The 249959-nt window shown below is 32.0% G+C and overlaps 6 protein-coding genes, 2 long non-coding RNA genes and 1 other non-coding gene across 11 annotated transcripts; 2 read left to right on the top strand and 7 right to left on the bottom strand.

The window, feature by feature from the left end:
- Nucleotides 1-15718: 15718 nt before the first annotated feature.
- On the bottom strand, nt 15719-16627 carry LOC149482689 (uncharacterized). Its single transcript, XR_016316622.1, has 3 exons — nt 16081-16627; nt 15892-15953; nt 15719-15817 (listed from the first exon to the last, which is right to left on the bottom strand). It is a non-coding gene; the product is annotated as an uncharacterized LOC149482689 (long non-coding RNA).
- A 14267-nt stretch (nt 16628-30894) lies between these two features.
- Nucleotides 30895-130042, top strand: LOC149482688 (uncharacterized). Of its 2 annotated transcripts, none has more exons than XM_089703280.1 (10): nt 30895-31078; nt 44529-44608; nt 89966-90049; nt 124033-124197; nt 124538-124918; nt 125262-125519; nt 126159-126351; nt 126971-127268; nt 127775-127924; nt 129285-130042. In XM_089703280.1, the coding sequence occupies exons 2-10, from the start codon at nt 44587-44589 to the stop codon at nt 129420-129422; spliced, it is 1689 nt and encodes a 562-aa protein (XP_089559406.1). In that variant the 5' UTR covers nt 30895-31078; nt 44529-44586; the 3' UTR covers nt 129423-130042. The 2 variants fall into 2 exon arrangements, with proteins under 2 accessions (XP_089559406.1, XP_089559405.1); XM_089703279.1 differs by having other exon boundaries at nt 30896-31078; nt 89966-90064.
- A 2542-nt stretch (nt 130043-132584) lies between these two features.
- LOC149482687 (uncharacterized) lies at nt 132585-133801 on the bottom strand. The gene is made up of 2 exons (XM_089703488.1): nt 133693-133801; nt 132585-133588 (listed from the first exon to the last, which is right to left on the bottom strand). Exon 2 carries the CDS (start codon nt 133414-133416, stop codon nt 132682-132684), a length of 735 nt encoding a protein of 244 aa, XP_089559614.1. The 5' UTR covers nt 133417-133588; nt 133693-133801; the 3' UTR covers nt 132585-132681.
- Nucleotides 133802-144341: 10540 nt separating this feature from the next.
- On the bottom strand, nt 144342-147616 carry LOC149482686 (uncharacterized). The gene is made up of 2 exons (XM_089703475.1): nt 147482-147616; nt 144342-145384 (listed from the first exon to the last, which is right to left on the bottom strand). Exon 2 carries the CDS (start codon nt 145358-145360, stop codon nt 144455-144457), a length of 906 nt encoding a protein of 301 aa, XP_089559601.1. The 5' UTR covers nt 145361-145384; nt 147482-147616; the 3' UTR covers nt 144342-144454.
- Nucleotides 147617-151981: 4365 nt separating this feature from the next.
- TRNAV-AAC (transfer RNA valine (anticodon AAC)) lies at nt 151982-152054 on the bottom strand. Its single transcript has one exon. It is a non-coding gene; the product is annotated as a tRNA-Val (tRNA).
- Nucleotides 152055-169757: 17703 nt separating this feature from the next.
- On the bottom strand, nt 169758-179797 carry LOC149482684 (uncharacterized). Its single transcript, XM_089703311.1, has 6 exons — nt 179610-179797; nt 176594-176751; nt 172310-172444; nt 171528-171735; nt 170955-171099; nt 169758-170555 (listed from the first exon to the last, which is right to left on the bottom strand). Exons 1-6 carry the CDS (start codon nt 179695-179697, stop codon nt 170393-170395), a joined length of 897 nt encoding a protein of 298 aa, XP_089559437.1. The 5' UTR covers nt 179698-179797; the 3' UTR covers nt 169758-170392.
- Nucleotides 169758-224029, bottom strand: LOC149482681 (uncharacterized). 2 transcript variants are annotated; one of them, XR_016316585.1, is made up of 7 exons: nt 223847-224029; nt 220300-220457; nt 219050-219184; nt 218440-218647; nt 217803-217947; nt 216804-217378; nt 169758-169949 (listed from the first exon to the last, which is right to left on the bottom strand). XR_016316585.1 is itself a non-coding variant. In XM_089703310.1 (6 exons), the coding sequence occupies exons 1-6, from the start codon at nt 223932-223934 to the stop codon at nt 217216-217218; spliced, it is 897 nt and encodes a 298-aa protein (XP_089559436.1). In that variant the 5' UTR covers nt 223935-224029; the 3' UTR covers nt 216789-217215. The 2 variants fall into 2 exon arrangements, 1 of the variants encoding a protein (XP_089559436.1); XM_089703310.1 differs by lacking the exon at nt 169758-169949 and having other exon boundaries at nt 216789-217378.
- Nucleotides 188020-211407, bottom strand: LOC149482682 (uncharacterized). The gene is made up of 6 exons (XM_089703312.1): nt 211243-211407; nt 196658-196815; nt 193876-194010; nt 193307-193514; nt 192679-192823; nt 188020-188476 (listed from the first exon to the last, which is right to left on the bottom strand). Exons 1-6 carry the CDS (start codon nt 211328-211330, stop codon nt 188314-188316), a joined length of 897 nt encoding a protein of 298 aa, XP_089559438.1. The 5' UTR covers nt 211331-211407; the 3' UTR covers nt 188020-188313.
- LOC149482683 (uncharacterized) lies at nt 207166-209306 on the top strand. Its single transcript, XR_016316621.1, has 2 exons — nt 207166-208403; nt 208781-209306. It is a non-coding gene; the product is annotated as an uncharacterized LOC149482683 (long non-coding RNA).
- Nucleotides 224030-249959: the final 25930 nt, after the last annotated feature.

Below are 249959 nucleotides of genomic sequence, written 5' to 3'. Positions count from 1 at the left end.
CATAATATATTAAATTAATTACCCGCTTATAGCCCGCGGGGATTTATAAGTAAACCTAAAAATATACCCAGAGGTTTCTCAGTATAATTGGATAGTAAAATATTAAACAACAATAACGAGAATACGGAGCAACAGAGTTCTGAATACTTTATTAGCTCGCGCCTGCTGCAAAATACACGGCAAAGAGTTACTTACACAATAAGTAATTTATTCCAACAGGCGCTGCTTATTAAGCAATTATATTTTATGGACCCCTGTTAATTGCGAAAATCGTTCCTTTCTCTCCTTTTTATGAATAAACAGAGTAAATAAATTTCTATATGTAAAAAGTCTATAATCAAGATTTCTAGTCAATGTCATTTCAAGTCAATTGGTACAAAATAACATTAATTTTCTTTAAAATATTATTATACATACATATATATCGTTACTGACGGTCCACCCCGGCTTCACCCGTGGTACATGTTTACGTTTTTTCTCCATAAGAACCATTCTCGTCTTTTAAAGAATATTCTAAAAAAATAATTATCGAAATCGGGATAATAAGGGAAATAGGGATTTTTTTATATATCTATACCTACCTAGAGATAAATACCTATCTGAAATAGTAAATATGTACATATTTACATTTCTTTGATAAGTATTCAGAGTGCACGTTTTCCAATTTGGTGAGTAGCTTTTACTACCATTCGTTTTTATTTTAACCTGGATTAAAGTCTGCCTCAAGTCGTCTTCTTAGAAATGTGAGGGTCTGAAAAGAGTTCAACTCTTTCAACTGATATATATTTCTTGTGGGATAATCCCTAAGTATTTCGTAGAATGAAACCTATTTTTATCTAAGACGTGAATAAAAATGTGCAACGAATAAAATAAGAAAGGAAAAAATACCTTCCTTCTTACTTTATAAGTAGGTACTTCTTACGCCAAATATCATTTTCATCCTTTATTGTCAATCACAAAGGCAAAAAATTGATGAATCGATAACCCATCTGAAATCTTTTATTAATTAAAATAAACTTTTTGGTGCATTCATCATAAAATTATCACTTTCTATCCATTCGTATTGTATTAGAAGTTGCCAAAAAATTGTAATGATAAAGCACTTTCTCTGTTTTATTAACAATTGTTAGGCAGACAATGCACTAGCGGTAAATATTTCATTCATCGATTGAAATAAAATCAATACTGAAATGAAAGTTTTTTTTTTACCCGACTGCCAAAGAAGGAGGGTAATGTTTTTCGAGTGTATGTAAGTATGTATGTATGTCTTTTCCTTTGTGACCACCTGTAGCCTAAACGGCTTGATGGATTTTGATGTATGAGGTATCGTTAGATTTGTCTTGATTACGGGAGTGTCATAGGATACATTTTATCCTAAAAGTCCCACGGGATAAAGACATAATAATATTTTTTCTAAATTTCCCTTTAAAAAAATATGTATGCGGTATCATTAGATTCATTTCAATCACTCTTTTTTTAGTGTGCAGTCGGGTATTTTGTTTTTTTAATAATTTACTTGTATCCACACAGTATTTTATTTTCTAAACAATTTGATAAAAGCTTTATTGGTTGCAGAATTTGGGTTTAGATGTGTGTGTGTGAAAGATATTTAAATTTTATTTATTTTCTTTAAATAACTTTACTATAGCCAGTAAATTAATTATAATTTTAGTTCTTTATTATATTAGATAAATATAAATATTATGTAGAATATATTAAAACAATTGAACTACCCGTGACCTACGTCCTACATACATTAGTTTAAATGGAATCTGCTTTATCAAATAAAAATGTTATAAGTAGCCATCGTTTCCTAGTGAATTAATATACCAAGATAAGCATTATGAACATGAATCGTATACAAAAGCCCTTAAAAGATACACAAAAGTTTTTCAATGCATTCTCTTGTTTTGTTTCAAATGCCTCGGCGTTTTGCATAAAAGTGGGTTTTGAAGCCATTCTTATTGTTGGTCAATAGTTAGATTAGTTATGACTAGATAGAAATCACGATGTTTTTTCAGAAAGTCGAAGTAGTATACTTTTTGCTATTTAGCAAAATGGAAGATGATTGTTTGAATTAACAACAGAAAGTATTTATATATTAATTGGTTTTGAAGGTCGATCTATCGATACTTATTATAATTATGGTTACAAGTAAAGAAGTTACAAGTCAAGGGATACAATTATTTCAGTCTACTTATAGGTATGTAGATATATTATGACTTCTACCGCGGTTTTCATAGTCTAATAAAATTATTGATAAGAAAAAAAAAATTGAAAAATTGTTCTCTAGGGCTGATATTGTAATGTGTGGTAATGTCGTGTTGACTTTTTGAATTGCGAATCAACTAAAATCAAAAGCTGTACATACGTAGATACTCTAAATTCCAAAATGATATCCTTTCAGAGCTAAAGCAATTCAAGATCTACGAATATAATATTACATCATACATATTATAAAGGCAGCTATGCTTTATAACTAAATGTTGAGGTATTAGAGGAACGCCGAGCGCCAGCCTGAATTCCCACGTCGGGCGAACACGATTATCATAAATTTACACAAAATTATCCATTTAACTTTATAGCGATCAGGTATGTAGTGGTGTTGGCATATTAACATAATCATAACTATCGACATTAATTAAGCGAGGTTTCAGGGATTTAATATATTATGTACGTTTATTGATAGACGCAGAACCATTGTTAAGCCGTCGTAGAATGACTGAAACTTCTCTCTTAGTCCAGTCAAATTAGTCCTTAAAATAGAGGTAAGGTTACAATAATTCCCATAGAGCTAAAAATTGGTATGAATGTTCAGAATACCATTATAAATGAATTGTGAAAAGTCCCCATCAATCCCCCTTGTGCAAAAAATTTTATCGATGGTGAAAGTTTGCAAAAATAGGTTTTTCGCGTTTTTCAGCTAAACGGTGAGTTTTACAGCAAAAATAGTTCAGACATAAATTGTAGATCATCCGATTCTCTACAAAAAATGTATCTACACTTTTTTTCATAAGTATTGCCATTTCCGTGATATAGCGGTTGAAAGAATTGAAAAAAATATTTTATTCGTAATATGCACGTTAATGTACTTTTATATACATTTTTGAACCGTTATATGAGTAAATACATGAGTCCCTATGTCTTATACATACAAATTATAAAATTCTTAGAATATAAATGAACGTCAAAAACTCCTCCCCTATTTTCATTTAGTCGCATGGCCTTGAATAACATCTGTCTTCCATTCAATTGTCAGCGTGGCGATGCTCGTATACCTGCTCCGTTTCGAAGGTCTCATACTTAACAAAATACTGTTAGTCGTAAGCATTCCTTCGTAGTGACAACTCGTGGCTATCGCTTATATTTTGTAACAAAGTTTGTGCATTTTACTGTTTTAAAAAAAAATGTCGCAACTCTGCTTTATTTGTAGTAAACTTTTGACTGAAAGTGGAGTTGTTACTGTTGATCGCGGTATGAAAGCATTAATTGATGCAAGTATGGAAAGAGGTGATGAGTTTTCGGAGTACCTGAAAGACCAGACATCTGTAAAAATTCATGTGCAGTGTCGAAAAAATTATACTCGAAAAAGTAGCATTGATGCCGTGAAAAGACGGCGCCAAGAAGAAGAAGCTGGTTCATCAAAAATAAGTCCTCCTCGTACTAGAGCACGAGTAAGTGAAACTACATTTTGCTTCAACCAGTGTTGTTTATTTTGCGGCAATGAATTAAATGAAGAGTTGACAATCATCGCTATTTTCAATATACTTAAATATTTCTCTCATCGCAATATTTGTAGCTTCATCTTTAGGACGATGAGAGCTCTTTCATCTTTATGCGATGAGAGAAATATTTAAGTATATTGAAAATAGCGATGATTGTCAACTCTTCATTTAATTCATTGCCGCAAAATAAACAACACTGGTTGAAGCAAAATGTAGTTTCACTTACTCGTGCTCTAGTACGAGGAGGACTTATTTTTGATGAACCAGCTTCTTCTTCTTGGCGCCGTCTTTTCACGGCATCAATGCTACTTTTTCGAGTATAATTTTTTCGACACTGCACATGAATTTTTACAGATGTCTGGTCTTTCAGGTACTCCGAAAACTCATCACCTCTTTCAATACTTGCATCAATTAATGCTTTCATACCGCGATCAACAGTAACAACTCCACTTTCAGTCAAAGGTTGACTACAAATAAAGCAGAGTTGCGACATTTTTGTTTAAAAACAGTAAAATGCACAAACTTTGTTACAAAATATAAGCGATAGCCACGAGTTGTCACTACGAAGGAATGCTTACGACTAACAGTATTTTGTTAAGTATGAGACCTTCGAAACGGAGCAGGTATACGAGCATCGCCACGCTGACAATTGAATGGAAGACAGATGTTATTCAAGGCCATGCGACTAAATGAAAATAGGGGAGGAGTTTTTGACGTTCATTTATGTTCTAAGAATTTTATAATTTGTATGTATAAGACATAGGGACTCATGTATTTACTCATATAACGGTTCAAAAATGTATATAAAAGTACATTAACGTGCATATTACGAATAAAATATTTTTTTCAATTCTTTCAACCGCTATATCACGGAAATGGCAATACTTATGAAAAAAAGTGTAGATACATTTTTTGTAGAGAATCGGATGATCTACAATTTATGTCTGAACTATTTTTGCTGTAAAACTCACCGTTTAGCTGAAAAACGCGAAAAACCTATTTTTGCAAACTTTCACCATCGATAAAATTTTTTGCACAAGGGGGATTGATGGGGACTTTTCACAATTCATTTATAATGGTATTCTGAACATTCATACCAATTTTTAGCTCTATGGGAATTATTGTAACCTTCAAAGTCTTATTTGACTGGACTATCTGTAGATTCAACGGTTTTATGATGTGTAGTATTGCTGACAGCCTCCAATCTGTTAACAATATGATTGAACCATAGCAGGAAATATAATAAGAAAGAATAAAGGTTTTTTTCCAGCCTATATTTGCTATACTCTTCATAAGTATGACTGATATTTTTAGGATAGTTAAAGAAGGTATTGTGAAATGCTTATTTTGAGAGATTTCACATTGCATACAGTTCTAACTGTATTTGTAATTTATGAAGATGTGCTCTCACAGGAACTACAGATATTACTTCCCTCCAGGAATTATTATATGGGGCATAATAGAATACGATATGAGAAGCTACTACGTGATCAGTTTTCTAAGAGCAATATTGGAGTAAAGTCGGTTCTTAAAATTTAAAGTACTGTACTAACGTATTCAGTTAATTCCAAATTTATTTGAAGTCTTGAAAACCTGCTAAACAACGTTATTTGTTAGTTTTTGTATTGCTTAATTAAATAATTCAATGAATTCATGTGATCTTACCGTTTTGATAAGAAAAATCGATGCTCTTTCTCGTATTCTTATCTGTTCTTATACTCGTGGGAGAGTGTTTTATATGACGAGGAAATTAGCTGTAAGGATATGTTAATCTTTTATGCGATACATTAATTTAAAATGTTTAATGCTAGACTTCTTAAAGGTTAGATTTCCTAAGAGACCAGTAATGAAAGCTTGCGACGGCGCCTTCTGAAGTAATGAGATTTGCATATTAAAGTTATAAAAGTGAATAAATTTTTTGAAATATTTCACTATGGATTATGCAATGTAGTTAAGCGTTGAATCGTAACGGCTTACGAGGTACGTTTTATATTTGCGTGTTTTAAATTTCTTTTAATAACTAGGAATATAGTAGAATGCTGTGAACATAAAAACTGGGTGGCTTTAATGTACCAACATTTAAAATATTCATAATATTATACAATGTAAGCGATCATATATTTTTGCTCAAGGAATACAAAAAGTTGCTCTAAAAAACACTTACCTTGTGTGTCCAAAAATTTTCTGCCTTTGTCGAATTTTGTGTCTGTGTTTGGTATTACTTTCATTAGGTAGTTACTTTTAAGGAAATTTACCAGAATGTAGTATGTTTCACAAAATTTCCCACCATATTATCTTATAAATAGCTCACACCTTCATCAATAATAAAGCCCTTGTAACCTTTCACTTTCCTCAGAGAATTAATCATCTTACTATGACTTTCATTGCTATCTTAAAAGTTAAAATAAAGAGTAAAGCTATGACTTTGACCTAAAAAATGATTTACAGGTAGTGCAGTCATAAATAATATTAGAATAGAGTTTTTCTTAAGATTACGGATTAAAATACTTACGTAATAAAGGCAATTTTAATGTTTGTTCGATTCTTCACTATATTTTGTTGAATGTTATAATACTTCGAAACTCGCAAGTACCTACCTAGACTGGGGTAGAAGCCTTTAAAAATAATGAAAAGATAAAAAAAATCGCAGTCGGATGAAACCCATTAGAAAAGGAGGGGAATATGATAAAAATGTAAGGAAAAATAAATTACGGTCAATCCGAGTTCGGGAAGCGGGAGGGGGGAGCTTTTAAGAGAAAAAAATGGTTTCTCTCGATTTCCGACAAAACTACAAGTCCTATAGAAAAAAGTTCAATGGCAAAGTTGTAGGTAATTAAAAGTTCTACAACTTTTGTATTCACAATTTTTTCACATAACCTCAAAATTTAGGTGCAAAATTCAAAAAACCAAGTTTTTGGTCTTTTATTTTTATCTACTTCAAAATTTATTTTTTTTCTACGAAATTTGGTTCAAACTTACTTTATTATGTCCCAAATACACTGTAATTTATTTGATTGAAAATATTTATTTTTCCGCCTTATTTTGAATTAATACCAAAAAAACAACCTAATTTTCAATCGAAAAGTCACCCGTCAAAATATCAGCTTTTTTCAAAAACTTGGGGTGCCTTTTAATCATTGAAATCTCTACTTTCATATGGTGTAAAAAAAATAAACACCACCATAGTAAATGTTCTCAGGAAATGCATACAAACAGTGTGATAATGAGCTTTTACTAAATCAGGCACACTTCTTGAACTCTATATCTTCTCTTGTATCGGCTTTTCGGTAATATTTCAAAAGAAAAATAATTATCTGTTCTAAGTTTAATATTTTACAGCATATTCAAAAGCAAAATGATGTCGATAAAAACATTTCAGGTATTTCGAGAAGTGTGTCAGATTTAGTAAAAGCTAATTTTCACACTGTTTGTATGCATTTCCTGAGAATATTTACTATGGTGGTGTTTATTTTTTTTACACCATATGAAAGTAGAGATTTCAATGAATATAAGACACCCCAAGTTTTTGAAAAAAGCTGATATTTTGACGGGTGACTTTTCGATTGAAAATTAGGTTGTTTTATTGGTATTAATTCAAAATAAGACGAAAAAATAAATATTTTCAATCAAATAAATTACAGTGTATTTGGGACATAATAAAGTAAGTTTCCACCAAATTTCGTAGAAAAAAAATAAATTTTGAAGTAGATAAAAATAAAAGACCAAAAACTTGGTTTTTTGAATTTTTCACCTAAATTTTGAGGTTATGTGAAAAAATTGTGAATACAAAAGTTGTAGAACTTTTAATTACCTACAACTTTGCCATTGAACTTTTTTCTATAGGACTTGTAGTTTTGTCGGAAATCGAGAGAAACCATTTTTTTCTCTTAAAAGCTCCCCCCTCCCGCTTCCCGAACTCGGATTGACCGTAATTTATTTTTCCTTACATTTTTATCATATTCCCCTCCTTTTCTAATGGGTTTCATCCGACTGCGATTTTTTTTTGTTTCAAAAATTATCTACTCTAGTCTAACCCATAAAACTGTAGTTTTAATTGGTTTGCTAATACCAGAGATTGGTTTAATTATCGTCATAAACTACTGCCTAAGTATTAAGTATGAAATTTTAGTTCATTAGTAATTAAATAATTTCCATCACATCTAAGTGCTCGGTTGTGACGTTTATGACCATTTAACCGTTTAAAATCCGCCATTAAATGCCAGAAGCAAACCTCAATTTTGCTGAGATTAAATTTACTATTCAAGTTTAATAGACTCTTCAAGTAGATTTGTGTGCGAAATATAGGTTAATATGCCATATAAGTGAACATTGTATATACTATAAATTACACGTTTAATTGTTCATGATTTTCAATCAATTAGTAGGTAGTAAATGACTACTGTATTTTAGTACAACAGTTAGAATTAGTTAATTTTATGACTGAAGTTAGTAATCAAAATTAAACGTGAACATTTAATGATGGAAATATGTACATAATAGTCATTTATGTAATTGTAATTTGTCCAACGGTATGTGTGTACTGTTGGTATTTTTTTTTTAATCGCATTTCTTCATAAGGTTCAAGTCATCTACATTCTTACTTTTAGAAAAATGATTCTCATTATTATTTACAAGTGAATGCTCGTATTTTCCGAATGTGTTTATAAATCTGGATTCAGCCAGCTGACAGAATAAAGCATGTAATCAAGGTAGTAGCAGTTCGCTCCAAGGCACAGGTTACAATTACTGGTGATTTATGAAACAGCCAGTCAATTGAACTAAATTGTTGAGTGGCCATCTTCCGTGAAACAAGTTACATCTGGAAATAAAGTAGCTGTGCTGTGCAAAAATGTTGAAGATATACGAGCTTTAGACGCGCTTTTGTTTTTCAATTTGACCTCCATTAGATGGTATGAGAAATATTTTAATTGAAGTATAGTGTTTATAGTAATGGTGTGGAACAGGACTTGGAAGCGATCGGTGTAAAGAATTGGAGATCCCAAGCAAGGGATCGCGGGGTCTGGATGAAAGTACTGGACCAGGCCAAGGCCCACTCGCGGCTGTAGAGCCTCAGATAGGATAGGATAGTTTATAGTAGTACCTATAGCATATTATTATCAGTGGTTTATAGTAAATTATGTTACCTGCATTCTATATAAATAAGCCCAGAAACTAAGCTCGCTATGACATAGTAAAAAAAATATTCAAATAATATTTTTCAGATTTAAGTCGATAGATTAGTAAACAGTATAATAAATAAATTTAAATGAATAAATTGCTTCAATCAATTCCATAGATTTTTGAATTCGACGACATGTCGGTTCTTTACGATGTAAAAGAATATTGCTTATAAAAACAAAATCAACACGATGATTAAATTCATCTGTTTAGATATGAAATTATCACCTAACTTGATTTTGATTTAGCAAAGTTAGAGAATAGGCTTTATGAAGGTGCCTCAAGTTTTAATGATCTAAGGCCTCAAGCGTAATGTTAACAGAGATATCAAACTTAATTTGTGATGTAATTTATACTTGATGTTTATTCTGTCTATGAATTATTTATTATTGATACTGTGATATTATTTTCGGGTAAAGACAAATAAGTATGAATAACATTAAAATATCTATAAGTAAATGAAATAAAGGGTATTCGAAAAATGTACAAGTTACATCTATACAACAAGTGCAATTCTTTGAATGTAGATTAATATATATTAATCTACATTCAAAGAATTGCACTAAAGCGTATTATTTCAAAACAATGTAGGTAGCTAGTTTAGTTTATATTAATCAAGATTATCCATAAGAACCTTATAAATAAATATATCTTAAAAAAAAACAATTCAATTACTTACACTAACCTTTTAATCGATTTCATAACTTATCAGATGTCAATTTTTATCATTATTCTCCAAAATACACGTCCATCACAGCGATAACAACAAACGAGGTACCAAAATGAGTAAATCACTTTCACCGCATCACGGTAAATAAATATGTTTTGTGTGTTTGTTAGAAAGCGTTAGATTAAGAGTGTTGCTAATTAGTGAAGGCGCGTGAACATGCGCCCGTTGCCATGGCGACCGTGCTGTTAAAAGCCTATGTAATTAATTATTATAGGCTCTATATTCATTACAATTGACTTATTATTGTATTAAGAATATTAAACAGTGGAGAGCAAAGCAATGAATTACAATAATGTGTAGGGTGGTGTTGAATACTTGTAAGAAATTATTCTTTCCATGTTACATAGTAATTAGCTAGAAAATAATGATTTAAATATTATAGAGCTGAAGAGTATGTTTGTTTAGTTGAACGCGATAATCTAAACATTTACTTGCTGGTTGTAATTTAAAATTATTTTACCATCGACTTATAATGCAATACGTTGCAGAAATATTCCATTTTAGAGCAAACGGAGATGAGTGGGTCACTCGTCAGCTTACTCTTGTAGGATAAATACTGAAAAAATATAGGAATACTTACTCGAAAAGACCTTTACGAGTACAAATAAAACATACAAAAATCATTAAAATCTATCCAGTAACGATTGTATATATATGTCACGGCTAAAGGTAGGTGAGAACATAAACTTAAGATTAGCCGGCTAAACTTAGGTTTATTTTCGACGAGGTGTTAATGTTAGTTTGTTCTATCTTTAGCCGGCTAAACTTAAGTGTAACCGCAGGCCCGTGGCTAAAAATGTCGGGGTGGGTAGATTTGGTTAGCGCCGGGCCGGTGGAGGGCTTGAGGGGCCCGCACAGTGCCAGAAAACACTCGCCCTGTTCCTTACATGTATTATAGTAACCAAATCTACCCACCCCGACTCAGGGCAGAAAGCTGGTGGCTAGGTTAGGTTAGGTTAGAACTCTTAAGACCCGCACGAGCCGAGCGAGCGCAGCGAGCGTGCTGCGGCAGCAGCCGGCGAAGTGCCAGAAAACACTCGCCCTGTTCCTTACATGTATTATAGTAACCAAATCTACCCACCCCGACATTTTTAGCCACGGGCCTGCGGTTACACTTAAGTTTAGCCGGCTAAAGATAGAACAAACTAACATTAACACCTCGTCGAAAATAAACCTAAGTTTAGCCGGCTAATCTTAAGTTTATGTTCTCACCTACCTTTAGCCGTAACATATACATATCTAATATTATGTTAACAGTCATATTGGGTTATACATACTTAATTTCCAAGCGGAATTCTTAAGCAAAAAACAATTAGGTACACGTTTTAAAAAAATAATTCAATTGTAACAGTAAAAGGGTGCTTTTAAGTTTAAAAGGAAATCCGTGTTAAACAACTCCATGAAAATAACTTTTTCAAACAGAAAATAAAGTATGTATTTTATGTTAAAAGTTTTATATTGAATCCCGATGCGTGTGAAATATTTATTATATTTATTTTTAAATTATTTCATTAAGATTAACACTGTTCAGCATGTTATTAAGTCTTAAGATGGAAGTTGATGGAATCATCAAAACTGCAAAACTAAAATATACAAAAAGAACATTTCATTTGTATTTGTATTTGTCTTCTCTTCTTTGTTCATGATTTTCATGATACGTATTTCGAGTTCAACTAAATTATTTCAAAAGAATAATTTTCAAGGAAAAATCTTAGTTTTACTATCTAATTTAAATCCAAGCACATTTTCTACATATTGGATTTCCTAAGCGACACTTAACAATTTTGAACTGACGCCAAGTTAATTTTGACCACATTTTCCCGGGAATATTGTTTAAGAGCTTATTATCATAGTAAGCTGCAAACGCTTGCTTCGTAATTTGTAGAGCTAATAATTAATTTAAATATTAAATTTTATTATTCGACAAGAATACGACATATTATAAAGTTTTAAGATTTTAGTTTAAATATGTCATCGTAAATAAGTAACAATACAACATAAAGTGGGTATATTAAGTATCTATGCGATACACAAAGTTGACCTAAAATATCTAATTGATTTTACTGTAAAGCCTATTATAAAATATGTTTTAACGTGTGGAATAATTAATAAAAAAAAACCAGAGATTATAAAATTAAAAACAACGAAGTCGGTGCCGTAAAGAAAAGTTAGATAATTTTAACATTCATAAATTTCATATAGCATACCTTCGGGATGTAATAAAAAAGGATTTTTATTATACTTCACGTAATGTTCATATTTTCAGCATTTCATCCATTTAAAGAGGCTTTCAAAGAGAGACCCTCATTGTAATTTAAGCATACTCGACCCTAATGATGTAAAATTTTCTTTCAATATACAGGGTGTCCCGCTATTGGTATACTAAGCGCGAAGAAACTTGTAGTTTTGCATACACTGATCACGTAAAAAATACATAAACAACAAAATTACGTTAAATTTTTTTTGATAATTTTTTTCTGAAAGTCCATGTTTTCTTCTCTAGCTTCGCGCAGCCGTCATATACCGCTTCTCTAATGTGAGCATTTTGTCTATGTAAACATAATCTTAAACGATAGCTCACGTGCTAGTGGCAAAAATGGGCGGGTTGCTTGTTATGGGTGTACACATAGAGTTTTAAGAATTCATCTATTTGAAAAAAAAATGCGTCTGGATTTTTTAAAGTATTTTTTACGTACTCAGCGTATGCAAAACTATAACCTCCTTTGAGCTTAGTATACCAACAGTGGGACACCCTGTATATAAAAAAGAAAAATACTATAAGGGCTGGAGTACATAAAATGTTTATTTAGATAGTCTCTTCAGTCACGTTTCCAGATTTTACAATAAATTAAAACATTTTCTTTTCCGATGGTAAGAGGTGTTGACCTATTTATAATGAGTGCGATTTGATATACAAATTATATAGGTAGATACTAATGTATAATATCTTTATGTTTGTGATTTATGTTTTAAACTGAAACGTTAAATTTAAGTTTTCTTAGGTGGAAGGAGTCAGTGGAATAAAGAAATTTGTATACTTACTATGATAATGTAATTCGGAGGTCAACATTGATCTTGATCGCTTGTTCAAAAGGTTCGAAAATCGGATGGTCTAATTATTACAAAAATATGCACATAATAATTAACAGAAGCCGCTCTAAGTTCATATCGCTCGCAAACGTATCAAATAACATCCATATATCATACAGATATTTGAAATCAAAATAATTATGATAATTCGTTTGCATAACGTCCGAGAATTAAAAATAGCCACAGGCTATTCGAAAAGCGCGAAAGAGAGGAACAATAAACTTATAAAAATTAACTAAAAAAGCCACTTTCACATTTAAGAAACGAAGAAAGCGTGCCCCCAAATTAACAATCTGTAACAAACGAACAGACAGATTTATAGAAGCTATAAAATAATATGGTTTTAAGAGAATTGAAACATTTCATATCTGCATACAAAATCTCTTTAACGTGCTAAAACCGTCTATCTGATTACTTTATCTTTGTTATGAGTTATGTGTTATTATGTTGGTGTATTTCAATTTAAGAGCCGTTTAGTGCTGTATAATAAATATTTAGAATGCAATAAAATATTGAACCGTACGTAAACTTATAATTCTACAGTTTTTGTCGTAATTCATAACAGGAAAGGAAAAAAATAAAAGAAAGTTATATGTTTTAATTTACAATTTTGCACTTAACTATTTCAACACCTTTGGTATTGTTATCTCACGTTAATAAGATGCTTTCATCGTCTAGTGGTTATCTAACGGTAAGCGTTGCAGTTACTCTTAGGTTTCATACCTCCAATGTCTAGAGACAAAATTGTGTGTCAATAAGAAAAATAAATACTATGAAATTTATGATTTCACAATACAGTTTTGTTTCACATATACGTGTACTAAAGGCATGTGAATCCTGTTTTTTTTACCTGAATTTGACTTTCCATTCTATTGCCATTCTTGAAAAGCGGGAAGTTCTATGTCCTCTTGTGTCGAAACATTTCATTAGTTATTTTTACGGACAAGTAAGCAGTTAGACTGCTGTAGCCAACATTGAAGTTTTTTTATTGTTATCATCCAAGCCTTTTCAATTATAACGACAGACAGACGACAGTTCATATTCTCTCTTCCCGTATAGGTATTCTACTTCCTACGTTAAGTCGCACAACTGTAATGGGTATAATGTAACAATTTAACACAATTATCTCGCCCATGTGTACGATCCGTGGTCGGAATCGCATGAGGAAAAGTTTCAAAGGCTAGACTTTTTACTTATTACTTATATTACCTTCGTGAAAGGCAATTATCGTAATTATAATGTCACTTTCTAAGGCAACTCGAATGAAACTCGTGGTAAGTGACATATGGCATCTTTTGCAACTTTATGTGTAGAGAATGTTAATACAACTAGTTTTTTATTTAATTAGTATTGAAACCAATGTGAAATTCTTGAATTATTATGCACATTAACGTATCTTGAGACTTGACTTTTGTTAAGACGATACACAAAAAAAAATCCACTGCTTGGCGGGCGGAGTCTAATAGCTCGCTATCGCGAACGCGGGTGTGCGCGAAGTCATTCTTGCAAACTCGCCGCGCTGCCGCTGGCCGACTCGGGACAAACATGTATGGAGTCGTCATACAGTTATAATATTGTCATACATTTATTTAATTGTTGATTTATTGGTTTTATTTTCTTGCTTATAAACAAATAATCTTCTTTTTAACAACTACTTAGACATTATTAATAATTATTATCATTTCGTAATGTTTACTTTATTACAAAACTAGCTTTCCGCCTGCGGCTTCGCCCGCGTTTTCAAAAAAAAACCCGCATAGTTCCCGTTCCCGTGGGATTTCCGGGATAAAACCTAGCCTATGTCACTCAGAAATGATGTAGCTTTCCAACAGTGAAAGAATTTTTCAAATCTGCCAAGTAGTTTCGGAGCCTATTCAATTCATACAAACAAACAAACAAACAAAAAATCAAACCTTTCCTCTTTATAATATTTGTATAGATGTATAGATAATACAGGTTATAAATAATCTTTAAAATAACAAAAAATATTGTTACTCTGAAAAAATGAAATGGTACTCAATAACGCGGACTACTGAATTGATTTAGATAGAATTTGATGCTGACGTAGATATTACATCATGCCCAGAAATGAAAGGTACTATTTCTGAAAGAAGTTATAAACCCTAATTCTTCTCAGTCAAAGTCAAGAGTGGAAGATATCACTAATACAGTAAAACTGATGCGAAACTTTGGATGTTAATTTATATATTTTTTTGTTAGTTGTTACTTAATCACGTCAAGACTACATTACCAATTTTGATAAAATATAGCTAATTGCCTGGATTTACACATAGGATACTTTTTATCCGAACTGAACACTTCTGTGAGAAAAAACAGGATTCACGATATAACCTAATTCCACGCGGGCAAAGCCGCGGTCGGAATGATATTTTTTTAAATAAAAAAATTGTTTTAAAAAAACACAAAATATATTGACGCATGTATTTATTTTTTGCACTCTATTATAATTGTAATTATTCATTACAAATAATCAAAATAAAATAGCCAGAACAAAGTTAGGCCCTGGTAGGGTAGGTAGGCAGGTACAGCAATGTGAGACGAACACTGGCTTATTTATACCAATAATAATGTATTATAAACATTAAATTAAGTTTACAACAAAAATACATAATATTAGCTAATGTGAAAACGAATCAACCAATCATCCCACAACAATGAAATGTGCACACAAATATTCATCCAAATCGGTTCATGTGATTAGGAGGAGTGACTGCAGCGCCATCTTCCGGGCCCAATTGTGTTTCCAGATCACCCAGGAACTCAATTTAATATACTTACACAAAATTTTTCGAAATGAAAACTCACATTACTATGTAAATATTAATATAAACCTGTTTTAGTACTAAGCAATTTCCCGCACAGGTGTAGTAAGTATAAATGAAATAAATATCAACATCAAATTATTTATACAACATACTTATCTACCACCTACTAAGAAATGTAATTCTTGAAATTTTTTCGTATTTTTTTAAAAATAATACTACTCCAATGAGCTCCTGTTCCATATTACGGCCACCATACTTCCACTAAGTTCACCATGATTTTTTATTTCTTTGCACTTTGTTGCTTTTTGCTAAAAATGGAATCATGCGATAAAACCAGTAGAGCGTTGATAACATACATTTTTGACTGAATAAAGGTACTTACGAAGGAGTGGGTTCACATTGTGAACAATCAGTGGGTTTATTTTCCTTCTGGATTCCGGATTTCTGAAAAGATTATCTATGCTATAAATGAAAAAAATCTTACACATTCGTTATGTACTTAAAACAGGGGTACATATCAAACATCGTCTATAATACAATTATCATCAAATTTAAAATAAAACCAACTTACTTCATTAATTTGTTCCAATTGTAAGCATTCTTTTTCCTCCAACCTTTATGTTTCTTCTTCTTATTTTCTTTATTGTCCCCATTTGTTTCATTTTGTCTTATTGTGTTGTCACCCTTTTTTACGATGGCGCGAGCGACACAAGTTCCCCGTGTGACGGCCGTAGCGGGAATGACTCGTGCAGCGATCGGGGTAGGAAGGTACAGGGCGGCTCTCGCTATATTGGCTGGTCGCGCGCTAATTTCAAGTATTTCTTGTTTATTTCAAAACCATCGCATATTTCAAAATTCTAAAACGGTAGACGTATAGGTTGTATATTTTATAGTTAATATCCAAAAAGTCGTAACTTTACGTTTGTTATTTTGAAGATGCCAGAGATTAAAAAAAAATAACAATGAGAACTTTGTATTTTTTTTCTATCGAGAAAATATCATGGAATCATGTTTCTAAAACGGTAGACGTATTGTGTTACTATTGAACTTTCTTGTCAAGAATTTTCATCACGACAACTTTAATAATATAAAAATTACGAAGGTTTAAAAAGGGTCGTAAATGTTAGAAAAATTAATTCATCACCTTAATAGACTGTCTTTATTCGTTAAAATTTATGGTAATTGGATGTTAGTTTGTTTTTATGTGTGGATGTTATTTAATAGAAGTTGTATACGTAGTATATTATTATTAGTCTGTGCCAATATATATAATAAAATTGATTTTTGATGCAGGTCCGTTACTTCGACATACGTAGGTACCTTATTATTAATTAAAACTTTAGATGACCTTAATTTACTATAGAAACGAGTATCATTATGTGATAGAAGGTATATTATTTGAGTAAAAATGTTAAAATAAAATTTCATAGGCTCTTACAAATTCATTTTAGGTATATGAAAAGAAATTACGCTTTCTGTTTATAGCTTTTGTAATAATACATATTATTATGACAAATACCACGGAAATACGACACAACTAATTGAAATATTATACACATAAGGTGTAATACAGAATTAATTCTAATCGCATTCTGCGAAAGGCTTTGAGGTGCCGGTGCAGATGTGAAGTTATTAAATAAATCTCGATGCTATCTCGTGCACTAACAAGCAGGAAAGAATCTCGATAGTGGTCTCGATTAAGAGCAATTAAAGCGAAGGCATCGCTTCGGTGCGCTTTGTACCACGTGACAGGCGCACTCCAAAACGCATCGCGTGACTTTCCACGATTTACTTGTGGTTCTCGATTTTAGTGTAACGTGTTTCGAGATTTTTAAGTATGGGTGTGTGTGGTGTAGTTTATTGCATGTATTAATAAATCTACGGATGCAGTTTTACGAAATTGATTTATTCCTTTTCAATTGTATGATAACAGTTATTTTGTAGGTATTTAAAAAAAAAATATTTATGTATAACACATGAATGAAATATGTATATGTAAAAAAATTTAGGTATAATACGTTATTGTGTGTATCATGCTTCTCATTAGATAATATCTGTCTAATGTTAAAAATATTGATCGCTTTCTTTTTAAAACATGGTTTAAAGTTTGCAACATAACGCTCATACTCAAGATAGTAGATGATGAAATATGCGTATTCATTATTCATAAAGCGTGCTCATCAAACTTCTAAACGAAGATGTGGGGAAATTCTTGAACGAGAAACTTGAGAGCTTCAATAGTTTAAAGAAAGTAATATGCGGTACCTACTTCAAACTTTGTTTTGTGAAGACACATGCGAAAGTTTTATATAAATTATGTTAATTATTCATTTTCATCCTAAATAGCATCTATCTGCATTAGTTTAAGCTCTAATCAACCACTTATAAAATTTAATTTTTTTTATGATATCCAATATTTTTCATAGATTTATTTTTAATTAAATAGGTATCATATCTGTGAGATATTTAAAATCTATGAATAACTTATACTTTTACAGCTTAGAAATAGGTACAGCAATAAACGCTTTGATTATTGAATTCAATTGATAACAGTCTTAAAAACCACAATGTTAAAATGCACAGATTCACGCATTCAAAACAATACTCAAATCACTGAAATCAGAATACATAACGAACATAAATTGTAAGAAGTAAAGCCATTACATTCGAGTTTATCTTCGAGAATGTGTAGTAGGGGCCGATGTTATCATACAGATAACGAATACCGCGCACTTGTTACAAAGATAGCGCGGCTAATGCTCAGTGTTTCTATTTAGCAATTATTTGCCAGCTCATGAATATATACGAATGAACTTTCGTAGATTACGAGAATTAGCTTTACATCGACCTGTCTGTAATTTGCTACTGCACTTAATCGTTATAATGTTGATGACAGCGAGCAATGTAGGTAAAGAGATTGTTAATGTTTTTTTTTCAAAAGAATTTATGCTTTTAAATGTGGGATACGGTACTATTTAGGCTAGCTTACACAAGGGAAAAAACCCCTATAGAACATAGGCGTGTAATAGTAACATGCAAATACTACTGTGATTCGTGTTATGAGTGGAAGAGCCGGAGTACTGTGTCCTTTCCATTTGTATCTATTATAATTTCCATATTATTAAAATTTAAGAAAAGTAATCAATAATTAATTTTAGTTATCTAGAAAGAAATGAAGAAAAAAAAGCTTTATTGCCAACAAAAACTTAGACTACCTTAACTTATCTAAGGAAATGCTTTGAAAATAATCCTGAGTTAGAAAAAGTAATAGATAATATCCTGGCGCGTCTGAAAAAATGTTAAGCATAATAATCTTAATGCAATAAATTGTATTTTAATTCATTTAATAATAAGTTTATTGAACGTTACTAAAATATACTTTCATCTAGTTAGTTCACATTAATTAGAGTGCCTGATAATAACTTATAGTCACTCCTTCGAGGGCCATTTACTTTATGGTAGATACAATTTTTATATACAGACGCGAATTCTCAGTCTATCCTTGTCGTGACAACAATTTCTAAATCGCAATTCTATTGTACATTTTATTTTACTCAAAAGCAGGGTACTAGTGAAAATCATTGAATAAATAATAAAGAGCCAAGCGTTGATAATTGATTTACCAAATAAATAACTTTCATTAAATTTGCATTTTTACACATTCGATGTTGGATAATAATATATTGCTTTTTGTGATTGGCGAAATGAACCTGTACCCATTTAAATATTAAGGTAAGGTAATTAATTAAAAATGAAGTAAATTAAACTTACAGAACACTGGTTCAAGCGCGATGGTAGAGCCGGAGTCCAGCAATAAAACTCCGTCTTGCAGGACACAATATAATGATAATTTTTTTTATAAAAAGATCAAGAAGAAAATTGATCAGTGAGACTTAGGCAAGTATATCGTAAGCACCATGAAGTATGGTGCTTAACGATATACCTCACAAAGGGATATCAAACTTCACTGAATTATAAAAAATGCGTTTCTAATGTAGTCTCTATTAGTTCATTGAAATGTTACATTTTTTAGGCCTAACCTCGCATTTTTTAGAGGACGCAATTTTGTTTTTTTGATATGTAGGGGGGGTCAGTGTGAAGCTAAAACCAAGTTTGTGGGGTCGCCACCCTTGTCCCACGGCCGCCATCTTGAAAATAGCGGTTGGAATGGTTTTTACGATATATCTCTTAAACTATTTAGTTGATAAAAAAAATATCGTTCACATTATTTGTTGCAAATTAAATTCTCTACAACTTTGGTCCAGTAACTTTTTGTCGTAGAACTATAAATAAAAAAGTTATAAGCGAAAATGTTCAGAAATTAGAGATGTTTATATTTTTCAATAAAACTTTTTTTTATAATTTTACGAAGAAATGATATTAGGCCATTTTTGTAGATTGTTTTTCGAGGAACAACTTTTATATACAACATTTTTTCATTACGTCAATAGCTAAGGTTTTACAGCGCTCACAAGTGAGTACTATTTTTCGGTAGTAACTATACATAATTTATTGGCTATTGGCTCTTTTCCCAGACTCCACAACAATGGAAGCACACTGCAGAACATTTCAGCCCTGCTTTTTGACGTAAAAAAAACGCGCTTCCAGACTCTATCTCCTGGGTGGTGGGGAAAAGATTCAATAATTAATTATTAATAATATTGCAGAATTAATTATTAAAAATATTATAATAACAAAAAAAAAACAATTACTGATGACAAATTATTATTTACACACATAATACAAGTATACTGTATAGATCAGAGTACTGAAAATTAGTACTCACTTCGGAGCGCTGTAAAACCTTAGCTATTTACTTAATGACAAAATGTTGTACTTATATAAAAGTTGTTCCTCGAAAAACAATCTACAAAAATGGTCTGATATCATTTCTTCGTAAAATTATAAAAAAAAGTTTTATTGAAAAATATAAATCTCTAATTTCTGAACATTTTCACTTATAACTTTTTTATTTATAGTTCTACGACAAAAAGTTACTGAACCAAAGTTGTAGAGAATTTAATTTGCAACAAATAATGTGAACGATATTTTTTAATCAAATAAATAGTTTAAGAGATATATCGTAAAAACCATTCCAACCGCTATTTTCAAGATGGCGGCCGTGGGACAAGGGTGGCGACCCCACAAACTTGGTGATAGCTTCATACTAACCCCCCCTACACATCAAAAAAATAAAATTGCGTCCTCTAAAGAATGCAACCCCAAATGTAACTTTTCAATGGAGTATATCTAGTTCATACTCACGAACAAAATTAAACATAGAACAATACATAATTCCATATTCAAATTTAGCAAGAGAAACAATTAAATAAAGAAACAAACAACAAAAGCAACAGAGAATCGTGGTTAGTTATTTATTATCTTCACTACGTTTTGCGAAATTGTTTTATCATTTTGAATACTAAAATGAATTTTATTTCTAGCAACATTCATATGTAAATCCTAGAAAAAACAAAAAGGAACCCAGGGACCTAAATGTTTTCTGAATAACTGCGTTCAGAGATAGCATGAATAACATTATTTCGTTTTAATCCCATTCTGCTCTGAGTTCGTTATAATAACTTACAAACAACAATTTTGAATATTTTTGGGATGTTATTTTAATATCTAACTATTCATAACGTTATTCAAATATAAACATTAGTAATAGTTAACCAGAGATAATGTTTGATGATATTAGGCTATACGTAAGTACTTATATACCTATATTATGTATAAAATTATTAAAACTAAATTGTGTTAAATAATAATGCTACATGGATTTTAATGATTCAATGTAGTATATACAAACATGGATGATGATATAAATAATTGAATTAATAACAAATCTATAATCTTGTGTCATAGTTCTTGAACTTTTTCCGAAATTCCACTTACTTCTATAAATTCTTTTTCGTAAACTATGTAAACTACTTTTTATACACGTGTGATTTTTTTCACTCTATGTAAGTTAATTAGAATTATAACCAAATAAATTATTAGGACCACTTTCATGATCATAAATTGTGGATGCTCAAGGAAAATCCCTATTTAATGGTACGTTGCCTTTGAGCTCGTGTTCTAAGAAAAATTCCAGATATTTCCTGATTCCTGATTCATAAGCTCGTTACCACCCCTCCGTATAAATAACGTATCAATTGCAATTATTTGTGTCGGGATTCCATTCCACTTATAAGATTAGTTTAAAATATTTTCAATTATAAACATAGATATATATATATATATATATATATATATATATTATATATATATACAGGAATTACTCGACCGATTCCAAAAATTCTTTCGCCGTTACATATGATCCGAAGTGACCGTGTAAAACCGGGTCGGACACAATAACAAAATTTAAATACATCGTTAAAATAGGCGTTTATGAGAATAGTAGAAAGATAGCAAACTTAGGTAGTTCTACCTTTTACTAATCCTCCATTTAATGTAACCTAACTAATGTACAAGCCAAATCTTAAGCCATGCTCTACTATAATAATTAATCGTACAACTAGTGACACGAGCCTAATCTGAACAACCGTAACGATTAGACGTTGCTACTGTTAAAATAATTTATATCGGTACCTACAATCTACATTATATAATTGTTAAGTTAACTCATACACCAATATTTCAGAGAATGGATATATGAGGAGTAAAAAGATTAAAAATATCAAATCCGGTTTTATTATTACATGACAATTGTCAACTTGTATTCCGGCATTGTCTATTCAGTGCCATCAAAAATCTTGTAAATTTTATTCTTCTATCTTTAATCCCATGCTAATCGATTTTGATATTTAACTAAATAAACATACACCAGTAAACCTAATCAGTTGTCTCATAGAACACATCTCCATTGAAGTCCAAAGTACGTAAATTAGCAACTGAATGATACATGTTTAAAAAATGTAGACATGCGTGGTCTGGCACGCGGGGAGCTGTTCGTAATTAAACCGCAACATAATTGGGTCAGGCATCCTGCGTCACATTATACTAGGAATGGCGACAGGAGCGGAGTCGAGGCTTTTACTTCAACCGTTCTTTAAGTTTAATAAAATGTGTGCGTGTACTAGTGTACACACGTAAGAAGTGAAACTTCTTTATTTTTCAAAAAATAATTTACTATACATGCAACTTTACAGAAATACGTCGAATCACGCGTGGTAGGGATAAGAAAAAGATGGCGCGTAACGGAAAAATGTCACGCGTATCGAAAAAAATGTTACACTTAATTTTTTTCCAACCCCGATGAAGAAGTTTCACTTCAATAAATAATTAGCTAGTTAATATAAAATAATGATAATGGGAGAAATGAGTGAGGGTGAGTATCGGAGGTTTTTATGTACATAAGAAAAATGTTTGTCAGGCAACATTCGTCTCCCCATAGAACGATAAGTATGGCTGTATTTCGGCTGAGTAAAAGGACGTGTGTTCATTTCAGAAACCAATATCAATACTACTTGTTTTTAAATTTTATTATGATGAGTTTGCAATAGTTATAACGTAAATAATACTAATACCACAGATAATGTAATACATACTATACTCTAATACGCAACTAATACGTTACTGTAGTGTAATTACAGCGCGCAGATAATCTTGATCTGTCACGACATGTCACAGGATCATTAAATATTTCTCACACACAACTACCTATAAACTTTGTTATTGTAAGGTAATAAATTGAGAAAACGAATAAAACCTCATAAGTATAAGAACAACCATTTGAAATAGAGCAAGACTTTTTGCTAACGGAGTAATTAACTATTATGTGATGAACATAGATGTTTGCTCTGTGTCTGGGTGTTAATTATCTATATGTCGTGGCCATATCGTAGATTTGCTCATTTCATGATATGATCGATCATTTCACGAAATGGTCGCATTTCATGAAATGGCCAACATAGTTTGATCAGATCGTTAAATCGTCAACGTTTCACGATTTGGCCATCCACATTTAGCCAGATCGTATAAAATATAAAGAGTCCATAAAATATTAAAAATAATCAGAATATTCTAAAAACTTGTTTAATGTCATTTAAGTTAGTGCCGCGGCAGCGGCCGGCGAATGCTAGAAAGCGAATCGTTTTTGCAATAAAAAACAGTTAGGTTAGGTTAGGTTAGACTTTGATGAACAACGCACGAGCCGAGCGAGCAAAGCGAGCGTGCCGCGGCAGCGGCCGGCGAGTGCCAGAAGCGGATCGCTTTTTAAAAAACAAACAATTATAATACTATAGTCGGATATATAAATATATATCCTAAAAGAAAAATGCGTCTTAAATTATTTTATTTAAGACGCATTTTTTCTTCAATACATATAAGATATCCACATTTTCCATAGTACTCGAACCGTCGTAAATTCTTTGTTATGACTTTCTTCATATTGTTATTAAACTAATTATGAAGTTTTTAACTGCGAATAATTAAATTTTCGCCAGCGGCCGCCATCTTATCACATAAACACAGAGCTTGCAGCGCCTCTACCAATGATTAATGTAACTATTTTACGATATGATCAAATAATTTTGATCATTTCATGAAAAAACCGCGCGTTTAGTTGGCCATATCGTGAAACGATTTCTTATCATTGATCTGCTCAAGCCACATCATGATGTGGCCAAACTAAATTGGCCATTTCACGAAATGCGGCCATTTCGTGAAATGGCCAATCATCAGTGGCGTGCATTCCATAAAGACATAAAGACACTGCCTACCCTACCATTTACCAAACTCTGATCAATATTTAATATGCATAAATGAAATTCACAGCGTCATTAAATTTTATTAATTGCGCAACGTAGTTATGAAATAAAAATATATTTCAAATATATTTTAGATCCATCTATCGGTATTTTGGTAGCATTATTATCTAATTTCTATAACACCGGCTCGGCTCAAGTCACTATTCATGCGCTGCACTAGCGCCGCCACAGGACCCAGTACGTCACGGGACGGCAAAGACACAAACTATCCGTGTCTAAGTTTATATATGTGTGCTCTGCGTGTCTACGCATATTTTATATGTGTGCGTGCCTATAAACACGGCACACTGATGTAATAAAACCACGCACACAAACACACAAGGTAGGCAGTGTCTTTTTACGAAGATATACGAATTTGGTACGAACCGAATTCGGAACTACATCGAAAGTCGAAACTGAAGTTGAATATGCGACCAATTTAAGAAGTGTGATAATGTATACAATTTTGTAGCGGTAAAGACCATCTGCAAATAGTATCATTATTCGTTTGTTTTGTTTTGGAAATAACAAACGTTTACTTTGAGGTTAAATTTGTTTTTTGAGAAAATTAATAATGTTTACTACGACAATTTGCAAGTGAAGTGTTTTGAGAGTAACTAAATAGATTATGTATATCATCAGTGTATTTTGTAAGATAATAAGGCATACCTAATTTAACGAAAAATTCTTATTTTTGTTTTATGAATAAACTTTTATCAAACAGAGAGTGATAGGAAAAAGGCCGATCTATAAATGGATCTATACCGGAATTTGTAATACACAAAGGTAAAGTTAATCATTAATTACATAATATAGAATACTAGTTAGGAATTAGGATATCATACCTACTTTGACAATTATTTTATAGATAATAATGATTCCATTATTTTGCGGAAATACTATGTATCTCCAATCAAATATCAGTACTGCAATATGAAATAATTTGGAAAATCCAAAAGTGCACGCCTCATAATTTTTTTTTAATAAATATTTATTAATTATTATTTTTGTTTATTTAATAACAATTAAACCACATCGAATCAGACCCTGAAAAATGAAAGGGTTCTATTCCTGAGCATACTCAAGCGTAAGAGAAAAAAAAGACTCGATTAGTAAAGTATTTCGGTCGCTATCGTGTTAACAAGAAAAAGGATCCGCACATACAGACACACGGACGTCCAAGACAGAACTTTTTTAAACTGTTTTTTAACTAGTTTAAATAACAAAAATGACATCAAAAATATCATGAACGTTAAAAATAGTGTTTTTTCTTAATAATATGTGTGTGTATGTATTATCTTACAAGTGCAATGTATGATACATAAAGACATTTTAAGTTTGAAAAATCAGATGTTTTGCGCGAAGTGACAGTAGGTAGTACCCACCTCAACGCTTCGCTTATGAGGCGTGCAATATTAGTTTTTATGACTTAATATCATTACAATATTTCTGCCTACCCTGTCCAAAAACTCTGTGCACGCCCCTGCCAATCATATCATGAAATGATCAAATTTACGATATGGCCACGACATATATAAGTATTTATTTAAAATTATATATGTATGTTTATCAGCCATCTGGTTTCCATAACACAAGCGAAAGCTTAGTATGGGATCAGATCGTGCCGTGTGTGAAAATTGTCCCGAAATATTTATTTATTTATTATGTATATTGCTTTTTATTTGTATCTTCATTATATGTACCTTGGGTACTTTTATTTTTTTTACTTTCCTTTTATATTCTTCTCTGTTAGTTTCAGAAATATGTGATAATGGCTTCGGCTCGTGGCATCATGAGCTCACCTTCCTATAAAAACATAGACCGTGCTAATACACATGTTTTTTTTGTGTCAATTTCATCCAGTCGTTTTTCAAATAATATGTAGTAAGAGTCCATCTATTCTGAAAAAAAAGAATCATAAAAATTACGTGTATGCGTATAAATAAACATTTTCTCTACATTTATTCACTCATTCATTACCACTCTTATTTGTTTTAAAGATTTTTATAGTTATGAACTCTATGTTCATGCAATATAATTCCAATACGAATATATTTCCAATAGTTTTATTTCGCCGTTAGTGAAACAGAAAAATAAAAACGATTTTATTAGTGGGATTTTATTGTGCTATTTTATCGGCACTTGCTTTTATTGTCCACGTAAAATGTTTACGATTAATGTGTCCATACATTAAACTCGTGTAAAGATTATTTTTTGGTCGAAAAGTTTTTTATTATTATTTAGACCTATTATTCGACCAAGCCAACTAGACGCTCGGGTGGAATGCGGCCTCCCCGCCCGCTTACCGCCTCAGGTACCGCGTTCGCCTTAGTACAGTTCGCAGCATCGACGCATCTACGTTTCGCATCGCTAGTTATTTCTGTACTTTTTATTGTTAAATCGTTAAATCTTGTTGTTGACTGTTAAGTTTTTTGTTGTTATTTGTTTAAGTTTTTACCCTTTCCTTTCATTCATAGACAGCCCTCGAAATGGGGAAAAATAAGACTATTCATAGCGGAGAGCGAACAGTGATATTATTAATATATTTTTTTTTGCTATCTGTACCCGAGGCATGGACGGGTGACGTCACAGTTGAAAAGGGTCTAGTTGGCTTGGTCACGTAGTACCTTTGAGAAGCTTATTAATAATTGATAGATTAAAAGTATTCGTTAGACAAGTTAGAATTTAGATTTAGTTTTAATTCGTCGCATCGTTGAAACAAAGCTAGGTAGGTAATTAATTGCCGTCTAGAAAGCTGTCCGCGCTCTAGTTATTTTTAATTAATAGTTATATCAAGGAAAATACAAATGGGAAAGATGGCGCCTACGCCCTATGTACCATGAGATAATTAACAATGCAATTGGACCGCTTATATGGAGAAATGATAATTAAAATAAATCCGTATCTGTAGAATTCGCTTCTTCGCAATATATGTTCATAGCAAATACAATTTTCATATTAATTAAATTTTGAGGTTAATACATGGCAAATGAAAAGAAGATGATAAATACGGATAAAGACATTGCAATTTGTTTTACAAACAATTTTAAACACAATCTTCTAATTCCGTTGACTGCAGAAAAAGTTTTTGTCTATTAACAGCTAATCCACGCCCCGCCACGTCTATTCCGCAAAGGCTTTTTTTTTAATATTTTATGTTTCTCAACTACTAGTTCTAGCGTGAACAGCAGCAGCAGCAGTCTTTCTCAATATCAGTATTCCTGAAACAATAAAACTGTTCAGTTATTATGAAACCAATAAATTCCTCACCTTTATAATATGTAATCGTATAGTTAAAGTTGGCACAAAAAGATAAACACCGATAGACTTATCTATCGTGTACACTGGTGACTGGACAGTAACCCAACCTGCATGTCCCGAAATTCGGTGCAAACATAGTGGTTTCCACTCGTTTGTCCCCCGACTTTGTTTACAACGTTACATGTGTCTATGTTACCTACGTTTACTAGTTTTAGGGTTCTACAAATAACACAGATTTTATTAACTATATTCTTTGTATTCTATATGCTTGAGTTTGTCTTTTTGGTTAAGAATATCATAATAGATCTAATTTTATTTATTTGTGCGTCTGATAACATTGTTTTATACAAGTGTATCTTTATTGCTGGTTGGCGACGGTTGAAGTAGCCTCTGCCGTTCACAACTTGCCGATCATCTGTTAGAACTCTAAGATTCTGCTATTTTATGACACACCAAGATCTAACGCGTAAATAAGTACACGCACTCGATTAATTACTTGTGAGTTACTGCAACTTTGTTATCGGTAATTAACTAGTTCGTGAGACGCGTCAAGTGGTCTTATAAAAACCTTTTCCACAGAGACGCCATAAAAGGGAATAGTGAAAATATTACCCGGAGATAAACTTAGCAGATTTACGAGCATCTTAGAAACGCTAACCAATTAGCTTTTTATATATTGATTGTAATAAAAACGTAAATTGGGATGGTTGTCGCACCGAAGCGTTATGTTATGTGTATTGCATGTTTTAATTATTTTTCTGATGAAGTAATTATGATTTATTTAACGGAGCAAATATGATAGGAAAACTATCCTTTGCACCCATTCAGTTTGAGTTGAGTTAGAACTATAGAATTTTCACTTTATGGTTGTTTTAAAAATCACATTTTTTCTGAACTAAACTACACAAGTCAAAGTACAGAAATCATCATGACTTATCATTATTACCAATTCGAATAAGTACCTCCTAATTATTACTACTACATAGTTAGTAATTAACATCTTCGATTCGACCTCCGATTACGGTTCGGTGTAATAGCCGGTAAGTTTGAAGAAGACATTCATTAATCTTGCGATCCCAGATACACCAACTAATCATTTTTATCACTTTCACTAAAACGCATGTGACTTATGTCTACGAAAGTGATTTTGAAATGTTAATTGCCGAACTTTATTTTTTTATAACTTGATTGACGTCTAGTTACGAAATACAAGCTTATGGTAACTTTCAAAACTTGTAATAGTACCATAAATATATTAATTGTAATGTATACTTTCCTTGAGGTCAATAACTCGTGCACTTTATATCTTACTTTTCTAATTCTAGTTGAATGCGTCAATCAAATGCCTTTCAGCATTTTACCTAAAGCAAAATCACAAAATGGGAAAGTTGTATGACGTAATAAAAAATTGTAAGTATGTAATTCTTTTTAGGACCCGTATAAGACGCAGCTCCCAAAAAGATGACTCTTATTTGTTGCTATTATAATTTATTATTTTTTATCAATCTTGATATTTCGTGTCTGTTTTCATCGGTATATGAGCTAAGAAATTCACAAATTTTTGGGTTTTGTTTTTGATATTATTAAAAAAATCCTGTATATATGTAAGTAGGTAATTACGTATCTCATGGCGGGATTTACATTATTTCTTGTTTAACATTGTACTAATCATAACAGATTTGAATTCATTCACGTCGTTAGTATATTGAGCAATAAGATCCTGTTTGAAAATTTACTTTCCTACAAAATTTTTCGATTTATATGAAACCTACGAACTGCATCTAGAAAATATATCAAGCGACTAAAAATAAAGATTTTCGCGGAGTTTTTCATGTGTACGCTAAACAAAAGCTGGCTGCAATTCATTTTCAGCCCAACATGGAAACGAAAATAAAATGAGGACTGAATAAAATTTTATTTTATGCGTGGCTCCAGTGTTTAGATAAAACCTTCTTTATATATTGTTGTTTTATTTGAACAAAGGGATAGTTGGATAGGGGACGTAATGAGTCCAGTGGAGCTCGCTTTGAAAATTATGTGGTTTTAAATTGTTGTTGTTTACGCGACTGTGTTTCCAATTATTATTTGCTTGATACAATAGTTATCACAAATAACAATAGAAGCTTGGGTTGTACAATATATGCCTAAGTGGTGAACTATAAAAATGTACTGTATAAGATATAAGAGTAGTCTGGTAGGTAGTATTGCGTAGGTACCTAATACCTATACAATTTTGAATATATTTTCTTCAACAACAAAAATTATTATAGGTACACAATTTTGTAATATGTAGTTCAGTTTTTTAAGGTTTTTTTATAAATGGGGCAAAAGGTCGATGGTTGGAAACTGTTGTGAAATGAATATTTATCTTAAAATCTTAAAGCACTCTAGGAATCTTCCATCATGTGTCGTGAGCTGGCACTAATTACCGAGTCTGGGATTCACGCTACAAGGATATTATTTTATAATTATAAAGTAGGCCAAGTATGTAAAGAACCATGTTATTTGTGTCTTATTTCCGTAGTATGTATCTTCTTAGTTATCATTGGGTACATTGTCAACTGTACAATTATAAAATGTAGACTTTCTTATAGTCGATAGAATTTTGTTTTTTTTAATACAGTGTGGATTTGCAAAGTACCTATTTGTGGGATAAAAATAATAAATCTTATTATGATTACATTATCAAAATAATAAAAACTTTACAGTATGTATTTATTATAATATTAGGTAGTTACCTAGGTATATTTAATTTTAAATTTTTCATAAAGGTACTCTCTTCATATTCCTCATAGGTACCTATTTACAGATCTATGCATAAAATTAAAAATGTTTAAGACTTAAAATGATAACTGGGAACTATAAATATTTTTGGAAATATCTACAAGTCAGTTTTTTGGAAATAAAGAGGTTAATGATCACGTCGTACTTTTGTAATATGATATTTTAATTTTTAATAATTTATAAAACCTAACAATATTAAATCTGTGGTTAATATTAACCACTACTAGGTAGGAAGGTAATTAGGTAAGTAATCATTGATTTGTATGATACCGCAATCAAGTTGGAAATATTGAAATCTATAATTATTAATAGCATTGCAGTTCTTAATCCGGTAATATAAATCCATCGTCCAAGTCCGAAGCAGTGTAATACGCTTTTTCCATTTAATACGACAAGTAGTATGCGCATAATATTATGTGCATAATATTGCATGGACACGACCACTTTCAAAGGACTAATGCATCGCCTATTGCGCAAGCCGCGCCGCGGCCGCAGGGAAAGCCTCCGCAAAAAAGTAATCCATAATTTCCAAACCGCATTTCAAAGGGAGTCCATCTCTATTACATCCGCGGAATTGCAATAAGTTTGCTATTTTGTCGAGTATCCCAATACATTTCACCGTGTTCGAATCAGTTGCGCCCGCGCATCAGTTCCGTTCGCACGTGTTATTCGCGCGCCATCTGTCCACTCGCGAAGTGCGTTCGAAATACACCTGTGATAGTGATATGGTTCTGTGTGCCAATCGGATTCCTTCTTAGTGCTATTGAAAAAGTAAGTCTGTGACCTGCTTCATATTCGAGACGCAAACGCGTCCACAAATTACGAAATTATCACCGATAAGTGTAAATAGTGTTGTGTTAGGTTAGTTACTAGGTTAACGATCCGACCGGCATGTAAAAAGTCTGTATCGATAACATAACACGCGAATCACAAACCCAATTCCGAAAGAGTGGATGGCTAATTAATGATATATGCGTTTATTACGTGCACGTATTTAAATTATTTAGAAATCTCAGTCGTCACATGAATGATAAAGTGCACGAAATCGACGGAGCGGCGCGCTCAGATGCTGCGATCTGTTTAGTGTGTAATAACTTCGTAACATTGCAATAAACTAAATGAAATATGACTCATAACTTAAACTGTGTTTAAATTCCGATTTTCAGTCGAGTTTCATTTATCATAATGTTTAGAATCGCTCTCACAATTAAAAACTAAATCGATTCGCGTAGACATGCAAAAACGGCGGCGAGTGATAGTATAACAAATCGTTTAAAATAAAAGACATCAATGTCATTACGATAGAAACGATCGAGAGCAACACGAATGCAGAATAATAGAACACAAGTAATATTCACGATATCTTTATACGACTATATTAGATACTGTGTTCATGCAAAATGCAACGAATCTCAGCCATAGCGGAGATTGGCTGCGTGTGCGCGCGTAGGGTTACTGGCATTTAGAATATCAGCTGATTTATGAGCCGCGAAATTGTAGTTTTTACTTTTTAATTGGAGACGTGTGAATCGGTAGTGAATGCATAACTTTGTTTTTAAAATATGTGCTGTTAATGATTTGAATAGAAGAAGAAAGCGGAAAATTAAATTTAAATAAAAATAATGAAAGGCTTGAAGGATTAAATTAATAGGTACCTACCTTAAATATTATGTAAGAGAAATAGCTAGTTTCGAGATGATTTCAACGATTTAATCTAATTAATGAATATTTATTTGTTTAACATAACTTTTGTAAAATAATAACTGCAATACTTTTTTATATCAAATAATATTTCATAAATTATAGTAAGCATCTATTTAATCAACAATCATTGACCAACATTTATAAAGCAACCTACCATAACAGTACAAGAGCAAAAAATTAACAAGCAATACAAAATAGCTATAAAAGTATTTGAACAAAAAACGGCGATAAAATCCAATTATGATACATTGGTAACCCTATCCGAGTATGTTAGTGGCGCGCATGCGTAGTGAGAGTTAGAATATGTAGCAACGACCTGGAACGCATCGGCGCGAATTAGCGCCCGTAAAGAAATTAATATTTTAATAAGTACTCGCGTGCAGGTGAGAGCAAAAGGTTTTCCTTGTAGAAATCACAGTTTTATTGCGGTGCTTTTTAATCTCGTGCTTTTGACGCAATTTTATGGCTACGGTATATATTTATCGGAACAAATGAATTTTTATCGTTATTACATCGATATGACTTCAGATTTCGCATGTGTGATATGATGTAATTGGAGTTTATGGATGGTGGAAGAGATATTCATCCGTTTTATTCTTAATAACAATAAATAACATGTAGTTGTTGCATTCAATGGGAATTTTACACTTATAGGTACTTTAGAATGTAAACATTTTCATATGATAATACTTACCGATGTTGTTTATAATTACATATTTACTATCGATACCTTATAATTCTTGAGCGCAGCACTAGAGGATTAACCCGTGAAGAAATTAATATAATATTTGAATATTATTTTCACACATAACACATGTTTAAATCTAGTTACAAAACATTACAACTACAGTCGCATAATAAAATTTAAAAATATACTATACCATAATCATCGACATTTTACTAAGCACATCACTACACCTATAAAGATATGTAATTCCAATCACAGGCTCGAAGTTAACGATGTATGGAGAACACAAATGATATAAATTCAAGTTTAACCACAAGTCGGACTTGTCATCGATCCAATACTACAGTTTAATTGATGACTGGATGGTAATGCGCTGGTAATAGGACCTGTAATCTGTGCCAGGGGGCTCAATTTTGTCTCTGCCTTGAATCTAGATGTTTCCCAGTCAATAATATATTCATGAATGCTTTTATGTTTGCATATTAATAAACTAGATATTCAATTATTCATGCATATTTTAAGAAACATGTACAAAAGTTGCCTCAAAGTAATAACTAATAATTAAAATAGGTACGATTGAATAATATCGATAATAATAATTAGAAATATTTAGGAAACACACTATTATCGTAGATGTTAAGTTTAAACTACCTACGACTCGAATTAATTATTAGTCAAAATTATTGCAAAAATCATCCATTCCAATTATTATAAGTAATTAACAAAAACATCTTCTATTTTACTAATAAAACTCACCTGACAATGTTAAAACACCCACGTTGAATATAAAGTCGAGCAATAAACAAATTGCTTTGCCTACATCGTAGCGTTGACATCTTAATTGCATTTGCTTTTACCAACTGCAGAATGTAGGTAATTGATATGTAATCACCACTTTCATGACAACAAAATGATGAAAATAGACCATCGTATCCCTTACTATAATTATTAAATATAATAACATTAGATTATTAACTAATTTTACACTTATTTACAACTGTTTTTTTTTATAATAACACAGGCCAAAAACAATCACGCTCATTGCGTCTGCCCGCCATAATTTGAGTAAAGAATTCACGCACAGATAATTAATAATATTGCCATCCTCAAATTGTACTAATTAGATGCAGATAATAAATATTGCTAGGTATTTTTTTCCTGATTTTATCGTTATAACCTTAGGTTATAACAAATTAAATTTGCACCCGCAAAAAAGTTATAATTCTTTTAAAATAATTTTGAAGTTTTAAGTATTGTGAATGTGGCGCCCAGATTTTATTTATTACCCTTACAAATTAGAAGTTAACTAATATTAATTGTTTGGTGAAAATAAAAACACATGTTTCACATTAAAATCTCATTCCATATCTAAATATTAATAAAATACTATTAAACACTTGACCGTAATTTGAAGCTTACTTCATTGAGAAGGTACCTAGCTTTTTCCGCCTATTTTTCCCTCTCTTTCCGTTGTATATATGCTATCTCTCTCGCACACCTCTCCACCAGGTGGCGGGGCGCACGATAATGTCGGGCGCTGGATGTTTTTCATTGGCGTCTAGCTTCCGCCGCGAGAAGGTTGTCTACAAGACTACAACCTTGGTGCTATTAAGTATTAAGTATTGCTTAAAGCAAGTGCTAAAAGTGTTAAAAAGTGTATCCCGTCGGATCGGTACAGTGAGTTATTTTTACATCTATTCTAATAATATTTTACTTAAAAATGAGTAAAAATCTTTAAAGTCAACGGTATAATCGTTGGACTTTATTTAAAATGCTGAGGTTTTTAATGAATCCTTCAGCAATAGTTTATTTTTCAATATGCTTAAATACTTAATAGCATGATTAAAGATATTTAAAATTAACGATACAACCGTTACATTTTACTTGAAATAGTAACTTTTCTTTTGAAATATTTCATTATGCAATATGTACTAATTAATATTTGAATTTTTAATACTGTGAGTAAAGTTATTTTAACGGTGTTACCGTTCGGCTTTACTCGAATCGTTAATATTACTTTTGTGATTATTTGATATTACTAGATATATCAAATACCCTCTCTTGTATATAGATATTTTTAATATTTTATTTCATTTTTAATAATGTGTTTTTATTACAAGGGTACAAGTGAATTTTTCGTGGAAAAATTACAATTAATACTTAGTATGGATATGAGCCAACTCAAAGCTTTACAGGCATACAATCCATTGCTACGACTTTATTACATTGTCGTTATCGCTAGGAACGGTTCGGAATTCCTATCATAGTTTATTACTAAAAATTATCGAACGAGATGAGTCAGCTCCAAGAAGTCACGACATGTCAGAACATGTTGTGATTTTATTTTATAAATCGTACGGGAGTTACCGCTCAACTGAATAATGATGGAATTCGCTCATGTATAGTAGATACGAACCATGAATGTTCCACACATTCAAAACTATCCGTAGTCTATACGTGTCCTTTTATGAGTATTATTCTGATCCGTTTTTATGTGAAAATAGACATATTACACACGGCTAATTTGATTGAAAATTACGTTTCCTATGTTCAAATGATGCAACTTTTTTGTTAAAACGAGTAAGTACCAAAATTTTACAATTAAATTCTTTGGTTTACTGAACTTGTGCTGAAAGGGTTATCGTATAATAATTATCGAGATATCTTAATATAAATTAGATTTAGATACACTTATTTCAAAGGATTTACAATTCACTTCTAACGTTTTAGAATAATATTATAAACTTGTACACCTTGACAAAAAGTAAAAAATTGCGGGTGAGTGGAGATTATTTTGTGCAATTAAATATAACGTCCTACGACGGTATGGTTGCGTTCGTAAGGAATGTTAACGGATATAAAGCAACTAAATGTTACATCGATTGCATGAACAAAAATAAATATGAATCGAAGTTCATTTTAAAATTTAGTGAATTGATTTGAATTATGAATTTATTAAATGTCGCTAACATTGGAAAATAAGTTAAAGGACCTTGTTAATTGCTATATTATTTAAATGATTATTTACTGCTATTTTTATATTAGCACTAAGGTGTATTCTTGTTCGAAGCAGAATACATAAATGTGGCCACTACTCCTCGCAGGGGTTAGCCAGGTCAAATTCACCCTCGCAGGGTGTCTCTTAAGCATTTTTTGGCAGGCCCTACTTATTTCTAGTTACAAACATCCCTCGCGCAGCTGTCGCTCGCAGGGAAATGGTGCAAATATATATCGGCCCTCGCGGGGCTTTGATTACAATCGTCCCTCACGGAAAAGATGGTGCGAATATATATCAGCCCTCGCGGGGCTTTGATTACAACCGTCCCTCATGGAGAAATGGTGCAAATATATATCAGCCCTCGCGGGGCTTTGATTACAACAGTACCTCACGGAGACATGGTGCAAATATATATCAGCCTTCGCGGGGCTTTGATAACAACCGTCCCCACGGGGAAATGGTGCAAATATATATCAGCCCTCGCGGGGCTTTAATGGCGATTGGTGCAAATATACAAAGGATTGATCATTAAAATGATCATAGATATTTGTTTTTGTCAACGAGGACCCACGAAAGAAGTTTTGGATATGACCGTATCGGATCTTCACTCTTCTAAGGTAGGTAGAAAAAGGTTTTGAAATCTACTTCACAGTGGGCAGTATAGTAAATGACCTAATAAATACAATAAAGGTTAGATACGTCAAATAATGGGCGCATGAAATTGATACTTCGTATCCTAAAAGTTTACGCTTCAGGAATCAGGAAACCACCATTGGTTTACCAATTATGGAAATTGGAATTGAACAAATTGTATTTACCAATGCAAAGCCTAATCACAACAAAGGAAGGCGAGTCGGATCAAATTTCATCTCGCAGATGATTTGTGGCGGTGGTTTCGAGGATTGTCACCAAGCCTTGTGTCAACGGTATGTTTGGTATCGTAATTAAATGGCACTAGCCGACCAATTTACATATACAAACATCGGAAGAGATTTTTTAATCGCAAAGCGATTGAATGTAACAAATGACGATTGATTACGTATAGTTGACCTCTCATAGGCCTATTTTAGTTGCCCGGTCTTGTAGGCAATTTATTTGACTCGTTTTTCAACCCATTTGACCTCATTATTGCACCCATGAGATTTTTCTTCGGGGCTCAAACAATAAATCGCTGAGGGATTAGGATAATCGTTTGTTAGACAAGTTTTTTGTCATCCCACCAGGATTATTATATTGTATAATAAAGTTATATACAACTATTAACGTAAAACGTTTAAGTACTCAACGAATGCTGAGAATACTGACTGTTGAGTTACATAGGATAGAGGATAAATAACGGAAAGTCAATCTTTCCAAACAAAAGCCTCTTATTATTAGATATTACTTGGAACCCCTACCCTTAACGAGAAAGCTCTGCCAAATGACTTCTCATTTCTTTGCTTTGGGGGGGGGGGGGGGGGGCAATAAATGAAATGTACAGGCTATACGGCTTTTAAAATATAAGTCTGGTAAGCGAACTAAACTTTGCTGGTTTAGTTCTTGCTATATCGCTATCCGTGCCTGCTTCTCGTGTTTACGGGTGAATTAAGTTTATCAATAGTCATAAATGCAATGCTATTCAGAGGATATACTGCATTTAAAACATGACAAAGTATGGTAAGCGAACTAAACTTTGCTAGTTTAGTTCTTGCTATATCGCTGTCCGTGGCTGCCTCGCGTGTTTACGGATGAATAAAGTAATGTCCTGTCTTCGCATCCACAGCTAACTGTCCTATACTGTCATAATCTTAACACAGATTCATTCGACATAGCTCCCCACGAGCTCAGTTCTTCATTTTTGCACTCGCACAACTGTGGACAACACAAGAGCAATGCCTCCATTGGTAGCAGTTACAATCAAGGGATAACTAACCTTAGGCTAGCCATATTACGGATGTTGGAACAACCGACTATATTCAGGGCAATTTTCTTTGTTCAGTGTAACGTTTAGACTGTCGTAGCATTCCTACGGAACAAAGATGGGATCAGATCTGCATCCTTAATGCAGTTAATCGAAAGGAGATACTTTCAGACGACGATAGTATTCAAAACCCACCATATTCCTTAACATAATATTGCATAGTTAAGCTTATAATCTCTCTTGCCATTATCCTGCAGCAGAATTCCTTGGCGATAATTTATCCTCGTTAGAACGAGCGAGGGTTGTTACGATAATATGAGAAATCCTAGTCAGTTAGAGACCTGAACGACGCGATAGAGTACCGCTATTTCAGTAGTAGTAACACCTAGAAGGGTGAAGGTATTCTGGAAAGCGGAACTGAAGGCCCGGTCAGCAGCATCAGCCACCTAATAGACAGTGTTCAGTGCTGCACCACTATAATCTGCAAAATGACTCTGACGGTATGAAAATGTGGAGTACATTTTCAAAATATCAAATGATATAGTTGGAATAAAAATCCTATTTGCCTCCGTCTATCCAAAAGACATACGGAGTAGCTAGTAGTAGTTGGTTGAATTAGAATAAAGTAACTATAGTTAAAATCCTTTGTTACTGACTGGATAAATTTGGCTCTTTTCCTATCTGACGTTCATATAGCTGTTGACTGCCTAGTGTTGTGCACAAACACTATTATTATAAACTAGCGGTCCGCCCCGGCTTCGCTCGTGGTACTTACGTTTTCTCTACATAAAAACCATCCTCGTACTTCAAGGAATATAATAAAAAAGAATTATCGAAATCGGTTCAGCCGTTCTCGAGTTATGCGCTTACCAACACATTTTGCGATTCATTTTTATATATAAGAAGATAAGTCACGTTATGTAGTCCCGAGGCTTTCGGTATATAAGTTCTTATGTAAATCATAATTATATCTTAAAACCGAATTGATTAAAAGTAACGTACTTGGCTGTAGTAATTGCAGTTTTGGGACACAGATAAGCTCCTTATCATTTTAGTCTCTTAAGAGTTAAGTTCAGTATATTTGTTTCCAGTACAGAGTTTATGACCTATCAGTTTTAAATAAATAATTCATGCATTGTACTGAAAGTACTAGCCATGTTTAGATTATGATTGGTGGCGTTGGCTCTAAACATTAATAGATACCGCACGGTTTGGTTGGATGTTAAAAATCTGTATTATAATTAAAACCGTTTACCTGTTTTGATATTTTATTGCCTTATTCAAGGGGTGACCTTTTAAATTAATAATAATTAATATTTCTGACCCCAAAAGTAAGGACCAAGTTCTCTTCTTGTCCGCTTGTAGCAGGTTGGGTTAAAACTGTGTGAGTTGAGACAGGTGGTAATTCTATGTAAAGATGATTCAATTGTGCTTCTACAGAGTTCTAATTGAATAAATAAAGGTTTGAGTTTGAGGTATTTTTGCCTCGTCGGGATCAGCTGTTGCTTCATTTTGTAAGTAACATCTAAATGCGTAATTGAAAGTCGTTACTGGCGCTTTCGCAGATTTACGCTAAAGATAGTGAAAATTGTAGTAACTTTAACTTTTCAAGCCCAAAAGGTTAACTAAGGTACGCTTGAACCAATCTCATAAGTTCTAATACTTTTAATCATTATGATTAACTTTTTGGTTCTTATTTGATTAACTTTTCATCTGGGATTGTTAATATATTATATAATATAAAAATTTGTGTGATTTATTGGTAGGTATACTATCTGCACACCTTACTCTTTCAAATAAAGAAATAAGTAATTACTTATGTATTCAAATTCACATTGGCGTCCATATATTGTACACCAGGTGGGTAACAAACAGGTCTCAATGAAGTAAGCTTCAAATTACGGTCAAGTGTTTAATAGCTGTGTTTTACCTGAAAATAAAACACATATTAAATACTTACCTATATTTGAAGCTTACACTTAACGTCCACCTGTTGTGGATTTCGACTCAATGAAAAACATCCAGCGCCCGACATTATCGTGCGCCCCGCCACCTGGTGGAGAGGTGTGCGAGAGAGATAGCATATATACAACGGAAAGAGAGGGAAAAATAGGCGGAAAAAGCTAGGTACCTTCTCAATGAAGTAAGCTTCAAATATAGGTAAGTATTTAATATGTGTTTTATTTTCAGGTAAAACACAGCTAATAACATACTTCTAATTAAACAAGATTATCTTACAGGCATAAAGAGATTGTCGTATTAGACGTTAATCTTACCACTTGATTTATTATTAATGAAACGAAACTACAGGTCTTACGAAATATGTGATGGGAGAAAGGAAAAAGCGTAAATTATCTCTGAATAATAAATGTCACGTCACAATTATCCAACTTTCACCTCTTAGTGTAACGTCTATTGATATTTAATGTTCTGATAAGGGGAATCAAGCACGGCACCAAATTTAGGTATCCCTTATCGAAGATGTGACGTTGAGAAATGGGAGGGCGCAAACATATTGTGGAATCGATCGACATACTTTTTATTACGAAGACAGATGTTTTGGTTATTTTAATGGTAATACTCAATCATTCTTATAAACCTATTATTGTTGCTTATGATGAATTGAAAAATATTTTAATGAAAATGTTTTGTAATCTGTGAAATAGACCAAGTAAAAAAAAAAAAACTGTCAGAATGATTAAAATTTGGCGCCACTTTTTTTGTTTCTCTGTACTATTTGTTGAAATAAGCTTATATTATTTTCAGTTTAGCGAGTTGTACGATTTCTCAGTACAACAATTAGCGTATAATTTAATAAATTACCTTCATGTCGATAAGGGAATGGAATGAAGATGGCCTATACTTGGAAAATGGTCTTTTTCAATTTAATTTAATTATCACAATGTGATAAATTAAATAAAAGTATTTTGTCGCTGCTTCGTGAGAAAACTCCATAGATTTTGCATAAGCTGTATATAGATGTGGGTAAGTAAAACATTGATTTACAAATTACATCAAGTAGGTATTAATAAAAATCATTCAAACTACATATTTATATATAAGTAGATAGATTCCATACATAGTGTTCATGTGAATACTTAAGATTTAACATCAAAACAAAATATGTGCGGGTAGTCTCACTCAACAATTTTTGATCCACCCTCAAAAGATATAATTTTTAGTCTTTCTGTGATAGTATAATGGTTGTATAGTACGGTGGATAAAATAATAAAATGGGAAAATCTTGTTTTAAATCCGTTAATTAAATTATAAATAAACCTGCTACCTATATTGCTATTCTAACACAGTGTTTTTAATGTTATTATGTGAAATAGTACCTTAAGTGTACACTGTACGTACCTACTGATAACAGGTATGTGTATCAGTGTATCATATCATATGTAACCTTGTAAAAATATTTACATCTACTTACTAAAACAGTTACCTTTAATTAATCAATTGATAAGAGTTACCTATATATAATGGACATTGACAATTGTAACTTGATCATACAATTGGAAAACTTCGCAATTTGTCTTGAACATCTGAATGATGTCGAAACTAAATGTTCTAGAAATTTCTACAGTTGCAATATGAGTATTGGAACACGTCGAAGGGCTCGTGTATTGTATGAAAGCACAATTACCCACCAAGAGATTACAATTACTCGGCCCAGTGCGCTCTCGCTAGTCGCTAGATTAAGTTAAAGATAGCTGCTAGACAGAATACCAGGTTGTTTAGCACTCCTACCGTAATTATATCGGCTATATGCTGCGTGGTTAATTACATTCGAATCATTTTTAATTGTTTGTTGATTTGTGTCATTATTTTCTCTTGGTTGTGTCTTTAACTCGAAGAAAACAATGTTTAATTTCGATTAAACTTATACCTATGAAAATCTCTTGTTAAAGTAAAAATTTAAATCGCAATAACGTAATAAAATATACTTAAATTACCATTTTATGAAAAATAAATATAGGGTCATGAACCTTAACATTTTATTCCTTAAATAAATGTACGTTATTTTATAACTGTGTATCGGAATAATTTGTACACGGTATATGGATATGTTTAATTTAAATTGTTAATTCTATTATAACAGCAAAAATAGCAAGTGTTAATAGTACAATAATACCGCTTTTCTAAGACGTAAAAAATTGATTTGCATATTCGCCTTTACTGGAATCATGGTCCGTTTTAGGCAGAAGACAAAAGGCGAAAACTGTGATGTCAGAGGCCAAAGACCCCAGTAATTAAAGAGCAATTACAATGGAACAGAACTCCCGCGCTCTGACAAGATCCAGTTATAATATTTTGTCAAAATCACACGCGTCGCTGCCGTTAACTCGGTACTACAAGCTGTATTGCCTTTTGTTTCTAAAAGTGAACGCTTGTAATTGCCTTGTAAATTATTTGTGACTTCGCAGAATGGAAGTTTGAATGCACATTTGCGTATTTTTACACATAATGATTTCTTATTGTTTGTAAATTTTGTTAGTGTGTAGATTCTGCAGATTGTGTGATTTTATAGTGTCATCTTTTACTTTATGAATTTAATAAATTTTTATATTTATACCTTTGGCTACTTCGTTTAAACAAAGGGCTTCATAAATATTATTGTATATATTAGACAATTCAATTTACTAGACTCAATGGATGATAAAGTTTCATAGAAACCAAGTAGCAGTAGGACCACCCTGTTATTTTTAACGTCAATTAATTTTAATATACCTTATCCCTCGACTTTCCTATCTATAACAATATCATAACGAAATTGATTGATAACGATTGCCCTCACAGAATACGATCTAGCGTTTGTTCCTATTCATTATTCAGTAGATTTTCCTTCATGAATATGTAGATGCCATGCAAAACATGTCTACTGCGACACGCCATGGATCACTTTTAGAGGAGGATGTTTATGTTTTTATTAAATGCACTCATACGAGCAATTTCTTATGTGTTTATTATGTTTCAGAAGTAGGTATCTATGTATTAAAGATTGTTATGAATGCGTTCTCAATGGAAATGCTAAATCTATACTTATTATAGAAAAGATCAACAAAATAATTTATATAATGTAGAATGTAGATAGGCTTCCATATAATATTATTTTGTAGAAAATTACTTGCAAAGTGACAAAATGTGTACCTACTATTTTTGAGTCGTTCTTTCATCAAGCGATTTTAAATGCGACAGACAAAAATAGGCATTAATTTCATTCATAAAAAATATGTACGTATAAGTGTTTAAAAGTATTGAAACTTGAATTTATATGCACTAGTTATTGAAGGAATATTTGCGTCTAAAGTCTATTGTCTTAACGTTATTGTAGTTTTTTCTATTCTTTCTATACCTAAAGCATATTTCTCTTTCATTTCGAAGAGGTAGTACATATTTTTAATTTCAATCTAGGTTTTAGTTTCTTTGGATTTGTATTATAATATCAACTAGTTGATCCTTACGTGTTTTCATAAGTCATGTCCGCTTGTGTACCTACAAATAATTAAGTTAAGTGCACGGACTCTAAAATATTAACTTTAATCTTAATACATATTTAAAATCTCGTGTCACAATGTTTGTCCTCAATGGACTCCTAAGCCACTTAACCGATTATAATAAAATTCGCACACCATGTGCAGTTCGATCCAACTTGAGAGATAGGATAGTTTAAACATGTAGGTACCACGGGCGAAGCCGGGGCGGACCGCTATTATATTCCAATATGTTTTAGGGATAAGGGAAACCTTTTTGTAATAACCAGGGTCACTGGCCATTCAACCTGATCCAAGTTTAATTACAATGATAAGGTATTTTCTTTGTGAAACTTTTTAATTTTCATCTTTAACATATCTTTAACTATATAATTATTATCTTAATTTTAAATACTGTATATTCATATCTACAATGAAAAAAAAATAACAGTAATAAAATACTCGTTCCAAAACATCGAATTATTATTCATATAGCGTCAAAGTAAATAGCTTAAATATATTCAACACAAAATTATTTTAATAAGGTCAGGAAGCTGTTTCCGAAGTCTGATATAAATAATTAATTGCGAAACCAAATTATTAAACTTTGCACATGAGTAAGCTGTATCGACGGAGTTATAGCAATATTAGTTTTGAGATACCTACTAATCTATTTCAGTTAACTTTAAATTGAATTATTTCAAATTGGGTAACAGTTTAAAGTTTTTTTTGGGGAAACGGGAATTTTTTTCCCTTTATCTTACTAATAGAGATGAAATTGCGTTTGAGATGACGGCATGAAAAAATAAATAAACAACAGCTCATTAGACTAAATACTCAGGATCAAAGTACATTACAAATTACTTACTTGCAATTTTCTGTTATGATTGATATTTAAGAGGGGTTAGGCGGTCAGCGAAAATTCAGCTATTCGCGCCTGAGATGAGGGGTGAGGGGACCCGCGTTTAGTACCTATGGAATCAACGTGCTCGAAACTAAAAATCGTAAGCGCCATTCACATTTTTATCAAAAAGTGAATGAAAATATGTAGTATTTTCTAAATCTAAAACAGTCACGAAATCGAGAAGGTACCTATGTATTTGTGATTTAATACGAATTATTATCGTAAAATACGGTTGTAATGAACATTTATATGATATTTTAGAGGTAACAGGATTTTTTTTATCCAATCGTGTTTTGGAAACAGTCATCCCATCACACATACGTTCTGTAATACATATTAGAAATTTCAGTGCGAAGAAACTTCAATATTTTCAATTATAGCTCATAGATAACAGTCCATTTTGCCGTTTTCAAGGGCCCTTAAGGTATTGTCCATTGTATGATATAACATGGATATAATTATGCGTGATTACGGACGAGAGAATTGTAATAAATTCTTTCTATATAAAAATGTTCTATACTATAATTGCTTAATTAGTATTATTGACTTGCAGGGAGTGTGCTGGCATCCTCAAAGTGCGGTAATGCGCCGCGCGCGCTCTCACGCGACATATGCATGCCGCCCGCGCACCCGGTAAGTAAAATATAATTAAAATAATAAATATAGTTATTAATTATCTTAAAATTAGTCTCTAGTTTAAGGAGTCGTTTACATACAAACATACAGATGAAGCTTTAATTCGAATTCAAATAGATATGAAATCGTGAAAAAGTTTCAAAAATGTTTGTTGTCGATTGTGTGAAATTCGATAGTTTCAAAGAAAAAATAATCCAATTTGTTTTTATATACTGAAATACTGAATTACTGTATTGATATTGCGATTACTACTTATATAAAAGACGTCATGTACTCACATCATGTATAGCAAAGATATGAAAGAATAAATTAAGAAGAAAAGTTGGAAAGCCTTGCTGGAATATGAATGCAGTTCATAATGCAACCACTTTACGCCTACCTGAAAATTCCTAGTTTAAGATAAAAGCATACCAAATAATTCGTAAAAGCATTCCACAGTCCGCCAAATGCATCTCTGCATATTTCATGAGTGCAAAATGACTCGCAGCTGAAAAGGATCGTTCAATGTTTTGTGGAAAAAAAAAACTTTATGTTGTAAAAAAATGTAGGTTTTAAAACTACATATTAACCTATACATATCTAAGAAACCTTTGTCATATATAATTAACAACTATGATATTAAATTTCATTATGAGTATTATTATTAAGTTACTTCAGCCGGGGCAATAAAAGGAAAAAGTCATGTTTCTTTTAGATGTGACTGATTGATATTGATGTCCAATGAAAGTTCCTAATTTTTCGAATTGCTGAGGAAATATAACGATGAAACTACATTTCTCTTTAACAGAAGAATTATTTGAAGTTAAATATAGAGACTAAAGTATATTCTTTTATTCACAATAATGGACAATCTGTCTTCCAAGTCCTCAAACAAGTTTTAACTGCCATAATTGAGATACGCGGTTACAGTTCTCAAGTCAGTTATGAAGCTTTGAATGTTTTAAAACTTTTGTGAAATCCTAATTATTTCCATTCTAGTTAAATTGTAGCTGAGAAAAGTTTAAATGGACTGGCATTTGATTTCAGTTTTTATTTTAAAAGATTTTGAAATCTAAACTAAGAAAGGAGCATAAAAACTTACAAGATAATTATTATAACACCTTATTAGTTATTTCATATTTGTTTATAGGTAGGATATAATGCAGCTTCAAGACTGAATAGTGAATGCCCATACTTATATTTTGAGAAGTTCAGTAATTAATTTTCTCTTCTCTAAAATGCACACATGTTCGGCATTGAAAAAAATACAAACAAACCTCATTAATAACAAACCTAGTTAGCCATACAAATCTCATATATCTTCACGAGTAATGAAAAAAATAATCAGCATGCATTCACGCTTTTTACTTGCATACTTCCAAAAGTCTTTCAGGTTTTGTTTCACGAGTCATTAAGTACAAACTTTTGCAATCGCGCTTGTGGGTCAGACAGAGTTATAAACATTTGCTTTTTAGTACCGTTTTTATATTAATTTCGGTGAAAGTGATCGTCGTTTTATGTTTGTTTTTGATTGAAAATGGCCACAGAATATGTTATGCAAAATTCAAAGCCCCTTTGATGTCAACGGGTTTGAAAGCTTTTTTGCTGAAATAAAAAAAGTGGGAATGTGTATAAACCGCAGTTTTATGAAAGAAATTTCGGGATTTCTGTGACATGATATCGTGCTTATTCAGAAAATGTTCGAGCATAATAGATCAAAGAATATCGGATGAAATAAAATATGAAGTATCGCAATTTCGCGATTGCTTTGGGTAAAATATCGTATCAATATTCAGAGGCAATCGCAAAAAGAAGAATTATATTATAAAGGATAATACATTTGTTGTGTACAAGTTTGGGAAAATGTATAATACCTAAACAGCAATGTTTTGTAGGTTGTTTTCAGTTCTGTAAATTCTATATTGCAGGTGATTTGCGATTTAAAATTTTATATTCTTGGGCTAGGCTATATTTACCTTTTCATATAAAATGTAAATATTGATAATGAAGTAGATAATATAAAAAGCAAGTGGAACAGGAAGTCGGCAGTTTAGTTGAATAGTAAAGTACCAAACCAAACCAAAATAGAAAATGTTTTAATCCTCCCCATATTACTGTTATATTATCTGTTTAGAAAATCAAAGTAAGAGTATACTGTAGTGTGAATAAACCCTTATTGTGAAACTATCTCTCCATAGTTGGAAAGCGGTGGAATCTCGTTATACACCTCATATAACCTGAAAGAGAGGCCACTAGTATTTTTTATCATTTTCTATGATACACTTCGCTTAACTGTAAGAGCTCATTGAAAGTCGTGTTTGTAAAAAGTTTAAATGCATTTTTAAGGTTTCATTGCAAGTAGTAAATATCAAGTAAGTGCGGTAAGATACATATTTAAGTGGACAAAGTTAAAATTACGAGATTCTAAGTTGCGATCACATAGCAATATAAAGAGAAAAGTATTTTATAGACCAGGCAAATTATACTTAATTATCTAAAGCAATTAAGAAATCACGTACAAATTTCAATTTAATTTATATGCAAAAATTAATCCCCACACAATGACGACGGCAAAAGTATTCCGAAGATTTTAACCAGCTTAAGCTTCAATGGAAATTTATTTTAAATTGTTGGCTCCCAGTTTCAAAGTCTTCCACATATTATTAGCAAGGTTATTAAGCATTTGCGAAATTGTTGAAATCTTTAGCATAATTAACCTTAAATATTACTCGTATATAAAGAAACCTGAGTAAACAAATATTAATATTTCCCACATGAATTTTGCGTAACAACGTTTTCATTTCAGTTTGAATTGTTAGCAGTTTATGAATGTCTAGTCAATGTGAATAGACTCTAAAAAGGAAATCGTTACGTATATTAAGATGCAAGTTTTTGTTTGATTTTGCTTTATGTGTGAAAGTTGGATGACCATAACAATTTTTATGATATTCATCTCCGGCTTATAAAATATTTAATTCACTTTCTTCCTGTCATAAAATTATTTGAAAGTATAACTATTTACTATTTACCACTGATTTATGGCACTACCAAACATCTAAAAGTAGCAACTTCAAAAGCTATTAGAAAACACTCTGAAAGATCAATTCTTTCAGTTTCAGAAGTAAAAGCAATTAAGGGCGTCTGTTTCTGTCAGAATAAGGATAAGCCTCACTGATATCATTAGATATCGACATGTTTAAATGTATAACGTCTTTATAGCGATGGCGTAATTCCAGACACACTGGTCGAGAGAAAATCCCGTTTCACGCCATTTATTCCGTGACGGGTCATTGGGCTCTTTCGATCCGATGTCAATATATGTTTGCTGTTTCTATTCGAACGAAATTGCGAATTACGCTTATCATTGAAAACAATGCGCCCATAGGGTTTGGAATGTGCTTCATCCAATATGTCGTTTGTTTTTTGGAGTGGTTTGGTTTTACATTTGATTTAACGATATGTGAGCTCAAAATGTGTCTTGTTTACGTATGATTGAAATCGATAGTTAAATTACAAAGCCTTCTTTACATACAACCAATTTTTTTTGTCATTTAATTATTGGTCTGAGTTTGGAACTGTAATTTTTGTACTGAGTTAATGAAAATATTTATGTAATGTAGACATATCGTGAGCTCAATTCAAATGCTTTGCGATGAGCATTATAATTATAATAGCGTCGTTAACACCTTCTCTATGCTTCGATATCTATCGAGACTGGTTCGATCTACCATTTATAAGTTTCCACACATCCTTTGCAAAAGAATTTCATACTATTATGAACCTTTTCTTCTTAATATACGAAACAAATTCCCGTGTATATTTTTGCATAGTTAAATGTTATAATGATCCACATCGAAATGTTCCAAGCTACGCATTAAGTTCTAAGATATCGTTTATAAGAAATTGTAATGAATTGTAGATCAGTTCATAGATAAGGTGTTCTATTAAAAGAAATAATGATTTCTGAGAAGCATTGGGATGAATATTAAATCAGATAAGATTCAAGCCGGATACTTTGTTTAATAATAAATCTGTAAATTCTAACACGATTTCGCTCGCTTCATACAAGCTTTTTAACTTTATCCGATTTGCATTGCATTAAAAATAATATCATACAAAAAATATATTTAAGAAAAACTCTCTTTCTCATTTTACGTTCAAAAACTAATTAATTATTAACGTTACATCTGTGTAAATTATTTTTTGGGTAGATACTATCCCTAGTTATAATTAAGTCTGTTACGTAGCATTTTATTCCAATTGAATGAATCAAAGCATTTCAGTTGTGAAGAATCGGCCTAAGGCTGTTTTCGCTTCATTAAATTCAAATCACCAATTTTAACGCTATGCTTCTCTCATAAATAGCATATTTATTAAAGAATGGAAAATACTTAACGACTTCTAAGAAAATTCCTTTTTCAGCTTCGAATTTTTTGCTAAAGCTTATTTCTGTTGTTTAGAAAAACCACGCTATAATTGTAAATACGAGAGTGCATGATAAGGCTAGATCGTGTTTATTACAAAATATACATAGGAGTAAAAGTGAGCTGCGAATTAAACATTTTATTCATATAAAATAAGTTAAATAAAACAACTCTATCAGCAACAAATCAACAGAGGAAAATGAAATTTAACATTAGATACATTGTCCGCTCATTGCCTTGCAGATCATCAATGTCCTAATCGAACAAAAAATATCATTATTCTGCAGAGAAATCTTGTAGAAATCTGCATGAAGTCGGTGTCGTTTCTTATTTATTCATCTGTTCAATTTGATCAGGTGATCGTAATTACTGGAACTAACTGCCAATACGGATTTCGTCTAGATTTAATCATAGTAAAATAGATTAACGAGTTATGCTTTTCTCATCGGATCTTACATCAGGTATTCTTTTTGTTTAATTTTTTTAGCATATTCATGCACTTTCCTTTTTAATGCTCAAGAACAGACAAATATTGATCAAGCAAAATACGTGTCATTGAATATCTTCTCACTCTCAACGTGCTCTCAACTTTATAGCTTTTTATATTCGTTTGTAAATATCCTATAGCTCTCGAACTTCTACATTTACATCGAATCGAACATTTATCATTGATAAAAACAACACCTTAAAATAATTTCTAAAGAGGTCCAGGAGTAGGTTACCAAATAGTAATTAACGTACGTTCTTATTAATTATTCTATCAACATAATATTATATAACCCCAAAATCAATAGGCACGAGTTTTAATATTTATAAATATAAAGCTCTTAATAATCAGATCACGTCGATACTTCCTAAAACTATCACGTACGAACTGTTTCATTGAATTAATTGCCTCATTGCTAATTCGTGAACTATACTCTTATATAAATCGGATTATATTGCCAAAGGCACTTTTCCAAAAAATACTTTCACCCTCCGTGATTTTGAGTCAAGTTTTGTAAAATTAAAATTGTTTGGTGGTCGCAATTCGAGCTTTTCATTCTAAGGACTTTACACGTAGCGATGAAACATACATTTTCTATCCCTGCATTGTAATATTGAAAAAAAATGGTATTCATATCATAGCGATATATGGAAAGAATACTTATGAGAAGACGATTATCTCCTTGCTATTATTACATTTATTCATGAACAAAAATTGAAATCTTCGCATCGATCAATGTGAAGCTGATATTAATTACAACCGTGCACTCAATAAATAATTAATCATCGATAGGATCGCAATCATCCACAAAATAACGATCGAACTAATCTGGAACACAAAAACCAAATTTTAATTTAACTGTACTCTGTGACGTCACAAATCAATCGCTCCCTAATATCTATTGGCCCAGTAATCTTCACCCAAGCCGGTCATTATCATTTTCTTTAACCAACAAAACACTCGGACTTTCTACAGTACTTATCTTATTGGACGTGCTGTATTTGTTTTTGTCATCTGTTTATACAAGTTTTAAGGTCGTTTTCACTTTCGTTGGTACAGTCGCGCAGAGAAGCCATTTGTATTCCAATCGCGTATCGTATCGGCGCGTCATGATTACGTGTCTTTAATGTTATGCCCGTGTTAATTATGTAATTTGACAGTGGAACGTTTATGTTACTTCGTGTTAAGGTTATACTAAATAATGCTGCGTGCTTTTAATAGTTCATGCGATTATATAGCGTGCTAAATTGTTTTTGCCTTTCATTTAAGAAGTGGAGATTTGCTATGAAATTAATACGAATGTTGCGTTGAGTTTACGAAAATCCAATACATTTTATTTATTGTAAAGGTATTTTGTAAAAAGAGAAGGAATAACTGGAATATTGTGTCATGAAAATTGAATGACTCACATAGAAGTATTCCTTACAACAAACATTATCTTAGCTGTTATTAATAAAATCGTTCCTTTCCATTTTTTAAGAAAGAACAAAAGAATGCATAAATGATAAAACATTTCGACACGATTGTACCAACTGTATCTGGGAAAACAGGACAGAAGTGCTCGCATATAATTTTTTAATATTTGATTTGTCCTAATACGACGGCTTTAAATGGCTTTCAGAGTTAAGCGGCTTACGTTTTATATTAAAATAATAATAACATTTGATTGAAAGACAGAGATAAGAACGTAATATAAACAGGTGCTTTTTGTTATACAGGCTGGCCCGTTTATAGTGGTCCAAAAATTTTTTTCAGCTTGAGAGCATCATGAGTAATCATTTAAAACAAACTTTAGTTAAGCGAAAACTTATGGTTTAGAAATTATGATTTTTTTTATAAATAATCCGGAGTTTCAATATTTTTGTCACAAAACCACTCTGTTATAAAAACTACTGGACCGAATTGAATGAAATTTCGTATAGCCTATACCAAATTTCATTCAATTCGGTCCAGTAGTTTTCATAACAAAAATATTTTGTGACAAAAATATTGAAACTCCGGATTATTTATAAAAAAAATCATAATTTCTAAACCATAAGTTTTCGCTTAACTAAAGTTTGTTTTAAATGATTACTCATGATGCTCTCAAGCTGAAAAAAATTTTTGGACCACTATAAACGGGCACCCTGTATTTTTTATCAGTTGAAGCGACATTTTTCCTGAAAATAATGAGAGTTGCTGTGACAACTTTTGATTTTGTTTAAATTTAAGCTGTTATTTAAAATCTCTTAGTTATAAGTGAAAAATTTGTAGGTAAAATTATTTTTATTATTTTGTCATATTCACATGGTAGTAATTATAGTAGAAACATATTAAAAATTATTACATAACTTCGAATAAATTCAATTAAAATACAATTATGTGATACTTTGTTGACAGAACCTATTTACCGAGCCTGACTAGGGAATGGTAAAATTTTACGAGTGATAAAATCGAATGGGATTTAGCCCTTCTGTCTTGTAATGGTGTTAATTTTAATCTATAATACTCTGAAGTAGGCACATAGGTATATGTAATAAGTTAAAGCATCTTGAATCTTAATGTAAACAATTTTCATCATAATAAAACAACTTATGTTATATGATAATAATTAGTTTTATGATATGTAGTTATAACCTAACTACAAAAATTATTAAAAAATATAATATTTTTTGTATTTATTATTCTACAAACGCATTAATAAGTCCATCGTGATTGCATTTAATCCTGAATCGGAACAAAGGCCATATTGTAGCATACCAAATGTCTATTTCTTTTAATAGTTCAATGTTATCGATATATCATTCCTGGTACATTGTGAGAAGATATTTATCACTGTGAGAATGGATTGATATTATTTTTTAATGTACATTTCATTAGTTTATTAGAAAAACCTAAACAAACAAGCAAAAACCATTATTATTTGCTGTTTTTCATTAAGGTATTATTATAGAAATATTTAATCTTTACAGATTATTTACATACACTAATTTCGATTATCCGTTTCGTCTTGACTATATTGGACATGAAATCATTTTTCTAATATGTAAGATTTGCTGAAGATAACCACAATGTGCAAACCGTACATATCTATAAATACAATTATTAAACTTGAAATAAACTAAAACAATGATTCTTGTATCGATTGATAAACTATAATTCCACTACCATAGTTAATCCCAGATGACAGGGGACTCCACTACGTACCATAAATAATAAATAATATAGAGGACATGTTAATCAGTGCTTAGGTCTCATTACGTATGCAACACGTATACACGACAGGTGTATTCGGAGCATCCCGGGGATCCAGGATTTATTTGGTACACATGACTTGCTTGTATTAATTACTGCTACCCGGTTTACCTGCGTGAAACGAAATTAATAAGTAGTCTAGTATAGCCTACTAATTATTTACAAACCAAAAATTAAACCATAAAATTGCTCCGCTGCGACGTGAAAGACACACTTTCGTGTCTGTAATATTAGTAAGGATCTTTCAGGTAATCGTAAGCGTTGGTAATTTAATATTACCTGGCATTTGGATTTTTTTCATTGTTTGTAAAAATGATTTCACGGCTCAATTTTATAAATTTGTATGAATTTTTATACGTAAATTAAACACTCAACTGAACTCGTGTCACACTTTCACGTGAAGTGCAAAAGTTATTTACTTTTTCAATCGACATGTTTATATTTATTGTTTCATTTTTGTCGTGTGACCCTCCCTTAGATATGTAGTCGTGTTTTTTTTTGCAAGAACATTTTGTTTACTATGCGTATTTGTATTTCATACGTAGTTCAAATATATACCTATTACATTGGGGCAGCAAAGAATTTGCAATCTATTTTTTGTGAGCACGTAAAGGAAAACAAACAGTCCAGCTACCATGTCCAATAAACCATGGCAATTAAAAGCTATAGAACCATTTGGAGATTGGATGACTTCTACATAAACGCAGAATATAAAGATATAACGGTATTTATTTTGTTTGGGACAGTCATTTATCAGTATTTGCAAGATAAAAATAAAAGGAAAGTAATTTATTTAAAAGTTTTATACGTAGTTTATGGTGTAAAATCCGATACCTAATAATTAAAATAAGGTTTGTTTTACCCCTTGGTGAAAAAATTACTGCTATTTAACCCTTTCTGACAATTTTTTTTATACTTTATCAAAATTTATACAGAATTTGAAAACGTGGTCCTTAATATAGGTTGTCTATCCTGTGGAAAAGTTACGATATCTGTTTTATCAGTAAAGTACTATGACAAATGATCATATAGGGTGTATTACGTAAGAAAGGATACATGTCGAACAAATGGAAGGGAGAAGATTACGAAAATCTGACTAATGCTCATTACAAAACTCGCTGCATTGGTGGAATTTCTGCAGTGATTCAGTGTTCTGCTGTGTTTTCTATTCAAAAGTTGCAAAAAGGTATTTTTTTTATATTTTTCTAATGTTTGTATTGGTTTACTAATACTTATTGAGTTAGTTCCGCGACCTATGTTATATTGGTCATTTTTAAATCAAAATATTATGCTTCATACACGAACACGGGCTTTTTTATTTTTATGTGCGAAAAAATACATATATATATCGATTATCGAGGTAAGAGTATGGTTTATTATTGGAATCGGAAGATTGTGTTATTTAGTCTCAAAGACTGAATTATTCAAGTTCTATGTAAGAGTGCCTAATTAACTTGATCTTACGTTTAATATTTCAGATGTGTTTATTTAAATCTTCATTAATTACTGTAGAAATAATATACGTTATAAAATTTATAGGAGTATAATTGAATGTTTCAATGAGGCCTAATTAACCAATTAATAATTGCCGTAGGACTTACATTCCTTGTTATGGCTGAACTGTAATTATTTTAATTACATTACGCTATATAATTACTCCTATATACATGTCTATTCTATATAAGTTTAATTTTAAGGAATGCCAATACAATATGAAACTAACGATATGAAAAATAACGAAGTGATAATACTTTTTTTTCTAAATATAACGCTTGTTGTAAATATTTCTCTAAACATAAACAGTGAAACATTAACATATAAATCTGTATTTAAGGATAATAATTGTGAATTAAAATCTCGAACATTAAAGAAAAATATTTTATTTTATTTCATTTCATCATCTAAGGCATCTAATAGTTAATCAACATGATGGTTCTGAGTTTTTTAAAGAGAAGCTTTGTAAAATCATATCAATATCGTAACGTACCAAATGTTTATTCTAATACCATTAGTAGTACGTATTATAAAACAAACAAAATATATGGCCTATAACAGCATTAGTTAGTGGTCCGGGAGCCAGCAGCAGATTTTATGACCAAGTTCCTCTCAAGCGGTAATTAGTAAAATGCATCAAAGTATAGTATTATGAAGCCTCGTGAACGTCAGCTGGAGCTCGGTTGGGGGGAAGAGCGGTTGTAGCCTCCCGTATCAGCTGACGGTTTTTCCACCAAGATACAGCCAGCTGACATATATATTTATCCACAGTTACATATAAGCTATCATCAGGTAAATTTTTGTTTGAGAGGAAATAACGGAAAATAAATTTTTCTTTAAATTTAACTTTCATGTTCGAGACACCAGCTGACGTATAATACACCATGTTGTAACCAGCTGACTATTTTTTTTCGTTGAGATATTGGGTTAGCTACAATTTGACAAATTTTTAGCTGAGAGGAAATGAATGAATGAATGTATTTTTTTTCATATGTGCGTGGGAGGCTACAACCGCTCACCCCCCCAACCGAGCGCCAGCTGACGTTCACGAGGCTTTATAATACTATACTCTCATGCGTCTGATGAATTATCTCTTGAGAGGAAATAGTAAACCAAATTTGCACCTGGCTCCCTAACCATAGATATAATTCAGCTTTCTACAAGTGAAAGAAATTTCAATAACGCTTAAGTATTAAGTAGCTTTTTTACGTTTATTACCAAATTACCTAAAAAACGTTACTTTCCATATTAATATTTATGTAAACTAGAATAATGAACTTATTTTTTACCTTTTAAGCATTTGATCCGATTTTTTGTCAAGGAACATACATCCGACAATCGGAATCGAATTATCCAAAGCGAGTCATAAAAAATCACTCAAAGAGAAGTTTTTTCCCATAAGAATAAGATGTTACGTCGATAAGGAAAATGATTAGATTTTTGCCTTTTCTAACTCTTATTCCGTGTTATATCTATAGACGTCATATTCATAAAGCTATGGTTTGTTGTTTTTGCGTTACTGTAGAATTTTCATTTCTACGGTTTAGCACTGGTCCAAATACTGCAGCAAAGTAAGCAATGAATTATACTTTAAAACTTATTAATATTTATAATTTCTGAATGAATTAGAGCGATGGCTATACCATGGAGAAGACATAGACTTAGACAAGGCCTCCTTTCCATAATAATTTGAAAAATAAATTGTGCTAATGTGTGTTTAAAGTTTTAAACCCTTCTGTGTGTGTGTGTGGGTGTTAGTTTATACAATTATCCATTAATCTACTTGCGACTTCAAAAAATCTATATTACAAAAAATATTTGTAAGTTAGCTGAACGCTGTTTGCGAAACAAAGAAATAAACACAAGGAATTACGTTCCCATTTCCCAAGTACGATTTTAATATTCAAAAGCTTGAACGCTGACATCGGTTAATGCGTAACAAATTGATATAATTTACAGAATATTACGTTGGGCAAACTTATGAATAAGTTAAACGGTATTTGCTCGATTCATAATTAATTCACGATCCTTTAGCTGCTCAAGTTTGTGGCTTTCCAAGCATCGTACTGTGATTAAATATGTCTTGTATGAATCATTGTGGGTCCTTTGATGAATCACTAAACGCATTTGGAAGTTCGAATTCTTGGTAACGTTTTGGTTCCCGTTTGCTAATTTACTCTGTCAATCAAATTCATATCGTATTATTTATTTGTTTTTATCGTTACATCCTTTTGTGGCATACGGATATTTGTATGCTTTTTTATGAAATTGGTTTAATATCAACCAGAGAATTAGTTGAATCACGCCGTGTTTTGTAGAACCTGTAACCTGAATATCATGTGGTTGTTCGTAGATGCTATAAGGCGGACCCTCTCTGTATTTGATAAATTCCGATCTTTCATCAATTTTATTAGCAGTATGTAATACAATTAATATCAGTAAAATCATAACTAAAATGATATTCAGAGTTCCGTAATACGACAGTTTATTGATTAAAAACAAACCAATCTTCCCTCTTTCTGTAATGTAAATAACTCGAATATTTGAAGATAATTCGAAATGCCAATATTTAAATTTTCCAATATTAATGGAAATATTGTTATTGTTGACATTCCCAATTTTCCATTCGCTCTGATTTCAAAGGGAAAATATTGAATATCTCTGGTATCCGGGACGTTATGCAAATAAAGATGTTCTGAATGAAATAATGAGGTTATTTGCATAAAAATTCACGAATTATGCATAATAGCAATTATCCTCGCTAGACGCAATCACGTGGGTTCGGTTTAGCGTCAATTATGCATTGCTCATTAGGAATTTTACACAGAAATGGTATTGTGACACGCTGATTTAATTCTTTTGTTAGCAAAATACAGACATTATAATTGATTTCAATTATTTTGATGTGGACACACATACCTATAAAGCACGAGAGGCAGGTTTAAAGTTTTTTAATCAGAACTAAAAGTCGCTATGTCAAGAATTTTGTGATTTTTTATATTATTGTTGCATATAACGCCATTTATTTATGTTAGGAACATAAAACACACGTACTTTTAATAGATAGGTAGTTAAAAAGATTTTGGTTTAATCTACACAATTTTCTGCTTTTTTATCCTTGCACATACAAACGATTAGGCTGGTACAGGGATGAGGGCTGTAGTGATTTCATTAAGCCAACATATAAGCGATCGTTGACATTGAAAATATACTTAAAGCTTAACTAAGAAGCTCTAACGTATACGTTAATTTATGGAGCAATTTCTTGCGATTACCGGCATTTGGACCGAATCGTGCTCCGTTGATCCTCCACTGAGATATTTCTTTAACCTTTCACGATAAATATTCGTGCGTGTTAACTATAATGGATGTGTTAAATTACCCCCTGATGAAATGATGTGTTCCCCCCTGTGGTTCAGATGGGCTCCTGTATCCGCAGACTTTTATGTGACTATTTCTTTTGGACATTTCTTTGCGGCTAGTTTGACGATTGTTCGATTGTGAATACCATGCTTATTATTATAAAATGTATGTATTGACTTTGCTGAATTAATTTTTTCAGCAACATCATGGGAATATATTTTATTCTTTTCATAGAACTTCATTGTATAGTTTTAGATTTTAAAATTAAAGAAGTCAATTTACTAGCACCACTTTTATTAAAATTTTAAATTTCATAGATTTTGTAATTTAACTGAATTAAAAACATGATTGAAAGTACAGCTAGTTAATCATAGGAATACTCGAACTCAAAGAAATGTTTTAATTATGTAATTGTTACATATCTAGTTTTAAGTTATCCAACAAACAATCAAATGTTTCCCCTTTATGATATTAGTGTAGATTTGATCACGTAGGTTTACTAGGTTAGGTTAATCAGGGTTTAATAATATTATGTATGAGTACGACCCGTTCTGATTATATAACCTTAATCTCTTTACAATGGAATTGTATTTAAATGTAAGTTACTGTTATAATAAGGTAACAATACGTAACGAGAAACGATAAGGAACTCTTATAATAAACTATAGCTGTGCCGCACAGTTTTACCCGCACTGCTCTGCTTCTGTTGGTCTTGGCGCGATAATATATAGCCTATAAGCCTTCCTCGATAAATAGGCTAACACCGAAATAATTTTTCAAATCGGACCAGTTGTTTCCGAGATTAGCGCGTTCAAACAAACAAACTCGTCAGCTTTATAATATTAGAAGATAGATTTAGTAAGTTCTTATCGTAATTACATCATGTTCACAAAGTGTATTGTAATGCGATAATTCTAACAAGATTCGTTATTGTGTTTTGGTTGTAGTATTAATATTACACCTACAGAAAATCTGGCAGTAATAAATTATGAGTCGGCTAATTTCGAAGCTTTTTTGCGACACCCATAAGATATTGGTTAGTTCACGCTGGAAATAGTTGATGAAGTGGTTCTATTTAACTAAAAATTATGTCATACATTAATTGTTTAAGGGCCGATTTTTCAATCGCGAGATAAACAGTCTAATAACTACCCCTCGAATAGATTTATTCAATTATTTATCTAACTCATTACGGCTCGCCTATTTTTCAATCGTGATTTATTTGATGAATAACTATCTGACCAAATATTTCCATATTGGCAGCACTGCTCTCGGAGTGGCGAAACAAACATATTAAATTAGTCAGGTTAGAGCGGGATAGAGTCAAATCTTGCAATTTGTCAACAACCGTCATTATGACTCACGTCAGGAGTGCACTTGTCTTCTATGATTGTTGATTGTTGTTTTGATTCGAGTAAAGAGTTTGGTTAAATTTGTGTTTCAATTTATATATTTTACGATGGAAACGACATACTTAAAGGCAGCGTTCGGCAAATTTTCAATGGCATGGTCATCAGTAGGTACTATCAAAAACATCAATTTCAATATGATTTTAATTGATAATAATTATATAGAAAGAGGTTTAATTGTTAATAATTCTACGCTCTATGTTATGACATACGAAAATATCTCAAATTTGACGCGTCAGTTGTCAACTCAAACGCCTAACCGTCGAATAGCGCGCTATCTGGCCGTTGGAGCGGCAAATAGATTTATTCCTCAAATAACGTAGTTATTCGATAGATAAGTCCTATTCGTCTATTGAAAAATTGAATATTTTGTTAACTGAAGAATAAAGTCTATCTAGCTGTTTATCTGGGCATTGAAAAATCGGCCCTTATAAAAATAATTGATAAATGTATTAGACCGGGAGATACTGACACAAAATTTCGAGTCATTTGTAACAGGATGGCGGTTCTACAGGGTTCTTAGTACGCAATGACAAAAAGAAAAATGATGGTGTGAACGCTGGTACCGGCGGCTTAGTCGCGTGGGCGTTAGTCGAACTCATCGGAAAATAGCGAAAGTCAAACGATTTGTAACAGTATGGCACTTATTTTTCCTGTAAGTTTGAGGATCAACGAATATAAATACAAAATTTCAAAGATCTAGGTGTTGGAAATCTTCACTTATATAAATTAATAATAAATTTATTTTTCAAGTATGACAGCACTTTTTCCCCCTACTAGAAGTATGGCAAATATATTAATGGTCACATTTTATCAAATACTCTCCAAAAAGCCAAATGCAATACTGGTACAAAAAGATAGGCGAAATAAAAAAATTTGGCAGATTTTCGGCGGTATGGCGACCATTTGGAATCGTCCGAAAAGTATGGCATGGCGATTTTCGTAAATGGCTGCACGACGATGGTTACCTGTGCAAAAGTTAGCTTGGTACAAATGGTTGAATAATTGTTTTTTTTAAATCAACACATTCGCGTCGGTATGGCGGGCTGTAAGTCATACCGGAAAAGTATGGCATGACACTACCGCCTACTTCTTTTTTATGGGCTATCGGTAAATTCTAAAATTTTTGTGTTACAAATCGTTTGACTTTCGCTATTTTTCCGACGAGTTCGACTAACGCCCACGCGACTAACCCACCGGTACCAGCGTTCACACCATCATTTTTCTTTTTGTCATTGCGTACTAAGACCCCTGTAGAACCGCCATCCTGTTACAAATGACTCGAAATTTTGTGTCAGTATCTCCCGGTCTATATAAAAATGTACATCTATACAGATCTGATAAACTGTTACGTGAAAGAGCAACATCTCATCCATCATTATTACATTACAAACTATCACGATTTTACATAGTGTTAGTTTTTTGTATAAATAATACAAAAATTATAACAATAAAATTGATAACAAGCCCTCATTTACACTGAGGGGATATAGCGGGGATTCCCAGGATCTCCCTAGAGGGAAGCATCAGTAAAGCTCAAAGATAATTTGCATTGAAAAGCGCCTCGCTTTTTTTCGCTATTTGTATGGGTTTTTACACAATCACAAATGAATAAAGATTAGTAAATGTCTACGTGTTTATTATTCTAGTAGTGTTTTTTATATCTGTTCTTTGGTTTTAATTTTCCTATTCAATCAAATTTCAGGGTGAATTTGATAAATACATCATCTGTTCAGGAAAGGACTCGGCTCTGTTAATAAAAAAAAACATTTATTTAATTTCCATTTTGTCTCAGAAGGCAGAAAATGATTCAATAAATAATAAAAGCATTGCAGAAAAAGCATAAGACGTACTATTCAAATAAATCGTCATTTTGTAAATAGACAACAATGAAAACGCAAAATAGAGTGCGCTTTTTACCAGACTAGGTAGCACATTAAAAGCAGATCACAATAAAGTACATCAGTTTCACATAATGGAGACATTTAAGAGTGATCTATTATGGCGGTATCAGATCAAAATATGCTAAGTAAAATAAATGGTTGGATCTTATCAAGTGTTGGTCTATGAAAATTGTGATTTATATATTTGGTGCCAATGGCAAAATGCATCAGGTATGATTGTTGTGTACTTTCTAAAATGTTTTAGTTGTACATTTTTATAGATATGATTTTTAATATATTGGACGGAAACAAAGATTTTATGCAGGTAATGAAATATAATAATATCACTCCGCTTGCATCTTTGTATTGATTACTTGTTCATAAAAATAAAGAAAAAGTTTGAGATGTAATGTATACGTATACCTATATTGAAACTCTAAAAATATAACAGCATAATTTTGAGTTTGTGTTCCGTGAATGTTCATTTCGCTATTGTAAAATATCCGATACTGCAGGTCATATAAAAGCTATAAACGTGTACAAATTGAAATAGCAAAGCTGAAATGCTACAAAATGTAGCTGCATTTGTCATTTCGAATTCCCGTATTTCATCGCTTCTATTTGCAGGTGCAGAAACTGAATTAAATCCGCTAGGTTTACTCAGAGACGCTCTGAAGTACCCTCGTATCTAGAGCTCTAATTTTATCTAAAGTTTATGCTTTTATGCTAGAATACCATTAATGAATACCGCTTTAAACGTGTTATCGGGCTTAACGATTGAGAGCATTAGAGTTAATGTTTATTAATCAACTTGAATATTAATCGCTTACTTTGCCTTTTTTAATGTGTTTTAAGGCTGTCTCAAATTGGTACCAATGGTATACAGCTAAAATTGAAAGGCAGGTTTTACATTGAAAATAATATATTATATCGCATAGTGCACACATAAAACAGCATTATATTTACTTTAACGGTAATTTCATAAATTTTGCAAAACTAGATGATATCAATTTATTTGTGCAACACAGAACTTAGTTTCTCTCCTGTTATGTTGAACGACGATACGCTTTAAGTCATAATTTGTAGCTTTTTATTTCCAACAGACATTCCTCATAACTTTAAATGTATTAAAATACCTACAGAGTAGCTTTTATTATTTATGTTAAAACTTTTTATGATATTCTTAAGCGGCACATTGTGGGATTACTTTGTACATTAGGCAATAGCTTCAAAAACCCTTGTGCTTTGGTTAATATGTTATTACATGTTTACATTTCAAAAATGCAACCGTTTTTTTCAGAATTTTGTTTGTAATTAATGACGAATTTTACGAATAAATATAAATAAAATTATACGAAGCTATTTCATATCCTTGAAATTTATTTGATTTATAAATATTGCAAGGATACCGGGAAAAGCTTTTCAGAAAGTATGGCACCTAAACAATTCTAGTGGACCACATTTATCACGGACGTTGTATTTCAGTTTTATTTACGGACGCGTATGTTTTATCAATAAGGAAATATCCTCTTGGAGTAGCCGTCGTCCCACTATCTATGACGTCATATATTTCCGTCGAACCTTCGAGAAGGCAGTGATTATATATTTATTGGCTAACCGAGGAGGGTGCTATAACTTCCGTGTTGAACCTTAAATCTTATATTTCTTTGTATGGAGAGCTGGCCAAGGTGCGATATCTTGGTTAAATATTGGTTGAAAATTCAAGTATTGAATAGTCACAATTTATTTATTGCGGCGAGCAATATGAATTTCTTAATAATAAAAATATTTATGACCTATCAAAATTGATATATTTTCTTTAAATTATTTAAAACGATTGTACTACAGACATTGCGAAAATGTTATCTACATTTTAGTCCATTGTAATGTTACATTTTTTTGGCCTAACCTTGCGTTTTTTAGAGGACGCAATATTATTTTTTTGATGTGTAGGGGGGGTCAGTGTGCAGCTAAAAGCAAGTTTGTGGGGTCGCCACCCTTGTCCCACGGCCACCATCTTGAAAATAGCGGTTGAAATGGTTTTTAAGATATATCTCTTAAACTATTTATCTGATAAAAAAAATTGTTAACATTATTCGTTGCAAATTAAATTCTCTACAACTTTGGTTCAGCAACTTTTTATCGTAGAACTACAAATAAAAAAGTTATAAGCGAAAATATTCAGAAATTAGAGATGTTTATATTTTTCAATAAAACATTTTTTTTATCATTTTACGAAGAAATGATATCAGACCATTTTTGTAGATTGTTTTTCGAGAAACAACTTTTACCTGCAACATTTTTTCATAACGTCAATAACTAAGGTTTTACAGCGCTCTGAAGTGAGTACTATTTTTCAGTACTCTTACCCCTACTCATCAAAAAAATTAAATTGCGTCCTCTAAAAACGCAACCCCAAATGTAACTTTTCAATGGACTATTTAGATATTTAATTCCTACGTTTATATTGTTTTATAAGTATTCCTTTAAACGAAATATTCTTTTTATATACATGATTTTGGATAAAATAGCATAACCAATTTGCTGAATTACGTATTTTCAGTAAAAGTCTAATTAATTAACAGCTAATGTTACGCTTTTACCAATCTGAAATCTAATCAGATTTCAGATTAATTTCAGAACCAACCGCTCCTAATTTCCATATCTAACATCGCTTTTACATCAAGATCTTCAGATTCCCTTTCATTTAAAATTTCATTATTATATTTGGCACACCCCAAGCAGTAATATGTAAACAATCACCGTCAAGAGCATGTTCATTCGATGAGACAGGATCGATTCGCTCATTTATCTCAAAAGAAAACCCGTCACGGTATTCAGTTTGATCTCCATTAATATTGTTTTCGGACTATTTTCATCTTACTTTTTCTTGATGTTCTCAAGTGATTTGTTTGGTGAAAGTAATCACGTCACGATATTTATCTAATCTGGGTTCCCGCGCTTTTTTATTAACGCTAATATTTTCGCGTTTAGTTTTACGTTGCTTTGTAATGATAATTAAATTTAGATGTATAAGGTGATGGCGATATTTTAAGTGCTTCTGTGAACTGTCAAGCTTAAAACTTCTAACAATTTTCCTGTAATTTTAGTTATATTTGTAATACGATATCGATTTCCACGGGCTTCATAAGTGATTCTGAGAAATTTCTTTCCTGATATTACTTTCCTTTTAACGAGAACTTCTAAAATTTAAGAAATAAAGATTATTTACAAAGTTATTTATGAAAGGCTTATAATTTATTGATACCTTCTAGCAAGACACACGAGAGAATCCGCAGAGATTACAAGCAATTGTTGAACTTGACAGTTGAAAGGTGCTTTTGAAAGAAACCGTTTAATGAATAAATATACGTATTAGCTTGAGTTCAAAAATATAATCGGAGATTTTCGCTGCAACTCGAAAAACATAACATAAGCTTTTTACGAATATGAAGCTTCACATGTCTATGAATTTTTGCATTTGACAGAATCCCTCTACGGTTACTGAAATATTTTCGTGGAATTCAACGTTAAAATTGTTAAAATGAACCGTCAAACTCAGCTTCAGTATATCCACGAGTAACTCTAATATGTTGCGTGTACAATAATGGCGAAGCGAAGCGAGTGTTTTTTATTTATTATGTTATCAATTTTTATTACCTTTATCAGTATTCTTTGTGCGAGATGCGTAAATTGAAAAATATGCTAAGCAAGGATAAGTGCAACGTAATTTATAGCCGAATAAAAATAATGGGATGCTTGTAAAGATAAAAGTTTGCGTTTTGATGTCTTTTGATCGAAATCTGAGATAAAAGACAAGACGCTTAAAAAGGAAAATTATTAGCGTCTGTCTAACGCTCGCAATTGTGTAGTTAAAATTAGTATTCTTATCTCATTCATCAAGTAACTTTTGTGTAAGTTTTCAATAGGAACTTTGGCACAAATTAAATTAATTGATATATTGTCAAAGTTTGTTCTTAGAGATAAAATTAATTCAATTTAATTGCTTGATTTAGGTAGATAGAAGAGGACAGATTGTCTTAAAATATCATAGTCGTCGAACACACTTATTTGATTTCATGCGCGGTTAGTATTTTGAAATTTTTATAATAGTTATATTTTTATATTTTTCTAGTACATTAACTTAATTAAACGTCACAGATTATATGTATGGACGTAAAATACTTACATCTATTTTTATATGTATGTACCTTAGTGTTAACTATAAGTCTTACCTATACTTGCCAAATACATATATTTATATTATCATAGTTATACAAAGGACATTGCCAGTGTTCGGACCAAGTGCTGCCCAGGAATGAATGTAATTGCAAAGGGATCCTAGCATTAATATACATAAAGAAAAAATATTAAAAAAAAAATCCCCCCCTGGAAAACATATAAAAAAATCACGAATGTGTACCATATGTCGATGGCCCGTGGAGGTGGTAAACGGCAGATTGAAACGGGATTTCAAGTTATTTCGCCAGGAATACTGCAACATATCCTTGCCTCACTTTTTTTCCGATCTTAAAATCGCCGCTGAGCTCACTAATGCATTTCATGTGGATTTATTAGATAATCCTCATTGCCGTGATTTCATCAATATAGTTAGAGAGGGGATGGACTCTAATAATGATTTGGCTGATTACGTCGATTCCAAAAGGCTAAACCGAAACAGAGTCGCTTTTGATAACTTTAATGTTGTTCAGAACAATGTATTTCCAGTTCTCACCGCTGAGGAATTGACTTTATTCGCAGTTGGTACATACCAAATAAAACTCGCTCCGAGTTACTATAGCGAGCATATACGAAATGTAGAAACATTTGTTATCCAACAATATAACGGAGATTTAAGCGATCTATCAACATTTAATATGCCGTCTGAAAATGTCCACATCTTCAGATTTAACTTAAGAAGTAGGCATACATCGTCTAAAGTCTACCATTCCTATATATTAGTCGATTCCAGCAATACCGGACTGGCAGCCATAAGGAACTATTGTTGCACATGTTTTACGGGTCGGAGGACTATCGGCTGTTGTGCGCACACCATGTGCTTAGTATGGTTTTAGGGTGAGCTAGGCACCAGGACGTGATAAGGTGCCCTGCTTTATTCTTAGATAGAATTATTATCGATGACGACGACGATGATGATTAGTATAATTATTGTATTCTGTACAAATATGCAGTATTTTATATTTTGTATCGTATTCTGTACCTGTTACACATAAAAAATGTGTATTTATTACATGTTTTTCTTAAAATCATTTTTTTTTTAAATAAATAATTCAAAACAAAACATTTTTTTTCTCTTGACTCCTGGGATAGATTTTGATGCGCTTTGGTTTACATGTTAGTATTGGCCTGAGGAACAAAATGTACCATGTCTTCATTCTGGGCAGCACTTGGTCCACCTCCCATACAAAAACTGTCAATGTCCTTTCTAATATTCCAGACTCCATAGAAACTTAGGAAACCCTCGTGTTTAATCGTGTTAAGATGGGACTTCAAAGACCCAGACCATGTTAAGGGTCGTGCCGAACTTTCATACATTATCACATCATAGGTATAGGGGAGATATCATTGTACAATCTATTTTCAACTTTAAGTTTATGTGAGAAAGTTCATTTTGTCGTACGTATATTAAGATCATTCTGTGTCAAAGTGAGGTACAGCCGAGATAAAACTTAAAATGTTAGCGTTGATAGCTCCCAATTTTCGCATAAAAATGTAAATGACGACTCCAGAATACATTCCTACATCACTTTATTGGTCTTTTCATTCATTAGTATAAAAATAAATCAATTTTCGTTTATTAGTAACAAAGTCAAAATATAATATAACCCCGTAACATTATTCAAAGCTCATCATTGTCGTGTCGATGAAAATTATTTCAAAAACAATTTCTAAGGAAAATCTTCAAAATAGTCACAAATGAATGCGGCTTTTTGCCAATTATTTCATTTTATGTTAAAAGATGGCTGATAAATCCATTTAGACTCTAATTAGTGAAAATGTTTAGCAAGCGATGAAAGAATTTGTTGAAAAAGGCGATTCTATCTGATAAGAAACACGGAACGTTGGGATATTAAAATGTATATGATACAAAGTTTTAGATATTGTCTTCATTAAGGTAATGAGTAGCTTCATATTATCTATACAAATCTTAATAAATATAATAAAAATCTAAATTTCATGCTGTTTGACTCACACTAAACGCTTTTATACTGTAAAGAATCCTTCTAACAGTAAATTTGTTAGTTTTAACCATCTAAAAGTTGAAATAAAATTGTATTATGTATCCAAAAAGTCTATAAGCCTTTGGCAGCCGGTATAACGCGATTTTATTTGGCTCCACTGAACAGTGAACATACTTTAAAAACTACGTTTATAGATTCGCTTTGAACGGAATCCGATTTATAGAAGTCAAAGCGTAATCCGAAAATTGAATTTCAAAGGCGATATTAACCTATCGGAATTTCCGCTATTCCGTATTCCTGGTAAGCTTTGCTATGAATTCGCCTTAAAACCACGTTCTTATGATTTGAACGATTTCATATACCTTTAGTTGGAGTTTAAAGTTATAATTCCGATAGGATTTGTGTAGTAAGTAATGTAAGTGTAATGTTTAAAGCTTTCTGTTTGACGCTCCTCTAGTGTTTACTTTACATAGATTAGTAGGCGATATCCATAAAAAATTTTCATTCCACATACAATCTTCTCACAATTCTGCTTTAAAGAGTCGTTTATGTTTCAACAAAGATATTCTATCCCCATGACAAATTTTATAAAATCAGTGTAGGTTTTTAGCCGTGAAAGCTTAGGTAATAGACGGATGAACTTTCACATCTTTCAAACCAAGTGGTTTAATTAGATAATTATTACATGCATTTAGAGACATCAACATGACCACACGGTGCTGTCTACATTTTTCTTTTATTCATTAATTCTTAAGCTAAGACGAGCAGTGGTATTGTATGGGCTTGTAAATTGAATTACTGTGTGAAGATTATATAAATAAACACAAATATTATTGGTAGTTGAAATTTGTAAAGAGCTGACATATTCGGAACAGCATGTTACAGCTATTCAACTAAATAAGCTTTTGTTTCGGGTGACGTAGAACCTTTTGTAAATTTATGCATAAAGATTATTGTAAAAAAAATATATTTAAGTATTATATTTAACACCAGTTTCATATAAGTTTTGAATAAATACAAATTCAATGTAAAGGTTCTAGACAGTCACGATTATGTTATCTATATACACACAAAACCGCGCCATGACAGTTTTATATTTAAGTATTTCAAAAGCCCAATTAAAAAAAATAGGAGTGCCAACGTTCTAAACATAAGTTTAGACATTCAAGGATGCGAAAGTCCATATCAATATTAATTATACATGTGAAAAAATATCGCTTTCTTTTACAACATCCGATGTGTTAATCATTAATTGTAGCTATTTCAATTGTCCGAAGGCTATAGTGAAAGTGATACTTTGGTGTCTATTGAATTTGACAAGTAATATATCTGATTAGAGCCAAAGCGTGTCTTGTCACAATATTAAAGAATAGAAAGGATGTTATAATATCGAAGAGAAATTGAAGACGCCTTTATTCGATATACAATATGATTGTCAATATCACATTTATGATACAACAGATATTAGAATAAAGATCGAGTTCTGATAGCTAGAGATTTATTGATAAGTTTATAGAATTGGTAGCACATTTGTTGTACACGATTTACTGATTTCCTGATAAAGTCATTTTTGTTATTTATTATTTTACTTCTATATTCAGAGGTGTGAATAAAATTGTTTTATTGATTGATTGTCTTGCCTTTTACACAAGCAATGGATACGACACATAGCACATGTATTATAATTCTATCTTGAATTCTATATTTAATTTTAAATCTAAGACTTCTATTTGAAACGAATAACGTTAATTTCTTTTTTTCATACAAATCATGTTATACAACGTATCGTGGGATAAATTTCTTTTAAAACTGAATCTGATTGGTACGCTGTATTCAAAGGTCGTAAAAACATGAACACCGCTTGAATTAATAGCTTTCTGATAAACAAGTGAGGTGCAAATTCACTCGCTTTTGGAAACTCGTTTTTGGCAACCCTGTCTGTTGCAAAAATATTGTAAAACCTACATAAAATACCTCGGCACTATCCTGAAATATAGTTTGAGTCCTTTTGGCTTTTGCTAACGTTACTCATTGTAATTGGTCCAAGTATAAAATTTATATTGAGTCGAAAGTTTCCTATTTGAGACTGTTTGTATAACGTAGGTATAAACCACTCAAAAAATAGGAAGTCGTAACTTAGATACTGCTGAAGATCTATGTTTTTTAGTCCTTTAAATCCATATAAAATCAATTTATAAAAGTTGGAACTAATATAATCAATATTTAACTTAATTACTTACCACGCAGCCAAAGCTTTGCATTCGCATTAACAATAATTAAGCCCGTTGATTATTATGAGCAGTTCCGATATTTAATTAACGGGTTTTAATATAAATTTCGTATAAAATACATACGTGCGTTTTGCGAACGAAATTATTTTGGTTACAGGTGAAAGTTAGTAATCATAAGATATGCATTATATTCGTGGTAAAATTTAATTTTACGGCAGAGTTTAATTTACACTCTTTGTATTAAATATAAAATTCTGCGAAGCGATAAAGATTTTTAAACCATCGGTCCATAAAAATTAGGTCAGACCACACGGGCATTAAATCCTGCCTTCGATAAAACAGTTATGCAAATTATCGATATATTGTCAAAGCTAATTTGCATTATAAATGAGCTTCATTTGAATATTAAAATTAAGTTAAACTAGTGTTTATTATATCTATCTCAGTTCTTATTGAAGTCACTATTTGTATAAAACGGTTATATTTAAAACAGAATAGTTTCATGAAGACCATTTTTATTAAAGTATTAGTCCATTAATTTCCTTCACAGACTAATAATAATATACTACGTATACAAATTTCCTCGAATGTCACACATAATATGGTGTGTGTGAAAAGGTAATTAACTACTTATAATAAGTCTTTATTTAATAATAAACAAATTAATTTGGTAGACTGGGAAAATTGTTGCCACTTATATCAAAACTTGACTATTCATATGAGTCTAAAATATGATGAGCGGAATTTATTCGGAAGTTTGATAATCAAACACAATGGAAACTCAAACTAAACTAACTTCTATTATTATTCAGCTATGAAACAATTTGATTCATCATTTTAAACAACAAAATATTACCAAATTGTACCAATGAGGAGCCGTTAAAAACTTTTGCAGTTTTCGTTTTCAAACCAGATTAAAGTTTATACAATATTGTTTTAACACTAACAAATACAATATTTGTAGCAAGCTTTAGATAATGTATCGTAATACAATACTAGGGGTGCATTTACAATATCTCCATTGAAATGTAATGCTTCATCAGGGCTTCATCTACATTCTACACTAATATTTTAATGCTGAAGAGTTTGTTTGTTTGTTTGAACGCGCTTATCTCAGGAACTACTGGTTCGATTTGAAAAATTCTTTCGGTGTTAGATAGCCCTTTTATCGAGGAAGGCTATAGGCTATATCATCACGCTTAGACCAACAGGATCGTAGCAATGCGGGTGAAACCGCGGAGCACAGCTAGTATATTAATAACATTACGTTACGTATTCACCCATACCGTCGAATGATTGATACGAATATAAATTCAGTCCATTTTACAATAAATCAAATTTCCGACTACGAGTTTATGATCGAAATACGGAGTAATATGAATGATATCATAAAATATCGCACTGTATTTGTGGAAGAGAATTGAATGCAGTTAATTTCCATATAGAGTGAATTCCCGAAATAGTGCTTTCATTAGCTCTGTGCAGACTTAATAAGATTTAGAGCAATTGGTATATTCATTTATAATTGTGTAATTTATACGTATTCACTGTAAGACCATTGGAATCTACATTTATATTATGTACATTAAACTCAAACTCAAACTCAAACATTCATTTATTCAATTAGACTTCTTCCAGAAGCACTTTTGAATCGTCATTACATTCTTTAAATTTACCACCGATTTGGAAAGCAGTATCTATGGAGAAGAACCGGCAAGAAACTCCATAGTTGCTCTTTTAAAGTCATGTCCATATACAATATAATTTTACATTACATGTTACTTACATCTAACTACATAATATTATATATTATCATAATATGCCAAAGAACTGTCCTGTTATTCTTACGCGACAACCCTCCATGGATTTTCATCTTCCATATATTCCTTAATGCTGTAGTAGGCTCTCTGAACTAATACATTTTTTAAATAAGTTTTAAATTTAACACTACTAAACTCTTTAATACTATGAGGAATTCTATTGTAAAAACGTATACCTTGGCCCATAAATGAATTTTTAACTTTAGTTAACCTATAAAATGGCATTTCAATTTTATTTCTATTCCTTGTGCCATAACAGTGTCTATCTCCTACTTTTGTGTGTAAGTCCGCGTTTTTGTGTACATGTAAAACATTATTAAATATATACTGTGATGGTACAGTGAGGATACCAATATTCTTAAAGAGATCTCTTAGTGAGTCCCGAGCACGTAAATTATATATAGAGCGTATGGCTCTTTTCTGTAATATAAATATAGTTTCTATATCTGCAGCCCTGCCCCATAGTAGAATTATAAATACGAATTTCTGTAAAGTGGTGTTTTATAATCCTGAATAGTTGACTATCTGAAGCAAAGCTCTGTATGCGAATGTGTATTTATATTTAACAAATTAAAAATTCTTATAGGATAATATTCTGTGATAATATTCAATATGTTTGCTGCCAAATGATCAAAATTAAGTCCCATTGTACATTTAAATATTTGTTATATTAAGTGTGCATCTCATATGAAGCCATACAGAGTAGAGTGTCTAATTATGAAAGAATTATGATATATTTTGTCGTCAAATGTAAAAGCAGCGCAGATGATGCTATTATACCAAAACGACGGGTAATTATGCCGACTTAACCCACGCACTCTCTTTATGGCAGGCTTTTAACGTCATTTGCCTGTACACATTTAATATCGCCTTGATGGAGAACACTGAACTTATAAATTAAATAAATAATAATTGTGTAGTTCAATTTGGATGTATTATTTTTTATTTAAAAAATGGTTCAATAATATGACCTCTAGACTCTAGTACCTAAGAATTTTAATGTTATTAAATACTTTTGAATACGATAAAATCTCTCTCATCTTAAATACTGTGATAATCCTATAAAGAGGAAAAAACCGACAATTTTTTTCGCAAGTTGTAAAACTGAAATCAGTTTAAAAATTCCTCTTCAGATATCGTAGTGAATATTTAATTTCCATAGAATTAAAGTGATAAATTGATTTGTGTACATTCTCTCAAGGTAAAATATTTTATTGGAATGCTTATTGCTTAAGGATTTATTTCAGAAATCTCAACATTTTTACACAAGAAAAGCGCCAAGCAATGGACTTATTATGGCTGTCTCGTAGAAAATCGACGTTAAGTAGCGAAGCTCAGCACTTTAAACTAATTATCTAAGTGTTTCAGGCGAAAACCTCCAGATCCATTTATTTTCACGCTTTCAGGCTTTTAGTTTATTAGATAAAAATCTTTTATACGTTTATCATTTTTTAGAGCAATCGCTGACAACTTTTAAAACAACAGTTAATTTTTAAAATCGAATTGCTTTATAAGTTTATAGATTTTTCGTTACCAATGACGTATTTTTTTTGCGACTAATTTGATGAAAATAATGCACGTATAATATGCTATCATATGGATATGTATATAATAAGTATGTGCGTTCTAATATGCCTTTTGTAGATACTTAGTTTAAAATAGGTATATAAGAATTAAGAATGATTAATGATTGAATTTAATTTTTTGTAGATTTATGCCTTGCTATTAGAATACCTTTAACTTTTTTTTACATATCCAATGTAATAAGTATTGATTTCCGTCTTATTTATCACAATCCACTTTGTTAAGTTCTACAAATTATTATCCTTATTTATATAATATATAAAACTCAAAGGTGACTGATATAGTGATCTATCAACGCACAGCCCAAACCACTGGACGTATCGGGCTGAAATTTGACATGCAGGTAGATGTTAGGACATAGGCATCCGCTAAGAAAGGATTTCCCGAAATTCTTGCGGGAACGGGGAAAAACGGGGATGCACGTACAAAGTCGTGGGCGGAAGCTAGTCAAGGATATAATTACATCTAATATCTATCTCTACCTCATAATTTTTATCTTCACACCAAAAGTTTCACCATAACTCAAGCTATCTAACCGGTTTATGCAGATTTACCCTTAACTCAGTGACTTTGTAAACAATGGCGAATTCTTCAGATATTCACCCAGTAACGTTGTTATTTTAGTAATTTAACAGTTACAAAATGAAGGGAAATTGACCTAAAACAACGGACTATAGTTTGATAAATCACATAGGAATAGTTGCAAAAATTGTAACATAATATTTATGTTATGGTTTTTTATGAGTGCCTTTTTAAATGAAACACAATGTTGATTAAATACTTTGTTTAACGTCAAATAAAACTATGAATCCACAGCTTTATGTCATAATTAATATAAACATTTATCTTTATTACAATTTGATCTACCTTTTTAAATAAAATGTTAGGTACTTAAAGTTTAAAGAAATGTTTACGGATTTGTAAAATGTAATACGTTTTAAATGTAAACCAGTAATTCGGAAATAATTAGTCGAGACAACTTTCTATATCAGCCGATGATAATATAATTGAGTCAGTAATACTAGTCTTGCGAAACTTGTAATAAAATCGACACTTTATTGCTTAATCGGGGAAATTATATACTTTCTCTTTGTTACAATATTTCTGAAAATTGTATCTGTTAATAAATTACGAAATATTTCGCAATTTAAGCAGCAAGCAGCTAAATCCTTCTTACCAGATTAAAAAACTAATCTTAAATTTAATAAATGAATGCATGTTTTATAAAGGAGAGTGGATCCTTCTCTATTATTCTAGAATATTGTATTCATTCATGCCGGTATAATATCAATTATTTTGTTAGCATAAAACGATCTGGGGCCGTATTAATGACCTCTTATTTCCAGACACTTTACGCTGTGAATTGAACTCACTGGCAAATTCATATTATGATTGAAATAACCATGGCTGATTGTTGTGATCATAATATTAATTTGCCAGTCAGTTCAATTCACGGCGTAATCTGTCTGGAAATAAAACGTTGTAATACAGCACCTGTGTTGATAATAGAGATCATATTGATTCGATTAATAACTACGAGTGTATAAGGAATTGGGAACTGTGAAACTTACCTGTTTGTCTCATTTGCCCTAAAACAATTACTACTAAATATTATGATTGTCTTTGTGATCATGTTTACAGTCGGTATTAAATTATGAATACAACAAATAAATAAAGATGATCACGAATTAGTTTACCCAAGAAAGTTAATAGAAAATAGAACGGTCTCCAAATAAGTTAATTTCACTTTCTACTGATAAAAATCTTTTAGAAACTTCGCTTTGTTTCCGCGGCAAAGTCTTGATACCGAAAACGTAATCAGCGTATAATTGTATACAACAAAATGGCGTTTAAAAGCTAAATAACAGCTTTAATTGCTTGCATACTATGAATTATCTGTCTTCCCACGGTTCAATTGCTTTTTGTATTTATGAAAATATGTACATAATACATAGCTACTTTTGTTAACAAAAGTGCTGATATATCATGTCCAGAAATTAAATTTAATAAGCGTACGGATTCATTTAATTATGTATTAATAAATATTGTATCTAAATAAACCAATTGACGATAGGTTACCTAACGTGTTCATAAGAGCCGTTATTTCTTTTATATGAAACTAGCTTCCGCCCACGACTTTGTACGTGCATCCCCGTTTTTCCCCGTTCCCGCAAGAATTTCGGGAAATCCTTTCTTAGCGGATGCCTATGTCCTAACATCTACCTGCATGCCAATTGATAAGATTTCTATTAATCGTATAATATACGTGAAAATATCTGTACGATCGTGTGATGTGAAAAAATGTTATCGTGGATATGAAATGATTACGTGGATGTATTACAAGCTTATTACGCGCTAAACGTATGTTTTCGCATCTAGATATAAAATTACTGGAAGGAACTAATATTTGGACCTAAAATATGAATAACAAAATATATTTTAACTTTTCTTTCAAATAAGTATATGAAATCGATGCATATAAACAAAAAAGAAAATAAGTATGACACAATAATTAAAACTTTATAAATAACTATTGTTCAATGAAAAATCAATCGACAGATTAGATTTATTTTCTGTATGTTAAGGTTTAGTTGAGGTCTTAACATCTCAGAATTAAATGGCTTGAGGAACTAAATTACTCTTCAGTAATTAAATGTTATAGGGCTCTTTTATGGGCTAGATCAAAGGAACGCTCAGGAATGTTTTGTTCTTATCTTTGGATAAACTAGTTATAATTTGAATGTTGTAACTGATGGAATGGTGGTATAAAATTTTAATTTAATTGAACTGCACATAATCTACATCATCATCAATGAAAATATTATGACGAAAGCGGCATGTCCAAGAAAGAACCTTTTTGACTTCATGTTATAGCTTCCAACCCGTTCTTTAGCTGTATTATGTATGATTTAATGTGTAATGTTTAATTAAATCTTTAATCGTTATGGTTTCTATAAAATAGGTGTTTTCTTGCAGTGGGAACAAATATGGACAGATTATGACGAATTGCATATTAATATTTAGCGGTACAGCTCCATCCAGTCCGATTTATGATCTAAGTTTTATATCGCCATGTAATATGGTCCACCGTTTATCTAAATATGGCAACTAGTAGCGCACGTATGAATTTAATCTTTGAAATACGGTCTAATAGTGAGAAATGGTTGGATTCATAAAAAATAATACCGGGTGCAACATTTTCTATTACGGAAACCGTTATCTTTGATGTGATTTTATTACTTTTATGTTCGTACATTTTTTTTCATTGAATTAAATATTATATACTGAAATAGTACACGGGTTATATTATGTTAATGGAGAAATGCCTTAAGTAATGCAGTCAAATTAATTTTTTAACGATTGGTATTGCATTTAAAAATGTAATATTTTATACTCAAGTATCGCTCCTAATGAGGCAGTACATTATCCGACTGGCTTGCTTTATATCGATAAGGTAAAAGGTTACATTGATTACCCTTAGCTAAAGTGTTAGCCGCAGTTATTCATATTTACGAAAAGTGGGCTTTAATTTAATCATGTCAATTTCAATATTAGTGTTTGTATGGTGTTTGTGGTATATAAAATTATTATCATATCGAAAATTTCTAAATTTTTTATTATTATGAATATATGCGTTATTGTTATGTCAATACAAACCCTAATTAGTAACGTTATTAAAATATATTAACCGCGTTTTATAGGTGTACCTACCTAAATTACGAAAACATCATGAAATTCGATCTCCCGCTTCCCCGCGAGTTAATGACACTTCTTAGTTCAATAACACTATGATTATGTGAGAATAAAACTCATTTTCACTTAAAACCCGTTCATTACCGAAGATATTTAAATTAGATTTCAATCACTTTCCAGTTCGGTTCAAGTTTCCTCTTAAATGGTTCTAGTTTTTCATAGTGTAACTTTTAATTGCTTTAACAGTCCTAGAACGGGTTCAGTCAGATTAACTTTCTTTAGCTGGCTATGTATAGATACTGTTCTTTTATGGTCTGTGGGAATTTTATTGACGTTCGCAAAGATTTATTCTGTGGCCGTGTCAATAAACTCTCGCGTGTCATTTGTCAATACAGATAATCAATAATTATGAACGTGAATGTCATTACTTGCACGGGATTCCAGTGAACAATTAAAAGTAAGGAGATAAATACGAATCAATCGGTTAAATCAATTAGAATGAGATAATTAATAATTAAGAACTTATTTCACTAATCAGCTTAAATATAAATCAGACGGGGAGAAAATATTAAAATAGTCCAATAATATAGGCTTATAAATGTATAGTCATATTAATGGTCTATTTAAACCTACCCTTCCTATGACATTATCTATAAACCTTGACCGATTGGGTCAGTATATAAAAAGCTATAAAAATATCACAAAGCTGTTTTATCGGAAATGCTTTCGGGTCAACGCGCTTCGCTTGCAGTTGACGTGATGACGGGTAAAAAGAACAACAAAGTTATAATTTCATAGACTATGAAGTTGAGTACTAGAGTTGAAGGATATATATTTTTTTAAATGTATTTATTATATATGTTGTGTTATTTGTATTTATAAACATTTTGTTTTACGAGTAACTTATCCTATTCAAGGGTCCTTAGGTATAACAATTGTCCAGCTGGCTTAACACATTTGATTTTAAGTGTGAGATCAAGTTACTTTGGTAATCGGTAATACTAATTAACGGAACCATAAGTAAGAAAAGAAAATAAATAACTTCACCATAAATTATATTATGTCGTTGACAAGAAAGAAACTAACGTGCTGGCCACGGACAATTCGCTATAGCGAAAATTCGCGCGGCGCGACTGGCGGCGCGTCTTGCGAATGAATCAAATGTATGGAAATGTACTGGGCATGCCACGCGCAGCGGCGACCAGCGAGACGACCGGCGAATTTCCCCGAGCGAATCGCGCGGCACGACTAGCGATCGAAACAAATGTATGAGTTATTACGGCGCAGGCCACGGAGTCGAGCGGCAGACGCGGCGACTACTCCCGGAGCGAACTTAATTTAAAATAGTTTGTTTTTTTTTCGCGAAAATGGAGACGGAAGCTTTTATTGTAGAAATTCTAGCTAGACCAGCTATTTGGAAGTCTAGCCACCCGCAACATAATTTTTCATCATGCCTATATTTTTCATATTTTTGGTGGAATTCTCCGTCTGTAACACGATTTCTATTTAATTCGTGTACTCCACTATATCTTCCAAACATTAAATCTTGAGCAAAAAAGCTGCTACTCTCCAAACAACGTCGAGCTAACTTTGATAAAGCTATCTCGTCTCCTCGTCTACACTGGTCGCGGCGGCGAACGCAACTGCCCGTGGCATGCTTACCGCGCCGCGCGACTTGCCGCGCCGCCCGTCGCGCCGTCGGTCGCGCCGCCGGTGTCCGTGGCCAGCCCGAAAAGGTAGCACAAGAAGATTTTTAAAGATTTTTATTTCTAATGCTAGTCCTGAAGATTGAAGATTGTAATAATTGTTCGCTGCTTTATCGATGGACAAAGGCTATTAAATAACAATGAAAATCTCGACAATGTAGGCTTACCATTTTCCTCAAGTCCTTCCTTTTATACTTGAAATAGGGTTTGCTCGATTTTTGTATTATCCAACATCGTGATCGCGGTGACACACAAACAAACACATTTGTCAACACACGGGGAAAGCGGACCCCATTGATGCGGCGACGTCAATCATCTGACGAGAAAGCGGTTCAAATTTACGCGTCAAAATATTGTCGAAATGTTTACTTTGTGACCAATTTTTGGTGGAGATGTCAAAACTGAAGTTTACACACGTCGCGGAAAGGACGAATTTATTTTGTCGATCGACTTTCAATATCGAATTTACAAATTCAAATTTACGCGTCAAAATATTTACCAAATGTTTACTTTGTGTCCAGTTTTTGGTGAAGATGTAAACACTGAAGTTGTTTACACACGTCGCCGAAAGGACAAATTCATTTCGTTGATCGACTTTCAATATCGAATTTACAAATTCAAATGTCGAACGGACGAACTTCTGGCTGATTGGCCGTTTAATAAATGATGCGGTAAAATTTTTAATCAGTATAATATGTAGTAGTACGATAATTGAATAATTAGTTACAGAATGTAAGGGAATCGATTTTCTGTTTTGGAAAATTAAGTTCATGGTGAATCTGTATCCTGTATGTATCGTGCGATGAAAATAAAAATATTAGACGGATACGTTAACCGATAATCCAATTGGCAATTTGGTGGTTAGGAAACTGTGTAAAGGATTTTAAACAGCATTATTATAGTAAGTATTTATAATTGTTTAAGTTACATTTTATTTAAATTGAATCTCATCCCAAAAAAATGTGAAAGCTCTAAAGTACTTTAATTTAAATCCAATAATGAGAGAGAGTATATCTATAAAATATAAATCACACAAACCAACTTTAACTCATTTCAAAGTAATGATTTAATTAATTTAATTGGTTAATTAACAATATGAACGTTTTTTTTCTTATTTATTTATTTAATTATTTATTGCACACACAAAAGAAATAGAGACACATAAAGTACAGCTAATAGGAAATAATGTGTACAAACGGTGGCCGTATCGCTAGGTAGCGATCTCTTCCAGGCCACCGTATGTAATAAGTAAGTGTAATATGTAAGTTTTCTTTTGAAAATAAATTGACAAAATAAAATGAGGGTGCGAAACTGGTTTTTATAAAATGGATATCAATAAAGTTTTATTTTAACAAATCATTTGTGATAAATTATATATAAAGATAAACATTATGTGTATATAAATCTTTATATCCTACTTATGTTTAGTTTGTAGATTATTATTTAAATAATATGAATTAATAGTCTAAATTGATGAAGACATTATACATTTTTTAATACAAAGGAGCATATTATATAGCAACCAGTTGCTATATAATATGTGTTATCTGCATTCCTTAAAAATGTTTTTGGAAGTCATTTAATGAATAAAAACAATCTATGCTAATATTATGCAAATATAAGTCTAGATTTATAAACTTTTAAGAATTTCAATATTAAATTCTTTTAAAATGAGGACAAATACGATTTTTGAATCGTATACCAGTTAAAGCAACCGTAGTTAAAGTATCAGTGTGTATCAGTTAAACATGAAAAAAATCGCATTTTAAATCGATTAAAAGTTCATTGAAATCAAACACTAGAATAGAATAATCAATATAACAATTTTGAGAAAAATTATGCTATTTTAATACAGTTGAGTTAACAAGTAGATTGTATATTGAATTGTGATCGGTAGTTTTTCTGAGAAATGCATACAGTAGGTACTTATACTGAAACTAGCGGTCCGCCCCGGCTTCGCCCGTGGTACATATGAAAAATAGATGTTGGCCGATTCTCAGACTTACCCGATATGCACAGAAAATTTCATGAGAATCGGTCCACCCGTTTCAGAGGAGTATGCAGACTAACATTGTAACACGAGAATTTTATGTATCTATACCTATGGAATGAAATAGTATTAAATACTACGAACCTTGTACCTTATTTGAAGTCAGTATATAAAGTAAAAACACGTGTACAATGTCATAAATAAACTTGCTACACTTTCATATTAGCAATAGTTATATCTTAAAACGTTTGGTAATTCAGGCTATAAAAGCGAAAGCGGTGGAGCGCTATATTTTATTGGGTTGTAACATTTAATGCCGACTTTGTATCTAAGTGGATTATACGTAATAGAGTTGTTGGTTCTATCGGTGCGGTGACCCTATTAGCAGGGGCGTGCACAGAGTTTTTGGACAGGGTAGGCAGAAATATTGTAATGATATTAAGTCATAAAAACTAATATTGCACGCCTCATAAGCGAAGCGTTGAGGTGGGTACTACCTACTGTCACTTCGCGCAAAACATCTGATTTTTCAAACTTAAAATGTCTTTATGTATCATACATTGCACTTGTAAGATAATACATACACACACATATTATTAAGAAAAAACACTATTTTTAACGTTCATGATATTTTTGATGTCATTTTTGTTATTTAAACTAGTTAAAAAACAGTTTAAAAAAGTTCTGTCTTGGACGTCCGTGTGTCTGTATGTGCGGATCCTTTTTCTTGTTAACACGATAGCGACCGAAATACTTTACTAATCGAGTCTTTTTTTTCTCTTACGCTTGAGTATGCTCAGGAATAGAACCCTTTCATTTTTCAGGGTCTGATTCGATGTGGTTTAATTGTTATTAAATAAACAAAAATAATAATTAATAAATATTTATTAAAAAAAAATTATGAGGCGTGCACTTTTGGATTTTCCAAATTATTTCATATTGCAGTACTGATATTTGATTGGAGATACATAGTATTTCCGCAAAATAATGGAATCATTATTATCTATAAAATAATTGTCAAAGTAGGTATGATATCCTAATTCCTAACTAGTATTCTATATTATGTAATTAATGATTAACTTTACCTTTGTGTATTACAAATTCCGGTATAGATCCATTTATAGATCGGCCTTTTTCCTATCACTCTCTGTTTGATAAAAGTTTATTCATAAAACAAAAATAAGAATTTTTCGTTAAATTAGGTATGCCTTATTATCTTACAAAATACACTGATGATATACATAATCTATTTAGTTACTCTCAAAACACTTCACTTGCAAATTGTCGTAGTAAACATTATTAATTTTCTCAAAAAACAAATTTAACCTCAAAGTAAACGTTTGTTATTTCCAAAACAAAACAAACGAATAATGATACTATTTGCAGATGGTCTTTACCGCTACAAAATTGTATACATTATCACACTTCTTAAATTGGTCGCATATTCAACTTCAGTTTCGACTTTCGATGTAGTTCCGAATTCGGTTCGTACCAAATTCGTATATCTTCGTAAAAAGACACTGCCTACCTTGTGTGTTTGTGTGCGTGGTTTTATTACATCAGTGTGCCGTGTTTATAGGCACGCACACATATAAAATATGCGTAGACACGCAGAGCACACATATATAAACTTAGACACGGATAGTTTGTGTCTTTGCCGTCCCGTGACGTACTGGGTCCTGTGGCGGCGCTAGTGCAGCGCATGAATAGTGACTTGAGCCGAGCCGGTGTTATAGAAATTAGATAATAATGCTACCAAAATACCGATAGATGGATCTAAAATATATTTGAAATATATTTTTATTTCATAACTACGTTGCGCAATTAATAAAATTTAATGACGCTGTGAATTTCATTTATGCATATTAAATATTGATCAGAGTTTGGTAAATGGTAGGGTAGGCAGTGTCTTTATGTCTTTATGGAATGCACGCCACTGCCTATTAGCACCTGCAAATGGATTGGGCTTTTAAAGCTGGTGTGAGGATTCATTTATTTATAAAAGAACTAGCGGTCCGCCCCGGCTTCGCCCGTGGTACATATGAAAAATAGATGCTGGCCGATTCTCAGACTTACCCGATATGCACAGAAAATTTCATGAGAATCGGTCCACCCGTTTCGGAGGAGTATGCAGACTAACATTGTGACACGAGAATTTTATATATAAGAATATCATTTTTTTGATATTACAGTTGATAATAAAATGACATTTTTAGCTACAATTACAATATGGAAACAAAGTTTATTCCTCTATCTCTTTCATGATCTCTAGATTTCCCTGCCACCTTTGCTTGACGAAACAGTATTCAAAAATAGGAGGTACCTTGAAGACTATTATAAAGACGAAAAAAGAGAAGGTTTTTGTTGGAGTTTGAAAGTACAAAGTATGTATCGTAACGACCATTTTTATTTCAGTAAAATAATACCTTTACCCTCAAACTTATTCTTCTACGAACTTTGAAAGCTCTTAAGCTTAGAAGTTCTTACTGAAATGTCCTTTTGTTTTAAAATAAAGTGCTGCTGTATTTCCTTTGATAATCGCCATAGTGAGTAGTGACACCATTTTTCACAATTTCTTAGTTTTAAGTTCGACGCATGTTGTATTAAAGTTTTCAAGCTTTTATATTTTATAGCTCACAAATAAAACTTTATATAGGAAATAACAAAAAGCTACCTACAATGTAGTGGAAAATAATAAAATAGAAGCGGTTAAGTATAGCATTTATTTTAAAGGTAATTACAGATTATTACGTTACATATTTCATTTAGAAACAGTTAGACAATCTTATAAATTAAATATGGTAAAACAACATGAACTTAAACACAACGAGGCAAAAAATCTCTGTCTCAAAAACGTTAGATACCGTAACAGATCTTTTTATTCATAATAGTAGCAATTCGCTACCGTTTTGTTTTAATGGCCCTATCAGAGGTTGCTATGAAATAAGCGTAATAATCATTAGCTTCACAGAATAACGGTGTTTTAATTAATGCGAGATTATACCGATGAAAGCAAAAACGTGTTGACACCAATAACACAATAGAGCCATTTTTATGGTAAACTAGCGGTCCGCCCCGGCTTCGCCCGTGGTACATGTTTACGTTTTCTCTCCATAAGAACCATCCTGGTAATTCAAGGAATATTATAAAAAAGGAATTATCGAAATAGGTTCCCCCTTCACGCGTGATGCCGTGACCAAGGAAAACGGGTTTCATTTTTATATTTATATATATATAGACGAGTAGAAGGTAATGTACCTATTTACACGATTGATTAAATTCTATGTAGCTTCTATAGCGTATTGAATCATAAAACTTAATCTGTGAACAGGAAATTTAGTAGCGACGTAGGTTATAGATTGCAGAAGTTAGCTGATTTTGCATAGATTTGAGAAGTTAGTTAATTTTGCGATAGGGTAGGATTGAGTTTGAAGATAGATTAGTAGGTTTAATAGGCTAGTAAGTTTTAAAGCAGTTTTAATATTTAGATACCTACTAGATACGCACTGGCCCTGCGTTCTCCTTGAACCGAGATACAAATAGGAATTATCGCTATATAGTGAAAGTATTTTCAAAAATTTTGAGTTTGTCATATACAAATGTAGCACAGATAACCCGCATCTACAAGAAAACGAAGAATTAATTACAATATTACGCGTAAGTTTAATCAGAACATTACAAAGATGCGCCTTACCAAGATGGGCTAAGAACAAGACTTTTGTAAGTATTATATTAAACGCTCACACGTGTGACGCTACAATTTTCCACTTCGTTTTCCATTCAATGATGGATTATTGCCTGTATTTGTGGTTGATTGATATCTGCAGCCGATGACTGCGTGATTTCATTTGTAGGCTCAATCAATTTATACTTGATTGCCGCGTAATGAGCGTTGTACGTCTGATAATTAAGCTTTGAAAATCACTTTCTGTATTTCTCTTTGATGTATCATTCTGAAAGGCAAATTTAATCGGTACATTATTTATAGCGAACTAAAACTTCGTGTTTAAATTATTCATTTTGATATCTGAAAATGTTTTGTTTAGTGATACAGCTAACGATCTATTGTCGATTTGCTGTGTTAAGTATGAGAATGAATAAAACATAGCTTTGTACTTTTTGTTTATTTTGAATGTTTTTGTTCTTCACGTTCCATGCTTTATATTAGGTACTCTTTAATGAATTTGTTTATTAATTACTCTCCTGATTTGCACGTGGAAAAGTCATAAGATGTAAGATACTTTTAGTAATTTAGTAGTTTGAGTTTGAAGTGTAATTGCATATTACAACTTTAACTCAATCTTAATTAGAAGATGCTGTTAAGATTAGAATACATAAGTCACTTAGAGTTAGGTATAGCCCCAAGGATCATTAGAAATAGTCATAGCGATATTGTATACTGTATAGTATGGGGAAGCGTGATTCTTTACAATTTCACCTTAATAATAATACTTGCAGATAACTTGATTAGTTCGCACGCCTGTCCGGCCGGCTGATGAGTTAGGCTTTGCGCATGCTACGATACTATATTTATTGTAATATATCTATTTATTGAATACTAGTATAGAATAATCTGAATGAATAGTGAATACATTATTCAATGTGTAGTTCTTTCTTGAGATCTGAAACTGATCTGAAAAACGTATCCAAGACAAAGTATTTTAAAAATTTAATAACTTTTAGGTATAACTGTCTAGAGTTTTTTTTAGTTTGTGTTTGTGGTTTCAATTTCAAGAAAGTTTTGGAGTTGACAGCATCCGAAGTTTCAGGTATTGATGTTATATAAGCTTAGAAATATAATAGTCTTATAAATTCAATTGCATTAATTTTTTTAACAACTTTCTATGGCATAAGTTTTTGTTAATATCAGATATTATCTACCTGATCTAACTTATTATTGGTAGTGTATTGTAAAAAATAAAAAATAAATAGTGACTCCATCACAGCATTCCTATTACTTAAAAATTAAATAAAATTAAAGGTTCTACCTAATAACACGTGTGCAAAGGGCCCAATAGACACAGCTAGCCTTTATGACGTTAATTCAACGTTAATGTACACTAGCTTTTGACCTCGGCGTTTGACGAGCTAATCTGATGTGTGCCATTCATGGAACGCTTCGAAAGTTTTGAGTAAACAGGAGTTTGTGTTTGAGAAGGGACAGAATAAATACACTGGATCCTCTGTTTTAGAACTATTAACAAAGTAATAAAAGGGACGTTAGTATACGTTTATGGTTTATTTCACTGAATTAACAGGTGTTGTTGTCACATTATAGTACATTTTAACGACTTTAAATAGACTCGTGTTATATCATATTTGATGACACACGTGAGACGTACTTTCTACGAAAATATAATTGTGACCATAACAAAACACGCAATATTTAATCACGACATAAATAAAGTTAGACAATATAAATTATTTCCATGTGAAATATATTAACTTAGATTTATCTGTCCATCGAGGTACTAAAAACTGTATCATATATCACTTTCATTTTATGCATTTTTTATAGTGACAAGTATAAAATTTCATATATTTTGAATATAGTTTATGTTCTATAAAATATGTAGACGCGTAAATAAAAATTCAATTTAGTCTCAAGTGAATGTCTACGTTTTATTTATTGGGTGCCGTCTATTTGAATTGCCCAATAAAATCCTTATTGACGTTTGATCGGCTTACAAGAGATGTGCGGCTATGAATATGAAAATAGGTAACTTAACATAGATAAAAAATAGAGTACTGTTAAGATTTATATGGTAATTATTGAGAAATTTACAAAGTAATTTTCTATGGTAATACACGTTATGTAAACCATCAGAAGATTATACTCCCAATACTGATTAGAAATTTAATAATAAAAAAATGCACATATTTATTTATTTGGATGAAAAGGGCGTTTTTATGGAAAGAGCAAGGTGCCAAGAATACAATCATTTTCTGCAAAAAACTTATAATTTGGGTCGTTACAACAAGTATAGGTACCGTTCGATACAATTTATTCATGGTGTGCACCAAAAACCATGATGGGTTTTATTTTTTACAACCTATCCGCTTGTTTCGGAGGCTTCCAATTTTTTATTGGTATCTTATTACAATACGTTGAAACACGTACTTTGCGTATGTAAAACGACATCTCTCACTCGTGATGAAATCTTTATACTTTCACCTTTATTACGAGACAGGTAATGCGATGTGACTGAGCGGAAAATCTTTTTAAACATTTCATGTGTATTTTATGATAATGAAAAGCGGCGTGGTGTTGACGGCGTAAAGACTCTGTAGATTTCGATTTCTGTTTTTAGATGTTTATTATTTATAGTTGGGATTACTGTTTATTACATTACTGGATAGTGATAAAATGGTTTATCTGTGATTATATTTTTAAGAATAAGCAACTTAGCGACTTAAAAAGGAATTAATGTTAGATTTTTGTTATTTGAAGTTCGGGAACAAAGAGTTGAGATTAAAATTAATTATAAAGATGAAACTTTATATCCATTTTAAGTTAAGTAAAAGCCTTATAGACTAGAGTAGATAATTTTTGAAACAAAAAAAAATCGCAGTCGGATGAAACCCATTAGAAAAGGAGGGGAATATGATAAAAATGTAAGGAAAAATAAATTACGGTCAATCCGAGTTCGGGAAGTGGGAGGGGGGAGCTTTAAAGAGAAAAAAATGGTCTCTCTCAATTTCCGACAAAACTACAAGTCCTACGGAAAAATGTTCAATGGAAAAGTTGTAGGTAATAAAAGGATCTACAACTTTTGTATTAACAATTTTTTCACATAACCTCAAAATTTAGGTGAAAAATTCAAAAAACCAAGTTTTTGGTTTTTTATTTTTATCTACTTCAAAATTTATTGTTTTTCTACGAAATTTGGTGAAAACTTACTTTATTATGTCCCAAATACACTGTAATTTATTTGATTGAAAATATTTATTTTTTCGCCTTATTTTGAATTAATACCAAAAAAACAACCTAATTTTCAATCGAAAAGTCACCCGTCAAAATATCAGCTTTTTTCAAAAACTTGGGGTGCCTTTTATTCATTGAAATCTCTACTTTTATATGGTGTAAAGAAAAATAAACACCACCATAGTAAATGTTCTCAGGAAATGCATACAAACAGTGTGAAAATTAGCTTTTACTAAATCAGGCACACTTCTCGAACTACCTGAAATGTTTTTATCGACATCATTTTGCTTTTGAATATGCTGTAAAATATTAAACTTAGAACAGATAATTATTTTTCTTTTGAAATATTACCGAAAAGCCGATACAAGAGAAGATATAGAGTTCGAGAAGTGTTCCTGATTTAGTAAAAGCTCATTATCACACTGTTTGTATGCATTTCCTGAGAACATTTACTATGGTGGTGTTTATTTTTTTTTACACCAGATGAAAGTAGAGATTTCAATGAATAAAAAGCACCCCCAGTTTTTGAAAAAAGCTGATATTTTGACGGGTGACTTTTCGATTGAAAATTAGGTTGTTTTTTTGGTATTAATTCAAAATAAGGCGAAAAAATAAATATTTTCAATCAAATAAATTACAGTGTATTTGGGACATAATAAAGTAAGTTTTCACCAAATTTCGTAGAAAAACAATAAATTTTGAAGTAGATAAAAATAAAAGACCAAAAACTTGGTTTTTTGAATTTTTCACCTAAATTTTGAGGTTATGTGAAAAAATTGTGATTACAAAAGTTGTAGAACTTTTAATTACCTACAACTTTACCATTGAACTTTTTTCTGTAGGACTTGTAGTTTTGTCGGAAATCGAGAGAAACCATTTTTTTCTCTTAAAAGCTCCCCCCTCCCACTTCCCGAACTCGGATTGACCGTAATTTATTTTTCCTTTTATTTTCATCATGTTACCCTCCTCTTCTAATGGGTTTCATCCGACTGCGATTTTTTTTATCTTTTCATTATTTTTAAAGGCTTCTACCCCAGTCTATTATTCGATTATACCCATGAGTTTTGGATTGCCAAAGTTTGGGGTACTAAGGCGAAACACGTTTCAATCTGACGGTACTTTGATCTCCAGTAAAAGGAAAAACTTTGTCCCTTTGTTCATTAGAGACCATTTTTTGTAACAATTTTCCCTGTAACGTCTTTATGTCCTGTATAAAAAGAGATATTTTGAACGTTAAAAGGTTTCTGTTATAATACATTTTTTTTTCTGCTTCAATTGCCTAAAGAGTCCTTCTATTAAAATCATCAAATAATTTTCATTAGGCGACATTCTGAAACTGTGGTGATAACCAAAACATTAATTCACCCTTGTAAAAGTTTATATTTATAAAAATGTTACCAGTTTGTATTCAATATTGATTCTCTTAAATAGCCTGAAGCCAGATATACTCAACATTTTTAATTAAATGATTAATCAGAAAATTTGAACACAGTTCATTATTAGGAGCTTAATTTTAAAGTACATACTTACGCATTAAATATTCATTTCGATAACAATCAAAAAACTGTAGTAATGACTTATTTCTTCGGTTTACATATTGTTCTATAAATATTGTGTTTTGGCTTACATATAAAAAATATTGTTTTATATTAGTTGTTAAATACTTTTCTTTCAAACACTGTAAATGGGATTGCTTGCGCCAAATTGTTAAGGCTTCTCTATGAAGTTATAAAACAATTTTATAGCTTATAAATTTCAAATCATAGGAGCACTGAAATTGAATTGGGAAACTCCGTCGTGGAATAATCTTATTTCTCTTATACAGTTTCGAAAACTTCTGGAGAATATTCAAAAGGAAATAGGTTTTTGGCCGAACCAGCTTTGACATTTGTAATATACTTTACCCAAGTTTTAGTATGTTTTTTGAAGCTTCGTCGTCTTCTTTGGCACGTTTGTAAGTTATTCGATTGTTTGGTATGATGGACCTATTATTATCGAACTTTGGTTATTGTAATTTAAGTATGTTTGCATCGATATTCGATACGATAATTATCGTATGTTTTTGTAACACATAAGTTTTGATGATTTATATGTACCTAGAATTTATACTATTTCACTGTTGTCTATAATACATATTAATTAATAAGGTTAATTTTTGAGTCGCAGAAGACTAACTATATACAAAGTGATCTATATAGTAAATAGGCTTACTTTAAAATGTTGTTTGTTTCTGTAATTGCTCTGCTGTAGCGCAAATTGATCTTAACAAACAGACTTTCGCATTTACAACATCAATATGTAATTGAACAGAAGTTAACAGATAATAAACTAACATTACACTAATAAAATTGCACTAAACAATGGTACTACGGTAAGCGTAAAGTACTTTTAAACTCATTATCAAGAATCTACTATCAATGTTTTCACCCACTTACTGTGACCCAGTTATGTAAAATAAATCCGAGCTTATCACACCGTAAGTATTCACCATTCGCAGGTGCTAGCCACTTTATCAGCTCTAATAGCGAAATACCCGATATGTAAAGTGGGTTAGGAAATATAGGCATTTGAATAAGTGGGAATAAATCTAGGTGTTCGCTGGTTATCTGTAATTGCTTGTAGAGCACGTGTCGATTGGGATTGTGACTAAACGTGAGGTTAAAAGGGTACTAACTACTTACATTACGTTTCTAATAAACGGCTTTTACAAATATATTATAGAACCTAGAGATAGGTACATAGTAATTTTCTCCTGAGACAGATTTCAGTCTATATTCTGCGCTTATTTCGTCTCGAAAGTTTATCTAACTTCAAGATTCGAGTTTAAAATATAAGAAATCTGCCTTCAAATCTCTCCAAAACGAATTTTAAGCTCTATTAAATTATTAAATACAGTATGTGCTATAATTCCATAATGATCTTGTTCCAGGTGTGGTTGTGATGTCATGGTGGTGGACACTGGCGGTGCTGGCGCTGTCGGAGCCCGCCCGCGCCGCGCCCCGCGCGGGCATCGGTGAGCAATTTTACAGTAAGCATTCTGCACTATTTCTTACTCGGGACTTGAATATGTTTATCTTAACGAAGATGTCACACGTAAGAATGCATTGATTAGCAATTATATGGTAAGCATAATATAAATTATGCAGTTTTCTCCTTGGGATATTGTGCTAATTCTTAAACACTGAGACTGACACGGAGAATGACCTATGTCAATATAGCTTTCTAGCAAAGATGCGGCCTATGAGTTTTTATCATTCAGTAGATATTTGGCACTATTTTTGCACCAGTGGGTACTGCTCTTTATAGTACTACTCTTTATACACAATCGTTGGCACTTCCTAAAACACTGTTTTGAGGTAGCAACGATTTGTTTAGGTACATCACTTGACACTTGGTGCCTATTTATTATTGATAAGTTGTGCTTTCTCAATACCATCAATAATGCTACAACTATAAATTATAATTATAATTTAAAGTCACAGCTCTTTTCTACAGTATGCATATAAAAATAATTGCAATATTGCTAATGGAATACTCTGAATTCTGTATAGATAAAAAATACTAAGCTTATAATTAAGCGTTAATAGGTTTACGATTCTAACGATAAAAGGCTTGTTAATTCTGCACGGTTATTTCATTAAAGCGATACAGTATAAAAACTGTAATAAAATACAAAGTCGTTCATACAATTAAACGATTAGAATCATATTTGAACCGGTCGTAGTAAAAGTGTTATTAAGAGATTACATTCGAGTACGTATGGTCCATTGCACAGAGGTGGACAGATTTCATAATTCAATGCGAGAGAGAAGTCTCGCGTAAACCGGTAGAAATTAGTTAGTGACAATTGCTTTGTCACATTGTTAAACTAATAATCTAATCGTAACTGGAGAAGCAATGTAGGCGTAGGTTTTGAGTCACTGTAAAGTTTGCAAAGGTTTCAATGTAGTGTATTATAGTGTGGTGTAGGATTTGATCATTTAATAGTGTGGAAGTAGTAAGTCTATACGTATATTCTAGTATCTCTGGGAACTATAAATATGATTCTAATTTGTTAGCGGTACTTTCTTTTGTTTTAATATACGTGCTCACAATAGTAAGGCAAGGTAATCAAACAAGATAAAGAGGAAAGCTAATTGCACTTACACGAAAAATGTTTTAATGAAATTGAACATCCTTTAACACTTTTTCGTCAACCGCCTAAAAGGAGATTCGTAGGCGTACAAAATACCGTAATATATCCATTATCTTTGTTCAATCACAATATATCACAGCATCTAACGCACGTACGAAATAATACGCACGTAGCATGGTAGCAAATATATCGTGATTATGATAGCCTTAGCACTGAGCTTATGTCATGATCCTTGTCCTATATTTATATGAGACGTGGGAATTTAGCCTATTACTGTTCCTTATATTATAAGGATTAAAAACCAAAGAGTTTAAGATGGTTTTAGGCACATGGAAAGGTGTGTCGAATTAAAAAAGAAATCATTGCCTTTTTGTAAATAAATTTTCTGATTAAGTTAAAGATACGTGCTCTTAACGATAAATATATCGTTTTTGAAGTTCAAATTATATTATACTATATTATTATCTTTTCGCTACAAGAATGAAATATCATTAGATACATGTTTTTGATTTAATACTCATTTATCATTTTAAAATTATTACGAAAGTAAGAATTAACTTTGTCACCAACAATTTATTTCATTACATATTAATATGTAATTAATATGTATATTATTACTTGTTTGTTTCAAATGTGTCGTTTCGCTTTGGAGATTTTATTTGACTGTAAAATTTTTTATTCTCGTTTGAGCTTTATAGAGGTATTCTGCCCGATTTTATAGTTCGGGTCTTTGATGTTTAGTACGTTTTTAAAGGCATGTTTGTCAATATTTTGGTAGAATTAAAAAATTTAATGATAATTAATTTAACCTATGAGTTTATGTTTGAGTTTGATAATTAATTATATCTTTGTTACTTCTCTTTTTATATCTTTTTACCTATACTTTAAAGGTAAACTTTTTGTATGACCTTAGAATACATAATATATAACCTGCCGTAGAAGCGGTATATGCGAAAAAACTAACATTTAAAGCCGTTCCGCTTACTTTATTCTTTATTTCAAGTACCGACCTGAAAAAATTAGGTTTCATGGCCATATGATGAAAAAAGCCTTAAATAGTATAATAATGTAAAGATCGATCGATAGTGCAAAATAAAAATCCATTTAGCTATACTTCAAACTCAAAAAGAATTACCTACACATACACAATACATAGGCATAATATATTCTCACATATACATAATATAGTTGACCCAAATGACGTACAAAGTTGTTCATCTGCCACTGGAAAGCCACACGTGTTAGCAGTAATGATCTTGGATCTAGACATATATCAGCCTGTAGATCGTATAGATCTGCGCCGGACCACTTAGCGTCCATTACAGAAAGAATTACGATATGTCTCTATTTTGTTGAAAGGTGAGGGCGGGGTTCGAAATATGATTATGTTTTTAGGATTGATTGAGCTCTTTATATAGGTTAGCTTTCTTTTAGGAAAGCCTTATAATGTGCGTGTAGAATTGAGACTGACATTTTCAATTGTGGTGTATACTAAATGAATGAAAATGCTTTAAATGGCGGCCTGTATATTGTAGTGGAAATATAATTATGTTATAATTATGTTGATATGTAAAATAGCGATTATGTGATAACTGATAACTATATCGAACAATGAACGACGATTAAAAATAATATTAAAATAAATTTTCGAAAATCTGATAGCAAAAAATATCTATCGCTAAAATAATAAAGCGAACGCTAAAATAAGTTTGATTAACTTGAAGTGTTGAGGGTAGGGCTTTTATTTAGCTATAAAATGTAAGTCAAGTTTATTCACGTAAAGGATTGAATCGTAAACGCAACCAATGTAGAGACATCTGTGACCGTATACATTTTAATTAAATGCGGGTATATTTTCCTTTTTTATATGAAAAATCAAATATAAAATGTGTGAAATCGGGTGGATTATTTTTCTAAATCACGAAATTGATCTCGGTTAATATAAAATAGGTAAATAAATTCAATAATTTGATTTTAGAATGGTCTCGGAGGGTAAATATTTACTTTGAGTGGGAGTGGTCTGGATACAAATGGTTTTGGTGTGCTCGGGAAACATGTAAAACCTTATCTATATAATATCAGGATCCAAAGGGGCCTATTTAAACAAAATGTTCTATCAAAATTTATTTCGAAACTTGTGAAAAATGTAAAATAAAGCTGTACAAAAATTATGCGTTTTTTCACAGTGTAAAATTTGTTATATAGTTAATAATTGATGATTTTTCTTATTAACTAGTAGCAGATTTATTTAAGACTAGCGGTCCGCCCCGGCTTCGCCCGTGGTACATATTTCGCAATAAAAAGTAGCCTATGTTCTTTCTCAGGGTCTAAAGATTATCTGTGCCAAATTTCATCAAAATCGGTCCAGTAGTTTATGCGTGAAAACCATACATACATACATACAAACCTTTCCTCTTTATAATATTAGTATAGAAAACATGCTTTGTGATGTGGAAAAGTCGACGGAAAAGTTTAAAGTCTTAGGCAGAATTGCCTCTACACACAATAAACACACATTATAGGCAAAAAACCGGCCAAGTGCGAGTCGGACTCGCGCACCGAGGGTTCCGTACAAACCTGCAAGGTTTGTTACAGCTTAAAGGTATTATAGACCTGAGTATTTGGTATGAATTTCAATTTAATACCTCTACGCGTTTATGAGGAAATGGGTAGTAAGTTTAAAATTATTAAAAAAAATATATTATGTGATGTAACTAAAAATTTATGGTTTTCGTAATTTTTCCTTTATCTATGCTATAAGACGTTGCTTCGTACCAAATTTCAAGATTCTGAGTTCACGGGAAGCACCCTGTAGGTTTTGATTCCCTTGCAAGTGTCGAAAATTTGCGGCATAAACGGCTGTATCTTTTGATTGCGTTGGCTTAGAAGTTTGATTTTTTCACAGCTTCAAGGGACAGTATACCTGAGTAATTGATATAAATGTCAGCTTCATACCTCCACGCGTTCCTGAGAAAAAGGGTCTTGACAGACGGACGGACGGACAACAAAGTGATCCTATAAGGGTTCCGTTTTTTCCTTTTGAGGTACGGAACCCTAACAAAGTAGGTCAGACGATCCGTTACAATCAAAACTGTTCAGTCAATTAAACTGCCTTATAAATAAATCAGCCTTACATACACTAACATAACATCCAACTATCGGCTATTTATATCCAGTTCCCGGTAGTTTATTCAACCGGATAAGATGACACGTTATTATGTAAGCATAGAAGGAGATTGTATAGGGATCGAGAGCGGAAACTTCTAACGAGAGAATAACAAACTTCACGACGATGTAGGAAAATAACTTGCGGAAATGGAACCTTTTTAATGCTATCGCAAATCTTGGGTGTGTTTATTTTAATATTTTAGTATTGTTTACCTATTGATAAAATATTGTAATGTGGAATTATTTAACTGAAAATAGGTTGCAATAATAAAGCTGTTTTAACTTTTTGATATAAATGTTTTGTAAATTTTGTTGAGTATCGTGACCCATATATTTGCTTTGTAAACGTACCTACTGTTACATTCTGACATGCAGCTTTAAAAATTGGCACTTATTTTTATAATATTCTTATTACCTTTCATTAATCACCACGGTTGTTTAAATATATTGCACTTCAAAAATGAAAAACGACAAGCAAAGATAGATATTAAATTTCATCGCTAAGTACCTTTCTTTCATTACAAAAGTGCGTGAATATTAAAAAGGTTCAGTCATGCATAATTTATAATAAACGAACTTTACCGTACAGTTTTTCTCGTACTAATATGTGCGTATAGTTGTGTGTATACTTTTACTTTTTCACTCAAGGTCATGAAAGTGAATTTATCAACCTATATGTGTCTAAAGCTAGTGGAAAGTAAAACGGTTTCACTTTCCTACAAATTACAGATCACGCCATTTGTGTATATGATTGGCCCTTCGTGGAGTTATGATTTACAAGATTACAACAGCTGTTTGAGCCATTTGGTTTGCAGGTTTGTTAGAGTATAGTTGTACTCGTAGATGTAGCTTTAAAGTTATCTCTGCGTCTTGGAAATAACCACAATTCATGCAAATAAATACTTTGAATTTGCTCCGAGTTCTTTATTAAATGATCTGTATAATTTATATATAAGTATAAGTATATTTTTATTAATATCTTATATAAAATGTTAAGTTAGAATGAAATTTTAAAATCATGATTATATTACAGTGGTGCACCATATACTCAAATATTCCGTTGTAAATAAAGAGAAGATATTATTATTACCTTTAAAGATTGCGTGCACCTCACAAGTAAACAAGTCAAAAAAGCTTTATTTCATTGAATTACGCATTTCGCATCAATGTAAATGAATTTAAATAGACTTTTTTCTTAATTTTCTTATCTTAACATCAGATTATCCAGTCTTTATACTCACACATTAATTTTAACGACCTATAACCGGCAAAACGGCAAGATTTTACGATCAATAAAATTTTGTAGCAAGTGGGACGCAACATGAGCTTTTAAAAAAAGATGCAATTTTAATTCCATTTTAAAATGCACGCTTTAACGGTTTTTTTCGCACGTTATGTAAAGGAATGCAAATTTTACGATTTTTTTATTTGGGAAGATGGGTACTGGTACTGGTACACTACGGTTCAACAGATAGGAACACGTTGGAATCAATAGAAACTAAGATAGAAACATATGTATTAAAAAAAAAGTTTTATAAATTAATCATAGAAACTATTTATATAACATAATATTATATTTATCTCCATAATGCTTTCCGCTTTCCTTCTTATCTAAATGTTATTTGTTGTACATTATTCTTTGACATGACAAAATCATTAAGTAAAAAGGGGGTAGTTGAACAAATTAATTATTTCTCAGTTAGTCGGTAGGTGTTATATTACCATCTTTTATTTATTTAATAATTTCTACTAACAACAAAGTATTTCAATAACAACTCAATACTTAAATAACATACACAAGTGTAATTATACTATTTGGGAATAATTTTTCACGTTGTAGTGAAAGCGGAAAATAATTTGAATGCTGATTGCCAGTTCGGTTGCTTGTAATTGTTCTTTTATGTAAACTGTTGTCTTGTGACGATCGTTGCATTTTATTACCATATCGTGATTTTTGAATGTACTTGTAATTCTTCCATTTATGTATGTAATGTCAGTGACATGGATTTTTGCTGTTTTAGAGCTTATTGATTTGAAACTTGTGCAGGAAAGCAATATATGGAATTATTAGTATGAATTATGTAGTAAAACATGTTCTGATTCCGAGACTTTTTATAAGCTCTTACATAGAACTTAAAACCTGCAAAATTGTTGAATTATGAGCTAATTGACTGTGTACAAATGCGAATGTACTCGTTTTGATGAAGTAAAGAATTGATGTTTGAGACGTTTCACATAGGTAAATTAGAAGAAGAGGATAACGTATTATTGTAACTTGAAATATTTTGTAGCTGTCATACAAATGCGTTATTGTTCGTCGTGGTTGGTTAATAAAATAAAATTTTATTGTACCTACATATTTAATTTAATTAAATGAATTAGTTAGGTTGTATTCGTTATTAGTTACGTAGATTATATTTTGATATGCGCTAACAACAAAATAATATCTATTTCACGTCAACACAGAACATGACTTGCGTGTTCGTTACTTCTAGCCTAATTGAGTAGGTACAGAAAAGCATTATTATTCCAGAAAAGCAAATAATTAGCGTTTAAGATATTCATTTGTAAACTGAACGTGTAAATATATTTGCAATGTGGAGTTATGTGCGAAGTTTTGGGGTTAAGTGGCCGGCGACATGTCCAGTGTTTGTGTCGTTTTAGTTTGTAGTGGAAACGCGGGATTATCTCGCAAGAAAATAAAGTTAAAAACCTTCAATTTTCAACTTCATTTGCGACACCATTTTGTGTAAAAAAGTTGATACTTTAATTTGATCTAATATTATATCATATGTGGTTGTACGAACTACCCATCTTCCGCACTTGACAAAAAAAAAAAACTAGCCACCTGATAAATACTAAAACCACCTTACCACAGTATTACAGTATATTTCCTATATATTATAATACTGTGACCTTACTATCTTTAATGTATTTATTGAAGCTATAAACTCTGTTGCAAGTTGAATCCAAATATTGATGTCTAATGTTGAACCGCTTTTACGTGATTGCAACAAACATGAACGTCTAGTATTTAATTTGGATATTTGAACGTATGTTATAACTCTAATGTGCTAGATAGGTCTTTCTATCACTAGTACATAATTATTTTTATTATAATAAAAAGAAAATTCAGTGACAATGTACAAAAGTAAATCAAACATATATTATATTGAAAAGTAGACCGTATCTAAAAACCTACATTTCTACAAAATCAAGTTTTTTATTTAGACACTAGAGCCAAATTTCATAAAATGACATACAATCAGTTATAATATGAATGTTTAAATAATTAAATATACAGTAGAGTGATCTATGCTCATTAAGTGAAAAACTACATGATAATACATTACAAATAAAAACATGTTTACTCTTCAACCTTTCAAGTAATTTCCAACGTTTGTAGGGCGTAATTGTGGAATTTCCTCGCAGTACAAACAGTTTCACTGAAGAAAGTCAACGTCAACAAGGTATGATGGACAGACTGAGTTGATGCGTGTTTGATGGGCCCTTACACAATGGGCAGCGTTGGCCCATCAAATGATCGTCGATGTTTGCCGCCATTACGGCGATTATGAAAAAACATCTACAATAACAGCCGATCATAGACCTTTCGTGATTGCCTCTACTGGTCCAACGCTGCCCATTGTGAAGAGAGCCCATTAGCTGCACCTTATTATGACAATGTGTTATTTGTTATTGTGTACTACTAGTCCACAAGTATATTATGTATGTACACTGTACATATAAGAAGCAGCTTTGATGCTTACAGAACGTTAACTTTTCACTTCAATAACTTGATTTTGAAGAGAAAATCGTAAGAAAACTAATTTTGGTAGAGGAAAATTTAATCGAGGTTATCATTATTATTGTTGCAGTATGAAATAGGATTTCTATAGTTCTGAGTGTTATGTTTATACTTAAGTATGTTTGTTTATTAGGTTGTAACTGCTGAGTTTTTCTTTATCTCATTTACAAGTACGAAAACAACGATAAATTTTAATTAATTCATATATTGTTGATTCAAAAGCGCTAAGTCAATAAATAAATCTTTGAGCACGTTGACATGTATTTACCTATAAATTAATAATATTAATAAGTATATAAATATAATAAACTAAATAAAACTGTTAAATGTTATATTTGTATTTTTATTTATAAAACCACCAAAATATTACTAGCAGTCCATGTAAATTCGTCAGGTCAGAAGCTGTCTGGCGGCTGTTGTATCGTTTATTACACGATCAAAAATCGATGACCTATTTTCAATTCTCCATGAATCTGTTATGGCGTTTTACCTTACACCTTTTTACATTAAATTCTTTATTTATCGTTTTATTTTTATTGTCTTTTTCATTCGGTCGTGGTATTGTTATAAATATTTAATTAAACTTACAATTATTAATTTTTCATGTAGCTAACTTTGAGCTAACTATGTATATAAAAAGTTAAAAGTTTTCTGCTCTATGGCTATTTATTTTTATCTTCGCGTGACAATTACCTCGCTATTCGAACAAACAAAAACAGTAAATCTATAAGTAATTACATTTCTTCTAACAAATTATACAATTAATGTGCTAAAATTACACATTTGTAGAAACATGTAGGCGTGTTTGATTGAGATTCTCGAAGACTCCAAGTGTGTCAAAGAAATTTTGAAATTAAATAAGTTTTCTCGTCATGAATCTTAATTAATAAATTAATTACTTTTATGATAGAATCAGTTAATTAGTCTGGTACTCAATTATGGTATAATGGAATCCATAAATTTGCGACAATATCTGGCACTGCCCGGAATGTTATTATTTTATGTATACCTATCTAAAAACGAATTAACAGTGAAGTTACTCAGCCAGCTACTCATCAAACTCGATTGGTCGGCGGTCGGAGTAATTCCTGCAGTTGTTCTCTAAATTGCCCTTGCTTGCCTATACACAACGGTCCAATTGCAAAATAGCCCCAGCTGCAGGTACCTACGTGAGTAGCCGGTTTTAGTGATTCCTCACATATCACGATGATATAAAATGATGAGATAAAATGAACTTATTGTTGTTACCGTAATCATAAAATACAGATTTGACGAATGTATGTTTTTACATGTAGGTAATGTAGATAGATGAGAGAAATTAGAGTTAGATGATCCTAGTTTTAATTAAAATCTTCTATACAAACATGCGGGAACAAGAAAGTAGATATTTGTGTCAAATGTGTAAAATTAAATATATCATCAGAAAAACGTAGAATAATTATAAGTTACTCAGGAAACCCAGATGAAATGCCTCTTGGGAAATTAATGGTCTACAAAAGTAAGTTGGCTTATAGGAATTAGGAACACAATTTATAGGTAATAATTCAAAAAAAGGCATGAAGGATGTTCATGAATATTGCTTATTGGTCTGTCTTGTGGTTGTCTTTTAGACGATTAAAAAGTATTAATTTCATACAATCTCTCAATTCTTTGCTTTCTGAATTTTCCTTCCCTATCTTTCTGTATTTTTTTCCATGCGATTGTTCTTAGTTTTAGAAGTCACACCTTATTGAATTGTACGCGCTATTGTTTTAGAATAATTGGCCTATTAATTTATTCGACACATATAATTGGAAATACATTGAGAATGCATCGCACGAACGCAGCAGGAAATGTGCATACTATTCCCATAGGAACCTAGGTTTAAATTAATCAACAATATCATTATCTGTGAATAAGACTTTTAACACGCTTTTATTATACACATTAGCATCTCCTGTAAGTTTGTTGGTAACTGACTTCTAATCTAACTCGATTTCTTAGACGGACACATTTAATTCAAACTTTGTTCATTTATCGGTGACAATATAATAAAATCAGGACTGTATCATAATATTTAAGCATGTATTTAGGTATTTTTTTAGAAGCTTTATTATTTATTCATGCACAAGTTAGATTCTTTGTATTTGGACCAACAGTATTTCAAGATTCATGACGCTTCTTCCGTTTATTTAGAGATTCAACCGCCATTCTTTCTCACATTTTCTTCATTCCTCTTTACAATCATTTTTCACTAACGTTCCCAAAAACGGAACGCTACATTTAAGAAAAATATTTTAATAATCTTGTACTATTTATATAAAAGAATAGACAGACGGCTTAGTTAAGTCGACCACAGGTATCATACTCAAAGATACAATAACTTCTTTCAAATACTCTGAAGTCCGAAAAGAATTTAATTTACATCTATTAAGATATATGAATACATGACATCGGCATTACAATACTACAAAAGTATTAAGATTAATAAATAATAAGTATGATGTAGCTATGGAATTGACTATCTATTAATCATTATCGTCCAAACACATTAAGCTGTTTAGGCGTAAATTACATGCAAATGTTCAAATAATTTAACAAACTTTCACATTTATAATATTCAATGCTTGTAATATTGCAAGTCATAAATATTAATGAGCCAAAACTGTAGCGGTGATCACAAATGTTTTATAATCTCATTAATTATTGTCACTGATTAATACTAATGAGTTACTGGCGGTCCGTTTCATGTATTTTATCTATTCATTTGACACAGAGCGTGTTATTAATTTGCATATAGTTACCGTTAATTTACACATTACGATTGATCTTACGTGACAAGTCTATTAATTGGGAGTTATTCAATTTTAATTCAAATATATTATTATAAACGATGTGAATTTGGAAGTGATTGCAAAATATATCACAATTTGTGTTACGATTAGCGGTAAGTACATAATTATATGAAATCTCGTGTGAACAGATTTTAGTTGACATGTTATTTATTTTAATTTCATTGTTTATGAAAGGTATAACGTTGCATTTATCGAACAATCGCCAAGAGTTGTATTTTTCCCTCCCCGTTGCAAAAAAGCACCCCACTTAAACTTAAACTAGGCGACTCCGAACGGCGGCCAATAAAAACTGAGTCGTTAGCAATTTCAGGCAGTATAATTAAAGAAAATAAAAGTGTAATGAAAACTTGTGTAGCTCTAAACAATTTCCGAGCACGCTTCACTTTTATCGCAGAAGTTAGACTGGGGTATTAAAAACTTAACGACTGAACATGTCAGACAAATCCCGTCTTGTAGAATCTGTCTTATGTATCATAGAATAATTTTATACTTTAAACCATAAGTTAGGGAGCCAGGTGCAAATTGGGTTCATTATTTCCTCTCAAGAGATAATTCGTCAGAAGCATCAGAGTATAGTATTATAAAGCCTCGTGAACGTCAGCTGGCGCTCGGTTGGGGGGGTGAGCGGTTGTAGCCTCCCACGCACATAGGAAAAAAAATACATTCATTCATTCATTTCCTCTCAGCTAAAAATTTGTCAAATTGTAGCTAACCCAATATCTCAACGAAAAAAAATAGTCAGCTGGTTACAACATGGTGTATTATACGTCAGCTGGTGTCTCGAACATGAAAGTTAAATTTAAGGAAAAATTTATTTTCCGTTATTTCCTCTCAAACAAAAATTTACCTGATGATAGCTTATATGTAACTGTGGATAAATATATATGTCAGCTGGCTGTATCTTGGTGGAAAAACCGTCAGCTGATACGGGAGGCTACAACCGCTCTTCCCCCCAACCGAGCTCCAGCTGACGTTCACGAGGCTTCATAATACTATACTTTGATGCATTTTACTAATTACCGCTTGAGAGGAACTTGGTCATAAAATCTGTTCCTGGCTCCCGTACTATTAGCCTTGAAGTTTCGCTGCTTTGTGAATTTTTTTATGACGTCATAAAAAATTTTGAGTCGTTATGTATTTTGTAATGCGGGATGTTTGCTGTCTTTATCATGTCTTGTCTGTATCTTTCATGCAAAGGGGAGCACCGTTTTCTTATATCTGGGTATGTTTATTGCACGTTACAGATCATAGATAGATACAAATTAAAGACGCTATAGTGTTCAGTATGAAATGTGTCATAAAAACTACGAACTATAATGAATTTTGATGATGAATTATCTAGATTCTAGAATGTAATTTTCAACTGTGGACGTGATAATGCTTCAATCAGTGTGTGTTTTTGAATAGACCTTAATAACCATAGATTTTCAGAATACCACACTCAGAAATAGGACATGTCCATATTAATTTATTTTAAGGAATAAGAAATAGGCTATGTCCATACAAATTTAAAAATTTATTTTTAGGATATGTCCTTCTAATTTCCCCTCAATGTTTATGGAACATAATATTCTTACATTGTTAATTTAAAAAAAAAAAAACTAGTTAAATCATTCGTGCACAGAAACCTTCGTTTCTATGTCTATTATGCAATCGACTATATCGTGTAGTCAGACCATAAGAGCTAATTTTAAAGCCACGTGCATCATGCAAACAACATGCATGTTTAATTACAATGACGTGGGCCATGTTCCGATATAGTTTATGATTCCTTTGCAAAACCAATAGATGTTACTAGTTAGTAGTTTGTAGTTACTACATTTTGATATCAGTGTAGGAGTGAACTTGAGTTAACTAGCGATGAAGAATTCAATTTAAGGGAACATATTCTTACATTGTTAATTTTTTTATTAATCCTTTGGAAATCGTACAAGTATATTGGTGGAATTCACTTTTTTGTGAGTATTTGTTTTACTTTGTTGAGTTGATTTACTTTAGTTCATCTGAGTGTCATCAAATATTGAGTTTTGGATATGATTTTTGAAAGCTTTTTAAATAAATCATAAGGCATAACTATTAGAAAAATTAATAGCATTTTATTACCCACACATGTAGAGACAATAACAATAGTAATAAATTATACAATTTATGTACAAATGGCGGTCTTATCGTTAAGTTGCTAACTGTAATGGCCGGTAACACAACTTTTGTGAATGTTTAGCTTATCTGTCACTTAAAAAGGCAAATTATGTATGAAAATTAACTTCAAAAAGTGTTTAATAGGCAATTAGGGATATCAGCAAGCGGTAAAACTGGACCATAACGTTATAATTATCTTAAATATGATATAAATTCACAAGATAAAACAATGATCTCTTATCTAACGTTTGTCGTTATAAAAAGTAAAAAATGCCAACTTTAGTACGACAGTTAAATGGGAAATAAATTTTCAAAGCCCAGCGGCGTTTTGCATGTGCAAGCCCTGTTACATTATGATAAATAGTGGTAGTGATTAGCAAACCTGATGCAAGGCAAATTGTTAACGATTTATTATCATTTACGTACGGTTTTAATTTGTTTAACCTGGAAGTGTACAGTTAACCCTTCAAGGGTTGTTTACCGTGTACATTGTACATGTGATTTACTACTGGTAGATAGATGTGGACAGGAATATGTTTTGTGAATCGTGGTTAAGTGGGTTTTCTTTCCGTGTTTGATAGCTATTTTTGATTTAATTGCTTTTAATTTGATTAATATATTTTCGTTATGAATCCTGTTACATAGAACCACTTTTGGTATAGCAGAATGTTGTCTTTTGTTCGTAACTAAACATATTCGTAAAGAGTATTGTAAAGAAGGCGGTATGTCGCATACACTTTTGAGCATCTTTATAATCTTTATAGGTAGGATGATCCAACAAATAACTAAAATAGAAAATAATATTCCTTAAGGTTAATAGATTAATCACTTGAACAAAGTACCTCCATCAAACGATAACACGTAAATTGTAACACGAAACTTATCAATTTGACGACATAATAACAAAGCGGTAAGTGGTCCAGTGGGCCCGTATCACAAAATAAATTCATTAACGTCATTGTACACAGCTTTTACAAAAGCATATTGAGAACGTCAAACTGTGAGCGTGGGATTACAATGAAAGTGTGCCCCGGTTTCAGTTCAAATTACAATTTATTGCTCTATCTCCTTATCACTATGAATTGTAGGCTCAATACCCATCGAATACACAATTGTGATCCGAATATCGGTTGTTTATTTTTACTTGAGCATTGGACAAATTATTATAATTTAATCAGTTTATTAATCATTATTGACATAGCATAATTCGTGGCACAGCATATTATTGTATGCGTCATTTATTTGGAAATATATTTTACTGTGGGTTACAAATGCTTCTACAGTTTTATGCGTAGTTGATACTAGCATACCTACATAAATTTTTAGTACAATCTAGTATCTATTTTGGGACTAGCTTTCGAGGTCACAGTAGAATTGATAAATCGTTAAGTTTTTTATAAGTTTTTTATCGATACGTCTGTCAAACTTGGAATATGTCTATTTCACGCTCAAAAAGATCAATTTCTTAACTGTTTGTTTATCTATACTTATACTCGTACTCGTAATATTATAAAGCTCAAGAGTTTGTTTGTTTGTTTGAACGCGCTAATCTCAGGAACTGATGGTCTGATTTGAAAAATTATTTCGGTGTTAGATAGCCCATTTGTCGAGGAAGGCTATGAGCTATATGTCATCACGCTAAGACCAACAGGAGCGGAGCACTGCGGGTAAAACGTAACTTAATCAGTGGTAAAACCGCGGGGCACAGCTTCATTATTGAGTTGTGATTCTCAATAAACCATTTGGCAGTAATGAAGTATCATTATTTATATTTTATAAGCTCAAATAATAATTATACGCAACGAAAACAACAATGTATTTGAAAAACACAAATTGTCACGTCATATTAAACCGGTCGTTAAGCGTAAACCGCGATCAGTTAACAGAATAACTGTACAAGATGTATGAAAGTGAAAACAAGCTCATGGGTGCATTTGCCTTGGGAACATTCTGCCAGATAATTAATAATTGTTGCAAATCGATTGTTGTTGCTTTTAATCTGTATTAGGTTTTTTGGTTGAAATATTGCACGCCTCATAAGCGAAGCGTTGAGGTGGGTACTACTGTCACTTCGCGCAAAACATCTGATTTTTAAAACTTAAAATGTCTTTATGTATCATACATTGAACTTGTAAGATAATACATACACACACATATTAAGAAAACACACTATTTTTAACGTTCATGATATTTTTGATGTCATTTTTGTTATTTAAACTAGTTAAAAAACAGTTTAAAAAAGTTCTGTCTTGGACGTCCGTGTGTCTGTATGTGCGGATCCTTTTTCTTGTTAACACGATAGCGACCGAAATACTTTACTAATCGAGTCTTTTTTTTTCTCTTACGCTTGAGTATGCTCAGGAATAGAACCCTTTCATTTTTCAGGGTCTGATTCGATGTGGTTTAATTGTTATTAAATAAAGAAAAATAATAATTAATAAATATTTATTAAAAAAAAATTATGAGGCGTGCACTTTTGGATTTTCCAAATTTATTTTTTATTGCTACGTTAATTTTTGTTATAAGTTAAGATGCGATTAGAAGATGTTCTATCAGGAAATTCAAATAATATTTTAGTTCTTTTTGGTAATATGTTTATTTTCAAGTAAACAACCATTAGATTCGGATTATACAAAGTAAAAACAAGCCATCACTTAAATTAACGAAAACCATTAAAGTAACGAAGGTCTAAGAATTCTTGCAGTTGCTCGTAATTTACAAACTTTGTTAGGAAAATAAATGAAAAATTATGGCTACTTTGTAAAGCTTTATGAAGGTCACCCAAATAATCGTAAAAGTAAGCTTGTATTGTTGCCTTTATAGAAACAGGAAAAAATACGAATAATTAGGCTTTGTTAATTCTTTAACTTGGGTACATTTAGCTTAATTCGAATGGCAATCCCGTAGAAACGTTATGCAAATACAACAAACATAAAAAACGCAATATTTAATTTTCCTAAAAATAAAGAGTTGAGAAATTTTGTCAATTTGAGCCTATATTACTCGATCGAATGTTATTCCGATCCTTACCATTCTTTTGGACTCATGTAACATGTTCAAATACACTTTAACAAGTGGTGTAAAATAATTTGAGTTAATATTCAAAGCTGAGTGTTCTGTAAATGTTCATTGTGTAACGAAGAGAAGTGGAAACGCTATCCAGGGGCCTTAGACAAAGTAACAATTAAAAAACGATAACGAAGTTAGAAAAGGAAAAATGTATGGGATTGACATTAGATAGAGCACGTGATCTAACGCGGCGTATGTCAATCCCATACATTTTTGCCTTTTCTAACTTCGTTATCGTTTTTTAATTGTTACTTTGTCTAAGGCCCCAGTTATGTTGGTTTATGTGAACGATAAATCAATAGCTCTGATACAGGCTCCAAATAATGAATTTGCACCCACCAGTTTGTTTTCGAATAAGCAATATACCATACCATTTAGTTCTGAAGTTTATTATATTAATTATAAGATAATGTCCTTTCATTCTGAAATTTTGTAGTCAATATAGTTCAGCATTAAAGTTCAGCAAATGATGCGAATCAAACTTTTCGGACTGAAAATGGAATTCACGGGATTATTTGCTACACAGTTAGACAATGTTTGCTATGGCATTTAATTCTGTTTGTACAAGAGACAAAGCCAAATATAACCCTATAATTTTGCTGTATCCATCCGTATGTAACACCCAATTTGCTACTTTTAAGCTGTTTGTTTTCTTCGCTCCAATAATTCTCATGTTATTGTAATATTCTATTTCTTCTTTGAAGTCTTATAAAGCAATAATTTAGCATTAATATTTCTTAAGCTTCGTAAGTTCTGGTATCCGTGTTTTGTTTATCATTTAATCAGTTGAACGAGGACTACTTTCCTGAACGACTCATAAACTGGTTCCAATTAATTGTAGTTAATTTAACTGTTATGAATTCGCATGTGTAATTCGCGTATGATATAAAAGTTTATAGCCGCGGTAGTCGCTAAAGTAAACCATAAAATGGCGATATTATTTGCATTTGCTAAGGATGGGACGCTGTAGATATGTATGAATATACTAATTAAGTAGTTAAAATGTGGACTCTACTGCGGTACTAGCAATTAAAGATCGTTGAGAATTGCTTGAAGTACTCATTTGTGAGCGTGTTGTTGATAATAATTTATAAGTATTTAATGGAAAAGAATATCGGATCACATTGACGTTATACAATTTACATTTAATTGGTCACAACAAAACAAAAGGACTGATAAACAAAAAAACTTCAACTAAATAACAAGATCAAAATATGAGCTTAACGGAGTATATTAAATGTCCTTCTTCAAGAAATAAGCTAAAGGAGGCATACACAAATTTTATCTTCTGATAAAAGATCTGAACAAAATAAAAGTTATAGGTAGGTCTTCACAATATCATCTTGCTCGTGATCTGAAGCCAAATAAACTAAACAAATAAATTTAGTTTCTTATTTATTCTTTATAGTTTCACGAACGTCTCTCTAATCAATCTATAATGAAAGAAATTGGGTTATTAAATCAAATTTTCTTGGCGAAATGTTCACGTTGAAGCAGTCGAGTAAAGCAGAAAATTCTGCTTCCAGTGCAATAACCTTCGCATCTGTGAGGTCATTATTTGTCATCAGAAAAAATGACACTGTATCACTACGGTTCAAGATAGTTAGGATAGTTAAGGTAACGGTGTGCGACGGGCCTTGTTAGCTTTGTGGCTAACCGCATAGACTGGATTTGATTAATACACGGAAGATGCATTAAAATAATTACTTGTACGGTGTAGCTTGTGGTGTTCAGGTATGCGATCATTTAGGGTATCTGCATTATTGTAAAGGAAAGGGTATAGTGAGTGCCTTTCGCATTGGTTTATACCCTCTTAGTCATACATTACATTATGTGACCGTAGTCTTGTTGCACGAAAGGTATCCCTTTTGAGCGTTAGGGGTTGCTGGACACTTTAATATAGATAGGTAGCTATTACCTACATACTCCCATTACAACTGCTTGTGAAACTATAGTGTACTTCCATGCTACATATTTGTGTCTAAATATAATATGTATTTCGTAGACATTGCAATAAACTCATACAGCCGCACCGTTACAGACATCTACGATCTTACTAGCGGATGTTGGATAGACGCTAGTTTATAGTATTTCTAAATCACTAACCATTATCGACACTTAACGGCTTTACATGTCATCCCGTATTCAAAGCGAAAATTTGAAATAATAACGATTTTTTCTTTATACATTTGCAAGTCATCAAAACTAATTCTACCAAACATTAGTTGAATGTAAAAAGGACTGTATAAATAAGCACAAAAAGTTCAATTTGATTTAAGCGCGAATATAATAGTATAGTTAATTTGCGTAGCGAAAAAAGCGGATCGGCAAAAAGAGCGCCAAAAAATTCGCCCATTGAGAAGTAATCAATTCTTCTGATCCGCTGAAAGCCGTTAATCTAACCGAGGAATAAAAAGATAAAAAGTTTATCAGATTACGCTTGAGTTGCTCATTATTGAGATATCTTAAATTAAAGGTTATAGGGGCTGAGTGATCCTTTCCGAGCCCCAAAAGGAGGTCACTTGAACGGTGTTTTTGTATGCACGCAAATCACTTCAAGATTTCTTCCTTGATTTACGTGCTGAAGAGATCGCCCGAATGGTTCTTATTATTAATTTTCATTCTGTAATTTTAGTTTAATCTGGTATAAGGCATTATATTTTTGTGATACTTCAATTACGAAAGGATTCCCTCCTTAATAAAGAGTACTGTACTCTTAATTACCTATACCTATCCCTTTTAATTACACACTGCGTTTTGAAAATTAAATAAGAGTAATGATGTACGTAGTTTATTAGAGGCTAATAACTATGCAAAGTGCCAAAATTATGAAATAACTAGTTACAGATAGTGGTTCTATTCAATTAATCATACGCAAAATATTCTTCTATGTGACATATCACAAATTATGAAATACCAAATAATTTTTCTGCCATACTATAATCATTATACACTGCCGTCATAGTTCGTAATAGCATACAGAAAAACAAACAATTACTTCAATGGACGTCGATACAAAAAGCATAGCTGTATATGATGACATCAACTCTAATGAGTATAATATAACGGCACGGCTCCGCTTACGTTTGGGCATTAATTAATTGTTTTGTAGAAATAACGACTTCTTCAGAAGTCATTATACAATGTTACGGAAGTTCCGTCGAATTTTATTATATTAATTTAGGTAAAGGATTTCAAACAAATTGCCTGGAGAATAAACATCTAATTTCTTTGAAAAATTAGATTTTTATTCTCCAGGCTGTTCATTGTCTTTTATGATTATTCATGCCTATTTGATACATAAGTACTTAAAATTTATAAAACAAAGAGAAAATAATAGCTGTAAACGAAAAATTTGCGAAAGGCTGAATAGATTGTCATATTTTCCATTATTCAAAATATATCCAATTTGAATAAGCACTCGAATTTTTTAATAAATGTTCCCAAATTTTATTACGATTACGTTGGATCAGCTGGCCTGTCGTTTTGTTAATAATTTAGCGATAAGCGGGCTTTGATGGATGGATGAATAATTTTGTTACAAAAACAAAAATACTGCCTATAAATCTATTTTGTTAACTCATAAGATTAATTAACTAACCAGCTGTGACCCGGTAGTAACGTCAGCTCTGTTATTACTGTATCAAGTTATTTTATAGTAATTGAAATCCCTATATATTAAGATTTAATAGCTACTTGGGAGTAACATTCTTCGGTAACATGCAGCTATTTTGTCATGCAACTTGTTATTAGCTCATCTGTCCCCTACTATAATTCGACGAATAGTTTTGTGGATCGTATAGATCTCGTGAGGTTAGATTTACATATCCGTAACCTGTGTTACGTACTGAGTTAAAGGTGAAAGGTAAATTTGTTTTAATAATGCCATTAAAGGGCTAATATTACTTATAGAGTGCAATTATATAGATTTTAGGTCACGTGAAAAAAAAAGGTCCACTATCTTTGTTATCTTTAAAAATCTGAAGAGAGCTCTGGTAATTATTTTCTTTTACTAGAACATTTGACACTATATTATTTTTAATAAGTACAAACAATACCTACAACACCTAACTAACAGGGTACCAATATCTCGTTAAATATAATTGATACATTCCCAATCTTCATGCCACTGTCACGAGCGGTTATCTACAGATTTGACTAATGACAAATTACAATCGAGTGTACCGTGAATTCCCGTAGTACATTGCTGGCATCTCAAATGTTTCGCGCGTCCTTGGTATTTAACGGTACGTGAGATCCTAATGGCTACTGGTTTTGAATCATTACTGGGCTTAGAGCTGGCCTACTTACTGCTCTTTTATTTTACATGCGTCCCGGATGTGAAACCCGTTGTTATTAATTTGAATTTCAGAGATTTGTGTATGGGGTTGGGCGGTTTTGGACATTCTAATGTTTTGAGACTGCTCATGTTTTATACTGGTTCAGCAAATTACTATTAAACTCCTGACAGACGGCATATGGGCTATGGCTTCATCCATTTTCCTCTGAAAAATTTGATAACATATTCTTTCCCTATGGTGAAACGTAAACAAATGCGTAAGATCTTTGTTTGGTTCTTGTTTTATGTCTCTCCATTATTTTCTTTCACACTTTAAGAAAAGCATAAAAAATCCTTATACATACTTAAATCAATATTAACAGCAGATATAGTTTATTTTCAATCTGATCACGTTCATTAAAAATTTCTTTTCCTGCAAGGCTAGCACATTTTCCACGTCAGAATTACATTATGACAAAGGACATTTCTCAAAGTGTATGTGTGACAAACTGACAAAGAAACATCGTAAGGCTTGCGTCAGCTCAAAAAAATAAGCTCAATTCCCAGTAAATATACTCTAGAAGTATATTTTGCGTTATATGTGGATTTATTGTTCTTCCTCTGAGTTACATTTTATTTGTTTAATATATTACTGTTGCAAAGTAAGCACGATAAGAACAATGACGTCTTTTGTTCCGCTTCAATCTAATTTAGTTGTACTTCACGTTATTGCATTGTCAACTAATTTTGTGTTTTAGGTTAAGTGGAATGAATATGGTTTTAGTTTAGTGAAGTTTTAGTCAACTCGTAGAACGTTCTGGATATTTTTCTTGATATATTTTTTGATTAAGGTATTATTAGATAAACTAACTATTTAATTATTTTAAACGAACTATTCTTATCTAATCTTCATGTATTTCCTCAACATCGATGATAATTTTAAACAATATACGGATATGAAACTCGGAAGTATGTATGAAATTGTGTCGCAACGGTGACAAAAGAATTATTTCCTCGTGCCGTATGGGAAGTGGTCGGTTACATCTTTATTGTTACCGTGATTATGGTTTGCCTTACGCAATCGGCTGAAATGATATGTCTTAACTAATTCCGAGTAGTAGAATTATGTGGTGTCTTAACTAATTCTGAGTAGGAATAATTTGTACATTTACTTATACGTTGACGCATTTGTAAAATTAATTCTGAAATAAGAACGCTATAAAAGTTAAATAATTTTAATTAAGTAAACATAAGAATCAATTACTCTTTATCGTGTAATTTTAAATTGTTTATTTATAGCTACAAATATTCGCCAAGCGTCTATTATTATTTATTCTACAAAATGAAGTACTAATTCAAATGTTGACTTGGGACACACCTTTGAATAGCAAATTTTATTGTTTATAAGGATACTTTGTTTGAAGCTAAATTGAGAAATAAAGTGAACATTTACTGCTGTGTCCACCGTTTCGCTTTATGAGAAAGCTTACTGTGATATTGCGAACTACAACTTACATTGTGCATTCAAAATTTTCTAAACACATTACCACATTGCAATATTTTCTGGGGCATGAAGTACACGACCTTAATTTATAAAACTTCCAACACAGTTTGTCTCCAACTTGTGTAACATATGATTACATACAATTTGTTTACTTTCGTTATATTGTAACAATGTATTTTATTTTTCGTAAATAACACCCATTGTTGGCAAACGTTGGTGTATTTTTCAGAGAAAATGAGAATTTTGCAACCTAATTTTGAGAACGCTACGTATGAGCTACTCATTTGTCATAGTAGAATAATGATAGTTACGTAAATGTATTTTATAAAAGATGGAGACAAATGGGAGACGTGTCGTATAATAAGAAATAAATGGAGTAAGAATTCATGAGACCTTATCACATTTTATTACCGTGCACATTCAAAACTGTCCATAATTTTAAAGGGAAAATCGATTTGACTGCTTATTAAATTTGTATAGAAACTGTACCGCAACATTAATCAAGCTATTACCATCTTCAATTACTCTGTCTCACTTGTTGATTTATGTAAAGCAAAGGAGTAGGTTACACCCATTCCCATAGTTTCGCTATCGATTTGGACCAGTCCATGCGTTCTTGTTGAATGTGTGTTTTGTTATTGAAGTAGCTGTTCACGTGACTTAGTTGAAAAGTGAATTCCCTTTTTGAATTGGCAATATCTACTTACTATATTTTTGGACACATCGTTATATAACAGCTTTATAAAACGAAGTATGATTGAATTATTCTTGCAGTGTTTTTGTATGAAATAGCTTAGTCACCTTGACAGATTATTCCATCTTAAAACTGAAAAATAAAAAGTCCGGCCGTCAGAATAGTCTGGTCACTAAGGCTTTCGTAATTTTCTTGATTTGTCTGCGGACCCCTTGGGATATGATCCCCAGGTTGGGAAAGGCTAGGATAGGAAGATGCATTAGAAAGAAAATAAAATTAACAGGCATGGCACTCAAAGGTTATATTAGGCGAAGATATTAATTTAAAAATATTTGTAGCTACATTTAACACTGTTAATTTTTAAAATTTCGTTCATAATAGATTAATAATTGGCTAAACTGTACATTATAGGGCGTGGAGTTGAGAGTCGTAATTTTTTTTGTGGTTAGCTATTGTCCTATGGAACCTAAATCTGAAATTTCACAGCGCGAAAACTTTTTGTTTTTGAGTCACGAATTTTTGAAAATCGGAAAATTTTACTCCATTTTATCTTAGAAATGCGAACTTACTGTTATGACAGTGTCAAATTGACCTACAGCGATTGTCAAACGCGTTTCATTTCAGGTAAAACATTTCTATCTAACAAAAAAAATATTATAATTTAAATTTTATTTATGAAATTTGTATATTTTTTAACAACAACATTAAAAATAATTATTATTAAGTATAGTTTTTGTAAAATAGATTAAATAAAATAAAATTATTAATATTCGCAATTTATAATTTAACAAAAATATTAATCGAAGTGTCTAGTCGTCCGCTAAACGGATGAATAAAATAAATTAGTCGTCCGATTACCGGATGAATAAAATAATTTAATCGTCCGATTATTCGGATTACTAGATAACCTTTTAACACTAAAGCTAGTTGGGTTGGACTAAAGCAAAGGGGGCGCAGGACTTTTGATGGAGTTGGTGTCATTAACGCCTATTTATTATTGTTTTATCGTAAAGATAACGCTAATATAAGCATGTTTTATAGGAACAACTTTTCTCTAAAATCAAAAATGGCGGAGATATTCACCCTCAATTCGTTAGGTTAGGTTTAGGTTAGGTTAGGTTTAGGTTAGGTTAGCCTTTAGGTTAGGTTAGGTTAGGTTTCTTAAAAAAAAACTACACAGAAATAGGAGCCCCGCGAAGCGGGGCTCCGTCGACGCGCAAAAAAAAATCAAGTTAGGTTAGGTTAGCCGTTAGGTTAGGTTAGGTTAGGTTTCTTAAAAAAAAAAAACTACACAGAAATAGGAGCCCCGCGAAGCGGGGCTCCGTCGACGCGCAAAAAAAATCTAGTTTAGGTTAGGTTAGCCGTTAGGTTAGGTTAGGTTAGGTTTCTTTAAAAAAAAAACTACACAGAAATAGGAGCCCCGCGAAGCGGGGCTCCGCCGACGCGCAAAAAAAAATCAAATACCTACGTGTGCCCTCCTCCCCCCACAAAAAACCTATAATACGTGCGGCAGTTCAGTGCCGCGGCAGCGGCCGGCGAGTGCCAGAAGCGACTTTAGGGCGATTCCCACTCAAACAAAAAAAAAAAACTACAGGTCATACTAATGTCTATTACATTAAATCTGTCATATTTCAAATCAAAGAGCTAATGCAATATTACTAGTATTGAAAGCTATTATTGTAAAGTAATAATTAATATTAATTGCTTCAGATCAATGTGGAACTGGAAAAAAATACCTAAAGCAAAGGGGGCGCAGGACTTAGAAAATTTTTGATGGAGTTGGTATCATTATAACACCTATTTATTATTGTTTTATCGTAAAGATTACGCTAATAAAAGCATGTTTTGTTGGGGCAACTTTTCTCTAAACTTGATAATTACCAAGATACATGACGGATTGTAAAATGTAAATTTTTTCAATGATGGAATATTATGTATTCAATATTAAGCTGCGAAAGTCCGAATCTAGCTAAAAAACGTTACGCTAAAATAAGCATTGCATTATCATAAGACTTGCCACAGAACCGAAGCTGTCAACCCCGAATTCCACGTGGTCTTGTCTGCCCTACCCCTAGAGTGTATGTAAAAAGCCGGAGGCGCGGAGGGAGAGCAGCCCTTGCCCGCCGTGACAAAGCTCGGGAGCCGTGCGGAGCGGAGCGGCTGAGGCTGGTCGCCGAAGGCGACCAATAAGCTGAAGCTGCGAAGTGGAGTACGGGCGACCGTGCTTTGTCACGCAAGGGCGGAAGGGCTGCACTTCCCGTAGCGCCGGAGCTAAGGCAGTGTCTGAGACAATATAAAAAAGACATGAGGAGATAGGGAAAGGGTTAGGTTAGGTTTTATCATCAATCTTTGAGGGCGAATATCTCGGCCATTTTATATTTTAGAGAAAAAGTTTTTTTTATAAAACATGCTTATTTTAGCGTTTTGAATAAAAATTATGTATTTTATGATTCCTATACAATTTTCACTTTAGATCAAAAATTTTCTAAGTCCTTACTTTGCGCCCCCTTTGCTTTAGGCGGACCAAAACTTAATTTGTAAATATCTCGAAAACTATTAATTTTCGCGCCCCCCCCTTTACAGGGGAAGTTCCTAGTACCCACCCCCCCTCTCTCCACCCCCCACTACCCCCAAATTCCACGCCCTATAATGTACAGTTTTACCTAATAATTTATCGTATCTAATAATCATTCATAATATTATATCACTTTTCCGTAAACCTTTGAAGCAATAAATATTGAAGTTCCTGTGACTAAAGACGATTATTTACATAAAACCCACCTCGATAACGGAAGTTCCTCAAAGGTTCGTTTCACTCTGAAATCACTATCTTCTTTGTAGATGTTCAAAGGATTTAAATTTCATACTCATTACGAATTTATTTACGATGAAATGATTCTGTATTTTATATTTCAACTACAATTTAATATTTATCATATTTTGATGGACATAATTCATCTGAAATATAAAATTGCAAGTTATCATATTATTTAACTATCTAAATATTATAATTAATATCGCATCTACCTACAAGTCATGTCATTATTTCGAATAGTTACCTATTTTTTACTTTCCATCGTAATTCACGCCATATTCATGCTATATAGAACTTCATAAACTATACAAAACTTTATTACAAATAGCTTCCAATACTACAAAAAGGAAAAAAATGTAATATTCCAATAACATTTTGCATGTTCGACAACAGAAAATTATCAATTCGCAAGCGCTGTTCGCGCCCAGCCCGAGCGCCCAGCGCGGCGTTCTATCAGCACAGATAATAGCTGTGTTTTACCTGAAAATAAAACACATATTAAATACTTACCTATATTTGAAGCTTACTTCATTGAGAAGGCACCTAGCTTTTTCCGCCTATTCTTCCCTCTCTTTCCTTTGTATGTATGCTATCTCTCTCGCACACCTCTCCACCAGGTGGCGGGGCGCACGATAATGTCGGGCGCTGGATGTTTTTCATTGAGTCGAAATCCACAACAGGTGGACGTTAAGTGTAAGCTTCAAATATAGGTAAGTATTTAATATGTGTTTTATTTTCAGGTAAAACACAGCTATTAAACACTTGACCGTAATTTGAAGCTTACTTCATTGAGACCTGCTTGTTACCCACCTGGTGTACAATATATGGACGCCAATGTGAATTTGAATACATAAGTAATTACTTATTTCTTTATTTGAAAGAGTAAGGTGTGCAGATAGTATACCTACCAATAAATCACACAAATTTTTATATTATATAATATACTAACAATCCCAGATGAAAAGTTAATCAAATAAGAACCAAAAAGTTAATCATAATGATTAAAAGTATTAGAACTTATGAGATTGGTTCAAGCGTACCTTAGTTAACCTTTTGGGCTTGAAAAGTTAAAGTTACTACAATTTTCACTATCTTTAGCGTAAATCTGCGAAAGCGCCAGTAACGACTTTCAATTACGCATTTAGATGTTACTTACAAAATGAAGCAACAGCTGATCCCGACGAGGCAAAAATACCTCAAACTCAAACCTTTATTTATTCAATTAGAACTCTGTAGAAGCACAATTGAATCATCTTAACATAGAATTACCACCTGTCTCAACTCACACAGTTTTAACCCAACCTGCTACAAGCGGACAAGAAGAGAACTTGGTCCTTACTTTTGGGGTCAGAAATAAATTTAAAAGGTCACCCCTTGAATAAGGCAATAAAATATCAAAACAGGTAAACGGTTTTAATTATAATACAGATTTTTAACATCCAACCAAACCGTGCGGTATCTATTAATGTTTAGAGCCAACGCCACCAATCATAATCTAAACATGGCTAGTACTTTCAGTACAATGCATGAATTATTTATTTAAAACTGATAGGTCATAAACTCTGTACTGGAAACAAATATACTGAACTTAAGAGACTAAAATGATAAGGAGCTTATCTGTGTCCCAAACCTGCAATTACTACAGCCAAGTTCGTTACTTTTAATCAATTCGGTTTTAAGATATAATTATGATTTACATCAGAACTTATATACCGAAAGCCTCGGGACTACATAACGTGACTTATCTTCTTATACTTATATAAAAATGAATCGCAAAATGTGTTGGTAAGCGCATAACTCGAGAACGGCTGAACCGATTTCGATAATTCTTTTTATATTCCTTGAAGTACGAGGATGGTTTTTATGTAGAGAAAAAGTAAGTACCACGAGCGAAGCCGGGGCGGACCGCTAGTTTATAATAATAGTGTTTGTGCACAACACTAGGCAGTCAACAGCTATATGAACGTCAGATAGGAAAAGAGCCAAATTTATCCAGTCAGTAACAAAGGATTTTAACTATAGTTACTTTATTCTAATTCAACCAACTACTACTAGCTACTCCGTATGTCTTTTGGATAGACGGAGGCAAATAGGATTTTTATTCCAACTATATCATTTGATATTTTGAAAATGTACTCCACATTTTCATACCGTCAGAGTCATTTTGCAGATTATAGTGGTGCAGCACTGAACACTGTCTATTAGGTGGCTGATGCTGCTGACCGGGCCTTCTGTTCCGCTTTCCAGAATACCTTCACCCTTCTAGGTGTTACTACTACTGAAATAGCGGTACTCTATCGCGTCGTTCAGGTCTCTAACTGACTAGGATTTCTCATATTATCGTAACAACCCTCGCTCGTTCTAACGAGGATAAATTATCGCCAAGGAATTCTGCTGCAGGATAATGGCAAGAGAGATTATAAGCTTAACTATGCATTATTATGTTAAGGAATATGGTGGGTTTTGAATACTATCGTCGTCTGAAAGTATCTCCTTTCGATTAACTGCATTAAGGATGCAGATCTGATCCCATCTTTGTTCCGTAGGAATGCTACGACAGTCTAAACGTTACACTGAACAAAGAAAATTGCCCTGAATATAGTCGGTTGTTCCAACATCCGTAATATGGCTAGCCTAAGGTTAGTTATCCCTTGATTGAAACTGCTGCCAATGGAGGCATTGCTCTTGTGTTGTCCACAGTTGTGCGAGTGCAAAAATGAAGAACTGAGCTCGTGGGGAGCTATGTCGAATGAATCTGTGTTAAGATTATGACAGTATAGGACAGTTAGCTGTGGATGCGAAGACAGGACATTACTTTATTCATCCGTAAACACGCGAGGCAGCCACGGACAGCGATATAGCAAGAACTAAACTAGCAAAGTTTAGTTCGCTTACCAGACTTTGTCATGTTTTAAATGCAGTATATCCTCTGAATAGCATTGCATTTATGACTATTGATAAACTTAATTCACCCGTAAACACGAGAAGCAGGCACGGATAGCGATATAGCAAGAACTAAACCAGCAAGGTTTAGTTCGCTTACCAGACTTATATTTTAAAAGCCGTATAGCCTGTACATTTCATTTATTGCCCCCCCCCCCTCAAAGCAAAGAAATGAGAAGTCATTTGGCAGAGCTTTCTCGTTAAGGGTAGGGGTTCCAAGTAATATCTAATAATAAGAGGCTTTTGTTTGGAAAGATTGACTTTCCGTTATTTATCCTCTATCCTATGTAAGTGTAACTCAACAGTCAGTATTCTCAGCATTCGTTGAGTACTTAAACGTTTTACGTTAATAGTTGTATATAACTTTATTATACAATATAATAATCCTGGTGGGATGACAAAAAACTTGTCTAACAAACGATTATCCTAATCCCTCAGCGATTTATTGTTTGAGCCCCGAAGAAAAATCTCATGGGTGCAATAATGAGGTCAAATGGGTTGAAAAACGAGTCAAATAAATTGCCTACAAGACCGGGCAACTAAAATAGGCCTATGAGAGGTCAACTATACGTAATCAATCGTCATTTGTTACATTCAATCGCTTTGCGATTAAAAAATCTCTTCCGATATTTGTATATGAAAATTGGTCGGCTAGTGCCATTTAATTACGATACCAAACATACCGTTGACACAAGGCTTGGTGACAATCCTCGAAACCACCGCCACAAATCATCTGCGAGATGATATTTGATCCGACTCGCCTTCCTTTGTTGTGATTAGGCTTTGCATTGGTAAATACAATTTGTTCAATTCCAATTTCCATAATTGGTAAACCAATGGTGGTTTCCTGATTCCTGAAGCGTAAACTTTTAGGATACGAAGTATCAATTTCATGCGCCCATTATTTGACGTATCTAACCTTTATTGTATTTATTAGGTCATTTACTATACTGCCCACTGTGAAGTAGATTTCAAAACCTTTTTCTACCTACCTTAGAAGAGTGAAGATCCGATACGGTCATATCCAAAACTTCTTTCGTGGGTCCTCGTTGACAAAAGCAAATATCTATGATCATTTTAATGATCAATCCTTTGTATATTTGCACCAATCGCCATTAAAGCCCCGCGAGGGCTGATATATATTTGCACCATTTCCCCGTGGGGACGGTTGTTATCAAAGCCCCGCGAAGGCTGATATATATTTGCACCATGTCTCCGTGAGGTACTGTTGTAATCAAAGCCCCGCGAGGGCTGATATATATTTGCACCATTTCTCCATGAGGGACGGTTGTAATCAAAGCCCCGCGAGGGCTGATATATATTCGCACCATCTTTTCCGTGAGGGACGATTGTAATCAAAGCCCCGCGAGGGCCGATATATATTTGCACCATTTCCCTGCGAGCGACAGCTGCGCGAGGGATGTTTGTAACTAGAAATAAGTAGGGCCTGCCAAAAAATGCTTAAGAGACACCCTGCGAGGGTGAATTTGACCTGGCTAACCCCTGCGAGGAGTAGTGGCCACATTTATGTATTCTGCTTCGAGCAAGAATACACCTTAGTGCTAATATAAAAATAGCAGTAAATAATCATTTAAATAATATAGCAATTAACAAGGTCCTTTAACTTATTTTCCAATGTTAGCGACATTTAATAAATTCATAATTCAAATCAATTCACTAAATTTTAAAATGAACTTCGATTCATATTTATTTTTGTTCATGCAATCGATGTAACATTTAGTTGCTTTATATCCGTTAACATTCCTTACGAACGCAACCATACCGTCGTAGGACGTTATACTTAATTGCACAAAATAATCTCCACTCACCCGCAATTTTTTACTTTTTGTCAAGGTGTACAAGTTTATAATATTATTCTAAAACGTTAGAAGTGAATTGTAAATCCTTTGAAATAAGTGTATCTAAATCTAATTTATATTAAGATATCTCGATAATTATTATACGATAACCCTTTCAGCACAAGTTCAGTAAACCAAAGAATTTAATTGTAAAATTTTTGGTACTTACTCGTTTTAACAAAAAAGTTGCATCATTTGAACATAGGAAACGTAATTTTCAATCAAATTAGCCGTGTGTAATATGTCTATTTTCACATAAAAACGGATCAGAATAATACTCATAAAAGGACACGTATAGACTACGGATAGTTTTGAATGTGTGGAACATTCATGGTACGTATCTACTATACATGAGCGAATTCCATCATTATTCAGTTGAGCGGTAACTCCCGTACGATTTATAAAATAATATCACAACGTGTTCTGACATGTCGTGACTTCTTGGAGCTGACTCATCTCGTTCGATAATTTTTAGTAATAAACTATGATAGGAATTCCGAACCGTTCCTAGCGATAACGACAATGTAATAAAGTCGTAGCAATGGATTGTATGCCTGTAAAGCTTTGAGTTGGCTCATATCCATACTAAGTATTAATTGTAATTTTTCCACGAAAAATTCACTTGTACCCTTGTAATAAAAACACATTATTAAAAATGAAATAAAATATTAAAAATATCTATATACAAGAGAGGGTATTTGATATATCTAGTAATATCAAATAATCACAAAAGTAATATTAACGATTCGAGTAAAGCCGAACGGTAACACCGTTAAAATAGCTTTACTCACAGTATTAAAAATTCAAATATTAATTAGTACATATTGCATAATGAAATATTTCAAAAGAAAAGTTACTATTTCAAGTAAAATGTAACGGTTGTATCGTTAATTTTAAATATCTTTATTCATGCTATTAAGTATTTAAGCATATTGAAAAATAAACTATTGCTGAAGGATTCATTAAAAACCTCAGCATTTTAAATAAAGTCCAACGATTATACCGTTGACTTTAAAGATTTTTACTCATTTTTAAGTAAAATATTATTAGAATAGATGTAAAAATAACTCACTGTACCGATCCGACGGGATACACTTTTTAACACTTTTAGCACTTGCTTTAAGCAATACTTAATACTTAATAGCACCAAGGTTGTAGTCTTGTAGACAACCTTCTCGCGGCGGAAGCTAGACGCCAATGAAAAACATCCAGCGCCCGACATTATCGTGCGCCCCGCCACCTGGTGGAGAGGTGTGCGAGAGAGATAGCATACATACAAAGGAAAGAGAGGGAAGAATAGGCGGAAAAAGCTAGGTGCCTTCTCAATGAAGTAAGCTTCAAATTACGGTCAAGTGTTTAATAAATATAATACAGACTAAATAAAATGGGCTTAAGCTTTGGCTAGACACTCACGGACTTTCGCCGGGTGTCGGCTGTCGCGTGCTGATCGCATCACTGATGCTACCGATGAAGGAGCTTATTGTAAGTCATGAGTTTCAGCGGTTTATTAAATTTGTATGTTATTTTAACATTCAAATTTTATTGGTAATGTTAAATTCAATGAAGAAGAAAAATAAAACCAATCAAGTATTTTCTAGTTTAGTTATTCTGGCGACGGGTTACAAAATGTGGTTTTGTTTGTGAAATAAATAATGTTATATTTTATTTAAATTCTATTTTATACTCATCCCAATATAACATAGTACCAACTATGATAAAGGTTTTATAACGAAAAATATTGCGTTCCTGTTTTTTTTAATAACAAAATTTACTTATGGCTTACATTCATCAAACATGTTTAACTTAGTTAAGCCTTGCTCAATCTAGTACCTAATATTTTATTGTTATTTCTACCAAGGCAAGCCGCTTTAAACAATCCCGCAAGCAGCTGTCAGAGGCATCACACAACGTATGTCCCCGCTTAATTGAACATACCTCGCAATTTGTTCCTGTGAGTTCCTACCTTAAACCACGAGAAAGATAAACGGTAGTTGCTCCTTGTACGGCACACAACATATTCTGTTCAATTTATTGCTGATGGAAATTATTTCTCACTGAAAACGGAACCTGACCTGTCCTGTGATAAATGAACAATAAAACCTTTCTATAATTGAATGCGTTTGACCATCGACAACAAGAAATGTGCGCAACGGTTTTCTTTAGTCTGTGGAAATGGTAATAAGATTAGCACAACTTATATCATCTGTAAATGGCTGTACCATAGATATTAATATAATTATTATAATCTAGGTATTATATTATGTGATGTAGCTACTGATTTTAATTTGTAATAACGAGGATTGTTTCAATCAATTTGTTTATTTTCTCAGGAATAAGTACGGAATTAGTAAAATTACTAAAACGTTATTTTTAAAAACTTTAAATATTTAATTTGTATTATAGTGGCGAGGGGCGATATTTGTTTATTCATTACTTATAAGTTATCAGTGTCTAAAAAGTGACCTCGCATAAAAAAGAAAACGGCTTGGCGAGAAGAGAATCGCCGATAAATCCATTGATTTCCATATATTAGAATATAAAATAATAAATGTACCTATATAAAGAGGAAGCTAGGAATATAAAGCTCATTCATTTTTATAATGAATGTAGTTTTCATATAATCTTTTTCAGATAAATAAAATACTGTTAATATATATAAATATAATACTTTATACTGTTAATTAGAATTTCACAGATTCATACTAGTTTCGAAGCGTATTAATATGTCGACAATGTATTAAAATGTCATAATAAATAATTTTATGTAATGACAAAATTACATATGGTTACCTAATTAATCAGACAAAGCATTTAAGCACATTTAAGTGACCTCATCCATAAAAGCATAATACGTAGACACTAGAAATTTTCCTCACAAAGCTTGCTAATACATTAGTCTTTAACATGAAAATATGTTCCTTGAATATGATTGTTATTTCACTTCGCATTAGGGTTTATTTTTGTCTAAACGTAGAATTTTAGGCCAAAGCAAATAGTAAAGCTAATAGTAAATTCAGTAAAAGATCTTATTTATCGGAGAATCTTGGAGAAGCTTTGTTTTGTAATTGAATTAATAGTTAAAGTTTCGAAGGAAGAGGGTTAAAATGTTTTGGCAGAAGGGTAAATCGTATTTTCTTGTAATAAAACGTAACTAGACAAAGCAACGTCTGTAACAGAACTTTCAAGTCTTATTTACTTGTTGCTTTATTTTGTAATTGATTTACTAGTAAATTTTTACATAATCTTACGTCTTTATGTACATGGATTTTTCACTTTTTAACTATATCTGTTGCGAGAACACAAAGCCGAGAAGTTTCCCTTATTTCAGTTATTATTTGTTATTTTTTATATCGAAAATTGGTACGTTATTAAAAGCTCCTGTATATCATCATATCATTTAATAATAAAAATTTAAAACATAATAATAGGTATTATCAAATAAATTTATGTAGTGTTCTGAACTATTTATTATTATGATTAATTTAATATAACTAGGATTGCTTAATTTAGTATTACAAGTGACATCTGTTATCCATTTTCTTCTAAAGTAATTTCTGCATGAAATTCATATTGCGCTACTCACCCATAGATGGCACTAATATAAAACTTTTGCTATCCTCTCATAGGTGGCGCTGTTTTCAAATTGTTTTACACACCAATTCAAATGCATGCTACAATTAATTATTTATCCTAGCAATTTTTTATATTGTATTAAAAATTAATTCAATTATTTAATAAATATTTTTCAGGTTATCAGATGTCGCGCAAATCATGCGTGGCTGGCGGCGCGCGTGGTGCGTGCATGTGGGTGCAAGAATGCAACCGTGTTGGAGGCAAGCATGCAGGCGTGTGTGTCGACGGCTTTATGTTCGGATCTTGCTGTCGACTGCCAGACAAACCTATTGTTATAGAAGGTCGGTGGATTTAAATTTTAAATTAAAATTGGAAGGTATTGCAATATATTATATTATAATTATTGTTGTTTGCTTTTCAAATTTCAAGTTTAATTTGAATGTTAATTTAATGCATGCATAAACATGATATAAAGTAGACGGAAATAATTATAATTGATCCCTACAAAAACATTCTACATTGAAATAAATTTAAAGTTTCTTTACCATATAATATATTTCTTTATCAGTCTTAAGCGCTTAGTAATAATTTCACGAATAGTAATTAAAGGTTACATTATTATCTGTGAAGAAAATAATTACAATATGTATATTCTAGTATTAATTCATCTTTTTATTTCAGAAACATCAAGTCCAGTCACCATCACAGACAAACCGTATACAGCGCCACCTGCCGAAGTAACGCAGGCACCAACTCGACCCACAGCACAAACGCAACGGCCCTCGTTCATGACGAAACCAATAGATGGCGTTGCATCATATAACTATAGACCGCCAGAACTTAACCTGTCAGTCGGCAATCTAGAATCAAATAGCGAACAAAATAGTGATATAGTTAATAAAATAACATATAACAGTGTAAATAAGTACCAAAATGTAAATAGGCCGAACGGCGATGTGGAAGCTAGTCCCCACAACAAAATCTCTTCTAGTCTTAGCCTAATGCCGGGTGCGCGACCTATGGCCGTGTCGGAACAACACGCTGAAAACAGTATTTCTTCAGGTGAGTATAATGACGTAGTTCCTAATGAATTTAACAGATGGCGTTAATTTAAAATGTGTGAATTTAGGACCGGGAAGAATTGAATTATAAAATTGTTTAACTACCTACATTAATTTTATGTCTATGAAAATATAAATTTATTCAAGAAAATTTAAAAGAATAGGTAAACGTTTGTATAACTGATGGATAAAAACCCATGAATAAAATCCTTACGATGCTGACAAAATAGACACACATTAGATACTAGATTAGATTTACTTATAACAGCTATTGTTTAATATTTCAAACTAATATTACCCGTATTATATTTACAATACTAAATACACCAACTATTTCTATTCAGCACACATAATGTCCAGGCCGAACAACGTGAACACAATGCACTGGCAAGCGACAACCGAGCCAGCATTTATAACCAAACCTAGACCCTCAAACTGGGAGAAACCAGGCAAACCAAAACCAACCAAGAAGTTCACTACAACCACAAGCAAACCACATAAGAACTACATGAAACCGAAGGACCCGATGATGAATATGATTAACAAGACTGATGATACCACGGCGCCGACTATACATACTACAGCCGCGACGAGTAGTGTTGGTTAGTATCTTCTATTTTAACATTATAGAAATCTTTATTTTTTTGGAACAAAAGAGCGTGAATCACGAGCTCTGTTCTTTGTAAGAAGGTCACAAGTAATTCAAGTAGCAAGAAAAGTTATTCGCAAGATATACTTGTATCTAAGTACAAAATTGTTATTTTTATGGTGTTAATCATGTGTTAATTAAATTTAAAGTTAAAACTGCATTATATAGGTACTAATGAATTTGTCTGATAATAATTTTGCAAAGAACTTATAGCAATTTTTTCTACTATTACTTTAACTATTTTTAGTTCTCTATTAAAGTGTTAGTAAACTTGATGAACAATCAATACTAAAAGACCAAAAAAAAATTGGTTGTCTGTAAAGTCGGTTTACTGACGATAGTTGAACGTGACAACGTCCGATTGTGCTTCTTTGTCGCTCGTTCCGCGCTCTCGCTTGCACTTCAAGCCTTACATGGAACGCCTCTGAGCGAGGTAACGCCGCATGAATCATGTTTTTTCGTGCGTGCAGCCGGCTCTATCGAATTATAAGACGTCACGTCAAAAAAACTAAACCAAGATCGACTATCTTTGTCTCGTGATATTTAAATAAAAAGCAAAATTTATTCAACATTACTATATGTTTAATTACAGAATGCGGTGTAACATCAATGTGGCCGCGTCCCGACTCACGCATCATGGGCGGCAAGGACTCTAGCTTCGGTCGCTGGCCCTGGCAGGTGTCTGTGCGACGGAACTCGTTCTTTGGCTTCTCATCCACACATAGATGTGGTGGAGCCATTATCAATGAAGGCTGGATAGCTACAGCTGGACATTGTGTTGATGAGTGAGTTATGGGGTACAGACCGTTTTGGTGGTCTGTACCCAGTATTGTGGATTGTGTATTTCTTGTGTGATTAACTGTTATACATCGCTTCTTTGTAAGATTTCTTTGGGTATTCATTGAATTTTCTGTATGGTTTGCTTAAAATAACCTAGTGAACATAATCTTAAGAATTACAAAACATATTTATTAATCCAAATATGCTGCATGTGTTTTAATCTTACACTCAATCTTAGAACACCATAACAAAACTTCTTAAGTCGCAGCGTAAACAAGCAAAACTTTTCAAAACTGCAAAAGACTAAAACATTAATACTCCACATATACTACAATTTGAAAGTACCTCCGCCTCTTTGGTTTGGTTGACGCGTGAGCGTAGAACCGAGGGGTCCTGGGTTCGATTCCCGGTGGAGACAAAGAAAAAAAAATGTCTCGGTCTGGCAGGACACAGAAGGCTAATCACCTACTTGTCCCTAAAGAAAATCGATCAGTGAAACAGGTGTATACTGTATAATGCATCTGCCCCTTACCCCACTAAGGGACATGGGACTTCACACTTTTTATACTACAATTTGAAAGTACCATTATGGCCCAGTATCATAATAAATCACCTTCCTTCCAGCCTGCTAACATCAGCAATCCGCATCCGCGTGGGCGAGTTTGACTTTTCCTCTGTATCAGAACAATACCCTTACGTAGAACGTGGTGTAGCCAGAAAGGCAGTACATCCGAAGTATAATTTCTTCACATACGAATATGACCTTGCGCTAGTGAAGTTGGATGCTCCTGTACAATTTGCTCCCCATATAGCGCCAATTTGTTTGCCGGCGACTGATGATCTACTTGTGGGGGAGACTGCTACGGTTACGGGTTGGGGGAGACTGTCGGAGGGAGGCGTTCTGCCATCTATTTTACAGGAGGTGAGTAAATGTCCTTAAGGAACTTTTTTAAACTTAAAGAGGTATTTTTTTAGGCGGCATTTTGTCGCAGATTATTTCTTAACAGAATAAAATAGAAAAGCAGCAAATTGAACGATATTTTAAGACAACTATTGAACATTGAACTAATTGTAGTGAATAGTGTTTTTAAGAATAGCAATTTATCTCACATAGGGATATTCAACAACTAGATCTTCATATAGAACCCAAAGCCTAAAAGAAGACATAGAACTTTACTTTCTAAATCAATATATTAAAAACGTCAAAGCCTTTATTTTCAATTATTATATATTCCATGTTTCAAAATATATGTGTGTGATGAACATAGATGTTTGCTCTGTGTGTGGGTGTTAATTATCTATATAAGTATTTATTAAAAATTATATAGTATGTATGTTTATCAGCCAGGTTTCCATAACACAAGCAAAAGTGAGTGTGAAAGTGTGTGTGAAAATTGTCCTGAAATATTTATTTATTTATCATTCCAGGTGCAAGTACCAATAGTTTCCAACGAGCGCTGCAAGTCTATGTTCCTTCGCGCGGGGAGACACGAGTTCATTCCCGACATCTTCCTGTGCGCGGGACATGAGGGTGGCGGACATGATTCCTGTCAGGGAGATTCTGGAGGACCATTACAGGTAAAACTTGTTGAAGTGAAAACTTCTTTAGCGGCGTTGAGCCCTTTCTCTGTAATGGGTATAAAATCTTAAACTCGCGTCAGGACACGTGACCTGATCGAAAAAGCGTAAGACGGATACCATTCCAAAATATCAAACATGCTTAACGTTAATAATCAAGTTTTCACTTCTGTCGGCACTCCCCCAGTGCAACCCGTCTTTTTTTTTACATTTTAACAGGTAACCAATTCAATTTTAGTACTGACTACGCTCCTTTTGGTCTTAGCGTGATCATATAATTATAGCCTACCTCGATGAATGGGCTCTCTAACACTGAAAGAATTTTTCAAATCGGACTAGTAGTTCCTGAGATTAGCTCGTTCAAACAAACAAACAAACAATGTAGGTATTAATAAAATAGTGGTCAAATGGAATTTATGAAATCTACATTATAAAAGATCAATATTACATATCCAACATACGCAATAACTATACATTTAAACTTAGTTAAATAGTGTCACTAAATGCTATATTACTCCATACTAATATTATAAATGCGAAAGTAACTCTGTCTGTCTGTCGGTTACTCAATCACGCCTTAACTACTGAACCAACTTGCATGAAATTTGGTATAGAGATATTTTGACACTCGAGAAAGGACATAGGATAGGTTTAATCCCGGAAATCCTACGGGAACGGGTTTTTCTTTGAAAACGCGGGCGAAGCCGCGGGCGGAAAGCTAGTATTACCATAAAAACCATATTATAATGACATTTCAAAGTATAATAAAAAGGCTTTTCCCTTTAAAATATTTGATAACAAAATGTACGAAATATTCATTCAATCCATAAACATTACGGCGACTATATTGTTTATGATTCAATCATAATATTATACTAAAGTAATCATAAAATAAATTCAAATAAAACAAAAGGGTTGACAGCTATCAAGTTTCTACAAATGCTAATTTTATTGCTTCATCTTTATTGCCAATTCCTTTGTTTCGTCAATTTAGCATTTTCATGAAATATGACAACCACTTTATTGTAGGGATGCTAATTGATATTATCTGTATTGTTTTGTCGAAATAAAACATTTTGTGTAAATTTATGTGTGTAAATGGTTTTTTTTTAATAAATTCGTATCATAGTTATTCAGTTTTTTTTATATTTGTCCTTAACGAGTTATGGTAAAGCAGTATCACAATTAATAATCATCTTTTATAAGATTTATTTGGGATTATAGAAACACTAAAGGAATTTGAAGAAGGGCAGCGTAAAACAGAATAGAATTCTTAATATCTTTCAATTCCATTTAGCCGTCTTAACAGCACAAAGTATTATAATTAATAGTTAATTTGAAATTTTTGTTATTATTCCAGGTCAAAGGCAAGGACCACCGGTATTTCCTAGCCGGGATCATAAGCTGGGGCATCGGTTGTGGAGAAGCCAACTTACCCGGCGTTTGTACCAGGATATCCAAATTTGTACCTTGGATACTTCAAACTGTTAACTCTTGAGTGACAATGTAATATGTTAATTATAGACTTAACTGTGAAGTGTGGTGTTTTTTAAATGACTATTTATTAGAGTTAAATAAAAAAGTTACGAAAAAATAAGTGTCACTTTGGCGCCAATTTATGAAGTGACTGATTTATTGGGAGGTGATTGTGAAAATATTCAAGATTATGAGTGCTTATTTGTTGAACAAAATTGTTCACAATACAATACATGATACAAATGCTCAAGCATTGCATTTATTTATTTGTTTTTATATAGTTTTGAAAGCATTTAATGATTGCTCAATCGATGCTTTCAGGGATACAGATTGTGTGACAACCGAAAAAATATAAACGTACATGCATCCGTATATGCCTATTTGTTGAACAAAAATGTTCACAATACAATACATGAAACAAATAATCAAGCATTGCATTTATTTATTTGTTTTTAAATATAGATTTGAAAGTATGTAACAATTGACCAATGGTGACTATCTGGGATAAAATTAGCGGAGTAAATAGTTATACGTATGTGCTTCTTTGATGAACAAAATTGTTCACTATACAAAACAATGTTATACAAATGCTCAAGCGTTGCATTTATTTATTTGTTTTTATACATAGTAAATTTAACATTTGCTCAATCGAAGCTAACTGAATAAAGATTGTGGACAAACATGAAACACAAAATATACGTACGACATTGTCATTTGCCGAAGTAAAACTACTTTGACATAAAATGAGACAAACGTGTTTTAACATTAAGGGCCGACAAATATGACGGAGAGCAGCGCAGCGCATTTTTCGTTGACAAAATATATTATCGACATTGTCCACATTAAAATAAAATTCAAAATCAAACAACAACAATTTATTCCCAAGGTGTATCGAAGCATCACATGCGTAAGGTGCTGCGCTTTTGAAAATTATTTTAATGAGGACAATGTCTATAATAATCTACCGTCATATCTGCACCGGCCCTAACACGTAAACATTTCCATCTACACTATGAGACAGTTACCTTCAAAAATGTTGATTGAATTCAACGTTTTCTGAGGCGTTTTATTAAATGAATAGACCACCGTAAGGCTACGCAGGCTCGTACAAGCGAGATTCTGTGTCAAAGGCTTGGAAACGGTGACTCACGCTTAACTTAATAAACGCCTTTTATATTGTAAATTCACCTTTTGCTAAAACATCCAATATATTACACGAACTATATTTATTCAAATAGAAAGCTATAATTTGCTTATTTTATACAAAAAGATAGCTAGAATCTGCTTATAAATCTGCCTAAAGTAAATCTTTTCTATACGTTTTTAACAACCAACACCAAATAGTACGAACATTGTTAAAGCATATTGCAACCTTTTTTACAAATAAGTATATTATTCACCCTCAGGTATACGTAGTTATAATATAGATTATATAACGCAAATCTGACGTGTATCTATTAGTATAATGGCGTAATTATTGATTATTACAGTATTTAGCGCTATTGTTATTGTACGCTATTTGAACAAGACATTTGATACGTAAAATACGTGTTTGTATGCAATAATGAATTTTTGATACAAATAAATATTTTGAGGCTATAAGAACAATGCATTTATAAATATGACGTGAAAATGGTACTTAGATGAAGTACGCACTTAAAAAAATGTTATATTCTAAGAAAAATTTATAGCAATATATTGAATATGTTTTTGTGTATGTCATGTACTCATGTATTATGTGTGGATAAATCGAACTAAAACATTTATTGGTATATAAATACCTGTATTAGTATGTAAAATGTTGTTTAATGTAAATAAGATCGTAATTTATTAATTAAGTATATAATTGGTAGCATTAGTTTCTTGCCTTTTACTTGTATACAGTATTATTATTTAATTTTTAAGATAATTTTCGCTAAAATTGTATTGTATATAAATAGTCTGCTTTTAAGAAATATAATACCGTATAGAATGCTTATTGTAAATGGGTAGTTTTTTTTAATAGTTATGTGAAAATTACCAAATCACACATTGTTATATCTTATTGCTTAGCATATTTAGAGACAGTGATGTATTATGTAATAAATATATACATTTTGTTTGAGTGAATAGTCTATGAAGATGTTGTTTGTTTGCACATTAATATTGTTAATTATTAAATATCGTCGAACAATTTTGTGTTTTTATTGACCCCTTTTTTTATCAAGTATTGATGCAATATTGATAATAATATTTTCATCTTTTATATTTAATCCTATAAGTAATCAAAGATTTAATCATAATCAAAAGTTGTGTTAAATGATTGGTGAGTGGTGGGGCTACGTCTAAAAAGAATAAAAAAATGTTGTGTGGTTTTATGAAACCACGGTAAAAGTGAAACTTAGGCACAAAATTATCGTATTTGTACAATAATTATTATCGTACGGTTCCGAACACTGCTTTATACCTACTCGGCAGCCGACCGTCACGCGACATGTGCTATACAGACCAAAAACTTTGAGACGATGTAATAAAAGTTTCACTTTAATAATTTCTAAAGTTTTTATAAATTCCATAAATCAAAACTTTAATTCTCTGCTGTATAATAAACTTCTATATCAATTAATTTCATATTGTAACAAGATCATAACAATATTGCTATTATCACAGACTAATAATAATATACTGCTATTATAGTTATATCTATGACAGTTCACCGCACAATCGAATCATACACACAATAATCTAAACATACTAGAAACCAATGCTAATTATAATCAAATAATTCATAGCAATTTGGTAATTAGTTGTAGATAGCATTGATGAAATTCCCAATACAGCAATGGTCCATTAGTGACTATAATGCATATCGAATTTAATATGAATTATGTGGCAACATTAGAATTTGTGGAGGTTTCATTATAACAGGATTCACTAGCTAGAATATTAGATTCTAATAATAAAAAGGAAATATCAGAAATTGTTGTTTGTTTGCTAGTTACGATTCGATAAAAACGAAAATGTTTTTAAGAATTAAGATATCCATTTAATAAGTATAAAACTTTCAATATTTTTCTATATTTAATAGCTTACATTCACAGAATTTTAAGTATATAATAGGCAAGTCATGAATAAGTAAAAAGAATAGCATAAAAAAAACAACAACTAAAATGCATAAAAAATTTATTAAAAATAATTGCAGCTGAATCGTAGCTAAAATATTTACAATTGAATACAAATTCTTATTCTATATTAAAAACAAAAATTGCTAAAATACATTTCGCATACCATTCATCATACTGTTACGACCAACACATGCCCAATATCTGCATAGGCAATAACAGCCACGACTGGAAGTTTTCCACGGATTTATCGCAATTCAATAACATATAGCCTCTATACCATGTGGATACTATACAATCATAGTAAAAGAGAAACACACGTTTGAATTCTTCGCTACAACTTTCGAACCCTGGGTGGATAGCGCTTCGTGTATTCTTGCACTGAACACTATTCAACTTAACATCGTATATGGCAATGGCTCTCGTAACCGGTATTCTGGGTATACCGAATTCCAAATCTAAAATCCACGAGGAATTATCATTCACGTTTTCCATTTTGCAGAACTCGTCTATGATAGGATTCGGGTCTATAACAAGCATCCGAGCTGTGGGAAATAAATCCTTGGGCAATTGTAAAAACAGATCTAACGGGTCGTGTATTTCCGCCGGCGTATCGTCTGTTAATTGAGAGGATTGGGCTTCACTGTACACCTCTATTGGTGAACTTTCTGGTGTGTAATAAATAGGTTCTACTAGTACATCTTGTAATGTATTAGGAGCCAACGATTCTGGTGGTATATAAGTGTAGGGGCACTGTGGTAGCGTAGGAATTTGATTCGGGCTGATTAACGTGATGGGTTGGATTGGAGGCGTATACATCGGGCTAGGTAGTGGAATGATTCCTGTGTTCCAGTCTGCTACTACCAATGGGTAGGAATAGCTTGGCTGCATATACTGTGAATAGTAGGTAGCCATTTGTGTTTTTGCTGATAAAAACGAACAGAATTTGGAACTGGAGTATCTTATGTTCGGAATTCTTCCTGGCTTAATTAATGTTAAATCTTTCCTTCAAAATGCTCCTTTTACTTATTTATTATTGCTGACTTTGCCTCTCGTTTTTGGACATTAATGCCATAGTTTAACATGCCTGAAAGGAATAATAAAATGTTTTATGATAAGTTCAAGAGAAATTAAAAAAATGAAATTTTTAAAGTCATTTGTTTTGATGTTCAAATACTCGTTGGTACTTACTTCATTTTATACCCTTTTAATTATATACCACTATTTATATATATTCAAGTATATATGCACATACTTTCGTCTTTTATTAATTTATTTTCTGATTAATTCCTCTTAACAGTTTACAATACATTACAATAATAATACAAGCAATGCGGGTAGTCGAAAAGGTAATTGACACGATAGCTATAATCATACGATTAACACTTTATTTTGTTACATATTTAATATATTTTGTAATCTTACAATTATCAGTTATTAAATATACTAAAACAATAATTATTTAAAATATAATTACCATTAAAATAATCTTATAAAATTACAAACGATAGTGACATCTATGGGTGCAATGTCGTAATTATGTTTCAAATAGTTTTCAATTTTCTTGATTCATTGAAAACAGACGTTAATTTATAGAAATCAGTTAGCTATGAGATTGTTAAAATTGGATTAAAATACATATATACATACTGTAAATATATAATGTAAAGTATAATTTAAAATAAATAAAGACTTAGTTTATCTTTGTAAAAAAAATAGTTTCTATTCTGTGTTAATAGGTACTTAATATCCGTTATCCATCAAGTTCCTACTCTAGATTTAACGCGTTTATACGAGCGTGAATGTAATTTGCCCGCGCTTTTTGCAATTTTCATGTATCAAATAAAACTGATAGAAAATGAGTCTTTATTACGACGCAATAGGCGTGAAATTTCATTGACAGTGCCGTATGTGACTATTTCTTTGAAAGAACTTCTGGTGCAGAAAATTGTTTCCTTTAGTCCTGCACTACGTAACGATGCAATTGTAACAGTTCATTTGACACTTACTTGTTAACTAGCTCTGTCGTGCGACTTCTTCTCCATTACTTATCATTTACTAGTATTTTAACTGAATATGTCAATATAATACAATGTATTGTCGTTTGCTGACTGTATGATGTTTTGATCCAGTTATGAAGATTTCAATTTTATATTTTTTCCGAGTTTGTTTATTATCAGCCTTTGGTTAATATACCTACCTATTTAAAAAAAATCAATTCATAATTAGTATAGGTACCTATTAAAAATCGTGCCAGTTTAAAAACAAAAAAGACAAACTCATAAGTAAACGAATCAAAAAAATTATTCAATTTCCTAACCACAACAATCATTCGGGCTTTTGATTGTCAAAGATCTTTTTTTTTCACCGAAAGCTTCAATAAAGGAGACAAAGAACGTACCTACCAGCAATTGGACTTCAATTGACGGGTGGTCCGTGGTACAAGGGATAAGACACAAGTTGGTTACTTTTAACTCGCTTTTAAGATTCACCTGTATGTTTCCATGTAACTGACATGTTTGTGTGTAACAAACCACGATTTTATCCCACTTTAAAGGAAGATATTTAATTCAAACTTTGTACACTTTTCAAGAATCGACAATGCAATGATTTCATGTAATTATTGTATTAAAAGCGTGTTTTTTAGGTTTTCATTATGATGCTTCCCTTCCCCTTATTTTTTATTATGATCTCACTTTAACCAACTCGTGACTCATATCCACATTATTAATCCCAAATGTTTTTCCCGTGTGACAGTCTGTGACTTAGGTCTGTTATTTCAAAATAAACCCCTTACTGCATGTTTTGTAATAAAAATGGCATATTTTCGATTTGATGCCTTACAAGCCGAGACATCGCTTTTTTAGGACACGGCCTTATTTTTACAAAGAACTGTTAATAGAATCTATTAAAATGTTGAAGTTCGAATACTTAAAAATAAATAATAATAATTATTAATTACGTTATAAGTACCTAAGTACTATGTACAAAGACAGCGCTGAATTTTAGTTACGATTTATTGGTGTGACCTTAGGGTGTGAGTGTGTGAATATGTTTATTTTATCATAGATTTCTCGCAGCTAAATGTTTTTGTGTTTCCCTTGTACCATCATCATCGGTCCACATGTCATAGCACTGGCATCAACGTTGGTCAAAGCAGTCGACAACCGTTCCGTTACAATCCACGAGATTGAACATTACTTATTTGTTATTAATTTTGTCTAAAAAGCAATCCTATTAAGACGGAAAATTCGCCGAATTTAACAACATTATAGTAATACGGTTTGGAAAGTCGGGTTGGAATGAAAGAACTGAAATGTATGAATAATTGGAAAATATTGTAGTATTTCAATTTTAATATGTTTTTAAAAAGTTAATGCAAATGCATCTAGTATCTAGTAGGTATTAAGCAAATAAAGGCTTGTCAAATGATCACTTATTTTTCTTTATACCTATTTACCTATAATCATCTCTCACTAGGTCTGCATCTTCATATATTACTAGGTCACTAAAAAGTATTTCATCATCATCAGCCCATATACGTTCCCACTGCTGGGACACAGGCCTCCTATGAGGGTACAGGCCATAATCCACCACGCTTAGTATCTAATCAATCGAATGAAAAAACAGAAGCGGACCTGTAAATAAATTATATTAAAACAATATCCTGACAAGACAAACAACTAAAAATCGTATTAGTACATAATTGTAGTTTGTCCATCTAAAAAATGTAATAAACATAAAAAAAAACATTACTTCATCCCAATTACTTACAATCCAACTAACAGAAAACTATAAGCAGCTATCATCATCCAACCAAACAAAACTAATTCAAGGGTCATTTAAACAAAGACCACAATCTACAGAGTGCTTCGTTCGATGCTCTAATACTATTGTATACTCCAAAGCAATATCCATTACTGTAAAAGTTCAATCTCAGTAAGTTAGTTGATAACAGTGTTCAACAAACGACCGATTACTGCAGAGCCTCGATATAGTTTAAAATACTGCTATTTAAAGTAGCTTTTAGATTCTTTATCGTGGTGCATTAGTTAAAGGACAAAGGAATTGAAAATAATGGAGATGTGCTGAAAAAAGCGTCGCTCAATGTTACTTGGTCTATTCTTTTTTGATTTTATTACTTTCTATTTAAAGGTACAGTTTGATACATACATATAGTTAAAAATAAATCGAAATAAAATCACTCTTTATTAAGATTAAATTATTGTATTGTCATCGATACTTGATAAGTGTACGAAGTTAGAAATAAATTTGTCCTATTAAAATGGGTCTAAATTGAGTCTATGAGTCAGTTACATACAGCTAGCTAGCAGTAAAGCTAATATTATCGTGATACATATTATAAAAACATTAATAAATGATTAAATAATTGTCTAATATTATAGAAAAAGGAAATACACAGTTTTATATAGCGAGCAGTGCTAGTAAATTATTCTAATTAACGATATCCATTGTTGCTGTGTAATTAATTAACTTTACCGGTAAATGTAGCACTATGGAAACGTTATTCTGTCAGCACTGGATAACAAAATACCCTCCGTACCTTTGAACATTAGTGTAGAAAGTGTAGGGCCCTTTTGTTCGCGTAGTATTATTAGAAACTAGATATTCGCTTACGATTTACTTATTATAGTCCTAATTAATGATTTGTTTAATTATTCTTTATGAAGCGATTGAAATTAATTTACACATAATATTACTACAAGATATTGATGAAAACGTGTAAATGAGAGAAAAAATCGACCTTGCGTTGAAGAAGGTACTTCGAGATTCAAAAATTTTCTATAATTTTATATTTAGATGCCATTAAATGATTTAATAATTTAACATTGTCACTGGAAACTTTTCCATAAATATTTTGTAACTTTATTTATTCTCATGCACAGAAAAATTACCTGAACGAATGTAACTTTACATTCTGGAATTGTATGGTCCACTTACAAGAAATAGCCTCAGTTTTGTTTACTAGAGACTAAATTAAGACTAGAACAAATAAAAATATAGATTATCTATTAAGGAATATACTAATTGTTAACAACCGCTTACACTCATACCAGTACCAAGACAATTCGACCAGGTAAGACCGTAGTATTACGTAATTCACGCTCAGAATACGTCTTCATCTTGTATTGTTCAAAGACACGCTTTAGGCATGTTCACATCTTTACTGTGAATATTAATCAACTATATGTTGTGAGATATTCATCATTTATATATTAAACATTTAGATTGGTAAATTATTAACTCAATAACGTAAATTATATTGAATGTACTTACTAGAAGCTACATTAAAAGACGCTGGTATGAAAGAAGCTTTCTTAATGTACTTATTAGGCGTTTTATTGGGTTCTTACTTCTTCAGATTACATAAATTTATGTTTACAGTGTATGAACCTTTCATCCGTTTAAAAAAAAGTGCAAATTTTATAAAGTATTTAAGTAGGTACTTAATTTCCCATTTTATTAGTAGCAAATGAGTATGTTTCATGTATCTATGAACCAACACGAATATAACAAAGGTAAATAATTTATTGTATAAACTTTTTTTTTCTATTCGGCTTATTGAACAGCTAACTGTAGCTAACTGCTGTTAAAGGAAACTGAAAATAAAATTGTAAGTGTATATCTTTAAGAAATTTATTAATTAAGAACAAGTAGTAGATGATACTGGTACTATGTACTCTTTGGTTTTACAAAAATGTAAAACCAAAGAGTACATACCAAAGAGTGCATATAGGAAAAATTACGTGTATAAGTATGAATAACCGAATGTAGGTACTATCACTAAGTTCCTTGCAGAGCTTTTAGTCAAATTTCACTACTTTTTAATGCTTACAGCCATTTTTGGCCGTCGCAGTGATCGTAAATTAAGAGCCTTTACAGCACTTATTAGGTTTAAGAGTTTGCCAGAAAAGTGCATAGGGCCATCTAGTGCCAACAGTAGGGTAGTGGCTTGGAATACAGTGAAAGCGGTTTTATAAGCGAAAGCGGATAATAATTTTGTTTTTGAGAATTTTGGTTAGAAATGTAAAATACAAGGACGTAATGCAGTATAATTTTATTAAATAAAATAAAGTTTAGGTAATTTTGTAGACTAATGTTAACTGTTACTATAAATCATAAATTTTCAATTTGTATTCGAAACAAATGCTGTCCTTTTTTATTTAATTTTTGAAAATTGACTTTACTTAGTTTTTTAATTTAATTCATTTCACCCCACCCCACCCGCTTCGTCTATCACTGTGTTTCAAGTTAGTTCAATATTTGTAGATTTTTGATAGGTCGTTATATTTTTTACTGTCGTCATATTTCTTCGTTGTTATAAATAACGAGAAATTGTACTAGTTTACTTAAATGTGCACCATTCGTATATTTCATGGCTATAAATTTTATTGAAAAATGTGCAACAAAACTGTCTATAGTAAATTTTGTACTATTGCTACATAACTCATTATTTTTTGTCCCTTTATTATCATTTTGAAAACAGAAATTAAAAGCATTTTAATTATGAGATGCTCTACAACTACGCAACCTTTACTTAGGTACTACTACAACCGGTACCTTTCAAAACATTCAATAAATATATTGCATAAGAGGCTTTGATCATCAGGTACAAAACAGTCCAAAAATAGCCTAGAAATTTCTTATAAAATACACTATGTCTATTGTATTGGAAGCTTTACTTCTCCGATACTTTATTCTTCTAAACAAAGCTGTTTAACTTCAGGCAATACTGATACGTATTCTGTGTAGCTTTAGATCCGAATTTGTGTTTGTAGTTTTAAGTTTATAAGCCGAATGAAAAGTTTAGTATTTGTGAGTTCGTTCCTAACTCGGGTAGTCTTGCATCACATGGCCCATTGGAGACTGGGGTGTGCGAAGAAAATGCTTTCACGTAGTTCGTAGTTTCGGAATTGGTTGATGTTATTTCGTGACGGAGTATTGGAGTAACTCTTTTCATGTAGTTTATTTTTAGGTTTGATTTTCAGAAGATGACGATATATTTATGAAAGAAATGCGGAATTGTTTAATGCTCTTCTCTGTTTTCATACTACTCTATATATCATACAAAGTTAAAAAACTAGAAAATATATTTTTTTATCGCTCTATATTATGTGAAAAACTTTCTTTTTTTATACACAAGTAGGTACAACATTCAGGCACAAGAAACAGGTAAGTAGAATAACGAACCTCAATTTGGCAATTACATAGATACTTTTGATAATTTTAATCACCCTAATTAGTAATTATAATTTATATATTTAATACCTAGAGGTTCATCTCAAATCCTTCGAAAGTTCTTATAATGCGTGCAAACTTTGCTGCGGCGACACATGACAACTCACTAATTGAATAACTTTGAAACATGTTACTTGAGTTTCAAATAATTCTTATTATATTGAATTTCGTTGGATTGTAAATGTAATTATCTATAAGTATAAAAGTAAAAAAAAAACCCCTACTAATCCCTACTAATATTATAAATGCGAAAGTAACTCTGAAAAGTGAAAGTCTGTCTGTCTGATACGCTTTCCCGCTTAAACCTCTCAACCGATTTTGATGACATTTGGCACAGACAATCTTTAGACCCTGAGAGAGAACATAGGCTACCTTTTATCAAAACACCACGCGGGCGAACCCTCGGGCGGAAGCTAGTTAATAATAAAGAATGACAGCATATATTATGTAACCTACATCATAAAATGTCTGTAGTAACCATAAAATACAATTGAACAAGAGCTATAAAAGCCTCATCAGAAAAAGCTCTATCACTAAGAATAAATGTTATATTTTAAGCCTAGTCATATAAAGGGACATTTTTATATCATCCGTACTTAGGATAAAAATTGAGGGAGGACGAGGAATCTGTCTAGGTTTTATTAGTCGGTGTTGCGTATATTTTCAATAAATGATCAATCGCCTGGAGATTTTTTCGCGGTAAATAACTTGTTGTTATTCATAATGCGTGGGAATGCGAACGTCCTCCTTTCTTAATTGTTCCGTGTTATGTATGTGTTTATGTAAAAAATAACAGGACTTAAATTTTCTTGTCTTGTGACCTACGTATTAGTGGGCGTAAAAACTATTGACTTTATATGTTTGTGATGCATCTAAAATAATAAAATTATGGACGATCTATTTCATAAAATGCAAAATATAAATGGTACAAAATATTTTCAATATTTACGTACTTTTATTACAGTGTAAATGAGATTAATAAAAATGTAATGATATACAATAAGCAATAATTCTACCTTTGAGAATATTTCCATAATCATAAAACGTTTTTATTTGCCATATCAGACAGTATTACGGTTCTGGCCGTTACCTTCAATAGTATTCAAAGCGCATTTGGAACCCTTGGGAGCCTTTAAGAAGATGAGATGTTAAAGAAATAAGGGCCGTTGTGACGATATTTTATGGTTTAAAACGAATTATTGTTGGTATTGTCGTTCTAGTTGAAAGATAGAATATGTAGTAAATTTTATAGAACCATTTGCAAATATTTAAGTAAATTCTCTGATAAGTATTAAGTAGGTAGGAAAATCCAGTGAAACTTATCATCATCATTCTTTTACAAATATGCCTTCTACATAGGTATTATGTTTGTGAGAAATAAGCCAAATCGGATCAGCGATTTTCAAGTATTAGCGAGACAAACGAACCTTAAATACAGTCATAGTCATATACGGTTTAAAATAAAAGCTCACTTTAATTTGTCAAAAGGTACCAAATAAAAATAACACCACCACACTAAAACCTATTAACGACTTAGTTATAAATATTCATCAGTTGACTACAGTATTTCATTTAAAAATATTATAAATTCACGTGAAATTTCAACATGTCAAATTCATTGATAAAATTCCATGATAAAATTATAACAATCGAGTGATGTTTTTGTAATGTCAAATACAATTTGTGTACTAGGAATACGAAATTAGTTGAATAATACTGGGAAACACATTGATATGATATAGCTACGTCCTACACATACTCAGAATTATATAATTTACTTTAGTAATCTGAATTTTGGCTTCGAATCTTGGAATCAATTTCACACTGATTAATACATATTAGGGGATAACTCTGTACAAGAAAGGAGTAAACTAACATTGAGCTATTATTACTACGTATAGTACTTATAGAGAAGACACTGCCTACATCACTTATGTTCCGCTCAACAGAGGTCAACCGGCCACACTGCACTCAGTCGCTTGAGCGCGATGGTCGCGTTCATGTCTTGTTTGTTTTAAAGCAAAAAACCATAATACTTATCAAATATGTATTTCAATGTAACCTAACAGGATTTTTTTATCTTCGTTTTCTTTCAACTATTTAATTCAACTAGTCTGGTTACTGTTTTATTACATAATATGTAGGTATAGAAAATCTCCATCAATGCAGGCGAAGCCGAGCCAAGCGGCTAGTAAGTATGTAATAATAAAGAAAAATAAATAAAATATATAAACACAATATCCTCTAACATGTTGCAGTCGCCATTTCGTCTTGTAAATTCCAGCTTGTGTAATATAAAAGTACTATTTGACTAAAAGATGAAATTCATTTGAATTCCGACGTCGCGTACAATTTCAGTATTTTCGTCGAAAAACATGTAATAAAATCAGGTCAAAAGAATTGTTTTCATTGTATTTGAACTCTGCTTATGGAGGTTTTTTATTAAAGTTAAACCGAGAAGTTTTAACGAACGACTAAAACGTAACTGTGTGCAGTATTGCCAACGTTTAAAACAAAAAATGGGGGAAAATAAAGTAACATTTTCTCTCATTAGGCATTCGCAGTAATTAAAAATTTGTAAGGTAAAATATGGCTTAGTTTATGTTAGTTTCGAAGTTCGCTCAGCATCGCTAGTAAGATAGAAGTTTTATGAATGGATGATGTTAATTATTATTAAATGGATTATTCTTGCAGAGGAACTTGGTTTTTATAAGTATATTAGTAATATTAATTTTATATTCACAGTTAAAAATAATTGCTACAAACTCAATTACCTAGTTTTAATTGTCATTTCCCGTTTTTGGACCTTTGAATTGGACCTATTTATGATATTATTAGCGGCCCGCCCCGGCTTCGCCCGTGGTACATATGAAAAATAGATGTTGGCCGATTCTCAGACTTACCCGATATGCACAGAAAATTTCATGAGAATCGGTCCACCCGTTTCGGAGGAGTATGCAGACTAACATTGTGACACGAGAATTTTATATATAAGAATTAACCGACTTCAAAAAAAGGAGGTTTTTTTATGAAAGTACACCGATTAAGCCGAGGTTTCTGAACCGATTCACATAATTATTTTTTTGGATGATGCGGAATGGTCTCGAATTGGTCCCATAAAAATTTCACTGTGGGCCCAATAGTTTTTATTTTATGATAATTTTCCTCTGATTTCGATGACTTAATTGAAAATCTAGCAAGTGCTGAAATTTTATTTATTTTTTACTTTTCCGTTTTTGAAGTCAGTTTTTTTTAACGTAGTTATTTTACCATTAGAATCATTAATTATCCCTGATGAACATAGGAAACATTTTATGATGTTTTTATCCCAATCCAGGCGGAGCCGGGGCGAGCGGCTAGTAGACAATATAGCAGATATACAAAGTATAATATATAAGGATTTATAGCTCTTCTAGCGAGCTATATACAGTAATAACGTTAGAGTGGCGCACATGATTTAAGACACGGAGAGTGCATGATGCTGTCTCCTTAAATTTTTATAGTTCTCCTGAGATTTAGGGAAAATTACTGCATTTTTACAACGCACAAGAATGATTACTGTCATTGTTTAAATGGTTTGATGCTCTTAAATTCTCACCTTTCATTTTATTATGTTTGTTATACTAGAATTACTAGAGACTAAAATTATGCCGTAAGCTCTTTAATTTCGAAAAACAAGTATAAAAATAAAGTTCTTCAAGTTTCCTTTACACGTCCCTTCGTGTACTTATTCAAAAATTTAAAAAATAACATTTTTATGAGTTAATATAGTTTTCTCAAAAACACCTATTTACTTTTTCTAAATGCAAAACCAACATCAAAGAGTGTTTGAAATCCATCGGAAATTATATTTATCTTTATGAAATTTTGAATCTATCTGAAGAGATTAACAAATTCTCGTGTAGGTATCACAGCTATAAATTTGAGTTATCTATATACTTAGCATAACTAGCGGTCCGCCCCGGCTTCGCCCGTGGTACTTACATGTTTAAAGTTTAAAACTATCCTATCTCTCAAGTTGGATTGAACTGCACATGGTGTGCGAATTTTATTATAATCGGTTAAGTGGTTTAGGAGTCCATTGAGGACAAACATTGTGACACGAGATTTATATATATATTAAGATTAATTAATGCCCTTCTGATATTGATACAGACGTAACTCTCTATAACGGTCACGCGTGATTTAATATCATAATAGTTTGTATATGTAGTAGAAATAAACTATATAGTAGTATTCTTATGTAGTACCATGACTGTTTGAAAATACAAAATAGTATTAAGTGTGAAAATTAATCAGCAAAATTTTAATAAAATAGCTTTAAAATGATAATTAAATTTAGTTTCAAACTGTCTATCATTCAGTAAATACTCGCATACGGCAATAAATTTTTATTGCTTTCAACAAAAACTAATTAATGACACTGTTCATTCATAAGTGCAGGTGATTATAGCAAAGCTATTAAATGTAAACGCCATGTTTTAGTTTTTATCAAACAACATAACAGGTTACGTGGGAACATCCAATGAGGTATGTTATCATCAACATAACGGTACAAAATGAAAATAAAACAAGAATCGCTCACATAAATGCTGTTTAATGCAATCCCAATTCAATTAAATTGAAAAGCGATCAAAATAAATATACGTTTAAATAAATAACCAACATCGAAATTGCAACTATGATTAATATTTCAATCGACGATATTAATTTTCATTTGTTCTAGCAGTTTCGATTTCGTTCGATTAATCTTTTTGTATTTCGGATTTGCTTTGACTGATCTTCTTACGCTACTCCTTATCATGACTCTGTCGAAGAGTTCTTCACTGGTGTCCTCACTGCCGTCGTCTGAGAAGTGATTGTTCATACTTTCGTCTAATTTCTTTGGTCTTATAATTATAGAGGTCATGGTATCATCTGATAGTGTTGCGTCAACGTCTTCAGAGAGTTGTCTGTCTTCGTCACTTGTGGCCTTTTCAGAACTAAACTGGCGAACGAGAACTCTTGATTCTGTGCGAGGAACTTCTAATGTTTTCTTCTTTTCATCTTTCTTTTTAGTGCCTTCTCGATTACTAGGTTTATATTTCATGGGTGAGAAATCTACTCTACGCAGAAAACTGATTGAATCGGCGAACCTTCTGCTGCCTTTTCTTGTGGCTTTCGCAGGGGTTTTAATATCTTTAGCTTTGTTTGAAGTGTCATCGTTATCCAAAGCAATTCCGGAGTCAGAGTTCGATTCGACATTAATTGAAATTTCTGGTACACTTAAAGCTTCTTTAATCTTCAATTTATTTGTCAAATCTTCAATTAATTCTTCTTGTTTTTTGATGATATCATCCTTTTGGGCAAGTTGTCTATGAACTGCTTCTGTCCTTATGGCTAGGTTAAGTTCGTAATTTTCAAGCTCTTTTGATAAAAATTCTAATTCTTTTTTTCTTGTTTCTTCAAGCTTTTTAATAGTGTCGCTTTGTTTTGTATGGGCATCCTTTAGCTTCGCAATTTCTTGCTTATGAGACGTGGTTAGAAACTTGATTACATTAATGGCTTCCTGCAATGTTGACGGCTGTAACAGGTTTTCTTTGCTGCAGCTAGACGTCATCTCTCTCTGTGTCTATCAATAGATCTGTAACAAAATGAGAAATCCATTAAATTCTGTTCATTTGCGGTCTAATATACAAAACGTAATGAATGGTTTGCGGTCAGTTTTCATAATAGCACTTGTGATTGCTTAATTATTTATAATTATTTAATAGTAATTTTACTAGTTTGCGAAATACGCAATTATTAAGTACCTACATCATTAATAAATAGAGTTGTTTCCATGCTAAAGTAGTTTGAAGATCAATCGAAGTTTCTTCGAAGTTGTAAAGCGTTAATATTTATTTAATTAATAAACTATGTATAAATTAAATAGTGAACATTGGATTTTAAAATAGTTTCTTTTTAGATCTATAAAGCTTATATAAAGCGTTGATTCAGACAACTTTAATATAGACATATAAACTATGTTATCATAAATTAAAAAAAATGTTCATCCCTCTGTCAATTAGAACTTAGGTACATCACACATACCTACTTTAACGTAATAATAAGCTAGTGTTCTAGTAGCTATAATTTATCTGTATGTTTCATAATCAGAAACCATCATTGATTTAAGATTGTTGTGTGTTGTGTGTGTGTACCTACATGTAAGTTAGTACAGATTAGTATGCCAGGCTAAGTTATTTTAATCTTATTTGTGAGCTCAGTTCGCTAACTGTGTCAGTCGTAAAGAGTTTATAAACATTAGGAAACATTCTATTATTTTACATAATATTTATTCTAAGGTAATTTTTTAAATCTATCTTTGGTATTCGAATTCATGAAACCGTATAGTAAGTACATATTTATATTTTGTAAATAAAACAGTTGCTCTCTTTCCGACAAAAACAGCGAACCGATTTTTAATAAAGTTTAGTAGGTACGCAGTCTGTATAAAATTCATTGGAAAATACAAGATTTTAAGTACCGGATAGATAACATAATATTATTATAGGGAGCTTTTTTATAATGATGAGCTTTTAGATTGTCATGCGATGATGCGATGTTTTATGCGTTTGCGTTCTAGTTTCAATTATTTTATGTCATTGATATATATAATTATTTTGACTATATTTGTATGTGTGATTCTGATATAAAAAGTGTATTAAGTTTTAATCTAAATAATGATATAAATATGTTAAATTCACTTTATAAACGTAAAAATTCCCTACAAGCCTGCTTTTGTATCAAATACAAAGGCGCGTGAATACCTGCTAGCAGACAGCTGTTACCACAGACAGGTAGACTAATACTGGTTTATGTTAAAATACACAGAACTTTTCAATAAATATCCTTTTTAAACCAGAACATTTTGTAAGCTGCCAGATGTTTTTGGAGAAAAAATTGTAGAATATCCTCTTTGAATGGCTGGATGCATATAATTATTATTATATAGTGTATTTTTCTTACAGCTCCAGTATATTGCTGACAATAATACAGCTTAATCATTTAAATGATATAAAGTCATGAGTATCATTTAACTGTGAATCAATTTAAAATTTGTGAAGATGCAACTTCTTTTTATATAGGATAGTATTTAAATTAGTAGATACTACATAAGCTATGAACCCTAAAACAAAGGTCACAACGGTCGCTACGTTTTGTTTATATAGATTAGTTATATGTAACTGTTGTATAGATACCTTCAAGTGTATATAATAGCTGTCAATGCAAGTCGTTGGTCCATTCCACACATACCATACATGTTTATATTAGCCGTTGATCGTACAATAACATTATTGTTCGACGTGACCTTTTAAACAGCTGTTCGGCTACTGTTATCTTGATATCGATAGTGGCCTAGATTCTATGTTATTTTAACTAACTCCTAATATATGTAATTGTTTGATGAACATCATGTAATGCGAATGTGAAGCAAAATGTTGAAAGATTGTTATATTATCTAGAATAGGTATACGGATATGTAGAGCTTTTGTAAAAATAAACAATTGATCAAAGGGCAAAAGAAAACGCAATAAGTAACTGTCAACTGTATGTAATAGTACCTACCTACACAAAAACCCTAATAACTATTAGATATAACAAATATTAAATTAACAAGCTTTGAGCTTTTAAAATAATAAAAAAAAATTAAAACACACATTAAAAATAAACAGAAATAAAACAAATAAGAAATTACCTCAACAAAACGATCTTAAACACAAACACACAAAAAGATAACGCGAACACAAATCAAAATATATGTCAAAACAAACGCACATCACACTTGGTCGATTGTCGAACACTGACTGGACTTACAATAAAATATTGACAAAGGCTAATTGATTCCCTACCTTAAAACAAACTCTGTTTTACACCCCATTCAACAATTGTTAAGGGATTATCAACCTTAAGTTGAAACAATAAGAGCGGTAAAAATTCCCAGAATGATAATCCTCCCGCTATGAGTCAGAACTCGTTTCCCCGGATTCCTTCGCAGGTAAGCCTGGACTGGGTTCATGGACCTTAACTATTAATAGTTAGATGGTGGGAGAAAAGGGATCAATTTATAGTGGTATTTATGAGGTCAAGCGCAGTTGCGAAATGACGATATTCTGAGAAGTTGATAGGAGTTTGACTGTACTATCCGGAAATATAATATTTTGTCTATGTTTTTAGTATAGATATATAAGAGAGATACTTTATAGATACACAATACATATTTATTGAAATATAGTATAAGTTAATGACACTTGCACGAGGTCATTGTCAATAATCAATACTCCAATCTACTATAATGTCTGAATAATTTATGATGTGAACACAAAACTTAAAATAGGTACAAATGACATTAAACTCTATATGAAGTTAATGCAAGTAAGTGGTCAGATGTATGGATGTTAGTAATGCAATCACTCTCGATCTGCTAATTTAATATGGATGAAATAAGAAGTAGAGATCCCTTATAGTCTGACATTAGGTACTTATAAATTATTAGAGATGTTTTTATTCAAACCAAGTGAGCGACGCTGCGGACTGTAGCCAATAATAATGATTAAAGCCGTTAAAATGAAATGTTTATCAAATCAGAATACTAAAAGGAAGATAATTATTAATACACTAGCGGTCCGCCCCGGCTTCGCCCGTGGTACATGTTTACGTTTTCTCTACATAAGAACCATCATCGTACTTCAAGGAATATAATAAAAAAAGAATTATCGAAATCGGTTCAGCCGTTCTCGAGTTATGCGCTTACCAACACATTTTGCGATTCATTTTTATATATAAGATAATTTGAACACAAATACATGAAATATGTATGTATTATGTGCAGATAATGAGGACCGCGGAGTTCAATTTAATTTAGCTACACAACAATAATTTATTTTAGAAATTAGCTTTCCACCCGCAACTTCGCCCGCGCAGTCAAAGAAAAACCCGCATAGTTCCCGTTCCCGTGGGATATCTGGGATAAAACCTATCCTATTTCCCGAGGTAAAAAGTAGCCTATGTCCTTTCTCGGGTATCAAAATATCTCTATAACAAATTTCAAGCAAATTGGTTCAGTAGTTAAGGCGTGATTGAGTAACAGACAGACATGAGTTACTTTCGCATTTATAATATTAGTATGGATTAAAGCTCTCAAATGCAAAACTTCATAAATAAAATAAACTTTGAAACTGATTTAAAACGAAATAAGTACAATAATTTTCAATGTTTCATATTCATACCAAAATCATACGCCAAAAAATGCAACATTAGTTTCTTACAAACTCACATATTAAAATCAATGAACAGTATTGATATAATGGTCTCATAAAACAATCCAGAAAGTTCTAGAAGGAAATAACTGTTCGCGGTGGAACAAAGAAAAAGTATTAAAAGATAATAAGACGATTCTTATAAGACAATAAAAAGCTTAATAAGTTACTTGGAAAATATGAAACAATGACGCGGTTTACAATGGAAATTAGTGGGTGAATTCTTTTAATAGGATGCCCTTTGTTTTATTAATACGACAAAAGATCGGCTTAACTTTAAAGTTGTAAGGGGAAATATCCTAATAATGATTTACCAGAAGTGAAATGTGTGAGTGAGTGTAGAGACTAAGAATTTAGCACGTAGCATGAAAATTTTATAGTACATACATACAAATATTACAATATACCTAGACCTTACTAAATTAAAACTTACTGTTTTTATTTATACCGATCAGAAGTTTTTTAAACGTAAAACTTCTTTATCGCGTTGAGAATAAAATTTCAAGGTCATGTCATGGCAATATCGTCACGTCATGGAGTAAGGCGACGAATTTGGTATCTTTGAATCTAGCCAAAGAAGTTTTACTTCTGACACCTGTATTCGGCACACACGCTATTTTTTTTTCATAAAAAATGTAAGTTACTCATAGGAACTTTATCGAACAAACTTTTACTGAACTTTTTTTTATTTTTTTTTTCATGTCATACGTATCCTGATAATCCTGTCCGCAGTTCATCTACACTAATATTATAAAGAGGAAAACTTTGTTTGTTTGTTTGTTTGTTTGTTTGTAATGAATAGGCTCATAAACTACTGGACCGATTTTAAAAATTCTTTCACCATTCGAAAGCTACATTATCCACGAGTAACATAGGCTAGGTTTTATCCCGGAAATCCCACGGGAACGGGAACTACGCGGGTTTTTCTTTGAAAACGCGGGCGAAGCCGCAGGCGGAAAGCTAGTTTATAATATAGGTTATCTAAACATCGATGTTTATAGATCAGCATTAAACACACACATGACATTATAATTAGTTATCTAATATAACGAAGCTTCATACGTAATACTGTATGAATATTAAACCACAACTCACTCTATGAAATAGGCTTATTACATTGCATTGTATAGCTTTTTCCCGCGGTTTCACCCGCATTACTCCGCTCTTGTTGGCTCTAGCATGGTGATATATTATAGCGTATTGCCTTCCTCAATAAATGGGCTATTGTAACACCCAAATACTTTTTCAAATCGGACCAGTAGTTCCCGAGATAAGCGCATTCAAACTATAATATTAGCACAGACTAATAATAATATACTACGATATTAGTATAGTTTTACGATATAGGTAAAGTTACAAAATTCAAATTGTTAGCCAATTTAATGATACTTAATTGGTAATGTAATCGACGCTATTTGAAATACTTTACAAATTTAACATTGGAAATAATGATTGTAAAAAAGTAATTTTGAGATTGCTATTTAACTAAATATCGTTCCATAAGTAAGTAATAACTAGTTACTAGATCATAAATTATATTTAGCATTTTTCAATCACTAAAGTACTTGAGTGCAAAAAAATAATTAATTATTCTGGCTTTAAAGCATTCAATTGTTTGAATAATCCTACTATTGGATTACTTTACTAAAGCATATAGACTACAGGCCCATGTTGAAAAAATTATGGGTCATTTGAACCACCAGGTGACCTATCTAGAACGATATAAGAGCATAAAATAATAAGATTCAGCACTATGACGTCACTTGTAAGCTGTCCACCTGAGTGCAGATGAGAATTCGAAGGTTCAGGTACAGATTTTCTCCCCTTGTCTCCATGATTTTTGTACGGCGTTGCGGAATAATTGATTAAAAGTAGTATAGAAATAGTATGACACAGATGCCGTACAAAATCAAATGACCAAATTTACCCCGGCAACTGTCGAAAAATAAAAATAAATTCCGACTTTGTGGATCACCATTTTTGTACGGCATCTGTGTCATACTATTTCTTTACTGCTTTTAAGCCATTATAACGCCGTACAAAAATCATGGAGACAAGGGGAGAAAATCTCTACCTGAACTTTCGAATTCTCATCTGCACTCAGGTGGACAGCTTACGAGTGACGTCATAGTGCTGAATCTTATTATTTTATGCTCTTATATCATTCTAGATAGGTCAGGTGGTGGGTCAAATGACCCATAATTTTTTCAACATGGGCCTGTAATACGTAGTATATTATTATTAGTCAGTGCTAAAGCTAATAAATTCAAAGTTATTTCTATGAATTCGCAAATCTACACAATGTACTCCGAACACTTTATTTAATCTATGGTTAATCTAGACGTTAAATATTAATAAAACAAACTTATCCATTCAAAGATTCTGGCAATTCTGTCTCGCAATATCAGTTCTCAAGGGAACAATCGAAAGAGTTTCGTAAAGTTTCAACTTTCAATGTATCGGGGAATAATTTCGCTTCAGGCGTACAAAATTATACGGAAACTTTTTTATTTTATTTTCCACTGAATACGGTTCAATGGAGAGCATAATTATTTAGATGGAACCAAGTCAATGATGAGGAAAAGCGATGTTTATTTACGAATGAATTAGGATCAAAATTTTCCCAATTTTATATTTTTTATAATTAAATGTTGAACGGTAATCTTTGGACTCTACATGTTATATTGTGAAAGTTAACGTATAGAAAGTAATTATAATAAGTTCAGTGATTGAGTTGTGTGTAATTATAACTAAGTGGTTGTTGAAGTTAAACCTTTAATAATAATTAAAAAAAAAATTACTAACACTTGATTTTTTATAAACTATAAAAAATATAAAAAAATGCCATAAGAACATGAAACTGAAAAAATTATACACACTATTACACTAATACTGATATTCGTGTTCACTTACTGATAAGAGAAAGGTAAACAAAAAATTGTTTCCGCCCGGGATCGAACCGGGGGCCTTCTGCGTGTTAGGCAGATGTGATAACCGCTACACCACGGAAACGATATCTGAGTCTTTTAAAAGCAATTCAAGATGCGTTTTTTATGCAGTTCTTAAAACATATTAAGGTGATAACATTGACCTAGTAACTTTCGCGCTAATATAGGTAATAATTTTATTAATATAAATTATATGGTCTTTTTCTGATTCATGTTATCTAGACTAATATTATAAAGCTGAAGAGTTAGTTTGTTAGTTTGAACGCGATAATCTCAAGAAGCTGGTCCGATTTGAAAAATTACTTCTGTGTTAGATAGCCCATTCATCGAGAAAGGCTAAGACCGACAGGAGCTGAGCCACGCGGGTGAAACTGCGGAGCGCAGCTAGTTTTGAAATAAAGCCGTTATCAGTACCTATTATAAGCATGTAAAACAGTTTTTATACAATGTTATAATAATTAAAATAAATGTATACTTAACGAGATTAGAACCTATAAGCTTCACTTTAATTCCTATTTGTCAAAAAAATGTAAAATACAATCACAACAATAACCTAAATCGCAATCTAAATCCAGTTTATCCGAACGACAGCGTTATAAAATTAAATGATCCGCGGATCAGCCGATAACTATTATTACATCGAACCCTCGAAACCTTATCATGCGAATGTCGTATACGTAATAAATATAAGGATAGCGTAAGCGTTAAATATAGAATTAAACTTACTTACAACGATATTATCTAATTAAAATACCTGTGATATTCTTATCACTTAATTAGGAAAAAAATGCTACGAACACGTTAAGGAATGGCAGTTATTAAAAGCCTACAAGGTAAAGTTAGAAATAATTATATTTTAAGTAATTATCGTTCAAATCGGGAGCTTTATTTTATTTTTAGTTTTTTATTATTTAAATCTCTCCCACGCAGATGAATTCATGAATTGTTTGGTGGACAATGCGGAAATAGAATTTTATTTTTGGGGATTAGCAGTGAAGCGCGGAGTTTTGGGCCTGGATGTATTATTATGATATGAAACGTGAAGTTATAGTTCGCTTTGATAATATGTGATATTATTTTTTATATCTAATTACTATTTTATATACCAACCAGTGAAGGCACTAATTAATTTTCCAGTATTAGATAATGGAAAGTAGGAAACAAAATCTATTTAAGATACATAAGATATAGATATATTTAGATTTAATCCGTAAGAGATAAATTTCATGCGTGACAAATATATTTAGGCACGAGCTTAAACTTAATAAAGTGAAGATGAGTGCTAAATTTTAACATTTAAAGGACAAAAATATATTAATTGATAACATAGTTTGGATGTAAATTTGGGACTGAATGGAAGGTGCGAGGAGTAAAATACAATATCGAAAAATTCTTTACAATTATTCTCTCGGTATCCAACTATCATGATTTATTATTAAAATCACATTGAAATACAATCTCAGGCTATATTTTTATTTCAATACATATGATGCAATATGATGCAATTTATATATCAATATTTGAATACTGAAATGAAATAATTTTATAGGACGCTGCTTAAGCAGGCCGGAGTTTAGAAAAATCGGCTTTAGATTCAAACCTGCCAAATGGCTGCAAAAGGAAAGACCTCTTTCTTGGAAAAGATCCGTGGTTGCTATGATGAATAAAACCGGTGAGTCTTGGAAAGAAGTTAAAGAAAAAGTCAAAAGGAATTATCTGAGGGCTTCTCGAGGAGTTACGGGAATAATTGACGCAATAATATAAATTAAATGTCATATAATACTTTTAACCCGGCAATCTAATTCCCTTAACTTTGAAAGGATCAAAGTTCTATGCGATTGCAATCAAACTCCTAATAGAGTTTCGCAGAAAAGCTAACAACTAATCTAGATTTATAGACTATTATCTAAATAGGGAAATCGTTCTGATAAATGAGAGTTATGTTTTTTCTTTGAGGCTTTTATATATCGGCTAATGAAATTAATACAATGGGGTGTTTTAGAGAAATTCCTATACCTATGAGCGATAAAGACGTAGTTTTAAATATCTATCAAATTAATTAGATATCTTTCTTATAATTATGTGAAAGTTTTGTCAAAATCGGTTATAGATTACATAACATAAAGGCAGTGAGTGATGTTTATAAAAAACTACAAATTATAATATCAAACACATTTAACATTTTTTTTTAAGTTTACAATATGAAGTTTGCAATCCCAAACCTAGCGGTCCGCCCCGGCTTCGCCCGTGGTACATATTTACGTTTTCTCTACATAAGAACCATCCTCGTACTTCAAGGAATATAATAAAAAAAGAATTATCGAAATCGGTTCAGCCGTTCTCGAGTTATGCGCTTACCAACACATTTTGCGATTCATTTTTATATATAAGACATTACGATACGTACGATCTTTCTCACTTTTTAAATCGGAAACTATTACGTAAAATAATATTTCACGCTGCATGCCACTAAATCATACTGTGCCATACAAATTCGTTTTACCTGAATATTTATTTTCATGTTTTCCACAAATATTTTATTGCCTGCAAAGAGGCGAGAGGCGAGACCTTTTAGCGAAAACACGAATCTAAGTTTTCTTTATTTTCCTTCGGTTCGGAATACAAGTTTATTTATGTACTGGGACATTTCTATCGTCAATATCGTAACACGTTCGAGCAATGGTCCGTTAAATTTGGGAAAAAACTTTTATTACAACTGAGTCTATACTCTATACGTATTCTCGAGCCTTCGGATATCATAGGTTTGCGTTGAAATATCCCTTTTATTAAACGTTGAGGACGTTTGGTAAAAAGTAAGGTGTGTTATAATGCAAAAGTAAGTATTGTTACTGTTTGCATTTACTTTTCTGTAGTTTTAAGTAGATACTGATAGAGGTATCACTAGATACCTACGTAAAACCTAGATAGGTAACGTTAAACAAATGATATTATGTACTTAAAAAAAACAAAACATTTATTTATTGGATACTAGAAGTGTAGATGTATTTTTAATAGAATTAAAGGAATATAATAAAATTTAAATTAAAGCAAGTGGTTTAATTGATTCCACAGAAAATTGAAACTGTTTTTTTGTATTTATTATATTAAATAACGATCTAAAGCAAACCTTTACATTATAAAAATACGGTACAAAGTATATGTTTGTTATTTACATACATTTGGAGGGAAATGTTTGATTTCATCCAGTCTAAATAGCAAATCCTCGACCGATCCACAAATGTCCAAATAAATTCTCTACATAAAATGTGTAAATAAGTCACTTTTTTTATTAGATTTTCTTCTGAAAAGAGTGTAACTGCGACCAAATTCAATCATTTCGAAAATAATTTTACAACATTTTAATTATTGGATTTCGAATAAAAATAGCTTTAATTTTCAATTTCTAGAGAAAATTAGGTAATGCACGAGATTAGAGCCAAATTTATTGCACACACTGTTTACTGTTTCTTGAAATGAAAATTTTCCTCAAGTATTTTCTCTATTTTTAAGATGTTTATGAGCGATGGTGAATTGGTGACCACTTAACATCAGAATATGGACTTCATTTTATTGCTCTGCCAAAAAAGAGAAGAATCGTAAGATAAATTAAACAAATCTCAGAGTTTCACTGAATATCATTTACCAATTCCAATGCATGCTGAAGAAATTGAGATAAACAACACATGCCCTTTTATTAGAAACCTTTGAAAAAGGCCGTAAAATATTGTCACACCGTTTAAAAGTCCTCTCAATTGCAAATAGGCGTCGATTTTCCGTCCCTGTTAACAGAATTAGAGCGCTTGCAGTCGGCACGACTAAATTGATGTACGGTCATGTACAGGGGTCGTTAAATAACCATTGTGTATGTAAATTACTATCCTAATGATTATATTCGATTATAAAGAATATAATGTGGTCTACGTGACGTGTGAGATAGAATTTGAGATAGAAGTTGATTTTTTTCTATACTTTTTCCAACCTTGACCTATACCTACTTTTATACCCCATAATATTTGTTACAAGTTACAACTGACTCATTCATAATCGTATTAATAATATACATTATATTTCTTTCTATTTCATTATTTTTATATATTATTTAATATACAGGGTGTCCCACTGTTGGTATACTAAGCTCAAAGGAGGTTATAGTTTTGCATACGCTGAGTACGTAAAAAATAATTAAAAAATTCCAGACGCATTTTTTTTCAAATAGATGAATTCTTAAAACTCTATGTGTACACCTATAACAAGCGAGCCGCCCAACTTTGCCACTAGCACGTGAGCTATCGTTTAAGATTATGTTTTCATAGATAAAATGCTCATATTAGAGAAGCGGTATATGCCGGCTACGCGAAGCTAGAGAAGAAAACATGGATTTTCAGGAAAAATTTAGCAAAAAATTTTGGACGGAATTTTTTTTTAAGTATTTTTTACGTGATCAGTGTATGCAAAACTACAAGTTCCTTCGCGCTTAGTATACCAATAGTGGGACACCCTGTATAGTGTAAAACATTTTATAGTTTAAATGGCATTCATAGTAAACATTAAAATAACAAATCAATTTATAGAGAAACATTGAAATTATCAATTTGATCCAATAAAAGCTACACGAGGAAATATCTATTTCTTACCTCGCGCTCGTTCTAAATATAACAAATCTACCACATTTTGCCGTGAAAACTGATTGTTATGTCTCGTTGAACAGTTCAATTTGAACCATACCCTCGTGTTTTAAGGTTAGGTTTTGCTTGACTTATAGTGTAGGCATTGATAAAGTTACCATAAAATGGAGAGCTTAGTGGTATTGATTAAAATGCAATACAGCAATTTTGGACTTTACTGTTGCTTTCCCCTGATAAACAAGATTATAGCTTTGTTCTTGAGAATGCTGTTAGAAATTATACTAGGTATAATATTAAATAGGCTATAGTATTTCCTACGTTGTTGGCAAGGAAATATCAGGGTTGCAATGGCCAGTATAATCTGATCAATGCTTATATACAATAGTGCAGTTACCAGTTGAAAAAACTAATTGTATCTCAAAAATCTATAAATATTTCTACAAAAACCTCGATTCACCTAACCACTCCTCACATACCGGAACACTCGACTGCGTTCGGAAATATAATCACATTACGCAATACATTCCATGCGCCCAGACGTTCGTAATGCAGCGATTTCCCGAATCCAATGAACCGTGAACGAGATAACCCGCTCAGTAGAGCTATTAATATGAATACTTCACGTAATCTTCTGTTTGAAGCACAATGCGGTTTAGTAGGGGAATAAACTGAAAAGCTCAGTAAAAGCCCCTTTTTCTTTAGTAAGGTTCGAGACTGTTCCTCCATGGATCTAATTACCACAATAAAAAATATATTATAATAAATTATTACGATATACTTAATAATTATAAATATTTCGTTAATCAAGTAAATCAATAAACAAAGCCTCGTAAATAATAAAATTAATCACAGATGTAAATATTATCATAACTAAATAAGGCTTGAGAAAATATCGATTTATGTTTGAAATTACCTAATATTGAAACTATTTCCAGTCAGCGGTTATTCGAATTAATATTTCGAAATATTCTGGGACTTATTTGGTAATTCTTGATATTATTTAAATAGATTGTAGTTAAATTAGTTACCTGCATGAATTAATATCTCCTTATAAAGAGGGTACATAATAGAGGATATATTTAATTCACTCACACACATACATCCCTAAAAATGGACACAAAAATGATCAAAAACGTATATCCAGTTGCCCTTTTCTAGAATTTTCGCTATGACGTCAGTAGGAATGTATGAAAAGCGGAAATACAACACGGAAACAACACAGCGTCTGTCCATGACGCCAATAAGGGTTCATCAGAATTTTATTCCGAAATATGCATATCGAACAAAAACCGGCCACCTGTTACACCGAAGCGTAATATACAAACATCGAATTTGTTTGTTATATAGGAATTCTGCAATACAATGAAAACACAATTTTTGACTGATGTTAGGCTTTAATGTGTACAATTGTATGCAAAATGCATGCACATGTTTTGATTTAGAAAAATATTTAAAATACAAAGAAATGCCTAACTTCAAAAGAGTCACTCATCCTAAACACTACTGTTGAAAACCTCGTATAATTTTACTAAATCAATTCAAATGTTAACTTTTGAGATAATTATAATTATAATTGTGTAATTTATATTTATATTAATTAGTAGAGTTAACTAAAATGTCAACACAAAAGTTTCGGTAAAATATTTCTCAACTATCGCATATTACACAACCGTGTAACAGTCAGAGAATAATCCTTGACGTGGCCCTATTGTTTCTTGGGTACAATTTAAAAGCAGAGGGACAAAAAGGCAGTGATTTCATGGAAAAACTCTCTGCAATAAGAGGACGCCCTCAGGAGACCTTACTCCTCACCTTTCAGAGGAACGAACGACTAATCTACATAAGTAAGGGAGGGAGGGAACGTTCGCAGGAGGTATTTGATTTTCATATAGAGATGGTGGTTGGATGCATGGAGTGAAATGGAATATGTTTATACCCTTTATATCTATATCTAAATAGGTAATTATATAATGAAAACTCTTTTTTACGAATATAGATTCAAATACGAGTTGATTGTAATAATATGTTTTGTGGCTAACATCATTTTTTCTACGATAAAAGTTTTACTCGATATATCTAAGTTAGATATCTGTTTTACGTTCTGAATTAATTTTACGATATTGCAATTAAAAACATTTTTAATAGCAGTGATTTGGATAAAACTTTTTTGTAATTTTAATTTCACCTATAGCTACAATGATATTAAAATAAATAGAGCACTTGAAAGTGTGTGTGTAATAAAATTATTAAACGTAATGAAAGGTTTTCGTGTTTCTTTGCAATAAGAAAGTGAGATATCTGGAACAGTAGGAAATAATCATGTTACCTGTAGGATCTATTTTATGTATAATTGCAATCTGAACCTTGCAAGGGATACACTTATTTTTTGTTAAAACTTAAGATATCTATCATATAAAAAGATGAATATTAAAAAAGGAATGGAAATCATTGACTATAGTGTAATTAGTCTTTTTTGTATTAAAATAAAACACCGATTGCTATTATTTTAGAACATTTCTTTGTCGTAATATTCGTTTTATGTCGTTCATATTTCTGCATACCTCATTCAAGAATTTACACGATCCATCTATAAATCAACCAAAACCTTTGCAATTATTTAAATACTTAAACAATTTGCCGAATTTCACTTTTAAAACAGTAGCTCGATAAAATAATAAACCTGATGAAGATTATGGCAGCAATTTGTCGGTAGAAAAGTTGCAAACTCAATACCGTTTCTTTTATTCAATGCTGGTTAAAATTTTAATTGTTTTACTTAAGGGTTTAACAAGGTGAACGAAGTTGCGAAGCTTTCAATCAAGGGACAGTGAGTTAAAATTAAAACTGATTTTGTATTCGAGGGCGTTGCTGAACTTTCTGGATTTCCTGAAGGGTACGATATTTAAATGAGTTAGGAAAAAACTGTGAAACAATTTAGTAACTTTTTTAATTACGTTTAAGTTGATAACGGATTGAAATAATCATTAAGGGATTTTTTGCTATCAGGCACTGAATAAAAAATTGAAACAGAATTCCGTAACATCGGCTGTCCTTAAAATATTATGTTTCTGTTACTTACTTTATTAATTTCCATTGATTACAGTTACCTTGATGTATTTAGCAATAAACCTGATCCCAATCCAAATTCACAAAAAAATCACACCGCCCATTTATTTTCGCCTAAAATAATTACATAGAATTTTCCAGAACTATCATTTTTATTACACCAATAAAGCGGAATGCTTTGACATCAATCCCAGTTTGATTTGTCCACAAAATAAATGATACAAATATATCTAGTTAATTGGCCGAAACATGGCCCATTTGTCCTGCTCGTAATGAGAAGCCAATGACAATATCTGTTAGAGCGAGTGGAATTTACGGGAAATATCTATTTTGTGGTGTATTAGCTTCATTATTTATTAGTAACAAGAATATGTTTAGATTATTGCTGTAACTGATTTAGATTTGATTGTAACGATTGATTGTAGTGAGTTGATACCTAATCATATTTCAGGACATGTTTTAAGTGATTCAAATTAAAATTTAAAATATAGAGCTGATTTGTGATGCTTATATTTTATATATTACTAGTGGTCCGCCCCGGCTTCGCCCGTGGTACATATTTCGCAATAAAAGGTAGCCTATGTCTTTTCTCGGGTATCAAAATATCTCCATACCAAATTTCATGCAAATTGGTTCAGTAGTTTAGGCGTGATGGAGTAACAGACAGACAGACAGAGTTACTTTCGCATTTATAATATTAGTATGGATAAGTATATTATTTTAAGATTAAATAATGTTATTCAGAAGAAATAGAAGCCAATTAAATATCTAATACTACTAATAGTTATAAATATATACCTGGTTGCTCTAATCTTATGTCAAGCACGGAGCACCTAGCTTAAAAAGAAGTGACTTTCAAACAAACTTATGAGTGTCCTTAGCGTCTGAAACTAAAACTTAATTAAACTATTTCTCACACTGCTTATGTACCGTAGATTTTATAGAATATAAATGTCAACTTGATAACTTTATAGAGGCTATAAAAACATTTCTAATTCAGTTGCAGACATTTCTATTTCATGAAAAATTTGATTTGTTCAGGGTTTGATGTATAATACCCAAAAAGATAATTGTTTCTAAATAATATAATAGAAGATATTATGTTACAAAGGCTGTCTTGTTCAATAATTCCAGTATCGGGCATATTGACACCAATGTCAAATGTCCAAACATTTGGGCATTCTCTGGCATTCTTACTCGTTTGTTATGCTTTGCTTTTTTAATAAATTGTATCATTCTTCAAGGCTTCTCTTAGTTATAAACTTATTTGATACGACAATTTAATTATCAACCTATACATAAATACATGCATACACTTTATAAATAACCATTCTAGAAGCAATTAAAAACATAATTCTCTAGCATAATTTTTTACCATCGCTTCATTTCCAAATGAATTTAAGATTATTTTCGAAAGAATTTGCGTCGGAATTTAATTAGCAAGTCTAGTCCCTCGTGACATGTTTCACCAACTTTCCTTTCATTGAATTTACGTGCGGACAGTTAAACGCGTACTTTAACAAAATAAATAATTCCAGACGGGTTCGGAATGATAAATCAGAGTGAGGTGGGTTCGCAATTTGTGTCCAAACGGTTCAATTGAAACGATTCCTATTATCACATGTCAGTGTTTCATAGATTTACGCGTAGCTGAGTCTTTGCCTAGTGTCTGGATACTGTTCAATGTTTTGTGCCTAGATTCTGTGTGAAGAGGACCGTTTTGAGCGGTGTGTCTTTTGTTTAACGTGCCTACGCGAAGTAGAGTTGTTGTAATAGTATTTCTTGGAGGTTAGTATTTGAATTTTTATAGATAACTAGATTTCCGCCCGCGGCTTCGCCCGCGTTTTCAAAGGAAAACCCGCATAGTTCCCGTTCCCGTGGGATTTCCGGGATAAAACCTATCCTATGTGTTAATCCAAGTTACCCTCTATATGTGTGCTAAATTTCATTGTAATCGGTTCAGTAGTTTTTACGTGAAAGAGTAACAAACATCCATACATCCATACATCCATACATCCATACATCCATACATCCATACAAACTTTCGCCTTTATAATAGTTATATAGATAATAACAAATATAAACAAGATTGTCTAACTATGTAATCAATTAATATTATATTTACTTGAAAAATGAAAGTCTCGGAGCATATGGCTACTTGATGTAGGAGTGTACAGATTACCAACCATACAAATATGTTGAAGAGGGAGATGTCATTAGCTAATTGTCGTTTACTTACGTCCCCTTTGAGAAAGTCCTGTCTATTCACTTTAGAGCATATAACCATTCCATATAAAACGTAACATAGCCTGTGTATTGCTTCAGTATAGGTAAAAAGCCAGAATATCAACACCAGACTAATCGTAGGTAGGAAATTCATCTGTCCCTCTAGGGGACGGGTATAATCGTGTAATTATAAAGTGAATACGGAAATTAATTCCAAAAATAGATTAAACGAGATACCCGTATAAGCCCCCTATGTGGGATTTCAGTGTAATTCACCGCACCAGGGATTACGTAGTTTTCCCTTCGCTGAAATATTTTCCTGTGAGCCATCAATTTGTAAGCCTTAGATATGCAAACGGACGGTTGGTTTTATGTAGGTAGTTAAAGACCAGTGCTAGGGAATAAAATGAAGTATCAAATATTATTTTGATATTGAGCAGTGGCCGTTATGACTTCACTATTTATTAACTGATTTCAAAAATGTTTTGGTTAGGAATAATTAATGAAAAACATTTTACATATTATGTTTCAATGACTTATCACAGCAAAAAGAAACGTAGACTAAAATAAATCAATACTAAAAGTAGCTTTTGATGAGCAAGTTTTATGTGTGGTTCATGAATAGGTTATGTTAGAATTATTAAACATTTAAGCTCCGTTCTTCCCAGAATAATATCTCCAAAAGCATCACATTTTTTTTACAATATAACCTATGTTTTCCGGAACCCTCTTCAAACTCACAATTGTTTTCATTCAACCCCTAAATAAACCGGTTCAGATAGTGGCCCGGATTTATTAACTTTTAGTAACTATTTTCACTGAAAGTTTCCTCGCCTCAACTTTAGTAATAACAGCCGCTCATTAGGGCAAACTTTATTAATTTTGAAAACAGCCTATATGGAGGTAATTTGGAGAATAAAACATACAACTCAATTAGAACTGTTCTAATTACTCAGGTAATTACCATTTCGCTAGGTTTCCAAATCGTCAACTTATAGTATTGTGTTTGAATATATTATATTGTAAAACCTACTAATTATGCTTCAAATATACTCATTCCATATATCAAATAACAAATACCGTTATGTGATAAAAATACACAAAAAATAAAAACATTGTAACTATTCGTGTCATACGAAACACGACAAAACGTTATAAAAATAAAAAGATGGAAAACTACCGTTTCTCTTAATAATCACTTATTTACGTACCGTTGTGAAAAACAACTTTACCTGCCTAAGCCTATTTTTAATTTTTTTTTCAACAGGTCTAAATTAAGGTAACAGTCAAAGGTATTTTGAAAAATAACAGTCCTTTGATCTACCGTAGAAGATGTTAATGTATATTTTATCTTCAAGACGAAAACAAAATTAGCAGCCGTGTACAGGTACGAATTGTGCTATATTTTTGGCGCCCCGCCATATTCCTCGTAAAGATCTGCAACGTATTGCGTGAAGGGAGTTTATGTTGTACAATATTAAAACATTTTACGACTAAACGTTTGAAAAAGCGCGTGTGAAAATATTATAAACCTCTTTGTAGGAAATACTCTACCTAGTAGAGTATTTCGGTAAAATCCAGTGTTTATTAAGAAACTACATGCAAAATTTTGAAAAGCTTTCAGCTATGAGCTATAGCCAAATTTTGGTAGAAAACAATAATATGTCAAATATCTATTTATTTTTCATTACCTACTTTAACGAGAAATCTTAATATTAATTTGCTTAAATGCTTTTTAGTAATTTCGGATGCTTGCGGACGGTTGTTGCTTTCGATTTCACCACTTTATCTAGAATAATTTATATCGTGCCAGAAATAAACATCGATTACCATGAAAGCATTACCATTACCACCAGGCAAGGCGTCTGCTCGTTTGCCTTCTTATGTTATAAAAAAAAAGCATGTCATAGATGATTTGTTTGACGAGGAATTATATGGAATAGAACCTATAAAAATATGACTTGAAAACGAGCCCCAAGCGAGAATATTACAAAGAATTTGGGCGTTATTTACTATCAAAATACATCCCCTGTTCACGCATTGGGACACGAGATGGCAAGTCCTTAATTGTTACTTCATAACGATGCTTTGTGGTTTTCGTATACATAATAAATAAAGGAAATTGTTTCTTCAGTAACATTCTGTTTTGTAGAACAATAGTGAAATAATTTCAGGAAACTAGATAGCGTCGAGCGCTTCCGTTGACTGGGTTATTTAAAAGCGAAGTTATTATGGTTGTTTAATTTTTTTGGAGTTACAGAAGAATCCGATTTGTTTCTGGTTTCTTTTCAAAATGTAAATAAATGTATCTTTATAGTATCTGCTGTATACTCTAGTATACAAATAGTAATCGTGGAAATATAACAATATTTTATACGTAATACAGTAAGACAGTAGCACAGACAGTAGTATCAGAATCGTTAAATCTATCTAAGAGCTACGACATCTGGATGTCGTAGCTCTTAGATAGATCATAGAGCATCTGGATGAAAACATCAAAATTATGGTGTCTTATTTATTTTTGAGGATAACATTTTAATGAAATTTATAAAAGAACACCTTACTTTGCTTAGTTTTTTAAACCCCTTTTGTTTAATTTTCCAGAAACATAGAGTAATGTAGAAGCTTTTAAAGCATATTTATATTCAAGATATTATCTTAGCTTATAGCTTGCATAATTACTTATTAATGTGATGATAAAATAAGGGTAAACCGATGGTTAAATCTTTTAAGCATAATCTCAATGTCATTACCTCACCCTTCTCGATTACATTATTATATGTTGTTAGTTACACTCGTATTAGGGATACATAAAATTTATTTTGGCTCTAGACAATTTAATAGAATGAAATCTTTGCTTTTTATACTTTATTTTCAGAGCCAACAAGGTAAATACACATGATATTATAAGTGTAGGTAGGTACTAGGTATCTACGGAAGTAGCTGAAATTTTATATCATGAAAAAGGCAAAAAGAATTAACATTTAAGATATATGTGAAGCTGTTAGCAAAGTTTATTCATTATTTTATAGTGAAATGAATACTTTTACATTCAAACATTTATTTGCATTTCCATACTTATATTAGTAATTGCCTTAAAATATTTATGTTGTATTGAAAATCCAACGCAAATATGGCTTTTAACATGAGCTCATATCAATTAATTTAATCCGTAACAGGGATTACGAAGAATTAATTATCGTATAATTGTGTTGTGACCAATGGATACCATTTGCGAAGTTTAATTATAAAAGATTTGCTCCCAGTGGCGTTCAGATGTAAACCTAATTATTTATCATTATATAAATTATTTCATTAAGCCCTCATTATGGTGAAATTCATTTATCTGTAAGTAACTTTGTGCTATTTTGATACGAAATTATTATTATTACAATAAATGAAGCATTCTCATTGTTCTTCTGAAATATATACGCATTCAATTGAATCCTTGGTTCTAAAAGTGTGTGAAGTCCCGTGTCCTCAAGTGGGGTAAGGGGCAAATGCATTATGCATACATCTGTTTCACTGATCTATTTTCTTTAGGGACTAGTAGGTGATCTGCCTAGACCGAGACATTTTTTTTCTTCGTCTCCACCGGGAATCGAACCAAGGACCCCTCGGTTCTACGCTCACGTGTCAACCACTGTACCAAGGAGGCGTTTGTCTATTTTATACATACCTACAAGTTCAGGAGACGAGTGCTCTTTCATAGTTTATCTTTGAAAAGAGCCCTCATATTGTTTATTGGGCGATATTGTATTGAAACTCATGCAATGGAATAATGAGTTAATGTTGCTGATTTTCCTGAAATTTATCAATAGCTTTGTAGGGTCTCATGTTAAAATTTAATTAAATATGTGTTTGCTATTTATAAGATGTATCCACTATCCAATCTTTCCAAGAATATAGTTTGCTATAATTTAATCTTATTCTGTTTAGAAGCAGCCTATGGTAAACACGAAAAAAATTAGAACACGACTTTTATGCTGATGCTACTGTTATAAAAACGATACTAAAATATTTAATGAACGACCCTATGTTGAATCTAACGAACGTCGATATAAAAAAAATACATCTTTAACGCTGCAGAATTCGCAGTAAAAGCTCGTGTAAAATTCGCAACATCGACGATAGCAGGAAAACTTTAACAACAAAGTATTTTTATCTCTTATCAGTTCGCGTTGTCGAGGGACTAAATTTAACGATAATGAGTTTGGGCAAAGAGTTGTTAACAGTGGTGAAAATGTTGAACATTTTGTACTTTTTAATCACTTGTTTTGTGCAAAGAAAAATGTTGTATGTACATTGATTTACAGATAGAATAAACCTTTGTTCTTTTTGTGTTATTAATTGTCGAGATTTGTAAGCAAATAATATTAATTTATAATCATGTAATATTAATTTTCTTGGTAACAGATTATAATTCATTTTATTAATGAAATGGAATTTAATTATTATTAATTAATAGTTTCCATACTAACAACTCGGTAGAGATCTAAGAATAGCATTCTTAGTAGATTTTAGTACTTAGTCTGTTTCTTAGACATAAAAATTTCTCGTCTTTTGCTTGGAGAATGTTCAAGCAGGTGTCTGATTTCTATCCCAATTAATGACTACGACATGAAAACTTGAGTTTCGACTTAAAATTGCAAACAGTACTGTTATATTATAACTTCGCTTTACTCTTCTCTCATCTCTGACTCTAGACTTGACTCCATAACAAAATTTAAAATCCGTTAATCATCTTTAACTACTAACTCAAGCTAAAGTCTTAATTATAGAATACAATTAATACATTTTACCTGTTCGCTTTTTACTGAAGACAGCTCATGAGAAAATTAATTAACAACTCTACTGAGAATTGAATTTAATTTAGTATTGTACGAATAAGCAATATTAAGATGGAATAACGATTTTCTAAAAAAATCATATTTTAATTAAATGACTTTGTGTGCTTCTATTAAAAAAAGAGCGTGTGCGCCGAGCACACGTGTCAGAAGTGAAATTTCTTTGGCAAGATTAAAAGATAACACAATCGTCGCGTATTGCCATGACGCGACCTTGAAATTTTACTCTAAACGCGCCTAAAGAATTTTCTCTTCAAAAACATATTTTAATCATTTAAGATTCGTTCCTGTTCATTCTTGTCATTGATTACTAGAACCCCATATGATTCCCAGAACAAAACGTATTCCCATTGCTGTTCATGTCAAATGAAATTATGGCTTCACCCTTAGCCTTTTAGAAACATGTCCGCACTTTTCCTTATTCGATAAACCGTTATTAATACAATTTGCACCCCGATGCCGCTTATAAAGGCGATTTCTCTCAGATTCAAAACTATTAACTATTCTTATAAGTTATATTATATTATACAAAATTACTATTTGAGTTTTAGACTAATATAATGTAGTAATTTTGTAAAAGCAATCCTTGTGTACCTGTATAAAACAATTGAAACGATTTTAATGAAATTTAACATGCCTATACTGTTTGGGGAGCGATATATTGATCTATCTAGGATTCATTTTCTCAGTCCCATTATCACATAATATCAGGTATTTTACCTATTACGCAATCACGCTCAAGGATACCAATATCATGTACCTATGTAAAGCATGATGCATCCCTGTGATAAACAGATAACAATATCGTTCGCTTGTGACTACAATGCGGATACGAATATATTTTTCAACGCGATATATTGACTTGAGAATTCACTTGAGAGTCGTCACAAGAAGCAACGAATTTGGACAGCCATGCTAATAACAAATATTCTAGAATAATTTAGGCAATGTTTGTACTTTACACACACGTCTTTTACGTCATGTTTTTACCGTCTAATTGCGCATGGAAAATTTGTGATCCAATTAATGTGTCATTAATTATTTGAGAGATTTTCATGATAATGCAAATGTATTTTTATTCGAATAAATTAAATTCTACTACAGACCAAAACCGTGTAATAGAAAAAAATATTTTTCGAAAACAATACAATTGAATTGGATGCCAATCTGGTATGATGACATTGTTTGCTTTATCGCACTTTGTAAGAGGTTTATGTTGCGTGTTTTATGCTCGTGTTATATTTAAGTGTGTCTTTCTTAAAAAGGCTAGAACCTGATAAGTGATACTGCATGTATTGAACATGATAAAGTCAACAATTTAATGCAGAATAAAAATATATTCAAATGTTCCGACAATTTTTGTACCACTGATACCTCCATCTGCTACTATCCACTGCTGTACATAGCCCCTGAAATTCATCTGCTTTCCTTTATCATGCTATCCTCGTCGATTCATATAAGAAAAACAAAGACATACAATACAAATGGCCAAAACTAGAAATTGTCCCGTCTATCCGCGCCTTTATAGTAGCTCGTAAACAGTTAGAAGGCAGTGTAAATAGATGTCAAGTTTGATATTATGTTAGCACCTGAACGTACACCTGCGTATTTATATATCGTATACGAAACGTGGAGTGGCTCATTTATCCATAATATAGACAGGACCTTCGTAGAAGCCGATACGAGGAAAATAGATCATAATCAGGGGTATGACGAAATATCATTAGGGAGAATGACGTACGATGCCTTTTCTTTTAATTTAGTTGTTATCATCTATTGATTATTCTTAGCATATTTATATCAATTAATAGATACTTTTTTTCTACTTTTAGCAAAAATAACTTGATGAACTAAATTTAGTAAATGAACAGCTGTATTAATTTATCAGTTCAAAATTAGAGATATTCAAAAGGTTAGTTCTCTCACTTATTTTGATTCGCAGATTAGGCCTTTGTCATTATAATATGCGTCTAGGTATTCAATTGTTAAAATACCCTCACACTTTTTATAAAAAACTGACACGATACGATAAAAGCTTCATTAGATTGATTCAATAAACAATATACAGTATATTCTTCAGCACATTAAACAGCGCTTACCCAGGCGTAACGGAAACAAAGGCTCTCTGAAAATTGTCAAAACGAATTTGTGAACTGGTATTCCAATAAAACTGTTCAGTAACCGTTCCGTGTCGATGTGCAATAGAAAAAAATTGAAATACTTGTGGGTTGTCCACTTTTCAGCCGTTTTTCAATTTCCGAACGAACTGGCTAGGTTGGGAGTTAGTTCACTAGAATATTGAAAGGCAATTTGCACTGTGACCGTGTTTTGTTGTAACACATTTTATTCGAGCGAGAATTCTTTAATTGATGGATGTTTAACTGAATCTAACTACGAATATCGAATTGCCAAGCTTAATCAAAATAAATCAAATGGTATTTAGTAATTAATTCGATAGTTAATAATAAAAATTCTGTCTATTTATAGTTATTACAAGTAGAAATTTGTACCAATTAATTGCTTATCCCGAATATTCGTGATTCCAGTCATATTAACATTTTTGAGTTTCCAATTTTTTATTGCTCCAGGAACTAGGAAGTAACTTGAATATTTTTAACTAAGGGCCGATTTTTCAATCCTTGGATAAAACTTATTCGTCGAATAATGTATAAAACTACCATTTTAAAAACGTATTCTAATTGCCCGTATTTGACAGTTTAAGTGACATTTTAATATTATCGTGTAATACTTTATTGGACGGATAAGTTTTATCCAAGCATTGAAAAATCGTCCCTAAATTAATTGTTTAAATATATACGGAGAGCGTAAACGTGTAAAAGCTGTTATAACCAGTTTAATAAACCTATAGAATGAATAAACACTTAAAGCATTATCTTTTATCACTGGAACAATAAAATTTAATACTCTACAAAGTGTTCATAAAGGAGTTGTTATATTGGAGCTTATTTAGAAAGGTACTAAAGATTAATAATGAAAACAATGCTGAATTAAATGCTTTTATTGTATTGTATTAACTAAACAATGTAAGTACATACATTTTTATTTTGCCTCTTTGGACCTGGGATAGAACTAGTCAAATGTAAATGATGAGAAGTTGTTTTTACTTTTTAGTGATATTTTAAACGTTAAAAGTGGGCAACAAGGTTGGTGGTTCGTCTGATGGTAAGCACTGCACTGGCCATGAACATTTGCATTGGTCACCAGATTTTTAAAGTATTGATGAAGAGATAAATTATAATATTAAACTGTATATGAAGATTTAAAATTAGGACACTCACTAACTAGGAATATTTAAAACACACTAGGGCCAATGATTTTGCTACTTGCACTAAGAGAATTAATTGCTATAGATGGCTCAGCTGAGGTTCACTTGTTCAAGTTTCGTTTTTGCGACGAAAAATATTCTAGCATTTCAAAAGTCGTACTGATTGATTATTAGAGATAGAGCTGAATTTTTTACATAAAAATCATATTAATTGAAATTACAATTAAGTTTATTAAATAACAATTAAAACAGTTTTTTAGCAATAATAATTAGAATTTTTAGAGAGGCCGTTATTAGCCTATGCTATTTTACTGGCCTCAGTCAAAAGTATCTAGAGTATAGAAATGCAGCATCAAAATGCTTTATCCTTTATTACAGGAACTAAACTGCCTAAAGAATCTGCGTAAAAGTCCGCTTGTATTGTGTGTTCTAGCATTTGCTCTTTTGTGTTGTTGGTTAAAACCAGAAGCGTGTTGAACCCGACAGCTTTCCCGAGGCCGACGTCTTGCTCGATCCTGAATCAGAAAAAAATGTTTAAGTATAAATCACTAGCGGTCCGCCCCGGCTTCGCCCGTGGTACCTACATGTTTAAACTATCCTATCTCTCAAGTTGGATCGAACTGCACATGGTGTGCGAATTTTATTATAATCGGTTAAGTGGTTTAGGAGTCCATTGATGACAAACATTGTGACACGAGATTTATATATATTAAGATTTTAATCTTGTTTACAGGTGGGATTCGAACCCAGAAGGCGGAGGCGGGTTGGAATCCCGCCTCGTGATCGATTTTATTCTATTGAAAGCTATAAAACTAAAATGTCAATCAAATTCAAAAAAATCTAGTAAAAAAACACGTTTTCAACTTTTAAAAATTTACAAAATAAAGGCACGTTCACACGCATATATGACTCACATATCTCCAATAAAGAGCACCCGCGACGGATCGCTGACGTTGGCGCGTTTCATAGCGAACTCTCCAAACACCCGGCTCGGCTTCCCCAGCTGTATTGGATTCCGTTTTGACTCCTCTCGCACTATGTCCGTGAATATACCAGTGCCTGGAATTATTTAATTTATCAGCTTTTTACGTGTGTGCTATTGACGTAGTGGAAGGTTTTGTCGCTTTGATGTAGGGTATCTATCGGAGTTGGTACATTTTCTGAAATGTAAACGATATTGTTTGTATTTATTTTAATTTACAGGAACTGCTACATGAAATTCTGTATAATCAACCAAATTTAATACACACATTGATGAATCATTTAAAGCTGAAATGGGATTTAAAATTTAAAATTAAATAATTATCAGAAATGTTTTCATCATTTTAGTAAACAAGAAATAAGTGAACCATTTAGATACGTGACCCGTTCTCATGAGCCAAAACTGTGACAATTGTCCTGAAAAAGCAGATCACCTATTTACGAAAACAGAAATATACTGCCAAATGAACAGTGAACAAGCGTCACAGTAAAACCAATCTTATTACCTAAAGACAAGACTCCAGGTTCGAGTGACACGTATTTATCCGTAGCGCCGCTGATGAAGATAACATCTGGCCTCCGCAGGTACGTGATGGCTTTGTACATCTTCGGCATGTTCACTTTGAAATCGCTGTCGAACACCACGGCACCTATCTCCATGTCATCTTTAAGGTATTGCAGGAAATCCGCATAATAGTCCGCCGCAAGGTCTGGCTGAAACCGTGTTATCTTGACCCAAATGCAAAACGGATTCGTTCAAAGGTACAACTAGACCTTGTACCACAGATTACTAAATGGTTATTACGTAAAGAAGATATTATGGTAATACGTTACACGAAGGTCTGTGTAATTTTTTTCGAGAATTTTTTACGCCTTATGATAAAAAACAGCAATCTTTTATTTTTACAGATTATTATGAAAATTAACGCTTTTCCACTTTTTAAATAATGAAATTTTATTGTAATTGGGAACTAGATATACTTTATAGGAGATTAAAAGTTAAAAAAAAGACGGGTTGCACTCCGGAAGTACCGGCAGAAGTGAAAACTTGATTATTAACGTTCAGCATGTTTGATATTTTGGAATGGTATCCGTCTTACGCATGGAATATAAGGGCTAAAAAAAAAAAATCCGTCTTACGCTTTTTCGATCAGGCCACATGTCCTGACGCGAGTTTAAGATTTTATACCCAACGCCGCTAAAGAAGTTTTCACTTCAAAAAAATGTGTATTCTATTTCTTCAAAAATAAATGTGTTTAAAATTTTTAGCCTAGTGTATAATACTTACGCCTTCTTTACATTTGAATCCTTGTGACTCTAAAACTGAAATAGTTTCTGGGCAGGATACGCAATATACTGATTTTTTAAAGTTCACTGATTTCAAATATTCCGCTATTGCTGTTGATGGTATTGTGAGGTTATCCTATAAAAAAATACTTTAGAATATGGTAGAGTAACTAAAAAAAAATCAAACCAATGAAACAAAAACAAAGAAATTATATTATTCTCATTTTCTATTTTCTATGAAATATGTAATTCATAAGTAGAAAAAAGCAAAGACAAGATGATATATAATATCTCGTCTCAATTACAAACAAAAATCTATTTCTTAGAACAGAATAATATACTGAGAAATATGAGCTTCAGAAATATTAAGAACTAGCAATGCCCTGCGGTTTCACCCGCATAGATAGCGATATCGTGACAGTGAAAAGTCTACTATAAGTCGGACTATAGGTTTAATTTTTAATCACATGAAAATCACCTTTACTTTACCCCGTCCCGCACTACGCCTGCTCATTGTATTGAACAGTATATAACGCAGTTCATTAAAGAAACGAATCTTCAATGGCGGCCAAAGCTGACACTGACGTATGGTAGGGTCAGCAAAAAAGAAAATAAAAATAACGTAAACGGATAATTATTTTATTAATTATTTCAAATTGTTTGTTGACAAACTTTTTTGTTATTGTATTTGTGTATTTATATGAATTATCATATTTACGTATACAGAATGTAACAAAATCCCCATAATACTTGTAAAAGGGCCCATAAAACTGAACAACTTTTCCCAAAGAACATATTTTGTCAAATTCCAATAAAACATTATTTACTTTCGCAAATGCATAATTGCCATTGTAAATTTATGATAAAAACTATTATAGGGAAAATCAAATACATTTTAGTGATTTTATTTTTCCCTTTTTTTTGCATGCCGTACGGCCGTGTGTAAGCGAGAGGGAATGATAAGCGCCGCCATTGAAGATTCGTTTCTTTATTGAACTGCGTTATACCTACTATTTTCTGTAGATTGACACTTTTAAAAATTCGTTATATCTTTTGAATGGAATATCCAATTTTTTTCATTTAAAAAGTATTTTGCTGGTATTGAAACAGTCTATAATAAAACATCATTTAATGGGATAAGGATTAATATAAATATGTGTATGGATAACATGGTTTGATTACTGTCGGCACTTCTATTTACTTTGAAAACGTAAAAAAGTTGTTGTAGTAACATAACTACTGACCATTGAAAAGTTACATTTGGGGTTGCATTTTTTAGAGGACGCAATTTTATTTTTTTGATGTGTAGGGGTGGTCAGTGTGAAGCTATCACCAAGTTTGTGGGGTCGCCACCCTTGTCCCACGGCCGCCATCTTGAAAATAGCGGTTGATATGGTTTTTACGATATATCTCTTAAACTATTTATTTGATAAAAAAAAATTGTTCACATTATTTGTTGCAAATTAAATACTCTACAACTTTGATCCTGCAACTTTTTGTCGTAGAACTATAAATAAAAAAGTTATAAGCGAAAATGTTCAGAAATGAGAGATATTTATATTTCTCAATAAAACTTTTTTTTATAATTTTACGTAGAAATAATATTTGACCATTTTTGTAGATTGTTTTTCGAGGAACAACTTTTATGTACAACATTTTTTCATTAATTAAATAGCTAAGGTTTTACAGCGCTCCGAAGTGAGTACTAATTTTCAGTACTCTGAACTATACAGTATACTTATATTATGTGTGTACTAATAATAATTTGTCATCAGTAATGGTTTTTTTGTTATTATAATATTTTTAATAATTAATTTTGCAATATCACTAATAATTAATTATTGAATCTTTTCCCCACCACCCAGGAGGTAGAGTCTGGAAGCGCGACTTTTTTTTACGTCGAAAAGCAGGTCTGAAATGTTCTGCAGTGTGCTTCTATTGTTCTGGAGTATAAGAAAAGAGCCAATAGCCAATATATGTATAGTTAAGAGTACTGAAAAATAGTACTCACTTCAGAGCGCTGTAAAACCTTAGTTATTGACGTTATGAAAAAATGTTGTACATAAAAGTTGTTCCTCGAAAAACAATCTACAAAAATGGTCTGATATCATTTCTTCGTAAAATGATAAAAAAAAGTTTTATTGAAAAATATAAATGGCTCTAATTTCTGAACATTTTCGCTTATAACTTTTTTATTTATAGTTCTACGACTAAAAGTTACTACACCAAACTTGTAGAGAATTTAATTTGCAACAAATAATGTTAACGATATTTTTTTATCAGTTAAATAGTTTAAGAGATATATCGTAAAAACCATTTCAACCGCTATTTTCAAGATGGCGGCCGTGGGACAAGGGTGGCGACCCCACAAACTTGGTTTTAGCTTCACACTGACCCCCCCTACACATCAAAAAAACAAAATTGCGTCCTCTAAAAAATGCAAGGTGAGGGCTAAAAAATGTAACATTTCAATGGATCATGAAGATGGACATAATAAATGGTATCGCGGACTTTCTTGTAGATCCATTCTATAATACCGTAGAACATTTTTTTGTTCTATCTTCAATAGATTCCGCAGCGCACGCGATGACAGAAGGAATTTTATAATATTGAGGAATTTTTTACACGTTGGGTTACATTATTGCATTTTTGGTAAGGATCTCTAATTTTTTTGAAAATGCAATATAGCCTTTGTTGCTCAGTGAAGATGCAGCTTTCTAATGGTGAAAGAATTTTTGAAATCGGTCCAGTAGTTTATGCGTGAAAACCATACATACAAACATACATACATACATAATTACATAATTACAAACCTTTCCTCTTTATAATATTAGTATAGATAAGATAATTTTAATCGTTCGTTAAATATTGTACATGACACCATCACTTTAGCTAATAATATCTTAGACTATGTTTTGGGAGAAGCTTAGATATTAAAGATTATTTATCAGCAGCCCTGTATCTCATCTTTCGTAGTTAATCAAAAATTTCTACCAAAATAAATTTATTCCTGGGTTATTACGCCATTATAATTATTAAGCCCTTTTGTTTGCGCGGAATAACCTAATCAGGGATTTGTAAGGATGTCCTACTGTACATTTCTTACAATGAAATCGTAAGAAATTGCCAATCAGCGATCACAATATACTTGTATAAATGTTAATATTTCTTGTATAATTCTTTAGCTGTAGGCTCGCACAATCAGTCTTAAATCGTTCGGCATGAAAAATATATTCTGAGCGTTACAAATGTAGAGACGTATGAAATATTTTTTCTTATTTGTATAAAAATCGGTACAATTTTTTGTGAGGATATTGATAAATAACGAAATGAAATATGTACGATTGAAAATATATAGACAGCCTTTAGCAATGGGTATAATATTATAATACATACATATATATGTATGACGATATTGTATTTATTTTATTTATTATTGAAAATGTTTTTGTAAGAAACACCTACGTTTTGTAGACAGATGTTATCTAAAATTAAGTGCTAATAAAAAATATTCCTATTCAATTTCCACAATGAAAAGAGGTTCGTATTATTCATTTATTTAAACTGGCTGGCAAGGACGCCGATGAGAAAATATTAAAATTTCGAATATAGAATATAGTGACCCCGTTACATACGTATTATGTTTTCATTACTCATATTTTGATTTTGTTTTTAATATTTATTGTTTAAATAAGAAAATAATATATTTTTATAATTAAGTTTTAATAAAAAGAGCACTTTCACTTTATTTTCCAAAAAGAAGTTTATGTTATTCGTACATTATTAAGACTGGCTGGTAAGAAACGCCGATGTGAAAATATTTAAATTTCGAATATAGAATACAGCGCTGATATTATATTAATTTGTTTTTTGTTGTTGGTTTAACTAGGAAGATGATATAAATTTTAATGACGTTGTGAGTTAAATTTTGGCACTGTTTTTAATATAATTATTGTGTATTAGATATTATTGCATTTTTGTTTATTTCATGTATCGAAATAATAACAAATGTTGGGATTAATAAAATAATACGTGTACTAGTTTAATGTATCAAGACGGGAAATGGAATTTATTTTAGGTAAGTACATAATATTTTCATCATCATCATCATATTAATTGCAAATTGTTTCTAATACTAATGACATAAATTAGCATTTAATTTTCTTAGTCTAGACCATAACTCAATAATATTTTATGTTACCAATCGTTCTATAAATAAACCAAAGTTCTATAAATACTACAAGATACTTTAACACTTATATTGATAGTAATAAAGTCGACTTACAAAACCGTTTTCTATACCAGCAGCTTTAAATTGGGCTTCATAGTTCTGTCTGCTCCGAAGGCTGTTGTTTGACACAAAATGTACGGTTTTGCCAAGACTTTTCATCAAATCGAAGAAAGTTCCTGCACCCGGCATGGGCTCTTCTGACCATATTACTCCTGAAAGTAAAGGTAATTAGTACTGAAGAAAAATTATAATAACACTTGAAACTGACTTAAATATATCATTTGTATGATTTGTAGAGCGAGACGTGCGTGATAGATTAATTAATCATGTATTCGATACATTTAAGTACTTAATATTTAATTGTCGTATTAATTATAATAGAATATTTAGATATTATAGAAGAAGGTTAAAACTTCGGTTTGCGGTTGCGATAGTACCTATCTTATTCTATTCTTGAACCGCAGTTTTAACCTTCTTCTTCTATAAGTAGGTACCTAATATAAAAATGAATCGCAAAAGGTGTTGGTAAGCGCGTAACTCGAGAACGGCTGAACCGATTTCGTTAATTATTTTTTTATAATATTCCTTGAAGTACGAAGATGGTTCTCATGGGAAGAAAACGTAAACATGTACCAAGGGCAAAGCCGGGGCGGACCGCTAGTAAATAATTAAAGTCTACATAATTGTATTATTGTTTTTTTTTTCACTTATAATACCTACCACAAGAACTTCAAAATTATCGGGTATTTTCCGATAGGTTCGTTGCAAACAAATGAAGGAGTCAAGTTTTTAGTCAAGGTTAAAAAATGACGAGCGCGAAGCGCGAGTGATTTTTCCTGAAAAACTTGACGACTTTATTTGTTTGCAGGGAACCTTGAGGGAAATGCCAGATAATTTTGAAGCTCGTGTGGTATTCGGGAGATTATTTTTCCGTCCCAAATGTCGGCCAATAATTTCACAATTGAATTGAACCTGTCAGTTTGACGTCAACGACCAGAGAAAATTTTCAAAAAATTATCAGTATAATACCATGTAGGTTGTACCACGTGACGTCGAATGGTGCAATTCTATATTGGTCGATATTTGGGTCGGAAAAATAATCACTGTAATTTACAATATTAATTGTTTCTCCTTTTAATTTACGTTGATTACCTACGTGATATTAATTCGTTTATTTTACAAAACGAATGACGTATTGCAAATTAATTAATCAATTAATTAAATTCTGTGAAACGTTAATTCGTTTAAAATCATATTTTAAACAAACAGCATACATTATGAGATGATATTTTACATTTAGTACTAATTGGTGTGATGAATTTTCGATATACACCTACCTACTACATAATATAATAAAAAAATAAATTTTCATAATGATTCAATTAATTGTTTCATTATACTAAAGAAGATAAATAATTATAAGTCAGGGTCAAGGTTTTAGAATAAGTAGTTTTAATAAAGATAAGATTATTGAGTACTTTTTTGGTAAAGATAAGTTATTATTATGTTAGTATTTTCGTTCATATTGTTATAAAATTACATCAGTAGATACAGTTAAAGTTATTTTTTTAATAAAACATAAATTATTAGATAATTATTATTTTCATTTTCTATAAAAAGGGGTGGAATTGCTCAAAATATGCATAATTTTATAATTACATTACATACGAGTCTTCCTTGAATTGTTAATTGAGAGAGAATTAAAATTTTCAGTTTTTTAAGCTGAGTAATCTAACCAACTTGCCCTATGTAAATAGGTACCTAGTTTTATTTTAACTATTGTTTTTCAGTAGGTACACAATATCTACACAGCATACAATTTAACAAATATATTATGGTGCCTCAAAATTGAATATAATTAGTCTTATAGAAGTATATTTAATGCTCTACCTTAAACAGTTCTTCGTAAATCGTATCATTACTACGCGTGTGTGATGAAAATATACCTATAAGGCTGTAAATAGAAAATTCAAAAGCGCTTTTAAAATAAGTCTAGTTGAATTAATATAGGTACCTATGACCTAGTTATCCTAGTATAATATGTCATAGTATACCATAGTATGCCATACTATGTCATAGTAGGTATATATTGCCTATTTGAGTTTGAGTTCGATAGATTTTGATTTTGCGGATTTTTCATTAAAGTCTCATAGCTACCTCTACCTACCTACCTAGTAACAATACTCAGCTCATGGTACCTAATACCTATCAATTTTTATTTTTTACGTTCATTAAGATAAACAGTCATGAATAATATTTACGAATAAAAACATAGTTATTATCATTCGCTAAAATTATGTTATCTTATACGTTTTGTCATGACTACAAGTAACGTTCATCCTACGACATTTCTGTAAAAACAAGTAAATTTTCCATAAAATTTACATTGGGTTTTGTTTCCAACAAAAGTCTTAGAATTTTACCTGCTTAGACATAGTTCATATTATCGTACTAAAAGGAGGATAACTCGTTTACACAACATAATAATAAAAAGTAAAAAAACTAAAACCCAACTACGACAAAAAACGGCGCTGAAAAAGTATAAAACAAGTTTTTCAGAATACTGAACTGAACAAAGTTGCTAATGTAGTTGCAAGTAAATGGACACAGTAGACTCTACCAAGATGCCTTAGTTGTAAATTGACAATAATGTCATACAATACTATTCTGAAGTATGCAATATATGTAGAGATAAATTATTTTCATGTTTGGAAAACCGCAGTCACACGTTGTCAAAGTGCTATAACGGTAGATAGGTATATGTAACGTGTGACTACGCCTTTCCAAACATGAAAATTTATCTCTACATAGTGGAATATTGCATACTTCAGAATAGTATTTTATGTCCCTCCTTTTGCTTTGCCGTAGTCGGGTAAAAACCCAGCGTATTTTTGTTTAATTAAAACCAAATAACTTCAAACCTTAACCTTCTCATTGCGTCGCGTAAACAAGGCATGGCCACGTCTAATTATTTAATATTTTGTATCGATATCATGCAATTATTACAACCTTAATATCATAATCAGCAAAATATTGAATACGCCGGCTCGATCAGCTGTCGTGTGCCTACCGTCACAATCCGAGAACACATGATCGAACGAATCGATAAACCGCTTGAACCCATCACTGTCCACTTCCATAAGATTCACAGGTTTCATTTTCAATAAATCACTATAACAGACTGTTTAAAATACTAAATTTTAATAGGAGCAAAACATGTGCACTCTTAACCTAGTTAGTGGCGGCACTGCGCTTGCGTGAACTGTGAAGTATGTTCATTAATATATTTTTACAATCGGCGTCGTTTCCATTGATTCACGGCGTGAATTTCATACGTGTGTGCATTATAAACACACATTTACATCGTGCATATGTTTACATATGGAAGGGAGACTTGAGAGGATGGTTTGGACATTGAGCTATTATTACTACGTATAGAGGAGACACCACGAACAAAATCTGTGCTGCAAGCGCGGCGGCGCTATAGAGGCGAAACTTTGTACATATTTTGCCTATTACTTATCAATTAAGAACAATCAATGTAACAAAAAAAATATAATTAATCTTATAAATAAATTATTAATAAACTTATCAATTAAAAACTTTTTAATTAAAACCAATCAATGTAACAAAAAAAAAATTGATACGTAGGTAATTTATTTTTATCTTTCATGATTTAACCTTTTTTCAAATAATATCCACAGTACAATCTTTTCTAAATGTGTAAAATTATTATTTTCCACTATAAAAATTTACGTCATCTATTATTACTATCTAAACATCTTTCATACCCAATGCCGTTTCTTAAATGACAAATGACGCAAAATGGCGCCCGCCAAAAATTTTGCTCGAACCAAGTTTTAAAAATGATTATCTAATAACTAATTAATTACCGATGAAAAGTTATTTCTTTGCACTTTGCCGCATTACTTGAATTATTAGTGCAATATCGCAACACACTCGAGGGCATATTTGATGAGTTTCTTGGTTTTTTGCTTTAAAACAAACAAGACATGAACGCGACCATCGCGCTAAAGCGACTGAGTGCAGTGAGGCCATTTGACCTATGTTGAGCGGAACATAAGTGATGTAGGCGGTGGCGTCTCCTCTCGTTATGTTGTTAGTTATACTCGTATTAGGAATACATTATGAGAATTTATTTTGCCTCTAAAGGATTTAATAGAATGAAATCTTTCTTTTTTTTACTTTATTTTCAGATACAAGGTGAACAAATATATAAGTGTAAGTAGGTAGGTAGGTACTTACGGAAGTAGCTGAAATAAATATAATAATAGATATGTGAAGCTGTTAGCAAAGTTTATTCATTATTTTATAGTTAAATGAATACTTTTATTACAAACATTTATTTAATGCATTTCCATACTAGTTCAGGATCCATCGCCCATTTTTGCACGTGATTACTATCAACTATCAAGCTAATTTTCCGTGAGTAGCTTTATTTTGATGAGACGCCCAATAATTTCTTGAACGAAACTCTCGATTGTGGTAGCTTGACGCCGATGAGAAAATATTTAAATTTCGAATAAAGAATATAGTGACCCCGTTACATACGTATTATGTTTTCATTACTCATATTTTGATTTTGTTTTTAATATTTATTGTTTAAATAAGAAAATAATATATTTTTACTAGCGACCCGCCCCGGCTTCGCACGGGTGCAATGCTGATACTAAATACACTACAGAAAAATTGTGAACGTTGTATAGGTATAAAAATATAGCGGCCCGCTCCGGCCTCCGGCATCGCACGGGTATAAAATACATAGCCGGGCGGCCGCAAACGCTACGTCCTGCAATTTTTAAATCTGTAATATCTTCGAAAATATTCACTTAAATCATACGGTGTAAAGGGCCATATGGATCTATATTAAATGAACAATGTATCCATGGTATTTAATTGGTTAAGGATTAATGCTGTATTGGTTAAAATCGCTTCGAAAATTAGCCATTATTTGTCGTAAAAAGTAAATGACAAAAAAAAGTTATTGTGGGTTATCCATAAGAGATAGACATATACCATCGCGGACTTTTCTGTAGACCTTTTCAATGTGTATAATACTTAGTACATTATTTTGATAAAACTCGTAGGGTTCAGCCTGCGTTTGCAATGTAAGCGGAATAAATGTAATTTTTTACGACATCACATTAGAAACCTCAAAAATAACAGTACTTCTCCACTACTTAATGGATCTTATTATACATATAAACCTTCCTCTTGAATCACTCTATCTATTAAAAAAAACCGCATCAAAATCCGTTGCGTAGTTTCAAAGATTTAAGCGTACAAATGGACATAGGGACATAGGGACATAGGGACATAGGGACAGGGAAAGCGACTTTGTTTTATACTATGTAGTGATGATAGTGATTTGCTCTCAGTGGCGTTCAGATGTAAACCTAATTATTTATCATTATATAAATTATTTCATTAAGCCCGCATTATGGCGAAATTCATTTATCTGTTAGTAACTTTGTGCTATTTTTGTATGAAGGTGAAAATAATCATTACAATAAATAAAGCATTCCCGTAGTTCATCTGAAATAATTATGTATATACGTATTCAATTGAATCCTTAGTCCTATAAAGTGTGTGAATTCCCGTGTCCCCAAGTGGGGTAAAGGGCAGATGCATACATCTGTTTCACTGATCTATTTTATTTAAGGACAAGTAGGTGATCAGCCTTCTGTGTCCTGCCAGACCGAGACATTTTTTTTCTTCGTCTCCACCGGGAATCGAACCAAGGACCCCTCGATTCTACGCTCACGTGTCAACCACTGTACCAAGGAGGCGTTTGTTTATTTTATACATACCTACACGTTCAGGAGACGGGTGCTCTTTCATAGTTTATCTTTGAAAAGAGCCCTCATATTGTTTATTCGGCGATATTGTATAGAAACTCATGCAATAGATATGTTTCCGATTTTTCTGGAATTTATAATAGCTTTGTATAGGATCTCATTTTACAATTTAATTAAATATGTGTATTGTGTTTATGAGATGTATCCACTATCCAATTCTTCCGAGAATATCGATTTACCATAATATTTTAATCTTATTTCTGTTTAGAAGTAGCCTATGTAATCGTAAACACGAAAAAATAAGAACACGACTTTTATGCTGATGCTACTGATATAAAAACGATACTAAAATATTTAATGAACGACCCTAACTATGTTGAATCTAACGAACGTCGATATTAAATAACAAAAATACATCTTTAACGCTGCAGAATTCGCAGTAAAATCTGGTGTAAAATCGCAGCATCGACGATACCAGGAAAACTTTAACAACAAAGTATTTTTATCGCTTATCAGTTCGCGTTGTCGAGAGAATAAATTTAACGATAATGAGTTTGGGCAAAGAGTTTTTAACAGTGGTGAAAATGTAGAATATTTTGTACTTTTTAATCACTTTTTTTTGTGCAAAGGAAAATGTTGTACGTACATTGATTTGCGGATAGAATAGTCAATAGACCTTTGTTCACAAAAGTGTGTTATTTTAATGGTCGAGATTTGTTAGCATATAATATTTATTTATAATCATGAAATATAATATTTTTTTAGAAATAGATTATTATTGATTTTATCAATGAAAAGGATTTTGAGATTAATTGATAGTTTTCGTACTAATAACTCTGTATAGAGATCTAAGAATAGTCAAGGAATAGTCTAATATTCTTAGTAGTCTGTTTCTTAGAAATTAAATTTTCTCGCCTTTGCTTAGAGAATGTCTTAGAAAGTGTCTGATTTCCATCCCAATTAATTACTTTGTGATGATGACTACAGCTTCAAAATTGCAAGAATTGTTATATTATATTTTGCTAGACTCTGCAATGTTGCTTTCATAACAATGAATTAGATTCTAATTCAAATAATTTAAAATCCGTTAGTTAGTTCTATAAATTCAAACTAGTCTTAATTATAGAATACAAATACATTTTACCTATTCGCTTTTTACAGAAGACAGCTCATGAGAAAATTTATTAACAACTCTACTGATAGACCGGGAGATACTGACACAAAATTTCGAGTCATTTGTAACAGGATGGCGGTTCTACAGGGGTCTTAGTACGCAATGACAAAAAGAAAAATGATGGTGTGAACGCTGGTACCGGTGGGTTAGTCGCGTGGGCGTTAGTCGAACTCGTCGGAAAAATAGCGAAAGTCAAACGATTTGTAACACAAAAATTTTAGAAATTACCGATAGCCCATAAAAAAGAAGTAGGCGGTAGTGTCATGCCATACTTTTCCGGTATGACTTACAGCCCGCCATACCGACGCGAATGTGTTGATTTAAAAAAAACAATTATTCAACCATTTGTACCAAGCTAACTTTTGCACAGGTAACCATCGTCGTGCAGCCATTTACGAAAATCGCCATGCCATACTTTTCGGACGATTCCAAATGGTCGCCATACCGCCGAAAATCTGCAAATTTTTTTTATTTCGCCTATCTTTTTGTACCAGTATTGCATTTGGCTTTTTGGAGAGTATTTGATAAAATGTGACCATTATTATATTTGCCATACTTCTAGTAGGGGGAAAAAGTGCTGTCATACTTGAAAAATAAATTTATTATTAATTTATATAAGTGAAGATTTCCAACACCTAGATCTTTGAAATTTTGTATTTATATTCGTTGATCCTCAAACTTACAGGAAACATAAGTGCCATACTGTTACAAATCGTTTGACTTTCGCTATTTTCCGATGAGTTCGACTAACGCCCACGCGACTAAGCCGCCGGTACCAGCGTTCACACCATCATTTTTCTTTTTGTCATTGCGTACTAAGAACCCTGTAGAACCGCCATCCTGTTACAAATGACTCGAAATTTTGTGTCAGTATCTCCCGGTCTATGACAATTGAATTAAATTTACTATTGTACGAATAAGCAATGTGATTACCATTTTCTAAAAAAAGTCATATCTTAATTAAATTACTTTATGTGTATCTATTTAAATCATTGCAACAAAGCTTTTTCAAGTGAAACTTCTGTAGGCGCATAGTTTTACCACAGTATTACAATATGTTTTACTTCTGACACGTGTGCTAGGCAGTCGGCACACACAATCTTATTTTTTTATAACACAGCTGTCATTGATTACTAGAACCCCATATGATTCCTGGAACAAAACGTATTCCTATTGCTGTTCATGTCAAATGAAATTATGGCTTCACCCTTTTAGAAACATGTCCGCACTTTTCCTTATTCGATAAACCGTTGTTAATACAATTTGCACCCCGATGCCGGCTACTTGTAAAGGCTACTTCTCACAGATACAAAACTACTAACTATTCTTACATATGATACATAATTACTTTCTGAGTTTTAGACTAAAATCTATAATAATATACATTACTTTTGTAAGAGCAACTCTTGCTTATATAAAACATTAGAAACGACTGTTTGGTGAGCGATACATTGATCTAACTAGGATTCATTTTCTCAGTCATATATCAGGTACTATACCTCACGCTCAAGGATTCAAATATCATGTACCTATGTAAAGCATGATGCATCCCTGTGATAAACAAATAATAATATCGTTCTCTTCGGACTACAATGCGGACTACAATGCCATACGAATATATTTTTCAACGCGATATATGCAGTGGAATTCACTTGAGAGTCGTCAGAAGAGGTAACGAATTTGGACAGCCATGCGATGATAATAACAAATATTCCAGAATAATTTAGGCAATGCATGCACTTTCCGCACATGTATATCTACGTCTTTTAGATATTTTCCGTGTGCTTTCTGTGTTGTACACTTGTCGTACACGTTTTGTACACGTTGATTCCTTCATTGATTGAATGACCTATAATGTGTGTATATGTATAATTGTATAAGTATGTTTCAATTCTTGTATGGTGCAAAATATTATTGTATTGAAAACAATACAATTGAATTCGATGCCAATCTGGTATGATGATATTGTTTGCTTATCGCACTTGGTAAGATTTTATGTTGCGTGTCTTTGTACACGTGCTTTTACTTTTATCCTACGTTAAACGGCTAGGACCTGATACTGCTACTTTTGACTAAGTAAACATATTTACTTAGTCAAAAATTTAATGCATCATAAAAATATCGTCCCGACCATTTTAGTATCACTGATTCCTCCATCTGCTACTATCCACTGCTGGTGGCTGTATGTACATAGGGCTCTGACACCACAGAAACATATTATATATCTCTTCATGCTTTTCTTGTCGTTTCAGAAAAACAAAGACAGCACCATACAATACACCAAAACTACAAAATTGTCCCGTCTATCCGCACCTTTATAGTAGCTCGTATACAGTTAGAAGGCAGTGTAAATAGACGTCAAGTTTGATATTATGTTAGCACCTGAACACTCACCTGCGTATTTATATTTCATATACGAAACGTGGAGTGGCTCATTTATCCTTAAAATAGACAGGACCTTCGTAGAAGCCGATACGAGGAAAATAGATCATAATGAGTGGAATGACGAAATATCGTGTAGGTATCATTAGGGAGAATGACGTACGATGCCTTTTCTTATAATTTAGTTCTTATCATCTATTGATTATTCTTAGTAATTTATTAATTATATCCATCAGAAGATATTTTTTAGTTCTTCTTTAATAAGGCCTTTGTCATTATCTCTGTCAATTCAATTATTAAAATACCCGCACATTTTTATATAAAACACGATACGATGAAAGTTTCATTAGGTACATTGATGCAATAAACAATATACAGTATATTCTTCAGCACATTAAACAGCGCTTACCCAGGCGTAACGGAAACAAAGGCTGAATATTGTCAAAACGAATTTGTGAACTGGTATTCCAATAAAACTGTTCAGTAACCGTTCCGTGTCGATGTGCAATAGAAAAAAAATTGAAATACTTGTGGGTTGTCCACTTTCCAGCCGTTTTTCAATTTCCGAAAGAACTGGCTAGGTTGGGAGTTAGGACACTAGAATATTGAAAGGCAATTTGCACTGTGACCGTGTTTTGTTGTAACACATTTTATTCGAGCGAGAATTCATTAATTGATGGATGTTTAACTGAATTTAGCTGAGTAACTCGAATTGTGAAGATTTAAAATCAATTAATGTTTTGTAACGAATTCGATAGTTAATAATAAAAATTCTGACTACTAATAGTTATTACACAGTTCACAGTACAAATTAGTACCCATTAATCCCTCAGTCCCCGGAATCACAGACACAATAGAAAATCTATTGTGTCGCGGCCCGATCGGGCCGCTCGGTGGTCATTGCTTATCCTGAATATTCGTGATTCCAGTCATTATTAAGATATTTTAGTTTCTAAATTTTAGTTGCTCCAGTAACATACATTTTGAATGCTATTATTAAATATAAACTGTTTAAATATATACGGAAAGCGTAAACGTGTAAAAGCTGTTATAACCAGTTTAATAAACCTATAGAATGAATAAACACTTAAAGCATTATCTTTTATCACTGGAACAATAAAATTTAATACTGTACAAAGTGTTCATAAAGGAGTTGTTATATTGGAGCTTATTTAGAAAGGTACTAAAGATTCATAATGAAAACAATGCTGAATTAAATGCTTTTATTATATTGTATTAACTAAACAATGTTTTGCCTCTCTGGACCTGGTTAAAAATAGATAAATGTTTTGAAGTTGTTTTTACTTTTTAGTGATATTTGAAACGTTGAAATAGGCAAAAAGGTGGTGGTTCATCTGATGGTAAGCACTGCACTGGCCATGAACATTTGCATTGGTCACCAGATTTTTAAAGGATGGAGGAATAAATTATTATTATTATAATAATTATATTATATGAAGATTTAAAATTAGGAACACAGTAGGGCCAATGATTTTGCACTAAGAGTATTAATTGCTATAGATGGCTTATAGTCCGGGATACATCGCCCATTTTTGCAAGTGATTACTATCAAGCTAATTTTTCGTGAGTAGCTTTATTTTGATGAGATGCCCAATAATTTCATGAACGAAACTCTCGATTGTGGTAGCTTACAGAGGTAACAAGGATAAAATTTTTTGATTTGACGGTTCTCAAATATTTATTACGCAATTTGTAGGACAATATGTCTGTTGAATTATATAAGTATTAAATAAGTGAAAATAAAAAAATCAGCTGGTTACTAATCATTTATGATGACTTCGTTATCGATACACATTGGAAAGGGGGACTCTTTGATCAAACCATAGATTTTGTAGAACAAATATTTTTTCGAATAATTTAGATAATTATCTTGAGATTGAACAAAAAAAAACATTCAGTTAGTAATTAATATTTGAGAACCATCAAATCAAAATATTTTATCCTTGTTTCCTCTGTTAGCTACCACAATCGAGAGTTTCATACATGAAATTATTGGGCATCTCATCAAAATAAAGCTACTCACGAAAAATTAGCTTGATAGTAATCACTTGCAAAAATGGGCGATGTATCCCGGACTATTAGCTAAGGTGAAGGTCCACTCGTTCAAGTTTAGTTTTTGCGACGAAAAATATTCTAGCATTTCAAAAATTTACAGATAGATTTATAGAACTAAAACTGAAATAATAACATAAAAATCACACATTATTTAATTTTAAATTATTTGTTCACTAATTGAAAATTAAAACAGCTTTTTAACAATAATAATTAGTATTTAATCTTAATATATAATTATATAGAGGCCGTTATTAGCCTATAAATTACTGGCCTCAGTCAAAAGCATCTAGAGTATAGTCTGTGGTATAGTAATGCAGCATGCATCAAAATGCTTTATCCTTTATTACAGGAACTAAACTGCCTAAAGAATCTGCGTAAAAGTCCGTTTGTATTGTGTGTTCTAGCATTTGCTCTTTTGTGTTGTTGGTTAAAACCAGAAGCGTGTTGAACCCGACAGCTTTCCCGAGGCCGACGTCTTGACAGATCCTGCAACAAATTATTTATAAATATTTTTTTAATTGGAATTAGGTGGAAATTTAATAACTGGAATAAAGCTTCAATCAGTAACTTCTTAGTAAGCAAGACGTAATTAATTTATACGCGCAACATTGCTTTGCAGAATTTAACAAATGAATTGGAAACAGATTCGAAGCTATTTAGACTACAAGCCGGCATAGGAAAAAAATATGGGTCAATTGAACCACCAGGGGACATATCTAGAACGATAGAAGAGCATAAAATAATAAGATTCATCACTATGCCGTCACTTGTAAGCTGTCCAACTGAGTGCAGATGAGAATTCAAAAGTACAGGTAGACTCGGTAAATTTTGGTCATATATTTTTGTACGGCATTCTTAACCATCGATAGATCCATTAAAAATAATAAGAAACCGCTCAGTGCCGTACAAAAATGGTGGTCCACAAAGTCGAAATTTTATTTAATTTCCGAGAGTTACCGGGGGTAAATTTGGTCATTTGACCATGTACGGCATCTGTGTCATACTATTTCTATACTGCTTTTAATCCATTATTCCGCAACGCCATACAAAAATCATGGGGACAAGGGGAAAAAATCGAGAGTTGCAATCCCCTCTCTTTTACCACTCCAGGGGGTCATTTGACACAACACGAAATAAATTTATTTTTAAAGTATTTTATGCATAGATAATATTTTTTCATGTGCCGTACATTTTCGTTGGTTCAAAGGGGAAAAATCTGAAAAAGAAAAAAATCCATATAACGAAATGTTTGCTTTATATTTTGATAATAAAATATAAATATTATACATTAATATTAAGAAGCTCGAGGTGGTTAATTATCACCTTGGAAAGTCGGAGTCAGGTGGAATGGACTCCGTTAAATTGATGAACTAATAAAGAAGCTATGAACAAAAAGATGTGAATTATTTGCAATCAGCCCATGAATACAGGTAAAGTCACAAGCAAATGCTAGTAATATATACATATTCAAAATGTAGAAGTAAAGCGCTTTCAAATGATACCAAACACGGCATATTTATCTTAACTTATTTTTTTTACTCAGTATGTTTTGTCCGCTAGAACTCTAGAAGGCGCCACATTAGATTTTGTGAAACCCCATATAGCCTTTAGCTAGCTGGTCGCTGGTTATCCAGTGAACAATTCAGACGCTTCTAATGATATATCATTTGTCGAATTCTGATAAGTAGTTTAGAAGTCACGAGTGACTAGATGAACATACATACATGACCTGTCAAAATCATAACCCTCCTTTTGCTTTGCCGTAGTCGGGTAAAAATATGTTAATGCCGTACTGTATCAGATGGCCATAAAGCACCCTTAAAATTGTAGCTTTCGTCGCTTTCATCAGCCTAAAAGATGTGGTCTGCACAAAAATGTACGGCATCATTTTTTTAAAGTGTAGAAAACTATTATATTTCATTAATCTACGATGTTTAAACTTTTACAAAATTTCAGTTTTTGCATTTCTCTATAACTTTTTTTAGAACGGTTTCTTTTGAACGGCAATACTATACAACAATTGAATTTTACAATACCATGTTAAAAAACAAGTTCCCGTACAGGGTCAAATGACCTTACAGCTCTTTATATCAAGAATTCGATGAAATTAAGATGATTATTGGTATACATTTAAAAGAACAATTATTTTTTGACGGCATTGCTTCTAATAGTACTTTTGAGTGCTAGATAATGTTTTGGAACCGAAGCCGTACTTAGTCAAATGACCCCCTGGAGTGGGGAAAGAGAGGGGATTGCAACTCTCGATTTTTTCCCCTTGTCCCCATGATTTTTGTACGGCGTTGCGAAATAATGGATTAAAATCAGTATAGAAATAGTATGACACAGATGCCGTACATGGTCAAATGACCAAATTTACCCCCGGTAACTCTCGGAAATTAAATAAAAATTCCGACTTTGTGGACCACCATTTTTGTACGGCACTGAGCGGTTTCTTATTATTTTTAATGGATCTGTCGATGGTTAAGAATGCCGTACAAAAATATATGATTAAAATTTACCGAGTCTACCTGTACTTTTGAATTCTCATCTGCACTCAGTTGGACAGCTTACAAGTGACGGCATAGTGATGAATCTTATTATTTTATGCTCTTCTATCGTTCTAGATATGTCCCCTGGTGGTTCATTTGACCCATATTTTTTTCCTATGCCAGCTTGTAGTCAATTGGTTCTGAGAATTTGATTCGTTCCATCAATGAGCAAAACAATACTCATTAAGAAATTTGCACGAATAATATGCGAAATAGTGCCTTATTAGGTAATGATACTTGTTTATTTTATTACCCTTATTTTCAGATTCAATGAAAATTCAGAAAAAAATGTATAAGTATAAATCATTTATATAGAATAGGCATGACGAAAGATTTTCAAAACCTCTTCCATAATGTGTGTATACGTTTATTAAACAAGAAAAACCCTATATTTCGCTAACATACTTAAATTTAACGAAGATAAAAGCCATTTTTCAAAAAATATTTATTAACCCGTGACGCGTCCTATGAACAGGCGGTTGCTCATAACTAAAACTGTACTGTAGCGTCCTGCGAAACAACGACTGTTCATAACGCGGCCAATGACTTTGAAGGTCACCTGTAGCTGCTTACAAGTGAATGTTTCCAGTATAAAAAATATTTGTCTATGCCTTATACATTTTTAATTCGAATCGGTACGACTCCGACGCTGGCAATAAAGACTAAAACCACAAAATAAAAAAAAAAAGTGAATCATTGATTGAGTTGCGTCATCGGCCATAGTTTGTGACATTTGTCTTGTTCAACGAATATTTGGATTGTGAATTATGCCGAGAGGAATAATTAGATGAGTGATAATTGAGACGTATATTACTGGAAATTTTACGTAGAATACGTTTATGATATTGGTTTTAGGGATATTTGAAGAATACTCAGTGAAAAAATGTCTCAACTTTTCAGTGCGGAAGACGCAAAATGGCGCTTTTTTTCTTGTTTGTGAATAATGGAGATTTGTTATTATTCATAGTGAAATACGTTGTGTTAAATGTGTGAAAATATAAGTGAATGTATTTGGCAATCGTGTAGTGATATGAAAACGTGAATATGATCATTTGATGACTCAGCATTATCATGTAAGTGTTAGTATGTAAGCAATTAAAATTAAAACAAAAGAAAATCAATTTTTTATAATTTTATAGAAAAAATATATCGTCATGATTACATTTTTATGCTATAACTAGTTTCTTCCTCTTTCCAAAAATATATCATACATGGCATATAATTATAGAACAATAGGGTAAATAAAATTTTCAAACTCGGTAGTCATAAAAAAGCTAGATTTCGTGAACTCCCTTGACACTATCGGGATCGGTGCCGGCTGTGCGCCGGACGCGTCACGGGTTAACTGTGCTAAAACAGCTCACAGGTGTCATGGCGTAGGCGTGACGTCACTCTTACGTAAATACGTAATTATCTGTATGCATAGCGAAGTAAAATTAAACAAATATTTAATTATAAAGTGTTATAGAATCTAATTTCAGTTTATAAGTGGTGTGCAGTATTGCAATGTGAATCTACATAAAAATAATACCCAAAAAAAGTGTTAGTAATTGTTTAAAGTGAGAAAATAATATGAAATGATTGTATAAATTTGACGCAGAGAAACCCGAACCACATATTCGTGAATTCGCAATTATATTTCTGTTCTGAGTCGATAAAGCATATGTGAAAAAATTGAAAATAAATAAAAATGCGTATTCTCAGCATATTCATAACAACAAAATACACCTGCCGCGAAGTTGTTGTGAGTTGTTTACGTAGACGTGACGTCACGCGTGTTTCAGTCAAAATGGCCGACTGCAGAATTTCAACGTTTTATTTTATTGATAATCTCATTAATCTTAATGTTTTTAATATTTCTAAGTCACTATTTTTAATTTATATATTATACATTTTCCCTTAAAAACACTAATTCGAACATTTATGGATACTGTCGTCATGCCTATTAAACAGGTGGGATTCGAACCCAGAAGGCGGAGGCGGGTTGGAATTCCGCCGCGTGATCGATTTTTTTCTACTGAAAGTTATAAAACTAAAATGTCAATCAAATTAAAAAAAAGTCTAGTAAAAAAATCAGGTTTTAATTTTTTTTAAATGTACAAAATAAAAGTGCGTTCACACGCATATTATATCACTCACATATCTCCAATAAAGAGCACCCGCGACGGATCGCTGACGTTGGCCCGTTTCATAGCTAACTCTCCGAACACCCGGCCCGGCTTCCCCAGCTGTATTGGATTCCGTTTTGACTCCTCTCGCACTATGTCCGTGAATATACCAGTGCCTGGAATTATTTAATTTATCAGCTTTGTACGTGTGTGCTATTGACGTAGTGGAAGGTTTTTGTCGCTTTGATGTAGGGTATCTGACGGAGTTGCGAACCCATTTTCAAGATCAGTTTAAAGTATTTTTAGGAAATCTATTAAGTACATTTTCTGAAATGTAAACCATATTGTTTGTATTTATTTTAATTTACAGTAACTGCTGCATGAAATTGTGTATAATCAACCAAATTTAATACACACATTGATGAATCATTTAAAGCTGAAATGGGATTTAAAATTTAAAATTAAATAATTATCAGAAAATGTTTTCATCTATTTTCGTAAACAAGAAATAAGTGAATCATTTAGATACGTGACCCGTTCTCAAGAGCCAAAACTGTGACAATTATTGTCCTGAAAAAGCAGATCACCTATTTACGAAAACAGAAATATACTGCCAAATGAACAGTGAACAAGCGTCACAGTAAAACCGATCTTATTACCTAAAGACACGACTCCAGGTTTGAGTGACACGTATTTATCCGTAGCCCCGCTGATGAAGATAACATCTGGCCTCCGCAGGTACGTAATGGCTTTGTACATCTTCGGTATGTTCACTTTGAAATCGTTGTCGAACACCACGGCTCCTATCTCCATGTCATCTTCAAGGTATTGCAGGAAATCTTCATAATAGTCCGCCCCAATGTCTGGCTGAAACCGTGTTATCTTGACCCAAATGCAAAACGGATTCGTTCAAAGGTACAACTAGACCTGTACCACAGAATACTAAATGGTTATTACGTAAAGAAGATATGGTAATACGTTATACGAGGGTCTGTGTAAATTTTTTCGATAATTTTTTACGCCTTACGATAAAAAATAGCAATCTTTTAATTGTACAGATTATTATGTAAATTAACGTTTTTCCACTTTTTAATTAATGAAATTTAATATTTATTGGGAACTAGATACTATATAGGAGATTAAAAGTTCAAAGAAACTGTGTATAAATTGTATAAAAATTTCTTCATAAATAAAGGTGTTTAAAATTTTTAGACTAGTGTATACTTACGCCTTCTTTACATTTGAATCCTTGTGACTCTAAAATTGAAATAGTCTCAGGGCAAGATATGCAATATACTGATTTCTTAAAGTTTACTGATTTCAAATATTCCGCTATTGCTGTAGAAGGTATTGTGAGGTTTTCCTAAAAAAAAAAAATATGTAAGTAGAATATGGTAGAGTTACTAAAGCAAATCAAACAAATCAAAGCAATGAAAAAAAAAACAAAGAAATTATAGGTAATATATCATTTTCTATTTTCTATGAAATATGCTATTTAATTCATAAGTAGAAAAAAGCAAAGATAAGATAATATTGTTAGAAGCTTCTTGGTTAGACGTAACTTTTGATTTAATATTTTTGTGGATGAATAGTTGTCAATGTAGTTGTCATTATTTCATGTCTGAACATGCTTAGCAGCTGTCGAATACTATAAAAAGCCGCTTTCCTTTGACTCGTGTGGACTATTGTTAATTATTTAAAATAATAATTTAAAAAATATATTCATGAGTTTTCAATCTATAGTGGTTTAAAGTTAACTCAAAAATGGAGCATTTTCGTAAATTTTCTAAAAAATCTTAGAGAAAGTGTAAGAAATGTTATAGTATGCTATATATTCGTGATCTACTCAATAAGCTCTTTCATTTGATACCCCACACGGCATGTTTTGGAAATTTTTATTTTTTTCTTTGTATGCCATATTTAATTACCGGAGTGGGGGGAGGGGGACCACAAAACTGGTTGGCAACATCTGTCTATAGGATGTCTGGGATCTATACAATATATATCAGAAGTCAGATTTAGGTCCGCTATTTTTGCAAACGAAACTCCACTGAGAGTCCGGTCTAGAGCGTGAACGTGTGTGAACTAATTTCACTGAACTTGCGAAAATAAGTTTCGGTTTCGGCAAAAGTTTCGGCCGATTTTGGCCGAAACCGAAACTGCGGCCGAAACTTGATTTTTGGCCGAAACTCGGCCGAAACCGAAACCGAAACCGAAAGTTCGGTCGGACACTGGCGGACACGGCTTTTGGCGCTCTTTTTTTCTCGAGATAAACGTTTGGTTTTGTCACGATAAAAGTGGTTTATCGCAGATAAAACCAAAACTAAAAGTAATTACACAAAATGCTCTGACAAATATCTTGCAAATGTTTTAATATAATTGTTTATGAAAAAAAAATCATAATAAGTATTACCATGTCAAGTAGAAAACGTAAAATTGTGAAAATTAGAGCTAACTTGGTGATTTTTTTTTATCGAGTCAATTTTAATATTTTATGTTTTTGATTGAACAGAATCGTTGAACATATCATCTAGTTTGATATATATTTTATTTTTTAGATTTGGTCTTGAATATTACACGTATCATCTAATAGAAGATTGGTAATTTTGCTTTATACGCACCCTAAAAGCAAAAAAACATGAAACTCATCAAATATGCCCTCGAGTGTGTTACGATATTTCAAGTAATTCGGCAAAGTGCAAAGGAATAACTTTTCATCGGTAATTAACTACTTAGATAATAATTTTTAAATCCTGGTTCAAGCAAAATTTTTGGCGGGCGCCATTTTGCGTCATTTGTCATAGACTAAGAAATGGCATTGGGTATGAAAGATGTATAAATAGTAATATTACATGACGTAAATTTTTATAGTGGAAAATAATAATTTTACTCATTTAGAAAAGATTGTACTGTGGATATTATTGGAAAAAAGGTTAATTCATGAAAGATGAGAATCAATTACCTATGTATCATTTTTTTTGTTACATTGATTGGTTTTAATTGAAAAGTATTTAATTGATAAGTTTATTAATAATTTCTTTATTAGATTAATTATATTTTTTTTGTTACATTGATTGTTTTTAATTGATAAGTAATAGGAAGAATATTTACAAAGTGTCGCCTCTATAGCCGATCGAGTCGATGACATCGCTTAATCTTTGCCCCGCACCGCCGCGCTTGTCGCACAGATTTTGTTTGTATATTGTTTGTTTGTATCTCTATAAGTAGTAATAATAGCTCAATGTCGTATTATTCATCTTTTTAAACTGGCTGGCAAGGACGCCGATGAGAAAATATTTAAATTTCGAATATAGAATATAGTGACCCCGATACATACCTACGTCCTACGTATTATATGTTTTAATTACTCATTTGATTTTGTTTTTAATATTTATTGCTTAAATAAGAAAATAATATATTTTTATAATTAAGTTTTAATAAAAAGAGCACTTTCACTTTATTTTCCAAAAAGAAGTTTATAAACTTCTTTTTGGAAAATAAAGTTATTCGTACATTATTAAGACTGGCTGGTAAGAAACGCCGATGTGAAAATATTTAAATTTCGAATGTAGAATACACGCACTGATATATTCATTTGTTTTTTGTTGTTGGTTTAACTAGGAAGATAATATAAATTTTAATGACGTTGTGAGTTAAATTTTGGCACTGTTTTTAATATAATTATTGTGTATTAGATATTATTGTATTTTTGTTTATTTCATGTATCGAAATCATAACAAATGTTGGGATTAATAAAATAATACGTGTACTAGTTTAATGTATCAAGACTGGAAATGGAATTTATTTTAGGTAAGTAAGTGCATATTTTCATCATCATCATATATATTTTGCAAATTGTTTCAAATACTAATGACATAAATTAGCATTTAATTTTCTTAGTCTAGTCCATAACTCAATAATATTTTATGTTACCAATCTATTTTCTATAAATACTACAAGATAGTGAAGATACTTTAACACTTATATTGATAGTAATAAAGTCGACTTACAAAACCGTTTTCTATACCGGCAGCTTTGAATTGGGTTTCATAGTTCTGTCTGCTCCGAAGGCTGTTGTTTGACACAAAATGTACGGTTTTGCCAAGACTTTTCATCAAATCGAAGAATGTTCCTGCACCTGGAATGGGCCTTATAGACCATATTACTCCTGAAAGTAAAGGTAATTAGTACTGAAGAAAAATTATAATAACTACCGGAAACTGACTTAAATATTAAAATATATTATTTGTATGATTTGTAGAGCGAGAAGTGCGTGATAGATAAATTAATTAATCATGTATTTGATACATTCAAGTACTTAATATATTTTAATAATATAGAATATCTAAATAATATCTTATTCTTGAACTGTAGTTTTAACCTTCTTCTTCTATAATACCTACCTAATATAAAAATGAATCGCAAAAGGTGTTGGTAAGCGCGTAACTCGAGAACGGCTGAACCGATTTCGTTTATTATTTTTTTATAATATTCATTGTAGTACGAAGATGGTTCTCATGGGCAGAAAACGTAAACTACTAAAAACATCAAGTCAGTAGGTAGGGTAAGTGTAAAAATTTATAAAACATCAAGTCAGTAGGTAGGGTAAGTGTAAAAATTTATAAAATATTTCATAATTTGTTTTTAAAATAACTAGGTATAAAGTACATGTACCTATTTCGATAGATTTTGATTTTCTGAATTTTTCATTAAAGTGTCATAACTCATACCTACCTGTCATACCTACCTAGTAACAATACTCAGCTAATAGTACCTAATAAATACCTAAATTAAATTAAATTATTCTGGAATTACGTAAAGAGTAAAAATAAATGTTCAAGTTTTCCCCAACTAGTTAAATATAATAACATTGTTGCTACTAAGGGTAGTGATATCTGTCAAACATTTGCTAAATATTTCCATTCTGTATATGAAAATAATGCCATTGTTGAGGATCCCGTCCACAACAATTGGTCTAATTGTCTTAACAAAGTAGTAATTGAAGCGCATGATGTTAAAAAACTTCTTAAACAATTGGATCCGAACAAGGGTCCTGGACCGGACGGTATTCCATCTCATTTTGTTAAATCTTGCTATAACGAACTCACCTTACCACTTTATATAATATTTAATAGATCTCTATCTACAGGCATCTTTCCTGACTTTTGGAAGATCGCTCACGTAATTCCAATATTCAAATCCGGCGATAGATCGGACTGTTGTAATTACAGACCTATCTGCATACTAAATTGCTTTGCTAAAATATTTGAACGTGTTATTTACAATCAAATTTACAATTTTGTTAAACCTTTACTTATTTCTGAACAACATGGATTTGTCGCGCGTAAATCAACAACATCTAATTTAACTGAATATGCTGACTATCTCCTAGAAACTTTGGACAACAAAGGACAAGTGGATGTCATTTACACCGACTTTCAGAAGGCGTTCGATAAAGTCAACCATGAGCTCCTGATTAAAAAGCTGATGATTTGTGGCATACATGGGAACTTATTGCGTTGGATCATCTCGTACATTAAAAACCGCACTCAAATAGTTGCTCTCAACGGCTACCTATCTGAACCCTATTCTGTTCCTTCCGGTGTTCCCCAAGGTTCCCATCTTGGCCCTCTTTTGTTCGCGGTTTTCATAAATGATGCACCCTTACGATTTAATATAGGTAGTAAATGTCTACTTTATGCGGATGATCTGAAACTATATAGAAAAGTCGATAATATTGCTGACTGTCAGTTGCTTCAAGAAGACTTAATTGCTCTTCATGCCTGGTGTAAGAGAAATTTAATGAAATTAAATACCTCTAAGTGTCATGTTGTCACATTTACTAATAAAGTAAACAGTATTAACTTTTCGTATCAAATTTCAAATATTATCTTAGGTCGTAAAGAATTTATACGAGATCTAGGGGTGACATTCGATAAAAGTTTATCATTTATCGATCATGTCGAATCTACTGTCAAAAAAGCCAATCAAAATTTAGGCTTTATAATATAATAATAATAATAATAAATTCTTTATTTAAGAGTAACAGAGACTCATTTTACATACAATACACAAAAATCACTAATACACATATAAAATTAAGCTCACAATCATAAAATATAAAATTGACATGTCACAAATAATAATAATCAATACATAAAATCACAGAAAAATTAAATAAAAATAAAAATTAAAATTAAACTACGCAATAAATAATTAATCTAAAAATACAAATTATAAAATTGACATGTCACAAATAATAATAATCAATGAAACATACATAAAATCACAGAAAAATTAAACAAAAAATAAAAATTAAAATTAAAATACGCAATTAATAATTAATCTAAAAATACAAATTATTAGGTATACAATTTAAAAAACTTCACGTCTCACCAACACATTAATAAAATGTTCGTGTATTGGTGAGTCTATTTTTTGCGATAATGCATTTAGTATTTCGTTGGGACTTGCACGTAACCGTTGGAGTATTGATGCTGTCTTTTTTCGCAATATGGCATGAAAATCATTAGTGTGAGCCTGCGCAAACATTTCAGACGCTGAACAATGCCTCGGCAAGCCCATCATCATCCTAAACCCATTATTATATTGCACCCGTAATGCATTCATACTCTTTTTTGAGTACTTGAACCACAGGCTTCCCGTGTAGAAGTTTTGGCAATAGGCTTTGAATAGAGTTATTTTTGCCTCTTTGCTACATCGGGCGAACCTGTGGGCCAGCATATTACATTTCGCCGCCAGGGATCTCCTCTCACGCTCAATGTCAACTTGATCATTCAAGTCCTCCGAAACACAGTGTCCGAGATACTTAAACTGTTTTACCCTCTTTAATGCTATTTGGTTTAAGTTGACTACGGGTTCGTAACCAATGTGCTTTCGGGGGACTCCAAAGATCATATAAACGCTTTTTGCGACATTATATGATAAGCCATGCTTGGCAGCATACTCCTGGCAGGAATTCAGTAGTTCTCTAATGGAACCTGCAGTGGGTCCTAACAGGACCATATCATCTGCGTAGCTGATGTTATTAACGCATACACCATCTATCCAACAGCCTCCCTTTTTCCTGAGCTCTAATATGAGTTCATTTACATATAGGTTGAAAAGCTTCGGCGAGGTTAAACCTCCCTGCCTCACGCCACACTCCAACCTATATGAATCGGATAACTCTGTCCCCCACCTGACATTGTTCACTTGATTTGCATACCAAAATTGCAGTACACTTATCAACTCCCTTTGTACTCCCGCCTTCTCCATCTTTTCCCACAGTATATCATAAGATACAAGGTCAAAAGCCTTAGAAAGATCGAGAAAGCAGGCGTACACTGGGGTTCTTCTGCTAGTATAGTATTGAATAGTTTGTTTTAGGCAGAGTATCGCACTTTCTGTTGATAGACCTGGTTGAAAGCCGAATTGGGCATCATCCAGGTTCAGCGCTTCGCCAAGACATTTATCAAACAAACTATCCAAAACCTTAGCTGCTATGGTGGCCAGTGATATTGGTCTGTAATTTGACCTATCCGAAATATTGCCAGTTTTGTTTTTGACAATAGGGACCACAATAGTTCTCATCATCTCAGCGGGAATATAAGAATGACTTACACAAAGAGAGTAAAACTTAGCAAGCACTCGGGGCAAGTGCACACCTGCATATCTCAAATGCTCCACACTGAGGCTATCATAGCCCGGTGATTTACCTCTCGTCATCTTATTTATGACACTCGCCACCTGTTTAGCTGAAAAAGTAATAAGATCATTGTTTAGATCTTTATCAAGGCTAAACATTTGCTTGGAAGGTCCCAAAGGTGATGATACCTTAAAGTGATCCCTAAGCATATTTGCAATTTCTTTCGGAGTATTGCAGCCCGCGACACTCACTGGTAAGCTCGGTCGAACATTGAGATTATTGGTCGCTTTCCAAAATCTGGAAAAGTTTTTTGTTGACCTGTAAGAAGCAATCATGTCCATTTTTATTTCATCTTGATGATTCTGACACCATCTCAGCCTACTTTTAAATATTTTACGACTTACACACATATCTTCCCAGATCTTGCCAGTTTTTGGTTTATTATATGACAGCCATATGTGGTATTTCGACCGAGCCTCACAGTGAGCCTCACGTACATGTTTATTCCATCCAACAACTTGACCTTTTTTCTTCTCAATTACTGTATGAGACAATGAGGCAGCATGGGACAGAATTCCTATAATCTCATTGTACACTTTATCAAGGCAAACTTTATGATATGTGTCTCTGCATATTTTTCCACAACTTTTATGAAATTCAGCAAAATCAATCTCTCTGAGTTTGCTGTTACATATTTCATGATACTCACTAATCTGGCGCTCATTCCTGTGACCCCATTTTATTTTATCAATGACATATCCTGATTGAGGCATTTTTGTCATAATACAATTGAGGTCACATTCTATAATAAGAGGAAAGTGGTCAGACCAGTAGACATCATGACCTAAACTTACATCAATTACAGTCCGCCAAGCAGATTTAGTCACTATGCAGTGATCTAACCATCGAAGACTGCCATTGATGTCACTTCTGTAGGTGTATGTATTAGAATTAATACCCAATTTATTTGTGTCCGCACATATCCACAATTCATCAGAGCAAAAAGTGTCTAACTCATTCCAGAAAGGCTGCATAGGATGTGCGTTAAAGTCACCTAACATGAAAATATTTTCTATGTTATAGCTATCAACTATGGTCTTAATTTCACATAAACAACTCGTAAATTCAAACATATTTTCAGAATTATCAGTTGGCATATATACACTAAATATTATAATATGTGTATTATTACTTAAAACAGCTTTAAACGCACATATTCTATTACTATTGCAATCAATAATTTCTACACTTTTAAACAAGCCTTTTCTCCACAGGATTGCAACCCCACCGTATGGTCTGCCCTTAAGTAGGCCCTTAGTTAAGTCTACAGCTGATTTACCTGTGTATTCAAAGTCTTTGCTTATCGACCCAAGCAAAGGCAGATCATACGGCAGTAGCCAAGTTTCTTGAAGAGCAAGAATATCTGCATATCTACACATGTCGCTCACATTATCCAACGATCGCTTTAGTGATTTACAATTAAAACTTATCATTTTACATGTTTTAGCCATTATTAATTTTTAACTATTATTAACAACTACTTTACAGTGACAACTTCACGTGATTTTCCCGATTTGGTAGATTTTTTAAGTGTAATAAAACGCCTAAAACAGATACCTTCGGGCCATGTTTCTGTATTCAAAAATATGTGTAATTTATTTCTAGCGACAAATAATTTAAATGAGTTATAGCTTTTTTCCTTTTTACATTGAATTTTTTATATTACGAATGTCCAGATCTTTTAAAAATAAAAATAGTGCCCTAATCTATACATATAATAAAATCGTAGGAAAGTCAAAACTGTACATTGAATATTTTTTTAAAAGAATACATAATCCATGATCTATAATCGATATAGAAGCCAAAAATATAGTTTTTAGAATTTTTGTCTGTTTGTCTGTTTGTCTGTTTGTCTGTTTGTCTGTTTGTCTGTATGTTTGTCCGAGCTAATCTCGAAAAGTACTGCATAGATTGACTTCAAATTTTGCATGAATATTACTAACAGGTCGTGTGAGGTTTTTTTAAACATATTATCATGCTATCACCTCCGGGGGAGGAGCTGTGAACCTTTACTTTTCTTACGTATTCCGTGTACTACGACAGCGTACAATCTAAAGACTCATGTTTAAATGTTGTTTTTGAGTAAGCCATGCTATTATCTAGCTTTACACTATAAAAACTACGTCATTTACGTAATTTGGGCAGAGAAACTGTTTAATGAATCTTAGTACTATAAAGACAAATTTGATTCAGCGCCATCTATGAGATTTCGTAAAAATCAAATCAATTTACATGTTAACACTACTGAACACAATGTTAAAAATTAATAATTTAAATATAATTATGTTATTTATTTATTTAACTCTTTAACCCATAATAAATCTTCCCTTCCCTATAAGGTGCGCTTATATAATTCGTGTGAATATACTACATTTTTAAAAGTGAGGGTAGATGTATATTATTTTAAGTCAAACTAGACACCATTACAGTTAATCTAATATTGATTGTGTTCATTGGTTACATTTTTAAAAATCTTCGTGTTTTAATAATTCGATCACGAGGCGGGACTCTAATACAAAAAGGTTTGGTAAAAAAGGTGTTAGTAAAAATATACTTTGACTGTTAATACTTTTGTTCAGTATTTATCTGTATGATTATTGCTTGGTAATTAATATATTTTCATGTCGTATACCTAATTATAAACATAAGTGTGATGTGAAACTAGCTGGATTTATTTTTACACACTCACAGTCTTATATTTTGTGTTAATGTTAAAATAGTATTAATAGTGTAAATCATAATATTTTTTCAAAGTTAAAAATATTTCCTTTTTTCTGATGGTGTTGCCATCGAATTAAACCGCGCTGTCGTTTCGTTCACAAAAAGTCATGTTATTAGGACCGAATATGTAGCCGCCTCAACTTACGGAAACGAGAGTAACCTGCGTTGTCTGTTAGTTATTATATAGTCGAATTTAACGTTACATGGAAATTGGAATCTAAATATGTATAATAAGTAGGTATACACTACTTATATTAAATCTGTAGAGGTCAATTCTGCACATGAAATATATTTCCTAAATAACTATCACGAGGTGATTAGAGATCGACATCGACGTCAAAAATGTTTGTCCGTCTGTCTGTCTGTATAACCGTTATAGAAACAAAAACTACTCGACGGATTTAAACGAAACTTGGTACAATTATTTTTCATATTCGTGAGCAGAGCAGCAACTCCATTTTTAAGCTTTCGTCGCGTGTGCGTTCTTAATGCGTGTATCTTAATGGTTAAAGCTACACAGAAATCAAGTATGAAAGAAATGTTCTCCATATTATATAAAAAATATCTCCCGACATCATAAATGTCTATCTTTTATGGTTGAGCTTAGGAGTTCAAAGCTTTCTGATTATATTTGTCTACTAGCTGTCCCCGCGACTTCGTTCGCGTGGAATAGTGACTATGGGACCTATGACCATGGGCTCAGGGTGGGGCAACAATAAAAAATCATTTTTATTTTCATGCTCCCACTCCCGCGCCCACTCGCACTCCCACGCCATATGCCACGTTCAGTCCCAATCCCACGCCCACGCCCACTCCCCTTCACAATTAGTACCTACCAGATCAAAGCCAGGGTAAGCGCCCCACCCAGCCCCACCGTGGCTACGCCCATGCTGAATTACTACTTAACATACAATTATTGAGTAAATACGTACAACCATACTGTACTGTTGTACTACCATAAATAATTAAAAGAATTGTTATTAAAATTTCTTACTAAACTGAGCTAAAAAACTTACGTACCAAATTATTAAAGAAAATCAAGAAATGAAATGCCTAACCTATACCAAATAGTTACTACATATTGTAATTAAAAATTATGATTAGTATATAATATCGAAAATCAAAAAAGAAATGCCTAACTAATTCTACGTAAAATTTCTTTTAAATTATGTCATATTATTTTTTAGGAACCAGGGGGGGGGAGAGGAGCAAATTCTATTTCCTTCCTTTCTTAAACGGATGTTTTTAATAATCTATGGTGTAGCCAGTAGCCACTGATCAGCTTAATCGATACTCAGTTTTTATCAAATCCAGAAACAAATCCAAATTAGATCTTTCCTGTCTCACGCACGTAACTAAAGGCTGAAGAGAGAGAGAGCACGTAACTAAACCGTTTAGACGAAGAAAAGTGTATAGAAAAAGGAATAAATAATTTCATAAACTTCCCGACGATCTTTAAAAATAAATTATAACTTTCATTTTTTTCATTCCCACTTTTACCCCTATGTAGGTATAATAAGTGGATGAACCAATTTTGATACACTTTATCTAAGAACCAGCGTCGGAAAATATTCTGCCTAACAAAAAAAACCGCATCTAATTCGGTTTACCTGTTAGCCAGCTACGGTGCCATAGACAGACACACACACACACACAGAAATACATAGCGGTCAAACACATAACACCAGTCTTTTTGCGTCGGGGGTTAAAAATATAATACGACATAATTTAAAGGACATTTTATGTGGAAAATTTACCTATACACCAGGGTAGATAATTTTTGAAACAAAAAAAAATCGCAGTAGGATGAAACCCATTAGAAAAGGATATGATAAAAATGTAAGGAAAAATAAATTACGGTCAATCGGAGTTCGGGAAGTGGGAGGGGGGGAGCTTTTAAGAGAAAAAAATGGTTTCTCTCGATTTCTCGATAATAATAACACCTGCTAATTTTTTTCTACATATTTTAATTGTACAGACATCACTTTTCCACAATTTTATTATATGTATTGATGATGATGATTGAGATTATAACACTCTTAGTCCGTTTTAATTTTTATTCACCCGAATCAGTGCCACCTAAAAAATCTTTATATATCGAAATTCGAGCAAAGTTAAGAAAATGAGAAATAAGAGTTCTCAAGGATCGTTAGAGATAAGAGGCTTACTATTGACCGAAAACAACATGTGTTATGCCGAACCTGAAACCGCTTCACAACGAGAATTGCGGCTCACAGCTGACCGCGAACGGCATGTACTATCCTGTGAGACCGAAATCTTCACTGAGGGTATATATAACGTCTCACAGCTGATCGCAAATGGCATATTGTACTATCCCGTGAGACCGAAACCCTCACTGAGAGGGAATTACGTCTCACAGCTGATCACGATCGTCATATTTTATCTCGAGAATTCTGAAACTTTTACTCAATATGAAGACCGTTTGACAAATAATAGGGTGCACCATAATATTATTCGATCTCTCGAAGATGAACATGAGCATAAGCAATGACTAGAGTAGGGACGCGAATATTACCATTATTTGAGACAAGAACGATTAATAAGTTTGTTTAATGAAAGATTAAGAATTGAAACTATTGGTCTCTTTAAACGGACGAATAGCGAGAGGCCCGTCTTATTGCAGACAGATTTCGACATAGTCTTAATGACTTAGAGGTAAACATAGAAGATCAATCTACAAATTCGGTGGTGTGGTCCGACAAAATAATATAAAAGTGGGTTTGCTTATAACCTCACAATTGATTACAGATCATCTTCTGTATAGGCGATATTAACGTAGTATGTTCTTTTTGTAATGCTTTAAAGTGGAGTAAGGAGTCGGCTTTCGTTTGAAGATACGCCGGAACCTTTGAAATCACTACTTTTAAGTTTTAGAGGAACATGTGCAATCTAAACAGTTCTTAGACAATATTAGCTCTTATAGTATTGCGTTTTAAATGATCCTTTGGTGCTCAACAATTATCAGATGCTCCTTTCATTCTTACTTTTAAGATACAAGGTCAAGTTTATGATTTGATAGGATCCCTTTTGCCTGAAGGCCAACCTAAGTTTCTTTAAATATATTTTGTATTCGACTACGACGAATAATCAAATACAAGAAATCAATATTTCTCGAATTTAAAACTGAACTCATTTCACAATTTTAGAACATGTTAATTCATCAGGTTAATCCGTATATATGAGTTTTAAATCGACATTAGAAGCTTTTCCTCAAGATGGTGATATTAATATAAAATTGGTATAAATGCCGATAGACGGAAGTCTATCAGCACTCAGGAATTCCCTGAGCGTGTTATAACGCCCAGGCCGCAGTATTACAATTTTTCCTACAGTAGGGCGACGAATGTATTTTCGCATAGCAACGGAGGGGAACTCGTGGGGGGTAAAGTGACGCGGGCCACGTACCACAAACATGTTTAGTTTGTGGTACCGAGCGCGAAAGAAAGTCATCGTGTTTTTAGTAAAGTTACTATGTAAACTAATGTAATTTATTACTTAGGTACATATTCTATAATGGTGCGCTCAAACTGTTAATCTACATTTAATTTAGATTATTATTTTAATTACTAAGAAATGTAGAATTTAAATCACATTAATTCATGTTTTCCTCAGATATTCGATGTCTATGATTTTCGATGATTTTAAGATTTTCTTATCAGAGTATTCAATTTTAATGTAGTTAAATTTTATTAGAGACAATTAAGAACATTCAAAAATAAAGTGTCACGTATTTTTTTTAAACGACGAATGACGAAAAACGACCGAATCGCGGACGAAGTCGCGGGCAACAGCTAGTTCTTTATAAATCTCTGGTCCGTAGCACCCTTGAATATGGCTCCTCAGTGTGGTCTCCATTCTACAAAACACATATCGACAAGCTCGAATCGGTACAAAAACGATTTTTACGTTCTCTATGCCATCGTGAACACCTTAGAAGATCCTTGCCCACCTATGACATTCGACTTAAATATTTCAATTTGGATTCACTTGAAATGCGACGTAAATTCATTGATTTAACTTATATGTATAAAATTATCAATAACCTAATTCACACCGATATGCTTTTAGTCCAGGAGGAATCGGCGCATGAGTACCGAAAACTATTCCACCTCAATTTTTTTACGTGATCCTCTTCAAATTGCCCTACTGATGATATAAATGCATGTTGCCATGGGGCAACCCGGTGCCATATTGTTTAAACCGAAATTGTTTAAACAATTGCAAGGAATTGTTATTTTTCAACCGGACAAATTTTTTTTATATTTTTTATCGAAATACCAATAAAAAAGGTCCAATTACTTTTCACGATAAAGTTAATATTTTCAAAGATATGAATTTTTTAAGGTTTGAAAAATCTCAAATTTGGGTACTTTCGACCCATGAAAAATATATTTAAAAAAAAAATAATATATAAGTAATATTTTTTTTTCAATTCTCTATACAATAGTTAATAATATTGTTAATAGAGATTTAAGAAAATTTCATTGTTTATATCTGTTTTTTAATTGTTAACTTCGCGCGCTCACAAGTACGCGCCGCTTACCTTTAAGTATCGCCGTCTCTCTCTTACTCATGCGCTGCATCGGCCTCTCTGTGTCTTGAATCATTATTTATCATTTATCTTAAAAACTATCAACTTTATCAAGATTTCTAAAGAGAGCAATCTTATTAATAATTAAATTGTCTACAATTTGTTTCTTATATATTTTTTTCTGAAATCAATTTTTTTAAAGTTATTTAAGCATAAATTGAAACATGTAATTAAAATTACTTTTTTGTCAGTTTATATTACTTTTTTGTTATTGAAACAGCAAGTAAGGTAAAAGACCCAGTTATTGACACTGGCCTAGTTGTTTGACACTCGCAATTTGATTTTAATTAAAAGAATGAAATGTTCTCAAAAAACCAAAGATCTTAAAATTTTTAATTCAAAAATTATATTTATTAATTTATTAGAATTGATTTGTTTTTTTTTTAACTAAAATAAAATTTAAAGTGTCAATAACTAGGGGTAAAGTCACCAGTAGTTGACCATGTACCTGTAGTTGACCGCTAATGCACATAAACCGTTATAATAAGAATTCGCGGCAATTTTAAAAACTCATTCGTTAATAAGTAGTTAGTGCTGCTATCTGGTCAAATAGGCGCGTAAATTGCGCATCCATATCTGTCAAATATAGTAAATGGTGGTCAGTTGTTTGTTGAGTGACGGACCATTAAATCAATAAATTCGTTTTTGTAATAATATTCGTAGAGATTGAAAAAGTTTGAAGCTGAATACTAGGAACTTTGTCACCTTGTTGACGGTAAGTGTTTTTCGTTTTTTATTCGTTTATGGTTTATTTAAATGACAGGGTAATTAAAATTTAAAGATTTGTTGACAAAATTGAGATGTGGGGGTGGTCCAATACTGATTCCGTTTGACTGCGATTTTCTAGTAATTGACCATGGTGGTCCATTACCGAATTACCGTTTGACTATGATTTTCTAGTAATTGACCATGGTGGTCAACTTTTGATTATGTTCTGTATCTTTTAAATATACTGCATATAATAATTAATTAAAATAAACTATTTTATTTACTTTAACAATAGATTGATTTTCTTTAGTTAGTTAGTTAGTTTTGTTTATGGTACGAATTTATGGCTATGATCTATTACTAAAACCAATTTTTATCTTGTAGATGCCTGGGAAAAGGGGCGCATTCCTAAATTATACTGAAGCTGCAATGCTTGTAGCAGTGAACGATGTTCGTCTTCATAAAACACCAATACGAACGGCTGCAAAAAAGTTCGGTGTACCAAGAATAACGCTTACAAATAAAGTAAAAGGGAAGTCACCGATGGAACGAAAAATGGGTCCGACATCCATCCTTACACCAGAAGAGGAGCATAAAATATGCGACTGGGTGCAAAAAATGGCAAAAAATGGCATAAAGATGTGCTCGACTATCCCTGGGATGCAGTAGTTGCTCACATAGAGGCTCCCAAGAAGACCAGTTCTACGAGAAATGTATATGATGTTCCAGAGATACATTCCTTGATATGATAAATTTGGCAAAAAGTTTGACGTTTACGCTTTGTGTTTGACAGTGTCCTTTTGTTTTATAACCATCTTTCGGATCTTTTAGAATCTTGTTTTTATCTAAATTATGGGCTTAAAAAGGCCTAATTATTATTATATTTCAAATAAAACGTTATCTTTTCATCTTATTGCTTCTTATTTAACAAATAACCCAATTCAAATTGTAGCATCTGAGTGGTCATCTACTGATGCAAAATATGGTCATCTTCTAGTTTTTAGATGGTCAACTACTAAATTTCTAATATAAGAACATTTTTAATTTTTTTTAAGTTTATTCGACCATTGTACGTGGTGAAATGCTTGTTCATATGTTAAAACACATTTCACAGGGTTTCCAAAAAAATAAACTTACTGAATTCATATGATAATTAAAGTCAAACATTTAAAAAGAATATTCTGTCTCCTTAAGTGGTCATCTACTGATGCTTTTACCTTAGGTCTTTTACCTTATTAATTACATTGAATAACTTCTTCAAACGAAAGTTATAGATGGAGAAGTATGAAATAATAAAACAAGATTTAAAAATAAGTATTTATTTATTATCAATATTATTTTTATATATTATATTCTTACAGTCTTCTGAATCACAACCACATAGAAGTATGCAACTTATATTATTTGTGAGCGCGCGAAGTTAACAATTAAAAAACAGATATAAACAATGAAATTTTCTTAAATCTCTATTAACAATATTATTAACTATTGTATAGAGAATTGAAAAAAAAATATTACTTATATATTATTTTTTTTTTAAATATATTTTTCATGGGTCGAAAGTACCCAAATTTGAGATTTTTCAAACCTTAAAAAATTCATATCTTTGAAAATATTAACTTTATCGTGAAAAGTAATTGGACCTTTTTTATTGGTATTTCGATAAAAAATATAAAAAAAATTTGTCCGGTTGAAAAATAACAATTCCTTGCAATTGTTTAAACAATTTCGGTTTAAACAATATGGCACCGGGTTGCCCCATGGCAACATGCATTTATATCATCAGTAGGGCAATTTGAAGAGGATCACGTAAAAAAATTGAGGTGGAATAGTTTTCGGTACTCATGCGCCGATTCCTCCTGGACTATTTGTAAATTCTCTTTATATTGTAACGCTCGTGTCACTCGGAACGCTAAACCCTTCTATATACCCGCCACTCGCTTATATATTTCTTATAATAACCCAGTATATAGGTTATGCCGACTATATAACGAAATATGTAGTTAATAAAGATAACACTATTGACATTTTTTCAAATAGTCTAGCCAGTTTTCGTCGCCTAGTACTTACTGCTCTGCGTAGCACCTGAAGCATACGGATTTATGTCGAATCTTGTTAGCCTAAGTATATCTTTTATTGTATTTTTTTTTTATTGTTGTGGTAACAGTATTTTTGTTTTTACATCTTTCACACTCTAAACATTTGTGTATCCATAGAATAGGCTTATACATAGAACGTTATTAATTGTACTTGAATAATTTGTTTGTTATATTGTTGTATAAGCTGTTTGGAAACTAATAAAATAAATAAATAAATAAATAAATAATACCTATCAATTTTTATTTTTTACGCTAAACAGTCATGAATAATATTTACGAATAAAAACATAGTTATTAATTATTCATTCGCTAAAATTATGTTATCATAAACGATTTGTCATGACTACAAATAACGATCATCCTACGACATTTCTGTAAAAACAAGTAAATTTTCCTTTACGTAGAAAGTTTTCCTACGTTTACGTTTGTAAATTTTCCTTTCCATCTACATTGGGTTTTGTTTCCAACAAAAGTCTTAGAATTTTACCTGCTTAGACAGTTCATATTATAGTACTAAAAGGAGGATAACTCGTTAACACAACATAAAAATTAAAAACCCAGCGTATTTTTGTTTAATTAAAACCAAATAACCTCCCTTAACCGTCTCATTGCGTCGCGTAAACAAGGCATGGCCACGTCTAATTATTATTTTATATTTTGTATCGATATCATGCAATTATTACAACCTTAATATCATAATCAGCAAAATATTGAATACGCCGACTCGATCAGCTGTCGTGTGCCTACCGTCACAATCCGAGAACACATGATCGAATGAATCGATAAACCGCTTGAACCCATCACTGTCCACTTCCATAAGATTCACAGGTTTCATTTTCAATAAATCACTATGACAGGCTGTTTAAAATATTAAATTTAATAGGAGCAAAACAGGTGCACTCCTAACCTAGTTTGTGGCGGCACTGCGCTTGCGTGAACTGTGAAGTATGTTTATTACTATATTTTTACAATCGGCATCGTTTCCATTGATTCACGGCGTGTATTTCATACGTGTGTGCATTATAATCACACATTTACATCGTGCATAAGGACATATTGAAGGGAGACTTGATTTCTGAGAGGATGGTTTGGACATGATTTTAAAAGAGCAACTAGGTATGGAGTTTCTTGCCGGTTCTTCTCCATAGATACCTACTGCTTTCCGAATCGGTGGTAAATTTAAAAAAAATGTAATGACGATTCAAAAGTGTTTCTAGAAGAAGTCTAATTGAATAAATAAATGTTTGAGTTTGATGATACCAAATAAATTTTTTGTTGTGACTTCCAGTAAAAAATAATGATTTGGATGACACAATTTTAGTTTTTCCTGATATTGTGACGAATAAATCCGAGGAAAATATAGGTACCTAGATTTATCGTAAATTAATTCGTGGTGACACATACTTTTTTACATAAACATGTACTAACTAGGTATTTGTATGATAATAATATGACGAGATAATAAAGATAACGTTGAATTGGTTTTTATATTATAGTATCTTCCTAATCAGCTTTAAAGTCTGTCCACTATAAGAATTGCTTTTTGACAGCTCGACGGGTGATACCAGAAGTGATGTTCAAAAGATTATCGATTGTGATACCATTTCAATTATAAATTAAAAATATTATCATAAATCGAATCAGGTACATAAATAATAATTACAACGTAAACGTACTAATAATATATGTAATAATAAGACCACATATCTATGCATTGTATGTTAAAACTAAACTAAACTAATATTTTATTATTTATTGGTTTCTATCTTACAATTTGGTTGTCTTTACGTTTAAATTATATAACATAATAGAAGAGTTTTTCTGCATCGGATATATTTTACAGAGTATTTCTATCGATTATTATAATCTATCGACCGGCCATCATTGAATAATTCTGTGTAGACGTCACTAAGTGGGCGGGACCTGTCCATGAAGAACGATAATTATTTGTATGACATTTTAACATAGACAATACAATCCTTCATAGGCGTGAAGCTGTCAAAAAGCAAATAATATAATGGACAGAGTTTAGTTATTGAACAGATAAAAATGTGCATTCATTCTTGAATATAGATACATAGTTAAGTAGCGTTTTATTAATTAATTCTATACAACACTTACATCTACACTACACATAATATTATCATCAAACTCTATTTATTAGTTACACCACGCAGCCCTTACTATGTTACAATCCCAAACTGGTTTTAACACTTTGTTTCGAGTACTATTGAGTAGCATTAATGCGATAAATGAACTATTAAGCGCAATTGCCGAAATAGAAAGAAAACTCACGACAAAAACGTTATAAATATAAAAAGATGGAAAACTACCGTTCCTCTAAATAGTCACTTATTTACGCACCGTTGTGAAAAAAAGCCTATTTACTTGAAATAAAAATTTTCCGAAACTATTTATTTTACAGGTCTAAATTATTAAACAGTCAAAGGTATTTTGAAAAATAACAGTCCTTTGATCTACCGTAGGAAGATATTATCTGTATATTTTTATCTTCAAGACGAAAACAAAATTAGCAGCCGTGTACAGGTACGAATCGTGCTACTTATATTTTTCAAAAAATATTATTAACAATATAGCTTATTAGTTATGTTATGTTGTACAATATTAAAACATTTTACGACTAAACGTTTGAAAAAGCGCGTGTGAAAATATTATAAACCCCTTCTTCTCTTTGGTGGCTCTACCTAGTGGAGTATTTCGGTAAAATGCTTTTTAGTAATTTTGATATCTGCAATAGTTACGGAATAATCGCTTGTGCACACTTTACGATTATACCCTGTATAAGGCTGATGGAAAATGGCAAGTAAAACAAAAGCGAGTTCTATTGTTTTACTTGCCCATTACAGAAAGATTTAAGTGTTAAAATCTATTCAGTAGGTACGTTGGTTAAAACCTATATTGACTGAATGTATGCTCTTTAAATCAGTCAATAATATTTATTAACGCCCGACGACGCCCTTAGTCAATAACCTTAATAACCGTCAATAAGGATATTGACTGGTTCAGGGTTTTGACTGTAACATGTACACCGATTACTCCGAAATTTCTGAACATGATCTACGTGATTCTTTTTTTGTTCGATGATGTCGAATTGGTCCCATAAAAATTTTATTCGGATAGGCCCAGTAATTTTTATTTTATGAGCATTTTTGTCTGTACTCGATGACTTAATTGGAATGTAGAAACTAGCAAGTAACTTTTTTGTACACGTATTTAAATCGGATAGCGATGAAACATTATCATGACATAGAGCCTTAGCATAGAGCTGATTTGATGGTGGAATCAGAAGGTGGCCATAGGAACTCAGTAATATATTGACTCAACTTTATCGAGTTTGGGCTCGTTTGATACGTGTTGAAAAATACACTAAAAGTATTAAATAAAAATAACTGCGTTAAAAACAACCGAAAAGTAAAAAATAAAAAAGATTTGATATTATCAATTACTACATATAATTTACAAGTGCTATTTACTAAAAAGGTTTGTTATCGGTGCAGTAATTAGTGTTTTTCCGTTTTTGATGTCGGTTGTTTTTAACGCAGTTATTTTTATTATTTTTTACTTTCATTAAGATAAGTCATGAATAATATTTACGAACAAAAACATAGTTATTAAGTTAACATAGTTATTAATCATTTGCTAAAATTATGTTATCTTATACGATTTGTCATGACTACAAATAACTTTCATCCTACGATATTTCTATAAAAACAAGTAAATTTTCCTTAAAATCTACATTGGGATTTGTTTCCAACAAAAGACTTACAATTTTACCTGCTTAGACATAGTTCATATAATCATACTAAAAGGAAGATAACGTTTACACAACATAAAAACCCAGCATATTTTTGTTTAATTAAATCCAAATAACCTCAAACCATGAACCTATAAAAAAGACGGACGGATTAACGCCTAAGCATTCAGTGAAGCCTAGTATTCATCGGCGACTCATTCATGTGTGTAATGTGTATGCCAGATTGATTGCCAGATGCCCACAATTTATTGTAAAAAACTAAAAAACCAGAATTACCCCACACTTTAGTATTTTTATTTTTCAATTTATTGTAAATTTAGCTTGGACGAATCAACCACTGGACGCGAAACTAAAGGAAATTGTATGAAAACTTGTTCAACCAATATTGCCGGAGGAGAGGTACCATGTCAGTTTATGACCAAACAAATAGGATACCCTACCTGCTGCATACGATTTCAGTATATTCTTGAAATTTTTTATCAAATTATTTTATCATAATTTGAAAATTAATTAACTTTACAATATAGGTCTACCAGAATCTGATGGCATATTTATATTTAAAAAATAAGAGATTTACATGTGGCAACTTTATTTGACAACTTTTAATATGTGTGTCTTTCCTCAAAAGGCTAGAACCTGATAAGTGATACTGCATGTATTGAACATGATAAAGTCAACAATTTAATGCAGAATAAAAATATATTCAAATGTCCCGACAATTTTTGTACCACTGATACCTCCATCTGCTACTATCCACTGCTGTACATAGCCCCTGAAATTCATCTGCTTTCCTTTAACATGCTATCCTCGTCGATTCATATAAGAAAAACAAAGACATACACTTAGACTAAGGATTGGTCTCCGCGATCCTTAATCTAAGGACATACAATACAAATGGCCAAAACTAGAAATTGTCCCGTCTATCCGCGCCTTTATAGTAGCTCGTAGGTATTATATACAGTTAGAAGGCAGTGTAAATAGATGTCAAGTTTGATATTATGTTAGCACCTGAACGTACACCTGCGTATTTATATTTCATATACGAAACGTGGAGTGGCTCATTTATCCATAATATAGACAGGATCTTCGTAGAAGCCGATACGAGGAAAATGGACCATAATCAGAGGAATGACGAAATATCATGTATCATTAGGGAGAATGACGTACGATGCCTTTTCTTTTAATTTAGTTTTTATCATCTATTAATTATTCTTAGCATATTTTTATCCATTAATAGATACTTTTTTCTACTTTTAGCAAAAATAACTTGATGAACTAAATTTAGTAAATGAACTGTATTAATTTATCAGTTCAAAATTAGAGATATTCAAAAGGTTAGTTCTCTCACTTATTTTGATTCGCCGATTAGGCCTTTGTCATTCTATGTATGTATATGTATTCAATTATTAAAATACCCGCACACTTTTTATAAAAAACTGACACGATACGATAAAAGCTTCATTAGATTGATTCCATAAACAATATACAGTATATTCTTCAGCACATTAAACAGCGCTTACCCAGGCGTACGGAAACAAAGGCTCTCTGAAAATTGTCAAAACGAATTTGTGAACAGGGTATTCCAATAAAACTGTTCAGTAACCGTTACGTGCCGATGTGCAAAAGAAAAAAATTGAAATACTTGTGGGTTGTCCACTTTCCAGCCGTTTTTCAATTTCCGAACGAACTGGCTAGGTTGGGAGTTAGGACCTGTGGTTAGGACACTAGAATATTGAAAGGCAATTTGCACTGTGACCGTGTTTTGTTGTAACACATTTTATTCGAGCGAGAATTCTTTAATTGATGGATGTTTAACTGAATTTAGTTACGGATATCGGAATTTGCGAAGGTTAAATAATAAATCAAATGATATTTAGTAATGAATTCGATTGTTAAATAATACAAATTCTGTCTAAAAATAGTTATTACAAAGTAAAAATTAGAACCAATCAATTGCTTATCCTGAATATTCGTGATTCCAGTCATTATTAACATTTTTTAGTTTCAAATTTTTTATTGCTCCAGGAACTAGGAAGTAACTTGAATATTTTTAACTAAATTAATTGTTTAAATATATACGGAGAGAGTAAACGTGTAAAAGCTGTTATAACCAGTTTAATAAACCTATAGAATGAATAAACACTTAAAGCATTATCTTTTATCACTGGAACAATAAAATTTAATACTCTACAAAGTGTTCATAAAGGAGTTGTTATATTGGAGCTTATTTAGAAAGGTACTAAAGATTCATAATGAAAACAATGCTGAATTAAATGCTTTTATTGTATCGTATTATAACTAAACAATGTAAGTACATACATTTTTGTTTTGCCTCTCTGGACCTGGTTAAAAATAGATAAATGTTTTGAAGTTGTTTTTACTATTAACGATGAAATAGGCAAAAAGTTTGGTGGTTCGTTTGATGGTAATTTAAATTTAATTTCAATATGTATTTTTATAAAACTTAATATTATAATGTATGATGTGGTATTACTTAAATGAATAAATAAATAAATAGATGGTAAGTAAGCACTGCACTGGACATTTGCATCGGTCACCAGATTTTTAAAGTATGAAGGGATAAATTATAATATTAAATTGTATAGGAAGATTTAAAATTAGGAACACAGTAGGGCCAATGATTTTCACTAAGAGTATTAATTATTGCTATAGATGGCTCAGCTGAGGTTCACTTGTTCAAGTTTAGTTCTTCGACGAAAAATATCCTAGCATTTCAAAATTTACCTACAGATAGATCGAGAGAACTGACATAATTACATCAAAATCATACATTCATGAAATTAAAATTATTAATTTTGCTAATTAACAATTAAAACAGTTTTTTAAAAACAATAATTAATATTTAATCTTAATTTAAAGAGGCCGTTATTAGCCTATGCTATACTGGCCTCAGTCAAAAGCATCTAGAGTATGGAAATGCAGCATCAAAATGCTTTATCCTTTATTATAGGTACTAAACTGCCTAACGAATCTGCGTAAAAGTCTGGTTGTATTGTGTGGTTTAACATTTGCTCTTTTGTGTTGTTGGTTAAAACGAGAAGCGTGTTGAAGCCGACAGCTTTCCCGAGGCCGACGTCTTGCTCGATCCTGCAACAAATTATTTATTAATATTTTAAGATCACATTTTTTAATTGGAATTAGGTGGAAATTTAATAACTGGAATAAAGATTTAATCAGTAACTTCTTAGTAAGCAAGAAGTAATTAATTTATACGCGCAACATTGCTCTGTAGAATTTCACAAATAAATTGGCAACAGACTTAAATTGGTTCTGAGAATTCGATTCGTTCCATCAATGAGCATTCATTTCAATACAATAACATTATTCAAAAACAACACTCATTATGAAGTTTACACGAAGAAGTAGCCATTTTTTACTTGTAGCTTTAATTCCTTTTATAAGCTTTTATTATATTCAATACAAATAAAAAAAAAATTCTAGTAAAAATCGCGTTTTATTTTTTTTAATATCCTGCACAGTAAAGGCACGTTCACACGCATATATCACTCACATATCTCCAATAAAGAGCACCCGCGACGGATCGCTGACGTTGGCGCGTTTCATAGCGAACTCTCCGAACACCCGGCCCGGCTTCCCCAGCTGTATTGGATTCCGTTTTGACTCCTCTCGCACTATGTCCGTGAATATACCAGTGCCTGGAATTATTTAATTTATCAGCTTTGTACGTGTGTGCTATTGACGTATTGGTTTAGTCGCTTTGATGTAGGGTATCTGACGGAGTAGCGAACCCATTTTGAAGATCAGTTCAAACTCTTTAAAAGTAAAGTTCCGAAATATATTAATTACATTTTCTGAAATTTAAACGATAGTGGTCGATTTATTTTAATTTACAGGAACTTCTACATTAAATTGTGTATAGGTCATCAACCAAATTTAATACACACACTGACGAATCATTTAAAACTGAAACGGGAATTAATATTTTAAACATAAGTAAGTACCTAATAGAAATGTTTTCATCTATTTTCGTCAACAAGAAATAAGTGAATCATTTAGATACGTGACCCGTTCTCAAGAGCCAAAACTGTGACAATTGTCCTGAAAAAGCAGATCACCTATTTACGAAAACAGAAATATACTGCCAAATGAACAGTGAACAAGCGTCACAGTAATACCAATCTTATTACCTAAAGACAAGACTCCAGGTTTGAGTGGCACGTATTTATCCGTAGCCCCGCTTATGAAGATAACATCTGGCCTCCGCAGGTACGTGATGGCTTTGTACATCTTCGGCATGTTCACTTTGAAATCACTATCAAACACCACGGCACCTATCTCCATGTCATCATCAAGGTATTGCAGGAAATCCGCATAATAGTCCGCCGCAAGGTCTGGCTGAAACCGTGTTATCTTGACCCAAATGCAAAATGGATTCGTTCATAGGCACAACTAGACCTTGTACTAAGGATTATTAAATAGTTTCTACGAAGATATGGTAATACGTTATACGAAGGTCTGTGCAAATTTTTTCGATATTTTTTTACGCCTTATGATAAAAAATAGCAAGATTCTAACGGTACCTACAGTTTATGATACAAAATAACGTGTTTTTCCAGTTTTTAAATATTGAAATACAACTGTTATTAGGAAGTAGATACTGTATTATAGTTAAAAAAATAAAGAAAATTGTGGACAATTTGTATTTGATTCCTTCAATAATGGAGGTGGATAAATAAAGAATTATTAGTATTTTGCCCATTTTTAACTAACCATATTAATAAAGTGGTGTATACTTACGCCTTCTTTACATTTGAATCCTTGTGACTCTAAAACTGAAATAGTTTCTGGACAGGATACACAATATACTGATTTTTTAAAGTTCACTGATTTCAAATATTCCGCTATTGCTGTTGATGGTATTGTGAGGTTTTCCTAAAAAAACATACTATAGAATATGGTAGAAATCAAATAAATCAAACCAATGAAACAAAAACGAGGCAATTATATCATTTTCTATTTTCTTTGAAATATGTAATTCATAAGTAGAAAAAAGCAAAGACTTGTCTCAATTATAAACAATAATCTATTTCTTAGAACAGAATATTATACTGAGAAATATGAGCGTCAGAAGTATTAAGAATGATCATTTTAATCGTTCGTTGAATATAATTGTACAATATTATGACAACATCACTTTAGCTAATATCTTAGATTTATTATTGGGTAGAAGCTTCGATATTAAAGATTATTTATCAGCAGCCCTGTATCTCATCTTTCTTAATCAAAACCAAAATAAATGTATTCCTGGGGTATTACGTCATTATAATTATTAAGCCCTTTTGTTATCGCGGAATAACCTAATCAGGGATTTGTAAGGATGTCCTATTGTACATTTCTTACAAAGAAATCGTAAGAAATTGCCAATCAGCGATCACAATATACTTGTATAAATGTTAATATTTCTTGTTTAATTCTTTTGCTGTAGGCTCGCACAATCAGTCTTATTTCGCGGCATGAAAAATATATTCAGAGCGTTAAAAATGTAGAGACGTATGAAATATTTTTTCTTATTTGTATAAAAATCGGTACAATTTTTTGTGCGGATATTGATAAATAACGAAATGAAATATGTACGATTGAAATAAAGACAGCCTTTAGCAATAAATGTATGACGGTATAAATGTATGACGATATTGTAGGTATTTATTTTATTTATTATAGAAAATGTTTTTGTAAAAAACACACGTTTTGTAGACAGATGTTATCTAAAATTAAGTGCTAATAAAAAATATTCCTATTCAATTTCCACAATGAAAAGAGTTTCGTATTACTTATATTCATTTTTTTTAACTGGCTGGCAAAGACGCCGATGAGAAAATATTATTTAAATTTCGAATATAGAATATAGTGACTCCGATACATATATATGTTTTCACTTAGTGTTTTCATTACTCATTTGATTTTGTTTTTAATATTTATTGTTCTATTTTATATGAATACTACAAGATACTTTAACACTTATGTTCATAGTAATAAAGTCGACTTACAAAACCATTGTCTATCCCTGCAGCTTTGAATTGGGCTTCATAGTTCTGTCTGCTCCGAAGGCTGTTGTTTGACACAAAATGTACGGTTTTGCCAAGACTTTTCATCAAATCGAAGAATGTTCCTGCACCCGGCATTGGTTCTTTCGACCATATTACGCCTGAAAGTAAATGTAATTAGTACTGAAGAAATAAATTATAATAACAACTGATTATAAATTTGTATGATTTGTAGAGCGTACTGTACTGTACTTAATATTTAATTGTCGTATTACTAATAATATAATTAAAAAATAGTATCTTAATCTTAATCCATAGTTTTAATCTTCTTCTTCTATACATAATATAACAATGGATCGCAAAATGTATTAATATAACATAACTCGGGAACGGCTGAACCGATTTCGTTTTTTTTTATATTATCCCTTGAAGTATAAGGATGGTTTTTATGGAGAGAAAACGTAAACATGTACCACGGGCGAAGCCGGGCTGACCGTAAATAGATTAATTAAAGTCTATATAATTGTATTATTGTTTTTATTTTTGGTTTCACTGTAACTCACAATATTTGTTTCTCCTTTTAATAATTTACGTTGATTACGTGATATTAATTCGTTTATTTTACAAAACGAATGACGTATTGCAAATTAATTAATCTTATTTATCTGTGAAACGTCAATTCGTTTAAAATCATATTTTAAACAAACAGCATACAATATGAGATGATTTTTTACATTTAGTACTAATTGGTTTGATGAATTTTCGATATAAGTACACCTACTTTTATTTATTTATTTAAATAGGTACACATCACAGCTGACAATTTTGACTAATTATACACAAAGGAGAATGGGCATTTTACTATGGAAGTTGGGCCTGAACCCTTGAGTTGGACCAATACACATGAGATATTGTTTTTATAATAGATCATAACACATAGATAACGGGAAAAATATATATAAAAAAATAATGAACCGGGTTTTTGTACAGTCACATCAAATTTTATTTCTTTGTGTATAATATTTTTTGCAGTAAATAACTGTTATAAGACAATGATAATATCTTTATGTTACTCCAATTCACTTTCACTTACAAATACGTACTAATCTTAAGCCTTCTAATAACCGAAATACACTGATATTATGTTTTGTAACAGGTACCTATACCGTGTTTATTATAATTCAACGTAGTAAGACTTTTTTGTGGTTAAACTCAGTCACTCCAGTGACATTTAGATTTATATTTAGTTCACTCGAATTAAAAACACCGTTATTGTGCGCAAAAAAATAGCCAAATAAATAAAACTTTTTGCCTTGACTGTACAAGAACCCGGTTGATTTATTTTTTTATTTTATTTTTTTCGTAAGGTATATGTAATGATCTATCACAAAAACAATATTTCGTGTGTATTGGTCTTAGCCCAAGTTTCAGGCCCAATTTGCCCATTCTCCTTTAATCACGTCATGTTGCGGTAAAATGCCAGCCAAATTGTATGTACATTGTACACAGCACAGTTGAGTTTAAAAAAAATATATTAAAAATTAAATTGTTTAGCACAATTCATAGATCAAGAAATTTTTTTTTAAATACATGTCATAAAATAAATTGAATCCAAATCATAGTACCTACTACATAAAAATATATTCCCTCTACATAAATACTTAAACACTAAAACGGTCTATTTTCATGAAGTACCTACCTAAGTATAACTAAATTATTATAATTATTTTTTCATAGCTAATGATTCAAATAGTATCATTATACTGAAGAAGATAATAAGTCAGGGTCAAGGTTTTAGAATCAGTAGTTTTAAAAAAGATAAGATTATTCCTTTTTTTTCTTAAAAATAAGAAGTAAGATAGGTATGTATAAATAAACTGTATACTATTTTCATTCATATTGTTATAAATTTACACCAGTAGATACACCGAAGTTATTTTTTTTAATACAACCAATAAATTAATATTTTAATTTTGTATAAATGTGGTCGAATTGCTCAAAATATGCATCCCTACTAAAGTAACTCTGTCTATCTGTCTGTCTGTTACGCTTTCCCGCGTAAACCTCTCAACCGATTTTGATGAAATTTAGATGAAAAACACCACGCGAGCGAAGCCGCGGACAGAAGCTAGTTATTTTATAATTGCATTGTTGTATGAGTCTTCTTGAATTGATAATTTAGAGAGAATTAAAATTCTAAAGCTTTGTTATCTACCAACTTTCTCTATGTAAATACCTAGATTTATTTTAACTATTGTTTTTCAGTAGGTACATAATATCTACACAGCGTACAATTTAAAAAATATATTAAGGTGCCTTAAAATTGAATATAATTAGTTTATGAGTTTTATAAAAGTATATTTTATGCTCTACCTCGCTCTACCTCGCTCTACCAACTATTCGTATCAAATCTATCAATGCTACGCGTGTGTGATGAAAATATATAAGGCTATAAATGGAAAATTTAAAAGCGCTTTTAAAATAAGTCTAGTTGAATGAATATAGGTACCTATGTCCTAGTTATCCTAGTATATGCCATACAATGTCATAGTATACCATAGTATGCCATTAACAATGTCATAGTAGTACCTATTTGAGTTTGAGTTGAAGTTCATTTATTAGGTACCTATCTATGCTACTAAAAACATCAAAAGTCAGTAATATTTCGTAGTTAATTTGTTTTTAAAATAAATACCTAAGTCTATTTCGATTTTGATTTTGCGGATTTTTCATTAAATTAAAGTCTCATACTACCTATAGGTATCTACCTAGTAACATTAATACTCAGGCTCAGCTCATGGTACCGATCAATTTTTATTTTTTACGTTCATTAAGATAAACAGACGTGAATAATAATTACGAACAAAAACATACGGTTAGTTACTATCATTCGCTAAAATTATTTTGGTTCTTATAGGTACGATTTGTAATGACTATAAAAAATAGCGTTTATATAATACTAGCTTTCCACCCGCAGCTTCGCCCGCGCAGGCAAAGAAAAACCCGCATACTAACCGTTCCCGTGGGATTTCCGGGATAAAACCTATCCTATTTCCCGGGATAAAAAGTAGCCTATGTCCTTTCTCGGGTATCAAAATATCTCTATACCAAATTTCATGCAAATTGGTTCAGTAGTTAAGGCGTGATTGAGTAACAGACAGACAGACAGAGTTACTTTCGCATTTATAATATTAAGTATGGATTACGATATTTCTATAAAAACTCGTAAATTTTCCTTTCCATCTACATTGGGTTTTGTTTCCAACAAAGTCTTAGAATTTTACCTGCTTAGACAGTTCATATTATTATCGTACTAAAAGGAGGATAACTCGTTTATACGACATAAAAACCCAGCGTAGTTATTGCTGATTAATTAAAATCAAATAACCTCAAACCTTAACCTTTTCTTTGCGTCGCGTAAACAAGGCTAATTATTTAATATTTTGTATCGATATGCAATTATAACGATCTTAATAATATTATAATCAGCAAAATACATATTGAATACGCCGCCGGCTCGATCAGCTGTCGTGTGCCTGACGTCACGTACCGTCACAATCCGAGAACACATGATCGAAAGAATCGATAAACTGCTTGAACCCTTCACTGTCCACTTCCATAAGATTCACAGGTTTCATTTTCAATAAATCACTATCACAGACTATTTAAAAACACTAAAAATTGATAGGAGCAAAACACGTGCTCTCCTAACCTAGTTTGTGGCGGCACTGCGCTTGCGTGAAGTATGTTCATTAATATAATTTTACAATCGGCGTCGTTTCCATTGATTCACGGCGTGAATTTCATACGTGTGTGCATTATAAACACACATTTACATCGTGAAAACGTTTACATATTGAAGAGAGACTTCATTTCCAAGAGGATGATAGGACATTTTTTGTTGTGGCTTCCAGTAAAAATTTATTTTTTGGATGACACAATTTTACAATTTTAGTTTTTCCTGACATTATGACGAATAAGTGCGAGGTAGGTAAATAGATTTACCGTAAAGTAATTCGTGGATGACACATACTTTTTTATATTAACATGGTCTAACTATTTGTTTGTATGATAATAATATTATGACGAGATAAGAATGATAACGATGAACAGAAAAAATGCGCATTTATTGTTGAATAGTCAAGTTTCGTTCTATTAACTAATTCTTTACATAACTTACTACTGTACAATGTACATCTACACATATCATCAAACTCTATTATTAGTTACCTACACGAACAAGACGCAGCCCTAACTATGTTACAATCCCAAACTGGTTTTACCACTTTGTTTCGAGTAATTTTAAGTAGCATTAATGCGATAAATGAACTTAAACAATTGCCGAAATAGAAAGAAAACTCCGAGAAAAGTACGTGTGGTTTTATATGAGCTCAGTTGGTTTAGCTAAACATTTTATGTCTAGAATAATATTGCGGTAGGGTTGGCACTGAAACGAAATAATGTATTTTTGAAAGGGAGAAATTATTTAAAAGGGTCTTAAAGAAAGGGGAAGTTAAGCTATTATGTATAATTTATTCACACGCTATAAAGCGTAAACGGCTTGACGATGTGCGGTTGAATTGTGAAAGAGACTTGAAAGTACAATAAATAAATAAAAGTAATAATTATAACTTATTTTTGCGACAAATTATATAAAACAGTTATGCCTCTATCATTTTCCAAAGACAGATTTTTAATTACAACATGTCAATAAAATAATAATTGTATTGATTAGTTTTATGTAGGTACACCTATTTAATTTCTTCTGTATTCGGCTTTAATATTTCCAAAACTGATAAAACTTTATATTTTGCTTTTTTATTTATTTATTACTAGAGGTCTGCCCCGGCTTCGCCCGTGGTACATATTTCGCAATAAAAGGTAGCCTATGTCCTTTCTCGGGTATCAAAATATCTCCATACCAAATTTCATGCAAATTGGTTCAGTAGTTAAGGCGTGATTGAGTAACAGATAGACAGACAGAGTTACTTTCGCATTTATAATATTAGTATGGATTAATACATTTGTGTCTCATCCTTAAGCAAAAACATAATACAGTTATTCTTAAGTGTGCATATAAAACTTGAAAGTGAAGTATGAGACCTAATAAAATGTTTTCTTATCTTACCTTCTATATGTATAAACCTAGAATCTTAAAAACTATAATATCATTCTATTTTCTTATATCTATACATATAATAAAATCGTAGGAAAGTCAAAACTGTACATTGAATATTTTTTTAAAAGAATACATAATCCATGATCTATAATCGATATAGAAGCCAAAAATATAGTTTTTAGAATTTTTGTCTGTTTGTCTGTTTGTCTGTTTGTCTGTTTGTCTGTTTGTCTGTTTGTCTGTATGTTTGACCGAGCTAATCTCGAAAAGTACTGCATAGATTTACTTCAAATTTTGCATGAATATTCCTAAGAGATCGGGTGAGGATAGTTTAAACATATTATCATGATATCACCTTCGGGGGAGGAGCTGTGAGCCTTTATTTTTCTTACATATTCCGTGTACTACGACAGCGTACAATCTAAAGACTCATGTTTAAATGTTGGTTTCGAGTAAGCCATGCTATTATCTAGCTTTACAAAATAAAAACTATGTCATTTACGTAATTTGGGCAGAGAAACAGTTAAATGAATCTTAGCAGTATAAAGACAAATTTGAAACAGCGCCATCTATGAAGTGTTAGAAAAATCAAACACACGTTAACTATTGGAAATTAATAATCAAATGACGCATATATAAATGTTGTTTGACAATATCTAGATTGACACTATAAAAATTATGCCATTTAAGTAACTTGGGAAGAGAAACATAGTTTAAAGAATGTAAGTTGTATAATGTTAATTTTGTAACAGTGCCATCTATGAGATTTCGTAAAAATCAAATCAATTTAGATGTTAACACTACCGAATAAACAGTTGGAAATTAATAATTTAAATATAATTATGTTATTTATTTAACTCTTTAGCCCATATCTTCCCTTCCCTATAAGGTATATTTCGTGTAAATAATAAATATACTACATTTTTTAAAGTGAGGGTAGATGTTTATTATTTTAAGTAAAACTAGACACCATTATCTACAGTTAATCTAATATTGATTGCGTTCATTAGTTACAATTTTAAAAATCTTCGTATTTTATAAATTTACTAGCTTACCGCCCGCGGGTTCGTCCGCTTTGTCTAAAACCTAATAAATTATATACTAAAACCTTCCTCTTGAATCAGTCTATCTATTAAAAAAACCGCATCAAAATCCGTTGCGAAGTTTTAAAGATTTAAGCATACAAAGGGACATAGGGACAGAGAAAGCGACTTTTTTTATACTATGTAGTGATATTTATAAAGCAATAGAATGCCATAAAACCAAAAATATCAAATGCAATCTTCGTGTTTTGTGAACTTTCACCATCATGCGTTCCCACAAAAAGTAAGTTGTTACTTATAGGTAAACCTAATAAATTATATACTAAAACCTTCCTCTTGAATCAGTCTATCTATTAAAAAAACCGCATCAAAATCCGTTGCGAAGTTTTAAAGATTTAAGCATACAAAGGGACATAGGGACAGAGAAAGCAACTTTTTTTATACTATGTAGTGATATTTATAAAGCAATTGAATGCCATAAAACCAAAAATATCAAATGCAATCTTCATGTTTTGTGAATTTTCACCATCATGCGTTCCCACAAAAAGTAAGTTGTTACTTATAGGTATTTATTTTTTACTAGCTTCCGCCCGCGACTCCGTCCGCGCAGATGTCGGTCTTCGCGTGGATGGTTTATTTCTCCATTTTGAGTAACTCTGACAATGACATCTTATTAATATCTATTGGACCCAAATACGGCTAGGCCTATAATAATACGCAACGTGTGTTCGCGGTTCTATAGAACAACGTCCATGGATAAAACTGAAAAATTAAGATTAATTTTTTTTCTACGTATTTTTCCAGGATAAAAAGTATCCTATTTTACGCCCAGGATAATAAGGTATAATTATACCAAGTTTCATCGAAATCGAACCGTTAGTTTTCACGTGATGTCTTCACATACAGACAGACAGACAGACAGACAAAAATTTTTTTAATCTCATATTTGGGTTTGGTATCGATCCAGTAACACCCCTTGCTATTTATTTTTTCAATATTTTCAATGTACAGAATTGACCCTTCTACAGATTTATTATATTACTAGCAATGCCCTGCGGTTTCACCCGCATAGATAGCGATATCGTTACAGTGAAAAGTCTACTATAGGTCGGACTATAGGTTTAATTTTTAATCACATGAAAATCACCTTTACCCCGTCCCGCACTACGGCCTTTTTTTTTTTTGTTTTAGTGGGGAAATCTTTCATAGATACCCACGGCCTCCAGGGGAGGGGACGTGGGTTATCTCGGATTCCTACCGACCAAAATCCCACTGTGTTCCGTCAAGACGCATATTGGTAGAATTCCTCCGTGACCCCCGCACTACGGCCTGCTCGAACAGTATACGTACTATTTTCTGTAGATTGACACTTTCAAATTCGTTATATCTTTTGAATGGAATATCCAATTCTTTTCATTTAAAAAGTATTTTGCTGGTATTGAAACAGTCTGTAATAAAACATCATTTAATGGGATAAGGATTAATATATGTGTATCGATAACATGGTTTGATTACTGTCGGCACTTCTATTTACTTTGAAAACGTAAAAAAGTTGTTGTAGTAACATAACTACTGAAGATGGACATATGGTATCGCGGACTTTCTTGTAGATATTGATCCATTCTATAATACTGTAGAACATTTTTTTGTGCTATCTTCAATAGATTCCGCAGCGCACGCGATGACAGAAGTTTTATTGAGGATTTTTTTACACCTTGGGTTACATTATTGCATTTTTGGTAAGGATCTCTAATTTTTTTGAAAATGCAATATAGCCTATGTTGCTCAGTAAAGATGCAGCTTTCTAATGGTGAAAGAATTTTTGAAATCGGTCCAGTAGTTTTTGCGTGAAAACCATACATACATACATACTTACATACATACTTACAAACTTTTCCTCTTTATAATATTAGTATAGATGTATAGATAATGATAGCAATTCATGTTTTTTGTTGGTAGGTATTATATTACACTTTTAGAATGAAATAATAAAATGATGAATTCATTTATTATTTTGAGGTGCATTGGGAACAGTAGTTTTTGATAAAATTTTATTTGTAAGTAGCTTTTTTTATAGATTTACAGTTAACTTTTGATTTTGTTATTTACTGATTCAATGCTCATAAAATTATATCGCCTTTGGAAGACGATTTCTGCTGATATTTTTACAACACCACTTGAAAATTGATGATTTGATGGTAAAGATAGTAGCAGCGAGGATTAAGTGGAAATTAGTAATCATCCGCTTCGTCAATTTTTGACTTTAGTTAATGTCCAACGTCCAATGGTTCAATCATTGTAAGTATCTCGGGAAATTTTGGAGGATATTTTTCAGGAAGGAGAGGAGGGGCAGCCAACCACATATCAAACGACTACGTTTTAGTACCGAAAAAAATGTTATTCCAAATGAAACGTAAATTTTGCACAAACAACTGTACAAGTAATGTTTTTATTTTGACTTTGCGGCTACTGATTATAATATTTATCGTTATGGCTATCGAGGTACCGACCGTACTGGGATCAGAGTACATGATACAGTTCATCATCCAGGATTGCTAAGAGCATTTTAACACTGAAAAAGATGTTTTCTTTGAATCGTAGTTGCTTCATTTATTTATTTTTAATCATTTTACATAATATGTTTTATATTTTATAAATATAATATCATTTTCATTATTTAAGTAGATAAAATAAATTATGTAACGGTTTTATAAGAAAACACAGTATATTTATTAGGCGACGGTGATTTCTTCCAGGCAAAAGATATTCATCAGCTCAATAAAATTGAATAGTATGTTGTTAGTTATTCTTTAGATTCACAATTGTAATGAGCATTTCCGCAAGCAAGTTGTATCGTAGTTTAGATATATCATAGTTTTGACATATTAAAGTTCCAACAAAACCCTCAAATTTTTGAGCAGGGTTGAGCAAGATAATTTGAAAAATGTGCCGTGTTAAGTATTATAGAAAAGGTTAGTTCGTTGGTAATTATTATTTCTTCTTCATTTACATGTTGTTAGTAAAAATAAACTTTGACTAACAGTCAAAGTATATTTTAACTAATACTACTTAATATCTATTATACCTACTTATGTTCAGTATTTATCTGTATTATTCATCATCATCAGCCCATATACGTTCCCACTGCTGGGACACGGGCCTCCTATGAGGGTACAGGCCATAATCCACCACGCTGGCCAAGTGCGTGTTGGCGGATGACACATGTCATCGAACTGTTTTAATTCTTCGACATGTCGGTTTCCTCACGATGTTTTCCTTCACCGTTCGAGCAGTGGTGATGTTACAACATGCGCAGATAAATTGAAAAATCAATTTATTTCCTGCGCGCTCGCCTGGTCTCGAACCCCGGACTTATCGATTCGAAGTCCGAGGTCTCACCACTGAGCCACCACTGCTTATCTGTATTATTATTGCTTGGTAATTAATATATTTTCATGTCGTATACCTAATTATAAACATAAGTTTGATGTGTAATTAGCTGGATTTATTTTTACACACTGACAGACTTATATTTTATGTTAAAAGAGTGTTAATAGTGTAAAGCGCGTCACACACGGTGAAGATACTATAATATTTTATCTTAAGATACTGTTATATTTTATATCACAGTATCTTAACGCATCCGGTATCAGCGTTCGGACCATCATTTTTCTTTTTGTCATTGCGTACTAAGACCCCTGTAGAACCGCCATCCTTTTACAAATGACGCGAAATTTTGTGGGTAATAAAATATAACAGTATCTTAAGATAAAATATTATAGTATCTTCACCGTGTGTGACGCGCTTAAATCATGATATTTTTTCACAATTAATAATAATCCTTTTTTCTAATGGTGTTGGCATTAAATTAAACCGCGCTGTCGTTTCGTTCACAAAAAGTGATGTTATGAGGAGCATATTCGGTCCTCATATCATAAAAAATCTGTGCGAAAACAATAAGCACGTGTGAGGCCCTCACGGCAGATCGGGGCGGTCTGACGCGAAGTGGGGACAGCGTTGTCACTGTATCGCTCTTGCCACGCTGTTCAACAGACTTATTCGATAGTTCAGTTTTGTGTTAAGACCGGTGTGACAACCAACCCGTGAGACAACCAAACCCGGTCTCCCCTACTATCCCGTGAGACCGAAACCTTCACTGAGAGGGTATGACGTCTCACAGCTGATTGCAAACGGCATATTGTACTATCCCGTGAGACCGAAACCCTCACTGAGAGGGAATTACGTCTCACTACTGATCACGACAGTCATATTTTATCTCGAGAATCTGAAACTTTACTCAATATGAAGACCGTTTGACAAATAATAGGGTGCATCATAATATTATTCGATCTCTTGAAGATGAACATGAGTATAAGCAATGACTAGAGTAGGGACGCGAATATTACAATTATATGAGACAAGAACGATTAATAAGTTTGTTTAATGAAAGATTAAGAATTGAAACTATTCGGTCTCTGGAAACGGACGAATAGCGAGAGGCCCGTCTTACTGCAGACAGATTTCGTCATAGTCTTAATGACTTGAGGTAAACAATCTACGAATTCGGTGGTGTGATCTGACAAATATAAAAGTGGGTTTGCTTATAACCTCACAATTGATTACAGATCATCTTCTGTAAAGGCGTAGTATGTTCTTTTTGTAATGCTTTAAAGTGTAGTAAGGAGTCGGCTTTCATTTGAAGATACACCGGAACCTTTGAAATCACTACTTTTAGAGGAACATACTGTGCAATGTAAACTGTTATTAGACAATATTCGCTCTTATAGTAGCGCGTTTCAAATGATCCTTTGGTGCTCAATAATTATCAGAAGGTCCGTTCATGCTTACTTTTAAGATACAAGGTCAATTTTACCATTTGATAGGATCCCTTTTGCCTGTAGGCCAACCTAAGTTTGTTTAAATAGGTATATTTTGTATTCAACTACAACGAATAGTGGAATACAAGAAATCGATATTTCTCAAATTTAAAACTGAACTCATTTCACAATTTTAGAACAGGTTAATTCGTATGTATGCAGTTTTAAATCGACATTAGAAGCTTTTCCTCAAGATGGTGATATCGGCACTCAGGAACTCCCTGGACGTGTTATAACGCCCAGGCCACAGTATTACAAATTTTTCCTAAAATAGAGCAACGAATGTATTTTCGCATAGCAACGGAGGGGAACTCGCAGGGGGTCAAGTGACGCGTCACGCGGGCCACTTACCACAAACATACTTAGTTTGTCTTAGTAGTTTGTGGTACCGAGCGCGAAAGAAAGTCATCGTGTTTTTAGTAAAGTTACTATGTTAACTAACGTAATTTAATACTTAAGTACATATTCTATAATGGTGTGCTCAAACTGTTAATCTACATTTAATTTAGATTATTATATTTTGATACTAAGTAATGTAGAATTTAAATCAAATTCATTCATGTTTTCTTCAGATTTTAAGATTTTCTTATCAGAGTGTTCAATTTTAATGTAAGTAGTTAAATTTTATAAGAGACAATAATTAAGAACATTCAAAAATAAAGTGTCACGTATTTTTTTTAAACGACGAATGACGAAAAACGACCTAATCGCGGACGAAGTCGCGGGCAACAGCTAGTATTCTATAAATATTTTGCACTACATTTTTAATTTTCTTCTTATTTTTATATTGTTAAGATTTAAATAATATGAACTATGCACATAATAATTGTCGTATGTATCTACTATAAAACTGTGATTGTAAAACTTTTGTTTCAATCCATCTATAATTCGTTGTTTCTTCTACAAAATTAATTGTGTATTTTTAAAATTAATATTTTAACGTGATAACGTTTTTAAAATCGTTTTAGTCGGGTGACATGTTCAGAAACTTGTGTCACACCAAAACCTCACGAGCGCGATCGCAGGTATAACGAGAGAGAGACGGACCGATCTCCCGTCTCATCTCGAGCGCTGCCACCAATAAGACGTTATCACGTAAACATCTCGATTTACGATCCTACTTTACAAACTACCAATTTTTTTATATGTATAAGTTTTTAATGAAGCACAAACGCGATATAAAAAACTAAATAAATTCGTACCTTGCATAGAATTCCAAATTATATTTATTAAAAAATACCTCTGTAGTTGAAAACAATGGAAACGTTGCTAATATTGTATCGATGTATGAGTCATGGGCTACCATAGATATGACCTCGCTTTGATGGCTCATGGGAGTGCTTTGGGTTACACAAGCAAGCAAATATTGGTATGAGGAACATTACTATATTGATTAGGATTTAGGTCGAAGTAAAAATCATTGTAAAAATAGTGTATTGTTATGTATGATAATCTGAAGCAAAATGAGGATGGAAAAATAATATACAGAGTGTATATTTTGGTAGATTTGCTTATTATACGAAAATTAAAATTAATTAAAAATTATAAATATGATGAACATTTACATATTTGCAACTATGAAGAGTTATTCTGAAGTGTCCGAAAGCCACAATTACAATAATTTGAAATTAGTCTGATAAAATTGCCATAATATTCCTCTTATATTTAGAAATACTTTTTTTTGTGTTGAATCTAAAGATTGTAACTTATTTGTATGATTAAACAATGACTTATTAACTATTACTTAGAGCTTAAAATCGTTGCAAGACAATTGGTAGATACTTTATCTTTAACCGATAGATAATATTCTGTCGTTACACCATAACGTGGTTCTTTATCCATTTTTGGAAGTAATGAATAATCAGATATTTAAAGCCACCGTTTAAGCCTTACCTGTAGCTATTTTACTGTGCCTATAGGTATGTTGTATCTCTAGTAGAGAAGCGTTTGATTTTGAAATTCATTGCTTGCTCTGACATGTAAAAAAAACAGTCCTGTGTTTTGTACCTTTTCCTTCAATCTAAATTTTAGATAACCCTTTCATCTAGTAGCTAAGAACAAAAAAAAAGGATTTTTTATTGTAAAAAAATCAGTAAGCGGTAATGAAACACTTGACTGGTGGCAATAATTGATATCATTTAGATAAGGCCGCCAATTGTCTTTGGTGTTTTTATGAAATAAATAATTAAAGCAAAATGAGTCCGAACCAATCTAATTCTGATATCAGTTTCGTCCTTGAGTTCAAAACAAACAAACCATTTTATTAAGGTCACATTGAATATCCCACTTTATTTGTATGTACTAGAAAAATATTGGTTTCCTAATTGAATAAGTGTAATAGTATCACATTGAATAAGTACCTAATATCTCTAAATAAAAAAAAATCTTACGCGCATTATCGAGATTTAAAAATAGGAAATTTTATGAAAAAAGAACAAAGTCTGCTAGATTTTAAACTTTTTTCTACAAAAGAAAACGGTTACGGGATAGTCAACTCAATTTCAATGGCATATAGATCGTATTAATTAAAAATATTTGTCAGCTTTTTCTGGCTTCATTTCAACATGGGCAAAGCTCTACCATGACCGCTCTACGCATGCCATCAGTTACTGAGATAATCATTACATTTCATTTACATTTAAGAGTAAAAGTAAAGCGCTGCAATTTTTAGTCAACATCCAGTGCCTGTATCATAATATTGACCGGACATTGTGAAAGAAAAAACTATGGAATAACTCCATTTAAGCATTTGCTGGTTCAGCTTTTATATGACTCAATAACCATAACGTATTTCATTAAATATAATATCTACAACACGCTACTTACCAAGTATGCATAATTTGAAATAATATTTTCAGAACATCTTCAACCACAAAGTTTAGCAATTAGAGTAACAGGCGGAGACAAATTATCTTCGAATGTATAAGGGCTCCTTCACATGATGTTGTTTGTTGTGTGTATCTTTTTAATTAATTAATCAAAAGCATTTATTAGTACAATTGATATCTGGTTTACTTATATTAAATTATATCAAGCTATTATTCATCTTAAAATCACACACTTACACATACTATTTTACATTTTTTTCAGGTGTGAGGCGCGAGGTCAATTTCACGGTCTTCCACCGCCTCTTATTGTATATCGTAACATTCAATAATAAGTAATTTGAATTTAATTTAATGTATAGTATATAATTATTATTTTTAAAGTAGACCAATACTCACGATTCCCATGTGAATTGAGCAGGAAAACTGTGGGCGCTCCCAATACGGTTTTATTTACTCGGAGTTGACAACATTTTTTCCGTTTCTTTGTAATATCTTCAAAGTTACTGTAATGAGTGTCGGCAGACGGAATTGACGAAGGTTTCAAAGCAATATGTTAACTTTATATTCGTGTTTCGTATTTGATACGTATTTATAAATTACATCAGGTGTTCGTTTTCAGGGGAACGAAAATGTATTAAGTAGGTATTTGTTATTACATTCGACACTGTCAAGACTTGAAAAAAAAAAGAATAATATCTTAGTCATAATATATGTATAAGTTGACAATATATGTAGTATTTATATTTCCTTATTGCACCGCTCGTGTTCAAATATAAGTGTATAATAAACCATATCACAGCTGTTGTTCTATTATCAAAATGACTAGAAATAATGGAAACATATTGCGTAATATTTTGTATTAAAACATTATTCTATAAATAAAATTTACACGATTTTCATATGCGTCTCTGTAACTAAGAAAAAATATGTGCGTGTACTAGTGTATGTTACACACGTAAGAAGTGAAACTTCTTTATGACCTTACTTTTCAAAAAATAAATTAGCTATATGCAACTTTACAGAAATACGTCGAATCAAAGATGGCGCGTAACGGAAAAATGTCACGCGTAACGAAAAAATGTTACACCAAATTTTTTTCCAACCTCAATAAAGAAGTTTCACTTCAATATTCACCTATTAATTTCAGCAACAGCCAACAACTTATGTTTATTATATTCCTTCGTACGTTCAGTCTCTCAGTCTAGAATGTAGATAAACCGTAACCGTAAAAGTTAATAGTATTCAGTGAACCAAATGAATAAAATGAAAAACCAGATAAAGAAAATCTTCAACCAATGATTCATATCTTGTCGTATGTCTAGGATCCTTGAATAAAACCTTAAAGCTTCTTTATACAGACTTTGAAATAGTTTAAATGCAAAACCGACTTGGAATCTTTGCTGAAGTTAGATAATCCTCTATTTATATAAATTTTTGAATGCTTATTTAAGCTTCGTAGAGATTTTATGCGATTTTTGTAGGAAATTATATGTCTAACAAGTTTGCATTAAATATAAGATCTAACGACGAGTTTTGCAATACTATTCTTTTCATTTCACGAATGATGGCTTTTTCATATTTTCATATCTTGCTATAGATATTTAAAAGAAAACATATACCTAGGTTGTTAACTATATTATTGTCTATGGCTTATTGCAATCTTCCAAAGTTAACCATATCTAATATCCTAGCATTGGATAAGTTTTATTGACTGGTTTTTGATATTCGTTTAATAGAAAGTTTGTATTTCAGCCAGCAATAACAAATAGTGACCAAGAATTACTCATAAAAATTCGCATTTGTATTATAAGTAGGGTGCAGTAAAAGGGAAATATGGTAATAAAGGGAGTAGCGTCCTTACCATATAGGATAAAGATCCAATTACGTTATGATGTTTCCTTCTGAATGAGTTGTTTTTATTATACATATTTTTTTATTTGTCCGAGCTAAGTTGCTATACTATAATAAAGTATTTTTAATTGAAATAATTTTCGTAAAAATTGTAATTCAAAACATTTTGTAACTTGAAAACCTAATATAATATTATGTTATGTCCCTTTTTAAATAGCAATATAATATTTGTCTCCGGAGTTTGGGTTTTATTAAAATTTGCATATCAAAGTCTAGACCAAAACCTCTGATGAAAAATAGTTTTAAAATTTCAAATAATATATTGACTTGATAGTTGATACCATTGTGGTTGTTAAATATAGGATTTATGGACATTGCTCTTTTAAAAGGGGAAAAAAGCGTGTGAGGAAAATTATTAAAATTTTTAACAAATATAAAAGAAAATAAAACTTGAAATTTAGTTCTCTTCGATGGAACAAAGGTGTTTTCACGTAGATATTATTTTTTTTTTATAAAAGAAAGTAAATGTTTGTTATTAAAGAAAAAAACTTTACAACCAAGGTATAGTCTTATGCAAGGTGTTCCGCCTCAGAAACCTTCGTGGACTCTTGAAGATCATCACAATATGATCAAATGCATAGTATTAGATTCTATAAGGGCATACAGACAAACATTCATTTCCATATTATATACTGATAAAATAAAAATAAGATTACTATACTGTTTGTTACGTCTCAAATTCCAGTCTCTCTGTTCAAACTGTATCCCGCAAGATCAATTGTAATATTAAAATAATGTACCGCCTTTCAGACAATTTGTCTGTGACGTGTGCAGAATGAGCTTGCTGAAATATTTCTTTGCTTTGCGTAAATTTTAGGTTGGAATATATTTTATCTGACAGCTTTCGGTTAGTACTCATTATGTTCAGCTAAAATACGTGCTGGTGAAGCTAAATTTATTTATTATGTTCGTGTTATGTGTTTATTTGAACGTGTCTTCTCATTAAGTAATAAACTTATAGTAAATTCAAGTGTTTGTATTTTTTTTTTGTTTTTTATCTTTAAGTGCAATAAAGTATTTATAAATAAATAAATTACGGACGAACTACAAAAATATACTTTCACGCAAACACCTACTTACGCGTATCAGGCATCAGCATTTAGATTTGATCTCTTCGTGATGGTAAATATACAATTTACAATAGTAATAGTAAAACTGTCGAATAAGACTGCACTATACCTATTACTAAAAACTAATTAAATTTTGTCGAAAATATATGAGAACTATTTCCTTATTATCTTTATATTCTTTTACCAATTCCACAAAAAATGATCTAATTAAATAAAACAACAAACGATTTCCAACACGTTTTCCGTAAACGTAACTAGAATAAATACTTGAGGTGTTGTTATTCCTGTAAAAGAATTTTTAATAAATATTTATAAGGACGTCAACTCGAGGACTGGTTAAAGTTGGAGTTCAATTATAACTTGTGGATTTACGACTGGAACAAGATATTACGACCAACCTGTTTTCTTTATAATTTCATGATAACGACGAGCTTAAAGGTAGCATTCGGATCTGGGCGGTCGCGACCTGGCAGCCGCAGCCCTGCAGTGTCGCTGCTGTGCGGCGCTGCCAGAAGCTTACGGATAACAGCGTCCGCGACCCGGGCAGCGACTGCCACGCGCAGTAGTCAAACAGCACTTAGTCAAAATAATAGTCAAATATACGAAAGCGAGAACTCGTGAAGAGACTGATAGAGGACGAAGAAGAGTATGATCAAATAATGTTGGTCTTACTATCATCAAAGAGGAATAAAATCGATTCATTATATCATAACATTATCCTTATAGGTTTTGAGTCAAGGATCGTAAAGTGGTGGATTTTTAGCAATTAATTCAACTAAAAACTCGTCGTTTTCATCGGTAAACGTCGCCAGCAGCGCGACCGTACTGCTCCCGGAGCGGTCCGGCGGCGCTGCCAAAGTCGCGAGCAGGCCACGCCCCTTGGCCGCGCGGCTCGGTCGCTTGCGTCGGACACTATCGCATACAATTCCCTACGAAGCGGTGCCTCGCGACCACGGTCGCGGCTGCGGGGCAGCGGCTGCCGGGTCGCGACCGCCCAGATCCGAATGCTACGATCCTTGACTCAAAACCTATAAGGATAATGTTATGATATAATGAATCGATTTTATTCCTCTTTGATGATAGTAAGACCAACATTATTTGGTCGTCCTCTTCTTCGTCCTCTATCAGTCTCTTCACGAGTTCTCGCTTTCGTATATTTGACTATTATTTTGACTGAGTGCTGTTTGACTACTGCGCGTGGCAGTCGCTGCCCGGGTCGCGGACGCTGTAAAGGTAGCATTCGGATCTGGGCGGTCGCGACCCGGCAGCCGCTGCCCCGCAGCCGCGACCGTGGTCGCGCCACACCGCTTCGTAGGGAATTGTATGCGATAGTGTCCGACGCAAGCGACCGAGCCGCGCGGCCGAGGGGCGTGGCCTGCTCGCGACTTTGGCAGCGCCGCCGGACCGCTCCGGGAGCAGTACGGTCGCGCTGCTGGCGACGTTTACCGATGAAAACGACGAGTTTTTAGTTGAATTAATTGCTAAAAATCTACCACTTTACGATCCTCGACTCAAAACCTATAAGGATAATGTTATGATATATTGAATCGATTTTATTCCTCTTTGATGATAGTAAGACCAACATTATTTGATCATCCTCTTCTTCGTCCTCTATCAGTCTCTTCACGAGTTCTCGCTTTCGTATATTTGACTATTATTTTGACTGAGTGCTGTTTGACTACTGCGCGTGGCAGTCGCTGCCCGGGTCGCGGACGCTGTTATCCGTAAGCTTCTGGCAGCGCCGCACAGCAGTGACAATGTTCCCGGCTGCAGGGCCGCGGCTGCCAGGTCGCGACAGCCCAGATCGGAATGCTACCTTTATCCGTAAGCTTCTGGCAGCGCCGCACAGCAGTGACAATTTTCCCGGCTGCAGGGCCGCGGCTGCCAGGTCGCGACAGCCCAGATCCGAATGCTACCTTAAGGCGTTTTAGTCTTTGTGTTATAACGGTATCTGATCCTATTTCATGTTTTCATTTCTGTTGAAAGGAAATTAATGTTTAAAGACGTATTATCGTAAATACTTTTACGTAGGCAGTTATTATTTTATAGGTTACAGTTAATGTGCAAATTTAATTGTGAACGACTTTTTACAGGGTGTACTAAATCAACTATTTATGAAATCAGAAAGTCATCTTAACAGGAGATCAGTAATAAGATTTACTTCATAAACTTGGGGGTTGGTCAGGAAACTGCAATAATGATAGTGCAATAGTTTTAATTATTAGAAAAAAAATATTCAATTTTTAAGACTCTATCAGTAACTCAGTTTTTATTCGCGTTTTTGCTTTTCATTTGTGAAGGGCGTGTTGAGTATTGAAACTTGCTGAACATTTAAATTGTTATAGCAATTTCCGATTTACCTAGAAGGTGTATTCGATGCCACGGCAAATATAATGTGGTAAATAAAACCCAAAGCACACTTATAATAGCAGTAGTATAGTATGTACTTTGAAAATAAAATTATACATCGTATATTTTGTGTTTTTACAAAATTACGGCTAAAGGACTATTTTGAAGGACTTTACAATCATAGAAATGTTTCAAAAGATTTAAATAAAAACGCTCAGCAAAACGTTAATAACTGAAAACTTGCAAATTCATTTCAAATCCTTTCAAGTAAGACCAATAGCTAAAATTTTTATTTTTCATTTATGCTGAATATGTATAAACGGTCTATTAACTTCAGTGGAATTTATTGGGAGCCTTCTTTAAGTGGTTTCTTTGAAACCCTCAAAATATTTTGTGGGAAACGTCAAATGGCACTCAAATCTCTTTGTGCAAAATTCGGAGTCATATTTGGGTTAATAGTAGCAAAGTGGCTTCGGTATATTCGATAAGGGACTTGCTCCGATATAGGATACTTTTGTTATCGCACAATGAATTGAAGAAATCTTTTAACGGTTGTGCACCTGAAAAGGTCTTTTAAGATCCATTCATTAGCAGCTTTTCTATGAAACTATTAAGATCGGATATTTGAATCATTTTATAAATTTATTAAACGAACTATTAAGTACATATTATTTATTACTTACGTAGAGTCTTAATTATTACAATACACTCTACTACACAATAACGATTAACTCAAACTCATATTTTACTAATTCAACGTAGACTTTATTGAATCGTCATAAGATTTAATGAAACGTTCATTATTTAAAATTAAACGTACTTCGAGAAATTTCTTTAGATTCAGAGGTACCTAATGTGTAGGCCTATTTATTTCCTAAAATTGCTTTGCTTTCACAAATACGTTCTAGATTTATAATTAAAAACAGAGAAAGATAACCATCATTAAGAATTTCTTTTGTGTGACCTGATAAGATTTTTCTAGCGTACAATTTATTTAGTTTAGTTTTAAAAAAGAAATATCATCAATGGGCGTTTAAAACCCACCCTTTATAAAGCTTTATTTCAACTAGACCTGATTTAAATAACACTATAAGATCTCATTCAAACGAAATCGTTCAACGATTGATTAAAGTTTAATTCTCTTAAAAGTTGTATAATATAACTAGATTTCCGCCCGCGGCTTCGCCCGCGTTTTCAAAGGGAAACCCGCATAGTTCCCGTTCCCGTGGGATTTCCGGGATAAAACCTATCCTATGTGTTAATCCAAGTTACCCTCTATATGTGTGCTAAATTTCATTGTAATCGGTTCAGTAGTTTTTACGTGAAAGAGTAACAAACATCCATACATCCATACATCCATACATCCTTACAAACTTTCGCCTTTATAATAGTACTAGCGGTCCGCCCCGGCTTCGCCCGTGGTACCTACATATTTACGTTTTCTCTACATAAAAACCATCCTCGTACTTCAAGGAACATAATAAAAAAAGAATTATCTAAATCGGTTCAGCCGTTCTCGAGTTATTGCTAACATAAACATAAAAAACCATCCTCGTACTTCAAGGAATATAATAAAAAAAGAATTATCGAAATCGGTTCAGCCGTTCTCGAGTTATGCGCTTACCAACACATTTTACGATTCATTTTTATATATAAGACTAGCAATGCCCTGCGGTTTCACCCGCATAGATAGCGATATCGTTACATTGAAAAGTCTACTATAGGTCGGACTATAGGTTTAATTTTTAATCACATGAAAATCACCTTTACCCCGTCCCACACTACGGCCTTTTTTTTTTTTTTTTAGTGGGGAAATCTTTCATAGATACCCACGGCCTCTGGGTTATGTCGGATTCCTACCGACCAAAACCCCACTGTGTTCCGTCAAGACGCATATTGGTAGAATTCCTCCGTGACCCCCGCACTACGGCCTGCTCGAACAGTATACCTACTATAATTTTCTGTAGATTGACACTTTTAAAAATTCGTTATATCTTTTGAATGGAATATCCAATTCTTTTCATTTAAAAAGTATTTTGCTGGTATTGAAACAGTCTATAATAAAACATCATTTAATGGGATAAGGATTAATATATGTGTATGGATAACATGGTTTGATTACTGTCGGCACTTCATTTTACTTTGAAAACGTAAAAAAGTTGTTGTAGTAACATAACTACTGAAGATGGACATATGGTATCGCGGACTTTCTTGTAGATATTGATCCATTCTATAATACCGTAGAACATTTTTTTGTTCTATCTTCAATAGATTCCGCAGCGCACGCGATGACAGAAGTTTTATTGAGGATTTTTTACATCTTGGGTTACATTATTGCATTTTTGGGAAGGATCTCTAATTTTTTTGAAAATGCAATATAGCCTATGTTGCTCAGTAAAGATGCAGCTTTCTAATGGTGAAAGAATTTTTGAAATCGGTCCAGTAGTTTCTGCGTGAAAACCATACATACATACATACATACATACTTACAAACTTTTCCTCTTTATAATATTAGTATAGATTAAGATTAAGATATGAAAACTCAAACATTTTGTAAAGTTTCTCAGGTAATACAAGCACGCTATAATGTTTTGAGAAACATTTTAGACAAAGACTTGAAGTATAAGTAGAGGTTTAAGCAGCAAACAATTATTTACATAAAGTTATTTTGATAGGTTTATTGACTATTGTATGAGTCTCCTTCCTCTTTTTATGATATTTTTTGGCCAGAGAGGATTTGTATGTAAAAAGTATGATGTTTCTATTCTTCGTTTGTGCTTTAGCTACAGGAAAATGTTATTCGCTGAAAATCAGATTTAGAAATGTCTTATCATAATCGCTATGATAAATAAGGAAAATGTGTTTACTATTTGTAGCACTGACCTCATACAATAATAATGAATACGATTTTTATATCCCTTTGGATTCATAATTTGAAGATTACTTCGTATTTCAATACATTCGAATAAAATGAAAAAAAAAAAACCGATGCGGCAGAAGACCTTTTAAAAATGAATTTGTTTTAAAATACAATAAACAACTCGCATTTTAATAATAATATGATGAACATGAATATATAAGTCATAAAGTAATTTATAAAACTGGACATGAAAGTATAGACAATCATTTATGATTCAATATTTATACAAAAAAAAGCTTTGCACAATACTGAGTTGAACACCTTTCGCTTCACAAGTTTCACTTATATTATTCATTACTAAAACAAATGTTTTGATGAGTGGAATTGAAAGTGGTTCAATTTAATATTCCAAAATGCACTTTAACAAAGTACCTGCTTAAAAATACAAAAAAGCTATTCAAAACCGACAATCAAACACGAATAACATTTTAAACAGCTGTCGGAAAAATGATTAAGTACTCGTATAAAAGCTTGTAACTTTATTTTTTATATCAAAGGGCTCTGCGTAATACATCCCTATCGTGCCTAGATTCCGCCTGCGAGTCATAAAACTTTTATTTCTTCATAATCTTTTGCCTAAGGCGCCGAGGTTTTTACGATAATGGTTCTTGCACCTTCGTACATTTCAAGATTTTTTTAGAAAATTTACAGTACTAGTTAACTGATTAGCCTCGTAACTTTTAATTCTACCTGCATAAAAAGCATTAAATTTAAATTACAAAAATAATAGTAACTTTTAATCAAAAGCGATTTCATTCTGATGCCAAAAGACTTAAAAATTTACTATGACTGTCTAAATTTGTAATATGTGCAAAATCATTACATTAGGCACGAGATGATAATATCTATTTCAACCAATTTATTTATATTTATCTTTGAGTGTATTATTATTACTAGCTGTGCCCGCGACTTCGTCCGCGTGGAATAGTGACTGCATAGTAGGTAGTTACTACTTAACTTTTATTGAATAAACACGTACTACCATAAATAATTAAACGAACTGTTAGTAAAATTTATTACTAAACTGAGCTAAAAAATAAAAATAAATTCCTTCCTTGTATATAACCGTTTCTACGAAAAATCTATTTTTTCATTCGTTGATCTCAAAAATAAAAATTCCAATCACCAGAATGACAGGAAATTTTAATAATTTATTTTTAATTGTGTTTTGCACAATTTTGTTAAATTACGACTGGATGAAAATTTTGTTCGTGGTCGTCGTCGTCGTTGGTAAGGTGAACAAATCCTTATCAAAACATCATACGCTTAAGACAATAATTAGTATCGATAGCGGATTCTATTCCTTTGCGTTTTGACGTTTGTCTCAGCGCTCAGATCTTTCCTGTCTCACGCCGTAGTAACTAAACCGTTTAGACCGTGCAATAAAAATTAAATAAAAAAAAAACTCAACGCAACGAAGAAAAGTGCATAGAAAAAGGAAAAAATGTTGTGTGGTTTTATGAAACCACGGTAAAAGTGAAACTTAGGCACAAAATTATCGTATTTGTACGATAATGACTCCGAACACTGCTTTATACCTACTCGGCAGCCGACCGTCACGCGACATGCGCTACACAGACCAAAAAGTTTGAGACGATGTAATAAAAGTTTCACTAATTTTACAAACTTCCCGAAGATCTTTAAAAATAAATACCATTTTAAATATTTATAAAAATAAAAAAACAAAGTCATCGGGGCTGCCATACCATCATTATCATATCATATACAATTATATTTTTTTATAATGGTACTTAATTTTAAAGATCGTCGGGAAGTTTGTAAAATTATTATTTATTCCTTTTCCTTCGTTGCGTTGGGTTTTTCTTTTTAATTTTTAAATTTTTAACTTCGGTTTCTTATTTTCATGTGATATTTTCAAGTGAGCGAGACCTACCTCTACCTCCATATTACATTCCTACATCATATTGATATCTATAAGTTTGTTGCTCCTTGACATCTTTTAAGTTGGGCCGTAACCGTGCACAAATTGTAATGGATCACAGTGGCAAAAGAAGTGGTATCTTTAGGAAAAAAAATTGCCAAGAGCCAGGCCTATGTGGCTTTGAGTAGAGTTCAAAATTTCCAGGGTGTGGCTATCCCATATCCCCCTCTTCTTTCACAGACTTTCAACCCTTCTCTTTCCACACCTAGTAAATGGCAGAACCGATTTTGATGTAAACCATATTATCTAATTATACCTATATGTACACGTCATATCCTGTCGTTTGATGCTCCATTTGGTTTATTTATCTAACCACTGTCAACCCCTAAATGTAATAAACGGATGAACCGATTTCGATAAAACACGTTGCTCTTTTATATTTTGATATGCCGCTTGAGTATATTATTTGACCACATTCGATTATTGTTCATTCCCACTTTCACCGCTGTAATCTAATAAATGGATAAAAAGAATTGGATAAAAATATAACTAATATTTTTTCCCACATTCCCACTTTTACCTCTATATACCTAGGTATAATAAATGGATGAACCGATTTTGATACACTTTATCTAAGAACCAGCGTCGGAAAATATGCTGCCTAACACGCATCTAATTCGTATTACCTGTTAGCGAGCTACGGTGGCACAAACAGACAAACATAGCGGTCAAACACTTATCACCCATTTTTTGATGGTTAAAAATGGTTAAAAGGGGTTAAAAATATAATACGACATAATTTAAAGGACATTTTATGTATAAAATTTACCTAGAAGTAAGCATAATTCTAATTTGACCCCTTCCCCCCCTACTACCTCAGCTTACCCCCCCACCCTTGGGGACTTTCGATATGATCACCTGGACATTTATAAGGAATAAATTACTGTAGCGTATAACAGATAAATTACGTTTTATCGTACACTGTATAGTGTACAATTTATAGAATGCCTTTGCAAATGTTCGCCGTGAATACTTAAATGGTCATAACTTTTTTATTTACAAACCGATTAACATGAAATAAACACTTAATGTTTAATGAAGATTACCACAATATATTAGTGAAAACCGCATCTAAATCGGATAAGCCGTTTCTGAGATTAGTGTGCACAAACATACAGACAAACAGACAAAAAAAATTATAACTACAGTTTTGGGTTTGAGATCGATTTAATAATAACCCCTGCTATTTTTTTTACATATTTTCATTGTACAGACATCACTTTTCTAGAATTTTATTAAAATATGTATTGAATATTGATTGACCACGCGCAAGGTTACTAATTTCCACTATATCCTCACGCAAATCGTCAATTTTTATGAACATTGAATCTGTAAATAAAAAAAAATCAAAAGATAAGTGTACCTAATTTTAATAAAAAGCTACTAACAAATAAAGTTTTATCAAGAACTAAAGTGACCTTCTTTGGGCGTATAATATAGTCTTGTAAAAGTTATACATGATAAAAATAAAATTTCATCATTTTCTTATTTTGTCATAACTTTAACTAATTAAAAACATGAGTCTAACTATATAATTATAATAAACAATAAATATAAAAGCTACAACTTACCTTTTGTGGGAACGCAAGAAGGCGAAAATTAAAAAAAAAGCCGAAGATTTTTAAAAATGTAACCAATGAACACAGTCACTGTTATCTACTATTACCCAAAGAGAATACAAATACTACGTCTATTACCTATATAACTGTAAGTAACATCAAATAATAAACATCTACCCTCACTTATAAAAATTTAGTATATTCACATGATATATAATCGCACCTGAAATTTACTCTGGGAAGATATGAATTATTTATTTAACTTTAAAAAAAAAAACAAACTCACCAACATCATAATATTTAAATTATGAATTTCCGAGGAGCGTTAATATTATGTAATATTGATTTAATTTTAATGAAATCTCATAGATGGCGCTGTTTTAAATTTGTCTTTATACTACTAAGATTCATTATACTGTTTCTCTGCCAAAATAACTTAAATGATGTAGTTTTTATAGTGTAAAGGTAGACAATAGCATGGCTTACTCAAAAACAACATTTAAACATGAGTCTTTATATTGTACGCTGTCGTAGTACACGGAATACGTAAGAAAAATAAAGGTTCACAGCTCCTCCCCCGAAGGTGATAGCATGATAATATGTATATAACAGCCTGACCCGACCTGTTAGTAATATTCATGCAAAATTTGAAGTAAATCCGTGCAGTACTTTCTGAGATTAGCCTGGACAAACATACAGACAAACAGACAAACAGACAAACCGACAAACAGACAAACAGACAAAAATTCTAAAAACTATGTTTTTGGCTTCTATATCGATTATAGATCATGGATTATGTATTCTTTTAAAAAAATATTCAATGTACAGTTTTGACTTTCCTACGATTTTATTATATGTATAGATTATATTTTGAAATTTTATTTGAATTGGTAATCATTCCTAGATTAAGTATCGATACTTATTTAAATAGGATCGCAGAAAGAAAAACGAATATATTAAACAGGAACATATAAATGGAAAATCCCGCGTGCGTGCGAACTAATCCGGAACATAACTTATGCAAATAAAATTATAAAACAGCTTAAACAAAGCCTATCCGTCAAAACTTAGTGACGGAATACGTTGCAAACGAGAAAAGTTTTGATTTCAGCTTCAGAAATTCATTAGCGAACCCAGCCCCGGAATTACACCGACACGAGGCGTTAATAAAAACTTTGGAGAAGTTGCCCTTGGAATAATGCCAGGATCACACTCAAGGTAAGGATCGAACGATCTGGAACGTTCCAGAATGATTCGGTTTGTTAAGGCGGGTTCTTTTAGTTTATTAGCACTTTTGTAGGTATTAACAGAAGTGAACACGTATTTTATCTTTGTTTTTCGAATTCACTTCATATCTTTACACCTATTTCTTTATATTCTTGTTACTAGATGTAGCCCAGTGAATAGTCCATTTTAGACAGTTATTTAGTTTACTGTATATAGTTACATCTATTATTATCCGTCGCTAATTGGGTAAATGTTTGGCTAAATGGAACCGAATGTTTGTGCAGACAGCTGGTACCTATTTACCTGTTTATTTGGAATATTTACACGATACATTTTCCCGTTAAGATGTAACTTGAAACATTAAAATTTCATAATTTATAATATTTTGTTTATGCTTTTCCATGACTGCAGATCCTCACAAGTAATATTTTAATGTAATAATTCCTACCGTCACGACGCTCAGAAATGACTTCTCTATAACTAGAACAATCATGAAAAAAAAGAATAATTTTACTGCAATACCATTTCCATGTTATCCATTAAAAGGCCACGTACAATGCAAGCTAATAGCAAGTTTCCAGCAATGTGGTAAACACATCTTTACGTGAGATGCAGAGTGCGATGCATTAATCTAGCTAATTGGCCTCATGCGGTTTCGTTCGCTACTTTATGGCTTGCTTTGAGAATTATCTACGTAATTGATGCTACGAGGTTTGTTGACTTTGCTCTTTTTGTGAGACATCAAATGGTGATTATTGTTCTTGATTTATTTTTTATTATAAGTATTTAATACTGTTTATGAAAAAATGCCTGATTAACTCTAGCTGAAATCTATTCAAATGAAAAAGTTATTACTCAAAAGAAAAGCAGAAAAGAAATATTAATGAATAAATAAACTAATGACAACTATAACAATGACGTTAACTATATTTAATATGGTAGGCAGCATGCAAAAGAAACCTACTGAGTGAAACCACATTTAAGGAACGTTCGCGCGAGTTAATAAGCGCCAATCAAATATGTTTTAAGACATAGGTAGATTACATTAATATGTATCTTGTCCAAAATACTGTCGAATTTTTTCGCAGATCAACACGCAGAAAATTCAGTGCAAGCCTTAAACTACCTATTTACCTAACGTTTAATATTAAACTGCCACTGAACCTACAGTTTAAAATTGACAAGAATTATTGACATTTCAATGGGAAACACTCGTAGTTAGGAAATTAATCAAATTACTATGCAATACCAGCGGCAGCAAGTCGTATATCAATTTAACACTCCATTAGAAGCGGATACGAATTGAAATTGTTTTCGACGTGGTCGGGAATTTATAGTTTCAATACTTGCGGAAAAAGTTCGGATTTGTTGGTAAGTATTCATATTCCGTTTTATGACAGAATTCCATTAGTGGTGTGGATAGAAATGTAAATAAATTTAGTGTTTGCGCACATTTACGAATGTATTCTGAAATGACATCGATACAAAAGTTTTTAAGGTGTACATTTTACCCATCAGCTCTGTGATATGAACATTGAACAAGGTATTATAGGAACACAATTTTAATAGATTCACATGCAATTTATGCTAACTTATTATTGAGATATGTAGTTCCATTGCTATTGTTTTATAATTAAAATTATCGATAATGGCTTAGAATTATAATTAGACCACACTGTAACCCTTCAATTCCGTTGTTATACACTATTTCAAATCAGAATTATTTACGGTAGATTAATATTAATGAATACATGTGAATTTTCACCGCAGAATTTGAATGATTTTATGCGTCTAGATTTTAAATGTATTATGGCACAGCGGACTTAATAATTATACGCGCCTGTTTGAAAATTAATGTCGTGTTATTCAGATTAGGTATATTCAATTAATTATGTAGATTTTCATAATGTTTCAGATTTGAACTAGATCACAACTACCTCGTTAACATATAGAAGTATCTATAGCATCTGCGCTGTTTGTTGCAACTGCGTTTAAAATTGGAAATCTACAGAATCGGTTCTTGATTATATCTGAATACAGTGAAGGAAATAATACCATTTACAAAATGTAATACGCTTTCTAAAACTCAATTTATTCCATACGATTCAAAGTCAAGAATTGAAAACCTCTCATCAAAAATAGAACTTTTAAGGTAAGCTTCAAATACAGAGCCTGAATGAAAGTTGAGCTCTGTTATTTCGAGAATTCAGTTATTATTTTTCAATATTCCACATCGAAGATGCGAATAAAACTTGTAATAAAAATGTCACCGACTGAAATGTTCAAACTTTTTTTTAATCTAACTATCAACATTCTCTGCAACGAAAAAAGTAGTATTCCAATACTTACTTACTTATAACTTCCAAGTTATTGGCTATATATATTACTCTTTAAATATTTTATAATTGAGTACGAAACTAGTTTTATCGTAGAATAATAAATAATATAGTATTGTTAAAATCAATAAAATATAGGTACTCTGTATCCCCAAGAGCTTTCAAAATCATGAATGCTATGCCGATTTACACAAAATTTGATAAATTATTAATTGCTTAATTAGTTTAATATATTTAAAACCAGAATATTTTCAAGTTAATTTCATTGAATGTAAAACTCATTTGTACTAATTAAAATCCTCACTAAATAAACGTAAACGGTAAAGTTTTGTCTGGAAGGAAGAAATATTTAATCAACTTAAATTCAGAACTGTGTAGTATTTTAGCATTATTGCAGTAATAAGTATAAGTAGAAATTTTGAACGGTTTTTAAATTGGTATATAGGAAAATTTATTGTTATAATTATTTCATTAATTTTTAT

This window comes from Colias philodice, chromosome 14, assembly GCF_061535455.1.
Source record: "Colias philodice isolate Cphi_HAF_F1 chromosome 14, ilColPhil1 Martin Lab GWU primary, whole genome shotgun sequence".
Taxonomy (NCBI): Eukaryota; Metazoa; Arthropoda; class Insecta; order Lepidoptera; family Pieridae; genus Colias; species Colias philodice.
The sequence above is the reverse complement of the archived record's forward strand: the minus strand, read 5'-3'. Positions and strand labels throughout refer to the sequence as shown.

Bases quoted from the DNA above. Each gene is read 5' to 3' on its own strand.
- LOC149482682 (XM_089703312.1), bottom strand. From the start codon at position 211,330: ATGAAACCTGTGAATCTTATGGAAGTGGACAGTGATGGGTTCAAGCGG. The intron at 194,011-196,657 runs GTAAGTCGACTT...TTTTTTTTTTAG, and splicing joins CCGGTATAGAAAACGGTTTT to GAAAACCTCACAATACCTTC. The intron at 192,824-193,306 runs GTAATAAGATCG...AAATAATTCCAG, and splicing joins ACCTGGAGTCGTGTCTTTAG to GCACTGGTATATTCACGGAC.
- LOC149482684 (XM_089703311.1), bottom strand. From the start codon at position 179,697: ATGAAACCTGTGAATCTTATGGAAGTGGACAGTGATGGGTTCAAGCGG. The intron at 176,752-179,609 runs GTAGGCACACGA...CTTTACTTTCAG, and splicing joins TGTGTTCTCGGATTGTGACG to GAGTAATATGGTCAGAAGAG. The intron at 171,736-172,309 runs GTAAGTATTATA...ACACGGTTTCAG, and splicing joins GATTCAAATGTAAAGAAGGC to CCAGACCTTGCGGCGGACTA.
- LOC149482688 (XM_089703279.1), top strand. From the start codon at position 44,587: ATGCATGCCGCCCGCGCACCCG. The intron at 124,198-124,537 runs GTCGGTGGATTT...TTTTTATTTCAG, and splicing joins CAAACCTATTGTTATAGAAG to AAACATCAAGTCCAGTCACC. The intron at 127,269-127,774 runs GTGAGTAAATGT...TTATCATTCCAG, and splicing joins TGCCATCTATTTTACAGGAG to GTGCAAGTACCAATAGTTTC.
- LOC149482681 (XM_089703310.1), bottom strand. From the start codon at position 223,934: ATGAAACCTGTGAATCTTATGGAAGTGGACAGTGAAGGGTTCAAGCAG. The intron at 218,648-219,049 runs GTAAGTATACAC...ACACGGTTTCAG, and splicing joins GATTCAAATGTAAAGAAGGC to CCAGACCTTGCGGCGGACTA. The intron at 217,948-218,439 runs GTAATAAGATTG...AAATAATTCCAG, and splicing joins ACCTGGAGTCTTGTCTTTAG to GCACTGGTATATTCACGGAC.
- LOC149482686 (XM_089703475.1), bottom strand. From the start codon at position 145,360: ATGACGTCTAGCTGCAGCAAAGAAAACCTGTTACAGCCGTCAACATTG.
- LOC149482687 (XM_089703488.1), bottom strand. From the start codon at position 133,416: ATGGCTACCTACTATTCACAGTATATGCAGCCAAGCTATTCCTACCCA.